General features: G+C 45.4%; 3 protein-coding genes across 3 annotated transcripts; 2 read left to right on the forward strand and 1 right to left on the reverse strand.

Annotated features, from left to right (window-relative positions):
- Positions 1–813: 813 nt before the first annotated feature.
- Positions 814–22,228, forward strand: scinlb (scinderin like b; the record flags this gene model as incomplete). Its single annotated transcript, XM_084312398.1, is given in 17 exon segments — positions 814–963; positions 2,901–2,915; positions 2,917–2,976; positions 2,978–2,992; positions 4,103–4,235; positions 5,659–5,747; positions 7,654–7,869; positions 8,628–8,665; positions 8,667–8,703; positions 8,705–8,760; positions 9,530–9,620; positions 10,541–10,711; positions 11,617–11,791; positions 12,643–12,758; positions 14,671–14,748; positions 17,712–17,772; positions 20,036–22,228. Coding segments are annotated over 17 exon segments (1,662 nt in total). The 3' UTR covers positions 20,197–22,228.
- Positions 22,229–48,000: 25,772 nt separating this feature from the next.
- wls (Wnt ligand secretion mediator) lies at positions 48,001–125,560 on the forward strand. The gene is made up of 12 exons (XM_084313138.1): positions 48,001–48,299; positions 60,166–60,438; positions 78,528–78,652; positions 79,939–80,100; positions 81,480–81,616; positions 94,079–94,247; positions 95,427–95,524; positions 99,391–99,454; positions 104,971–105,114; positions 116,471–116,554; positions 117,026–117,194; positions 124,283–125,560. Exons 1-12 carry the CDS (start codon positions 48,194–48,196, stop codon positions 124,390–124,392), a joined length of 1,641 nt encoding a protein of 546 aa, XP_084169264.1. The 5' UTR covers positions 48,001–48,193; the 3' UTR covers positions 124,393–125,560.
- Positions 125,561–169,372: 43,812 nt separating this feature from the next.
- gadd45aa (growth arrest and DNA-damage-inducible, alpha, a) lies at positions 169,373–186,941 on the reverse strand. The gene is made up of 5 exons (XM_084312778.1): positions 186,882–186,941; positions 178,598–178,705; positions 175,328–175,438; positions 172,625–172,832; positions 169,373–170,334 (listed from the first exon to the last, which is right to left on the reverse strand). The coding sequence occupies exons 1-5, from the start codon at positions 186,923–186,925 to the stop codon at positions 170,221–170,223; spliced, it is 585 nt and encodes a 194-aa protein (XP_084168904.1). The 5' UTR covers positions 186,926–186,941; the 3' UTR covers positions 169,373–170,220.
- Positions 186,942–207,500: the final 20,559 nt, after the last annotated feature.

Consider the following 207,500-nt stretch of genomic DNA (forward strand, 5'->3'; position numbering starts at 1 on the left):
ACAGTGAGGAAAGACTGTCAGGGTTTTAAACTGTGTGGGTATCAAACAGGAGGAAAGACTCAGGTTTTAAATTGTGGGTATAAAACAGGAGGAAAGACCTCAGGTTTTTAAAACTGTGTGGGTATCAAACAGGAGGAAAAGACTGTCAGGTTTTAAACTGGTGTGGCTATCAAACAGGAGGAAAAGACTGTCCAGGTTTTAAACGGTGTGGGTATCAAACAGGAGGAAAACCAGTACGTGGTTTTAAACTGTGGGTATCAAACAGGAAGAAAGACTGTCAGGTTTTTAAAACTGTGTGGGTATCAAACAGGAAGAAATACTGTCAGGTTTTTAAACTGTGTGGGTATCAACAGGAAGAAAGACAGGTTTATAAACTGTGTGGGTATCGAATAGGAGGAAAGACTGTCAGGTTTTAAACTGGTGGGTATCAAACAGGAGGAAAGACTGTCAGGTTTTAAACTGTGTGGGTATCAAACAGGAGGAAAGACTGTCAGGTTTTAAACTGTGTGGGTATCAAACAGGGAGAAAGACGGTCAGGTTTTAAACTGTGTATCAAACAGGAGGAAAAACCGTCAGGTTTTTAAACTGTGGGTATCAAACAGGAGGAAAGACGGTCAGGTTTTAAACTGTGTGGGTGTCAAACAGGAGGAAAGACCGTCAGGTTTTAAAACTGTGTGGGTAATGTATCAAACAGGAGGAAAGACGGTCAGGTTTTTAAACTGTGTGGGTATCAAATAGGAAGAAAGACTGTCAGGTTTTACATTTTAATCTCTCTCTCTCTCTCCCCCCCCCCCCCCCCCCCCTCTCTCCAGGATGTGTACCAATGGTGTGGCAGTGCCCTGTAATCGTTTTGAGCGTCTGAAAGCGGCTCAAGTTGCCATCGACATCAGAGACAACGAGAGGAACGGCAGGGCGAAGCTTCACATAGTGGAGGATGGAGCTGAACCAGAGGCTGTCCTGGAGGTAGGTACACACACACACACACACACACACACACACACACACACACACACACACACACACACACACACACACACACACACACACACACACACACACACACACACACACACACACACACACACACACACACACACACACACACACACACAAATACACACATACAGGATCAAAGAGTGGATGGGTATTTACTCAGGAAACAGCTGCTCTCCAGACGTCTGTGTGCATCATGTAAACATGTTCGTTAGGGTTAGATGTATTTCCTGGCCAGGCTTAGCGTGGGAAGGATCAGCCATAATACTAGCCAACTCTCTGCCAAATCTCTGCCATACCCTCAATGAGAACTACTTCAAACGAGAGAGAGAGAGAGAGAGGAGAGAGAGAGAGAGAGAGAGAGAGAGAGAGAGAGAGAGAGAGAGAGAGAGAGAGAGAGAGAGAGAGAGAGAGAGAGAGAGAGAGAGAGAGAGAGAGAAGAGAGAAAGAGAGAAGAGAGAGGAGAGAGAGAGAGAGAGAGAGAGAGAGAGAGGGGGGGGGGAGGAGGGAGAGAGGGAGGATGAGAGATAAAGAATGAGAGGGGAGATGAGGGAGAGAAGGTTGAGGGTAGAGAGAGAGAGGGGAATAGAGAGAGAGAGCCTTACTATTGAAAGCCTGGCTTCCTGCAGAGAGAGAGAGAGGATGAGAGAGAGAGGAGATTGGGGGTAGAGAGAGGGGAGGATGAGAGAGAGGGAGAGAGAGAGAGAGAGAGAGACAGAGAGAGAGCCTTGCTATTGAAAGCCTGGCTTCCTGCAGAAAGAGAGCCGTTACTGCATCCTCAGAGCCCTGAAACAGAGCTACACTTCCTCACCAAACGTGACAAGTATAAACATCTTAGAGAAACATGTACATCTTTTTTGAATGAATAACAAAAGGTTTTCCTAATCAGATAAGAAAAACTAGCAGTCCTACTTGGAAAGGACTCAACAAGCTGTGAGCTAGCAGCAGTCTATGTTGCTGCCTGCTATAAAGAGCTGTGAGCTAGCAAGCAGTCTATGTTGCTGCCTGCTATAAAGAGCTGTGAGCTATATTGTTGCTGCCTGCTATAAAGAGCTGTGAGCTATATTGTTGCTGCCTGCTATAAAGAGCTGTGAGCTATATTGTTGCTGCCTGCTATAAAGAGCTGTGAGCTATATTGTTGCTGTCTGCTATAAAGAGCTGTGAGCTATATTGTTGCAGCCTGCTATAAAGAGCTGTGAGCTATATTGTTGCTGCCCTGCTATAAAGAGCTGTGAGCTATATTGTTGCCGTCTGCTATAAAGAGCTGTGAGCTATATTGTTGCCGTCTGCTATAAAGAGCTGTGAGCTATATTGTTGCTGCCTGCTATAAAGAGCTGTGAGCTAGCAGCAGTCTGTGTTGCTGCCTGCTATAAAGAGCTGTGAGCTAGCAGCAGTCTGTGTTGCTGCCTGCTATAAAGAGCTGTGAGCTAGCAGCAGTCTGTCCTTGCTGCCTGCTATAAAGAGCTGTGAGCTAGCAGCAGTCTGTGGTTGCTGCCTGCTATAAAGAGCTGTGAGCTAGCAGCAGTCTGTGTTGCAGCAGTCTATAAAGTGAGGGACAGTGAGTGACCTGACCTAGTTGATGCTGTTTTCTAATGAATGTGTAGATTCTCAATGTTGAATCACTTGCTTTGTCAACATGTACACGTTATGTCATGAGTGAGAGAGAGGAGAGGGGGGGGGGGGGGGGGGGAGAGGCACACAATGCATGTTGTATATGCCTCAAACTGAGCTGCTCTACTGACCTGTGTGTACCTCCACGCGCACACGCACACACACACAGCACACCATACACACACGGTTCTAATTCACACACACACACACACACACACACACACACACACACACACAACACACACACACACACACACACACACACACGGTTCTAATTGTCCATAATTGTCCTGCAGGCTCTGGGACCCAGGTCCCAGCATCACTCCAGGAACCTCTGATGACGAGAGGGTTGACACCTCCAACAGGAAGAAGGGGCGCCCTCTACATGGTGAGCAGCGGCACTGCAACGCTCTAGGTCATGTGAATAGAGCAGTCAGTTGATGTGTATATGATGTGAATAGAGCAGTCAGTTGATGTCAGAGTCAGAGATTTTATTTGCCATGTATGGACGAATCCACATTGGAACACAGGTACACTGTGTGTCTACAACTAATCCAATACGGGAGCAGAGTAGAAACAGTACAGAAAATAAAATAAAAACACAGACAGTATAAAAGGACAAATGCTGAGGTTGATATCAACATCCTCTAAAGTGCATATCATAGTAAAGTGCATAATGCATAGAGGCACATTTACAGTAAAAGTGCATATAATCAAAGTGCGTGATGCACAGACACACTGCACAGCACTTCCACAGCCTGACTAATAACACACCAAAATAAAGTAGTAGATAATATACAAATCTAGCCTTTGGAGTTATTCCGGCTGCGCACAGCACTGGGGAAGAAACTCTTAGTAAACCGAGAGGTAGAGCATGTGATAGAGCGGTAGCGTCTGCCCGACGGAGGGGGACAAAGAGGCCTGCGGCTGGGTGACCAGGAGGGGTCATGTGTATATGATGTGAATAGAGCAGTCAGTTGATGTGTATATGATGTGAATAGAGCAGTCAGTTGATGTGTATATGATGTGAATAGAGCAGTCAGTTGATGTGTATATGATGTGAATAGAGCAGTCAGTTGATGTGTATATGATGTGAATAGAGCAGTCAGGTTGATGTGTATATGATGTGAATAGAGCAGTCAGTTGACGAGGAAATCCTCATGTTGTGTAGATCTCTGATGCTTCCAAGTTATCTGAAATAAACGTTAAAAAAAAAAAAAAAAAAAAAATATATATATATATATATATATATATATATATATATATATATATATATATATAACCCTAACTAACCTTACTGTCATGCACTTGTCCTAATAAACTAACCTACACTGTAGCACTCAACACTTTGATGAACATTGTCACTCAGCTGATAGAGTTGTGCCTTCCTGATGACTTGTCGTACAGAACTTGTAAGTCGCTTTGGATAAAAGCGTTTCAGCTAAATGACTAAATGTAAACGTAAATGAGTTGATGAGGAAATCCTCATGTTGTGTAGATCTCCGATGCGTCTGGGTCTATGAGGTCGTCCGAGGTGGCGCCCAGCAGTCCCTTCCGACAGGCCATGTTGTCTCCTGACGAGTGCTACATCCTGGACAACGGAGTGGACAAGAACGTCTTCGTGTGGAAAGGTACAGTCAGCCCCTCTGACCTTACATGACCTACATGACCCTAAAGGTACAGTCAGCCGCCCTGACCCTACATGACCCTAAAGGTACAGTCAGCCCCCCTGACCCTACATGACCCTAAAGGTACAGACAGCCCCCCTGACCCTACATGACCCTACATGACCCTAAAGGTACAGACAAGCCCCCCTGACCCTACATGACCCTACATGACCCTACAGGTACAGACAGCCCCCCTGACCCTACATGACCCTACATGACCCTACATGACCCTAAAGGTACAGTCAGCCCCCCTGACCCTACATGACCTTACATGACCCTAAAGGTACAGACAGCCCCTCTGACCCTACATGACCCTACAGGTACAGTCAGCCGCCCTGACCCTACATGACCCTACATGACCCTACAGTACAGTCAGCCCCTCTGACCCTACATGACCCTAAAGGTACAGTCAGCCCCCCTGACCCTACATGACCCTACATGACCCTACATGACCCTAAAGGTTACAGACAGCCCCCTGACCCTACATGACCCTAAAGGTACAGTCAGCCCCCTGACCCTACATGACCCTACATGACCCTACATGACCCTAAAGGTACAGACAGCCCCCTGACCCTACATGACCCTAAAGGTACAGTCAGCCCCCCTGACCCTACATGACCCTACATGACCCTACATGACCCTAAAGGTACAGTCAGCCCCCCTGACCCTACATGACCCTACATGACCCTAAAGGTACAGTCAGCCCCCCCTGACCCTACATGACCCTAAAGGTACAGTCAGCCCCCCTGACCCTACATGACCCCTACATGACCTTACATGACCTTACATGACCCTAAAGGTACAGACAGCCCCCCTGACCCTACATGACCCTACATGACCCTACATGACCCTAAAGGTACAGTCAGCCCCCCTGACCCTACATGACCCTACATGACCCTAAAGGTACAGTCAGCCCCCCTGACCCTACATGACCCTACATGACCCTAAAGGTACAGACAGCCCCCCTGACCCTACATGACCCTAAAGGTACAGTCAGCCCCCCTGACCCTACTTGACCCTAAAGGTACAGACAGCCGCCCTGACCCTACATGACCCTACATGACCCTAAAGGTACAGTCAGCCCCCCTGACCCTACATGACCCTACATGACCCTAAAGGTACAGTCAGCCCCCCTGACTGACCCTACATGACCCTAAAGGTACAGACAGCCAGTCACTCATTACTTTCACTTACTTTCTTCTCTCCTCTCCTATTCTCTTCTCCTCTCTTCTCTCCTCTTATTCTTCTATTCTCCTCTCTTCTTCTCTTCTCCTCTCTCCTATTCTGTTCTCTCCTCTTCTCCTCTCTCCTATTCTCTTCTCCTCTCTTCTCTCCTCTCCTCTTCTCCTCTCTTCTCTTCTCTCCTCCCCTCTCTTCCTCTCCTCAGGTCCCAAGGCCAACATGTCAGAGCGTAAAGCTGCCATGTCAGCTGCCCAGAAATTCATCAAGGAGAAGGGATACTCCAATAAGACACAGGTACACAATATATACCTATCCTCAATATTATACCTTTTTTTTGTCCACTTTTTCTCCCATTTTCTATATTTTCCTCCCATCCCAATTTCGTATCATCCAATTCAACCCTCCCCTGTCACGAACGCTGTTTCTTGCCTCCCACAAGCCGGCTGCAATGTGGACTAAGTCATACATAGCACAAGTCCCCTCCGGTACTTGAGGTAACAGCAGTCGCATCGTTTCACCTGCGCAGCTCGATCTCTCAGTGGCGAGGAGTAACGCGTGGGAGGCTCACGCTGCCCCCGACACTTCCTGATTCTACTGCGCAGGCGCACCAACCGACCTGTAGGAGTCGCTGTCCACAACGCCCGATCCCCACCCATCAGTTTCCCACCCCCCTAATACGGCCAATGTGTATTAGTGCAGACGACCAGCTAAACTGAAAGCAAATGTGGAGCGCTGGGCTCGAACAGGCAAGCCCAGCGTCTCCAGATTTCGTGGCGAGCGCCTTGCCCACTACGCCACGTAGCCGCCCCTCCTCAATATTATACCTATCAATATATACCCATCCTCAATATATACCTATCAATATATACCTAACCTCAATATATATCAATATATACCTACTGTATAAATATATACCTATCCTTATTACATGGCGTTTTAACATTCGCCAAAATGCTTGATTGTGATTGGTCAATAGCGCTCCGTTGCCCCTAGCAGCGGTCAATTATTTCCTCGATAATTCACCGCTGCTATGGGCAACGCGCAATAATGGCCGCTGTTAGGGTAGCCTCGCAGTCGGACTCTCGCAGCGTTATACCATGCACAGCCTGCGGAGCACGGCTGTGCAGCGCCTGTCCGAGGCAGGTCTCGACAGTACACCATGCATTTGATCTCGTCTTGTCGATGGTGTAAAATTTATTATATTGTTGGTAAGTTAGCCCTGTAATAAGCGGGATAATGTATACGTTGACACTGCGAGATTCAAACCTAAATAGACTCAGATTTACCATATGCACAGCTGCACTGCATCAGGTGTAATCAAGCCCATTGTGATATTTCCTCCAACGCCAGAGGAGCAACAGAACAACCGCGTCTGCATTTGATCTTGTCTTGTCGATGGTGTAAAATGAATTACGTATATTGTTAGTAAGTTAGCCCTGTAATAAGCAGGATAATGTATAGCTATACTCGGTCATTGTCGCAAAATAATTGACCTTCACTGTGTTTAGAACATTCCAGAATGCAGTGTCGGTCAATTATTTTGCGACAATGACCTCGTAGCTATACATTATCCCTTACTTAATATATACATATTCTCAATATATACCTATCAATATATACCTATCCTCAATATATACCTATCTCCAATATATATATATATCAATATATACTAAGGGTGTAACGATGCATCAATTAATCGAAATGCATCAATTCTAATGTGACGATTCAACTGCATCGATTTGAAAATGTTAGAATCGATTATAATCGAAATTAATCTAAATAAATATATATATATTTTTTTGTATGTATTTGTTTTTTGTATTGTTTTTATTGACCTATAGTCCATTCATGCTGAGTGAATCAGTTCCCCCAGCCACATTTGTGTATTCAAATTGTGGTCAAATGAAGAGATTTCATGATGCATTGAATCATTGCCTGAATAATCGTAATAGAAATTAATCGTTGTGAGGTTGCATCGTTACACCCCTAATATATACCTATCCTCAATATATACCTATCAATATATACATATCAATATATACCTACTGTATCAATATATACCTATCCTAAATATATACCTATCCTAAATATATACATATCCTCAATATATACCTATCAATATATACCTATCCTCAATATATACCAATATATACCCATCAATATACCCCTCCTCCCCTCTCTCTCTCTTCCCCACCTGCAGATCCAGGTCTTGCCAGCAGGGGCTGAGACCACCCTCTTCAAGCAGTTCTTCTGCGACTGGAAGGACAAGGACCAGACCACGGGGCCCAGCAAGGCCTACACCATCGGCCGCATCGCCAGGGTGGAGCAGGTCCCCTTCGACGCCTCCACCCTCCACTCCAACCAGACCATGGCTGCTCAGCACGGCATGGTGGACGACGGCAAGGGCACCGTTCAGGTACCCACGCTGTTCTATAGGAGTTTTATTACGGCACGGTGGTGTAGTGTTGCCTCACAGCAAGAAGGTCCAGGGTTCGATTCCCGCTTGGGGACCAGGTTTCCGCGATGCCAGGTACCCAGGTGGGGGATCTCCCAGGCCTTTCTGTGTGGAGTTTGCATGTTCTCCCCGTGCTCGCAACTGATAAACCCAATGGAAAAACATGCACAACAGATCGCTGACGCTGTCGCGAAGACGGGCAGGAGCACTTGGATTGCTCCCCGGGCGCGGTACCTCGCCGACGCCCTGTCTGCTCCCGGCTGCCCTTGGGGGGAAGGACGACGGGATGGGTTAAGAGCAGAGCTCAATCGCATCGGCGACCCTGAGAAAGACAATGCATGTGTGTGTGTGTATTCCTGTGTGTGTGTGTATTGCTGTGTGTGTGTGCCGCTCATTGCATGTCGTTGTATGCCGAATAAAGACGTCTCTAAAGAGGTCCTGCATTATTATTATTATTATTAAGAGCACTGTTCAGGTACCCACGCTGTTCTATAGGAGTTTTATTAATAATAATAATATAATAATAATAATAATAATAATAATAATAATAATAATAATAATAATAATAATAATAATAATAATAATAATAATATATATATATATATGATAATGTATCTGTGTGTGTGTCTGTCTGTCTGTCTGTCTGTCTGTCTGTCTGTCTGTCTGTCTGTCTGTCTGTCTGTGTGTGTGTGTGTGTGTGTGTGTGTGTGTGTGTGTAGATCTGGCGTGTGCAGGACGGTGACAGGGTGCCTGTTGACTCCCTCCTACGGTCAGTTCTATGGAGGAGACTGTTACCATCATCCTCTACACTTACAGACTGGGAGGCAGAGAGCGACACATCATCTACACATGGTAAGAGAGAGAGAGAGAGAGAGAGAGACATAATTTACACATGGTAAGAGAGAGAGAGAGAGAGACATAATTTACACATGGTAAGAGAGAGAGAGAGAGAGAGAGAGAGAGAGACATAATTTACACATGGTAAGAGAGAGAGAGAGAGAGAGAGAGAGAGAGACATAATTTACACATGGTAAGAGAGAGAGAGAGAGAGAGAGACATCATCTACACATGGTAAGAGAGAGAGACATCATCTACACATGGTAAGAGAGAGAGACATCATCTACACATGGTAAGAGAGAGAGGGGGGGTGGGGGGGGGGGGGAGAGACACGCATCATCTACACATGGTGAGAGAGAGAGACACATCATCTACACATGGTGAGAGAGAGAGAGAGAGAGAGAGAAAGATAAACACATCATCTACACATGGTGAGAGAGAGAGAGAGAGAGAGAGAGAGGAGAGAGAGAGAGAGAGAGAGAGAGAGAGAGAGAGAGAGAGAGAGAGAGAGAGGCTTTCTGTGTGGAGTCTCCATGTTCTCCCTGTCAAGGCACCTGTTTTAAGTGTGAAAAATGCTATAGACTACCAAGCAATCACATCACTGTGTGTGTGTGTGTGTGTGTGTGTGTGTGTGTGTGTGTGTGTGTGTGTGTGTGTGTGTGTGTGTGTGTGTGTGTGTGTGTGTGTGTGTGTGTGTGTGTGTGTGTGTGTGTGTGTGTGTGTGTGTGTGTGTGTGTGTGTGTGTGTGTGTGTGTGTGTGTGTGTGTGTGTGTGTGTGTCTCAGGCAGGGGGTGAAGTGTACCCAGGATGAGCTGGCAGCCTCTGCCTTCATGACCGTCCAGCTGGACGACTCCATGGGCGGAGCCCCAGTCCAGGTTGGCCAATTACCATGAACCTCATCTAATCACCATCACAAGCAAAGACACGTGCAATCCCTCACAGTACCAGCAGAGGGGAGCATTACTGTCATTTTAGTTTTCATAGATGCAGGGTTTTAACTACTCATCCATTCATACAACAGTGGAACGGGTTGATTTCATTGCATTTTAATCATTTCAGTGAAGTTATCATGATGTTTTTATACATCAGATGGTTTTATACATCAGAACTCATGTCCTTTCCTCCTCTTCTCTCCTCCTCTCATCTCCTCTTCTTTTCTCTCCTTTCCCCTCCTGTCATCTCATCCTCTTCTTCTCTTCTCTCTTCTGTCTTCTCATCTCTTCTCTCTTCTCATCTCTTCTCTCTTCTCATCTCTTCTCTCTTCTCCTCTCTTCTGTCTTCTCCTCTCTTCTGTCTTCTCCTCTCCTCTCCTCTCTTCTCTTCTCTTCTCTTCTCTTCTCTTCTCTTCTCTTCTCTTCTCTTCTCTTCTCTCTCTTCTCTTCTCTTCTCTTCTCTTCTCTTCTCTTCGCTTCGCTTCTCTTCTCTTCTCTTCTCTTCTCTCTCTTCTCTTCTCTTCTCTTCTCTTCTCTTCTCTTCTCTTCTCTTCTCTTCTCTTCTCTTCTCTTCTCTTCTCTTCTCCTCTCCTCTCCTCTCCTCTCCTCTCCTCTCCTCTCCTCTCCTCTCCTCTCATATCCTCTCTTCTCTTCCCCTCTCATAACCTCTCTTCCCCTCTCATCTCTCCTCTCCTCTCCTCTTCTCTCCTACTCTCCTCTCCCCTATCCTCTCTTCTCCTCTCATCTCCTCTCCTCTTCTCTATTCTCTCCTCTCCTCTCCTCTCCTCTCCTCTCCTCTCCTCTCCTCTCCTCTCCTCTCCTCTCCTCTCCTCTCCTCTCCTCTCCTCTCCTCTCCTCTCCAGGTCAGGGTGACCCAGGGCCAGGAGCCTCCTCACCTGATGAGCTTGTTCCAGGGTGGTCTCATGATGATCCACAGTGGTGGGACGTCCCGTAAGGGAGGCCAGACCAGAGCCAGCAGCACTCGTCTCTTTCACATCCGCCAGAGCTCCTCCCACGGGACCCGCGCTGTAGAGGTGAGTCTGGCAGGACTGGAGACCAGAGGACTCAGACAAGCCTCCTTGTTGTCTGTCCTGACTCTTATCCTCTCTTCTCTCCTCTCTTTTCTCAATCCTCCTCTCCTCTCTTCTATCTTCTCCTCTTCTCTCTTCTCCTCTCTTCTCATTTTCTCCTCTCCTCTTCTCTCCTCTCTTCTCCTCTCATCTTCTCTTATCTCTTCTCATCTTCTCTCTTCTCCTCTCTCTTCTTCTCTTCTCCTCTCCTCTCATCTCTTCTCATCTCTTATCCTCTCTTCTCTTCTCTTCTCCTTTCCTCTCCTCTCTTCTCCTCATCTCTTCTCCTCTCATCTCATCTCCTCTCTTCTCCTCTCTTCTCCTCTCTTCTCCTCTCCTCTCTTCTCCTCTTCTCCTCTCTTCTCTTATCTCTTCTCTTCTATTCTCATCTCCTCTCTTCTCCTCTCTTCTCTTCTCCTCTCATCTCTTCTCTTCTCATCTCCTCTCTTCTCCTCTCCTCTCTTCTCATCTCTTCTCCTCTCTTCTCTTCTCATCTCTTCTCCTCTCTTCTCCTCTCATCTCCTCTCTTCTCCTCTCTTCTCCTCTCCTCTCTTCTTCTCTCTTCTCCTCTCTTCTCCTCTCTTCTCCTCTCATCTCTCTTCTCCTCTCTTCTCCTCTCCTCTCATCTCCTCTCTTCTCCTCTCTTCTTCTCTCTTCTCCTCTCTTCTCCTCTCTTCTCCAGACAAGCCTCCTTGTTGTCTGTCCTGACTCTTCTCTTATCTGATAGGTGGAGCCCTCTGTCCTGACTCTTCTCTGATAGGTGGAGCCCTCTGTCCTGACTCTTCTCTGATAGATGGATGCCTCTTCCTGACTCTTCTCTGATAGGTGGAGCCCTCTGACTGGTCTCTGTCCTGACTCTCCTCTGATAGGTGGAGGCCTCTTCCTGCAACCTGAACACCAACGATGTGTTCGTGCTGAAAACCCCCAATGCCGTGTTTGTGTGGCGCGGCGTCGGAGCGACCGATGAGGAGCTGGAGGCCGCCAGGCGGGTGGTGAGCTTCCTGGGAGGCAGCGCCAGCGACGTGACGGAGGGCAAGGAGCCAGGTGGGTGCTGTCTTTAGTCTCAGTCAGGGGGGTGCTGTCTTTAGTCTCAACCAGTCAGATAGGTGCTGTCTTTAGACTCAACCAGTCAGATAGTTGCGGTCTTTAGTCTCAACCAGTCAGATAGGTGCTGTCTTTAGTCTCAGCCAGTCAGATAGGTGCTGTCTTTAGTCTCAGCCAGTCAGATAGGTGCTGTCTTTAGTCTCAGCCAGTCAGATAGGTGCTGTCTTTAGTCTCACGGCGACCAGCCAAATTTAATATCCTCTGAAACCAATACGAATACATGACTTTAGGGGACAGTCCCCAAGGCCAGATGTTCAAAGGAAATCACAAACAACATTTGTGATTAGTGATATTAGTGATTAGAAATATTAGTGATGAGCTATATTAGTGATAAGTGATATTAGTGATTAGCTAGTTAATAGTGATATTAGTGATATTAGTTATTATTAGTGATATTAGCGATAAGTGATATTAGGGATATTAGTGATTAGTGATATTAGCGATTATTTATATTAGTTATATCAGCAATTAGTGATTAGTGATATTAGTGATTAGTGATATTGGTGATTAGTGATATTAGTTACATCAGCAATTAGTGATAAATTATATTAGTGATTAGTGATATTAGTGATTAGCAACATTAGTTATATTAGTGATTGTGATATTTGTGATTAGTGATATCAGTGATATTAGTGATTAGTGATATTTGTGATTAGTGATATCAGTGATATTAGTGATTAGTGATATTAGTAATATCAACGAGTAATGATATTAGTGATTAGCATGAAGGACTGTGGTAGAATTTCCCTTTATTTCTGCCCCCCCCCCCCCCCCCCCCCCCCCCCCCCCAGCTGGCTTCTGGTCCGCCCTGGGAGGGAAGACAGACTACCAGACGTCCCCGAGTCTCAGGAAGACCCTCAAGCCCCCCCGCCTCTTCGGCTGCTCCAACAAGACGGGCAGACTCATCGTGAGTCTCAAAACACCTTACCTTTTCTCCTTATGACACTTAGCTGAGGGTATCTATCTACTATTTCTTTATTTCTTTATTTCAGATCCCCATTAGTCACTGCCTCAGCAGCGACTATTCTTCCTGGGGTCTGGATCCAAACATATAAAATTAAACAAGAATAATCAATAAACAACATAAAAACAAAACAAATATCAATAAAACACCAATAAAATATACAAACAATTATAGAACATTAAACCAATTAAAATCAGACATACAACCAAATATGTATGCCAAATTTTCTAATATAGAACAAAAACAAATATCAATAAAACAACAAATATCAATAAAACAACAAAGACAACAAAGACAACAATAACAAATATCAATAAAACAACAAATATCTATGCTATAAACTATAAATAAACTATGCTAATGTCTACACTACTACCTACTATGCTAATATGTCTATACTACTACCTATTATGCTAGTAATATGTATACACTACTACCTACTATGCTAATATGTCTATACTACGACCTATTATGCTAATATGTCTACACTACTACCTACTATGCTAATATGTATACACTACTACCTACTATGCTAATATGTCTATACTACTACCTACTATGCTAATATGTATACACTACTACCTACTATGCTAATATGTCTATACTACTACCTACTATGCTAATATGTATACACTACTACCTACTATGCTAATATGTCTATACTACTACCTACTATGCTAATATGTCTACACTACTACCTACTATGCTAATATGTCTACACTACTACCTACTATGCTAATATGTCTACACTACTACCTACTATGCTAATATGTCTACACTACTACCTACTATGCTAATATGTCTACACTACTACCTACTATGCTAATATGTCTATACTACTACTGCCAGTCTCTAGATACTACCCACAACCGTGAAGGAATGTGAATCCCTACCCTCTTTCAAAACCGCTCTCAAAGAGCACCTACGGGTGGCTGCAATTAGAAACTGACTCCTGTAAATGTCCAAACCCCCCCCCACCAATGTACAGTTTCTTCCCCTTCGGATGTATATATTTTTTATGATCTCTTTTTACTACACAGTTCTGTATATCTGTATGTCTTGTATGTCATAAATGTCCTGATGAGCGGCTGGGTGGCGTAGCGGACATTGCGCTCGTCACCAATGCAAGAGACTCCGGTATCGAATCCCAGTCTCAGCATTGCCTTCGACTTGGGCCGGCCGTCGTACTGGCTCATTTGGCAGAGTCAGCGGGTGGAAAGTCGATGGGTGGGGATTGGACGTTGTGGACAGCGACTCGTTACAGGTCGGTTGGGTGACACCGCACAGCAGAGACAGGAAGTATCGGGGGCAGCGTGAGCCTCCCACGCGCTACTCGCCACTGAGAGTCCGCGCTGTCTGGTGAAAAGATGCGACAGGCTGCCTCCTCGTGTACCGGAGGGGACACGTGATGCAAGGCTTCTATCCTCACTACAACCGACCAGTGGGGGGCATAGTCTAGCAATGTTCAAGACAGGGGAGGGGAGAATTGGCAACACGAAATTGGGATGGGAGAAAAATAGAAAAATAAGGAGAAAAAGTGGATCCAAAAAAAGAAAAATGTCCTGATGAATTGAAAATGGGGGACCCCGATGTAAACAAGACGAAAGTCTTTTTCTGGTCTGCATCCTCTTAGCAGTTTGTTTTGTATTGAGCCGTACTGTATTGTACCCATTCTGCAATCTGTTAATAAAGTTTTCAATCAATCAATCAATACTCTCTCAGATACTCTCTAGAGATACTGATGTATACTGGTGGTGCCAGAGTGTGCAGCAGGTGAAAATACCAACCACTAGGGGGCAGCAAACACACACACACACTCACTCACTCAGGCTGTTGTCCTCCTGTCTGTCCTCAGGTGGAGGAGGTTCCTGGGGACTTCAACCAGACTGACCTGGCAACTGATGACGTCATGCTGTTAGACACCTGGGACCAGGTGAGACCAGACCGTCTGCTCAGAGACTCCTAACTAACACTCTCTCGGTCTGCTCAGAGACTCCTAACTAACACTCTCTCTGTCTGCTCAGAGACTCCTAACTTAAACACTCTCTGTCTGCTCAGAGACTCCTAACTAACACTCTCTCTGTCTGCTCAGAGACTCCTAACTAACACTCTCTCTGTCTGCTCAGAGACTCCTAACTAACACTGTCTGCTCAGAGACTCCTAACTAACACTCTCATCACCTCTGTCTGCTCAGAGACTCCTAACTAACACTCTCTCTGTCTGCTCAGAGACTCCTAACTAACACTCTGTCTGCTCAGAGACTCCTAACTAACACTCATCACCTCTGTCTGCTCAGAGACTCCTAACTAACACTCTCTCTGTCTGCTCAGAGACTCCTAACTAACACTGTCTGCTCAGAGACTCCTAACTAACACTCTCATCACCTCTGTCTGCTCAGAGACTCCTAACTAACACTCTCTGTCTGCTCAGAGACTCCTAACTAACACTCTCATCACCTCTGTCTGCTCAGAGACTCCTAACTAACACTCTCTCTGTCTGCTCAGAGACTCCTAACTAACACTGTCTGCTCAGAGACTCCTAACTAACACTCTCATCACCTCTGTCTGCTCAGATACTCCTAACTAACACTCTCTGTCTGCTCAGAGACTCCTAACTTAAACACTCTCTGTCTGCTCAGAGACTCCCAACTAACACTCTGTCTGCTCAGATACTCCTAACTAACACTCTCTCTGTCTGCTCAGAGACTCCTAACTAACTCTCTTTCTGTCTGCTCAGAGACTCCTAACTAACACTCTCATCACCTCTGTCTGCTCAGAGACTCCTAACTAACACTCTCATCACCTCTGTCTGCTCAGAGACTCCTAACTAACACCCTATCTGTCTGCTCAGAGACTCCTCTTGAGCCCTAGCTACCTACCTATTTTCTGAAAATCCGCCTAAAAAGACATACCTAAGTAAATGGAAGATTGCTCCACTTCTACAAGGACCATTTGCATGTTCTAGGTATCTAATAAACACTATACAACAACCATCAAATGCACACAGCACACACATCCACACGCACACACTCACTTTAAACAAACAACACACTGCAGCACCCACTCTCCACACTTTAGATCACCTAAACACACTTTATATTTATTGATAAAGGATTTGCACTACAACTCGTACACCTTACTGTAAATTGTACCTAAATTGTACCTCATCCCATTTCTGCTCTGCACTATAAAGCATTGTATATTAGTACACTGCATAGTATATTGTATATTATATGGTAACTCAGTTACTTCTATTCTGCATCGAACATTGTACATATGTCTATACTGAACACTGTGACCTCTTTTTTTACTTCTAATTTACATGCTATACTATTTTATTTCATACTTATCTTGTCTAGCACAGTCTCTGGAGCGTAACAGTAAGAAGCATTTTGTATAAAAGTATTCTGTACTTCTGTATGACAACTATTAAAGAAACTTGAAACTTGAACTAGGGACATCTATTGATCTCAGGGAATGTATTCTCAGTGTCAGAAATAGTGTCTGTTACTAGGCTTGAGTAAATGGTAATGAACCAAAGGAGAATATCAATTCTATTTTTATTTAAATCTTTTATTTTTTAATCTTTGACAGTGAATAACACCATGCTAAAAATGACCAGACATGAAAAACTGCCACTGAACTCGCTCAGCACCTTCTTGAGATCACGTGTACAAAATAATTTATAAAGGGAAGATGACAGAAGGTTTTGTAGATACAGTACTGAATTCTGCCATCCGGACATATGCAATTTGAAACATTATTATAGAATATCAGGCCTATAAATGACCTTATTATAGCACAAGTCGCACATCTATGGATCGGGCCAAATCTCCTCTTTCCAATGGCCAGAGTTCAATCTGGATTTAGTATCACCAGGCGTGCAGCAAAGACCGTGAATGAAATCTACTGTAGGTACAGTTACTTTTTTATTATGTAGATTCCTCCGCCATTTTTCATCAGATTGCAACGCCGTTTCTTGCTAGACGTTCACAGAAAGGTAGAGAAACTAACTGCGTTCTAATTTATGCCAATAACGTTCAGGTTTGTGGTAGATAATCCCAAAAAATAAGATAAATAAAAAGGTTTATTCACAAGTCATTTGATTGACAGGAGCTGGCTTGAGCTGGGGGAGTGTCGTTTTTCCGAAATTACAATGCCCATTGAAAGCCCTGGGTCTCCTCTCCTCACATGACTACAAACAAAATGGCGGCACGCATTTCCAAGCGTCTATATTCGCCAGTTTCCGAATACATTTCCAAAACTCATATTTCACTAATAACACTTTAACCTATCGGTAAACAAACGTATTGCTGAAAATATACACTATGACTGTTGTTTTGACAGGGTTAGGGTCTTTACTCATGGCTCAGGGGGCAGTGCTGAGCAGTCAACTAAATACTGTAGTGAACTCAGGGAGCAGTGTTGAGCAGTCAACTAAATACTGTAGTGAACTCAGGGGGCAGTGCTGAGCAGTCAACTAAATACTGTAGTGAACTCAGGGGGCAGTGCTGAGCAGTCAACTAAATACTGTAGTGAACTCAGGGAGCAGTGCTGAGCAGTCAACTAAATACTGCAGTGAACTCAGGGAGCAGTGCTGATCAGTCAACTAAATACTGTAGTGAACTCAGGGGGCAGTGCTGAGCAGTCAACTAAATACTGTAGTGAACTCAGGGAGCAGTGCTGATCAGTCAACTAAATACTGTAGTGAACTCAGGGAGCAGTGCTGATCAGTCAACTAAATACTGTAGTGAACTCAGGGAGCAGTGCTGATCAGTCAACTAAAGGGTCCGTTAGTCAACGGCATCCGTGGTGGTTACAGTACTTATGTGTTCTTCTCTCTCTCTCCCTCCCTTCCTCCCTCCCTCTCTCCCTCCCCCCCCCCCCTCTCTCTCAGATCTTCCTGTGGGTGGGCAGTGATGCTAACGCAGAGGAGAAGACTGGAGCTCCAACAATAGGTTTGTCTGCAGTGAACCATCCTGACCAGCTAGGAGCTTCTTACCCAGCATGCATCTCTGTGGTCTGGGAGGAAACCCACTCAGCCACAGTCCACAGTGTCTTCTTACCCAGCATGCATCTCTGTGGTCTGGGAGGAAACCCACTCAGCCACAGTCCACAGTGTCTTCTTACCCAGCATGCATCTCTGTGGTCTGGGAGGAAACCCACTCAGCCACAGTCCACAGTGTCTTCTTACCCAGCATGCATCTCTGTGGTCTGGGAGGAAACCCACTCAGCCACAGTCCAGTCCACAGCAGTGGCGGCCCGTACATTCTTCTCCATGGGGGGCGCTATACCAAACATTTTGCAAACATGTACCACGCATTGGCGAATATTTAATTAGGTACAACTATCACCATTGCCATCAATCAATGTCCAGACTGTGTTGATGTCCATCTATGTCCACACTGCATCCATATATAGCTTCTTGTTGTTAGCCAACAAGTACTGTGTGAGTGACGAGCTGTGTCTTTGCCCATTTCCGCGTCGAACAGCCTGCAAACTACCTGGCGTTCCTATCGCCATGCTCTAAGACAAACTCTAACCTTAACCAACTTTGAAAAGAGTGCCTAAGCTTAACCATCGAAAGAACTTACCGTCACGCTCTAAGACAAATAGCTGCATCACAACAACACAACAGCTAGTATCGAGTAACTATCTACTGTACTAACCAGAAACTAGCGTCGGCCAATCAGAGAGAGCGTCTCCGCGAAATGCGGCTACGTAAAAAACTGACGTCGGCCAATCAGAGAGTGTCTCCGAGAAATGTGGCTACGGAAATTATAGACGCTGCTTGCTTAGATCGCTTCAAATCGCGCCCGGCTTCCATCATAATACATCATATTTCAACGCACAGCGCGTTACGCACTGATTGGCTGCGACGGATACAGCGATGAAACCAGTGCACGGCGTGCACGCCCACTGTAAGCGCTATTGCGTCTAGCCCGAGAGAAATGCGGCTAGGAGAAATGCGGCTACGGTAACGGAACCTATTCTCTATCAGACAGTGAGTCACTTCCTGTTCAGGAAAACGATTATTTATATTTGATATATTAACGTTATATTGTGCATTGGAAACACAAACATACTTAAAATGAGTAAATATTATTCATTTTAAACATATTTATTTTATTTATAGGGCTATAAAAAATAAAAAAATAAAAAATATTTCTTCTTATTCTCTTTTTTAACCAGGGTTAACCAGGGGGGGCGGCGCCCTAGCGCCCCTAGTGGCGAGCCGCCACTGGTCCACAGTGTCTTCTTACCCAGCATGCATCTCTGTGGTCTGGGAGGAAACCCACTCAGCCACAGTCCACAGTGTCTTCTTACCCAGCATGCATCTCTGTGGTCTGACAGGAAACCCACTCAGCCACAGTCCACAGTGTCTTCTTACCCAGCATGCATCTCTGTGGTCTGACAGGAAACACACTCAGCCTGCATGTCTCTGTGAGAACACACAGAGGAAACCCAGTCAGCCACAGGGAGACGCATGCCCCCCACAGAAAGGCCTCCTGCTGGGGTTCAAACCCACAACCTTTTTGCTGTGAGGCAACAGTGCTAACCACTGCCCCACTGTACCTGTCTTCAATTATCAACCAACCAATCAAGCCATCTTAATTTCTACAGTACATTTAATTCAGAGCTGAGTTGATTTACTGACAGGGGATCAGTACACCAGGGATCATTAAAACAACAGAAACAGTCCATTTCATTTAAAGGGGTAGTTATGATTTCTGGACCTTATTTCTTACTTACCAATACTGTTGTTGATCAGTAGTCTGTTCTCAGCACAATCCATGCTGTTACTCATACTCTTTTTGTCTTTCTCTCTCTGTTTCTCTCACTCTGTTTCTCTCTCTCCCCCTCCCCTCTCTCTATGTATCTCTCCATGTCTCTCTCCCCTCTCTCCCCCTCTCTCCATGTCTCTCTCCCCTCTCTCTCACTCTCTTTCTCTCTCTCCCCCTCCCCTCTCTCTATGTATCTCTCTCCCCCCCTCTCTCCATGTCTCTCTCCCCTCTCTCCCTCTCTCTCCATGTCTCTCTCCCCTCTCTCTCCCCCCTCTCTCTCTCTGTTTGTCTCTCTCCCCCCTCTCTCTCCGTTTGTTCCACTCCCCCCCCCTCTCTCTCTCTCTCTCTCTCCCCCCCTCTCTCTCTCTCTCTCTCCCCCCCCTCTCTCTCTCTCTCCCCCCTCTCCCCCCCCTCTCTCTCTCCCTCTCTCTCTCAGCTAAAGAGTATGTAGACTCTGACCCCTCTGGTAGGCGTGGTCTTCCCACCTCCACCATAAAGCAGGGGGCGGAGCCTCCAACGTTCACCGGCTGGTTCCAAGGCTGGGACTCCAAGATGTGGGACACCGACCCCCTGGAGAGGATCCGGGCCAACTTCTAGACCCCCCTCCCCCCACGCTGCAAATATAAGCAGCTTAGCAAGAGATCTCACCTGGTACTCAGACTTCACCGTGGTTATTTCAAGATGTCCTGTAATGCCATCAAACAGTGATCTCTAGGCAAAATAACCATACTTGGTGTTGCACCTTGTTTACATTTCTTTGCTTTGTGTGGATTGTTGGAGTTGAGTGGGGAGAGCGGTTGCTACCGCTGGTCTGGGGAAATTCACAGTATAATAATAATAATAAAAAAAAATAATAATAAATAGAAAATGCAATTCCCATCAAGGCTCTGTTGCCTTGGGGTCAGTGTTTGATAGCATTACAGATTATACCTTTGAATTCATTATGAATTGTGGTTATAATTAGACTCAGAACACCTTGAAATAACCCGACCACAGTCTGAATATCAGTTGAAATGACTTGCTGTGTGCTTTGACCCTTTAATCTATCCTGCACTTTCCTCTGCCCCCCACCCCCCCCATTTCCGCTGAATCCCTAAGTGCCAATAATCACTTCCTGTATTGTTGTGTCATGTGTTCCTGTGTGATGGTGCGTAGCGGTATGGTGTGGTCTGATCTGGGTAAAGAGGGTTCCTGTCTGTGTGACTGATCTCGGTAAAATCATTTCAAACCTTCATTTAAACTCGAAAGGCAACTGAGGTTTCCCTCATTTACAGTCACATCGAGTGTACATACAGAAATAAGCATGAAAAGCATATAACGTCACACAGCATATAAAATGTACCGGAAGGAGCAGCCAGTCACTAGAACGGGTTCCATAGGTTCCACAATTCCATTCCAGTAATGATGTAGTATAAGGAGGTAGCTTACCAGTAATGATGTAGTATAAGGAGGAGGTATCTTACCAATAAGGGCCTTAAAATGAACAAATACCAGCGTTTGTTGCGCCTCTACGTCAGAGAGGACCAACCAACCTCCTCATAAAGGACACAGTGATGAGTGTCATATCATTGGTGATGAATCCGAGGGCAGAGTGACAGACAGAGTCCATCAGTTGAGTCGTCCTTAACCACCTCCTCATGCAGTATCCTTCATCTAGTGCCTTGTCTCCATTAGCTATGTTCAGCCTGGCTTGGGCTAGCCATGGTCTAGCATGGTATGGTACGGTTGGGTTTGCGTCTCCATTGCGTTAGACCAGAACATCAGGTACAGTAGTTCTACTACACAGACCAGAACATTGCGGTCGTCTACTACTCAGACCACGTTTAGACAGAATCTTCCTCTGAAACATTACATGTAATAAATTGTAATTTCTAACTCTGGCCTGTGGATGAATGGATCAATGAAGACCCAAACTATCCTATTTTGGTTCCTCTATGTCAGTTTACTATGTGGTGAAACGGTTAAGGGAAGCTGGTTGGAAAAGCTGTAGTCCACTAGCATAGCTAACATATGATAATGATATCTGCTTCCAATACATAGAAAACAAAACTAAACAAAATCTGGTGGGTAGACTGAACCTTAATAAAATGGGTGGGCTATCCCTTTATCTCCTAAACCCTAGGCTGCATCCCATGTCTACATACTATAATAAAATGGTTGGACTATCCCTGTTTTTTTTTTATATCTCCTAAACCATTCTACATACTATATTGAAGTATACTGTATAATGTATACTGAACAGTAACTTCCAACAGTATGTTGTATGACGTACATAAGTATACATGCTTCCAGTTGGGATGCAGCCTTGGCCTGTAGGGCCTGAGGAAAGGAGGAAAGGAAGTGTAGATGAGACTGGACCCCTATTGACTGCTTACTTCTACAGTAGCTTGTGTCCTAAACATGACATTTTATCATACCATTTTGTATTCTTTTTGCAAAGAAAAGCATCCAGGTATTTTTTACTCCATTAGGACTCTTGTGTCAAAACGTAGGAGCTGTTGTTTAGTGGCTGGTTCTCAGAGGAGGTTCAGCCAGTATGAGTTGCTGCATTTTCTTTTTTTAAATAACGCATCATATGCTGGACTTTTTCCATGATGTTGTAATGAATAAATGGCTTTTTAAAATCAAATCAACGGTGTTTCAAAATATTTTCCCAGATGTTCACCATAGAAATCTGACCATACAGAATAAACCATAGACATCTGACCCATAGAAACCATAGACATCTGACCATAGAATCCATAGAAGTCTGACCATAGAAACCATAGAAGTCTGACCATAGAACTCTGACCATAGAACTCTGAACATAGAAATCTGACTATAGAAACCTGACCATAGAAACCATAGAACTCTGACCATAGAAATCTGACTATAGAAACCTGACCATAGAAACCGGATCATAGAAACCATAGAAGTCTGACCATAGAAACCATAGAACTCTGACCATAGAACTCTGACCATAGAAATCTGACTATAGAAACCTGACCATAGAAACCATAGAAACCGGATCATAGAAACCATAGAAATCTGACTATAGAAACCTGATCATAGAAACCATAGAAACCTGATCATAGAAACCATAGAAACCTGATCATAGAAACCATAGAAATCTGACCATAGAAACCATAGAAATCTGACCATAGAAACATGACCTGCATGCGCAAATGAACAATAAAGAAGATGGACGTAAGAAAGTGTGACAAATGTCAATCTAGACAGAGTGACATGAAAGTCTGGGGTCACATTGCAAAAATATCTGACCTGTATCTGATTCAGGACCACATATGAAAGTGGCACCAAATCAGAATTGAAAAGATCAGATTCCATGTGGTTTGTGCCGTTCACACTGATCTGAGATCTGAGTCACATATGAGCAAAGAAATCACATTTGGAAATCAGATTTTGCCTACAGTGTGAACGTAACCATAGAAACATGACCATATAAATCTGGTCCATATCCATAGACATTCTTGAAGAGTTTGACAACAACCTCAAACTGAACCTAAGCAAAACAGAATTGCCTCACCTGCCGGCCAAATCCTCCCCACTGACCATCACAGTGGAAAATGTTGCCGTGGCCGCGTCCCCGAGCGCCAAGAACCTTGGTGTTGTCCTTGATGATCGGCTGAACATTCTCTGCTCTCACACTTTATATTTATTGGTAAAGAGATTTGCACTACATTGGATTGGATTGGATTGGATGTTTTTAATTTTTGTGTCTTACATACAGGTGTATGCCCAGCCCATATGGGCTTACAAGACACATAACAATAAGTATATAATAATATACTTGACCAATTACTTGACAAATGACATATAGACCAAGATGGCCACAAGAATAAGAAAATACAAGAAAATACAATAAAACGTAATATAACACACTACAACTCATACCTTATTGCACCTTACCCTAAGTTGTACCTCCCATTTCTGCATTGTACTGTATATTGTATTGTAACTCAGTAAAAAAAATTCCTACTCTGCATTGTATATTGTATATATTGAACACTTTTGTTTACTCTTGTTTACATACTTTTTACTTTCAATTCTATACTTATCTATTTTTATCTAGCACACTCTCAGGAGCAAAACAGAAAAAAGCATTTCATATAAAAGTATTCTGTATTTTTGTAAGACAACTAATAAAGAAACTTGAAACTTCTCTGGTCTACCGACCACCGCCACCAAGCCTCTTCAACTCATCCAGAACGTGGCTGCCCATTAAGATCTCCAACCTACCAAAATCAGCCCATGTTACCCCACTTCTCAGGGACCTGCACTGGCTCCCCATCGCTGCACGAATCCGCTTCAAGGTCCTCGACCTGGCATATCGCGCGGCGAAGGGAACGGCTCCCGCCTACCTCCGGGAGGGTCGTCAAAGAGAAGCCGCCTATTCTCGGTCCTCGCTCCACAATGGTGGAATGAACTTCCCACCACAGTCAGGACAGCCGAATCCCGACCAATCTTTTGTTGTCGACTAAAAACACACTTCTTCAATCAATATCTGAAATGAAAAAAACCACACAAATGTCTTATGTCTATGCACTCAATACTGCAGCACCCAAGTTTCAGCACTGTTTGATCATTGTTACTCAGCTGAAAGAGTTGTACCCTTCCTTCTGACTTGTCGTACAGAACGAAGGTTATTCTATAACCCTAGTTATATGAGTAATAGCGAGCATTTTGCTCTATTGGAACTGTCCCTTTAATCATATTCTATAATGAAAACTTTCACCACGTGTACGCACCAGCCCACCTGCCTGACCACTCCGACATCCGCTCCTATATAAGCGGGGTCATGGCCATACTACAGCTCCTTCCCCAGTCTTTCACAGCCAAAACTGAAGACCGTGGGGTCCTCAGTGAGTCAGAGCAAAGCGCTCGCTATTACTCATATAACTACGGTTATAGAATAACCTTAGTTATATTTCGTATATAGCTTATGCTTTGCTCTATTGGAACACAAGAGCTGAGCAGAGCGGAAGCCCGACATGTACCCGCTGAGGTCCCCTACAACCATCAGAATACCGGGGGGATCCGGGCCCCCCCTAGCGAGGTACGGGAGGGAGATCAGACCCTGACTGTGCGAAGAGGGTTTAGCGCCTCAAACGCACAGGGTGAGCAGACCGTGGGACTTACCTTTGTTTAGAAGGGCCCACGACTACTCGGACGCGCATCCCACACGCCACCAGGGAACGGACGTGAAGCAAAACCCCCGTCACAGCCCCCAACATCGCGGGGTCGGGGTAAAAAAAGAAAAACCTGTGGCAAGGCCGTAGCAGCGGGGCGCAGAGGAGGTCCCAGCCCCAGGCCACCCCGGGAGCTAGGACCCCTGAAAAAAGGGGCCTGGTGAGGTCAACGAGGCCGCGGCATCGAGACCCCACCAGACGGTCACTGGTGACACCACCCCCCACATCGCCAGCGTATCGGACAGGGCCTAAACCAGGTGAAGGCCCTTCTCCCCTTGGCACGCCGCTCCGAAGCATTCCCAAGAGGCTTCCCCCCCACAATATCATGGGGCCAGCCGGCTCGCCGGGGAGACAACCCTCCAAGGAGGTTGATCCCGCAATCCAGGCCGACATGTCCCAAGAGCAGAACTCGACCTGCGCCCGGAGCACTGTGGACTAGACAGGCGCCTAAGGGGCTTACTGTAAGAACAGTATCCCGGCGGAAAGGGTGTTTCGGTATGCTGTGCACCATGTCACGATCTCCACGAACCCTGACCCCGCCAATTTATTAATCCCGCAGGGTCGAGGGTCAGAGAAAGAGTTTGACACAATTGGCAGAGACGTCATTTTTTTTTGATCCACTTTTTCTCCCATTTTCTATATTTTCTCCCATCCCAATTTTCGTATCATCCAATTCAACCATCCCCTGTCACGAACGCTGTTTCTTGCCTCCCACAAGCCGGCTGCAATGTGGACTAAGTCATACATAGCACAAGTCCCCTCCGGTACTTGAGGTAACAGCAGTCGCATCTTTTCACCTGCGCAGCTCGATCTCTCAGTGGCGAGGAGTAACGCGTGGGAGGCTCACGCTGCCCCCGACACTTCCTGATTCTACTGCGCAGGCGCACCAACCGACCTGTAGGAGTCGCTGTCCACAACGCCCGATCCCCACCCATCAGTTTCCCATCCCCTAATACGGCCAATGTGTATTAGTACGGACGACCAGCTAAACTGAAAGCAAATGTGGAGCGCTGGGCTCGAACAGGCAAGCCCAGCGTCTCCAGATTTCGTGGCGAGCGCCTTGCCCACTACGCCACGTAGCCGCCCTAATTGGCAGAGACGTCATGAAGATGCGGGGGCATACTCTCGGGCAGCCGGGGTCAGACCCGGGCTCAACCTGAGTCGACTCTGCTACCAACACACCGGGGAGACAACCACCCCCCTATGTTTACCTTAACAGGAGGTGATTGCTCCCTTAACCCACTTAGGCTGCAGTTACACTATGGCCAGTTTTTGTTTAGTTTTCAGGGTCAGTTTCGCTTTTCAGAACGCAACGTAATGGCAGGCAAGTTGGACATCGTTTTTTGCCTCCTGAGCACAGTGATGTATATACATGTAGTACAATGCCAAAGCAGTAGGTGGCAGTAGGTGGCGATGTAGTTCAAACATGAAGGCGATTTTCAACCAATCAGAAAAGTTGAATGTGCCAATACACTTCCTGCTAAAAATCAACAATCCACCATCTTTAAATGCCTCGCGTGAGCCATTTAGCCAACGTAGCATTTATTTTTCAGCAAAGAAAGTGCAATAAAAGTGCAATAAACAAAACGGATACATTCACTGTGTGTTCTGCCTCTCATTTGTTGATGAAACAAAACTAACATCAACACAATTGACCACCAAGAGCGGAGTTTAGTCTCACAAAAAGATCGTCGCCGATTTTGTTAGCTTACGTGCTAACGTGATTGGGATATGCCAGTATAACAGTATAGCATTGTGGCTAGCAGCGAAGTTTGTTAGCTTACGTGCTAATGTGATTGGGATATGCCATTATAACAGTATAGCATTGTGGCTAGCAGCTTGGTAACGTTAATGCTAGCAGAATGAATGGATGTAAACTTTATTTAACAGATTGCAGAATGGGTACAATACAATACGGCTCAATACAAACTATTGTTAAGGGAATGCAGACTGTTGTAGCTTGGACTGGGCTCCTTATAACAATAACTTGACAACACATGGTAGCCGCAGCTACTTGGGACAGCTCTGCTGTAAACACTGGAAATAACCGTGCAGGTCTCTACTGCGCATGGGCGTTGAGCAACAACGGCTCCGTATCCGGCTCACGCAGATTACATGGCACCATTGTCGGCGAGTTTTGGCGAGTATCCAAAACGGAAACACCTTTTCAGCGTTGCCAGTAGGACAACGTGTTTTCCTGCCAAAACGGCGTTTCTTTTTAACTTGGACAGCAAACGTAATCATTCAGCAACAAAAACGTTGCTGTATTCCCCAGTGTAACCATGGCCTAAGAAACCCCAGAAACATAACTGCGCGTATACACAGGCTATACAATGCAGTTCAAGCGTTTCAGGTTTAAAAAGGGTTAACCCAGGCCAACAGGTCATTGAGGGCAAGGCCCAACCTGGGCCTGGCGGACCGGGACCTACACAGGGATGCATAGAGGAGTTGACAGAAGCAGCCTCCCCGACAGCCCCCTCCCATCCCCGGTTTAGCAGGGAGGGGAGGGGTGAAAACAAATGGAGAAGGACCAACCCCCTAACATCGCGCAAAAGGTACGACACAGTATGGACCAATGCACGCCACTGTTAAGGGCAACTCGTGGTGGCATCTAGATGACACACACAGTCATGACATCAACCCCTGTGACGTCCGGCCCGACCTGGCATTTCCCCCCCGGAAAAGCACAGAGTCCTTCGGGGTACCAGAACCTGTCTGCGCCCCGGTGGACAACGGGTTAACTGATCCGGTCCGGCGCGACCAGGACCAGTCCCGTGCCCTAGTCACGCCGCCGCCCCCAGTCCTAAGAGGGGGGTAGGTACGCGTGTCGATCCAAAACATCACAGAGGGTGCCACCAAGACGGTCAGTACGCGAACGCACTACTCCTGGTGGCCCACCCAACGGGCGTGAGACCCCCCTGCCAATGTTTTGATCTACTCCGCCATCTCCCCCCGGAGATGTACGTGAGCCGTCGAGTCTAACCTAGTGCACTGGCGCTCGGGTAGAGACAAAAATCTCCTTCCCAGCCGACCGCATAAAAAACGCTGTTTCTATGATATTGTCCAACTCTTAATTTCCAATACCGATATCAACCGATACCGATATATGCAGGGTTCCCCCCCCCAAAAAAACGGAATAATTTCAGGTAATTAACATTACATATCTCTTGTTGTGGAATTAACACAACATTATGCATACTTTTGACAATAAATAAAATCTGAATTTGTTCTTACTTGCTTGCCTGGGTAAATAAAGGTTATAGAAATGTAAAAAAAATAAACGATACCGATATTTTCCGATATCACATTTTAATGCCGATATCGGCCGATAATATCGGTAGACCGATAATATCGGACATCCCTAATATCCAATCATTGAAAAACACCCTGGGCCAGCGCTGATCGGTCTCATAAGACCATACGCTGATTCATAAAACAGCGTATGCTCGCAAAGAACCCGAGAACAGTGATGGCGAATTTCTAACAAGAAAGAGCCTCACAACGTTTCCCCTTGCTGTCTGGGACGAGCAGCAGGGAGCCGGTCTACAAAAGACACAGACACAGGTCCTCACATGACGAGCCTGGTAATAACAACCGCGTCAATTCTGCTCTTTATGTAAGAGGGGAAGACAGCGGTTTTCCCAGAGAGACCTCAAAGTGAGTAAACAATTGAAAAAGGTTCATGTAACACATTGGACTAAGACTATCTGAGGAGGAGGCTCTGAAACTCTGAGGAGGCTCCCTCACTGAGAGGGAGGTTCTGAAACTCCCTGAGGAGGAGGCTCTGACCCAATATACACTACTGGTAGGGAGCAGAGTATATCACCTATCCTTTACAATGACAGTGGTCTGCAGCACAGGCCCTGTAACTCACGGACATGTCTCTTGGCCAGCAAGAAAAAGCACCTGTGACATTTTCAAATGGCCGCGGGAAACCCGTGTCCCACCTATCCTGATTTGGTGTGGGAGACAGGAATCCCCAGCCCTGTGACGAGAGAGAGAACACCCTTGACAGGGAGACTGATAGGTAGAAAGGCACAACCTCTCTGCCAATCAGTTTCGTAAGGATATAACTATATCCGGGAGGGGGGACGTTTATTTTATCCACCCCCTCACCACCTCACCCCTGATACGATGCCAAAAGAAAGCAGAGTCGTGACGCCAGTTGCATGGCGCACCAGATGAAAGCACATACTTACCTGTAGAGTAAAAGCTTTACATCATGTACGCCAGCCACAGCTGATAACCTCGTTTGTGTAAAAAACTGGCTTTATCCACGGCTCTGGCTTATGTGTGAAAACTTGCCACTTATTTTTTTGTGATTACCCTTAAGCAAAGAAAAAATATCAAGCTAAAGAGAGGGACTCAAGGCCCTTGGTCATATGCCACTATGTACAACTCTGTAAGCTAACACCCAGACCAGTTGTGGACTCAATGCTACGTTTACCTAAACGTTACATGAAACACACACACAACTTCTCATCATACAATAAAAAACCCAGTTCACTTTTACTCGCGTAAGAAGAACGCTGTCTTTAAGTAGAGAGAAGGACATAAGCCTTGGCCAAGTGCTAGAACTACAAGCCTTGCTAAGCTATACACAATAGCGACCAACACAATTTTCAAAGAAAACTGCACAACACTCCCAAGCAAGAAACGCAACCCCAGCATTTGTAGCTGTGAGTTCACATAGCACACGTCGTATCCCCCAAAATGCAGTGAAGTAACACACGTTTTGTTAAACAAAAACATTGTTATTAACCAAAAACATTCGGGGGGGGGGAGAAGAGTGGGGCATAGTGTAATGTCCTACCTGACCCCCGGACGCAGGATGATTGGCTGCAACAAATGGCTGGTCCACCATGTTGACGAGGCCTCTTGCTGGCGGGGCCAGAAGTGGCGACGACTGGAGCCTCGCTCCGGCGTTTCGCCCACATCCTGCGGCCGGTCATGGTGCAGGCCGACGACATCTTCTGCCAGAGATGACGCCGAGTCAGAGTGCTCAGGGCCCGCTACTTCCCCACGGCTAACGCCAACGGTTTAGCACAAGCTAACAGCTAACTCCAGGCTGACGGTTAGCACCAAGCTAACGTTTCTAGCCTTTCATAGGCCCACCGTCGGCTCCGACCAACGGCCAGCTGCCGGCTAATCAGCTAGCTCTTACCGACCTACCGATAGCTACAGGCTAACGCAGCAGAAAGGTAACGGCTTAGCACTCACAGGCCCACTGTTTAGCTAACGGCTACTACTGAAGCTGTGTAATGTGAGGAATAGTGTGCAGGCCTGATCACTTCAGACAGCCTACTGTCTCTTCTTTATCCCAAACTTCTTTCTTCAAAAAAAGGGGGGGACAACACCCGTCTCTCTCACAAGACGGCATTACCAGAGATATACAGCAGCGTCGGCAGCAAGCTCCGTTTCATGCGGGCTGCTGCCGCCTTGAGTTCGGGCTAAAAAACACGCAAACTTGCACCCCTCACGCCGGGAGGATACACTCACTGTCTCCATAGGATAGGTGGGAGCCAGCATCCGGCGCGGCTAGCAGAGGGCATCCCTCCTCAGAGACTTGGGACTCGAACCCAGACTCGACTTGGGGCTCCCAGGAAAAACAAAGCCTCTATTTCCGTGGGGCTTCAAACAGGAACCCCTCGTCCCCTCCATCCCGCGATGGAAAGGCAACGGAGGAATCCCCGCTTGGATCCGGCTGTCCTGCGGGGCCACAAGCCTGCGCAGCCGACACCGCACAACTGACACACCTGAGGCTCGCGTCGCGAGACACCACCCACCAGCCCGTTGGTCCAGCTGCACAGCCGGAGCACAACGCCGGCGGGGGAACTGCTTAGCGACGCGCGCCCCAAATGCGAAGCGCCGGTGGAGGTCAGAATGGATCATCATCCTCTAGACTCTCCGGTGGTGACGACATTGTCCTTTCTTTCTCCCGTAAATTAGTGAGAGAGGGAGAAACAAAAGACAACGCCAACACAGCTCCTATAACTAAATTAACTACTTTAGCACTAAACTTGAAGCGGTGCTATACACGGACTTCATGGCGGTGAAAGTAGGGAAGGAACTGTAGTATGGCCATGACCCCGCTTATATAGGAGCGGATGTGGGAGTGGTCAGGCAGGTGGGCTGGTGCGTACACATGGTGAAAGTTTTCATTATAGAATATGATTAAAGGGACAGTTCCAATAGAGCAAAGCGTAAGCTATATACGAAATATAACTTGTAAGTCACTTTGGAGGAGCTGGAGGAGGAGGAGCTGGTGGAGGAGCTCCAAAAGACAACAAAGTGTTTTATTAATTCTCAGTTTTTACTGCTGTGACTTGGGCTGCAATTCTTGTATGAAAGGTGCTCTACAAATAAAGTATATTATTATTATTATTATTATTATTATTATTATTATTATTATTATTATTATTATTATTATTATTATTATTATTATTATTATTATTATTAAAGGAGCTCCCGTCTTATACGGAGCTACTGAGAAATCTTGATCCCGAAGTTAGACTGGCTGGCTGTCATACCAAACAGTCCTTGTCCCAATGACACAATGCAGGCAGCTTACTGGGAAAATGATATTTATTTGCTTCACCGTGCAAACAGAATATCCTTGTTTTTGTTCCTTAAACTGATTAAATGATAATGAATATGATACCTAATTGGATACAAACATTTCGACCTGAGACCTGCGTCGTACGCGCGGTCAAAAACCATTGCCCTTTTCGGGGTCCAAACTCCTCCTCCTACAGGTTTACCTGACGCTTAAATAAAAGAAGCGCCACCTTCTGGTCACATAAATCCACTGCACATTAATCCATTTTGGCCGTTACAATTATTATTATTATTATTATTATTATTATTATTATTATTATTATTATTATTATTATTATTATTATTATTATTATTATTATTATTATTATTATTATTATTATTATTATTATTATTATTATTATTATTATTATTATTATTATTATTATTATTATTCATATCAGATTCTGAGCACACAGGGATGCCAGAGGAGGTCCATAAGACCACCCTAACAGCCATGCATAAGAGAGAGGCGAAAGGAAAGGAGCACAGGGTACAACATGTACCCAACAAAGGGTCTCCCTAACGCCCAACCCTGTGACACCCGGGCCGACCCGGCATTTTTCCCCCCGAAAAAAGCACAAGTCCCTCAGGGTACCAGAACAGAAGATCTGCGTCCCCGGCGGACAACGGGTTAACTGACCTGGACCAGCGTGACCAGACTCAGTCCCGTATTTCATTTTACAGACATTTCACATTAATTTCTACTCGTCATTTCCTCTTTTTCTGCTCCGTAAGATAAAATAAGATAAGATAACATAACATAACATATTCCTTTATTGATCCCCTTGGGGAAATGTGGGCGTCATAGCAGCATGGGGGAGGGGAAGTACAGGTATGGGCAGGGTAATAGAAGAAAGACATAAATATAGGCAATAAAATGTAATCTGAAAAAGAAACAATATAATTAACTCTGAATATAAAAATATGAGGAAAAATAAACAGTGTAAACAAAGGTGTAGAATAGATGAGGGTCCTATCGGTTAAATGCTTTCACACATACATCTCTGTATATGAAAATAATCTGTGTTCTAGGAGAAAACAGAATCTCCATCAGTCATCATCATAAACATCGCCATAAACACATTTAGTCAAATACCAAGACGTTACAGGAATTTCTCCCAGTGCCAACAGTGCAGAGACATAGCAACTCGAACTAACTGCCAGTTCTTATTTGTACACACTTTGCAAATAAGCATAGTTATTTATTTAGTTGAATTCTCCAGGAGGCAGACCATTAAATTAGCTAAATAAAAGGACTTAGCTTACCTCATATTAGCTTACCTCATATTAGCTTACCCCATATTAGCTTACCTCATATTAGCTTACCTCATATTAGCTTACCTCATATTAGCTTACCTCATATTAGCTTACCCCATATTAGCTTACCTCATATTAGCTTACCTCATATTAGCTTACCTCATATTAGCTTACCCCATATTAGCTTACCCCATATTAGCTTACTGTACCTTGTGGTGACTGACTTATCACGCACAATGATGCAGACATTCACTGGACTTTAGGAGCGGAGTGAGGGCTCCTTTAAGACTCGGGATTCTGGGAAATGGGGGGTGTGTGTTATTGTGTACATATGTCAGCTGTCAGCTGGCTGCTGTCACTACTACTACGACTAACGTCAACGTCTCTGCACTCTATGCATGTATGTAAATGTATGTTGGGAAAGTAAAGGAAAGAACTCGACCACCGTCTGCTGTTTCATCCTTCTTGCACTCCCACATTGGTGACCCTAAGTACGTGAGTTAGATTACATCATGGACGGAGAAGCAAACGTTATCTACACCGCAGCAATTAAGTTGCCCGACTTCTGGCATCACAACCCCCAACCCTGGTTTCAACATATTGAAGCCCAGTTCGAGTGGAGAGGAATATCCCAGGATGTTACGAAATACTATCATCATGTGGTTGGATGCCCCAATGGAGGCCCGTGCTATGGGGCTGCTGGAAGCTCCACCGCACCACCGCTTACAACCCACAGGGCAACGGCTTGTGCGAACGATTTCACCGCTCTATGAAGACTGCTCTGCGGGCCAGCCTTTACGGACGGCAACTGGGTCGACCGGCTTTCCTGGGTCCCGCTTGGCCTTTGCTCTGCCCCCAAAGAAGACCTTCAGTCCTCGGCTGCTGAGCTGGTCGGTTACCTCATCTCGGACTGTGCTCAGGCCAGGGACCCCAGTCCCAACTTCCCACCACTGCCTCCCTCAGTCCTTCATGCCATAGGGATCTGCAGTCAGCCGGGTATGTCTTCATTCGCCATGACAGCCACCGTACCCCTCTGCAGCCCCCTTACGATGGCCCTTTTCGCGTCCTGGAGGCGGGGCCTAAGAACTTCGTGGTGGACATAGGGGGAAGGTCAGAGCGGGTATCGGTCGACCATCTCAAGCCTGCCCATTTGGACCTAGACAGACCAGTTGAACTGGCCCGGCCCCCACGGCGTGGACGACCCCCTGCCCGGCCCCTGCCAACTGATTTCCCCTCTCGTCACCTCATATCCCCTGAGTCCCCCCCCCCCCCCCCCCCCCCCCACACGCCCCAATCCCCACCTCTACCCTTGCACGGGTTATACAGAGTCGTTTCGGGCACCTGATCCGCCCCCCGCCGCGTTGACTGTGGATTCTTTTTTGGGGGGTTATGGTGAATTCCATGCTGCTATGATGCCCAAATTTCCCAAAGGGATAAATCGTATCCTAATATCCAACACAACAGACACACACACACACACACACACACACATCCATTCACAAATGTCTAACAGACAATTAAAAAGTAACCACGGACATGTTGAATGTTATGTGTACCGGAAGCTAGAATAAGTCAATGTTTTTCCATATTTTAAAGGTGCTATAGACAACATTCATCCACTAGATGTCACACTAGAGCAGCAGGATGTCAGACCAAACCTTTCAACAAGCAGCACGTTTATCCAACCAGGTGGCCTGTAACTGTTCCGCAACAGTAAGTGACTTCCGGGGTAGGCCTGATTGGCCCCGACAGGCACGTGACGCGGCAAACTCAGGACGCGCAACGAGGCTGCTGAGAGCTGTCGCGCGGAAATAGGCTGTCTATTGCCATTCTCTAACACAAACTCTAACCTTAACCAGCTCCTTAACAGCGCCTAAACTTAACCGTTCTAACCTTAACCAACTCCGAAACAATGCCTAACCTTAACCTTAACCTTAACCATGCCTAACCTTAACCATAGAAAGAATATTGCCATTCTCTAAGACAAACTCTAACCTTAACCAGCTCCTTAACAGCGCCTAAACTTAACCGTTCTAACCTTAACCAACTCCGAAACAATGCCTAACCTTAACCTTAACCATGCCTAACCTTAACCGGCGAAAGAATACACGTTAAAAAAAAAAGATTTGATGGGATTCAAACTAGTCAACAACGGACCGCAGGATCGCAGGACCGCTGCTCTGCCAGGTGAGCTGAAGCGCCGAATGAAAGTCGTGGCGTATTTGGACGGTTACGTAATTCCGCAAGCTCTGCCGCTCGGCTCCGCGGAGCGTGCCGCGCGGCAGAGAAAGTTGCGCGTCACGTGCCTGTCGGGGCCAATCAGGCCTACCCCGGAAGTAACTTACTGTTGCGGATAAGCTATAAGCAACCAGGTGCGTTCCACGTGGGGAGATCCGTCAACATCTTTTAACACGATAAATTCATTAGACTTTTTTGGGGGGAAAAAGCAAAACAATACTTTTATTCTGCACCTTTCTAAAAAGATTTTTTTAACGATTACAATTATAAGCTGCATCTATAGCAACTTTAAAAGATAAACCAAATATCACCATGCACTTACAGACCTGTTCGCTGTATACAAACATACCGTGTACGAGCCAGTCAGCAATACCAACTGAGTCACGTGACTAAGTTGCCCCCAACCTGCGTGAGCTGCTGTGCCAAAAGAATACGACGGGGCTCTATGTAGGAACCATGGCACTCCCCTGACTAAAAGTTGTTTCAAATGAAAATGGCTGGATGTCATTTTGCCAAATCAGCATGGCTGTGAGTGTGAGTCTTTCACCTTTTACATATCTAGCTTTGGCATGGATTGATTGTTTAGATCGCTAGCATGGCTAACAAATGCAAATATATTGTAGTCTGCATAGGCGGCGGGTGAGCTGGACATTAGGGTAGGCTATAGATGGGATGGGACACATTTTTCCTTTTTCTTTTTTGCTTGCACGCAAACGGTGCACGCAAACGGTGCTGTCCAGGTTCTGATTTCATACAATACACACACCCACTAGGCTACTACAGCGAGCCCCACTCATTTCATATAGTGCAAATTAATTGTTCAAATGAAGACATCCAATATGATTAACGATAGGTTATGAATATAACCATAGTTCTATGAATGCTAGTGACGCTCAGCGTCATATTGCACATATCTCGCTCCAGTGTATATGCACTGAATACATTTCTAAATGTACCTTTACATACCAACATCCGTCTGACCACACCCCCATCTGCTACCTATATAAGCAGGGGTGGGGCCACACACTCATCTCCTTCCCAAAAGATTTCACAACAATGAAAGATCCAAGGGCCGCAGTGGTGTCTAGACCAGTGGCGTCGTTAGCCCTGGGCTTCCGGGGCTCCAGCCCCGGATGTTTTTCTCCTAGCCCCGGATCTAAAAAAAAAAAAAAAAAAAAAAATTGTTTACATTTTTTCTTTTTTTAACTTTTTTTTTTTTTTTTTATGTCAGCATCCCCATTGTCTGTGCTGAATGTTTGTTAGTGTTTGGTATTTTTTGTTGGTTTTTAGTACTTTTAAACATTTTTAGTAAGTAGTTTTCATTTGATCCTATAATTCTTTCATTCACCGATTTGTGGACTTTTTTTTTTGTGTCCTGAAAGGCGCCTTATAAATCAAATGCATTATTATTATTATTATTATTATCATCCAGGAGGGAAAAGACACTTTGGATAGTAGGGACTGCATCTCTGCCTGTCCTGACCAGGAAACACTTTGCAACTGTGATCTCCTCTGGCAATAGTTGGATATTGTAATGTGTGGCGAGGGGTTGCAGCAATTCCACTGAGAGAAACTGGTCTGAGGCTGGATAACATGCCTGTATGCCTCTCATAAATTGTTATCCAACTCATGAGAACCTGCTCTCAAGCTCTTGCAGCATTCTGTCGACGACTGGATAGAACAGTCTCTGTCTCAGCTGATCTCCTGAGCTGAGGTCTGAGCTTGTGCCACAAGATGACTCAACTACATACTCGTCCATCCTTTTCTGCTTCCTCCTTTGGCTGGTAGTATGTTCCTCAATCCAAAGGCCATTACATATGGCCTTTGTCCTGTCATACATGTCCACTGCCATCTCTGATGTGCGATAACCTTTGAGTGTGTCCTGCACTGTGCTTTTAAATAGTACAGATATTGAAGATGTGCACTTTAACGCAGCAGCACCTGGAGCCATCCATACCCATGTCCTATAATAAGCTTTAATCGAACCTCGGATAGTCCGGTTGGTTTGGGGTGGTGTGAAAGCTCATTCACTCTTGCAAGTGAACCCTGCTGCGGTTCATTTGTGATGTGAATGCAAAGCGGACCAAAGGCAGGAAAAGACTCAAAAATCGAATCTTTTTTTAATGAGAAGACTGAAACATATGTATATAATGAAACACACAATAGTTTTTTTTTCGATTGCCTAAGCATGATTTTGAAAACGGCGCCCGGTGTTTCAAAACACACAATTAGCACAACCACACACACAATTATCAGAACACCTCAGATCCTTTGCTAAATTAAACACTTGTCAAAACCATACACTAATTTTGTTACCATATGAAACACACGTTACATAATGACTTAATTCTGTTTGAACCAGTTACACACACTGCTGTGCTTAACCTAAAACACATTTAGCAATTCTACTTCTCAGTGATTAGAGTACTGTAAGTGAAGTACGCAGATAATGTGCAAATATACAATAAATTCACCAAACACTACACAAGACCAATGCTGTAGACTGATGAAAATATAATTTATTTATCTACATATACCCAAATCAATGATGCAGACTGATGAAAAAAATAACATTTTCTCTCCATATAACCAAATCAGTCAACATTTCAACATGGAGAATCACAACAATACATGTCCCAGTTTTCATGCTACTATGTGCATAACACTGTAAGCTCAGCAAATATCAGACAAACATAAAATACTGTATCCAGTACAGGTTAAAATTACAGTAACACAATTTTTTTTTGAAAAAATGTAAACAGAAAATACTAGACATTATCTCTTTGCCTAGCTGGACCTGGCAAGATAATTTTTTGTTGTGATTCTCCATGTTGACTGATTTGGGAAAATGGGAGAAAATTTATATTTTCATCAGTCTGCATCATTGGTTGTCTTGTGTAGTGTTTGGTGAATGTATTGTATATTTTCATGTTCTCTGTGTACAGTACTTCACTCTCCTTCCATTTTGGTTGAAGACAGGTGAACTCACCTGCTGCATTTTTATAGTGCTTAAACCTGATTGTGTATCTACAATTAACTGTGTTTTTATTTTGTTATTGGTGTATATGTGTATGTATGTACAGTATATGTATATATATTATATGTATATATATGTGTATATATGTATATTTGTACTCCTGTTGGGGCTTCTTGGACCAGATCAATGTTTTATCTGGCTAAATAAATAAATAAATAAGAAACTGATGATTTGGTCCTGTTAACTTTGAATTTTCTAGGGACTGCCCATATCCCTCTCATGGACCTGGACCTCACTTTGAGAACCTCTAATGATTCTAGTTATTCAGTATTCATCTCTAATTAATCTAAAATGTTTTCTAACCCTAAAAACGCCCCTGGTCTAGACGCTGAGCGTCACTAGCATTCATAGAACTATGGTTATATTCATAACCTATCGTTCTATATCATGCTAGCTTCCGCTCAGCGTCATATTGCACAACAGGAGCTGAGCGGGAGCTAAAAGCTCGACAAATGTACCCCGCTGAGGCCCCCCACAACCATCAGACCGGGGAGGACCGAGCCCCCCGACCCTCCCTAATGGAGGACACCCTCCCTATTGGAGGACGGGAGGGAGACGGATCCGACCGTGCGAAGAGAAACTCGAGCAACTCAACGCACAGGGTGAGCAGACCGTGGCTTGACCCCACGACTACGCACACGCACAACCCGCATGCCACCAGGGAACGAATGGAAGGAACAAACCTTGTTACCGCCCCCAAAATCACGGGGTCAAGAGCAAACTCAACCCCGTGGCAAGGCCGTAGAAGCGGAGCGCGAAGGAAGACCCAGACCCAGAAGGGACTGGATCCCCCCGGAAAAAGGGGGCCCGGAGAGGTCAACGACGCCACAGCATCAAGACCTCACCAGGCGGTCACTAGTGACACCGCCCCCAACATCGCCAGCGTATTCGGACAGGGCCCATCCAAGAGCGGGCCCCTCCCCCCACTAGCACGCCGCCTGGCACACTGACCCTGGCACACTCAGGCAGTCAGCATGGCTGTAACTCAAAGCACTCAAGAGGCTACACTACAGCGGGAGCAGGCAGCGCACCGGGGGGACGACCTCCAGAAGGGGTCGATCCCTCAATCCAGGCAGCAGGCATTTGACCCGAGCCTGGAGCACTGCGGACAAGACAGGCGCCAAAGGGGTCAACTGAAAACAGCACCCCCGGCGGAAGGGGCGTATGCTGGCATTGTTGCGCACCATGACAAAGTCTCCACCAAAAAACCCCGACCCAGAGGGGCCGAGGCAGAGAAGGCTGACACGATTGGCAGACGTCATGAACGTGCAGGGGCACACTCAACCGGGTAACCCGGGAGTTGACTCTGCTCCAACACACCAGGGAATCAACCACCCTCTTGGTACCACATGCAGTGGTTGTTCCTATAACCCCTCAAGAAAAAACTCCAAAATACACCTGCGGGTATACACTGGCTATACCGCAGTACAAGTGTTTCAGTTTTCAAAAAGGGGTTATTCCAGGCCTATGGGTCGACGAAACACAACTTCAGACCGGGCCCGGCGGCCCGGGAAGCACACAGGGATGCCAGAGGAGGTCCATAAGACCACCCTAACAGCCATGCATAAGAGAGAGGCGAAAGGAAAGGAGCACAGGGTACAACATGTACCCAACAAAGGGTCTCCCTAATGCCCAACCCTGTGACACCCGGGCCGACCCGGCATTTTTCCCCCCGAAAAAAGCACAAGTCCCTCAGGGTACCAGAACAGAAGATCTGCGTCCCCGGCGGACAACGGGTTAACTGACCTGGACCAGCGTGACCAGACTCAGTCCCGTGCCCTAATCACGCCGACATCCCCACTCCAAGAGAGGGGGTAGGTACGCGTGTCGATCTAAAACATGAAAAGAGGGCGCCACCCAGACGGTCCCATTCGTACCACGCTCAGTGGCCCACCCCAAGGGCGTGAGACCCCTCTACCTATGTTTTGATCTATTCCGTTAACATCTCCCAGATATAAACGAGAATTCGTCGAGACATAGTAACAGTCGCTCGGAAGAGAAAACCTCCATCCCAGTTGCCCTATAAAAACGCCGTTTTAATAACGAGCAACCAAGGCGTACCAGCCCCATGCGTGATTCTTATCAGAAACACCCCGAGCCAGCACTATGTACGCGTCGAGACCCAAACACATCAATGGATAGTCTAACAAGACAACAGACATTGTTCCTCCAAGTCGCCTGGGAGAACGACATGGAGCCGTCGTGCTTCATGTTCTTTCCTCTTTTTATTAAAAAAGAAAGAAACACAGACTGACATGAATCCCACGTGACGCGGCTGAGGGTAAATTTTTCATTTTAACATCCCGCCACCCTCGCCACAGGGAGGAGACGGGAATCCCCAGAGAGACTTCCCATGCGAGCTGTATAGATTGAAAAGAAATATTGCAACATTGAGCTATGTAACACTTGAGTTAGGGCTCTCTGAGGAGGAGGCACTGAACCAATACACACTCAATAATCGAATTGAATCGAATACACATACAATAGAGCAGAACTCCTTTTTGAAGTTCTACTCACCTTGACAATCTGAGGAGGAGGCTCTGAAACTCTGAGGAGGCTCCCTCACTGGGAAGGAGGGTCCGAACTCACAGAAGGCACTTCTCCCTGAGGAGGAGCTTTGTGAGGAGGAGCTCTGACAACTCCCTGAAACAGATCCATAACATGGAACCTGAACAACTCACGGAAGTCTTACCAATAGAAACGCGCTCAGTGCCGTACTCTATGGCGGGGGAATTTCCGCGGTGCACATGCCCAAATTTTCAGGCCGTGGGACCAGGAAACTCCCCCCCCCCCCCCCCCCTACCCTGTAACGTGCCGAACAGCACGTGACAGGAACCCTGAAGGACAGGGGGTTTTAACCCCTGACCAATCAGAAAAGGGGAGGAAAGGTTTACCAGTTCACCCCTTTACGACCCCTCACCCCTGATACGATGTAATGACAAAGTAGAGCATGACCCAGTCATAGCATGCTACATGAAGCATCTAACAGCTTCACATAGCTCCTGTGCTAACCTGCTATCTGAGTTTTACTAAGGAAAAAACACAGAACAGAGAGGGCCCCTTTAAGAGCCCCGGTCCAGACTTACACATGTGCTTATGTGGGCCAAACCTAACCCAGTTGTAGATCACAACGACACACACAACCCTTCATCACAACAAAAAATGGCAAAAGTACACTCTTACTACAGAGGAACGCCGTTTTTCATAACGAGAGAGACATAAATCCTTGATTACGTATTGGCCACAGGCCTTGCTAAGCACATATGATAAGTGACCAAACAACCTTTTCTTTAGGAAAAGAATAGTTTCTCAAGCGGAAGCACAACCCCAGCAACTTAAGCTGAGGGTTACATCGTATCCCCACAAACACAGTGACACAATATATTGTAAACAAACATGTCTGAGAGGAGGGGGGGAAGCCCCAGGGAAACCGGGGGGGTCACCCCTCCTACCTTATCCTTGATACGACCAGGTTGAACAGGTACCCCTGTTAATATGTGAACATGCTGTTCATTGTCATCACAGGCTGAGAAAAAGATTCATTTTTCAATCACATGTCACTAAGCATAGCTTCACAGGTTAATTAACCCTCTTAGTTGTGAGTTCACCCACGTTACAAACGTTACATGAACACACATGTTCTCATCACAACTAACCAGTTCATTTTTACTAGAGCTGGGCCGTTAACGGCGTTAACGTGCTGCGTTAACGCTATACTATTATCGCGCGATAATATAATTAACGCATTAATCTAAATTTTTTTTTTTTTTTTTTTTTTTTTTATTTACCCAGGGTAGGTTCGCTGAGCACAGATGCTTTTTTTCAGGAACGCCCTGCTTCACATTCACACAGTTCCATTCACACCTGGGAGCTGCCCAGTACAACCACAGTTGACACCATTGGCCACTGAGCAACTCCACTGGAGCAAGTTTGAAATGATTCTTCCTGTTTTGCTCCTGAGAGTGTGCTAGATACTGTACTGTACTGGTAATATTATTTATTTGTGTTAACTTCTGAATAAAACAACTTATTAAACACAAGTACATCTTATTGAACATTATTTTGATATTTCATTACCAATTATCATAGCAAAACAGCTTTTTCAAACAGTCTGTAATGCATTTTGGAAACGGGAGATGGGCTCATGGTGTAATGGGCCACCTGGCCTGAGAAACATAAGGAGGAAAGAAAAAGTAAGGACTTACTTCTGGTCATTATTTGGGTAGAACACACATATTTTGAATGCCTTCGGCAGGTTTTTCTTTTTTTTTTGAGCCATTTTAATCTAGATTAATCTAGATTAAATCCAGGATTGCAGATAGATTAATCTAGATTAAAAAAATTAATCTATGCCCACCTCTAATTTTTACACATGTAAAATACAACGCCGATTTTCTATGGAGAGAGAAGCTATACCAGTGACAAGACAATTCACACACAACACGCGTCGTATCCTCAATGTATTGCAGCAACACACGTTTTGGAAACACCGTTATTACAAAACATTTAGAAGGGAAGAAAAGAAGAAGTGTTTAAAGTCCGGTCAGGACTCCTACCTTCACCCTGAGCGCAGGCCGAGAGGACTGCAACACTGGTCAACGGGACACCGAGACGAACCCGGCATCTCCTGCGTTGGTGACGAGGGTAATGTCCGCTACGCCACCCAGCTGCCGTTCTCCATGTTGACGAAGTCCTCGCTGGCATGGCAACCGGGTGTAGGGTCGACTAACATCCTCTGTCAAAGATGACGTCGTAGTCAGAGTGTTTAAGGCATGTTATAGTCACAGTAACGTTCAATAGTGTAGCATTAAGCTAACAGCTGCCCGACTGATAGCAACAAGCTAACGTTTCCTAGCCTAGTGAACACAACAAGATAGCGCCGCAGCTAACAGCTGACTGGCTAACAACAGTAGGCCACAAACTAGCATGCCAGCTAAGCAGCTATCACCTCCTGAACTGTACACAACGACATAATAAGCCACACTTCAGACAGGCCGCCGCCTGAGTCCCTCCCCATCCTAAGAGGGAAGAGAAAAAGAATGTCAACACAGTTTTCAACGGTGATTTACCAGACATGCAGCGGAGTCTGCACAATTCCTGTATGGGCTGCAGCCGACTTGAGCATGGAACTTCCGATAATGAAGATCCATGCCCACTTTTCCTCGTGCTTTAGGGTGTACTTCCACATTCATGTGAAAGATGGGGCCTGCACGGGACAGAGAAGCATCCGCTTGTCCAGAGAATCCCGGGTTCAACCAGGTCTCGGTCGCGGCCCACTAGGTTGACCATCATGGGCGTCAGACCAAGATCCTCCGTCCGCCGCTTAAGAAGCCGAGCAGAGGACCCCAATCTGGGGCCGGCCTTCGTAAAATTGTCAGCTAACCCCCATAGCATTAACAGACAACTAGTGCTCGCAAGCAAAACAGTACTCACCCAGCTCGGAAGCAACCGGTTTCTCACAACAGCCGGTGCCTCCCACAGTCCAGCTGTATGACCGGAGGTTCAATACCTATCCAGCCGCAGCAAGGAGGACTGCAGGTGGGGAGTATATCAGCGGCGCGAGCCCCTAATACGAAAAAGCCGGTGGAGGTCAGAATGATCATCATCTTCCAGACACTCCAGTGACGAAGACAATATCGCCGTATTTTCTCGAAAATAGTGAGAGAGAAAATAAAGATATAATGTCAACGTATCTCCTTGTTCTGTTTTCCTCTCTTCCTTTCCTAATTCAAGTGGTGGTATACAGGCACTTGTTTGTGGTGAAGTTTGAGAAGGAGATGAGTGTGTGGCCCCACCCCTGCTTATATAGGTAGCAGATGGGGGTGTGGTCAGACGGATGTTGGTATGTAAAGGTACATTTTGAAATTTATTCAGTGCATATACACTGGAGCGAGATATGTGCAATATGACGCTGAGCGGAAGCTAGCATGATATAGAACCATTGTCTTACCTTAATGCAACAAAAAATAATTGACGTTTTGTGCATCAATGATCAATACACACAATTATTAAGGGGATGCAGACCAGAGAAAGACTTTCGTCTTGTTTACATCAGGGTCCCCCATTTTCAATTCATAATGACATTTATGACATACACAACATACAGATATACAAATCTAATCTAGTCAGCTAATCTAATCTAACCATGACATACATGACATTCAGATATAGAGTACTGTTACATTTGTGACATACAAGATATGCAAATATACAGTACTGTTAACAGAGATCCTAACAGTAAATATATACATACGAGGGGGAGGGAAATGTACATTAGGGGGGTCGGTCGGTGGGAGGGTGTTCTGACATTTACGGGGGCCAGTTTCGAATTGCAGCCTCCTGAAGGTGCTCTTTGAGAGCGGTTTTGAATGTGGGTAGGGATTCACATTTTTTTATGGCTGTGGGTAGGGCATTCCACATTGATGTGGCATAATTGCGAAACGTGTTTAGTCCCTTATTTGAAACAAATCTGGCTTGCACATGATTTGTGGAACTCCCTCTGGTGTTATGGTCGTGGTATTCACTGAGCTTTGGAAAGTACCCCGACATGTACATGGGTATCTTAGTGGTGTAGTGTATCTTGTAGACCAGGCCCATTGCAAGTTGCTGTACTCTGTCATCTACTCTAAGCCATGCTAGGTTGTCAAAATGGGCAGGGGTGAGGTGGGTTCTAGGAGTAAGGTCAAGCAGTAGTCTGACCAGTTTGTTTTGTGATGTTTGTAATCTTGTTTTAGTGCATTTGAGGTACTTTGGTACCATGAGGTGCAAGCATAGTCGTTGTACCCTTGAATGAGTGCTCCTGCCAGAGTCTTCAGGGTATTCTCGTTTACCAGAGAGGAGATCCGGTACAAGAATCTTGTTCGTTGGTTGACTTTTTTGATTACATTGTTTGCCATTTTTTCACAGGAAAGACTTGCCTTTAAGAAGAACCCCAGGTATGTAATTTCATCTTTCCTTGTGACAATAATTGTCACCCACTGTAACAGAGAAGCCGTTTGTCTTGCTGAGTTTGTTATTTAATCCGAAGAGAATGGACTCTGTTTTACCTATGTGTAATGATAGTTTGTTATCTGCAAGCCAGGTGCAGATTCTGCAGAGTTCTGAGCTGAGGGATTTTTCAACTTGCAACTTGTTCTTGTCAGAGACCAGCAGGGCTGAGTCATCCGTGAACAGGAACAAGTTGCAGTCATAAGCTGACGACATGTCATTTGCATAAATTTGGAACAGTAACAGTCCTAGTATGCTTCCTTGTGGAACACCACAGCTTACTGGGAAGGGGGGGGGGTAGTGTACCGTTTACCTCCACCGTCTGTTCTCTCCCCTCCAGGTAGGATTGCATCCAGCTCACTGATAAACTATCAAAACCTATTGCTTTTAGCTTGTCAATCAAAATGGAGCCTTTTGTAGGTCCAGCATGACCATGCCGCAGTATTTGGCCGAGTCCACTTCTTGTTTGATGTGGTCGTTCAAATAGAGAAGGCATGTGTCAGTGGAGTGGGATGTTCTGAAGCCAGATTGGAATTCGTAGTTTTATTTTTTTCCACAAGGTACTTTTCAACCTGTTCGTAGACAATTTTTTCCATAACTTTCTAGATGGAGGTAAGAATAGAAACAGGGCGGTAGTTGCCTGGGTCTAATTTGCTGCCTTTTTTGTGCAGGGGGTCACTCTCGCAATTTTGAAGTCTTTGGGGACGTGTCCCTGTTTTATGGAGAGGTTTATTATGTGTGATGACTGGGGTGATGTCTCTGAGGAATTTCTGAGGAATTTGGAGGGGATATTGTCATGGCCAGTGGCCTTGTTAGGTTGGAGGGCGCTCAGTTTTCTGAGTACCTCAGCTGTTGTTACCATTTCAAGTTTGAAGTCGTCTTTGCGGACCCCTAGGTTTTTGTAGTAGGCTAGGATGTGTTCTACCCCAAAATGCCCTGAGTGGGAGGGTAGTTTATTAACCAGTGTTGTGGCTATGTTTGTGAAGAAAATGTTTAAGTATTTGGCCACATCCAGCTTGTCTGTGATGAGGGTGTTTTCTGTCTTTATGTTTATGTTTGTAAATCTGGTTTTAGTTTTTTGCTGCAGCCTAGTTGGTTGTTGAGTAAGTTGCGCGGCTTGCGCGCACACTGAGTCTGACGTATACAGCGAACAGGTCTATAGAAAGGTTTTGATTGATTGATTGATTGAAAATTGTATTAACAGATTGCAGAATGGGTACAATACAGTACAGCTCAATACACACAATTGTTAAGGGCATGCAGACCAGAGAAAAACGTTCATCTTATTTACATCAGGGTCCCCCATTTTCAATTCATCATAACATAATATATGACATACAGGTAGACAGTACTGTTACATCTAGACATTTATGACATACCAGATCAAAAAGAGTCTTAAAAAAGAGTATATATTTGAGGGGGAAGAAACTGTACATTGGAGGAGGTTGGGTAGGTGGGCTGGGGGTAGGCGGGGGGGGGGGGGGGGACTGTACATTGGAGGTGGTTGGTTGGGTGGGGTGGGGTGGGGGGAATTGTACATTGGAGGGGGTTGGGTTTGGACATTTACAGGGGCCAGTTTCGAATTGCAGTCTCCCATAGGTGCTCTTTGAGAGTGGTTTTGAAAGTATAGGTAGTGATTCGGATCTTATTCGGATCTAGTAAAATGAATTTGAGGGACCAGTATAGACCAAACCTGAGGGATGTGTGACCTTAAAAAAACACTCCTTTAAATAGCATGTTGGTCGGTCACTACAGGGGGGCTATTGTGGGGCACACACACACGCGCACGCACACACGCACACACACACACACACATACATACATACATACATACACACTAACCTGCATTACCAGGCTTTATACAACGGCATGCAAATTTCTCGATTCTGATTGGCCATTCACACGTCTTTATTGGTAACAATCCACGGTCCTGGGCTCAGGACCCGCCCACAACCAAATCACATAACCCTCCCCGGCTCACTCCGGGAGAAAACAGGATCGCGGAGAACAAATGGTTATGTTGAAAGCACCATAACGACTAAATATGAAGCGATTCTGTCAAGGGGAATGTGTTAGTATTTTAAACAATGTTGGATGATGTAATTGATGGGTCTTGACTCAATCTAGAACAAAAGAAAAATCGCGGATTGATTGATAGATTAATTGATTGATTTAAATTTCTTCCTTCCTACTTTCCGACTGCAGCGTTCTCTCTCACACTGTCCGACGCTGGCGTACCCACAAACACACACATACACACACACACACACACACACACACACACACACACACACACACACACACACACACATACACACACACACACACACACGCACACACACACTGTGACACACACACACACACACACACACGCACACACACACACACACACTCCTGTCTGCAACAGCGGGGGAGTCAGACTGAGAGAGAAGCAGCGCTGTTTTAAGTGAGCATGGTCTATTGAATTGATTGATTGGTTGATTGCTAATTTTATTACTGTACCCCTGGTTTCCAACTGGTTAAGTTTAGGCTAAAAGAAATAAATAAAAAAATAGGGCGAAGAAAACGTTTTTTTCCTATAGGGCAAAGAAAACGTTTTAATAAATTTTCAATCAATCATTCCAATAATACACAGTTGGATGTGTTAGTTGGTTGGATGCACTTCAAGCTGCTTCCACATGAGGCAACTTCTCTCAATCATTCCAATAATACACAGTTGGATGTGTTAGTTTGGTTGGATGCACTTCAAGCTGCTTCCACATGGAGTTGTGGGAACTACTTTTTCTGGCGGATGGTTTTTTCAATAAATCTTCGATTAATGTGTGTTTATTGTATAGAAATAAGGTTGGATGAATCTGGCAGTTGTATAAAAGCTTTACACCACGTGCAGTCGTGATTTGTGACCAATAAACCATGCCTAGGGGGGTCTAACGACCCTCGGCTGCGCCTCGGGCCTAACAACCACCCCTAGGCATGGTTTATTGGTCACAAACCACTCCTGCGTGTGATGTAATGCTTAAGTATTGCAATGCGGGCGGCGCTGCTTGCACAGATCCTCCGGCAGGCGGGCGGAGTTCTGTATTCGTAGAGAGGCTGTATTGGGATCAGTAGGGTGATTATTCAGGTCATGTGATTCCCTCTTTTTCCCCTCCTTGGAAGTTGAAAGGCAGAGCAGAGCAGAACAGAGCAGAGTGTGCGCGGCGCTTCAGACAGAAGACCCAGCGAGCAGAGCTGCTGTTACCGTCTCACCTCTCGGTTCCTCCTCGGCTACAACTTTCTCTCCTCCACCATGGCGGGCGCTATTATAGAAAACATGAGCACCAAAAAGTTGGTGATAGTCGGAGTTATTCTGATGCTCTTCCAGGCGTTCTCGTTCATGGTCGGTGGTTTGATTGGTAAGTATTTTTAAATGTTTTTTTATATTTTTATTTTTTATTATTATTTTTACTCCCAACATGTATTGTTTGCCAACATAGTTTCCATTCCTTTTGTTCTCGATGGATTCCCATCCATGATAAATCAAACTCACGACGTTTTCAAGTTCTACCTCTTTTGTTTTCTTGTGTCGGTTAACGAACTAATAATATAGGTGAGAAAATGCGAATTTAGTGACAAGTTACACGGTGTGTCTTACGGCCCACATGCGCCGAACAATGCAGCCCTTTTGCAGCTGAATCGGTATCATGTCTCTCGGTCTAAGTTACTGTGTTTTGTGCCAAAAGCTTCTCAAAGCGCCCGGAGCTAAATCACTGCTTTGTACCAAAGACTTTCTGCCGCGCCGCGCCTGCCGCGTTCTTACCGCTGCTGATGTATACAATGTTTAGATAAACAATTCGATTATAGATTAAAATGTATTGTCATCATCATGCAGCACAAGTACAGTAACAACGAAAAGAGTGTTGGAAATCCAACCAGAGTGACAATGTAACAGTATAAAGTGCAATAGTAATATACAATGTACAGGTGATTAAACTGTGTATCAAATATATAAATTGAGTAATAGTGCTAATCGGATATATGTACAGAGTTGTAATACTGTATATGTACAGTGATGCAGGTATAAAGACACTATGGTAGTAATTCATACTGACCAGCAGCGTAAGTAAGGGATATGTACAGATATAGATATAGTATCTATCTACAGATATGTAAAAGGATGATATGCAAGTATGTACATGTAATAAATATATGTATATACACAGCATTATTGTACATGCCATCATACAGATATGGGTTATATTATGCAGGTGTATGAGTATTGAGTATGTGTACAGAAGGACGTCTGTGTTTTGGGTCAACATCTGATTCTCCTGTCGTTGCAAATATTGTGTTTTATATATTGGACGTACGGACCGATCACCTGCCTGATCCACAGCTCCAGAACTGACTCCAGATCAGTACTATAGCCTGCAGTGTTGTTGAGAGACACTTTAAAAACATTCTATCTCCGTGACCTACATCTGTCCCGGTGTCTGAGGGGTTAATAATAAGGCCACAGATGTTCTTCTATAATTAATCACATTTCTCCTGCAGAATAGTCTGCCTCTTTAGTCTTCTTTCATATACATGGAATGCCCCCCCCCCCCCCCCCCCCACACACATATCCCATACTGCCTGCCTGCACCAGCTCCAGGCTACTCTCTCTCTCCCTCTCTCTCTCTCTCTCCCAACCTCTCCCCAAACCCCAGTCCCCTCCCTGAAGTTCACATTTCCGCCTCCTGTGGCTAGACGACTCATTTGCATCACACGTACACACACACACACACACATACATTATACATATACACACACACACACACACACACGCACGCACACAAACACAGAGCTTAGAGCTGTCAAAGTTATGTTTTGCCTTAAGGATGAGTGTTGGAGTTGCTGTCAGGTTTTTGTATTACACACACGCACACGCACACGCACACACACACACACACACACTGATTCCTATCTTTCCAGCGGACATGAACCTCCCTCGTCCACAAACACCAGTCAGACTCACTCTCTCTCCTCTGTAGCGTCAGTCTCTCTCTTGTCTCTCTCTCTCTCTCTCTCTCTCTGTAGTGTCAGTCTCTCTCTCTCTCTCTTCTCTCTCTCTGTAGTGTCAGTCTCTCTCTTCTCTCTCTCTCTGTAGTGTCAGTCTCTCTCTTCTCTCTCTCTCTGTAGTGTCAGCCTCTCTCTTCTCTCTCTCTGTAGTGTCAGTCTCTCTCTTCTCTTCTCTCTGTAGTGTCAGTCTCTCTCTCTCTCTCCTCTGTAGTGTCAGTCTCTCTCTTCTCTCTGTAGTGTCAGTCTCTCTCTTCTCTGTAGTGTCAGTCTCTCTCTTCTCTCTCTCTCTGTAGTGTCAGTCTCTCTCTTCTCTCTCTCTCTGTAGTGTCAGCCTCTCTCTTCTCTCTCTCTGTAGTGTCAGTCTCTCTCTTCTCTTCTCTCTGTAGTGTCAGTCTCTCTCTCTCTCTCCTCTGTAGTGTCAGTCTCTCTCTTCTCTCTGTAGTGTCAGTCTCTCTCTTCTCTGTAGTGTCAGTCTCTCTCTTCTCTCTCTTCTCTGTAGTGTCAGTCTCTCTCTTCTCTCTCTTCTCTGTAGTGTCAGTCTCTCTCTTCTCTCTCTCTCTGTAGTGTCAGTCTCTCTCTTCTCTCTCTGTAGTGTCAGTCTCTCTCTTCTCTCTCTGTAGTGTCAGTCTCTCTCTTCTCTCTCTCTCTGTAGTGTCAGTCTCTCTCTTCTCTCTCTCTCTGTAGTGTCAGTCTCTCTCTTCTCTCTCTGTAGTGTCAGTCTCTCTCTTCTCTCTCTCTCTGTAGTGTCAGTCTCTCTCTTCTCTCTCTCTCTGTAGTGTCAGTCTCTCTCTCTCTCCTCTGTAGTGTCAGTCTCTCTCTTCTCTCTGTAGTGTCAGTCTCTCTCTCTGTAGTGTCAGTCTCTCTCTTCTCTGTAGTGTCAGTCTCTCTCTTCTCTCTCTCTCTCTGTAGTGTCAGTCTCTCTCTTCTCTCTCTGTAGTGTCAGTCTCTCTCTTCTCTCTCTGTAGTGTCAGTCTCTCTCTTCTCTCTCTGTAGTGTCAGTCTCTCTCTTCTCTCTCTGTAGTCTGTAGTGTCAGTCTCTCTCTTCTCTCTCTGTAGTGTCAGTCTCTCTCTTCTCTCTCTGTAGTGTCAGTCTCTCTCTTCTCTCTCTCTCTCTGTAGTGTCAGTCTCTCTCTTCTCTCTCTGTAGTGTCAGTCTCTCTCTTCTCTCTCTCTGTAGTGTCAGTCTCTCTCTTCTCTCTCTGTAGTGTCAGTCTCTCTCTTCTCTCTCTGTAGTGTCAGTCTCTCTTAGGGGTGCACCGATATATCGGTCGGGTATCGGTATCGGCCGATAAGCTCAAATGTGCCGATAGCAGTCGCCGATAACTAACCATCAATTTGTGTAGCGTCAAAAGGCAAAAAAAAAATTCACTCGCGACCTACCTGCACAACGCCCGCCGTCCCCCACACACACACACACACACAAGCTACTGCATCAAAGTTACTATTTATGATTAACAAGGCATTCGTTTTGTGGCATTAACGTTATATAGTTAGTGTTACACGGACAATAACATCAGCATATTATTATTACCCATAGCAGCAAGGCATTACTCCGAGTCCGTTCATAGCCGGGAGGCAGAAGACTAACGTTACTGGTGAAAATGTGATTTACGTTGGAATACTCCTTTGCCAACTTGCTGTACTTTGCTTGCAGGTCTGCAGCCATTATTGCTGGATTATGAATAGCCCCAACTTTAGCCAACGTAACGTTATGGCTAAACCTTTAACATTAGTTAACGCTAGCTTTCGGTTAGCTGTTCAATGCTAATAACGCAACCAAGCGAACCCATCAGACAGGGGAGGAAACTAACTTTTTGGCTTACCAGCCAACTGGCGAGTATCTGATTTTTTTTACCAGCCAAACTGATTTTTTACCAGACAAAAAAAATCGCTAATTGTGATAATTACTTCTTTGTACGTCTTCGTCTAAATTGATTTTCAATCATAGTAAATTAATCACACTGTCTCTACTCTTCAAAATATTACATCATTAAATCACATATTAACATGAAAGAGGGAACTATTCTGGACTGGGTTGGGCTGAACTGGGCAGTGAAAGATGCTGGGTTGGGCTGGTCTAGGTTATACTGAATGATGAATTGAATATGAATTGAAAATGGGGGACCCTGATGTAAACAAGACGAAAGTCTTTCTCTGGTCTGCATCCCCTTAACAATTGCATGTATTGAGCCGTACTGTACTGTACCCATTCTGCAATCTGTTAAATAAAGTTTTCATTCAATCATTCATCACAGCTCAACTACTAGGAATGTGTGTCTGACTCTTAAGTGCAGGAAATATTCATCAGAAAGGGGGACATGATGGAGGGAATGGAAAGAGCAGGTTTGACAGGAGCAGGGTTGAAGGGCATATTGGAGTGTGGAGGAAGTGGACAAGGCATTAAGCAAACAGGACTGAAATGGGGGACCCTGATGTAAACAAGACGAAAGTCCTTCTCTGGTCTGCATCCCCTTAACAATTGTGTGTATTGAGCTGTACTGTATTGTACCCATTCTGCAATCTGTTAATAAAGTTTTCAATCAATCAATCAATCAATACTGGGTTGGTTTAGGTTGGACTGAGTTGGGCAGTGAAAGAACCAAGCATTTCACTGTAATGTAATAGCTAAATAAAACAACTTGAACTTGACTTGTTACATTTGCACTCTGGTTGTATGCCAAGTGTATTCTGGTTGTACTGTACTTGTGCTGTAAGATGACAATACATTGGAACCGAATCGACAACGCTAGGGGTTCAGCAGGTGTATTCTGAATGCCAAGTATGACAACATCACCGTTGTGAAGGGCATATGGGCGAGTGGTGATATTGGGGGAAACCCGGTGATAATAAAATGTCACTCGGCTGCATTTAAGCAAAGCCGCTCAGTATAGTCCACTATGTTGAACGCGCGTTATGGTAGCTTGTTACATGCTAGGTAGCTAGCCGGCTAATGCTGGTTGACTTGTCATTCTCATCCGACTCGAAGGAGACGCGTCGCGTGCTGTTGTTCGCCCCCATGTCAGACCGCACTGATATCCGAAAGCGACGACTCTACATGCAATTATTTTCATCCACTGATGTGTTTTTGTAAGTTTGTCTACGTTGTCAAGCCGGCTGCCGGTGGCAGGAGTTTGTAGGTCTGCGCGCAGTGGTCTGTCCACTTCCCCTAGATGGGCGGCATCTTCTAGAAAATGAGTGTTCATTGGAGGAGCTTAGAGCGCATCTGTACAACGATGATGTTCATTGGTTATGGTCTGATTATTATGTGGCGCAAATGGGAGGAATCAAGGGGGGAGTCAGAGTTCGGTTTGTGCCAGTGAGCGAATCAGCAGATTGCAGAATGATTTTTTTGTTTTGTTTTGTAATTACTAGTACTCGCCAGACTGGCGAGTGCTCTTCATGAATTACTCGCCAAACGTAAAAAATACTCGCAATTGGCGAGTAAAGTGGCCTAATTTCCTCCCCTGCCATCAGAGCTCCCCATCAACACCGCTCTGTCGGGAGGATGGCATTTAAGAAAGTATCTGCTGTTAAAATGACACAAACATTCGTTTTGTGGCATTAACGTTATATAGTTAGTTACACGTTCAATTATATCAGCATAGTATTTACCCGAAGATAGCAAGCAAGCCGTTCATAGCTCGGTTCCATTCCGTTGCTCATTCCGTACCCAACTACACATTCTGCAATCTGTTAATAAAGTTTTCAACCAGACAAATGTATAGAAATGCTTTGTTTTATTATAACATTTGTTGCAGTAAAATCATTGTGTCTCGTTTGGCCATCCTGTGGAGCGCGCTGGTCGGCGGGCACTGCCGGGCAGCTAACGTATTAGCCAGCGTTTCCGTTAGCCGGTAATTACCGGTATTTGACTGGCAAAATCTGTTGAAGTCCGACAAATTTAATCTCTCCGGTCATAGTGTCCGGTGAAAATAGTTCCCTCTGGGCACAGTTTGATTATTTGAATTGTATTTGGATGGGCTGGAGTTGGGTGGCCTATGCGATGAACGAAACAATCATTGCGTTTGTTGTCGTTGCTTCGCTCAGCGAGAGCTTGCTGCTGGATTTGCGGAAGGCATGCAGCTGCAGACCCACAGAACCCACCAGCTTTGCTGGCACAGTGCGGTCCCCAGACCTGGAAAGCTGCTCTGCGGGTCTGCAGCTGGATGCTTCTTGCAAACTAACTGCGGCGCTCGCGCTGATATTGTTGGACCGGCTGCTTGGTGGAGCAACGATGAAACGAATGTAATGAATCGTTCGTCGCATGGGCTATTTAATTTTGGCCTGTTTTGGTACGGTTCGGGTGGTCAAGTTGTGCTTGGAGGGAGTTGTTTTCACCGGACATTATGACCAGCACCAAGTCGTTGGGACTAGGTGGAGATATACATCACGCAAACCCACGATAATGTTGCCGTCTCTCTGCCAAATTTCTCAGTTCTTCGCTTGATATAATTAATACAAATGTCCAATATAACGGAATTCGTTAGCTCATAAATGTGATTATAACAGACTGCTGTTTATTAATGTCGGGCCGACTGCCCACAGACACAGGTCTATTTGATTTAAAGTCGGCAGCAGCACGGAGTCTCTGGACTTATTTTATTTGGAATATAATGACTGTATACGCAAAAGTAGCCTAGCTTTAAGTTAAAATATTATAAATCTACATGCCTTGAGGATGTCATTCTTTATATAGCCTGTTGTTTTTAAGCTCAATAAACTCTGACCGGAATTTCTCTCATTTGACCGGTAGATAAAAATCTACCGGACCCTGAGACCGGCAACAATTTTTTCTAACGGAAACCCTGGTATTAGCTTGTTGTGGTTCTGAGTTTGACTCGCATTCTCGCAAGCAGATCAATGGCGGCATGCCCCGAAGTAGAAAATGAATAAACGCTTGCCGATTGGTGGTAAGAACAGCAGGAGGTGGGTGCTAGCGGTGTGGCGTAATTGGCCGAATCGACTGTCAATCAAAATGGTTCCATTGCATTGGTTGAAAGCTCTGGTTGAGAGAATAGTATCCCGCTGCAGGCCGCCAGAATGGTTCCATTGCATTGGTTGAAAGCTCTGGTTGAGAAAATAGTATCCCTCTGCAGGCCGCCAGACGATACTGGGAGAGGGATCAGTGATACCATAAACATATTTCTTGATGTTTCCTTTTTTTAAGTAAGTAAAGAGGCCTACAAATACAAACATACACATACAAATATACAGTAGTTTCATTAAAAAAATAAAAAAAATACTTATTTTTTGCCACAAGTATCGGTATCGGCCGATTGTGTTAGTTGAACAATCGGTATCGGTGGCCAATTTTCATATCGGTGCACCCCTAGTCTCTCTCTTCTCTCTCTCTGTAGTGTCAGTCTCTCTCTCTCTCTCTCTCTGTAGTGTCAGTCTCTCTCTTCTCTCTCTCTGTAGTGTCAGTCTCTCTTCTCTCTCTGTAGTGTCAGTCTCTCTCTTCTCTCTCTGTAGTGTCAGTCTCTCTTCTCTCTCTGTAGTGTCAGTCTCTCTCTTCTCTCTCTGTAGTGTCAGTCTCTCTCTTCTCTCTCTGTAGTCTGTAGTGTCAGTCTCTCTCTCTTCTCTCTGTAGTGTCAGTCTCTCTAGCGTCAGTCTCTCTTCTCTCTCTCTGTAGTGTCAGTCTCTCTCTTCTCTCTCTCTCTCTCTAGTGTCAGTCTCTCTCTTCTCTTTCTCTGTAGTGTCAGTCTCTCTCTCTCTCTCTCTCTCTCTGTAGTGTCAGTCTCTCCTCGCTCTCTCTAGTGTCAGTCTCTCTCTTCTCTCTCTGTAGTGTCAGTCTCTCTCTCTGTAGTGTCAGTCTCTCTCTCTCTCTGTAGTGTCAGTCTCTCTTTTCTCTGTAGTGTCAGTCTCTCTCTTTTCTCTCTCTCTGTAGTGTCAGTCTCTCTCTCTCTCTGTAGTGTCAGTCTCTCTTTTCTCTGTAGTGTCAGTCTCTCTCTTTTCTCTCTCTCTGTAGTGTCAGTCTCTCTTCTCTCTCTGTAGTGTCAGTCTCTCTCTCTCTCTCTCTGTAGTGTCAGTCTCTCTCTTCTCTTTCTCTCTGTAGTGTCAGTCTCTCTTCTCTCTCTCTGTAGTGTCAGTCTCTCTTCTCTCTCTCTGTAGTGTCAGTCTCTCTCTCTCTGTAAAGTGTCAGTCTCTCTCTCTCTGTAGTGTCAGTCTCTCTCTCTCTCCTGTAGAGTGTCAGTCTCTCTCTCTCTGTAGTGTCAGTCTCTCTCTCTCTCCTGTAGAGTGTCAGTCTCTCTCTCTCTCCTGTAGAGTGTGTGTCTCTCTCCCCTGTAGAGTGTGTGTCTCTCTCCCCTGTAGAGTGTGTCTCTCTCCCCTGTAGAGTGTGTGTCTCTCTCCCCTGTAGAGTGTGTGTCTCTCTCTCTGTAGTGTCAGTCTCTCTCTCTCCTGTAGAGTGTCAGTCTCTCTCTCCTGTATAGTGTCAGTCTCTCTCTCCTGTAGTGTCAGTCTCTCTCTCCCCTGTAGAGTGTCAGTCTCTCTCTCTCTGTAGAGTGTCAGTCTCTCTCCTGTAGAGTGTCAGTCTCTCTCTCCTGTAGAGTGTCAGTCTCTCTCCTGTAGAGTGTCAGTCTCTCTCTCCTGTAGAGTGTCAGTCTCTCTCTCTCTGTAGTGTCAGTCTCTCTCTCCTGTAGAGTGTCAGTCTCTCTCTCTCTCCTGTAGAGTGTCAGTCTCTCTCTCTCTGTAGAGTGTCAGTCTCTCTCTCTCCTGTAGAGTGTCAGTCTCTCTCTCTCTGTAGTGTCAGTCTCTCTCTCTCTGTAGTGTCAGTCTCTCTCTCTCTCTGTAGAGTGTCAGTCTCTCTCTCTCTGTAGTGTCAGTCTCTCTCTCTCTCCTGTAGAGTGTCAGTCTCTCTCTCTCCCCTGTAGAGTGTCAGTCTCTCTCTCTGTAGTGTCAGTCTATCTCTCTCCTGTAGAGTGTCAGTCTCTCTAACTCTCCTGTAGAGTGTGTGTCTCTCCCCTGTAGAGTGTCAGTCTCTCTCTCTCTCCTGTAGAGTGTGTGTCTCTCTCCCCTGTAGAGTGTCAGTCTCTCTCTCTCTCCTGTAGTGTGTGTCTCTCTCCCCTGTAGAGTGTCAGTCTCTCTCTCTCTGTAGAGTGTCAGTCTCTCTCTCCTGTAGAGTGTCAGTCTCTCTCTCCTGTAGAGTGTCAGTCTCTCTCTCTCTGTAGTGTCAGTCTCTCTCTCCTGTAGAGTGTCAGTCTCTCTCTCTCTCCTGTAGAGTGTCAGTCTCTCTCTCTCTGTAGTGTCAGTCTCTCTCTCCTGTAGAGTGTCAGTCTCTCTCTCTCTCCTGTAGAGTGTCAGTCTCTCTCTCTCTGTAGTGTCAGTCTCTCTCTCCTGTAGAGTGTCAGTCTCTCTCTCTCTGTAGTGTCAGTCTCTCTCTCTCTGTAGTGTCAGTCTCTCTCTCTCCTGTAGAGTGTCAGTCTCTCTCTCTCTGTAGTGTCAGTCTCTCTCTCTCTCTGTAGAGTGTCAGTCTCTCTCTCTCTGTAGTGTCAGTCTCTCTCTCTCTCCTGTAGAGTGTCAGTCTCTCTCTCTCTCTCTGTAGTGTCAGTCTCTCTCTCTCCCCTGTAGAGTGTCAGTCTCTCTCTCTGTAGTGTCAGTCTCTCTCTCTCCTGTAGAGTGTGTCTCTCTCCTGTAGAGTGTGTGTCTCTCTCTCTCTCCTGTAGAGTGTGTGTCTCTCTCCCCTGTAGAGTGTCAGTCTCTCTCTCTCTCCTGTAGAGTGTGTGTCTCTCTCCCCTGTAGAGTGTCAGTCTCTCTAACTCTCCTGTAGAGTGTGTGTCTCTCTCCTGTAGAGTGTCAGTCTCTCTCTCTCTCCTGTAGAGTGTGTGTCTCTCTCCTGTAGAGTGTGTGTCTCTCTCCTGTAGAGTGTCAGTCTCTCTCTCTGTAGTGTCAGTCTCTCTCTCTCCCCTGTAGAGTGTCAGTCTCTCTAACTCTCCTGTAGAGTGTGTGTCTCTCTCCCCTGTAGAGTGTCAGTCTCTCTCTCTGTAGTGTCAGTCTCTCTCTCTCTCCTGTAGAGTGTCAGTCTCTCTCTCTCTCCTGTAGAGTGTGTGTCTCTCTCCTGTAGAGTGTGTGTCTCTCTCCTGTAGAGTGTCAGTCTCTCTCTCTGTAGTGTCAGTCTCTCTCTCTCCCCTGTAGAGTGTCAGTCTCTCTAACTCTCCTGTAGAGTGTGTGTCTCTCTCCCCTGTAGAGTGTCAGTCTCTCTCTCTGTAGTGTCAGTCTCTCTCTCTCTCCTGTAGAGTGTCAGTCTCTCTCTCTCTGTAGAGTGTCAGTCTCTCTCTCTGTAGTGTCAGTCTCTCTCTCTCTCCTGTAGAGTGTGTGTCTCTCCCCTGTAGAGTGTCAGTCTCTCTCTCTCTGTAGTGTCAGTCTCTCTCTCTCTCCTGTAGAGTGTCAGTCTCTCTCTCCTGTAGAGTGTCAGTCTCTCTCTCTCTGTAGAGTGTCAGTCTCTCTCTCCTGTAGAGTGTCAGTCTCTCTCTCTCTCTCTCTCTCTCTCTGCTGCTGGGGGAGATGGTTTTAATGAAGGCAGATCTCTTTGTGTGTGCTCGCTGGTCGAGGCCAGGGGGGTAATTGAGTAGAAGGGGTTCGTCGCCCCGCTTCCCCACAAGCCAGTGGCACAGCATGGGGGGGGGGGGGGGGGGGATGCGGGAGCGCCAGCCATTATTCTAGAAGCACTGTGTTGGAGGAGCCTCATACTCGGGGTCTCCACATAACTGACCTCTCAGTGCCGCTCTGGAGAGCTTTAATTACATTTACAAAAGTCTCTCTGGTGTTTGGGTCACTTACAACAGTGACACCATGGAGGAGATATTCTGACCTGTGTGTTTGTCTGTCTCTACACACACACACACACACACACACACACACACACACACTAGAGTTGGGACTAGAGTACATAGTATATTATTATTACTAGTATATTATATTAGGGATGTTCGATATTGGCCTTTTTACCGATATACCGATATTGTCCAACTCTTAATTACCTATATCAACCGATACCGATATATGCAGGGTTCCCCCCCCCCCCCCCCCCCCCCAAAAAACGGAATAATTTCAGGTAATTAACATTAAATATCTCTGGTCGTGGAATAAACGCAACATTATGCATACTTTTGACAATAAATAAAATCAGAATTTGTTCTTACTTGCTTGCCTGGGTAAATACAGGTTAAATAATTTTTTTTAATAATTCTTAATTTTTTTTTTTGAAAACCGATACCGATAATTTCCGATGTCACATTTTAATGCCAATATCGGCCGATAATATCGGACATCCCTAATATATATTATTATTATAGATCATCTGTTCTGTTGACGGTACTGTTGGTACTAGAGTACATGGTATTTGATGGCATAATGTTTCCTGGTCCAGGTACTGGGGACATTCTCTGAAAACGGACAACCTTTCATATCATAACATCTGTCCTCTCTCTGTCTGTCCTCTCTCTCTCTGTCTCTCTCTCTTTGTCCTCTCCCTGTCTTCTCTGTCCTCTGTCTGTCCCTCTTTGTCCGCTCTCTCTCTCTCTCTCTCTCTGTCTGTCATCTCTCTGTCCTTTCTATCTTCTCTGTCTCTTTGTCCTCTCTCTGTCCATCTTGTTCCTTTCTCTGTTTCTCGGTCTGTCCTCTCTCTGTCCCTTTTGTCCTCTCCCTGTCTTCTCTGTCCTCTGTCTGTCCCCTCTTTGTCCTCTCTCTCTATGTCTGTCCTCTGTCATCTCTCTGTCCTCTATCTTCTCCATCTCTTTGTCCTCTCTCTGTCCCCCTTTGTCCTTTCTCTGTTTCTCTGTCTGTCCTCACTCTGTCCTGTCTCTCTGTCCTCTCTCTCTGTCCTATCTTTCTCCGTCTCTCTCTCTCTGTCCTGTCTGTCTGTCTTTCTCTGCCCTATCTTTCTCTGTCCTGTCTGTCTCTCTCTCTCTCCCTCTGTCCTCTCTCTCTCTCTCTCTCTGTCCTCTCTCACCATTCATTTATTTAATTCATTGTAACTTTTTACCTCGGCCCCGACCTTCATTGTTTGTTTGTTGTATTGGTTGTCCTTTTTTTTTATTATCGCTCTCTATTGTCTGTCAACTGACTGAGCTGTCCTGTCTCTCTCTCTCTCTCTGTCCTGTCTCTCTCTCTGTCCTGTCTCTCTCTCTCTCTCTGTCCTGTCTCTCTCTCTCTCTCTGTCCTCTCTCTCTCTCTCTCCCTCTCTCTCTCTCTCTCCCTCTCCCTCTCTCTCTGTCCCCCGCAGCTCCCAGTCCCACCACAGCCGTCCACTACCTGGCCACCAAGTGCGTGGACACGGTGAAGCACCACCAGAGCACCAAGTGGTTCATGCCTTGGGGCCCCAACCAGTGCGACAAGATCCGCACCTTCGACGAGGCCATGGCCAAGAAGATCGAGGCCAACAACATCGTGTTCGCGGTGCACATCCCGCTGCCGCACAAGGAGATGAGCCCCTGGTTCCAGTTCATGCTGGTCATCCTGCAGTTCGACATCGCGTTCAAGCTGCACAACCAGATAGGTACCCGGCGGCACTTTCCTCCTTGCATTGTTGTTGATGATTGAAATTCTCAAGGCTGAGACCACTTATCGATAAGTGGCATAATTTTTTAGCATGTGTAATTCATTTTTTTTGTTTGTTTTTTTAATTATCTTTTTCCCCCTCCTTTTTCCGATTTTTCTCCCATCCCACTGTTAGTCGTTATGCCAATTCCCAACCCCCTTACTGGTTGTTGCGCACCCCCCCTACTGTTGGTCCGGGAGGCCGGAGACTGTCACATGTTTTCCTCCGACGCATGTGCAGCCAGCCGGCAGCCAGCCTGGCAGCGCAGATTCTCACCGGGAGAGTGTAACGTGTGGAAGGTCACACTACCTCTCTCCAGATCCTACCCTCGCTGTGCAGGCGCCCCGACCGAACTGTAGGGGTCGCTGTCCACAACGCCCAGGACCCACCCACGGCTTCCCTCCCCCTAACTCAGCCAAACGAGTTAGTATAGCGATCAGCCCGAGCCAAGGCAATGCTGACTCTCCGGGAGTCGAGACCGCAGCCTCTTGCATTGGTGACGAGCACAATCTCCGCTACGCCACCTGACCGCCTGTAATTCTTTTTTTAATACTATACTAAAATACTAGGTTTTGTGGCATGTTTGAGTTAAAACATCCCCATTTCATGTCAATTCAGTTGAATTGCAACTCTGCTTGAATTGCAACTCAATGTTTTATTTTTTTTTGTGATCAAATCTTTTTTTATTCAGTTTCTTTTTTTGACATAACATAACACAAATCACATTACATCGACAACAATAATAATAATAATAATGACAAGACATAATATAAAAATAAAATATTCCAACAGACTTAAAATAAGAGACAATTATAAAGGAAAAATAGATACATGGACTATAATGAGCCTCCTGAGTCCCCTCCATCTCCAGACCCGGCAGCCGCGAGCCACAACCCCGGAGGACCCACAGTCCGGCGCCCCCGCGAGCCAAAGCACCACGCCTCTTTAATGCCTCGACCCGCAGAGACCCCGAACCACGGCCACCCCCAGTCCGAGCCCGCGACCACCAGACCCAAATCAGAAGGGGATCAGAAAATATACATAGGACACCAGAGAATGAAAAATAATAAATAAAACAAAAAAACACCAACATACATGAACACTCGCTCGTTCTCCCCCTCTCACCCCAGGACCGCAACGTGAGACATTCGTATAATACCTTATTCAGTACTCAAATTCCAAAGTCATATGCGATATTGGCTTCATTAACACCTATGACACGTGCAGTGGAAATCTCCAGATAGATAACATCAAGATAGGTGAGAATCCATACCTTCGGACATAACTTAATCTGGTTGTATCCAGCGTGAAGCAATCAACTTTTTGGCAGCCGTAAGGCCGGCCGAAATGAGTCTCTTTACATGTACAGAGGTCGGCAATTGAGAAACATCATTTAACAATAATACAGAAGGCAAGGTCGGTATGGTCAAAGAGAAAATCTCTGATAGCTGAGAGGTAACATTCTCCCAGAAGATCTCAACAGGAGGGCACTCCCAGTACATATGCATATATGTTCCAATGGCACCGTTTGGACACAAGGTACATCGAGAGTCGGGTCTGAGACCCATTAGGTTCAATCGCCTGGGGGTCAAATAAGTCCTATGATTTTTTTTTTTATGAATCTGTTGGTGATCTGGGTTGCGTGATGATAGCCTAATATTTTCCCAGACTGCATCCCAATCAAAATCTATATCCAACTCAGGGATATCCTTTCTCCAAATCGTATCCAGGGGTAGGTCCTTATATGAGGACATAAGTAAGTGCCGATAAAAGTCAGAGACGAAGCCTCTCGATGTCTCCCTGTCATAAAATAATTTGTGAAACCGGTGTCGCTCTAGTCTAATGGAACGCCATGAGCCTTCAGAGCTGCTCTCATTTGTAAATAAAAGAAAAAGAAGTTTCCGGGGAGATCATATCTGTTGGATAGATCCTGGAAAGATCGGAGACCAGAGTCATCAAAGATATCCCCCAATTGCAACTCAATGTTGAATGTGCATCAATATGCAGTGCACTCCTCCATCACATCCAGAGACCGCCGACTATAAAATGAGAAGGATCACTGTTTGTTTTTAATGGGGAAATCTGTAACACTAAAGATGGCGGCAACGACAAAGAATTGCTGCAAAATCAAGTTGAACATAGATTTGTTGTTTAAATAATAATTAATAAAACTTTTATTTATTTAATACTAATAAAAATATCGATATTTATCGATAATTTGGTCCCGATTTATCGATTCCTCCAAATGGCATATGGTCTCAGCCTTAGAAATTCTTTATTCCGAATAACCGCTTGAGATGTAGCATCTGGTACCAGGGGCTCCTAACACAATACAATGTATTATAAAAAACAAAACAGAATCTACAACAACAAAATCAACTAAGCAATAACAAATATACAAAACAAGTAAACCAACAGACAAGATCACAAAATACAAAGGACAAGCAAAACAAAACACAAGTCAAGCAAGGATAGGAATGGATTGTTACTTCGGAAAGATCAGCCATGAATGTCATGATAGTATGCAGTATATAAATGATAAACTAAAAACATGTACATGTACTCTGATAGTAAGAAGACAGCAAATTTTTTAATAAATTAAAAGATGAAATGGAACGAGTATTTGCAGGTAGGTTATTCCAATCAGAAGGGGCTTTGAACAAAAAGGCTTTCTTGGCTGTTTTTGAAAGTGTAGGTAGTGGTACGGTCAAATAGAGTTGGCTAGAATGCCTTAAATAATAATTGGAAGAATATGAAGCCAAGTATTGTTTTAGATATTGCGGATAATTAAAATGAATACATTTAAAAATAAATTGTAACCAGTGGTGCTGTCTTCTTGCAGTGGGAGAGGGCAAATTCAGAGTTTCATACATTAGACGGTGATGAGTTGTAAAAGGGCATCCAAGAAGTTTGTTTGTAAACTGTATTGAGAGGAATGAGATTAGTTTTGTTGTTACAGAATGAGGGGTTATCTCAACACTGAGAACATGTTAAATATGTACAATATGTACATTGTTTCTACAGAATGAGGGGTTATCTCAACACTGAGAACATGTTAAATATGTACATTGTTTCTACAGAATGAGGGGTTGTCTCAACACTGAGAACATGTTAAATATGTACATTGTTTCTACAGAATGAGAGGTTGTCTCAACACTGAGAACATGTTAAATACGGTATAGATGCTGCTAGAATGAGGACAGGACTGAAACAGAGAGGTATAGAGGCTGCTAGAATGAGAACATGGCTGAAACAGAGGTATAGAGGCTGCTAGAATGAGAACAGGACTGAAACAGAGAGGTATAGAGTCTGCTAGAATGAGGACAGGACTGAAACAGAGAGGTATAGAGGCTGCTAGAATGAGAACAGGACTGAAACAGAGAGGTATAGAGGCTGCTAGAATGAGAACAGGACTGAAACAGAGAGGTATAGAGGCTGCTAGAATGAGAACAGGACTGAAACAGAGGTATAGAGGCTGCTAGAATGAGAACAGGACTGAAACAGATAGGTATAGAGGCTGCTAGAATGAGAACAGGACTGAAACAGAGAGGTATAGAGGCTGCTAGAATGAGAACAAGACTTAAACAGAGGTATAGGGGCTGATAGAATGAGAACAGGACTGAAACAGAGGTATAGGGGCTGCTAGAATGAGAACAGGACTGAAACGGGGGTATAGGGGCTGCTAGAATGAGAACAGGAACTCTGTGTTCAGGCTCCACTGCCCCTATTAGTGTTTGTTTTTATTTATATATATATATTCTTTATGAAAAAATAGGGAAACACGTTCAGGCACGGACTCCAGTTTTTTCCAAATGTATTGGCAGCCTGAAATCATGACGTTTCGGTGTGAACACACCTTCTTCAGAAATGGCTTGCAATGAAGCATGAAGGGTAAGTGACAAAATTATATTAATCAAACAGGAAGTGACAACACATTCCATCAAGACATCTGCACAAAATACACCTTAAAGCCCATCCTTACAAAGTACTTCGGAAGCATGAAAAGCAGAAAGATATATCTATATAATATGAAAATGTTTAGAGCCTAGAGGCCTCAATGAGGAAAATGTTTTGACCTCTGTTTTATTTGATTGTTTATTTTCACTTCCTATGTTGTCACTTCCTGTTTGATTAGTATCATTGGGTCACTTACCCTTCATGCTTCATTGCAAGCTATTTCTGAAGAAGGTGTGTTCACACCGAAACGTCATGATTTCAGGCTGCCAATACATTTGGAAAGTGCGTGCCTGGACCTGTTTCCCTATGTTTAGTATCAGAGGTTAGGGTCAGAGGTTACAACACCCAGTGTCAAGTGAGGTGAGCGCGTTCTACTACTTTCTTCACTATATATATATTTTTTATAGATAGAAATAAAACCTATTTAGTTAATGTTTGCATATCCGTGCCCACAAATTAATCAAACGAAAACACGAAATACTAAGTGTTGATGAGGGTTGTGGGAAGGGGGTCAAGGGAACATGTGGAGGCTTTGGATTTCGTAACCAACTCGGCAACATGATCAGAATGTACTTTCTTTCACTTCTAGAGTAGATTTAACTTCACGTGAAGCGGAGAAAAAAGGCTTTGGAGATGACAATGATACACAACGATGGCAGAGGAGTTGGCAATCTTTTTTTATTTAAACCCCGCAGCAGCAAACGCTCGACTAGAGAGCAGCTCCGAGGATCTGTCGAGACCAGACCAGCAATATTATGTTTGTGTGATGCGCTAAATAAGGCTGCAGCGACATTGATCCGTCGGATAGACGGAAGGTATTACTGTTTGTTGGTTTATTTTTTACATAACATAACGTCTCGTCTGTCCAACAAATGGATAGTAGTTATTGAAAATGAATTAAAAACAGACGTAGACGGACAGACACAGCGGATCAATGTAGCCGCATTACGTTAAAGATCAAAGTAAGCGCCCTCTACAGATATCGAGTGTCATTATGGAAAATGTCTGGTGTTTTCATGAGGTCATTAGTCGTGGGTAACATCATGGCAGCAAACCTATACGTTCCTAATACACTGCCTCTGCAGGACGTCACGGCAGGTCATTGTGTGCTTTCAGTTCTGTCGCATGAGGAACCCACAGGAATGTGTCTCTTTATCCCTCTCCTCTCAGAGAAGATTGGATTTCTCTGAGAGCGGAGTGAGGCGGACGGCTGACGGTGATGGATGTCCTCCTGGTCTGTGTGTGTGTGTGGAGGCTGGGGGCCACCGGGCCCTCTGGGACGGGGACTTGATGGGCTCCTGTAGGGGCTGAACTGATGCCACTGGACCAGAGGCCTGATGCGGTTCTATCTAATCTATTACACTCGCATAATGCTATAGCCTTAGTTCGTTCGTTAGACGAGTTAGTTTGTGGTCTGGACTCAATAGATCAGAGATGTACGACTATCTCTCCACTAGAAAATCCTTAAACCATTTTCAAAAAAAGAAAGAATATAATTCTGGATGGTAATAGTCTTTTGTGCATTGATTTCTGTTACTTGTAGCTCTTGGTGATTTCTGTTACTTGTAGCTCTTGGTGATTTCGGACATGTTACTTGTAGCTCTTGTAGCCGGGGAGACAGTGGCTCGAGAGGTAGCAGTTGTCTGGTAATCTGGAGGTTCCTGGTTAGATTCCCGGCCAGCATGTCGAAATGTCCTTGAGCAAGACAATTAACCCTTAACTGCTCCCGATGAGCAGGTTGCTACTTGTAGCTCTTGGAGATTTCTGACATGCTACTTGTAGCTCTTGGAGATTTTGTTTGATCCTGGTATGAGTCCAGTATTGACAAATAGGTCTTTACAGGACAATTTGTTTTTACAGGACAGGTATGCGAAGTCTTATCTCTCCTCTCACCGCTCCTCTCACCTCACTTCCTCTCTCTCACCTCACTTCCTCCTCTCACCTCTCCTCTCACCTCACTTCCTCTCTCTCACCTCACTTCCTCCTCTCACCGCTCCTCTCACCTCACTTCCTCTCCTCTCACCTCACTTCCTCCTCTCACCTCTCCTCTCACCTCACTTCCTCTCTCTCACCTCACTTCCTCCTCTCACCGCTCTCGCCTCACTTCCTCTCTCTCACCTCACTTCCTCTCCTCTCTCTTCCTCTACTCTCCCTTCCTCTCCTCTCGCATCGCTTCCTCTCACCTCACTTCCTCTCCTCTCACTTCCTCTCACATCGCTTCCTCTCACCTCACTTCCTCTCCTCTCACTTCCTCTCCTCTCACTTCCTCTCACATCACTTCCTCTCTCCTCTCACCTCACTTCCTCCCCTCTCCTCTCCTCTCACTTCCTCTCCTCTCACCTCCTCTCCTCTCACTTCCTCTCATCTCACTTCCCCTCCTCTCACATCACTTCCTCTCTCCTCTCACCTCACTTCCTCTCCTCTCACTTCCTCATCTCACTTCCAGTCCCCTCTCATCTCCCTTCCTCTCCTCTCACCTCACTTCCTCTCCTCTCACTTCCTCTCATCTCACTTCCTCTCCTCTCACTTCCTCTCCTCTCACTTCCTCTCCTCTCACTTCCTCTCCTCTCACATCACTTCCTCTCACCTCACTTCCTCTCACCTCACTTCCTCTCCTCTCACTTCCTCTCATCTCACTTCCTCTCCTCTCACATCACTTCCTCTCTCCTCTCACCTCACTTCCTCTCCTCTCACTTCCTCTCCTCTCACTTCCTCTCACATCACTTCCTCTCCTCTCACTTCCTCTCACATCACTTCCTCTCTCCTCTCACATCACTTCCTCTCTCCTCTCACCTCACTTCCTCTCCTCTCACTTCCTCTCATCTCACTTCCTCTCCTCTCTCCTCTCGCCTCCTCTCCTCTCACATCACTTCCTCTCCTCTCACTTCCTCTCATCTCACTTCCTGTCCCCTCTCATCTCACCTCCTCTCGCCTCCTCTCCTCTCACTTCCTCTCATCTCACTTCCTCTTCTCTCACTCCTCTCCTCTCACCTCCGTCCATGTGTGAAGTGAACGAGAATCCAGATTAAAGAGATGCCCTCATGAGAGGAGTGTGTTTTACGGTAGACATGGACGCCGGTGTTCAGTACGACAGGAGAACCCACAGGAGTCTGGGGTCGTTACAAGAAGCAGGGAAAGAAGGGATTAGAGGAGAGAAAATAGGTCATGAAGAAAGAGAGAATCTTCTATAGACGGGATGGGAATTTAGGAGAGAGGGGGGGGAGGAGAAGGGGGGTGGGATGAGAGCAGCAGGAGGAGGAGGGGGGGGAGAGAGGAGGTGGAGGGGGGGAGATGGAGGAGGAGTGTTTAATTTAGGAACTACTTTCTACCAAAGTACACCCATATATCACAATGAGAGGTGTAGTTCAGTAGAAAATAGTTCCTACACGAAACTGTTCACGAATGCTTTTATCCAAAGTGCTTTACAACTTATGCCTCACATTCACCCAATCACTCACACATTCATACCGACGGAGGAGGCGCCCACGCAAGGTGCCAACCTGCTCATTGGGAGCAATTAGGGGTTAAGTGTCGAGGACACTTGGACACGCTGCCCGGAAGGAGCGGGAATCGAAACGGGAACCATCCTGAGCCGCTCGTTCACAACAAGCTCTATGGATTATGCCGACTAAACCGGGTCATGATTTCTGGAAAGAGACGTTTCTTTCTGAGTAGGGATGCATAAGATATCAGTGACCATATCGATATTGTCCAGTATCTGTGATTTTATTTTCGTATATCGGTGAGGGTCTGATGGGCAGATGTATATCGGCAATCATACACCGACTAGTGACAGTGTTTTTATTTTATTTTTTATTCTACATCAAAGGGAAGTGAAAATGGGTTATGTTTATTTATACGACCTCAACTCTACACAGATAATGATGACCTGTAGGGCTGAGCCCAAACGTTCAAAAACAGGCTTCGGAGAGGACAGCCTTAATGACCTGGTCATCGGGGTCATTATCTCACATTCCTGGTCTCGGTGGAAGCGGTTTGTGGGGGTTGTTTTCTGGCACCGCTGCCAGACAGGCTGTGATTCACCCTGGGCCTCATATCCCCCCCTCCCCCTGCCAGATGTAGTAGCACCAAATCAGAACCGATAGAAAACACAGAACCAGAATCCATAGATGGAATAGTCACTCTCAATTATATTGTTGGTAGAATTTCACATGGTTAATAAACCCATGATAACAGCAGTATTACCAGTGTGTCTGTCGAGAGTCAATAGTCACTTTATTGTCCCATCGGCTGGGAAATTTGTTTTGGGCTTACACACCCACACGACAGCCACAGACGGATACATACAGACATGATGCAACTGACTCCAAACAGAGGAGATACACAAGGAAAAAATTACAGGAAAGTACCTGCACAGCAGGATGTCTGGCAACACCACATATATATAGAATACTATACCCAAATATCGATAATATAACAACCAAATATCAGTTATTCGATAATTGCCAGTAGGGCTGCAACTAATGACTAATTTGGTAGTCGACTAATCTGCCGATTATTTTTTCGATTAGTCGACTAATCGAAAACCAATGTAAACAACAACAAAAAAAAACAATTTTTTTTTTTTTTTTTTTAATTACCTATCTTTGTGAAAGTGGCTTCTCAGCTCTGGTCCAGCTGAAGACAGAGCAGAGGAACAGATTGGACATGGAGCATGACCTCAGAGTTGCTTGTCTACCATCACCCCAGACTTTGAGACTCTTGTCAGGACCAAACAACAACATCATAACATGATGATCCCATAGCAAATTAAAATAATGACTCATGAAACATTTGAATTTGGATCTTTAAGCCACTTTAAATGAAAATGTATTTGAAGAACAATACAGCAATCACTCATAACAAGATAAATAAATTAAATAATACAAATTAAAGTGGAAGTGTACTTTAAATAACTTTTGTTTGCTGTGTGTGAGAGGAGTCCGTGTGTGTGTATGTGTGTGTGTCTTACTCTGATCGCTGTGTGAGTGAGAGGTGTGTACTGTGTAATTTGTGTATGTGTGTGTGTCTTACTCTGATCGCTGTGTGTGAGTGAGAGGAGTGTGTATGTGTGTGTGTCTTACTCTGATCGCTGTGTGTGAGTGAGAGGAGTGTGTATGTGTGTGTCTTACTCTGATCGCTGTGTGTGAGTGAGAGGAGTGTGTATGTGTGTGTCTTACTCTGATCGCTGTGTGTGAGTGAGAGGAGTGCGTGTGTAATGTATTGTGTGTCTAGTCTGATCATCATCTCCTGCAGGGGAACAATGTTTTCAGTGTCCAAAATTTGCTATGGGATCATCATGTTATGATGTTGTCTGGAACCCTGAGAAGCCACTCTCACAAAGATAGGTAGTGCACAAAAAAAAAAAAAAAAATTAAATAATTTTTTTTTTATGACTAATCGACGCAACAATTTCTCGTCGACGATTTTTTATAATCGACATCGTCGATTATGTCGACTAATCGTTGCAGCCTTGCCAGCCATTTATCTGGCACTATTTAAAAGTTGAACTGAGATCGGAATAAAGGAGTTTTTAAACCTATTTAGTCTAGAGCGTGGGACTCTAAACCTCCTCCCAGAGGCCAGTAGCTCATACTCTCCATGTAAAACATGGGGGGGGGGGGGGGGGGGGGTCCGAGACTATTCTATTGGCTTGCCTCCCTGTCTGCCTACGTCTTTTATAGCTGTCTGTCTGCCTACGTCTTTTACAGCTGTCTGTCTGCCTACGTCTTTTATAGCTGTCTGTCTGCCTACGTCTTTTATAGCTGTCTGTCTGCCTACGTCTTTTACAACTGTGTCTGTCTGCCTACGTCTTTTATAGCTGTCTGTCTGCCTACGTCTTTTATAGCTGTCTGTCTGCCTACGTCTTTTATAGCTGTCTGTCTGCCTACGTCTTTTATAGCTGTCTGTCTGCCTACGTCTTTTATAGCTGTGTCTGTCTGCCTACGTCTTTTATAGCTGTCTGTCTGCCTACGTCTTTTATAGCTGTCTGTCTGCCTACGTCTTTTATAGCTGTCTGTCTGCCTACGTCTTTTACAGCTGTCTGTCTGCCTACGTCTTTTATAGCTGTCTGTCTGCCTACGTCTTTTATAGCTGTCTGTCTGCCTACGTCTTTTATAGCTGTCTGTCTGCCTACGTCTTTTATAGCTGTCTGTCTGCCTACGTCTTTTATAGCTGTCTGTCTGCCTACGTCTTTTATAGCTGTCTGTCTGCCTACGTCTTTTATAGCTGTCTGTCTGCCTACGTCTTTTACAGCTGTTTCTGTCTGCCTACGTCTTTTACAGCTGTGTCTGTCTGCCTACGTCTTTTATAGCTGTCTGTCTGCCTACGTCTTTTATAGCTGTCTGTCTGCCTACGTCTTTTATAGCTGTCTGTCTGCCTACGTCTTTTACAACTGTGTCTGTCTGCCTACGTCTTTTATAGCTGTCTGTCTGCCTACGTCTTTTATAGCTGTCTGTCTGCCTACGTCTTTTATAGCTGTCTGTCTGCCTACGTCTTTTACAGCTGTGTCTGTCTGCGTCTTTTACAACTGTCTGTCTGTCTGCCTACGTCTTTTACAACTGTCTGTCTGTCTGCGTCTTTTACAACTGTCTGTCTGTCTGCGTCTTTTATAGCTGTCTGTCTGCCTACGTCTTTTATAGCTGTCTGTCTGCCTACGTCTTTTACAGCTGTCTGTCTGTCTGCGTCTTTTATAGCTGTCTGTCTGTCTGCGTCTTTTATAGCTGTCTGTCTGCCTACGTCTTTTATAGCTGTCTGTCTGCCTACGTCTTTTATAGCTGTCTGTCTGCCTACGTCTTTTACAGCTGTCTGTCTGCCTACGTCTTTTATAGCTGTCTGTCTGCCTACGTCTTTTATAGCTGTCTGTCTGCCTACGTCTTTTATAGCTGTCTGTCTGCCTACGTCTTTTATAGCTGTCTGTCTGCCTACGTCTTTTATAGCTGTCTGTCTGCCTACGTCTTTTATAGCTGTCTGTCTGCCTACGTCTTTTATAGCTGTCTGTCTGCCTACGTCTTTTACAGCTGTGTCTGTCTGCGTCTTTTACAACTGTCTGTCTGTCTGCGTCTTTTATAGCTGTCTGTCTGCCTACGTCTTTTATAGCTGTCTGTCTGCCTACGTCTTTTACAGCTGTGTCTGTCTGCGTCTTTTACAACTGTCTGTCTGTCTGCCTACGTCTTTTACAGCTGTGTCTGTCTGCGTCTTTTACAACTGTCTGTCTGTCTGCGTCTTTTATAGCTGTCTGTCTGCCTACGTCTTTTATAGCTGTCTGTCTGCCTACGTCTTTTACAGCTGTGTCTGTCTGCCTACGTCTTTTATAGCTGTCTGTCTGTCTGCGTCTTTTATAGCTGTCTGTCTGCCTACGTCTTTTACAACTGTCTGTCTGTCTGCGTCTTTTACAACTGTCTGTCTGCCTACATCTTTTACAACTGTCTGTCTGCCTACGTCTTTTACAACTGTCTGTCTGTCTGCGTCTTTTACAACTGTGTCTGTCTGCCTACGTCTTTTACAACTGTCTGTCTGCCTACGTCTTTTACAACTGTCTGTCTGTCTGCGTCTTTTACAACTGTGTCTGTCTGCCTACATCTTTTACAACTGTCTGTCTGCCTACATCTTTTACAACTGTCTGTCTGCCTACATCTTTTACAACTGTCTGTCTGCCTACGTCTTTTACAACTGTCTGTCTGTCTGCGTCTTTTACAACTGTGTCTGTCTGCCTACATCTTTTACAACTGTCTGTCTGCCTACATCTTTTACAACTGTCTGTCTGCCTACGTCTTTTACAACTGTCTGTCTGTCTGCCTACGTCTTTTACAACTGTCTGTCTGCCTACGTCTTTTACAACTGTCTGTCTGCCTACATCTTTTACAACTGTCTGTCTGCCTACATCTTTTACAACTGTCTGTCTGCCTACATCTTTTACAACTGTCTGTCTGCCTACGTCTTTTACAACTGTCTGTCTGCCTACATCTTTTACAACTGTCTGTCTGCCTACCTACGTCTTTTACAACTGTCTGTCTGCCTACGTCTTTTACAACTGTGTCTGTCTGCCTACGTCTTTTACAACTGTATGTCTGTCTACATCTTTTACAACTGTCTGTCTGCCTACATCTTTTACAACTGTCTGTCTGCCTACGTCTTTTACAACTGTGTCTGTCTGCCTACGTCTTTTACAACTGTGTCTGTCTGCCTACGTCTTTTACAACTGTCTGTCTGTCTGCCTACGTCTTTTACAACTGTCTGTCTGCCTACGTCTTTTACAACTGTATGTCTGTCTACATCTTTTACAACTGTCTGTCTGCCTACATCTTTTACAACTGTCTGTCTGCCTACGTCTTTTACAACTGTGTCTGTCTGCCTACGTCTTTTACAACAGTGTCTGTCTGCCTACGTCTTTTACAACTGTCTGTCTGTCTGCCTACGTCTTTTACAACTGTGTCTGTCTGCCTACGTCTTTTACAACTGTCTGTCTGTCTGCGTCTTTTACAACTGTGTCTGTCTGCGTCTTTTACAACTGTCTGTCTGTCTGCGTCTTTTACAACTGTGTCTGTCTGCCTACGTCTTTTACAACTGTGTCTGTCTGCCTACATCTTTTACAACTGTGTCTGTCTGCCTACGTCTTTTACAACTGTGTCTGTCTGCCTACGTCTTTTACAACTGTCTGTCTGTCTACGTCTTGGAAGAAGAAGTCTTTATTGTCATGCAGATTTAACACACACATGCGATGGGCGACCCACAGAAACACAGAAACATGCACTGAGTCGCTGTCGCTGATGAAATGTTCTCTGCACTCCCCCCCCCCCCCCCCCCCAGCAGATGGGAGCAGACGAGCGCTCCGCCCGGGGACCAATCCCAAGTGCTCCTGTCCGTCTTCGTCAGGGACGGACCATCATGTTTTTCCATTGGGTTTATCTTATCGGGAGGGGAAACCCTTGCGAGCACGGGGGAGAACATGCAAACTCCACACAGAAAGGCCCGGGAGATACCCCACCTGGGTAACTGGCAACACGGCAACCTGGTCCCCAAGCGGGAATTGAACCCAGGACCTTCTAGCTGTGAGGCGACAGTGTTGACCACTACACCACCGTGCTGTGTCTGTCTGCCTACGTCTTTTCCACAATTTTCAATGGCTAGTATGATGGTAGTGTCGCTATTTTGAACCAAGTAGCGATCTCTGTAGTGTAGCTATTTTTAGACCCCAAGTAGTGACGTAGCGTGAGCAAACGCTACACCGCTACTGTCCGGAGAAATGGACTGCTAAATAAAGATTTGTGAAAAAATTTAATCCCCGGAGAAAACCCACTATGATTGGTTGGTTGGTTGGTTGGTTTAGATATGAGTATGACGACTCACGATTGGAATGCCTTCCATCACATTTCTATCCTGTTCATTGACTGATCAATTTGGCTGCAGCCTTATTTAGCGCATCGTGCAAACATGCTGCTGTTGGTCTGGACTGGTCCTCTGAGCTCCTCTCCAGTCAAACATACTGTTGCAAGTCTGGACTGGTCCTCTGAGCTTCTCTCCAGTCAAACATGCTGCTGCTGGTCTGGACTGGTCCTCTTAGCTCCTCTCCAGTCAAACATACTGCTGCTGGTCTGGACTGGTCCTCTGAGCTCCTCTCCAGTCAAACATACTGCTGCTGGTCTGGACTGGTCCTCTTAGCTCCTCTCCAGTCAAACATACTGCTGCTGGTCTGGACTGGTCCTCTGAGCTCCTCTCCAGTCAAACATACTGCTGCTGGTCTGGACTGGTCCTCTGAGCTCCTCTCCAGTCAAACATACTGCTGCTGGTCTGGACTGGTCCTCTGAGCTCCTCTCCAGTCAAACATACTGCTGCTGGTCTGGACTGGTCCTCTGAGCTCCTCTCCAGTCAAACATACTGTTGCTGGTCTGGACTGGTCCTCTGAGCTCCTCTCCAGTCAAACATACTGCTGCTGGTCTGGACTGGTCCTCTGAGCTCCTCTCCAGTCAAACATGCTGTTGCTGGTCTGGACTGGTCCTCTGAGCTCCTCTCCAGTCAAACATACTGCTGCTGGTCTGGACTGGTCCTCTGAGCTCCTCCAGTCAAACATGCTGTTGCTGGTCTGGACTGGTCATCTGAGCTCCTCTCCAGTCAAACATACTGCTGCTGGTCTGGACTGGTCATCTGAGCTCCTCTCCAGTCAAACATACTGCTGCTGGTCTGGACTGGTCCTCTGAGCTCCTCTCCAGTCAAACATGCTGCTGCTGGTCTGGACTGGTCCTCTGAGCTCCTCTCCAGTTGAGCTCCTGGTCTGGACTGGTCCTCTGAGCTCCTCTCCAGTCGAGCTGCTGCTGCTGCAGGGTTTAATCTGTCGTCTCTAGAGCCTCCTTTCTCTCCTGTACTGTACTCTGTGGCGCCTGAACACAGAGCATCACTGGTGTCACAGACTACAAGCTTAGCTGTTGGCACGGGACTTCCTGTTGGTTTGGTGCGTGAGCCTCAGACAGTTCATGTGTTACTATAGCAGCATTCCAGCTTGGAACATTCCAACTGTCTGAGCCTTACTCTAGTCTAGAGCCACACTGGGCCACGGCAGAGCAGGAAGCCTCACTCTAGAGCCACACTGGGCCACAGGAGAGCAGGAAGCCTCACTCTAGAGCCACACTGGGCCACAGGAGAGCAGGAAGCCTCACTCTAGAGCCACACTGGGCCACGGTAGAGCAGGAAGCCTCACTCTAGAGCCACACTGGGCCACGGCAGAGCAGGAAGCCTCACCCTAGAGCCACACTGGGCCACAGGAGAGCAGGAAGCCTCACTCTAGAGCCACACTGGGCCACAGGAGAGCAGGAAGCCTCACTCTAGAGCCACACTGGGCCACAGGAGAGCAGGAAGCCTCACTCTAGAGCCACACTGGGCCACAGGAGAGCAGGAAGCCTCACTCTAGAGCCACACTGGGCCACAGGAGAGCAGGAAGCCTCACTCTAGAGCCACACTGGGCCACAGGAGAGCAGGAAGCCTCACTCTAGAGCCACACTGGGCCACGGCTCTCTCTAGCCCCTCCCTGAGGGTCTCGGAGCTGGGAGAAATAATCGGTTTGAATAATCCTGGTTCTACGTTTATGTGCAAAAGAGAGAAGGAAGGGAAAGGGTGAGCAAGGCTGAGCTGGGTGGTGCTGAACTGACTCAGCAGGGCAGTATGGATGTGTGGACTGAACTGTGATACAGATAAGAGAAGTATTTTCCAGTGTGGTGATGTAAAGCCGTGCACCGTTAGCTTTGGATAAACATCCGTGTTTACATGTTCCAAGGCTGCCGCTACCTTTCCCCTGTTCAGCGTTTCCTGAAATACTTTACAATCCTTTAGAAATCACCAAAATACGGTGCCATCCCATACAGAATTAAATCACCACTGATGACAAAGTAATGTTTATTTCCAGTTTTTGGGTAAATCTTTGCAAGTTGGTGTATTTTGATCAAGGACATTGTTAAAGGCCTGGGAGCAGCACATGGTGGTTGGAAATAGAGCAGCATCCCATGTTCATCACCCCTTTACATGTCCATGGCCACTCCTTGGTTTTAAACCATACCTCAAGTTGTAACTCTGCATCAACAAGTTAAGACGTATTGATTTCATTGAAGCAGTTTGAAAACCATTGGGTTTGATTATCCGTTTAAGGAAGCCTTTGGTTTTGATCACTGCCTCAGTTAATCAAGTCTGCTGGTAGACGGCACACGCTTTCAGACTGGTTAACCCCACCCACCTGCCCTGCTCCACCCCAGGAACCAGCCCCCCCCCCCCCCCCCCCCCCTGGCAGGGCTCCAGCAATAACACAGCTGTTCAGAAGGGCTGGTTTCCGTGGAGATGGCTGCTGGACTGGTTTCCGTGGAGATTGCTGGTGGACTGGGGTGGAATGTTTGTCTTCAGTAAGCTGACATTCAGGGCAGTGCTGTGGAGGAGAGAGGAGGGGGAGAGGAGAGGAGGGAGGGGAGGAGAGGAGAAGGGAGGTGATGGAGGAAGAGGAGGGGATGGGGGGAGGGAGGAGGGGAGGAGAGAGGAGAGGAGTTAGGGGGACAGTCGACTGCCAATACCCACCCTTCTCTTGCTGTGTCTGTCGCTCTCTCTCTCTCTGTCTCTCTCTCTCTCTCTCTCTCTCTCTCTCTCTCTCTCTCTCTCTCTCTCTCTCTCTCTCTCTCTCTCTCTCTCTCTCTCTCTCTCTGTCTGTCTCTCTCCTTGGTTCCAGCTTGTTTCATATCATCACAAAGGCTTCACTGGAGGCAGGAGAACACTTTGTAATGTGATCTGAAGATGTACTTTTAATGGCTCTGTGTGTGTGAGAGAGAGAGAGAGAGAGAGAGAGAGAGAGAGAGAGAGAGAGAGAGAGACTAGGTGGTCTGGTCGGTCATGATTCTCATGAATAAGACGTTCTAGTAAACAACACCTTTTCACTGCCGGTTATGAGTCATCCACATTCAGCTGAAACAGAGTACCTGTTACACATGGTTCTGACTAGGGATGCCGCAGTCGGTATCGGCCAATATTCAGTATAAATATGAGATTGGGGAATTCCGATAATGCTTTCTAGTCGCCGATTGCGAAAATGTCTGCCGCGAAAAACATGAGCCAATTATCAGCGGAGTTGGTGTCATTGTCGCATGTTAACTAACCTAAAACATGTCGGCTGTGTGGAACTATTACAAAGTGTCTGAGACTTGATTGATTGATTGAAAACTTTAACAGATTGCAGAATGGGTACAGTACAGCTCAATACATACAATTGTTAAGGGGATGCAGACCAGAGAAAGACTTTCGTCTTGTTTACATCAGGGTCCCCCATTTTCAATTCATCATATTAAATAAAGACAAATGCAACACATGCCATCTGCAATGTATGCCAGGATAAAATACCTCGTGGGGGAAGCAATGTAAAAAGTTTAGTTTCAACACAACAGATTTAATAAGACACTTGAAGTCCCATCACCCAGAGGAGCATGGAGAGTTCGTTAAGCTTACCGCGGAGAGTAAAAAGAAAAAGGCAGAGAAAGAACCAAAACGTCCGCTAACGCCAACCACTTTAGAGAGAACCCGTGCGTATAACTGATCGTCGGAAGGCTAAAGCGATCACAAGAAAAGTCATGGAATTCATAGGGCTGGACGACCAGCCATTAACACATTGACCGCCAGCAGCAGGGGGCGCTGATCCCCCTTCAGCGCCAGGTCTTTATTCAATGGATATAGTTTTAGAATGCCAGATTTGCGAGTCCTAAAACTATATTTTATATTATAGCTATGGATCTAATAACGCGGCCGACTGTCAGTGAGTTGCTTCTGGTCAACATGCAAAAAACAGATTGTTTTTTCATTGGTACATTTCCGTTTTATACCGTTTTGAATATGAGTGATTCTGAGTAATTCCAGGAAAAGACGAGAAAAATGCATTTTAGTGTAATCCAGTCATCGCGTTGTAATCTTTCGGCTGATTATCTAATCATCCTGAAATCAATTCTAGATTATCATTATTATATCTCCTCGTGCATACATGAAATGGCCCTCGTAGTGGGGCACCCTCCCCACTAACCTACATTACAATATACTAGCCTAAACTACAATATTCTTTCCTCTCCAAGCCCTCCCAGAGAACAGTCGCATATCTTTCCCTCTCCTAGACAATCTTTCCTCCCTCCCTCCCGCCGCAACGACACCCGGTGTTGCTGCAGCCGACTATCGCATAATGGTGTCTCAGGCATTCTGTAGTCGACATGTGTCAACAAATGTACATGTCTGTTTGAATTTATGTTGTGCCGTTGTTACTGTAAACATTTAATGATTGTGATATGATGTTGTTAATGAGACGATGAGCTGTATGTGTGTGTCACTGGAATTTCCCCGTGAGGGAGTAATGAAATATATCCTTATCCTTATATACTAACCTACATTTAATTTTTTCCTTTTGTAAAAAAAAGACGTTAAAAAAACAGATTTTGTTTTATTAAGCACTTTGTAACATTGTGTTTTGAAAAGTGTTTACAATCAAATATTTCTTATTGGTATTTGTATTTGATTTATATTTGTGCATACACTACAGTACAGACTGAGTTCTTCTGCCTGTAGTAAATACTAACGGTCTCTTCCAGAGGACGGAGCCATGGTCACCATAGACGTGGGTCTGGCCTACAGAGACGACAGCCTGAGTGAGTGGACCGAGATGGCCCACTCTATAGAGCAGAGGAAGCTCAGCTGTAACTTCACCACCACCAAGGTATTATTATTATTATATATGTTTTATAGGAATACTATTAACACCACCAAGGTATTATATAGTTATTATATGAAGACTATCGACACCACCAATGTATTATTATTATTATTATTATTATTATTATTATTATTATTATTATTATTATTATTATTATTATTATTATTATTATTATTATTATTATTATTATTATTATTATTATTATTATTATTATTATTATTATTATTATATAGTTATTATAGGAAGACTATTGACACCACCAAGGTATTATTATATATATATATATATATATATATATATATATATATATATAACACCATCAAGGTATTATCATATAGTTAATAGTAACCCAGCTGTGTTCTGATATGAGAACAGTGTTGTATTGACCCAGCTGTGAGAACAGTGATATGAGAGCCAGCTGTGTTCTGTGAGAACAGTGATATGAGAGCCAGCTGTGTTCTGTGAGAACAGTGATATGAGAGCCAGCTGTGTTCTGTGAGAACAGTGATATGAGAGCCAGCTGTGTTCTGTGAGAACAGTGATATGAGAGCCAGCTGTGTTCTCTGAGAACAGTGATATGAGAGCCAGCTGTGAGAACAGTGATATGAGAGCCAGCTGTGTTCTGTGAGAACAGTGATATGAGAGCCAGCTGTGTTCTCTGAGAACAGTGATATGAGAGCCAGCTGTGAGAACAGTGATATGAGAGCCAGCTGTGTTCTGTGAGAACAGTGATATGAGAGCCAGCTGTGTTCTCTGAGAACAGTGATATGAGAGCCAGCTGTGAGAACAGTGATATGAGAGCCAGCTGTGTTCTGTGAGAACAGTGATATGAGAGCCAGCTGTGTTCTGTGAGAACAGTGATATGAGAGCCAGCTGTGTTCTGTGAGAACAGTGATATGAGAGCCAGCTGTGTTCTCTGAGAACAGTGATATGAGAGCCAGCTGTGAGAACAGTGATATGAGAGCCAGCTGTGTTCTTTGAGAACAGTGATATGAGAGCCAGCTGTGTTCTGTGAGAACAGTGATATGAGAGCCAGCTGTGTTCTGTGAGAACAGTGATATGAGAGCCAGCTGTGTTCTGTGAGAACAGTGATATGAGAGCCAGCTGTGTTCTGTGAGAACAGTGATATGAGAGCCAGCTGTGTTCTGTGAGAACAGTGATATGAGAGCCAGCTGTGTTCTGTGAGAACAGTGATATGAGAGCCAGCTGTGTTATCTGAGAACAGTGATATGAGACCCAGCTGTGTTCTCTGAGAACAGTGATATGAGAGCCAGCTGTGTTCTCTGCAGACCTATGAGAACGAGGGCCGTTACTACGAGTGTGACCTGCTGCCCTTCATGGAGGTGGGCAGCGTGGCCCACAAGTACTACCTGCTCAACATCCGCCTGCCAGTCAACGAGCGCAAGAAGGTCAACGTGGGCATCGGGGAGATCAAAGACATCCGGCTGGTGGTGAGTAGGACCGAGCGCCTGGTCCCACTCACTCACTCACTCACTCACTCACTCACTCACTCACGAAGCGCCTGGTGGTGAGTAGGACCGCGGGAAGCGCCTGGTCCCAACCACTCACTCACTCACACCCCCCTCCAGACCACCTCCTAGTTGAGCCACAGCCCCCCTCAGGACCACCTCCTAGTTGAGCCACATCCCCCCTCAGGACCACCTCCTAGTGGAGCCACAGACCCCCTCAGGACCACCTCCTAGTTGAGATACAGCCCCCCCCTCAGGACCACCTCCTAGTTGAGACTCAGCCCCCCTCAGGACCACCTCCTAGTTGAGATACAGCCCCCCTCAGGACCACCTCCTAGTTGAGATACAGCCCCCCTCTGGACCACCTCCTAGTTGAGATACAGCCCCCCCTCAGGACCACCTCCTAGTTGAGACTCAGCCCCCCTCAGGACCACCTCCTAGTTGAGATACAGCCCCCCTCAGGACCACCTCCTAGTTGAGCCACATCCCCCCTCAGGACCACCTCCTAGTTGAGCCACAGCCCCCCTCAGGACCACCTCCTAGTTGAGCCACATCCCCCCTCAGGACCACCTCCTAGTTGAGCCACAGCCCCCCTCAGGACCACCTCCTAGTGGAGCCACAGACCCCCTCAGGACCACCTCCTAGTGGAGCCACAGCCCCCCTCAGGACCTCCTCCTAGTTGAGCCACAGCCCCCCTCTCAGGACCACCTCCTAGTGGAGCCACATCCCCCCTCAGGACCACCTCCTAGTTGAGTTGTTGCAGGAAGACAACACTGGTCAGCTGTGGAGCATGGATAGTACCACGAACGTTGTTGCGTTAAAAGATAGCTTAGCGTTATCTAAAAGGTCAAAACAGCGATTTGTGTTTGCATTTCCAAATTGTGCCAACAACATGTTGCCCACTTTGCCCATGTTGCCCACTTTGCCCAAAATGTTCCTGTAAACATGTTGCATTTACCACGTAAACTATGCCTGGGCACAGTGATTTCATCACCTCAAAAGCCCTGTTGCTTTTTGAAAAATCCTTTAAGATGCCTTCTAAAACATGATCTCCCTAAACCAGAACAAACGACTTCGAACTACTCGAGTAATTCATGTGACTCGATCTGGGAAAACGTTACTTGCCCGTCCCTACTGTTTATTTATAAAACTACGGATGGGCCCAAAAAACAAATGCAGTCCAATACCGTTAAACTGTCAGAAATATGGTAAGACATGATGATATGAGCCGAGCCTCTCTCCTCTGTCTCTCTCTCCCCCTCTCTCTCCTCTCCATCTTCTCTCTCCATCTCTCTCTCTCTCCCCCCTCTCCTCTCTCTCCTCTCTCTATCTCTTCTCTCTCCTCTCTCTCTCCTCTCTAGGGCATCCACCAGAATGGAGGCTTCACCAAGGTCTGGTTCGCCATGAAGACCTTCCTCACCCCCAGCATCCTCATCATCTTGGTGTGGTACTGGAGACGTATCACCCTGATGACCCGCCCGCCCGTCCTGCTGGAGAAGTAAGACTTTAACTTCCTCATGGTGTCATCTTCCTCATGGTGTCATCTTCCTCATGGTGTCATCTTCCTCATGGTGTCGTCTTCCTCATGGTGTCTTCCTCATGGTCTCTTCCTCATGGTCTCTTCCTCATGGTGTCTTCCTCGAGGTGTCTTCCTCGAGGTGTCTTCCTCGAGGTGTCTTCCTCATGGTCTCTTCCTCATGGTGTCTTCCTCATGGTGTCTTCCTCATGGTCTCTTCCTCATGGTCTCTTCCTCATGGTGTCTTCCTCATGGTCTCTTCCTCATGGTCTCTTCCTCATGGTGTCTTCCTCATGGTCTCTTCCTCATGGTCTCTTCCTCATGGTGTCTTCCTCATGGTGTCTTCCTCATGGTCTCTTCCTCATGGTCTCTTCCTCATGGTGTCTTCCTCATGGTCTCTTCCTCATGGTGTCTTCCTCATGGTGTCTTCTTATGGTCTCTTCCTCATGGTGTCTTCCTCATGGTCTCTTCCTCATGGTCTCTTCCTTATGGTCTCTTCCTCATGGTGTCTTCCTCATGGTGTCTTCCTCATGGTCTCTTCCTCAACGTCTCTTCCTCATGGTGTCTTCTTATGGTCTCTTCCTCATGGTCTCTTCCTCAACGTCTCTTCCTCATGGTGTCTTCTTATGGTCTCTTCCTCATGGTGTCTTCCTCATGGTCTCTTCCTCATGGTCTCTTCCTCATGGTCTCTTCCTCATGGTCTCTTCCTCATGGTGTCTTCCTCATGGTGTCTTCCTCATGGTGTCTTCCTCATGGTCTCTTCTCATGGTCTCTTCCTCGAGGTCTCTTCCTCATGGTGTCTTCCTCATGGTGTCTTCCTCATGGTGTCTTCCTCATGGTCTCTTCCTCATGGTGTCTTCCTCATGGTCTCTTCCTCATGGTCTCTTCCTCATGGTCTCTTCCTCATGGTGTCTTCCTCATGGTCTCTTCCTCATGGTGTCTTCCTCATGGTCTCTTCCTCATGGTCTCTTCCTCATGGTCTCTTCCTCATGGTGTCTTCCTCATGGTCTCTTCCTCATGGTCTCTTCCTCATGGTCTCTTCCTCATGGTCTCTTCCTCATGGTGTCTTCCTCATGGTCTCTTCTCATGGTCTCTTCCTCATGGTCTCTTCTCATGGTCTCTTCCTCATGGTCTCTTCCTCATGGTCTCTTCCTCATGGTGTCTTCCTATGGTCTCTTCTTATGGTCTCTTCCTCATGGTCTCTTCCTCATGGTCTCTTCCTCATGGTGACTTCCTCATGGTGTCTTCCTCATGGTCTCTTCCTCATGGTGACTTCCTCATGGTCTCTTCCTCATGGTCTCTTCCTCATGGTGTCTTCCTCATGGTCTCTTCCTCATGGTCTCTTCCTCATGGTGTCTTCCTCATGGTGTCTTCCTCATGGTCTCTTCCTCATGGTGTCTTCCTCATGGTCTCTTCCTCATGGTCTCTTCCTCATGGTGACTTCCTCATGGTGTCTTCCTCATGGTGTCTTCCTCATGGTCTCTTCCTCATGGTGTCTTCCTCATGGTGTCTTCCTCATGGTCTCTTCCTCATGGTCTCTTCCTCATGGTCTCTTCCTCATGGTCTCTTCCTCATGGTCTCTTCCTCATGGTCTCTTCCTCATGGTCTCTTCCTCATGGTGTCTTCCTCATGGTGTCTTCCTCATGGTCTCTTCCTCATGGTCTCTTCCTCATGGTCTCTTCCTCATGGTCTCTTCCTCATGGTGTCTTCCTCATGGTCTCTTCCTCATGGTGTCTTCCTCATGGTCTCTTCCTCATGGTCTCTTCCTCGAGGTCTCTTCCTCATGGTGTCTTCCTCATGGTCTCTTCCTCATGGTGTCTTCCTCATGGTGTCTTCCTCGAGGTCTCTTCCTCATGGTCTCTTCCTCATGGTCTCTTCCTCATGGTCTCTTCCTCATGGTGTCTTCCTATGGTCTCTTCTTATGGTCTCTTCCTCATGGTCTCTTCCTCAACGTCTCTTCCTCATGGTGTCTTCTTATGGTCTCTTCCTCATGGTCTCTTCCTCAACGTCTCTTCCTCATGGTGTCTTCTTATGGTGTCTTCCTCATGGTGTCTTCCTCGAGGTCTCTTCCTCATGGTCTCTTCCTCATGGTGTCTTCCTATGGTCTCTTCTTATGGTCTCTTCCTCATGGTCTCTTCCTCATGGTCTCTTCCTCATGGTGACTTCCTCATGGTGTCTTCCTCATGGTCTCTTCCTCATGGTGACTTCCTCATGGTCTCTTCCTCATGGTCTCTTCCTCATGGTGTCTTCCTCATGGTCTCTTCCTCATGGTCTCTTCCTCATGGTGTCTTCCTCATGGTGTCTTCCTCATGGTCTCTTCCTCATGGTGTCTTCCTCATGGTCTCTTCCTCATGGTCTCTTCCTCATGGTGACTTCCTCATGGTGTCTTCCTCATGGTGTCTTCCTCATGGTCTCTTCCTCATGGTGTCTTCCTCATGGTGTCTTCCTCATGGTCTCTTCCTCATGGTCTCTTCCTCATGGTCTCTTCCTCATGGTCTCTTCCTCATGGTCTCTTCCTCATGGTCTCTTCCTCATGGTCTCTTCCTCATGGTCTCTTCCTCATGGTCTCTTCCTCATGGTGTCTTCCTCATGGTGTCTTCCTCATGGTCTCTTCCTCATGGTCTCTTCCTCATGGTCTCTTCCTCATGGTCTCTTCCTCATGGTGTCTTCCTCATGGTCTCTTCCTCATGGTGTCTTCCTCATGGTCTCTTCCTCATGGTCTCTTCCTCGAGGTCTCTTCCTCATGGTGTCTTCCTCATGGTCTCTTCCTCATGGTGTCTTCCTCATGGTGTCTTCCTCGAGGTCTCTTCCTCATGGTCTCTTCCTCATGGTCTCTTCCTCATGGTGTCTTCCTCATGGTCTCTTCCTCATGGTGTCTTCCTCGAGGTCTCTTCCTCATGGTGTCTTCCTTGAGGTGTCTTCCTCATGGTGGTAGAAAAGACTCACGCACATCCAAAGTGTAGTCACGGGTGCTTGACTCAAATAGATATGTAAAGTTGTGAAAAAAAGTCAGCACACCGTCTGCCGTGTTCCCAAGTTTAATATAATTTAACACAACGTTTCGGCCTGTGGCCTTTTTCAAGTGTCACCAACATGTGAACGGGGTGGGGTATATATACATATTATGGGATGAACCAGGTCAAGGTTTAAATCAATTAGCCTATAGGCTACAAATTTACAAAACATATTACAGCTTAAGTGTTAGAACATACGGTACATGGTTACAATAACAGTAGTAGTTAGATGTAACACACTTTCACATGTAAAATAGAGAACAAATATATAATGAGAACTTAAAAACAGAACCAGACAGAATGTGTGTATTTACAGGAAGGGTTTAATGTCAAACGCTTCATTAAGTCCAAGAGGGGCCATGGTCTGAAGGGTGTGTATATGGTAGGTCTCTCTCTGCAAGAGTAGTTTGCCATGGTCTCCTCCTCTGGCTGGTCTCTCTACCTTTTCAATGCCAGTGTATCTTAATGTGCTGATGTTGTGTCCTGCCTGTCTAAAATGTACTGCAACCGGGTTATGTTCATCACCACATCTGATGTTGCTGCGGTGTTCGCTGATGCGTGTTTTGAGTTGCCGGTTGGTTTTGCCTACATAGCTCAGGCCACATGGACATTTTATTAGGTAGATGACATGAGTGGAGCTACAGGTGATGAAGCCACGGACTCTTGAGGGTTTTACCATTAAGTGGATGTGTGTAGGTCTTGCTCTTGATAGTGTAACCACATTGTGCACAGTTGCTACACTTGTAGTTCCCATCCGGGGTGTTATCTAGGAACTTGGGTCTGTGAGCAGTGGGTGGGCTGTAGGATCTCACTAGTTGGTTTCTCAGGTTGGGGGGGGGGGGGGGGGGGGGGGGGGGCGCGGCGCGGCGTTTGTAGACTACGGTGGGAGGTTCCTTGAAGACAGATTGGAGTTTGGGATCAGAGTTGATGATGTGCCAGTGTTTATGTAGGATCTTTGTGAATTCAAAACCTACAGGAGAATATGTAGTGCAGCACAGCAGGGACTGGTCCTTAGTGGGTCTAATGCTAGGTTGCAGGCATTCGTCTTGTGTGGCCACATCAAAGCGGTTAGCAGCTTTATCTATCCATTCTGTAGGATACCCTCTCTCCTGGAATCTCCTGCTCAGGTCTGTGGACTGTCTCTGATTATAGACTATCAAGGCTGCAGATTCTCCTGGCTCTGTGAAACTGGCTGACTGGGAGGCTCTTAATGAGGTGGGTGGGATGGAAACTGTCACCCTGTAGTAAAGTGTTTCTGTCAGTAGGCTTGCGAAATAAATCAGTATGTATAGTGTTCCCCTCCTTGATGACCAAAACAGCCAAGAAACTGATGCTGCTGGGGCTGGCCTCTAGAGTGAAGCTCAAATTGGAGTTAGCTGCGTTGAGAGATACTTATGAAATGCCTCCAGTGACTCTTCACTCCCTGTCCAAATAATGAAAATATCGTTAATGTAGCGCTGATATATCAATATGTCTGGAATTCTTTTTTTTATCAACGGGGTCCAATATGTATTGATTCTCAAACTGACCCATGTACAGATTAGCATAGTTGGGGGCCATAGTACTCCCCATGGCCGTACCCTTGGTTTGAAGAGCGTGATCTGATTTGAACTTCTTAAAGTAATTGTTGGTCAGTACAGTTTCCATTAGGTCACATATGCAGGTAGTACTGGGTTTATCAGTCTCGGGTCTGAGGCTCAGAGAGGTGCGTGCCGCTTCAATCCCACCATCATGTGGGATCATGTTGGTGTACAGACCAGTCACATCTAAAGTGACAAACGTAGCATTGTCTGGTAGTACAGTGGCCTTTAGTTTGTTAATGAGATCAATGGAATCCCGTGGCAAACTACTTTTGCAGAGAGAGACCTACCACATACACACCCTTCAGACCATGGCCCCTCTTGGACTTAATGAAGAGTTTGACATTAAACCCTTCCTGTAAATACACACATTCTGTCTGGTTCTGTTTTTTTAAGTTTTCTCATTATATATTTTTTCTCTATTTTACATGTGAAAGTGTGTTACATCTAACTACTAACTACTACTGTTATTGTAACTATGTACCGTATGTTCTAACACTTAAGCTGTAATATGTTTTGTAAATTTGTAGCCTATAGGCTAATTGATTTAAACCTTGACCTGGTTCAACCCCTAATATGTATATATACCCCACCCCTTTTCACATGTTGGTGACACTTGAAAAAGGCCACAGGCCGAAACGTTGTGTTAAATTATATTAAACTTGGTAACACTGCAGACGGTGTGCTGACTTTTTTTCACAACTTCCTCATGGTGTCTTCGTCATGGGAACCCAAGTTTCATTTTTATTTGTTTATTTGCTGGTAGTAACGCACAGTAAAGCACAGTAATGCACAGTAATGTACAGTAATACACAGTATACAGTAATACACAGTAATACATTGTTGATGAATATTGTTACTCAGCTAGTCGCTTTGGATAAAAGCGTCAGCTAAATGACAAAATGTAATACACAGTAATGTACAGTAAATCACAGTAATACACAGTAATACTCTCCCGGGCAGCATGTCGATGTGTCCTTGAGCAAGACACTTAACCCCTAGTTGCTCCCGATGAGCAGGTTGGCACCTTGCATGGTCGCCTCCGCCGTCGGTGTGTGAGTGAATGGGTAAATTGTGAGGAACAAATTGTAAAGCGCTTTGTATAAAAGCGCTATATACATGCAGTCCATTTACCATTTAATACACAGTAATGTACAGTAATACACGGTTGATTGATTGATTGAATTGATTGATTGAATTGATTGATTGATTGATTGAAAACTTTATTAACAGATTGCAGAATGGGTACAATACAGTACAGCTCAATACACACAATTGTTAAGGGGATGCAGACCAGAGAAAGACTTTCGTCTTGTTTACACCAGGGTCCCCCATTTTCAATGTAATGTACAGTAAAGCACAGTTCCATAAAATAAAAAAGTGTTTCATAATCAAAGCACCGGTCAATTTGCACATTCCATGAGTGAAAAGAACATCTTATTTAGCCCCTTACTCAAAACAATAAATACACAACAGAAATAGATGGTCTGTATAACATGAGAAATAAAGAAATAGTCTGAAAGCTGTTTTACTTAACTGTCACCCTGAGATTCGTCAGTCAGTTAGTCAGCCAGCCAGGTAGGTAGGTTAGAACGCAGTGGATCAGACTGATCACTATGAGGTACACTCAGTGTTATTCTAAGCCCCTGCTGTGCGGGAAGACTGATCATTATCAGGTACACTCAGTGTTATTCTAAGCCCCTGCTGTGCAGGGAAGACTGATCATTATGAGGTACACTCAGTGTTATTCTAAGCCCCTGCTGTGCAGGGAAGACTGATCATTATGAGGTACGCGGATCCGCACAGGAAAACCAACCAAGCATGAAACACACAACCTGCCAGCTAGCGCGCGCGCACACACACACACACACACACACACACACACACACACACACACACACACACACACACACACACACACACACACACACACACACACACACACACACACACACACACACACACACACACACTCTCTCTCGCCTCTCTGTCTCTCTCCCCCTCTCTCTCTGTATCTCTCCCTCTCTCGCTCTCTCTCTCATGAATCAATCATTTTTGGGGGGAAAGCAATGCTTTTATTCTGCATCTTTCTAAAGTCTCTGTGGATGTAATATTATTATTTTAAAAGCTTACTCTACATCATCATGTTATTTATAGCACACATTCCACCAATAGGTACTTTTCATGTACATGAATGTGCTGTAAGTGTAATCTAAGTACACACACATGTATTACTTTAGTAAACTATTCTGTTGGTGAGCAAAGGTAACCAAACATCACAAGTATAATTTCAAGATATTTAAGCACACAGTACAACTTCACTCAAGATACCTCCATACTGTCTTTTACTATTATGCACTTTGCTTTTAAGTAATCTACCATGCCTATTATTATACCTACTATGATTATATGTATACTACTACCTACTATGATAATAGTATATAATACTATACCTATACTACTACCTACTGTGGGATATTTGTAGATATCCTGATGAAGAATGTCTCAGTCAACCGAGGCTTGGATAATAACAAGGGTTTATTAACCAAACAGATAGAATACATAGAGAGAATGGCTGAGGGTTTCCCCCCAGGTGATCAGCTTAATTACCCAGGTAAGAAGAACCTGGATAGATCTCGGGAGGAGACCTATATAGTTAACAAGGGGGGGGGATGTGGTCCCATTTGATAGATCAGATGGGGGGAGGGGGTACAGGTTTGGGGGACACAGGGGAGGGGGGTGATTCCACAGAGAGGGGGGGGGGCACAGGTAAGGGGAACATATTTACATGAGGACATATTATACCACACTACTATGCTAATATGTATGCTAATATGTATGCTAATATACTACTATGCACTCAAGACTATCACTCAAGTTCAACACTGATGCACAATCTTACAGAGTTGTACCCTTCCTGCTGACTTGTTGTACAATTCTTGTAAGTCGTTTTGGATAAAAGCGTTCAGCTAAATGACTAAATGTAAATGAATCAAAAGTATACCAACACTGAATACACGCGTGCACACAGACACACACACACACAGACACACACACACACAGACACACACACACACACATACACACACACACACACACACACATACACACAGGCGGTGTCTCTAGTGGCAGTATATGAGACATTCCCGGCATACCAGCTCAATGTGTTCTCACTTCATCTGCTGCATGTTGTGTCAGGAGGTCAAACATTCTGCTGTAATGTCATCAAACTGCGTTCGACAGCCCTGTGACGACTCCTCTCGCGGGTCGTGCTGTTTCTATGTGCAGTGAAAACTCAGCGAGCAACGGGTCCAATGCGTCTTAACGTGCTTTGCATCCTCGCCATTCCTGTGTACCCAAGTAGCCGAACGTTACACTATAAAAACTAACTGGATAGTTGATGTTAATAAACATTTAACTTCATTAGCTGAAATATTCTAAAATCATTAAGTCTGCTATAAGCCATTCTCCCTTTGTGTGTGTGTGTGTGTGTGTGTGTGTGCGCGCGTCCCATCTCTGGTCTTTGGAAAGACGAGATGAGGTCAGGAGTTTGATAGTATTTACTGAGGATGGCCCGATAATGTTGATATTTAAACATAAAAAATAATAATACATAGGGGTGTAACGATGCATCGATTAATTGAAATGCATCGATTCTAATGTGTTAGAATCGATGCATCGATTTGAATGTTAGAACCGATTATAATCTAAATTAATCCAAAAAAAAAAAAATGGTGTGTATTGTTTTTATTGACCTATAGTCCATTCATGCTGAGTGATCAGTTCCCCCAGCCACATTTGTGTATTCAAATTTTTTTTGGGGAATTAACTGACTGTTAATTGAAAATTAATCTAATCGAATCGTGGTCAAATGAAGACATTTCATGATGCATTGAATCGTTGCCTGAATAATCGAATAGTTGTGGGGTCGAATCGTTACACCCCTAATAATACATCATAAATGTATACATTATCATGCAACATTAAAAAGTTGTTGTAGGAACAGTTTGGGAGAGGGAGGTAGGGAGGGGTTTTAGTTTGTGTGGTGTGATAACAATGTTGAAATTGAGATGTTTAGACTTTAGTTTAGTTTTACAACTGAAATAAAAACGTTGTTATTACAGAGAGAGTAAAGTACCGAAAACAGGTACCGTCGGGTATCGATTCCCATGTGAACGGTACCCAACCCTAATAGTGTATATAAGTACGTATAGTTTGTATAAGTACGTATAGTGTGTGGTGCATCTTTGACTGTGGGTAATACTTGTATAGAGTATATAAGTACCTATAGTGTATATAAGTATGTATTAAGTGTAGTGGTGCATCTTGGACTGGGTGTACGACTCTACTGTAGTTACTGGGTGTAGGACTGGAGTTACAGGGTGTAGGACTGGAGTTACAGGGTGTAGGACTGGAGTTACTGGGTGTAGGACTGGAGTTACTGGGTGTAGGACTGGAGTTACTGGGTGTAGGACTCTACTGGAGTTACTGGGTGTAGGACTGGAGTTACAGGGTGTAGGACTGGAGTTACTGGGTGTAGGACTGGAGTTACTGGGTGTAGGACTGGAGTTACAGGGTGTAGGACTGGAGTTACTGGGTGTAGGACTGGAGTTACTGGGTGTAGGACTGGAGTTACTGGGTGTAGGACTGGAGTTACAGGGTGTAGGACTGGAGTTACTGGGTGTAGGACTGGAGTTACTGGGTGTAAGACTGGAGTTACTGGGTGTAGGACTGGAGTTACTGGGTGTAGGACTGGAGTTACAGGGTGTAGGACTGGAGTTACTGGGTGTAGGACTGGTGTTGTGAAGGGCCAGATTAAACCGAATATATGTATTTATTATATATATATATTTAATTGTATTTGTATATTCTCTAATATTCCCTGATATCCCTTGTATATTCCTTGTACAATATGCATTGAATATCCATTCTAGCCTACTGAACATCCCATAATAGTCTCCATTCTACGATTGGTCGAGACCTTGGTGCCAGGCTGCCATACCCCCCAGACCCAGTTCAAACGTACCGCTCAACATGTACGAACAAGTCCTAGTTCCGCGTAGGAATCTGGCTACCGCACCACTAACGGTACTATTTGTTCATAGTGCGTATATATACTGCGCTACTAAAGTAGGACTTCCTTTTTCAGTCCAGTTTCTTACCCTCCAATAGAGTGACAGACGTAAAGCCTCCCCGCGACGCCACGTGTGGGAGTAAGGCCAAGTTCGGCCTACCATCGGTATTGAGACATCGTGTATATTAATATTTGAATAGTCATATTTGGCACTATATCGTCGAGTTGGACGTAGTCTATTAAGCTAATAATAGTCTGTTAATATATAGTGCTTCGTACGGTGAGAATACTACCGTAGTCAGTACCCCATCGTTTCGGGCAGAAAACTGGCTGTTTATCCAGGATGGTCGACCCCATGTGAGACTGCATCCGAGGAGCCCCAGAGCCGACGAGCGAGTGGACCTGTATACCGGATTATTCTACCGACGACAGCCCGCCTTCCCAGGCACGGATTATGCTTTGTGTACAGTGATTATTCCATGGATAAAGACCCCCGACACTGCCGTGTGTTGGAACCCCCCCCCCTGGAGAGGACGCAAGGTGAGGAGACGCTCTGCAAGACGAGGTCGCTTCACGTCTCTCCCCCGTGGACCGGAGAGAGCCGGCCCACAGAGAGTCCAGCTGCTTTCATCTGTGGTCCAAGGATCGCTGGCGCATTGAACTGCACTACTGTGGGTTCACCCAGGATACCCTTAGCCGGACGAGGCAGCCAGACTCTACCCCCCCCCCCCCTCCTACTCCTGTTGTCTTACAAGCGACCGGATTAACCCCCCTAGTGTATCCAGTCTTATAATCATTAAAGTATCATTGCTGTTATTCCTTAACTATTCCAGGTCGTATATGTACCACCTGCGCCTTCAGAGATTGGACATTCTCTATTGATATACCGACGAATACTCTTTGCCATAAAAGTGCATACTATTTCAATTCATAAATGTAATTAAGTGATTAAGTGCTTGCTCTACACACCATTGCTGTGTAGTAATAAATACATACTTCGACTTCGTACATTTGTGTTGGATCCGTTTCATCTACGTGAGAGTGTTTATCATAATATATTTATGCCGAGTACTGGGTGGCCGAATATAAAGTACAAAGGTAGTGGTAGTAAGTATCATATCTAGTAATACAGTCAGGGAATTGTACCCCTCAGTTACAACTGGAGTTACTGGGTGTAGGACTGGAGTTACTGGGTGTAGGACTGGAGTTACTGGGTGTAGGACTGGAGTTACTGGGTGTAGGACTGGAGTTACTGGGTGTAGGACTGGAGTTACTGGGTGTAGGACTGGAGTTACTGGGTGTAGGACTGGAGTTACTGGGTGTAGGACTGGAGTTACTGGGTGTAGGACTGGAGTTACTGGCCGCCTCTGACCTGAACGTAGCGACGACCACGAAACACTGAAACACGTTGTTGCTGTAGATGCTTTGAGTCGCCTGCTGCAGGAGTAGCTGTGTCACCCGTTTGATTTATTCATTTATTGATTCACAAAAGCTGCTGATGTAACTTAACTGCCTACAGGGCTGCAGATATCGATATTCAGAACGCGTTGTGATTCAGAACATAAGTCATATACAGGGTTTCAGGGCTGAGTCTCAACTAGGAGGTGGTCCAGAGGGGGGGGCTGAGTCTCAACTAGAAGGTGGTCCAGAGGGGGGGGCTGAGTCTCAACTAGGAGGTGGTCCAGAAGGGGGGGCTGAGTCTCAACTAGGAGGTGGTCCAGAGGGGGGGGGGGGGGGGGGGGGGGCTGAGTCTCAACTAGAAGGTGGTCCAGAGGGGGGGCTGAGTCTCAACTAGGAGGTGGTCCAGAGGGGGGGCTGAGTCTCAACTAGGAGGGGGGGCTGAGTCTCAACTAGGAGGGGGGGCTGAGTCTCAACTAGAAGGTGGTCCAGAGGGGGGGGGGGGGCTGAGTCTCAACTAGAAGGGGGGGCTGAGTCTCAACTAGAAGGTGGTCCAGAGGGGGGGCTGAGTCTCAACTAGAAGGTGGTCCAGAGGGGGGGGGGGGGGGGGGGCTGAGTCTCAACTAGAAGGGGGGGCTGAGTCTCAACTAGAAGGTGGTCCAGAGGGGGGGGGGGGCTGAGTCTCAACTAGAAGGTGGTCCAGAGGGGGGGGGGGGGCTGAGTCTCAACTAGAAGGTGGTCCAGAGGGGGGGGGGGGGGGGGGGCTGAGTCTCAACTAGAAGGTGGTCCAGAGGGGGGGGGGGCTGAGTCTCAACTAGAAGGTGGTCCAGAGGGGGGGGCTGAGTCTCAACTAGGAGGTGGTCCAGAGGGGGGGGCTGAGTCTCAACTAGGAGGTGGATATAAAATCACACAGCATATAAAATCATAACAACGGACAACAAGACGAGGCAGAGAGCGAGGATAACAAATCAATTAAAAACATGTACAACTTGATTGACAAAGGTTGGAGATCAAAAGGAAGATATTGATGGACATTAGCTATAGTATATAGCTCAGCAGCTGTAACAGAATAATTTTATTATTTTAGATTATTTACGTTTCAACAGTGCATTTCTATAGCGCTTTTATCCAAAGTGCTTTCCAATTTTTTGTTCCTCACGCTCACCCATTCACTCACACACCGACGGCAGAGGTACCTTGCAAGGTACCAACCTTCTCATCTGAAGCAGTTAGGGGTTAAGTGTCTTGCGCAAGGACACTTCGATACGCTGCCCGGGAGGAGCGGGAATCGAACCGTGAATCTTCCGATTACCAGATGACTGCTCTACCTCCTGAGCCACTGTCGCCTGATCTGATGATGATGCTCACTCTTCCTCAGGGTGATCTTCGCTCTGGGCATCTCCATGACCTTCATCAACCTCCCGGTGGAGTGGTTCTCGGTCGGCTTCAACTGGACCTGGATGCTGCTGTTTGGAGACATCAGGCAGGGCATCTTCTACGCCATGCTGCTGTCCTTCTGGATCATCTTCTGTGGAGAACATCTCATGGTACTGTATGACTGCTTTCCCCATATCTCATATCACATCTCATGGTACTGTATGACTGCTTTCTCCATATCTCATCTCATGGTACTGTATGACTGCTTTCTCCATATCTCATATCACATCTCATGGTACTGTATGACTGCTTTCTCCATATCTCATCTCATGGTACTGTATGACTGCTTTCTCCATATCTCATCGGTATCATTGGAACCCAGTCAGAAACCCTAAGCATGAAAATATACTAAATAATATAAGAACGGGTTTCATGCCAATCACACAATCTAATGTGTTCTAATCAATCCATGCCAAAGCTAGATATGTAAAAAGGTGAAAGACACTCACAGCCATGCTGATTTGGCTAAATGACATGCAGCCGTTTTCATTTGAAACGACTTTTAAAACAACTTGAGTGTCATGGTTTCTCCATAGAGCCCTGTTGAACTTTATTAGCGCAGCAGCTCATGCAGTATAAGACGGTTGTAGACCGTGAAAGCGGTATGTAGGTATAAAGTGAGTACAACGCCGGGGCGCGCACGCAGGCACTCGCGGGTTTCGTGCGAGAACAACTCGCGTGGCCGTCCACACCGAGTCCGACTTCAGAGCTTCCAAGATTTCCAGTTCCAGTGTTCTATTGTCCATTTTGCATGTATAACCCGTTATTATCTCATTAATTAGAATGTTAGAATAAATTTTAGAATGATCAAATCAGTGTCACTGTACTCCTGAAAAAGTATAGTATGGTTTATTTGTATTGGGAAAGATACAGACACATTAGCTGGTTGAACAACATCTATATGTGTGGTAATAATGCAGATATTGAGTGTATTTCTGTGAAAATTGGCCGTGCGCACGCCTCTGATTCCAAACGAAGCGGAAAAATACGCTTCCAGCCCGCGAGTCGCCCGCCCGCTCGCGGCCGGTGTGAACAGTGACGCCCGTTAACATGGGTGCAAAAGTGAAGCGCTGATTGCCCGCGTCCCGCGTTCGGTGCGTTTGGGCCGTAAGACGGTTGTAGACAGTGAAAGCAGTAGGTAAAGTATAGGCAACAGAGTTCAGAGTTGGCCCTGTGTAGGTGATGTCAGGAACTCTGTGAGATGGCTGACAGAAAGCATGTTGCTGACCTGATGAGATCTGACTTTTCTACCTTTTTGTCTTGGCTGCCTGTATCCTGTCGGACTCCAGGACCAGATGGAGAGGAACCGCTTCTCGGTCTACTGGAAGCAGGTCGGACCCATCGTCTTCGGCTCCTTCTGCCTCTTCATCTTCGACATGTGCGAGAGGTGAGGTCCCGCTACCTTACCTTCACCCTAACCTTAATGTCAGTGGAGACCTTTATAAACCTTACCTTCACCCTAACCTTAATGTCAGTGGAGACCTTTATAAACCTTACCTTCACCCTAACCTTAATGTCAGTGGAGACCTTTATAAACCTTACCTTCACCCTAACCTTAATGTCAGTGGAGACCTTTATAAACCTTACCTTCACCCTAACCTTAATGTCAGTGGAGACCTTTATAAACCTTACCTTCACCCTAACCTTAATGTCAGTGGAGACCTTTTGTTACGTGCCCCCGTGGGGAGACGCAACACTAGGCCACAGACAGGATAGGTGAGGATGCAGTGACACAAAACACCATAGACAGATTGTAAAATAACAATATTTATTTTACACAAATGAGATCAGCAACACAGAGAGCAAAGAGGACCTACCAGTGAGCACCAAATAATATCAAAATGAAACAAAAGCCCCCCCCCCCTTACAGGCGCGGACGCCCCAAAGTACAGGAGGTGGTGCTCACTCTAAGCTGGTGTCTTTAACAGTAGTTCTCCTACGTGATGCAGATGTAGACCCCAGGGTATCTTTCTGCCCTCAATGTCCCTGTGTGCGAAACAAAAGATTAATAACAGGAAACAATCACCATAGGCTGGGTGACAAACAAATATGCAAAGGATTAGTACAGAAATGTACAACAACACAAAAAGATACAATACTATATAGACCAATGGCCCAAATAACTAGAGCTTTGACCAGCTCTCACACACAATGAGCTCACACAGAGCTTTGACTAGCTCTCACACACAATGAGCTCACACAGAGCTTTGATTAGCTCTCACACAAAATTAGCTCCAATTAAGCTTTTACCAGCTCTGACACAAATGTACCCTAAGAGCCTCAGCTCTATTACCAAAAGCCACAAAAGAGAGTGTGTAACAAAGAGTGTGTACAAAGACACCAAGAGCTCTACTTTACCACATCAATGAACCAGAGAGCTCTACCTACAAAAGCACCAACACACTAGAGCCATAGTTACCACCAACACAGACCAAACGAACCAGGGAGCTAACTAACACTGAAACACAAAGGGTATTATGAAGGGAGTGGATGTTGATTGTGGGACGAGTCTCAGCTGCCGCTGCACCGGGGTGAGTGGGTGATTGACCAGCTGCTGCTGCCACTGGGAACCTGGGGATATGTAGACACAAGAGGGAGACAAGACAACAACAAACAAAACATGCCTATATACACAACAGATTACATACATTACTCCCATATATATACACATAAGGACACAGTCCGTAACACCTTTATAAACCTTACCTTCACCCTAACCTTAATGTCAGTGGAGACCTTTATAAACCTTACCTTCACCCTAACATTAATGTCAGTGGAGACCTTTATAAATCTTTCTATTTTCCGGAAATTTTCTAGAAAACGATAGCTTTTCGAAATGCTATAAAAAGGATATGAACCGATTATTAAAAAAAAATCCGTTTTGACAATGTTGACTGCAAACAAGTCATTGATAAGCGACGGGCAGATTAGACACATAGCCATAATATAAAACCTAGATTATGCGTTTTTAACGCCATCATTGAAGTGGATGCTGGCATCCAAGGACATTAATCAACGTTATGGCTGGCACTGAAAGTGTTAATGTCAGTGGAGATAATAACCCTTACCTTAACCCTAACCTTAATGTCAGTGGGGACCTTTATAAACCTTACCTTAACTCATTCAGCGCCAGCTATTAGACGGGGCCCGTCATAGCAAGGCCACACTTTAAAAGATAGGAGTGCGTCACCTTGTTTGTAGAGCTATAACTATATTCTATATTATAGCTATGGATACAATACTATGGCCCATTTGACATCACCTATCTATCGTTCAATATGTGAAAAAGAATAAATTTGTGTTATTCCGTGGTGAATATAAATATGGTTTTAGAGTGGTCTGGGGTAATTCCCGAAATGCTGAGTTATAGCCTTATACGTAAATTCTACTATAAACGTTGCCGTTTCTTGCCTGTACACGCTACTATTCCCAAATCAAATCTATGTCATAGGTATTATGTTTCATCATGAATGCATGAAGGGGGGGGGGGGGGGGTCGTTTCTGATTATTTGATTGCCAGTAACGGCGGCATTCGTATTGAACACTAAAAACGCTTATCAGCCCGATCGGTATAAAAGCATTGCACGATCAAGCAAAAATTGACGTCAGATAGTCTTTACCTGTGATTGGGAGTATTCCAAAAATAATATTCCAATTGTTTGATCGCCATCTGGTACATCCGATGTCCATTTGGTCCATGGCATAACCCACCACAACATATGGATCAGGGATATTTGACGCGCTTCAATGGAACCGGGAGAACCGCTCCAATCGCCCGACAAAGAAAAGTGAGCCCGGAGACATTTGGCCATTACACAGGCCAAGATACAAGGTTACAAAGGGTGCTCGATACCGCTGTCTAGCTGGATGCGGCCGGTATTTCACTTTGGCAATCTCAGACTCATTCCCTATGGTAACACCAAGGTCCCTGGATGAATAATGAATAAAAATATCGAATAAAGGAATAAACTACCAAAACCCGAGAAATCTCGGGTCTGGCGCCCAACCGCTGGTGAGTTAACCTGACTTATCTCGGGTTTGGCCTCCATTGAGTTAATGTCAGTGGAGATAATAACCCTTACCTTAACCTTAATGTCAGTGGAGATAATAACCCTTACCTTAACCATAACCCTTTCTGCGCCAACAACGAGTTAACTCGTGTTAGCCCGCCAATCGTTGAGCGCCAGACTACGAGTATACTCGTTATTGGATCCGTTTTTCTTTTATTCGCTATTGCCATTCATAATCCATCGAGGCAGGCTGTTCTGAATGTGTCTGAGCTCGCAGATGGTCAATACCGCCACCTAACGCCTTGCGGCCGCTATTGCACTCCATTTGAAATTATGTCGTTTGTTTTCTGGGCCGAGCCGTGCGGGCGGGGTGTAAATACTCCGGCAAGACGATCGCTTACAACGATGCATCAACTAGGCTGGCCCCCCCCCCTCGTTCATATGCAATGCCAGATAACGTGGGACGGACTACCGCGACCAGTACTTGGAATGGCGATCAGATCATTGGATTCTTTTTTTGCATTACATCAGAGACAAGGTAAGGAGAGTATATTTCCAATCTTGCGTTGATCTGATATTTTTTTCTCCCGCGATCGAAGCTGTCTGTGTGGAATGTGTGTGTGCTGTTTCCCTTTGGTCACATCACAGCACGGAGGGGCGCCCCGCTCCAAGCCCCCTTTCAGGCGTGGATGAGGAGACATAATAACGATAATCTAGCATTGATTTCAGGAAGATTCGATAACCAGGCGAAAAATGGCAACGTGATAAGTGGATTTAACTAAAGGGCTGTTTTCGCGTCTTTTCCTGGGATTACTCTGAATCACTCAAACTATACTCATATTCACCACGGTATAAAACGGAAATGTACGGATGAAAGAATTATCTTTTTTGCATGTTGACCAGAAGAAACTCACTGACAATCGACAACGTTATTAGATCCATAGCTATAATATTTAATATAGTTTTAGCACTCGCAAACACGGCATTCTCTCCATTGAACAAAGCGCTGGCACAAACGGCCATACGCCCACAGTGACCTCTGGCGGTCAATGTGTTCATGTCAGTGGAGATAATAACCCTTACCTTAACCTTAATGTCAGTGGAGATAATAACCCTTACCGTCAGTGGAGATAATAACTCCTACCTTAACCATAGAGAGACCTCTAACCTAAAATAGCGATTTTGTCATCATGGATTTTTTTTGGTATGACGTCAAAATGTCTTTGTTTGTTTGTCTCACCAGGGGAGTCCAGTTGACTAATCCCTTCTACAGCATCTGGGCCTCAGACGTGGGGACCGAGCTGGCTGTATCCTTTCAAGATTCAAGAGATTTATTTGTCACATACATACACAAGACATGTAGTGAAATGAAGGTGGCCATGCCTTGATTGTGCAAAAATACAAATAATAAAATAGAATAGATTATAAAATAGACATGATAAAAAGTAATAAGAATACAATGCTAAGCTTAAGAATGAAAGGTAATGAGTACTATATACAATAATATACAAATATACAGTTATGTTTTTTTAAAGTGACCTTTTTTGTAGTGTGTTTGTGTGTGAGAGTGCAAGTGTGTGTGTGTGTGTGTGTGTGTGTGTGTGTGTTCATGTGTGCTTGTGTGTGGAGAGATCAGTGTTCAGTCTTCTGATGGCCTGGGGGAAGAAGCTGAGTCTGAGTCTCTCTGTTCTTGCTGTATGTATTTACATTTAGTCATTTAGCTGACGCTTTTATCCAAAGTGACTTACAAGTTCTGTATGACAAGTCATCAGGAAGGGCACAACTCTATCAGCTGAGTAACAATGTTCATCAAAGTGTTGAGTGCTACAGTGTAGGTTAGTTTATTAGGACAAGACGTGCATGACAGTAAGGTTAGTTAGGGTTAGATATATATATATATATATTATTTTTTTCAGATAATGGTTGAAGTGCGTCTTTAGTCGACGGCGAAAGATTGGACGTGTTTCGGCTGTCCTAACTGGGGTGGGTAGTTCATTCCACCATTGTGGGGCAAGGACTGAGAAAAGGCAGGTTCTCCTGAAACTGCTGATGGCCGACATTCAATATTTTTACATTTGAACACTTATTGCCCATATGAACTTTTTTTTTTTTGATCCACTTTTTCTCCCATTTTTCTATATTTTCTCCCATCCCAATTTCGTATCATCCAATTCAACCCTCCCCTGTCACGAACGCTGTTTCTTGCCTCCCACAAGCCGGCTGCAATGTGGACTAAGTCATACATAGCACAAGTCCCCTCCGGTACTTGAGGTAACAGCAGTCGCATCTTTTCACCTGCGCAGCTCGATCTCTCAGTGTCGAGGAGTAACGCGTGGGAGGCTCACGCTGCCCCCGACACTTCCTGATTCTACTGCGCAGGCGCACCAACCGACTTGTAGGAGTCGCTTGTTCACAACGTTCGATCCCCACCCTTCAGTTTTCCCTCCCCGTAATACGGCCAATGTGTATTACTGCGGACGACCAGCTAAACTGAAAACAATGTGGAGAGCTGGATTCGAACACGCGAATCCTAGCGTCTCCACACTGGTGGCGAGTGCCTTGCCCACTACACCACCTAGCCGCCCTGCCCATATGAACCTTGAACATTTATTGTATTTTCCACATTGCTAAACTTTGGAGCAATATTCAGCCACTTCTCCCTGTAAGCTAGCAAGACATGGTGGGGTTTCTATGGATTCATGTGGTTTGTCGTTTCATGTGGTTATACTAGAGCCTGGGAAAAATGCTACCATCGGCGCTTAGTGTTTTTATTATTATTATTATTATTATTTAAACAATAAAAGGCTAATATTGCCACGATGTACGTGGAACACTAGTTGAGACGCAGAAGGCCTCCAACACCAGCCGTCCTTCAGATCTCCTGTGACCGCCAGCTGCCAGGCGTGTTCCTCAGCTCTCAGTATTAATACTTAAGAGATGTGGAATATGACGTAATCTTGACAGCCTCTCTAGTCTGGATATTAAGTGGGTTAGAGGCATCAGATCTTTAGCCGTTTAAAAATTAAAGAGCTGGTCTCTCTTGGTGAATAGAAAATGAGTCGGAGCTCTGGTGTAGCTAGGAGACATGCTGTACCTAGGATATATGGTGTAGCTAGGAGACATGATGTAGCTAGGAGACATGGTTAGGGTTGCCACCTTTCACAAATAGAAATAAGGGACACCTGTCATCGAGCGTGCGCGATGCACGTGCAAGACATTTTTGGGCGTTTTTTGGGTGAAAATGGGCGGATTTTGTAAAAATAAAAAAAATCTTTATTTTGGTGTTAGGGTTAGGGTTATGTTATTTAATTATTTAGGGGAGCCAGCCCCCCAAACTCCTGAAATGCATAGAAAACAAACAGTCAGCACTGTTGTAGCTGAGGTTGTGTTTAACCGTGTGGTATACCTGTGTCACCTCAGCTGCAGTAACCTAGATGGGAGGAGTGGGATGATACAATTGAAATTAAATGAAATTGAACAGTATGACTTTTATATTGTTGTCTGAACACTTTATTTATTTATTTATGTTTAAGTATTTATTTAAGTATTTTTGCATTTATGTATTTATGAATTCTATTATTTATTAACTGTTAATCCATTATGAATAATTCCGTTTTCCAGATGAGCATAACAACATAAGAGTTTAAATGGGCACACTATTTAATTATATTGATTAATATAAATACATGTTTATTTATTAGACTTGCGTCCCGTATCAGTTCAATACGGAACGCGTCTTTTAGTTTCCAATTACGGGACAATTCCGTATTTTACGGGACGGGTGGCAACCCTAGACATGGTGTAGCTAGGAGACATGCTGTAGCTAGGAGACATGCTGTAGCTAGGAGATATGATATAGCTAGCAGACATGCTGTAGCTAGGAGACATGCTGTAGCTAGGAGACATGCTGTAGCTAGGAGACATGCTGTAGCTAGGAGACATGCTGTAGCTAGGAGATATGATATAGCTAGCAGACATGCTGTAGCTAGGAGACATGCTGTAGCTAGGAGTCATGCTGTAGCTAGGAGACATGCTGTAGCTAGGATATATGGTGTAGCTAGGAGACATGCTGTAGCTAGGAGACATGATGTAGCTAGGATATATGGTGTAGCTAGGATATATGGTGTAGCTAGGAGACATGCTGTAGCTAGGAGACATGCTGTAGCTAGGAGACATGCTGTAGCTAGGAGATATGATATAGCTAGCAGACATGCTGTAGCTAGGAGACATGCTGTAGCTAGGAGTCATGCTGTAGCTAGGAGACATGCTGTAGCTAGGATATATGGTGTAGCTAGGAGACATGCTGTAGCTAGGAGACATGATGTAGCTAGGATATATGGTGTAGCTAGGATATATGGTGTAGCTAGGAGACATGATGTAGCTAGGAGATATGGTGTAGCTAGGAGTCATGGTGTAGCTAGGATATATGGTGTAGCTAGGAGTCATGGTGTAGCTAGGAGTCATGCTGTAGCTAGGAGACATGCTGTAGCTAGGATATATGGTGTAGCTAGGATATATGGTGTAGCTAGGAGACATGCTGTAGCTAGGAGTCATGCTGTAGCTAGGAGACATGCTGTAGCTAGGATATATGGTGTAGCTAGGAGACATGCTGTAGCTAGGAGACATGCTGTAGCTAGGAGATATGGTGTAGCTAGGAGTCATGGTGTAGCTAGGATATATGGTGTAGCTAGGAGTCATGGTGTAGCTAGGAGTCATGCTGTAGCTAGGAGTCATGCTGTAGCTAGGAGACATGCTGTAGCTAGGATATATGGTGTAGCTAGGATATATGGTGTAGCTAGGAGACATGCTGTAGCTAGGAGTCATGCTGTAGCTAGGAGACATGCTGTAGCTAGGATATATGGTGTAGCTAGGAGACATGCTGTAGCTAGGAGACATGCTGTAGCTAGGAGATATGGTGTAGCTAGGAGTCATGGTGTAGCTAGGATATATGGTGTAGCTAGGAGTCATGGTGTAGCTAGGAGTCATGCTGTAGCTAGGAGACATGCTGTAGCTAGGATATATGGTGTAGCTAGGATATATGGTGTAGCTAGGAGACATGCTGTAGCTAGGAGTCATGCTGTAGCTAGGAGACATGCTGTAGCTAGGATATATGGTGTAGCTAGGAGACATGCTGTAGCTAGGAGACATGCTGTAGCTAGGAGATATGATATAGCTAGGAGTCATGCTGTAGCTAGGATATATGCTGTAGCTAGGAGTCATGCTGTAGCTAGGAGTCATGCTGTAGCTAGGATATATGATATAGCTAGGAGACATGCTGTAGCTAGGAGATATGATATAGCTAGCAGACATGCTGTAGCTAGGAGACATGGTTTAGCTAGGAGACATGCTGTAGCTAGGAGTCATGCTGTAGCTAGGAGACATGCTGTAGCTAGGAGTCATGCTGTAGCTAGGAGACATGCTGTAGCTAGGAGTCATGCTGTAGCTAGGAGATATGATATAGCTAGCAGACATGCTGTAGCTAGGAGACATGCTGTAGCTAGGAGTCATGCTGTAGCTAGGAGACATGCTGTAGCTAGGAGACATGCTGTAGCTAGGAGACATGCTGTAGCTAGGAGATATGATATAGCTAGGAGTCATGCTGTAGCTAGGAGAGATGCTGTAGCTAGGAGTCATGCTGTAGCTAGGAGAGATGCTGTAGCTAGGAGTCATGGTGTAGCTAGGAGTCATGCTGTAGCTAGGAGATATGCTGTAGCTAGGAGACATGGTGTAGCTAGGAGAGATGCTGTAGCTAGGAGACATGGTGTAGCTAGGAGTCATGGTGTAGCTAGGAGTCATGGTGTAGCTAGGAGACATGCTGTAGCTAGGAGTCATGGTGTAGCTAGGAGACATGCTGTAGCTAGGAGTCATGGTGTAGCTAGCAGACATGGTGTAGCTAGGAGACATGGTTTAGCTAGGAGTCATGGTGTAGCTAGCAGACATGGTGTAGCTAGGAGACATGGTTTAGCTAGCAGACATGCTGTAGCTAGGAGACATGGTGTAGCTAGGAGTCATGGTGTAGCTAGGAGTCATGGTGTAGCTAGGAGACATGGTGTAGCTAGGAGTCATGGTGTAGCTAGGAGTCATGCTGTAGCTACAGTAGGATACATGGTGTAGCTAGGAGACATGCTGTAGCTAGGAGTCATGGTGTAGCTAGGAGACATGCTGTAGCTACAGTAGGAGACATGCTGTAGCTAGGAGTCATGGTGTAGCTACAGTAGGAGTCATGGTGTAGCTAGGAGACATGCTGTAGCTAGGAGTCATGGTGTAGCTAGGAGTCATGCTGTAGCTAGGAGACATGGTGTAGCTAGGAGTCATGCTGTAGCTACAGTAGGAGTCATGGTGTAGCTAGGAGACATGCTGTAGCTAGGAGACAGAGCCTGATGAGTGACTTAAGAGACACTTGATAATGAGATTTGATAAAAGAGAGACCTAATGGAGACTTGATAAAGAGTGACTTGATAAAGAGAGACCTAATAGAGACTTGATAAATAGTGATTTGATAGAGAGAGACCTAATGGAGACTTGATAAAGAGTGACTTGATAAAGAGATACCTAATAGTGACTTGATAAAGAGAGACCTAATAGAGACTTGATAAAGAGTGACTTGATAAAGAGGCGTTATAAAGAGTGACTTGGTAAAGAGAGGCTTTATAAAGACTCTTTCTTTAACCAAAACCCTTGAAGATGTTTCCTTCCTTTGTTATAAATAGCCTAGTGGAGGTGGACTCGCGTGGTTGTTGGGTGGTGATTGTAACGCTGTAGCTCTCATGCCTCATGTCCCTCTCACGCCCCCCGTGGCTTCCTTGACCGCCGTGGCCTGTAGATGGCGTTCATCATCGTGGCGGGGATCTGCGCCTGCCTCTACTTCCTGTTCCTCTGCTTCATGGTGTTCCAGGTATTCAGGAACATCAGTGGCAAGAGGACCTCCCTGCCTGCCATGTCCAAGGCCCGGCGCCTGCACTACGAGGTACCAGGGTCCCGAGGGTTAACCCTAACCCTAACCCTGTCTCCTCTTGTCCCTGTCTCCTCTTGTCCCCGTCTCCTCTTGTCCCTGTCTCCTCTTGTCCCCGTCTCCTCTTGTCCCCGTCTCCTCTTGTCCCCGTCTCCTCTCGTCTCTGTCTCCTCTTGTCCCTGTCTCCTCTTGTCCCCGTCTCCTCTTGTCCCCGTCTCCTCTTGTCTCGTCTCCTCTTGTCCCCGTCTCCTCTTGTCCCCGTCTCCTCTTGTCCCCGTCTCCTCTTGTCCCCGTCTCCTCTTGTCCCCGTCTCTTGTCCCCATCTCCTCTTGTCCCCGTCTCCTCTTGTCCCCGTCTCCTCTTGTCCCCGTCTCCTCTTGTCCTTGTCTCCTCTTGTCCCCGTCTCCTCTTGTCCCCGTCTCCTCTTGTCCCTGTCTCTTGTCCCCGTCTCCTCTTGTCCCCGTCTCCTCTTGTCCCCGTCTCCTCTTGTCCCCGTCTCCTCTTGTCTCCTCTTGTCCCTGTCTCCTCTTGTCCCCGTCTCCTCTTGTCCCCGTCTCCTCTTGTCCCCGTCTCCTCTTGTCCCCGTCTCCTCTTGTCCCCGTCTCCTCTTGTCCCCGTCTCCTCTTGTCCCCGTCTCCTCTTGTCCCCGTCTCCTCTTGTCCCCGTCTCCTCTTGTCCCCGTCTCCTCTTGTCCCTGTCTCCTCTTGTCCCCGTCTCCTCTTGTCCCCGTCTCCTCTTGTCCCCGTCTCCTCTTGTCCCCGTCTCCTCTTGTCCCCGTCTCCTCTTGTCCCTGTCTCCTCTTGTCCCTGTCTCCTCTTGTCCCTGTCTCCTCTTGTCCCTGTCTCCTCTTGTCCCCGTCTCCTCTTGTCCCCGTCTCCTCTTGTCCCCGTCTCCTCTTGTCCCCGTCTCCTCTTGTCCCCGTCTCCTCTTGTCCCCGTCTCCTCTTGTCCCCGTCTCCTCTTGTCCCTGTCTCCTCTAGTCCCTGTCCCCATCTCCTCTTGTCCCTGTCTCCTCTCGTCCCCGTCTCCTCTTGTCCCCGTCTCCTCTTGTCCCCGTCTCCTCTTGTCCCCGTCTCCTCTTGTCCTTGTCTCCTCTCGTCCCTGTCTCCTCTCGTCCCCGTCTCCTCTCGTCCCCGTCTCCTCTCGTCCCCGTCTCCTCTTGTCCCCGTCTCCTCTTGTCCCCGTCTCCTCTTGTCCCCGTCTCCTCTCGTCCCCGTCTCCTCTTGTCCCTGTCTCCTCTTGTCCCAGTTTCTTGTCCCCGTCTCCTCTTGTCCCTGTCTCCTCTTGTCCCCGTCTCCTCTTGTCCCAGTTTCTTGTCCCCGTCTCCTCTTGTCCCCGTCTCCTCTTGTCCCCGTCTCCTCTTGTCTCCGTCTCCTCTTGTCCCTGTCTCCTCTTGTCCCCGTCTCCTCTTGTCCCCGTCTCCTCTTGTCCCTGTCTCCTCTTGTCCCCGTCTCTTCTTGTCCCCGTCTCCTCTCGTCCCCGTCTCCTCTCGTCCCCGTCTCCTCTTGTCCCCGTCTCCTCTTGTCCCAGTTTCTTGTCCCCGTCTCCTCTTGTCCCCGTCTCCTCTTGTCCCAGTTTCTTGTCCCCGTCTCCTCTTGTCCCTGTCTCCTCTTGTCCCCGTCTCCTCTTGTCCCAGTTTCTTGTCCCCGTCTCCTCTTGTCCCCGTCTCCTCTTGTCCCCGTCTCCTCTTCTCCCCGTCTCCTCTTGTCCCTGTCTCCTCTTGTCCCCGTCTCCTCTTGTCCCTGTCTCTTGTCCCCGTCTCCTCTTGTCCCCGTCTCCTCTTGTCTCTGTCTCCTCTTGTCCCCGTCTCCTCTTGTCCCCGTCTCCTCTTGTCCCTGTCTCCTCTTGTCCCAGTTTCTTGTCCCGTCTCCTCTTGTCCCCGTCTCCTCTTGTCCCTGTCTCCTCTTGTCCCCGTCTCCTCTTGTCCCGTCTCCTCTTGTCCCCGTCTCCTCTTGTCCCCGTCTCCTCTTGTCCCAGTTTCTTGTCCCGTCTCCTCTTGTCCCCGTCTCCTCTTGTCCCCGTCTCCTCTTGTCCCCGTCTCCTCTTGTCCCAGTTTCTTGTCCCCGTCTCCTCTTGTCCCCGTCTCCTCTTGTCCCCTGTCTCCTCTTGTCCCGTCTCCTCTTGTCCCTGTCTCCTTGTCCCCGTCTCCTCTTGTCCCCGTCTCCTCTTGTCCCCGTCTCCTCTTGTCCCCTGTCTCCTCTTGTCCCGTCTCCTCTTGTCCCTGTCTCCTTGTCCCCGTCTCCTCTTGTCCCCGTCTCCTCTTGTCCCCGTCTCCTCTTGTCCCCTGTCTCCTCTTGTCCCCGTCTCCTCTTGTCCCCGTCTCCTCTTGTCCCCGTCTCCTCTTCTCCCCGTCTCCTCTTGTCCCTGTCTCCTCTTGTCCCTGTCTCCTCTTGTCCCCGTCTCCTCTTGTCCCTGTCTCTTGTCCCCGTCTCCTCTTGTCCCCGTCTCCTCTTGTCTCTGTCTCCTCTTGTCCCCGTCTCCTCTTGTCCCCGTCTCCTCTTGTCCCTGTCTCCTCTTGTCCCAGTTTCTTGTCCCGTCTCCTCTTGTCCCCGTCTCCTCTTGTCCCCGTCTCCTCTTGTCCCCGTCTCCTCTTGTCCCCGTCTCCTCTTGTCCCCGTCTCCTCTTGTCCCCGTCTCCTCTTGTCCCTGTCTCCTCTTGTCCCCGTCTCCTCTTGTCCCCGTCTCCTCTTGTCCCAGTTTCTTGTCCCGTCTCCTCTTGTCCCCGTCTCCTCTTGTCCCCGTCTCCTCTTGTCCCCGTCTCCTCTTGTCCCCGTCTCCTCTTGTCCCTGTCTCCTCTTGTCCCCGTCTCCTCTTGTCCCAGTTTCTTGTCCCCGTCTCCTCTTGTCCCAGTTTCTTGTCCCGTCTCCTCTTGTCCCCGTCTCCTCTTGTCCCCGTCTCCTCTTGTCCCCGTCTCCTCTTGTCCCCGTCTCCTCTTGTCCCAGTTTCTTGTCCCGTCTCCTCTTGTCCCTGTCTCCTCTTGTCCCTGTCTCCTCTTGTCCCCGTCTCCTCTTGTCCCCGTCTCCTCTTGTCCCAGTTTCTTGTCCCGTCTCCTCTTGTCCCTGTCTCCTCTTGTCCCCGTCTCCTCTTGTCCCGTCTCCTCTTGTCCCCGTCTCCTCTTGTCCCAGTTTCTTGTCCCGTCTCCTCTTGTCCCCGTCTCCTCTTGTCCCCGTCTCCTCTTGTCCCTGTCTCCTCTTGTCCCCGTCTCCTCTTGTCCCAGTTTCTTGTCCCGTCTCCTCTTGTCCCCGTCTCCTCTTGTCCCCGTCTCCTCTTGTCCCCGTCTCCTCTTGTCCCTGTCTCCTCTTGTCCCCGTCTCCTCTTGTCCCCGTCTCCTCTTGTCCCCGTCTCCTCTTGTCCCCGTCTCCTCTTGTCCCCGTCTCCTCTTGTCCCCGTCTCCTCTTGTCCCCGTCTCCTCTTGTCCCCGTCTCCTCTTGTCCTTGTCTCCTCTTGTCCTTGTCTCCTCTTGTCCCCGTCTCCTCTTGTCCCCGTCTCCTCTTGTCCCCGTCTCCTCTTGTCCCCGTCTCCTCTTGTCTCCTCTTGTCCCTGTCTCCTCTTGTCCCCGTCTCCTCTTGTCCCTGTCTCCTCTTGTCCCTGTCTCCTCTAGTCTCTGTCTCCTCTTGTCTCCTCTTGTCCCTGTCTCCTCTTGTCCCCGTCTCCTCTTGTCCCCGTCTCCTCTTGTCCCCGTCTCCTCTTGTCCCCGTCTCCTCTTGTCCCCGTCTCCTCTTGTCCCGGTCTCCTCTTGTCCCTGTCTCCTCTTGTCCCTGTCTCCTCTTGTCCCTGTCTCCTCTTGTCCCCGTCTCCTCTTGTCCCCGTCTCCTCTTGTCCCCGTCTCCTCTTGTCCCCGTCTCCTCTTGTCCCCGTCTCCTCTTGTCCCCGTCTCCTCTTGTCTCCTCTTGTCCCCGTCTCCTCTTGTCCCTGTCTCCTCTAGTCCCTGTCCCCATCTCCTCTTGTCCCTGTCTCCTCTCGTCCCCGTCTCCTCTTGTCCCCGTCTCCTCTTGTCCCCGTCTCCTCTTGTCCCCGTCTCCTCTTGTCCTTGTCTCCTCTCGTCCCTGTCTCCTCTCGTCCCCGTCTCCTCTCGTCCCCGTCTCCTCTCGTCCCCGTCTCCTCTTGTCCCCGTCTCCTCTTGTCCCCGTCTCCTCTTGTCCCCGTCTCCTCTCGTCCCCGTCTCCTCTTGTCCCTGTCTCCTCTTGTCCCCGTCTCCTCTTGTCCCCGTCTCCTCTTGTCCCTGTCTCCTCTTGTCCCCGTCTCTTCTTGTCCCCGTCTCCTCTCGTCCCCGTCTCCTCTCGTCCCCGTCTCCTCTTGTCCCCGTCTCCTCTTGTCCCAGTTTCTTGTCCCCGTCTCCTCTTGTCCCCGTCTCCTCTTGTCCCAGTTTCTTGTCCCCGTCTCCTCTTGTCCCTGTCTCCTCTTGTCCCCGTCTCCTCTTGTCCCAGTTTCTTGTCCCCGTCTCCTCTTGTCCCCGTCTCCTCTTGTCCCCGTCTCCTCTTGTCTCCGTCTCCTCTTGTCCCTGTCTCCTCTTGTCCCCGTCTCCTCTTCTCCCCGTCTCCTCTTGTCCCCGTCTCCTCTTGTCCCCGTCTCCTCTTGTCCCCGTCTCCTCTTGTCCCCGTCTCCTCTTGTCCCTGTCTCTTGTCCCCGTCTCCTCTTGTCCCCGTCTCCTCTTGTCTCTGTCTCCTCTTGTCCCCGTCTCCTCTTGTCCCCGTCTCCTCTTGTCCCTGTCTCCTCTTGTCCCAGTTTCTTGTCCCGTCTCCTCTTGTCCCCGTCTCCTCTTGTCCCTGTCTCCTCTTGTCCCCGTCTCCTCTTGTCCCGTCTCCTCTTGTCCCCGTCTCCTCTTGTCCCCGTCTCCTCTTGTCCCAGTTTCTTGTCCCGTCTCCTCTTGTCCCCGTCTCCTCTTGTCCCCGTCTCCTCTTGTCCCCGTCTCCTCTTGTCCCAGTTTCTTGTCCCCGTCTCCTCTTGTCCCCGTCTCCTCTTGTCCCCTGTCTCCTCTTGTCCCGTCTCCTCTTGTCCCTGTCTCCTTGTCCCCGTCTCCTCTTGTCCCCGTCTCCTCTTGTCCCCGTCTCCTCTTGTCCCCTGTCTCCTCTTGTCACGTCTCCTCTTGTCCCTGTCTCCTTGTCCCCGTCTCCTCTTGTCCCCGTCTCCTCTTGTCCCCGTCTCCTCTTGTCCCAGTTTCTTGTCCCGTCTCCTCTTGTCCCCGTCTCCTCTTGTCCCCGTCTCCTCTTGTCCCCGTCTCCTCTTGTCCCCGTCTCCTCTTGTCCCCGTCTCCTCTTGTCCCCGTCTCCTCTTGTCCCTGTCTCCTCTTGTCCCCGTCTCCTCTTGTCCCCGTCTCCTCTTGTCCCAGTTTCTTGTCCCGTCTCCTCTTGTCCCCGTCTCCTCTTGTCCCCGTCTCCTCTTGTCCCCGTCTCCTCTTGTCCCCGTCTCCTCTTGTCCCTGTCTCCTCTTGTCCCCGTCTCCTCTTGTCCCAGTTTCTTGTCCCCGTCTCCTCTTGTCCCAGTTTCTTGTCCCGTCTCCTCTTGTCCCCGTCTCCTCTTGTCCCCGTCTCCTCTTGTCCCCGTCTCCTCTTGTCCCCGTCTCCTCTTGTCCCAGTTTCTTGTCCCGTCTCCTCTTGTCCCTGTCTCCTCTTGTCCCCGTCTCCTCTTGTCCCCGTCTCCTCTTGTCCCAGTTTCTTGTCCCGTCTCCTCTTGTCCCCGTCTCCTCTTGTCCCCGTCTCCTCTTGTCCCCGTCTCCTCTTGTCCCAGTTTCTTGTCCCGTCTCCTCTTGTCCCCGTCTCCTCTTGTCCCGTCTCCTCTTGTCCCCGTCTCCTCTTGTCCCGTCTCCTCTTGTCCCTGTCTCCTCTTGTCTCTGTCTCCTCTTGTCCCCGTCTCCTCTTGTCCCTGTCTCCTCTTGTCCCCGTCTCCTCTTGTCCCTGTTGTCCCTGTCTCCTCTTGTCCCCGTCTCCTCTTGTCCCCGTCTCCTCTTGTCCCTGTCTCCTCTTGTCTCTGTCTCCTCTTGTCCCCGTCTCCTCTTGTCCCTGTCTCCTCTTGTCCCCGTCTCCTCTTGTCCCTGTTGTCCCTGTCTCCTCTTGTCCCCGTCTCCTCTTGTCCCCGTCTCCTCTTGTCCCCGTCTCCTCTTGTCCCTGTCTCCTCTTGTCCCCGTCTCCTCTTGTCCCCGTCTCCTCTTGTCCTTGTCTCCTCTTGTCCCTGTCTCCTCTCGTCCCTGTCTCCTCTCGTCCCCGTCTCCTCTTGTCCCCGTCTCCTCTCGTCCCCGTCTCCTCTTGTCCCCGTCTCCTCTCGTCCCCGTCTCCTCTTGTCCCCGTCTCCTCTTGTCCCCATCTCCTCTAGTCTGTCTCCTGTTGTCCCCGTCTCCTCTTGTCCCTGTCTCCTCTTGTCCCCGTCTCCTCTAGTCTGTCTCCTGTTGTCCCCGTCTCCTCTTGTCCCTGTCTCCTCTTGTCCCTGTCTCCTCTTGTCCCGTCTCCTCTTGTCCCTGTCTCCTCTTGTCCCCGTCTCCTCTTGTCCCCGTCTCCTCTTGTCCCCGTCTCCTCTTGTCCCCGTCTCCTCTTGTCCCCGTCTCCTCTTGTCCCCGTCTCCTCTTGTCCCTGTCTCCTCTTGTCCCCGTCTCCTCTTGTCCCCGTCTCCTCTTGTCCCCGTCTCCTCTAGTCTGTCTCCTGTTGTCCCCGTCTCCTCTTGTCCCTGTCTCCTCTAGTCTGTCTCCTGTTGTCCCCGTCTCCTCTTGTCCCCGTCTCCTCTTGTCCCTGTCTCCTCTTGTCCCCGTCTCCTCTTGTCCCCGTCTCCTCTTGTCCCCGTCTCCTCTAGTCTGTCTCCTGTTGTCCCCGTCTCCTCTTGTCCCTGTCTCCTCTAGTCTGTCTCCTGTTGTCCCCGTCTCCTCTTGTCCCCGTCTCCTCTAGTCTGTCTCCTGTTGTCCCCGTCTCCTCTTGTCCCCGTCTCCTCTAGTCTGTCTCCTGTTGTCCCCGTCTCCTCTTGTCCCCGTCTCCTCTTGTCCCCGTCTCCTCTTGTCCCTGTCTCCTCTTGTCCCCGTCTCCTCTTGTCCCCGTCTCCTCTTGTCCCCGTCTCCTCTAGTCTGTCTCCTGTTGTCCCCGTCTCCTGTTGTCCCTGTCTCCTCTTGTCCCTGTCTCCTCTTGTCCCCGTCTCCTCTAGTCTGTCTCCTGTTGTCCCCGTCTCCTCTTGTCCCTGTCTCCTCTTGTCCCTGTCTCCTCTTGTCCCGTCTCCTCTTGTCCCTGTCTCCTCTTGTCCCCGTCTCCTCTTGTCCCCGTCTCCTCTTGTCCCCGTCTCCTCTTGTCCCCGTCTCCTCTTGTCCCCGTCTCCTCTTGTCCCCGTCTCCTCTTGTCCCTGTCTCCTCTTGTCCCCGTCTCCTCTTGTCCCCGTCTCCTCTTGTCCCCGTCTCCTCTTGTCCCCGTCTCCTCTTGTCCCCGTCTCCTCTTGTCCCCGTCTCCTCTAGTCTGTCTCCTGTTGTCCCCGTCTCCTCTTGTCCCTGTCTCCTCTTGTCCCTGTCTCCTCTTGTCCCGTCTCCTCTTGTCCCTGTCTCCTCTTGTCCCCGTCTCCTCTTGTCCCCGTCTCCTCTTGTCCCCGTCTCCTCTTGTCCCCGTCTCCTCTTGTCCCCGTCTCCTCTTGTCCCCGTCTCCTCTTGTCCCTGTCTCCTCTTGTCCCCGTCTCCTCTTGTCCCCGTCTCCTCTTGTCCCCGTCTCCTCTTGTCCCCGTCTCCTCTTGTCCCCGTCTCCTCTTGTCCCCGTCTCCTCTTGTCCCTGTCTCCTCTTGTCCCCGTCTCCTCTTGTCCCCGTCTCCTCTTGTCCCCGTCTCCTCTTGTCCCCGTCTCCTCTTGTCCCCGTCTCCTCTAGTCCCCGTCCCCATCTCCTCTTGTCCCCGTCTCCTCTTGTCCCCGTCTCCTCTTGTCCCCGTCTCCTCTTGTCCCCGTCTCCTCTTGTCCCCGTCTCCTCTTGTCCCTGTCTCCTCTTGTCCCCGTCTCCTCTTGTCCCCGTCTCCTCTTGTCCCCGTCTCCTCTTGTCTCCTCTTGTCCCTGTCTCCTCTTGTCCCTGTCTCCTCTTGTCCCCGTCTCCTCTTGTCCCCGTCTCCTCTTGTCCCCGTCCCTGTCTCCTCTTGTCCCCGTCTCCTCTTGTCCCTGTCTCCTCTTGTCCCCGTCTCCTCTTGTCCCCGTCTCCTCTTGTCCCCGTCTCCTCTTGTCCCTGTCTCCTCTTGTCCCCGTCTCCTCTTGTCCCCGTCTCCTCTTGTCCCCGTCTCCTCTTGTCCCCGTCTCCTCTTGTCCCTGTCTCCTCTTGTCCCCGTCTCCTCTTGTCCCCGTCTCCTCTTGTCCCCGTCTCCTCTTGTCTCCTCTTGTCCCTGTCTCCTCTTGTCCCTGTCTCCTCTTGTCCCTGTCTCCTCTTGTCCCTGTCTCCTCTTGTCCCCGTCTCCTCTTGTCCCTGTCTCCTCTTGTCCCTGTCTCCTCTTGTCCCTGTCTCCTCTTGTCCCTGTCTCCTCTTGTCCCCGTCTCCTCTTGTCCCCGTCTCCTCTTGTCCCCGTCTCCTCTTGTCTCCTCTTGTCCCCGTCTCCTCTTGTCCCCGTCTCCTCTTGTCCCAGTTTCTTGTCCCGTCTCCTCTTGTCCCCGTCTCCTCTTGTCCCCGTCTCCTCTTGTCTCCTCTTGTCCCTGTCTCCTCTTGTCCCCGTCTCCTCTCGTCCCCGTCTCCTCTCGTCTCTGTCTCCTCTTGTCCCCGTCTCCTCTTGTCCCTGTCTCCTCTTGTCCCTGTCTCCTCTTGTCCTTGTCTCCTCTTGTCCCCGTCTCCTCTTGTCCCCGTCTCCTCTTGTCCCCGTCTCCTCTTGTCCCCGTCTCCTCTTGTCCCCGTCTCCTCTTGTCTCCTCTTGTCCCCGTCTCCTCTTGTCCCCGTCTCCTCTTGTCCCCGTCTCCTCTTGTCCCTGTCTCCTCTTGTCCCTGTCTCCTCTTGTCCCCGTCTCCTCTTGTCCCCGTCTCCTCTTGTCCCCGTCTCCTCTTGTCTCCTCTTGTCCCTGTCTCCTCTTGTCCCCGTCTCCTCTTGTCTCCTCTTGTCCCTGTCTCCTCTTGTCCCCGTCTCCTCTCGTCCCCGTCTCCTCTCGTCTCTGTCTCCTCTTGTCCCCGTCTCCTCTTGTCCTTGTCTCCTCTTGTCCCCGTCTCCTCTTGTCCCCGTCTCCTCTTGTCCCCGTCTCCTCTTGTCTCCTCTTGTCCCCGTCTCCTCTTGTCCCTGTCTCCTCTTGTCCCTGTCTCCTCTTGTCCCCGTCTCCTCTTGTCCCTGTCTCTTGTCTCTGTCTCCTCTTGTCCCCGTCTCCTCTTGTCCCTGTCTCCTCTTGTCCCTGTCTCCTCTTGTCCCTGTCTCCTCTTGTCCCTGTCTCCTCTTGTCCCTGTCTCCTCTTGTCCCCGTCTCCTCTTGTCCCCGTCTCCTCTTGTCCCTGTCTCCTCTTGTCCCTGTCTCCTCTTGTCCCTGTCTCCTCTTGTCCCCGTCTCCTCTTGTCCCTGTCTCTTGTCTCTGTCTCCTCTTGTCCCCGTCTCCTCTTGTCCCGTCTCCTCTTGTCCCCGTCTCCTCTTGTCCCTGTCTCCTCTTGTCCCCGTCTCCTCTTGTCCCTGTCTCCTCTTGTCCCCGTCTCCTCTTGTCCCTGTCTCTTGTCCCTGTCTCCTCTTGTCCCCGTCTCCTCTTGTCCCTGTCTCCTCTTGTCCCCGTCTCCTCTTGTCCCTGTCTCCTCTTGTCCCTGTCTCCTCTTGTCCCCGTCTCCTCTTGTCCCTGTCTCCTCTTGTCCCTGTCTCCTCTTGTCCCTGTCTCCTCTTGTCCGTCTCCTCTTGTCCCTGTCTCCTCTTGTCCGTCTCCTCTTGTCCCCGTCTCCTCTTGTCCCCGTCTCCTCTTGTCCCTGTCTCTTGTCTCTGTCTCCTCTTGTCCCTGTCTCCTCTTGTCCGTCTCCTCTTGTCCCCGTCTCCTCTTGTCCCCGTCTCCTCTTGTCCCTGTCTCTTGTCTCTGTCTCCTCTTGTCCCTGTCTCCTCTTGTCCGTCTCCTCTTGTCCCCGTCTCCTCTTGTCTCTGTCTCCTCTTGTCCCTGTCTCCTCTTGTCCCTGTCTCCTCTTGTCCCTGTCTCCTCTTGTCCCTGTCTCTTGTCCCTGTCTCCTCTTGTCCCTGTCTCCTCTTGTCTCGTCTCCTCTTGTCCCCGTCTCCTCTTGTCCCTGTCTCCTCTTGTCCCCGTCTCCTCTTGTCCCCGTCTCCTCTTGTCCCTGTTGTCCCCGTCTCCTCTTGTCTCCTCTTGTCCCCGTCTCCTCTTGTCCCTGTCTCCTCTTGTCCCTGTCTCCTCTTGTCCCCGTCTCCTCTTGTCCCCGTCTCCTCTTGTCCCCGTCTCCTCTTGTCCCCGTCTCCTCTTGTCCCCGTCTCCTCTTGTCCCCGTCTCCTCTTGTCCCCGTCTCCTCTTGTCCCTGTCTCCTCTTGTCCCTGTCTCCTCTTGTCCCTGTCTCCTCTTGTCCCCGTCTCCTCTTGTCCCCGTCTCCTCTTGTCCCCGTCTCCTCTTGTCCCCGTCTCCTCTCGTCCCCGTCTCCTCTTGTCCCCGTCTCCTCTTGTCCCCGTCTCCTCTCGTCCCCGTCTCCTCTTGTCCCCGTCTCCTCTTGTCCCCGTCTCCTCTTGTCCCCGTCTCCTCTTGTCCCCGTCTCCTCTTGTCCCCGTCTCCTCTTGTCCCCGTCTCCTCTTGTCCCCGTCTCCTCTTGTCCCCGTCTCCTCTTGTCCCTGTCTCCTCTTGTCCCCGTCTCCTCTTGTCCCTGTCTCCTCTTGTCCCCGTCTCCTCTTGTCTCCTCTTGTCCCTGTCTCCTCTTGTCCCCGTCTCCTCTTGTCCCCGTCTCCTCTTGTCCCTGTCTCCTCTAGTCTCTGTCTCCTCTTGTCCCTGTCTCCTCTTGTCCCCGTCTCCTCTTGTCCCCGTCTCCTCTTGTCCCCGTCTCCTCTTGTCTCTGTCTCCTCTCGTCCCCGTCTCCTCTTGTCCCCGTCTCCTCTTGTCTCTGTCTCCTCTCGTCCCCGTCTCCTCTTGTCCCCGTCTCCTCTTGTCCCCGTCTCCTCTTGTCCCCGTCTCCTCTTGTCCCCGTCTCCTCTTGTCCCCGTCTCCTCTTGTCCCCGTCTCCTCTTGTCCCCGTCTCCTCTAGTCTCTGTCTCCTCTTGTCCCTGTCTCCTCTTGTCCCCGTCTCCTCTTGTCCCCGTCTCCTCTTGTCCCCGTCTCCTCTTGTCCCCGTCTCCTCTTGTCCCCGTCTCCTCTTGTCCCGTCTCCTCTAGTCTCTGTCTCCTCTTGTCCCCGTCTCCTCTTGTCCCCGTCTCCTCTGTCTCCTCTTGTCCCCGTCTCCTCATAATTTCCGATATTACATTTTAATGCCAATATCGGCATTAACCTGCTGGTCTGTTTTCTCTCTCCAGGGTCTGATCTTCCGGTTCAAGTTCCTCATGTTGGTGACTCTGGCCTGTGCTGCGATGACCGTCATCTTCTTCATCATCAGTCAGGTTAGAACCCTCTTCATCATCAGGTTAAAACCCTCTGCATCATCAGTCAGATAAAAACCCTCATCATCATCATCAGGTTACCACAGGTGAACGATGAACGAGGATCAGAGGGGTAACAGGTGTGTGTGTGTGTTCTCCAGGTGAACGAGGGGCAGAGGGGTAACAGGTGTGTCTGTGTGTGTGTTCTCCAGGTGAACGAGGGGCAGAGGGGTAACAGGTGTGTGTGTGTTCTCCAGGTGAACGAGGGGCAGAGGGGTAACAGGTGTGTGTGTGTGTTCTCCAGGTGAACGAGGGGCAGAGGGGTAACAGGTGTGTGTGTGTGTTCTCCAGGTGAACGAGGGGCAGAGGGGTAACAGGTGTGTGTGTGTGTTCTCCAGGTGAACGAGGGGCAGAGGGGTAACAGGTGTGTGTGTGTGTTCTCCAGGTGAACGAGGGGCAGAGGGGTAACAGGTGTGTGTGTGTGTTCTCCAGGTGAACGAGGGGCACTGGCACTGGGGGGACCACACGGTGCAGGTGAACAGTGCGTTCTTCACTGGGATCTACGGCATGTGGAACCTCTACGTCTTCGCCATCATGTTCCTCTACGCTCCGTCGCACAAGCGCTACGGAGACGAGCAGAACAGCGGACAGTGTATCATCGGTAAGAGCTTCCTGTTATCTTCATGTACTTCCTGTTGTCCTCATGTACACCTTCCTGTTACCCTCATGTACTTCCTGTTGTCCTCATGTACACCTTCCTGTTACCCTCATGTACTTCCTGTTGTCCTCATGTACACCTTCCTGTTACCTTCATGTACTCCCTGTTGTCCTCATGTACACCTTCCTGTACTTCCTTCCTGTTACCTTCATGTACACTTTCCTGTTACCTTCATGTACACCTTCCTGTTACCTTCATGTACACCTTCCTGTTACCTTCATGTACTTCCTTAAGTTAAGGTTAGAGTCGGTGTTAACACTTTGACTGCCCAAGTGTAATTTCTTATTAGTCCCTTGAATGTCCACATCCACTCCAATGTTAACGTTAATATCGCCTAATCTATGTTTTAAATTATGGTCTAATCTGCCCGTCGCTTATCAAAGACTCATTTTACAGTCAACATTGTCATGGCAGATTGTTTTTTTATCGCTTCATTTCCGCTTTCTAGCATTTTTTTAATCGCTCTATTTCACGGAAAAAACAACACATTCCATGATAATTGCCTTTTACTGGAATATTCTAGAATTGTCATTGTTCGGCCATGTCATGAATAGTTTTTAAATAAACGCTAGATTATCGATAGTATATGTGTGCGCACGCACGCTCTTGCGGCGAGCCGAGTCTCCTATTTCCTGACGGCGTGCACAGTCAAACAGCGATAACACACAATCACATAAAAGCTTATATCTCTGTGAAAACGAGTCTGATTATCCTAATACTGATAACATAGATTCCTTACCTGAGATCAGATTGGTATCCAAATGGTTTATTCCAATTCCCGATCGCCATTCGAAAAAATCGCTCATTTGATTGATCCATCGTGTATACAGTAAAACACATATTCCCCGCGGCTCCGAGGCTCCAGAGTGAACTCTGGTAGACCCCGGTTACATGAGTGAGAAGTAAAATGTGGAGTGCAGGTTTTTTCCCCCCACTCATTGAGTCCAATCCAAAAGGGTGATTTACCATCTGGGAGACGATAGGGGGTGCTTTTTTCACATCTGAGCGCCTGGGGTGACTGGATCTCCAACGGTAGACTCGCTTGATGCAATATGATTTCAGATCGCTAATATAAAAAAAAAACGAATAAAACAAATATTCTCGTGAGTGGGCATTCAACCCGCGGGGGGTAAACACGAGAAAACTCATGGATGGCATTCAAAGTGTTAAGGCTAGAGTCAGTGTTAAGGTTAGAGTCAGTGTTAAGGTTAGAGTCAGTGTTAAGGTTAGAGTCAGTGTTAAGGCTAGAGTCAGTGTTAAGGTTAGAGTCAGTGTTAAGGTTAGAGTCAGTGTTAAGGTTAGAGTCAGTGTTAAGGTTAGAGTCAGTGTTAAGGTTAGAGTCAGTGTTAAGGTTAGAGTCAGTGTTAATGTTAGTCAGTGTTAAGGTTAGAGTTAAGGTTAGAGTCAGTGTTAAGGTTAGTCAGTGTTAAGGTTAGTCAGTGTTAAGGTTAGAGTCGGTGTTAAGGTTAGAGTCAGTGTTAAGGTTAGAGTTAAGGTTAGAGTCAGTGTTAAGGTTAGAGTCAGTGTTAAGGTTAGTCAGTGTTAAGGTTAGAGTTAAGGTTAGAGTCAGTGTTAAGGTTAGAGTCAGTGTTAAGGTTAGAGTTGGTGTTAAGGCTAGAGTCAGTGTTAAGGTTAGAGTCAGTGTTAAGGTTAGTCGGTGTTAAGGTTAGAGTCGGTGTTAAGGCTAGAGTCAGTGTTAAGGTTAGAGTCAGTGTTAAGGTTAGTCGGTGTTAAGGTTAGAGTCGGTGTTAAGGCTAGAGTCAGTGTTAAGGTTAGAGTCAGTGTTTTTTTTTTTTTATCCACTTTTTCTCCCATTTTCTATATTTTCTCCCATCCCAATTTCGTATCATCCAATTCAACCCTCCTCTGTCACGAACGCTGTTTCTTGCCTCCCACAAGCCGGCTGCAATGTGGACTAAGTCATACATAGCACAAGTCCCCTCCGGTACTTGAGGTAACAGCAGTCGCATCTTTTCACCTGCGCAGCTCGATCTCTCAGTGGCGAGGAGTAACGCGTGGGAGGCTCACGCTGCCCCCGACACTTCCTGATTCTACTGCCCAGGCGCACCAACCGACGTGTAGGAGTCGCTGTCCACAACGCCCGATCCCCACCCATCAGTTTCCCACCCCCTAATACGGCCAATGTGTATTAGTACGGACGACCAGCTAAACTGAAAGCAAATGTGGAGCGCTGGGCTCGAACAGGCAAGCCCAGCGTCTCCAGATTTCGTGGCGAGCGCCTTGCCCACTACGCCACGTAGCCGCCCTAGGTTAGAGTCAGTGTTAAGGTTAGAGTCAGTGTTAAGGTTAGAGTCAGTGTTAAGGTTAGAGTCGGTGTTAAGGTTAGAGTCGGTGTTAAGGTTAGAGTCAGTGTTAATGTTAGAGTCGGTGTTAATGTTAGAGTCGGTGTTAAGGTTAGAGTCAGTGTTAAGGTTAGAGTCAGTGTTAAGGCTAGAGTCAGTGTTAAGGCTAGTCTGTGTTAAGTTAGGGGATAGAGTTGGTGTTAAGTTAAGGTTAGCGGTTAGTGTTAGTTAAGGTTAGAGTTAGACTTAAGTTAAGGTTAGCGGTTGGGTCTAGGGTCTATTCACACAATGTATTGTATATTGAATGAACATTCCTTTACTTACTTTTTACTTACTTTTTTTTTTTACTGTATGTAGCACACTCAGGGGCTCATACAGAAACGAGCATTTCATCATAAAGTATTCTGTATTTTGTTGTGACAAATAATAAACAAACTTGAAACTTGAACTTCAATGGACATACCTGGCAGTGGTTCTCAGAGGGAAGGAGGGGCGTTCCTAATGGACACGGCTTCTCTCCAGAGGCAGGCAGGGGGGGTGTGTTGGGGGGAGGGAGGGGGGCAGTGGGCGTTCTTCCAGACAGGGGGAGGAGGGGGGGGGTAATGAAAACCATCCATCAGTTGACGTCAGTGATGCCAAGAGAAAAAAGAGCTTTTGAAGTTCTGGAAGTTTTCCCTGATATGAGTCATGCAGACCATGGGAGTGGTCTCTCTCTCTTTCTCTCTACCTCTCTCTCTTTCTCTCTACCTCTCTCTCTTTCTCTCTCTCTCTCTCTCTCTCTCTCTCTGTCTTTCTCTCTCTCTCTGTCTCTCTCTCTCTACCCCTACCTTTCTACCTCTCTCTCTCTCTCTCTACCTCTCTCTCTCTCTGTGTCCCTCTCTACCCCTACCTCTCTCCCTCTCTCTCCATCTACCTCTCTCTGTCTCTTTATCCCTCATTCTCTCTATCTTCATCCCTCTTTCTCTCCATCTCTCTCTCTCACTCTTTATCTCTCTCTTTATTTTTCTGTCTTGCTGTCTCTTTATCTCTCTCTTCTCTCTCTCTCTCTCTCTCTCTCTCTCTCTCTCTCTCTCTCTCTCTCTCTCCTCTCTCTCTCTCTCTCTCTCTCTCTCTCTCTCTTTCTCTCTCTCTCTCTCTCTCTCGCTTTATTGGCATGACAGGAAAAATAGACCTATGTTGCCAAAACAATACAATAAACACAGTAAACATTGACAAATAATGATCAGTAAATAAATAATATCCTGTGAAGATCAACAATCAAAGGATACAATAAAATAAATTAATCCATAGAATATAATGAGAGGAAGGAATAGAACACAAAACATTTCAACTGTGTTCCTTCGTGCATCTGTTGACATTTAGTAACAAACTAAACATCTCAACTATGTGTTCCTTCGTGCACCTGTTAACGTTTAGTAACAAACTAAACATCTCAACTATGTGTTCCTTCGTGCACCTGTTAACGTTTAGTAACAAACTAAACATCTCAACTATGTGTTCCTTCGTGCACCTGTTAACGTTTAGTAACAAACTAAACATCTCAACTATGTGTTCCTTCATGCACCTGTTAACGTTTAGTAACAAACTAAACATCTCAACTATGTGTTCCTTCATGCACCTGTTAACGTTTAGTAACAAACTAAACATCTCAACTATGTGTTCCTTCATGCACCTGTTAACGTTTAGTAACAAACTAAACATCTCAACTATGTGTTCCTTCATGCACCTGTTAACGTTTAGTAACAAACTAAACATCTCAACTATGTGTTCCTTCGTGCACCTGTTAACGTTTAGTAACAAACTAAACATCTCAACTATGTGTTCCTTCGTGCACCTGTTAACGTTTAGTAACAAACTAAACATCTCAACTATGTGTTCCTTCGTGCACCTGCTAACATTAGTAACTTAGTACTATCCATTAGTAACATTAGTTACTTAGTGACAAACAAAAGTAATTAAGGCAGAAATAGAAATAGGTTAAAACCAAGAGATTCTCTCTGCGATGTAACTGTCAACGTTCTAACACGAGAGGTAAGGTTTGTTGCTGCTCTCCAAGAACAAATTATAGTTAATCTCTCTCCCTCCCTCTTCCTCTCTCTCTTGCTCCCTCTCGCTCTCTCTCTCTCTCTCTCTCTCTCTCTCTCTCTCTCTCTCTCTCTCTCTCTCTCTCTCTCTCTCTCTCTCTCGATATTTTATTGGCATGACTCAGAATACAATGTAAATCATCAACAGATCCTTTACATTTTTGTCATTTAGCTGAATGCTTTTATCCAAAGCGACTTACAGGTTCTGTACAACAAGTCAGCAGGAAGGGAACAACTCTTACAGCTGAGTAACAATGTTCACCAAACAGTGCTGAAACTTGGGTGCTGCAGTGTTGAGTACATAGTAGTAGAGACATATTAGTATAGTAGGTAGTAATATAGGCAAGGAAGATTATTTAGTGGCATATTCTTTTATTGCCTTCGTTATTTCAGATAATGATTGAAGAAGTGTGTTTTTAGTCAACGGTGGGAAGTTCGGTCCACCATTGTGGAGCGAGGACCGAGAGTTTTTCTTTGATGACCCTCCCAGAGCTGGGATAGGAGCGGGTCTGAGGCGGCCAGAAAATGTAGAGCGGAGGGGTCTTGACTCTTGAGGGTGTGTATTTAGTATGTGTTGACCGGAGGTAGGCGGTAGCCATTCCCTCTGGCGATACGCCAGAACCTTGAAGCGGATTTGTGCGGCGATGGGGAGCCAGTGCATGTCCCTAAGAAGTCTGGTAACATGGGTTGATTTTGGTAGGTTGGAGATCAGGTGGGCCGCTGCGTGCCATATGAGTTGAAGTGGCTTGGTGGTGGTAGTAGGTAGACCAGCAAGCAGTGAATTGCAGTAGTCGAGGCGAGACATTTTGTGAGGAAGGGGCGAATCCTTCTGACGTTGCAAGCAGGTTCTGGTTGTTGTAGCGATGTGAGCAGAGAGGTTCAGCTGGTCGTCAAGGACTACAGCTAGGTTATTGTCATTTGTGGATGAAGCCACGGCTACATTCTCCACTGTGATGGCAAGGTCAGTCAGCGGCGACGATTTGGCCGGTAGGTGAAGCAATTCTGTTTAGCTTAGGTTCAGTTTGAGGTGGTTGGTCATCATCCAGGCGGAAATGTCGGACAGGCAGGCTGAGATCCGCTCAGAGACTTTGATATCTGAGGGAGGAAAGGGAGAGTTGAGTGCCATTGGCATAGCAGTGATACGAGAAGGCATGAGATGTGATAATGTTACCCAGAGATTTGGTGTAGAGAGAGAAGAGGAGGGGTCCAAGGACCGAGCCCTGGGGGACACCCGTCTGACGGTCGTCGATGTAGGATGACAGCCATGCCAGTGCAGAGCCTACAACTCCCATTCCTGCGAGGGATGCTAGGAGGATCTGATGGTTGACTGTGTCGAATGCTGCTGACGGGTCCAGGAGAGGCCTTTCGCTCTTGCTAAGTGAATAGCCTCTGTGACTGCTATGAGGGCCACCTCTGTGGAGTGACCAGTCCTTAAGCCTGACTGATTAGGGTCTAGGAGGTCATTCTGTAAGAGATAATCAGTGAGTTGGTTGGATACAGCGCATTCAAGTGATTTAGAAAGGAAGGAGAGAAGAGAGACAGGATGATAGTTGTCTATGACGGTGGGGTTCATGGTTGTTTTTTTTACGAGCAGTGTGACTGGCTTGTTTTAGGAAGGTGGGAACCACCCCCGAGTTGAGGGAGGAGTTGATGGTTGCCGTTAGGAATGGGAGGATGTCTGGTGCTATGGTCTGGAGGAGTGGGGAGGGTACTTACTGTAAATTGTACCTAAATTGTACCTCATCCCATTTCTGCTTTGCACTATATAGTATTGTACATTAGTACACTGCATAGTATTGTATATTATATGGTAACTCAGTTACGTCTATTCTGCATCGAACATTGTACATATGTCTATACTGAACACTGTGACCTCATTTTCTACTTCTAAATTACATGCTATACTATGTTATTTGATACTATCTTGTCTAGCACAGTCTCTGGAGCGTAACAGTAAGAAGCATTTTGTATGAAAGTATTCTGTACTTCTGTATGACAACTATTAAAGAAACTTGAAACTTGGTAGCGGGTCCAGCTGGCATGTAGTGGGACTAGAGTTGCAAATTGTAAGCACGTTCCTTACTCGATCATTGATAACGTTAATGATCAATTAATCGATTAATTGTAACAAAGAATACCCAATTTACCAAACATTAACAAGTGTATTTGTTTCCACAATCAAAATGTTTATTTCCGCAGCAGCGACATATTGCATTCTTGCATGGCATATGAAACATAGAAATGTAGAGGCCTTAGACATATTAAAACACATTTGTGTCGACTTTAAGCGGGCGAGCTGCATCTGTGGCAAAAAAATCACCACTTCCAAAAAATCTAGAGCATGTATTTAACAAATTCAAAATAAAATTAAACACTGTTTGATATTAACTTAATAAATAAACAAAAATGAAAAATCGACTTATGTCCAACAGCAGCTGCGAATGTTCTCTACCTTTTTCACAAATATTATGGCAAAGTCTTCGGCAGAGAGAGGAGTGAGTAGGGAGGATATACAGTAAATGCCTTGCTCATTGCCCTCACTTGTCCAGATTTCCCTGCCAGTCATGGCATTTAAACCGATGACCTTCCAGTCAACAAGTCCAGAGCTTTTTCTTTACGTGTGTGTTTGTGTGTGTGTGTGTAGGAGACACTGGGGCCAGCAGTGGAGAGGACATCCAGCTTACAACCACCATCACTCATGTAGACGGACCGACTGAGATCTACAAGATGGCCGGCAAGGAGGCCCAGGAGTAAAGTCCTGCTCCATAACCACCCTGGCCCGGTCCTCCTCCTGCTACTCCTGCTCCATAACCACCCTGGCCCGGTCCTCCTCCTGCTACTCCTGCTCCATAACCACCCTGGCCCGGTCCTCCTCCTGCTACTCCTGCTCCATAACCACCCTGTCCCGAACCTCCTCCTGCTACTACCAGACCCAGTTATCTTCCCCAAACCATCACCTCCTGGTACCAGACCCAGTTATCTGTTCCCAACACATCACCTACTGGTACCTTAGCTGTATTCCTCCCCAGAAAAACTCCCATGATCAGTTTTACACAAATGCTGACTAACTACACCAGCACTCGCTCTGTCCTTGTTATTTCATTATCAAAAGATATATTTCTGACATGTGGTATATAATGTGCAATACTGATGTATTGTAAATAGTGTTGCACAGCTTGTACTTTTCTTTACAAAAACAACAACATCATAGCTGCTTTGCAATGCGAAAGGTATCTGTAGTGAAGACTGCCCTCTGGTGGCAGGGGTGAGTACTGCAGTATGTAGAGTGCTCTCACGTTGGGGGATGTACTGGTACCACTTTATCACTCCGCCTTGAAGTATCCGCCTATTATTAAAGGGGCATGTCACCCGTCTTAAGAATTCACACTTGGCGGTCACGAGAAAATATACAAAAAATACATCATCATGTTTATAATATCTGGTACAGATTGGACATTCTAAAACCCTCTCCTCCAATTATTAATCAAGATAATTGGGGGAATAAAAAATCTGTATTTTGTGTCAAATGTTGGGGTGTGTGGGGGGGGGGGGGGGTCCACAAACAGACATCCCTGTTGTTTTAGGGGTTGTGAACCAAACGGCACTGTAGCAGATGACTGGTGTCCTGTAGTTTCATTCTGTCCAGTGGTGGACTTCCTTTCCTCTTATCATTTGGGAAACGGACCACGCAGCCTTTTCTGGAGGGGAACAAGTTAATTATGTTACAACAATGTAGATATATATTTTTTATAAAGTGCTTATTTTCAACTGTATGAAAAATGTGCATTATGCTGTATCACTGTCTGGAAAAAAGAAAAACGTGTTGAGATTTGAAGTTGACTGTAGTTATTATTACACATGGTCCTTAGTTATATTGTGCTTTTTATGCTAATTTAAATAAAAGGAAAACTTTTACTTTATTTATTTTGTGTGTTTTGTGTCTTGTCTGTGTTCAGTGTCTTGTCTGTGTGTTTTGTGTCTTGTCTGTGTTCAGTGTCTTGTCTGTGTGTTTTGTGTCTTGAGTAGTATCATCGGTATAGAGTAGTATCATCAGTATAGACTAGTATCATTATAAAGTAGTATCATTAGTATAGAGTAGTGTCATTAGATTCAAATGTATTGTCATACAGCACAAGTACAGTACAATGAAAAGATTTTTGGCATCCAATCAGTAAACGTAACAGTAATATACAATGTACAGGTTATTGCAGGATATTTTAAACTAGTCTCAGTGGAACAGTGTGTTTGACCTGCTCCACCGCTGCATAGGCAACATTCCACGTGAGGCCTCTATCATTTCTGCCATTTTCATGATATTAAGTTTCTTAAAAGCAGATGCCGATTGTAGTAGAGACTATCATAGATAGTCCTGAGACAGTATTATAACCTACTTACTGTAACGGTAAGTTCATTCTGTCACCTAGTCAAACTGAAAACTGCACACAATAGCTCCTTACTGGTGGTGGTGGTATTATTACTAGAAAGCATTAGATTAAAATGTATTGTCACCATGCAGCACACGTACAGTACAACGGAATGAAGTTTGCCATCCAACCAGAGTGCAAATGTAACAGTAAAGTGCAATAGTAATATACAATGCACAAGCATGAACATTGACCCCTGCATCTGCCACTGGATCCATAGCTTCCTCTCCAACAGACAACAGAAGGTTAAAATAAATAACATCACATCCCACCCTTTATATCTCAGCACAGGAGCCCCCCAAGGCTGCGTCCTTTCACCCTGGCTTTTCTCCCTATACACCAACCTGCTCATATCCCTCCACAACTCCGTAAAAATATATAAATATGCAGACGACACAACCCTTATAGGCCTCATCACAGACAATAACGAAACTGAATACCGCACACAAATCAACCACACAATCACCTGGTGCACAGACAATAACCTCCTCCTCAACTCATCAAAAACCCAAGAACTCATCATCGACTTCAGACGCCAGCCAAACCCCAAAACCCCCATATCCATCTCCGGCAAACCCATAATCACCACAGATTCCTTCAAATTTCTCGGCACTCACATAAGCAATAACCTCAAATGGAAAACCAACACAGACCACATACACAAAAAAGCAAATCAAAGACTCTTCTTCCTCCGCCAGCTCAAGAAATACAGAGTCAAAAAACATCTCCTGCTCCGTTTCTACCAGGCCATTATACAAAGCATCCTCACCTTCTCCATAACTGTTTGGTACAGCAATCTGGACACTCACTCGAAAAACAAACTACAAAGAATCATCAATAAATCCTCAAAAATAATCTGCACCCCCCTCCCTTCTCTCGAATCACTCCACCGCCAAATCACAATCAGGAGAGCCAGAAAAATCATCTCTGACCCCACTCACCCAGCACACCACATCTTCCAGCTGCTGCCCTCCGGGAGGCGCTACAGATCCCTGACCACCAAAACATCCCGGTTCAAAAACAGCTTCTTCCCCACTGCCATACGGACACTGAACTCCCTGTAGTACCCCCCCCCCGCAACCCCCCTTACCTCTGCTGACATGGACAACTCTGAACTGTAATCTATGTAATTGTGTTTTCTTTTAACTGCATGTAGTACGTTGTAAGTGATGTTATATGTTCTATGTTTTATGTTGGAACTGCAATGCACTGAAACCAAATTCCACCAGCCTGGCTGGGTGGTCATTAAAGAAATTGATTGATTGATTGATTGATGCACAGTTGATTAAACTGGGTATAAAATATTTAAATTGGTACTACTGAGTGTAGTGCTAATCAGATGTATGTACAGTGATACAAGTATAAAGACTGTATGGTAATAATAATAATAAACTTTATTTGTATAGCACCTTTCATACAGAAACTGGAGCTCAAAGTGCTTCACAACAGAAAAAAGACAAAGGCATAAGATGAGCACATAAAGAGCAGACATATAAAATCACAGTTTTTCACATTAGGATCAGGCCCAACAGGCCACCTTGTTTATGGTTTGATTCAGTTTTAAATAGACTATAATAAAAAGAGTAATAGACAGAGTAAAATAGTGCAGTGCATTACAATTGTACTTTTGTTTATAATAATAATAGATTGAATTCGTAATGCACTTTTTGTTCGCTGGGATCCCAAAGTGCTGCACTACAGGGTTTAAAACATAGTTACATACAAAAAAAATTATTAGTTAAAAAAAAAAAAAAAAAAAACAGAATAAAAATAAGATAAAAATAGAACATAGTTAATTAAAAACATAGTATAAACAGACAATTTAAAAACAACAGCATAAGAAAATTAAAATAAAAAGCTAACAGTCAAAGGCCTTTTTGAACAGGTATACGTTTTCAGGCCTGCTTTAAAAGAGTCCAGGCTCTGTGGTGCCCTCAGCTGGATGGGGAGGCTGTTCCACAGGCGTGGTGCAGCCGTGCAGAAGGCTCGGTCACCCATGGTGCAGAGCCGGATATTGGGGACCTGAAGGAGCAGGCTACCTGCGGATCTGAGGGTGCGGGTGGAGGATTGTGGAGTGATGAGTTCCTGAAGGTAGAGGGGTGCGTGTCCGTTTATCCAGTTATGGGTGATCATCAGGATTTTGTAATTGATCCGGGATGAGACGGGGAACCAGTGTCACCATGAGAGGAGTGATGGTGATCCTGCGTCAGCGGTCATTAGAAGGTCATTCGTCACCCTGAGCAGAGCTGTTTCCGTGCTGTGGGATGAGCGAAAGCCTGACTGGAACTTCTCGAACAGGGTGTTATTTTTAAGGTGGTCCTGGAGCTGGGAGGCAACTACCTTTTCCAAAACCTTGGATAGGAAGGAAAGGTTCGAAATAGGCCAGTTGGCAAGAACCTCCGGGTCCAGGGTGGGCTTCTTTAGGAGGGGGCTGATGATGGCAACTTTGAGGGCAGATGGGATATGGCCAGTTTGAAGGGAGAGGTTAACAGCCTGGGTGATGATTGGGCTGATGCTGGGGATGTTTGACTTGAGCAGGGCAGTTGGAATGGGATCCAGGGTGCATGTGGATGGTTTCATTCCTCTGATTTTTTTTTAATGTGGCTCTGCTGAACCTCAGTGAAACATGGGAGAGATGGCAAGCTCTCAGGTAGCGGGTTAGAGGCAGGGGGAAACAGAGAGGAAGAGCTGGGCATCAGAGAGCGGATGTTGTTTACTTTAGATCTGAAGAAGTCTATAAAGTTATTACATCGCTCTTCTGTAGCTTCAGTGGATGAGGATGGTTGTGGCTTCAGTAGGTGATTTATGGTGGAAAAAAGCTGCTTAGAGTTGCCAGTGTTTTTATTGATGAGGTTGGAGTAGAAGTTTGACCGAGCATCTTTCAGGGACTTGCAGTACGCCTTTTGATGGTCACGGAAAGCCAGTTTGTAGTACTGGTAGTAGTCATACTGGCCAGCAGTGTAACTATTAAGAGTAGGTAAAGGATATGTGTACATATATATAGTATCTACACATATGCAAAATAAATATGTGCAGGTATGTACAGACAGGTATGGATAGATATATGGTGAGAACACATAAATATATATATGCAGTATACAGCATTATTGTACATGCTATCATACAGAGTTATGGTTTAAATGCAGGTGTATAAGTATATCTAGGATTCCAGGTATATTCAGACAGATTTGGTATTCGTAGAGTTGTATCATCATATAGTAGTATCATCAGTATAGAAGGGTACCAACATTCATAAAGGACACAACCATGTCAGTTAAATCATTATTTTTTAATGTTATTTTTGCTGGACCCAGAGGGTCCCTAAATGTCCCTAACCTACTGACTACAGACAGAATGCCAACACCATGGAGAATGTGATATTTGTGCACTGGTGTTAAAAAAGCTCCTAATTGTTTTTTAAACAATTATTGATTGAATTTAATTGAATTGATTTATTTATTACAAACATGTTGACAGAGAATGTCATTAGTATTGGTGTCGGTGGAGAGTTTTAGTGTCACATCGTGGTCTAAACGGGGGCCAGGGGCCTTGGTCCTTTCTGAAGGAAAGTATCACACAGGCTGCAGTTCCTCTCTCTAGCCATGTGGCGGTGCCCTCTGACTACATTCTCATACTCTGCCAGTGTCGGGCAAAATGGAACCCTGCAAGCTGGACCCCAGCCCTGTCAGTCTGACCCTGTTGACCACTAGGAGTTGCCCAGTACAACCACAGTCTGACACTGTTGACCAGTAGGAGCTGCCCAGTACAACCACAGTCTGACACTGTTGACCAGTAGGAGCTGCCCAGTACAACCACAGTCTGATACGGTTGACCACTAGGAGCTGCCAAATACAACCACAGTCTGACACTGTTGACCACTAGGAGATGCCCAATACAACCACAGTCTGACACTGTTGACCACTAGGAGCTGCCCAATACAACCACAGTCTGACACTGTTGACCACTAGGAGATGCCCAATACAACCACAGTCTGACACTGTTGACCACTAGGAGCTGCCCAGTACAACCACAGTCTGACGCTGTTGACCACTAGGAGCTGCCCAGTACAACCACAGTTTGACGCTGTTGACCACTAGGAGCTGCCCAGTACAACCACAGTCTGACGCTGTTGACCACTAGGAGCTGCCCAGTACAACCAGTCTGACACTGTTGACCACTAGGAGCTGCCCAGTACAACCACAGTCTGACACTGTTGACCACTAGGAGCTGCCCAGTACAACCAGTCTGACACTGTTGACCACTAAGAGCTGCCCAGTACAACCACAGTCTGACACTGTTGACCACTAGGAGCTGCCCAGTACAACCACAGTCTGACACTGTTGACCAGTAGGAGCTGCCCAGTACAACCACAGTTTGACCCATGTTGACCACTAAGAGCTGCCCAGTACAACCACAGTCTGACACTGTTGACCACTAGGAGCTGCCCAGTACAACCACAGTCTGACGCTGTTGACCACTAGGAGCTGCCCAGTACAACCAGTCACACTGTTGACCACTAGGAGCTGCCCAGTACAACCACAGTCTGACACTGTTGACCACTAGGAGCTGCCCAGTACAACCACAGTCTGACACTGTTGACCACTAGGAGCTGCCCAGTACAACCACAGTCTGACACTGTTGACCACTAGGAGCTGCCCAGTACAACCACAGTCTGACGCTGTTGACCACTAGGAGCTGCCCAGTACAACCAGTCACACTGTTGACCACTAGGAGCTGCCCAGTACAACCACAGTCTGACACTGTTGACCACTAGGAGCTGCCCAGTACAACCACAGTCTGACGCTGTTGACCACTAGGAGCTGCCCAGTACAACCACCAGTATAACCACAGTCTGACCAGCTTTAGTAAACTCTTGACATTATTATACCTTCTCATTTACATATACTCACACACACATACTGACAGATTGCTGTGTGTGTGGTGTGTGTGTGTGTGTGTGTGTGTGTGTGTGTGTGTGCGTGCGTGCGTGCGTGAGTGTGTGTGTGTGTGTGTGTGTGTGTGTGTGTGTGTGTGTGCGTGCGTGCGTGTGTGCGTGTGCGTGTGCGTGTGCGTGTGTGTGTGTGTGTGTGTAGCTGCCTGTGATGCCGCTGCCGGCCAAAGAATAAAAGGCAGTTTGATGAATAGTTTCCCGTCTTCAGACCTTCCTGGGTCTTTTGGGGACGTCTGCTGCAGCCAGACAGAGAGCTGAATGGAGCCGAGGCCTCCGCGAGGGGGGGGGGGAGGGGGGGGGGGGGGGGGGGTGTATTGACTGGCACTATCGATGCCTCCCTAAATCCTCAGGGGCCCCAAAGTTGTTTTTGTCTCGTCCCCGCAGACCCAGGTGTCTCCCAGTGTCTCCCAGGAGACCGCGCAGAGCCAGGTGTCGGGGCGACACACACAGCTTGTCCTCTCGCTAGGCTCCTCCTACAGCTCCCCTCAGGCCCCGAATCAGACACTGACTTGTCTCCTCAAAAAACATAGCAGTCAGACTCAGCCGGGCTGAGTGGGGGAGGAAATGTCTTATATTATTTAAATGTTTATTTAAATTTGTTTATGGTGTCTGTGGTAACACAATCTTATTTTTTTTTATCGTTTGTTATTATTGTCTGTTATTTTCGTTGTCGTTACTGTTGTTGTTGTTGTTATTACTATGTCCTGTGAAGTCCTGTTTATTGTTGTTATTACTGTATTGTGTTGTCTTGTTTCATGTAAAAAAAATAAAGAATAGTTTTTATAATGTGACTTGTGTATAGAATAGTGTTTAAAGTGTGACTTGTGTATAGGATAGTGTTTATAATGTGACTTGTGTATAGAATAGTGTTTATAGTGTGACTTGTGTATAGAATAGTGTTTATAGTGTGACTTGTGTATAGAATAGTGTTTATAGTGTGACTTGTGTATAGAATAGTGTTTATAGTGTGACTTGTGTATAGAATAGTGTTTATAATGTGACTTCTGTATAGAATAGTGTTTATAATGTGACTTGTGTATAGAATAGTGTTTATAATGTGACTTGTGTATAGAATAGTGTTTATAGTGTGACTTGTGTATAGAATAGTGTTTATAGTGTGACTTGTGTATAGAATAGTGTTTATAATGTGACTTGTGTATAGAATAGTGTTTATAATGTGACTTGTGTATAGAATAGTGTTTATAGTGTGACTTGTGTATAGAATAGTGTTTATAGTGTGACTTGTGTATAGAATAGTGTTTATAATGTGACTTGTGTATAGAATAGTGTTTATAGTGTGACTTGTGTATAGAATAGTGTTTATAGTGTGACTTGTGTATAGGATAGTGTTTATAATGTGACTTGTATATAGAATAGTGTTTATAGTGTGACTTGTGTATAGAATAGTGTTTACAATGTGACTTGTGTATAGAATAGTGTTTATAGTGTGACTTGTGTATAGAATAGTGTTTACAATGTGACTTGTGTATAGAATAGTGTTTATAGTGTGACTTGTGTATAGAATAGTGTTTACAATGTGACTTGTGTATAGAATAGTGTTTATAATGTGACCTGTGTATAGAATAGTGTTTATAGTGTGACTTGTGTATAGAATAGTGTTTATAATGTGACTTGTGTATAGAATAGTGTTTACAATGTGACTTGTGTATAGAATAGTGTTTATAGTGTGACTTGTGTATAGGATAGTGTTTACAATGTGACTTGTGTATAGAATAGTGTTTACAATGTGACTTGTGTATAGAATAGTGTTTATAGTGTGACTTGTGTATAGAATAGTGTTTACAATGTGACTTGTGTATAGAATAGTGTTTATAATGTGACTTGTGTATAGAATAGTGTTTACAATGTGACGTGTGTATAGAATAGTGTTTACAATGTGACTTTGTTTGGTACTTACTGTATAGAATAGTGTTTACAATGTGACTTGTGTATAGAATAGTGTTTACAATGTGACTTGTGTATAGAATAGTGTTTACAATGTGACTTGTGTATAGAATAGTGTTTACAATGTGACTTGTGTATAGTATAGAGATAATGCACATTGCCACGTGTGTTGTCATGTAGTTGAGGTCACAAGGTCAGGGTGAATGAGAGCCTTGACCTTGTAGCTGCAGAGTTGACCTGCCTGAGTAATGGAGGGGAAGTGAGAGGAGCAGGAGGACGGTTTTGGAGGGAAATCAGGGTGGTCTCTGCAGGAAGTGACCGCAGTTTGAACCTGCGGTGTGGCCTCTCTCTCTCTCTCTCTCGCCCATCAATCTGGCCCCACAACACTAACACTGCCTCTGTTCTCTGTGTGTGTGTGTGTGTGTGTGTGTGTGTGTGTGTGTGTGTGTGTGTGTGTGTGTGTGTGTGTGTGTGTGTGTGTGTGTGTGTGTGTGTGTGTGTGTGTGTGTGTGTGTGTGTGTGTGTGTGTGTGTGTGTGTGTGTGTGTGTGTGTTATAGTTAAACAAATGTCTACATTAGGTATCAGGAAAGCGAATGTGAAAGTGAGACAGTTAGAGCAACATCTGAAGATAGAGTTGTGCCCTTCCTGATGACTCGTCGTACAGAACTTGTAAGTCGCTTTGGATAAAAGTGTCAGCTAAATGACTAAATGTAAATGTAAATGAAGTAACTAATACTTTCCACTTCTGATCTAAAGTTACGTCATGGGTATTTTCCTTCCTGTCAGGGTTTTTATACAAGTTCATGTTCAAGTTTTGTTTTATTTGTCACATATAAGGTACACGTACATTACAGTGAAATGCTTGGTTCTGTATGAGCCCCCTGAGATTGTGCTTCATACAGTAAAAAAAAGTTAAAAGTATAAAGACCAAACACTATACTGTACAAATATATAATATACAAACTCAAGTACAAAAGGCTAAAATGAGGTAGAGATATAAATAGATCAAATATGGTGCAGCCTGGTGGATCAGGAGGAGTACTGCAGCCTGGTAGATCAGGAGGAGTACTGCAGCCTGGTGGATCAAGAGGAGTACTGCAGCCTGGTGGATCAGGAGGAGTACTGCAGCCTGGTGGATCAGGAGGAGTACTGCAGCCTGGTGGATCAGGAGGAGTACTGCAACCTGGTGGATCAAGAGGAGTACTGCAGCCTGGTGGATCAAGAGGAGTACTGCAGCCTGGTGGATCAGGAGGAGTACTGCAGCCTGGTGGATCAAGAGGAGTACTGCAGCCTGGTGGATCAGGAGGAGTACTGCAGCCTGGTGGATCAGGAGGAGTACTGCAGCCTGGTGGATCAGGAGGAGTACTGCAGCCTGGTGGATCAAGAGGAGTACTGCAGCCTGGTGGATCAAGAGGAGTACTGCAGCCTGGTGGATCAGGAGGAGTACTGCAGCCTGGTGGATCAGGAGGAGTACTGCAGCCTGGTGGATCAGGAGGAGTACTGCAGCGTCTCTACATTTCGTAGCTCCATTTCTGCAGACCCCTCTCTGATTGGTTGAACTCCATTTCTGCAGACCCCTCTCCGATTGGTTGAGCGAAGCCCCTCTCTGATTGGTTTAGCTCGTCACGCGGTAAAAGGCGGATGTAATGTTATCATATCAAGAAGATAAAAAGTAATGTACTACCAGATTCGCGTATAACGTTATTTCGCGTGACTTCGCGGTTTATTCATAACGTTATGCACATTTCACAACACAGCCAGCTGTCAGAAACTGTACATTGTAACATTATATAACATAATGTTATGTTATTTCGCGGTTTATTCACATAACGTTATATTGTTTACACTGTCTTTCTTCTATTATAACCCTCCCAAATCATATTCAGAAAGTATCACAGAGACTTCTATTGGCCAAGGAATTAGTTATTATTTCGTGGTTTATTCACATAACGTTATATTGTTTACACTGTCTTTCTTCTATTATAACCAAGTTCAAGTTTCAAGTTTCAAGTTTCTTTAATAGTTGTCATACAGAAGTACAGAATACTTTTATACAAAATGCTTCTACCCTCCCAAATCATATTCAGAAAGTATCACAGAGACTTCTATTGACCAAGGAATTAGTTATTATTAGTAAGGCACAACATTTAATGACAAACCAATTACATAATCCAACATATGTGTAAAGGCACACACAACATATTCCAGTTAACGGTATATTTTTTTAATGATTCGTTATGGCGTAATCAATACTTCCATGCGTATAAATTGCGTTCGCGACCTCCATGTTTTGGGGGTAGTCATCAGAAACCTCGGTTCCGGGATTCGGTTCCCATCCGTCGGGCAAGAACTGTGGGTTTTCAGCCTCTCTCTCTGGAGCTTAACATTGATTGATTGATTGAAAACTTTATTAACAGATTGCAGAATGGGTACAGTACAGTACAGCTCAATACATACAATTGTTAAGGGGATGCAGACCAAGAGAAAGACTTTCGTCTTGTTTACATCAGGGTCCCCCATTTTCAATTCATCATAACATATATGACATACATGACATACAGATAGACAGTACTGCTACATCTATATATTTATGACATACCAGATTTGCAAATACAGTACTGTTTGTGATACGAAAAGAGTCCAGAAAAGAGTGTGTATATACATTTGACGTAGAAACTGTACATTGGAGGAGGTTGGATAGGTGATAGGTGGGGGGGGTGGGAGGGACTGTAGCCTACATTGGAGGTGGTTGGGTGGGTGGGTGGGGGGGGGGGGGGGGTTGGGTAGGAGGGGTGGGTGGGGGACACTGTACAACTGTACAAGCAAAACTGTACATTGGAATATTGACAAGACCATACTTGGTCATTTACTGTACATTGGAGGGGGTTGTGTTAGGACACTTGTAGGGGCCAGTTTCGAATTGCAGTCTTTTTGAGAGTGTTTTTGAAAGTGGGTAGTGATTCACATTCCTTTACAGCTTTGGGTAGGGCGTTCCACATTGATGTGGCATAATTGCGAAACGTGTTTAGTCCCTTGTTTGAGCCGAATCTGGGTTTAACATGATTTGTGGACCAGCATGTCATACACAGACACTCTGCTGTGACCTCACTGACTGACTGAACTGTGAACGCTACACAGACACTCTGACTGCTGCTGTGACTTCACTGTTTACAAACAATATTTGCAACAATGCATAGTGCACTTTATATGATCCTTCCACCACTACACTTAGCCCCTTACGTGACTGCGATCTGCAAGCCAGGGGCTTTTTGTATCCGCAGTCACTCTCAGCTATACCGCTACCAGGCTCGTATTAAGTACCAAGCGCTGCTTCTGAGCTGGGGGTGGGTCAAAAATATATCAGATATGAATTTCAAAGATACCCAGCGTACAATATGGGTTTAACACAGCGAAACGCTGGGGTCTGAAAGCTCGGAGTTGCTAATAAACAGTTTAAATCATTGTTACAAAACGAGTGGTACTTACAGAGCGAGCCGTCCATTTCCGCCGTTGGTGTCACAGCGCATGTGCACTAGGCAGCCAAATAGCGGCAGAAGAAGAAGACGCCATCTTGCAAACGTTCGGTCTGTAAGTACCACTCGTTTTGTAACAATGATTTAAACTGTTTATTAGCAACTCCGAGCTTTCAGACCCCAGCGTTTTGCTGTGTTAAACCCATATTGTACGCTGGGTATCTTTGAAATTAATATCTGATATATTTTTGACCCACCCCCAGCTCAGAAGCAGAGCTTGGTACTTAATACGAGCCTGGTAGCGGCATAGCTGAGAGTGACTGCGGATACAAAAAGCCCCTGGCTTGCAGATCGCATGTGCAACCACCCTGTTACTCGGTCACTCATGCCTTGTTTTTATACTTCATTTATCTTTTTTAATTAAGGTGATTTATTTGAGCATTAAACATTTTTGTTAATATTTCTATTCTAGTTTAAGTTAGCCTCCCTTATTAAGTCTATATTTTGTGATTTTGTGATTCTGTGTGAAGGGTGGACTATAGCAGAGTAAGATTTTCATTGTACCGTCTGTTTAACGGCATATGCCAAATCAATATTTTGAATCTTGAATCAACACATAGCAATTTTCTTCCAACGTGGATGCCTTCTAGAGACTGGATGTGGATGTGGACAGGTTGTGGATGTTTAAAACTTGTATCTGCAGGTTGTGGATGTTTAAAACTTGTATCTGCAGGTTGTGGATGTTTAAAACTTGTATCTGCATGTAGTGGATGTTTAAAACTTGTATCTGCAGGTTGTGGATGTTTAAAACTTGTATCTGCATGTAGTGGATGTTTAAAACTTTTATCTGCATGTAGTGGATGTTTAAAACTTTTATCTGCATGTAGTGGATGTTTAAAACTTGTATCTGCATGTAGTGGATGTTTAAAACTTGTATCTGCATGTAGTGGATGTTTAAAACTTGTATTGGCATGTAGTGGATGTTTAAAACTTGTATCTGCATGTAGTGAAACTTGTATCTGCATGTAGTGGATGTTTAAAACTTGTATCGGCATGTAGTGGATGTTTAAAACTTGTATCTGCATGTAGTGGATGTTTAAAACTTGTATCTGCATGTAGTGGATGTTTAAAACTTGTATCTGCATGTAGTGGATGTTTAAAACTTGTATCAGCATGTAGTGGATGTTTAAAACTTGTATCTGCAGGTTGTGGATGTTTAAAACTTGTATCTGCATGTAGTGGACGTTTAAAACTTGTATCTGCATGTAGTGGATGTTTAAAACTTGTATCGGCATGTAGTGGATGTTTAAAACTTGTATCTGCATGTAGTGGATGTTTAAAACTTTTATCTGCATGTAGTGGATGTTTAAAACTTGTATCGGCATGTAGTGGATGTTTAAAACTTGTATCTGCATGTAGTGGATGTTTAAAACTTGTATCTGCATGTAGTGGATGTTTAAAACTTGTATCTGCAGGTAGTGGATGTTTAAAACTTGTATCTGCATGTAGTGGATGTTTAAAAATTGTATCTGCATGTAGTGGATGTTTAAAACTTGTATCTGCAGGTTGTGGATGTTTAAAACTTGTATCTGCATGTAGTGGATGTTTAAAACTTGTATCTGCATGTAGTGGATGTTTAAAACTTGTATCGGCATGTAGTGGATGTTTAAAACTTGTATCTGCATGTAGTGGATGTTTAAAACTTGTATCTGCATGTATTGGATGTTTAAAACTTGTATCTGCATGTAGTGGATGTTTAAAACTTGTATCGGCATGTAGTGGATGTTTAAAACTTGTATCTGCATGTAGTGGATGTTTAAAACTTGTATCTGCATGTAGTGGAGTTTAAAACTTGTATCGGCATGTAGTGGATGTTTAAAACTTGTATCTGCATGTAGTGGATGTTTAAAACTTGTATCTGCATGTATTGGATGTTTAAAACTTGTATCTGCATGTAGTGGATGTTTAAAGCTTGTATCTGCATGTAGTGGATGTTTAAAACTTGTATCTGCATGTAGTGGATGTTTAAAACTTGTATCGGCATGTAGTGGATGTTTAAAACTTGTATCTGCATGTAGTGGATGTTTAAAACTTGTATCTGCATGTAGTGGATGTTTAAAACTTGTATCTGCATGTAGTGGATGTTTAAAACTTGTATCTGCATGTAGTGGATGTTTAAAACTTGTATCGGCATGTAGTGGATGTTTAAAACTTGTATCTGCATGTAGTGGATGTTTAAAACTTGTATCTGCATGTAGTGGATGTTTAAAACTTGTATCTGCATGTAGTGGATGTTTAAAACTTGTATCTGCATGTAGTGGATGTTTAAAACTTGTATCTGCATGTAGTGGATGTTTAAAACTTGTATCTGCATGTAGTGGATGTTTAAAACTTGTATCTGCAGGTTGTGGATGTTTAAAGCTTGTATCTGCATGTAGTGGATGTTTAAAACTTGTATCTGCATGTAGTGGATGTTTAAAACTTGTATCGGCATGTAGTGGATGTTTAAAACTTGTATCTGCATGTAGTGGATGTTTAAAACTTGTATCTGCATGTAGTGGATGTTTAAAACTTGTATCTGCATGTAGTGGATGTTTAAAACTTGTATCTGCATGTAGTGGATGTTTAAAACTTGTATCGGCATGTAGTGGATGTTTAAAACTTGTATCGGCATGTAGTGGATGTTTAAAACTTGTATCTGCATGTAGTGGATGTTTAAAACTTGTATCTGCATGTAGTGGATGTTTAAAACTTGTATCTGCATGTAGTGGATGTTTAAAACTTTTATCTGCATGTAGTGGATGTTTAAAACTTGTATCTGCATGTAGTGGATGTTTAAAACTTGTATCTGCATGTAGTGGATGTTTAAAACTTGTATCTGCAGGTTGTGGATGTTTAAAACTTGTATCTGCATGTAGTGGATGTTTAAAACTTGTATCTGCATGTAGTGGATGTTTAAAACTTGTATCGGCATGTAGTGGATGTTTAAAACTTTTATCTGCATGTAGTGGATGTTTAAAACTTGTATCTGCATGTAGTGGATGTTTAAAACTTGTATCTGCATAACAAGCGACTCCTACAAGTCGGTTGGTGCGCCTGCGCAGTAGAATCAGGAAGTGTCGGGGGCAGCGTGAGCCTCCCACGCGTTACTCCTCGACACTGAGAGGTCGAGCTGCGCAGGTGAAAAGATGCGACTGCTGTTACCTCAAGTACCGGAGGGGACTTGTGCTATGTATGACTTAGTCCTCACTGCAGCCGGCTTGTGGGAGGCAAGAAACAGCGTTCGTGACAGGGGAGGGTTGAATTGGATGATACGAAATTGGGATGGGAGAAAATATAGAAAATGGGAGAAAAAGTGGATCAAAAAAAAAAAACTTGTATCTGCATGTAGTGGATGTTTAAAACTTGTATCTGCATGTAGTGGATGTTTAAAACTTGTATCTGCATGTAGTGGATGTTTAAAACTTGTATCTGCAGGTTGTGGATGTTTAAAACTTGTATCTGCATGTAGTGGATGTTTAAAACTTGTATCTGCATGTAGTGGATGTTTAAAACTTTTATCTGCATGTAGTGGATGTTTAAAACTTTTATCTGCATGTAGTGGATGTTTAAAACTTGTATCGGCATGTAGTGGATGTTTAAAACTTGTATCTGCATGTAGTGGATGTTTAAAACTTGTATCTGCATGTAGTGGATGTTTAAAACTTGTATCTGCATGTAGTGGATGTTTAAAACTTGTATCTGCATGTAGTGGATGTTTAAAACTTGTATCTGCATGTAGTGGATGTTTAAAACTTGTATCATTCAGCATGTAGTGGATGTTTAAAGCTTGTATCGGCATGTAGTGGATGTTTAAAACTTGTATCGGCATGTAGTGGATGTTTAAAACCTTTATCTGCAGGTTGTGGATGTTTAAAACTTGTATCGGCATGTAGTGGATGTTTAAAACTTGTATCGGCATGTAGTGGATGTTTAAAACTTGTATCTGCATGTAGTGGATGTTTAAAACGTGTATCTGCATGTAGTGGATGTTTAAAACTTGTATCTGCATGTAGTGGATGTTTAAAACTTGTATCTGCATGTAGTGGATGTTTAAAACTTGTATCTGCAGGTTGTGGATGTTTAAAACTTGTATCTGCATGTAGTGGATGTTTAAAACTTGTATCTGCATGTAGTGGATGTTTAAAACTTGTATCGGCATGTAGTGGATGTTTAAAACTTTTATCTGCATGTAGTGGATGTTTAAAACTTGTATCTGCATGTAGTGGATGTTTAAAACTTGTATCTGCATGTAGTGGATGTTTAAAACTTGTATCTGCATGTAGTGGATGTTTAAAACTTGTATCTGCATGTAGTGGATGTTTAAAACTTGTATCTGCAGGTTGTGGATGTTTAAAACTTGTATCTGCATGTAGTGGATGTTTAAAACTTGTATCTGCATGTAGTGGATGTTTAAAACTTTTATCTGCATGTAGTGGATGTTTAAAACTTTTATCTGCATGTAGTGGATGTATAAAACTTGTATCGGCATGTAGTGGATGTTTAAAACTTGTATCTGCATGTAGTGGATGTTTAAAACTTGTATCTGCATGTAGTGGATGTTTAAAACTTGTATCTGCATGTAGTGGATGTTTAAAACTTGTATCTGCATGTAGTGGATGTTTAAAACTTGTATCTGCATGTAGTGGATGTTTAAAACTTGTATCATTCAGCATGTAGTGGATGTTTAAAGCTTGTATCGGCATGTAGTGGATGTTTAAAACTTGTATCGGCATGTAGTGGATGTTTAAAACCTTTATCTGCAGGTTGTGGATGTTTAAAACTTGTATCGGCATGTAGTGGATGTTTAAAACTTGTATCGGCATGTAGTGGATGTTTAAAACTTGTATCGGCATGTAGTGGATGTTTAAAACTTGTATCTGCATGTAGTGGATGTTTAAAACGTGTATCTGCATGTAGTGGATGTTTAAAACTTGTATCTGCATGTAGTGGATGTTTAAAACTTGTATCTGCATGTAGTGAAACTTGTATCTGCATGTAGTGGATGTTTAAAACGTGTATCTGCATGTAGTGGATGTTTAAAACGTGTATCTGCATGTAGTGGATGTTTAAAACGTGTATCTGCATGTAGTGGATGTTTAAAACTTGTATCTGCATGTAGTGGATGTTTAAAACGTGTATCTGCATGTAGTGGATGTTTAAAACGTGTATCTGCATGTAGTGGATGTTTAAAACGTGTATCTGCATGTAGTGGATGTTTAAAACGTGTATCTGCATGTAGTGGATGTTTAAAACGTGTATCTGCATGTAGTGGATGTTTAAAACGTGTATCTGCATGTAGTGGATGTTTAAAACTTGTATCGGCATGTAGTGGATGTTTAAAACTTGTATCTGCATGTAGTGGATGTTTAAAACTTGTATCTGCATGTAGTGGATGTTTAAAACTTGTATCTGCATGTAGTGGATGTTTAAAACTTTTATCTGCATGTAGTGGATGTTTAAAACTTGTATCTGCATGTAGTGGATGTTTAAAACTTGTATCTGCATGTAGTGGATGTTTAAAACTTGTATCTGCAGGTTGTGGATGTTTAAAACTTGTATCTGCATGTAGTGGATGTTTAAAACTTGTATCTGCATGTAGTGGATGTTTAAAACTTGTATCGGCATGTAGTGGATGTTTAAAACTTTTATCTGCATGTAGTGGATGTTTAAAACTTGTATCTGCATGTAGTGGATGTTTAAAACTTGTATCTGCATGTAGTGGATGTTTAAAACTTGTATCTGCATGTAGTGGATGTTTAAAACTTGTATCTGCATGTAGTGGATGTTTAAAACTTGTATCTGCAGGTTGTGGATGTTTAAAACTTGTATCTGCATGTAGTGGATGTTTAAAACTTGTATCTGCATGTAGTGGATGTTTAAAACTTTTATCTGCATGTAGTGGATGTTTAAAACTTTTATCTGCATGTAGTGGATGTTTAAAACTTGTATCGGCATGTAGTGGATGTTTAAAACTTGTATCTGCATGTAGTGGATGTTTAAAACTTGTATCTGCATGTAGTGGATGTTTAAAACTTGTATCTGCATGTAGTGGATGTTTAAAACTTGTATCTGCATGTAGTGGATGTTTAAAACTTGTATCTGCATGTAGTGGATGTTTAAAACTTGTATCATTCAGCATGTAGTGGATGTTTAAAGCTTGTATCGGCATGTAGTGGATGTTTAAAACTTGTATCGGCATGTAGTGGATGTTTAAAACCTTTATCTGCAGGTTGTGGATGTTTAAAACTTGTATCGGCATGTAGTGGATGTTTAAAACTTGTATCGGCATGTAGTGGATGTTTAAAACTTGTATCGGCATGTAGTGGATGTTTAAAACTTGTATCTGCATGTATTGGATGTTTAAAACGTGTATCTGCATGTAGTGGATGTTTAAAACTTGTATCTGCATGTAGTGGATGTTTAAAACTTGTATCTGCATGTAGTGAAACTTGTATCTGCATGTAGTGGATGTTTAAAACGTGTATCTGCATGTAGTGGATGTTTAAAACGTGTACTGTATCTGCATGTAGTGGATGTTTAAAACGTGTATCTGCATGTAGTGGATGTTTAAAACGTGTATCTGCATGTAGTGGATGTTTAAAACGTGTATCTGCATGTAGTGGATGTTTAAAACGTGTATCTGCATGTAGTGGATGTTTAAAACGTGTATCTGCATGTAGTGGATGTTTAAAACGTGTATCTGCATGTAGTGGATGTTTAAAACTTTTGTCTGACTGCAGGTTGTGGATGTTTAAAACTTGTATCTGCAGGTTGTGGATGTTTAAAACTTGTATCTGCATGTAGTGGATGTTTAAAACTTTTATCTGACTGCAGGTTGTGGATGTTTAAAACTTGTATCTGCAGGTTGTGGATGTTTAAAACTTGTATCTGCATGTAGTGGATGTTTAAAACTTTTATCTGACTGCAGGTTGTGGATGTTTAAAACGTGTATCTATCTGCATGTTGTGGTTAAAACTCAAGAGACACAATAGTCACGTCTGTAGTGTCACCAGCTCAGACAGAACCACGTCTGTTCATTGTCCTCTGCAAGACGCAGCAGCAGCTCCACCAGCAGGGAGGAGATCCGTGAGGAGTCCTGATGCAGCTCCGGGTCTCTAGTCTCTACGTCATGAATGGTGGCATTCAGTGGAGGGAGGAGGGGGGGGGGGGAGGAGGAAGAGGAGGAGGAGGAGGAGGAAGAGGAGAGGGATAATCACAATAGTGTTGAGGTTTATACTGCCACTGTTGCGGGCACTGTGCCAACAGTAACACACACGCACAGCTGCACCATGGCTCTCTCTCTCTCTCTCTCTCTCTCTCTCTCTCTCTCTCTCTCTCTCTCTCTCTCTCTCTCTCTCTCTCTCTCTCTCTCTCTCTCTCTCTCTCTCTCTTCTTCTCTCTCTCTCTCTCTCTCTCTCTCTCTCTCTCTCTCTTTCTCTCCATCTTGCACACAACAACTCCTCTTTTCCTGTCTCTCCCTCCCCTCGCCCCCTCCTTGTATTTCATATCTCTAGCAGACCTGCATATATATATATATATCTCCAGCAGACCAGAATATATAATAATAATAATAATAATAATAATAATAATAATAATAATAATAATGGATTCAATTTGTACCGCGCTCTACATTCGTGAGAATCTCAGAGTGCTACAGGAGATATAGATAAAAGTTAAATGAATAAAACAATTTAAAATGAATAAAAACAATTAAAAGACTAACAACCAGTGAAATGGAAGAACCTAAGAGTAAAATAAAATAAAAAGAATAGTAAAATGAATAGAAGTAAAAATTCAGGCAAAAGCCTTGTTAAAAAGAAATGTTTTTAGGCCCCTTTTAAAAACCTCGACGGATTGTGGTGCTCTCAGGTGGATGGGGAGAGCATTCCAAAGTCTGGGTGCGGCAGAGCAGAAGGCGCGATCGCCCATGGAGTGCAGCTTAGTCCTGGGGGCTTTGAGGAGGTAGGCTGTGCCGGAGCGGAGGGAACGTGAGGAGGACTGGGGGGTGAGGAGTTCCTTGAGATAGGCAGGGGCACCACCGTGTACGCACTGGTGAGTGAGGAGGGACACCTTGTACTCAATTCTGTGTATATATATATCTCCAGCAGACCAGTATATATACAGTATATATATATATATATATATATATATATATATATATATATATATATATATATATATATATATATATATATATATATATATATATATATATATATATATATAATACTGTATATATACTGGTCTGCTGGAGATATATATATATATACACAGAATTGAGTACAAGGTGTCCCTCCTGACTCACCAGTATATACAGCAGACCAGTATATACAGTATATATATATATATATATCTCCAGCAGACCAGTATATATCTCCAGCAGACCAGAATATATATATATATTTCCAGCAGACCAGAATATATATATATATATCTCCAGCAGACCAGAATATATATATTATATATCTCCAGCAGACCAGGGCCGGTTGGTCAGGGCTGGTTGGTCAGGGCTGGTTGGTCAGGGCTGGTTGGTCAGGGCTGGTTGGTCAGGGCTGGCTGATCAGGGCCGGTTGGTCAGGGCTGGTTGGTCAGGGCCGGCTGGTCAGGGCTGGTTGGTCAGGGCTGGTTTGACAGGGCCGGTTGGTCAGGGCTGGTTGGTCAGGGCTGGTTGGTCAGGGCTGGTTGGTCAGGGCTGGTTTGACAGGGCCGGTTGGTCAGGGCTGGTTGGTCAGGGCTGGTTGGTCAGGGCCGGCTGGTCAGGGCTGGTTGGTCAGGGCTGGTAGGTCAGGGCTGGTTGGTCAGGGCTGGTTGGTCAGGGCTGGTTTGACAGGGCCGGTTGGTCAGGGCTGGTTGGTCAGGGCTGGTAGGTCAGGGCTGGTTGGTCAGGGCTGGTAGGTTAGGGCTGGTAGGTCAGGGCTGGTTGGTCAGGGCTGGTAGGTTAGGGCTGGTAGGTCAGGGTCGGCTGGTTGGTAGTCGGTGCAGCGTGGCAAGTGGCAACAGTCTGTCTGCCCGGGTGGACGGCTCTGTGCGTCTGCAGTGACGTCCTCAGGACATTATCTAGCTCAGACCGGTGTTTGTTCTGCTCTGCCCCAGGGAAGATAATGACTCTTTACTGTGTTTGTTCTGCCATGCCCCGGGGAAGATAATGACTCTTTACTGCAGAGAAACAGGGTCTCCAGGCCAGTGGGAACCCTGCTATCCGCACCACACCACCCAGATAACATGCAGATACTTCTCAGAAATATATTCATTTGTGGGCAGAACCACCGTGATATTAGGGACTGCTGATAATAACAATAATCTAACTATAATAATAATAATAATAATAATAATAATAATAATAATAATAATAATAATAATAATAATAATAATAATAATAATAATAATAATAATAATAATAATAATAATAATAATAATAATAATAATAATAATAATAATAATAATAATAATAATAATAATAATAATAATAATAATAAAAATAATAATAATACAAATAATAATAACAATCATATTAATAATAATACACTTTATTTGTATAGCACCTTTCATACAAGAATTGCAGCTCAAAGTGCTTCACAGCAGTAATGTAGACATAATGGACATAAAATAGACATAGGCATAAAATGAGCAGAGAATTGACAAGATAAAAGCAATGAATCAAGCAGACATTAAATGAGTATAAAATAGACAATAATCATAAAAAATAGACAACATGCATTCATACGTTATCACAATTGACCTGCACTTCGCATCCTATCAATTGATCAATAATACGCTATGGATTAACATGTTTTTAATCCTGTATCCATTAGCTATATGCTCTATGAATTAACAAATTGTTAATCCTGTATCCATTAGCTATATGCTCTATAAATTAACAAGTTTACATTTGGTCATTTAGCTGACGCTTTTATCCAAAGTGACTTACAAGTTTTGTACGACAAGTCAGCAGGAAGGGCACAACTCTATCAGCTGAGTAGTATGTTCATCAAAGTGTTGAAACTTGACTGCTGCAGTGTCGAGTGTATGTTATTGTAGGAATATATATTATATATGTAGGAAGAGTGCATGACAGTAGAGGACAGTAAGAAGGTTAGTGGGTTTTTGTTGTTGTTGTTGTTGTTGTTGTTGTTGTTGTTGTTGTTGTTGTTGTTGTTGTTGTTGTTGTATCCATTAGCTGCTCTATGAATTAACAAGTTGTTAATACTGTATCCATTAGCTGTATGCTCTATGAATTAACAAGTTGTTAATACTGTATCCATTAGCTGTATGCTCTATGACATTTACATTTACATTTTACATTTAGTCATTTAGCTGACACTTTTATCCCAAGCGACTTACAAGACAGCAGGAAGGGTACAACTCTATCAGCTGAGTAACAATGTTCATCAAAGTGTTGAGTGCTATACAGTGTAGGTTAGTTTATTAGGACAAGTGCATGACAGTAAGGTTAGTTAGGGTTAGAATCATTTATTATTTTTTAAAATTTTCATTTCAGATAATGATTGAAGAAGTGTGTCTTTAGTCGACGGCGAAAGATTGGACGGGTTTCGGCTGTCCTAACTGTGGTGGGAAGTTCGTTCCACCATTGTGGGGCAAGGACCGAGAATAGGTGACTTCTCTTTGATGACCCTCCCGGAGCTCGGATAGGAGTGGGTCTTGAGGGTGTGTAGTTAGAGACCATTGACCGGAGGTAGGCGGGAGCCGTTCCCTTCGCCGCACGATATGCCAGGTCGAGGGCAATACCACTGGCCCTGAGCTGCCAGAGTTGTACCCTCCCTGCTGACTTACACAACGTGTACACAACTTGTAAGTGGCTTTGGATGAAAGCGTTCAGCTAAATTAATGGCCATATGACACATGGTACACAGCCCATAGGGCATAGAGGGTCCCTCCTGGTTATCTGTATCTCTGTCTGTCTGTCTGGGTGCAGCAGCCTCTCATAATCTGAGCTGGAGCCGTCTGTTCCTCTGTCTGTCTGATAAGCCAGTCTGGTTTCCTACTATCTATATGTATTTGTTTTGCTTTTCTTATTATTCATTTTCATGAACAATAATCATATTATTGTAACTGTTAATAGGGAGGTGTAGTGGTTCTGTATCGTTAGTGGCTTAGCTTGGCATCACTACTGCACTATCTCGCGTACGTGCACGCGTACTGAATAAACCACAAATGTACCTCTAATACCAGTATTAGTCTGACCACACCCCTCATCAGCTTACCTTCATAAGCAGGTGTGTGGTCACCTGCTCTCCTCCTTCTCGCTTTCACCACAAGGAAGAGGTGCCTCGGTAGATCCCCACACTTGACACCATGATGGAAGAAATTGGGTTAGGAACAGCTTTGGGAAACAAGGATACGTTGACATCATATCTTTATTTTCTCTCTCACTATTTTCGAGAAAATACGGCGATATTGTCTTCGTACTGGAGTGTCTGGAAGATGATGATCATTCTAAAAACCCTCCACCGGTTTTCGTATTGGGAGCACGCCGCTGCATGCTTCTCAACTGCAGTTCCTTGCTGTGTTTGTTGGGGTGAAACCTGTCAGGCCACAGCTGAACTGTCGGACATGCCGCTGTTGTGAGAAGCGGTGCGTTCCAGGTTGGGTGAGTAGTGTTTGCTGGCGGGCTCCACTTGTCTGTTAGTGCTATGGGGGCTACTTGACAAAGTTTATGGAAACCGGCCCCAGGCTAGGGTCCTTTGTTTAGCCACCTAGGCGACAGAAGACCTTGGTCTGAAGACCATTATAGTTTTAACTATAGTGGGCCGCGACCATTGACACTGGTGATCCCTGTGTGTTCTGGACGAGTGGATTCTCTCTGTCACCGTGTTAAGGCCCCATCTTTCATATCCAAATGAGAGTATTCCTTCACGAGGGGATATGTGCATGTAATGTGCGATAGCGGCAGATTCATGTTCAAAGTCAGCTATACAGGCCAGTTGGTACTGTGCTGATTCCGCCGGACGTGGTAATGTCACCGTTGTGAAGCGGTGTTGACGTCTTGTTTTCTCTTTTCTCTTAAAAAGTGAGGAGAGGTTCAGAACGGCGGCCTGTCTGGGTGAGTGTTATGTCATTGTTTACATGTTCATAGCTTACGGTTAGCCGGTCAGTGGCCTGGCGCGGGGTAGCTTAGCTTCTCGCGCGCCGCCGGGAGCTCGCTTCTGATGGCGTGCGTCGTTAGATCGGCGTCTCGCGAGCGGAAGCAATAGCACCCGAACGGTTGGAGCAGCCGTTAGCTTGATGCTATTCTGTTGAACGTGCTTTGATTTTAACATGTTTTACACTCTTGACCACGACGTCATCCTTGACAGGGGATGTTCGTCGACCCTGCCCTGAGCCTGGACGGCGATTGCGTCAACAAAGAGGACTGTAGCGACTGGTTGGAGCGGCGACGCTGCCCGGATCGAACAACACAGGACGGCTGTGTTCTACGGTGTCTTGTGACTGCACTTCGCTGATCTGCGTTCCGGGTAGGTACGGGGTTGGCCAGACCTCATAACACGTCTTCTGGTTTTACTTTGCTAAATGTATTGTGAATAACGGTGTTTTTTCCCAAAACGTGTGTTGTTGCAATGCATTTGGGATACGTTGCGGGTTATGTGTGAGCTGTTTTTGTCACTGGCAGTTAGCTTCTCCGTGCAGATCGTGATGTATTGATCTGGTTGTTGTGTGAGAAACATCATGGTGTTTATGTGTACCGTGTACTCACTACTAAGGCAACTAACCTATGAAGCTATGCTTGGTGACAAGTGAGTAAAAGAATGTTCTTTCTCAGACTGTAATGACAATGAACAGTGAGTTCACACATTAGCAGGTTTTCCTGTTTTAACTGGCCGTATTGAGGGTAAAATAGGAGGATTGTGTTTTCCCCCCCGGTTCCCTGGGGACTTTATCACCTCCTATCAGACATGTTGTGCATTAATTGTGTCTTTTGTGTGGTAGGGATACGATGTAACTCTTAGCTTGATTGCTGAGGTTGTGCTAAATCTGCTGGAGAAACTTATTTCCTAAAGGGAAATTGGTTTGGTTGCTGTCATGTGTGCTTAGCAAGGCCTGTGGTCGATACTAATCAAGAATGATGTATTCTCTCATTGTGGAAAAAACGGCGTTCCTCTGTTGAGTGTTTTTGCCATTTTTTGTAGGTGATGATGGGTTGTGTGTGTCATGTGACCTACAACTGGGTTGTACTGGCCACAGAAGCACATGTGTGTGTTGGACCGGGGTTCTTAGAGCCCTCTCTATTCTGTGTTTTTCCTTAGTAAAAATCAGATAGCAGGTTAGCTCATGCGCTGTGTGGAGCTGTGAAACGCTTCATAGGGCTGACTATGACTGTGTCATATTCTCTTTTTGTCGTTACGTCGTATCATGGGTGTGGGGTCGTAAAGGGGTGAACTGGTAACCTTTCCTCTCCCCATTGTTCTGTCGGTCAGGGGTCCCACGGCCTGGTATATTGGGCGTGTGCACCGCAGGAATTCCCCCGCCATAGAGTACGTCACCGTGCGCGTCTCTGTTGGTAGGACTTCCGTGTGCTGTTCAGGTCCATGTGATGGATCTGTTTTCAGGGGGGGTGGTCAGGGCTCCTCCTCACCAAGCGCCTGTTCGGGCCTTCTGTGAGTTCGGACTCCTTCTTCCATGTGAGGAAGCCTCCATCAGAGTACAGAGCCTTCCTCCTCAGATTGTCAAAGTGAGTGGACCCTCTAGAAGGGTCCTTTTCTATTGTATGTATATTCGATTCAATTCGTTTATTGAGTGTGTATGGGTTCGGTGCCTCTTCCCCGGAGGCCCTAAAACCAGTTTTTTACATGGCTCAAGGTGCAATATATTCTTTTCAATCTGTACAGCTCGCGTGGGAAGTCTCTCTGGGGATCCCCGTCTCTTTCCTATGGGAGGGTGGTGGGATGTAAAAATGTGAACATTTTTTACCCCGGCTGTGTAGACTGGGATACATACTGTTGATGCTTCCTTCTTTCTATTCCAGAAGTGTTGGAGTTAGGGAGTGTCACACCCCTCTTGTCGTTCCCCTGGGCGCCTTGGGGATTCAATGACAGGTCTAAATAGCCTGTTCATTGATGGGGGTGTGTCCCGACGCACGTATAGTGCTAGCTCGCTGTAAACAGGCGATTGACTGGCACGCCTTGGTTGCTTGTGGTTGAAACAGCGTTTTTATAAAGCAACTGGGATGGGGGTTTTTCCTCTTCCGGCGACCACATCCCATGACCTGGGTGGGTTGTCGACGGATTCTCGTTCATGTCTGGGGGATGATGACGGGATGGATCTGAACATATGTAGTGGGGTCTCACGCCCTTGGGGTGGGCCACCAGGCGCGGTTCGTCCGAACGTCTGGGTGGCGCCTTCTTTTCATGTTAAGATCAACACGCATATCTGCCCTTCTCCTGGAGTAGGCATGTCGGCGTGGTTAGGGCACGGGACTGGTTCTGGTCACGCTGGTCCAGATCAGTTGAACCCGTTGTCCGCCGGGGATGCAGATCTGCTGTTCTGGTACCCTGAGGGACTTGGGCTTTTTTCAGGGGGAAAAATGCCAGGTCGGTCTGGGTGTCACAGGGTTAAGCGCTATGGAGACCCTGGTTGGGTATGTTTTTACTCAGCACTGTCGTCATGGCTTACAGCCATGCCATTCTGTACGCGCTCGATCTCGTCGGATCTCGGCCGCTACACAGGTTGGTCCTGGTTAGTACTTGGTTGGGAGACCGCCGGGGAATACCAGGTACGGTGTGCTTAGGGGCTGGTTCTCCATTATTTTTCGCTCCTCTCTCACGCATGGCGAAGAGGGGCCTGTGGGGGTGGTTTTTTGACCTCCTCTGGTGACCCTGTGCTTCCCGTACCGCCAGGCCCGGTCCGAAGTGATGTTTGCGACCCGTAGGCCTGGGTTAACCCTTTTTGGAAACTGAAACACTTGTACTGCGGTATAGCCGGTGTATACCCGCAGGTGTGTTTTGGAGTTTTTTCTTGAGGGGTTATAGGAACAACCACCGCATTGGGTAACACCGAGGTGGTTGATTCCCTGGTGTGTTGGAGCAGTGTCAACTCCCGGGTTCACCGTTTGAGGGTGCCCCTGCACGTTCATGACGTCTGCCAATCGTGTCAGCCTTCTCTGCCTCGACCCCTCTGGGTGGGGGTTGTTAAATGGAGGCTTGGTCATGCAACACCGCCAGCTTACGCTCCTTCCGCCGGGGCGGCTGTGTTCAGCTGTCCCCTCTGGCGCCTGTCTCGTCCGCAGTCTCCAGGCTAGGGTTAACAGCCTGTTGCCTGGTTTTTCCCCGGTGCGCTGCCTGCTTCCGTTGGTTAACCTTTTTTGTGTGCTTACGGCCATGCTGACTGCCTGTTCTGCAGGGTCAGTGTGCCAGGCGGTGTACTATTGGGGGGACGGGGCCCGCTCGGCTTACGGCCATACCGACCTGAACACGCCCGATCTCGTCCGATCTCGGAAGCTGGGCAGGTTCTGGCCTGGTTGGTTCCGCCTGGGAATACCAGGTGCAGTAACTGAGGGGCCTTTGTCCGAATACGCTGGCGATGTGGGGGGCGGGGCACTACGTGCCCACCTGGTGGGGTCTTGATGCTGGCATCATGGACTTCTCCGGGCCCCCATTCCAGGGAGTCCAGTCCTTTTGGTGGGTCTGGGTCTTCCTTCGCGCTCCGCTGCTACGGCCTTGCCACGGGGTTGGGTTTGCCCTTGGCCCCGTGATTCTGGGGGCAGTAACGAGGTTGTTCCTCCGTTCGTTCCCGGGTGGCATGCGGGTTGTGCGTGTGTGTAGTCGTGGGGTCAAGCCACGGTCTGCTCACCCTGTGCGTTAAGTTGCTTGAGTGCCTCTTCGCACGGTCGGGTCCGTCGCCTTCCCGTGAAGCCTCTAATAGGGGGGATACCCTCCATTAGGGGGGGTCGGGGGGGCTCGGCCCTCCCTGTTCTGATGGTTTTGGGGGGCTGTCAGCGGGGTGTATTTGTCAGCCAAGTGGCTCCGCTTGGCCTCCCTTGTGCAGTAGTGATGCCAAGCTAAGCCACTAACGATACAGAACGATAGGTTATGACTATAACCAAGTTCTGTTAGTTAGGGGCGATGCTTGGCATCAGACGACCGCTGCAGCCCTTGTCCTCACCTTGTGGTGAAAGCTTGGGAAGGAGGAGAGCAGGTGACCACACACCTGCTTATGAAGGTAAGCTGATGAGGGGTGTGGTCAGACTAATACTGGTATTAGAGGTACATTTGTGGTTTATTCAGTACGCGTGCACGTACGCGAGATAGTGCAGTAGTGATGCCAAGCATCGCCCCTAACTAACAGAATCGTTTACGTCATTGGTGTTTCCTGCGCGGTCCACCCTCCTTGAAATTGCCATGTATTTCCAATGGACCCATTTCTAAATCGTCTCATTTAAAACAAATGAAGCATGAACATTGGCATGGTATACCTTCCTGTGTGTATTCATCCACAATCTATAGCTCAACATGAAACATTTCGCAATTAATCGGAAAAGTAGCAAAATAACAATGTTTATGTTTTCGTTCACTGAGGAACTACACTCACTTTGGCGCTGCTGACTGACGTCACCACAGCGTAGACTCCTGGATGTATTAGGCGACAGCCAGGGGTGTAAAGTACTTGAGTAATTGTACTTTGTTACAATACTTAAGTACTGTTTTGGTGGATTTGTACTTTACTCGAGTATTATTAGGTTTGTATACTTGTACATTTACTCAATTACATTTCAGAGAAAAAAAACATACTCCTTACATTTAAAATGCAATCATAATAATAATAATAATAATAATAATAATAATAATAATAATAATAATAATAATAATAATAATAATAATAATAATAATAATAATAATAATAATAATAATAATAGGGGCGGTTAGGTGGCCGAGCGGAGATTGCGTTCGTCACCAACCCCGGAGCTGTGAGCTGGATTCGAACGAATCCAGCTCACAGCTCCGGGGTTGTCACCAGCTTGGCTGGCCGTCTGCACTAATACAATTGGCTGTATTAGAGGGTGGGAGAAGCTGGCGGGGTGGGTCCGGGTCGTTGTAAACAGCGACTCCTACAGTTCGGTCGGGGCGCCTGCTAAGCGCGGATAGGACTTGAGGGGGATAGTGTGGTCCTCCCACACGCTACGCCCTCTCGATGAGAATCCGCGCTGCCAGGTGAAAAGAAGCGGTGATTGGCTGGACGTGTGTCGGAGGAAGCAGGTGGTAGCCTCCACTCTCCCAGATGATCTGACTGTGGGGGGTAAGTGCGCAGCGACCAGGAAGGGACTGGGAATTGGCAGACGACTAACATTGGGATGGGAGAAAATCGGAGGAAAATGGAGGGGGAAAAAGATCAATAAAAAAAAAAAAAATAATAATAATAATAGATAAAATTTATATAGAGCCTTTCATAGAACCCAAGGTCGCTTCACAATCAGGACAAAAAATAGGGCAAGGAAAATATGGAAAAAAGAAAAGAAAAAAGTGGGGGGGGGGGGGATGAGGGAAGGTAAGGGATAATGGACCTAATCTAATCTAAACTAACTGATGGGGAAAAGCCTTGGTGAAGAGGTGTGTTTTTAGAGCGGATTTGAAGGTGTCCAGGGTTGGGGCGTTGCGGATTTCGGGGGGGAGAGAGTTCCAGAGGGTAGGGGACGCGACGCTGAAGGCTCTGTCCCCAAAAGTCCGTAACCTGCATGGTGCGAGGGATGGAGAGGAGACCTAGATCAGAGGATCGTAGGTTCCGGGATGGAGTGTGCTGGTGGAGGAGATTAGACAGGTACCGGGGGGCGAGGGCATGGAGGGATTTGTAGGTGAGGAGCAGGAGTTTGAAGGTGATGCGGAACTTGACTGGAAGCCAGTGGAGGTGGATGAGGGTGGGGGTGATGTGCTGCCAGGGCTTGGTGTGAGTGAGAACCCTGGCAGCTGAGTTCTGAACATACTGGAGCCTGTCCAGGGCTTTGCTGGGTACCCCGAACAGGACTCCATTACAGTAGTCCAACCGGGAGGTGATGAATGAGTGAATCAGGGTGTTACATCCCAATGTATATATTCCCCAGTGTGTGTCTCCATGTGTGTGTTCTCCATTTTGTTTCCTCCCTCCAGCCATTGTTCCCTTCCCCATTGGTCCCTGCCAGGCCAATCCTTCCATTATTGCAACACAGCAGTGATTGGTGGATGGCTTTCCAGACTCCAACACTCAATCCACACCACCCAATCATGGATCACCCCACACCTGTTAAAACATGGCTTCTCACTTCAGTCTCTCTCTCTCTCTGGCATGAGGCTAGGCATGTTGTGTTTTTGGTAAACCTGTAACTTTGACAGTATTGCATTTCGTTTATTGCCTTTGGTGCTTAGTAGTAATTTCCTTGTGTGTGTATGGCCACAGAGAGAGCATTGTTAGCCAGTTTGTTTTTGTATATATTCTGCTTTTGTTTCTGTATAATTAATGTGTTTTTCTCTCTTTCTCAGGAAGCACAGATGGGGTGAGCTGCCATTTCCTTTGGACATTGTTTTCTCCTGTTTTGGTTAGGTAAGAGTAGTTTAGGTAATGTAATCTCTTTTACCATAGATTAGATTGTGTTTATTTGGAGTATAGTGGTGTTTGTTTGTTGTTTTGGCCTGGGCTCACCCCTGAGCTACATGTGCTTCCTTTGCCTCTATTCAATAAATATCATTGTTGTTTACAAACCTGGTCCATCTTTTCTGTCAACCAACTGTTATGTTACAGCCCTTTACCCTTAGACTCACAGGGGTCGTAACATAAATGGGGGCTCTGCCTGGATTTTGTAACCCGTGTTCAATTGTTGGTTGATGGATTTGGTGAACTGTGTTTGTTTACACTTGTATAGTTATTAATTACTTTGTGTAAAAATGGCATTTGTGTAAGAAAAAATAATGGCAGTTAGTACTTTTGATCTGGGGAAATTCTTGAGCAATCCTACTTGGGAAGCGCTAGATAGCTGCCGCAAGGCAGACTTAGTGGAGATTGCCACACATTTTCAACTCTCGGTTCAACAAAAGCATCTTAAGCAGGATATCAGGTGTCTTGTGGTAGATAAGCTGTTGGAGCAGGGGACGCTTGTTTTACCTGCGGTCTCTGATGAACATGCAAGTCCTCCTGGTGAACTTACAGAAGCACCGCCTTCTGAGGAGCAAGCCCATGGTGCTGAAAAGGCAGGTGTGAACGTCACATTGCCACATTTTCACTTGACCTCTCCTGTGTCAACTGGGTCTCGAGAAGGGGCCCAGGTCAAGGTTAGAATAGCCCGTCTCCAGATGGAGGCTCAGGAGAAGGCACAAGCACGTGAGGCGGAGTATCGGCTTCGTAAAATGGAGCTTGAGGCGGAAAATGAAAGGGCTATTAACATCCGTAGGTTGGAGCTTGAGGTGGAAAAAGAGCTCAGACTGCGGGAGTTGGAGCTGGGAGACCAAAGGAGTGGATCCAACTCTGCTACACCGACTCCTCCACAAGGCCCGGGTATGTCCTCCTCCACAGCTTATTCATCACACACTTTTGATATAAGTAAACACATTGCTTTGGTGCCTCCGTTCCGAGAGACCAAAGTTGATACTTATTTTAATGTGTTTGAGCGTATTGCTGCTTCATTGCGCTGGCCAAGAGAGGTCTGGCCTTTGTTGCTTCAATGCAAATTGACTGGTAAAGCCCAAGAGGTTTGTTCAACACTTTCCCTAGAAGATAGTCTATTGTATGATACTGTGAAGGCTGCCATCCTTCGTGCATATGAGCTTGTGCCCGAAGCTTATAGGCAGAGGTTTCGCAGTCACAAGAGAGCTGTCAACCAGACCTTTGTAGAGTTTGCTAGAGAGAAGGGAACTCTCTTTGATAAATGGTGTGCAGCAAGCAAGGCCTCAGATCTTAACTCTCTCAGAGAACTCATTCTATTAGAAGAGTTTAAGAATCGTTTGCCAGAGCGTATTGTAATTTACCTGAGTGAGCAGAAAGTGTCCACTCTGCAGCAAGCAGCTGTATTAGCTGATGAGTTTGCGCTAACCCATAAAACTGTGTTTGTAGATAGGCGTGACTCGTTTCCCCCCCATGATTTCTCTCAGAGACCTTCTGTCCCCAACCATTCAGAATTCACACACCCCCGACCAAAAATGTCACCTCCACGCTCAAAAGATGAGCGGACATGTTACTACTGTCATAAATCTGGTCATGTTATTTCTGACTGTTTAACATTGAAACGTAAGCAGCAACCGTCCTCTCAGAACTTTAGACAACCCAAAGGGGTTGGTCTGATTAAAATGGCACCTGATTCCGATCAACAGATGCACAATGATCAGGATGTTCTCGATCCTTGTTTCAGGCCATTTACTTCCAAGGGTTTAGTTTCCTTGACAGGGGATCCAAAAGATCAGTGTACAGTTCAGATCTTACGAGATACTGGAGCCTCACAATCCTTTATCCTCTCTGATGTACTACCTCTGTCTGAGAAATCTTCCTGTGGTTCTAGTGTCCTGGTTCAAGGTATTGAGATGGGTTTCGTGCCAGCCCCGTTACACTGTATTCATGTACAATCTGATTTGGTCACTGGTTTCTTTAAAATAGGGGTGAGACCTTCCTTGCCAGTTAAAGGCATTTCCTTTATCATGGGAAATGATTTAGCTGGAGGACAGGTGAACGCTGTGCTGGAAGTGTTGGATCACCCAGACACAGATTCTCTGCCTGATGACTTGTCACAGAACTTCCCTGAAGTTTTTTCTGCAAGTGTTGTCACTCGGGCTCAATTGAAAAAGAGAGGTGATGAAATTAATTTGTCTGACTCTGTTTTTGCTTCAGCCTTTGTCAGGGAGGAGTTGCTGGCTCCAACTTCTGATACCGCTGACAAACCACCGACTCATAGTAAGGTACCCCCACAGACAACTGTAACTAGTTCCGACGCATTGAAGTTACCCGTTACTCGTGAAATGCTAATTACTGCCCAGAAGGCTGACCCTTCTCTTGCAAAATGTTTCTCTTCTCTTGAAACAGAACAGAGGAGAGAGTTGCATTCTTATTTTGTGGATGAAGGAGTTTTGATGCGTACATGGAGGTCCCATGGTACTAGACTGGCAGAGCATGCACAATCGGAGATAGGGCTACCAGATCAGGTACCAGACTGGAGCACTGTTTATCAGATTGTTGTCCCTGCAGTTTATCGTCAGCATGTACTGTTCTTGGCCCATGACCACCCTTGGTCTGGACACTTGGGAGTCACTAAAACATACAACAGAATACTTCAACATTTCTTTTGGCCCGGTTTGAAGTCCGATGTAGCACAATACTGTCGTACCTGTAGTACTTGTCAGATCACCGGAAAGCCAAACCAGGTAATTCCACCTGCTCCCCTCTGTCCTATACCAGCGGTCGGTGAACCATTTGAACATGTCATAGTTGACTGTGTTGGTCCGTTGCCAAGGACCAAAGCCGGCAATCAGTTTTTGTTGACAATAATGTGTACCGCCACCCGTTTCCCTGAGGCTATCCCTCTTCGCAGAATTACAGCGCCTGTAATAATTAAGGCTTTGACGAAGTTCTTCTCCACGTTTGGACTGCCTAAGGTAGTACAAACGGACCAAGGCACCAACTTCCTGTCTAGGTTATTTGAGCAAGTGTTACAGTCCCTGGGTATCCGACATATAGTGTCCAGTGCCTACCACCCTGAAACTCAGGGGGCTCTAGAACGTTGGCATCAGACCTTAAAGTCCATGCTGCGTAAATATTGCTTAGACACAGAGAAAGATTGGGATGAGGGTGTCCCCCTTGTTCTATTTGCTGCGCGAGAGACCATACAGGAGTCTCTTGGTTTCAGTCCTGCTGAGCTCGTTTTTGGGCACACTGTTAGAGGGCCTCTGAAAGTTCTTAAAGAACGGTTCATGTCAAAGGGTGCCAGCACACCCACTAATGTTCTAGATTTTGTTAGCCAGTTTCGAGAGCGACTGCATCAGGCGTGCTCTCTCGCAAAAGAAGCGCTCTCTTCTTCCCAGAGAACTATGAAACGGCACTATGACGAGAAAGCTGTTTCTCGATCTTTCCAGCCAGGTGATAAGGTTCTAGTCCTGTTACCTATCCTTGGTTCTGCTCTTTCCGCTCGTTTTTCCGGACCGTATGCAATAGACAAGAAGATAAGTGATACAGACTATGTGGTTCGCACCCCTGATCGTAAACGTCACTCTCATGTTTGCCACATCAATATGCTTAAACCATATTTTTCCAGAGATGGTGTGCAGGTGAAGACCTCAGACCAGACAGCCGGACTGGCCGTCTCTGCTGTTGCCTCAACTCCAATAGTTCCGGACTCTCCTGACGTTAGTGGTGAGGATGTAGATGGCTTGGAGTTGCGCAATGCAGCCCATCAGGGTGCTAGATTGTCCAACACTGAGATGTTATTGAACCTGCCCACTCACTTAGCACACTTACCTGAGGAGCAGCGAGAGGACATCACACATTTGATTCAGGCCTACATGGCTCTGTTTGGTGATGTTCCCTCCTGTACTTCTGTATTGGCCCATGATATTAAAGTTAACAATGCTGTGCCTATCAAGCAACATGCATACCGTGTTAACATCACCAAGAGGGCCATGATGCAACAGGAGGTTGACTATTTGTTAAAACATGGTTTAGCCAAGCCAAGTTGCAGTCCCTGGAGTTCACCTTGCTTGTTGGCTCCCAAATCGGATGGAACTCCTAGATTTTGTACTGATTTCCGAAAGGTAAATGCTGTCACCGTGCCTGATTCCTTCCCACTGCCCCGCATGGAAGATTGTATTGACAACCTTGGATCTGCCACCTATGTTAGCAAACTAGATTTGTTAAAGGGTTACTGGCAGGTCCCTTTGACCCCCCGTGCCTCGGAAATCTCGGCGTTTGTTACTCCTGACAATTTTTTGCAATATACTGTAATGCCTTTTGGAATGCGTAATGCCCCGGCCACTTTCCAGCGACTGGTGACCCTAGTCCTGGCTGGTGTTCCAAATTGTAATGCCTATCTCGATGACCTGGTTGTCTATTCGACCAACTGGCGTGACCACATGACAACCTTGCAAACTGTCTTTGACCGCTTAGCTGGAGCCTCCCTGACCCTTAACCTTGCCAAGTGTGAGTTCGGCAAGGCTACGGTTACCTATCTTGGTAAGCAGGTAGGACAAGGCCAAGTGCGTCCGGTGGATGCAAAAATATCTGCAATCACAACTTTTCCAGTGCCTACTACTAGGCGGGAATTGCGTAGATTCCTTGGGATGGCTGGGTATTACCGTGGTTTTTGCCGGAACTTTTCTTCTGTCGTCACTTCTCTCACTAGCCTGTGTAGCCCGTCCAAACCATTCATTTGGACAGCTGATTGTCAAAATGCATTTGATAGTGTTAAAGCTCTCTTATGCAGTTCCCCTGTTCTCTCTGCTCCAGATTTCTCCCTGCCGTTCCAGCTGGAGGTGGATGCCAGCGGGGTGGGAGCTGGAGGGGTGTTATTACAGGAAGATCACGATGGTGTCAGTCACCCGGTTTGTTATTTCTCCCGGAAATTTAACAAACATCAACTAAACTATTCCACTATTGAAAAGGAGACTTTGGCTATGTTGTATGCGTTGCAACATTTTGAGGTGTATGTCGGTTCGAGCGTATTAACAGTGGTAGTATATACCGACCACAACCCATTGGTTTTTCTGTCGCGGATGTACAACCACAATCAGCGCCTCATGCGTTGGGCGCTCATAGTGCAAAATTATAACCTCAGCATAAAGCATAAGAAGGGGTCTGAGAATGTGTTGGCGGATGCTCTGTCTCGGAGTTAAATCTCTGTTGCTGTCGACTCGTTGTCTGTTGCTGTCGACTCGTTTTACTGTATATTGCTGTCGACTTGTTTTATGTTGCTGTCGACTCAGTCTCTCTTGCCGTCAACTCGTTCTGTCATTGTTGACCCGAGTGGTTGTTGTACCAACTGCTAGTTTTTTCATAGCTCTTTGTTTTGGAGTACATGTTATCTCAGAGATGTTGTCTCGTTGTTAAAAAAAAGACATGTTTAGTTGGTGTTAAGTGTCAAACATGTTTTTTGTCTTATGTATGGGGGTGTTACATCCCAATGTATATATTCCCCAGTGTGTGTCTCCATGTGTGTGTTCTCCATTTTGTTTCCTCCCTCCAGCCATTGTTCCCTTCCCCATTGGTCCCTGCCAGGCCAATCCTTCCATTATTGCAACACAGCAGTGATTGGTGGATGGCTTTCCAGACTCCAACACTCAATCCACACCACCCAATCATGGATCACCCCACACCTGTTAAAACATGGCTTCTCACTTCAGTCTCTCTCTCTCTCTGGCATGAGGCTAGGCATGTTGTGTTTTTGGTAAACCTGTAACTTTGACAGTATTGCATTTCGTTTATTGCCTTTGGTGCTTAGTAGTAATTTCCTTGTGTGTGTATGGCCACAGAGAGAGCATTGTTAGCCAGTTTGTTTTTGTATATATTCTGCTTTTGTTTCTGTATAATTAATGTGTTTTTCTCTCTTTCTCAGGAAGCACAGATGGGGTGAGCTGCCATTTCCTTTGGACATTGTTTTCTCCTGTTTTGGTTAGGTAAGAGTAGTTTAGGTAATGTAATCTCTTTTACCATAGATTAGATTGTGTTTATTTGGAGTATAGTGGTGTTTGTTTGTTGTTTTGGCCTGGGCTCACCCCTGAGCTACATGTGCTTCCTTTGCCTCTATTCAATAAATATCATTGTTGTTTACAAACCTGGTCCATCTTTTCTGTCAACCAACTGTTATGTTACAGCCCTTTACCCTTAGACTCACAGGGGTCGTAACACAGGGTCTCAGCCACAGAGTCTGAGAGTGAGGGTTGGAGACGGGAGATGTTAATGCAGACTAACAAAGTACAAAGTACAAATCTCGCAGGTCCAACCATTTTAATTAGTATATTTGTTTCTCTGGCCGAACTAACGTTAACGTTATTAATCCTGCGGCCGCACTTTATTTAAAAACAGCCAATCAAATCAATGGAAAATTAACCCGCCCATACCCATGCTGATTGGTCCCTGTGCAAGACTAGAAAGCAGGGATCTTTGATTAAACACCTATCAGAATAATAGACAGTCAGAAAAAAAGTTTTTACATTTACTTTTTTGTACTTAAGTACATTTAAAGGTAGAAACTTTTTAACTTTTACTCAAGTGTGTTTTTAGCCAGATACTCTGACTTTTACTTGAGTACGATTTTGAGACGGTACCCATACTTTCACTTAAGTATAATTTCTGGGTACAGTACTTTTTACACCCCTGGCAACAGCACTGAATGACAGGCGTTCGTTCTACTGGTAAGTGTAGTTTTTTTTTCTCTTTTTTTTTTATTATATATTTTTTTGCGTTTATCGCTTTTTGCTACTGGGCAGTCCAGTAGAGAGAGAGAGAGGAGGAGGAACGGGAGACAGAGTGGGGGGAAGACATTCGGCAAATAACGGCGGGTCCGGGAATCGAACCTGGGTCGGCCGTGCCGCGACTCAGCGCGTTATGTGGTTCGCCACTGGGGCGCCCCGTGTAGTTCTTTTTTAACGACAAATTAAAAACCTTATAACTAACATTATTTCAATCAAAAATGCTAATGTTAGTGATATAAGGGAACTCATTTTGTGCAAAAATGGAAAGCTTGCCAATGTTCATGAGGCAGAATTGTTACAATAGCCAAAAATACATTTTCCCAATGATAAATCCCAATACGGGTGGACCGTGCGGGAAACTAAAGTGACGTCAGACTACACCTCCCTATACAAAATTAAGCTTTTCACCCTTATTTACCCGAGGAAGGTTGATTGGTGGCATTTGGGTCAAATGAGGTGACATTCTTGAGTTTATATGGTTTTTAAGACACATTTTAGTCAGATGTGGTAACAGTGTTTAGGTTAAGACACATTTTCAGATACAATGGAAGCTTTCTCTGTCTCTCTCTCTCTCTCTGCCCCCTCCCTGCCCCCCTCTCTCTGTCTCTCTCTGCCCCCTCCCTGTCCCTCTCTCTGTCTCTCTGTCTCTCTCTGTCTCTCTCTGTCTCTCTCTCTCTCTCTCTCTCTCTCTCTCTCTCTCTCTCTCTCTCTCTCTCTCTCTCTCTCTCTCTCTCTCTCTCTCTGCTAACAACAGACTGTCCTCTTAGCAGACTGTCATAACAGCAGACTGTCCTAACAGCAGACTGTTGTTATGGAATTATTAAAGGACAAAAGATGAGCCATTTGTATAATAATTCTGAGTCGTTATTAAAAGTAGAACATAGTTTATTTCACTGTGGCCACAATGAAGTTCAGTTTACAATCAGAGACCACATGTGTTCACACACGAGCGTCTGACCAGAAAATGACCAAGAGGTCTGGTCAGACGTAACATTAATACACAGTTTCAAGACGTAACATTAGCATTCAGATATGACTGAAAGCATAAACAATATGGGTTCAGTTAGGGAATCAATAACAAGACCTTGTTATGGTCTGGCTAAGGAGAGAGAATATAACCTTGGCACTTTGGAGTCTTTTAAAGAGACACACACACATTATACTAGTTGGTCATATTGAACCAGTCAAGCTGTACAAAGATAAAATGATATCTCAACACAGATCTATAATGATATAATATTTCTACGACACTGTCCTCCCAGCAGACTGTCCTCAGCAACATAGTGTTTGTGCAGCAGTGTGAGGATGGTCGAGGTCATGAGGACCAGACAGGTCTACTGAGCCTCCCTGCTGAGAGTACAGTGTCATCGTGTTGGAATGTGCTGAATGTGTGTGTGTGTGTGTGTGTGTGTGTGTGTGTGTGTGTGTGTGTGTGTGTGTGTGTGTGTGTATGTGTGTGTGTATGTGTGTGTGTGTGTGTGTGTGTGGGGGGGGGGGGGTCAGAGATTACTGGAGTGGCAGTGCTGCTGTAGAAATAGAATGAACAGATATGCCTTTTGAAGCTCTAACTTGCTTCAGAACCTGTAAGCAGCTCTCCTCTCCTCTCTTCTCCTTTCCTCTCATCTCTTCTCCTCTCATCTCCTTTCCTTTCATCTCCTCTCATCTAATCTCCTCTCTTCTCCTTTCCTCTCATGTCCTCCCCTCTTCTCTCATCTGATCTCCTCTTTTCCCCTCCTCTCATTATCTTCTCCTCTCTCTTCTCCTCCCCTCTTCTCTCCTCTATTCTCATCTCTTCTGTTCTCTTCTCCTCTCCTCTCTTCTCCTCTCCTATCCTCCCTTCTCCTCTCCTCTCTTCTTCCCTCCTCTCCTCTCTTTCTCCTCTCCCCTCTTCTCCTCTCCTCTCTTCTCCTCTCCTCTCCTCCTATGTCAGTCATGTGACTGGTTACCCAGGTTACGACACAGATGGCTGCCAGCTGAGCCAGCAGTGAACCGTTGTGATGCTGCCAGCTGTGCTGATGGCCGACAGTATCAGCAGGACACCAGAGGACAGCAGTGTGTTGATACAGGAAGCTGCACCTCTCAGATGCAGACAGTTCAGATTGTACCAATCAGACAAATACAACCCAAATACAACCCCCCCCCCCCCCCCCCCACACAGGTCACTTTAAACACATAAGAAAAGGTAACTTTAAAGGAAAAAAACAAAACATAACTGGCTGTTTTTGTATAGTATAGTTAGGATAGCATAGTGACAGAGTATAACTGTATATTGTATAGTAGTGTACATAGGACTCATTACCTTTTGTATTTTATCTTAGTACTTTTATAATGTCTATTTTATTTCTATTCTATTATTATTTGTATTTTTTGCACAATCGAAGCGGGCATGGCCACCTTCATTTCACTATATGTCTTGTGTATGTATCTGACACATGCAGGTGTGATACAGTCACTCTGACACATGCAGGTGTGATAGTCACTCTGACACATGCAGGTGTGATACAGTCACTCTGACACATGCAGGTGTGATACAGTCACTCTTCTGACACATGCAGGTGTGATAGTCACTCTGACACATGCAGGTGTGATACAGTCACTCTTCTGACACATGCAGGTGTGATACAGTCACTCTGACACATGCAGGTGTGATAGTCACTCTGACACATGCAGGTGTGATAGTCACTCTGACACATGCAGGTGTGATAGTCACTCTGACACATGCAGGTGTGATACAGTCACTCTTCTGACACATGCAGGTGTGATACAGTCACTCTGACACATGCAGGTGTGATAGTCACTCTGACACATGCAGGTGTGATACAGTCACTCTTCTGACACATGCAGGTGTGATACAGTCACTCTGACACATGCAGGTGTGATACAGTCACTCTGACACATGCAGGTGTGATACAGTCACTCTTCTGACACATGCAGGTGTGATACAGTCACTCTGACACATGCAGGTGTGATACAGTCACTCTGACACATGCAGGTGTGATACAGTCACTCTTCTGACACATGCAGGTGTGATAGTCACTCTGACACATGCAGGTGTGATAGTCACTCTGACACATGCAGGTGTGATACAGTCACTCTGACACATGCAGGTGTGATACAGTCACTCTTCTGACACATGCAGGTGTGATACAGTCACTCTGACACATGCAGGTGTGATAGTCACTCTGACACATGCAGGTGTGAGTCACTCTGACACATGCAGGTGTGATACAGTCACTCTTATGCCCTTAGGATCTTTCATAGGCTCTCGCGATGAATACTGTCAAATGCCTTCTTAAAATCGATAGTTAATATACAATGTACAATATGTTGTACCACTGTATTATTGCACATCGTTGCGGGCAAGACCACCCGCATTTCATTGTATACTTGTATGCCGTGACAATTAAAACTCTTGACTTGACTTGACTTGAAGGGGGCGTTCCACTCAATACACTGTTCGATGATGTTGCGTAAGGTAAAGATCTGATCGATACAACCTCGACCTTAACACTTTCAGAGCCCAAGCTTAATCTTGATTTACCGGTTGAATGCCCACCATCCACTTGAATGTTAGCGTTAATAACGCCTAATCTATGTTTTAAATTATGGCTATGTGTCTAATCTGCCCGTCGCTTATCAATGACTCGTTTTCCAGTCAGTCAACATTGTCGAAGCGGATTGTTTTTTTATCGGTTCATTTTCGTTTTATAGCATTTCGAAAAGCCCTCGTTTTCAAGGAAAATATAAATGTTCCATTATAAAAGACGTTTAGAATATTTTAGAATACACAAAAACTGTCATTTTTCGGCCTATTTATGAATCGTTTTCAAATAAACGCTAGATTATCGATAGTATATGTGTACGTATGCATGCTGGGGCCGCGAGCTGAAAATCGATTCTCTGATTTCCTCAAAGCGATCGCGCACACACACACACACACATAGGGCAAACGCTGAGATCTCAGCGAATACAACTCTGATTATGCCAAGACTGGTAAAATAGATTCCTTACCTCAGATCAGATGTCCAAAAAGATCATTCCAATTCCTGATCGCCATTCCAAAAATCGATCACTACTGTCTACTATCGATTGGCTACTGTGGATATATATTCCAGGCTGATTCCCGTCCTGCGATCACTTCCATTTTGAGCAGACGGCTTGCCAGCTCAGGGGAGATGCTTCCACCTGCAGAACCACGTCTCCAGCGGTCTGAGGATACGGCGGGCTGAGGATACGGCGGGCTGAGGACACTCGCTTCCATTGGCTGATTTGGGTCACGTGACCGTCCCACCCAATGGCTGAATTGGAGTGTTGCACTGCGGGCATTGGCTGATTTGGGTCACGTGACCGTCCCACCCAATGGCTGAATTGGAGTGTTGCACTGCGGGCATTGGCTGATTTGGGTCACGTGATTTGGAGCGGCGGAAAGGAACCAAAAAATAATAATAATAAACACTGAACAGACGTAGACAAAATGGGGGCATCTTTGGACACCCCTGCGGCTTGTCCTTTGTGTAGTTATGCATATCGGGTCTGCATCCCCTTAACAATTGTGTGTATTGCGCTGTACTGCATTCTGCAATCTGTTAATAAAGTTTTCAATCAATCAATCAATCAATCCGGGCCTGTGACGTCACTGTACCCATTCTGCAATCTGTTAATAAAATTTTCAATCAATCAATTAATCAATCAATCAATCAATCCGGGCCTGTGACGTCACTGTACCCATTCTGCAATCTGTTAATAAAGTTTTCAATCAATCAATCAATCAATCAATCAATCAATCAATCAATCGGTCACTGTACCCATTCTACAATCTGTTAATAAAGTTATCTATCAATCAATCAATCAATCAATCAATCAATCAATCAATCCGGGCCTGTGACGTCACTGTACCCATTCTGCAATCTGTTAATAAAGTGTTCAATCAATCAATCAATCAATCAATCAATCAATCAATCAATCAATCAATCAATCAATCGGTCACTGTACCCATTCTACAATCTGTTAATAAAGTTTTCAATCAATCAATCAGGGCCTGTGGCGGTCACGTGTACCCATTCTGCAATCTGTTAATAAAGTTTTCAATCAATCAATCAATCAATCCCGCAGTGCAACGTGACCCAAATCAGCCAATGCCCGCAGTGCAACACTCCAATTCAGCCATTGGGTGGGACGGTCACGTGACCCAAATCAGCCAATGGAAGCGAGTGTCCTCAGCCCGCCGTATCCTCAGCCCGCTGGAGACGTGGTTCTGCAGGTGGATAGTATTGGCTCAGGGAGCCAGCTGGCCCCGCCTCTACATATCACTGATCCCAGGTCAGTCTAAGCGACTGACATGCAGTTTTCAGGGATAGACGATAGGGGGCGCTTTTTCCATTCTGAGCTGCTGATGGGGCTGGTGTATCAACGGGAGACTCGGTTGATGAAATATGAATTCAGATCGCTAATAAAAAAATAAAACGATAATTTTCGTCGTGGGCATTCAGGGAGGGGGGCTGATAAAACGTCATATCACGTCGTGGGCACTGACAGTGTTAAGAAGGATTCTGCAAAAGACTTTACTAGGGACGGACAGAAGTGTTATGCCTCGCCAGTTGTCACAGTTTTTCAGGTCACCTTTCTTAGGAAGCTTGCATATGAGGCCCTTGCTCCATTCCCTTGGTATGGCATTGTGCTCCCATATCTTGGCGAAGAGGTCGGTCAGCACCCTGGAGGCTGTGGTGATATCTGCCATCAACATTTCTTCATGTAGCATGTCGATTCCAGGGGCTTAATAGCGATGTCATCCAAAGGTTCTGGATCTGCAGGCTCTTCAGGTTCTGGTCCATTGAGCACTTCTTCAAAGTGTTGAGCCCATCTTTCAGCGTGTTCCCTTTCAGTTGTTATCAGTTTACCTTGTTTATCCTACACTAGTTTAGTGTAGATGTTCCTTAGCTGTTTAGTGATCCTATACACCAGGGGTCAGCAACCTTTTTGACATGGAGTGCCTGTTTGAAATATAGTTGTAACTAGTGTGCCTCAACAATATTCCATGCATCGTAAATATTTTTTCTCATAATCAGGTATTTTTAATGATAATTTTTACATTATTACATCATTATCGTTATTATTAACAATATTATTATGATGGTTGTATCAACCCTAAATCTGAGTTGGGGGGGGGGGGGGGGGGGGGGGGGGAATGCAATGCAGACAAACAGCTGCATACAGTGCGACCATTTCACTCACATTTGCCCATTCTTTTTTGGACACATCACACACCATCGGTGTGTGTACTGTACGTGGGCTGTCATAGCTCCACCTACAGGCCTAATGGAGAACACCAGGATGTGAATGGAGGGTGAATGTGAGGTATATAGTGTAAATAAGTTTTGATTGATCGCAAGACTACACTGTAAAAAAATATATAATAAGTTACCAGAACTTAAAAATATTGAGTTCAGTTACTGTGCATTAAGGTTCAGTTTTCAATCCATAATAATCCAGAAAACAACCACATTATTTCAACCTAATAAAACTATGTTTATTGTCATTGTTTTAAGAACACAAGTTGACTTGGTAATACTCACATTTTGAGTAAAGAATATGGCTTTTAACATGTGCAATGTTCAATGAAATAGAAAAATAAATAATAAAATTAGTTGATTAATCCCACTGGTCACAGTGGTGACCGTAATAATGTTTTTGTTATAAGGCTCTGCAAATGTTACTGAATGATGTAGCAATGTATTTCCAGCTAAATTGAAATAATAAACAAATAAAGGGTCTCAATTAAATATGTGGTAGTAAAAAGAACCTGTGGGAGGATTTCAACAAGATAAATGTGACAACAGTGCAAAATATTTCACTATAATATTTCAAAGCAAAAAAAAATATATATATATTTTTTTTTACTGCTGCCCCCTGTGCCTATGCAAATGCCCCCGCGTGCCTATGCAGGCACGCGTGCCTAAGGTTGCCTACCCCTGCTATACACTATACTGAGTTGTCCTTTAGCCGCAGCCGTCTCTGCTTCACTTGCCAGGTTCTCCACAAAGGCTCTCTTATCCCTTCGGGCACTCCTCTTGACCTCTAAGTCTTTCACCTTGTACTCTTTCTTTGCACGTTCAGTTAGCCTGGGTGACTTTGCACTCAGCAGTTTGTCTTTGGCTTTCTTCCTCTTCTGACACATGCAGGTGTGATACAGTCCTGGTGGAGCTGCAGGCTGGACTCTAACACTCAGGACGGATGGATGGAAAAAAGACAATCTGTTTGGATGAATGAGCAGAACAGCGCTGAGGCAAGCAGATCCTACAGCGGGGGGGGGGGGGGGGGGTCAGCGAGGTTAGCGGGGGGTGGGCAGGGTGTCACCGAGGCCAGCGTGGGGGGGTTGGGCAGGGTGTCACCGAGGCCAGCGTGACCCCACTGATCCGCACGTGATTCTTCTTTACAGCTGACTGTCAGGGGGGGTCAAAGTTCACCCGGCCTTTGTCACATTTCCAGAAATACAATATGAAAAGAACACAAGGAAGAGCGTTGAGTTCTGAACTGTGGAAAAAATATACTTTATTGTACCACAATATTACATATGTGACTTGCAGAGGACTTGCATATAATAAACGGTAGAAAGATATTGAAAACATAAATACACTTAAATATAATTAGAAATAACTTCTGAAAAAACTAAAAAACAATTCACTTGCAGTAAAAATAAATAAAAAATAAAACAGTTGTCATGGAAACACTGAATGCATAGAATATATTCACTTCACTGGTCAGTGGGGTTCTAGCCCCTCCCTTTTTAAATAATGAGAACAATAGTAACGTTAACTTCAACAGTGTGTATGAAATAAACAAAACTTCAAAAGAAGATCCAGTGTTTCAACAAGTGCATTAGTTTGATCAGGGACCAGACGGTCTATGGTTCCTCCGTCCTGTCATCATGAGTCAGTGCTTCACCTCCTCCTGTACAGAGTCCTTGATGTTAACCCCGATCGGTACCGGGCCGAGATTTATTTCACGTCATAAATAGATCAATACAGTCCGTATTAATGAATGTTGTGTTTCTTTTTCAAATTTAGCCAAGAGTAAAGACCCTACCCCTATCAAAACAGCAGTGCAATTGTATATTTTCAGCATAGGCCTAGAGGTAGACGAGGCTGGTCAGTAAACAGGCAGGTAGGCCTCCTTGACGTTAAGATTCCTGATGTCTTCCGTGAAAAGCGCCGGGCCGTGTTCAAAAGGTTTTCCTTCTGTTTCATCGTTACGCCTAAGATCCTCATCTTTGGTTGTAGTTGTGTTTGGTCCCAGGTGCATCTGGTGCATCTGGTTCCAGCATGGAGGTCGTGACCAGCCCTCTGGGGTCACAAGGGTTCCTTCCCCTGCAGAGAACGGCCCTCATCCCAGGTCCTGGCAGGCCCTCATCCCAGGTCCTGGCAGGCCCTCAGCGCTCCGGCAGGTGGATGACGGGAACCCACTGGTCCATGAGGCGACGCTCGCTGCAGAAGCGGTTGACCTTGCTGAGGGCCGGGTCCTTCCATGACGACGGGGGCGGGCTCTGAGGACAGAGAGGCAGCGGTAAACAGGCAGGTAGGCCTAGAGGTAGAATAGGCCGGTCAGTAAACAGGCAGGTAGGTCTAGAGGTAGAAGAGGCCGGTCAGTAAACAGGCAGGTAGGCCTAGAGGTAGAAGAGGCCAGTCAGTAAACAGGCAGGTAGGTCTAGAGGTAGAAGAGGCCAGTCAGTAAACAGGCAGGTAGGTCTAGAGGTAGAATAGGTCAGTCAGTAAACAGGCAGGTAGGTCTAGAGGTAGAATAGGCCGGTCAATAAACAGACAGGTAGGTCTAGAGGTAGAATAGGCCGGTCGGTAAACAGACAGGTAGGTCTAGAGGTAGAAGAGGCCGGTCAGTAAACAGACAGGTAGGTCTAGAGGTAGAAGACGCCGGTCAATAAACAGACAGGTAGGTCTAGAGGTAGAAGAGGCCGGTCAGTAAACAGACAGGTAGGTCTAGAGGTAGAATAGGTCAGTCAGTAAACAGGCAGGTAGGTCTAGAGGTAGAAGAGGCTGGTCAGTAAACAGGCAGGTAGGTCTAGAGGTAGAATAGGCCGGTCAATAAACAGGCAGGTAGGTCTAGAGGTAGAAGAGGCCAGTCAGTAAACAGGCAGGTAGGTCTAGAGGTAGAAGAGGCCAGTCAGTAAACAGGCAGGTAGGCCTAGAGGTAGAATAGGTCAGTCAGTAAACAGGCAGGTAGGTCTAGAGGTAGAATAGGTCAGTCAGTAAACAGACAGGTAGGTCTAGAGGTAGAAGAGGCCAGTCAGTAAACAGGCAGGTAGGCCTAGAGGTAGAATAGGCCGGTCAATAAACAGGCAGGTAGGTCTAGAGGTAGAAGAGGCCGGTCAATAAACAGACAGGTAGGTCTAGAGGTAGAAGAGGCTGGTCAGTAAACAGACAGGTAGGTCTAGAGGTAGAAGAGGCTGGTCAGTAAACAGACAGGTAGGTCTAGAGGTAGAAGAGGCTGGTCAGTAAACAGACAGGTAGGTCTAGAGGTAGAAGAGGCTGGTCAGTAAACAGACAGGTAGGTCTAGAGGTAGAATAGGTCAGTCAGTAAACAGGCAGGTAGGTCTAGAGGTAGAATAGGTCAGTCAGTAAACAGGCAGGTAGGTCTAGAGGTAGAATAGGTCAGTCAGTAAACAGGCAGGTAGGTCTAGAGGTAGAATAGGTCAGTCAGTAAACAGGCAGGTAGGTCTAGAGGTAGAATAGGTCAGTCAGTAAACAGACAGGTAGGCCTAGAGGTAGACGAGGCCGGTCGGTCACAGAAGGTCGCCGGCTTGACCCACGGCCCCGACAGAAGGGTGTATTCCAGCTGTGAGCTGGTGACTGAAGGGTGGCTGGTATTACATCTACGGTGCCCACCATCCTGCCTAAGTGCCCTTGAGCAAGGCACTGAACCCCAAAACTGCTTCAGGGGCACTGCACTGCGTATGTGTAACTAGGAGGGATATGAGGACTGTGTGTAACTAGGAGAGATATGAGGACTGTGTGTAACTAGGAGGGATATGAGGACTGTGTGTAACTAGGAGGGATATGAAGACTGTGTGTAACTAGGAGGGATATGAGGACTGTGTGTAACTAGGAGGGATATGAAGACTGTGTGTAACTAGGAGGGATATGAGGACTGTGTGTAACTAGGAGGGATGTGAAGACTGTGTGTAACTAGGAGAGATATGAGGACTGTGTGTAACTAGGAGGGATATGAGGACTGTGTGTAACTAGGAGGGATATGAAGACTGTGTGTATGTGTAACTAGGAGGGATATGAGGACTGTGTGTAACTAGGAGAGATATGAGGACTGTGTGTAACTAGGAGAGATATGAGGACTGTGTGTAACTAGGAGGGATATGAAGACTGTGTGTAACTAGGAGAGATATGAGGACTGTGTGTAACTAGGAGGGATATGAAGGCTGTGTGTAACTAGGAGAGATATGAAGACTGTGTGTATGTGTGACTAGGAGGGATATGAAGACTGTGTGTAACTAGGAGGGATATGAGGACTGTGTGTAACTAGGAGGGATATGAAGACTGTGTGTATGTGTGACTAGGAGGGATATGAAGACTGTGTGTAACTAGGAGAGATATGAGGACTGTGTGTAACTAGGAGGGATATGAAGACTGTGTGTAACTAGGAGGGATATGAGGACTGTGTGTAACTAGGAGAGATATGAGGACTGTGTGTAACTAGGAGGGATATGAGGACTGTGTGTAACTAGGAGGGATATGAGCCAGACTACATCTGCTCTACTCACGGTCTGGGGCTGAATCATGTGAACGGATGAGAACAGATATACGTACAGTGACCAGGACAAAGTGTAGATCCATGGGCTCTCCTCCTGCTCCTTCCAGGAGCTCTGCCAACCGTCTTGTGTTGTTGACTCTCAGGATGTTGATGTGGTTCTCGCAGCAGAAGGCCTGGATGAGAGTGAAGTAGATCTGAAGAGCCACGTCCGTCACCTCCTCTCCCTCCGTGGCCAGGATGCACAGCACCACGTTGTCGGGGTCTCTGGAGATTCACAACCACTGTTTACTTTCCTAAACACGTTTATTTTGGTGTTGTTGTTGTTGTTGTTCTTGCAAGTGTTTAAGAAATGGTGATGCAGCATCAAGGCCGAACACGCTTTGAACAAACGTTTTTAATAGTAGCTGTTGAAGCATAAACCAGCAGTCGTTTGTTGATAAAATGTACTCTAAGTTCACTCTGCAGGCAAAAGGGGCCCAAATCTGATTTCTTTGCTCGTGACTCTGATCTGATTTGCTTCACAACAGTGTTCAAGTTTCAAGTTTCAAGTTTCTTTAATAGTTGTCATACAGAAGTACAGAATACTTTTGTACAAAATGCTTCTTACTGTTGCGCTCCAGAGACTGTGCATGACAAGATAAGTATGAAATAAAAACATAGTAAAAATTAGAAGAAAAAAAAAAAAAAAGAGGTCACAGTGTTCAGTTTAGACATATGTACAATGTTCGTAGACGTAGTTACCATACAATATACAATACTGTGCAGTGTACTAATATACAATACTATATAGTGCAAGGCATAAATGGACGAGGTGCAGTTTAGGTACAATTCACAGTAGGTGTACGAGTTGTAGTGCAAATCCTTTATCAATAAATATAAAGTGTAAGTGTGTTTGTGTGATCTAAAGTGTGGAGAGTGGGTGCTGCAGTGTGTTGTTTGTTTGAGTGAGTGTGTGTGTGCGTGTGGGTGTGTGTGCTGTGTGCATTTGATGGTTGTTGCATAGTGATTATTGTTCGTTTAGCGATTATTGTTCGTTTAGCAGCCTGATGGCCTGGGGATAGAAGCTCCTTCTGAGTCTTTCTGTGCTCGCCATAAGACTCCGGTATCGCTTGCCTGACGGCAGCAGTTCAAAGAGGCAGTTGTTCGGGTGGCTCGAGTCCTTAATAATTCTCTTAGCCTTCCCCTTGCAGGTGAGCAGCACAAATCACATGGAATCTGATCTTTTCAATTCTGATTTGGGCCACTTTCATATCTGATCCTGAATCAGCTACAGGTCTGATTTTTTATTCAGTGGTAGTTCGTCCGACGAGATCATGTATAAGAATGAGGTCTCCCTATATCCACGTCTATGTTCAATACAGTTATAGAATTCTGGACTAAATCACACCTAAAAACAAATATCTTCTCAGATGCGGTCCCTGGCCTATCAAGTGTTAGTTGACATGAAAAGGTTTGAGAACCGATGCGATATAGTACAGATATAGATATAGTATCTACAGATATGTACAGATATAGATATAATATCTAGATATAGATATAATATCTACTTGTACATATATAGTATCTAAAGATATGTACATATACAGTATATATAGTATCTACATATATGTACGATATAGATATAGTATGTTTGTACAGATATATAGTATGTACAGATATAGATATAGTATTTACAGATATAGTATCTACTGATATAGATATAGTATCTACTGATATGTACAGATAGATATAGTATCTACAGATATATATATATATAAACTAAACTAAATAAGACTCGTGCACATCTGGTTGGACCCCGACTCGAGGTGCAGGTCAGCGCAAGAGAGATAAATAAACTAAAAGGAGAAAACCTTCAAGGGAAAGAAGGGGCCGCACACTCCACAGGACTGGTTTTTGCTTATTTATTGTTGCACAACGCGTTTCGCTATCGCTTCCTCAGGTGCTATATATATAGCACCTGAGGAAGCGATAGCGAAACGATAGCACCTGAGGAAGCGATAGCGAAACGCGTTGTGCAACAATAAATAAGCAAAAACCAGTCCTGTGGAGTGTGCGGCCCCTTCTTTCCCTTGAAGGTTTTCTCCTTTTAGTTTATTTATATATATATATATATATATATATATATATATATATATATATATATATATATATAGTATCTACTGATATGTACAGATATATATATAGTATCTACAGATATAGTATATACTGATATGTACAGATATAGATATAGTATCTACTGATATGTACAGATATAGTATCTACAGATATGTACAGATATAGATATAGTATCGACAGATATGTACAGTTATAGATATAGTATCTACAGATATGTACAGATATAGATATAGTATCTACAGATATAGTATCAACAGATATGTACAGATATAGATATAGTATCTAGTCTTCAGATATGTACAGATATATATAGTATCTAGTCTACTGATATGTACAGATATAGATATAGTATCTACAAATATGTACAGATATAGATATATTAGGCTGCTGCCTGGTACACAGATATAGATATGTTAGGCTGCTGCCTGGTACACAGATATAGATATTCGTTGTAAACATTGTAACAATGACAATACAGATCATTCTATTCTATTCTAGATATATTAGGCTGCTGCCTGGTACAGATATAGATATATTAGGCTGCTGCCTGGTACAGATATAGATATATTACTTAGGCTGCTGCCTGGTACAGATAACAGGTAGTAGGGGGACTTGCACCGTCGACTGATCATGACGTCACTTACATGTTTATGAGTGACTTGGCCGCTTCATAGACCCCCACTGTGATGCAGCCTTGTGGCAACGCAGCACTCAGCACCTCCTCCAGCGCCCTCCCCACCGACTCCGAGTCCATTCTGTAGTAAGATGAATGAATGAAAACTTTATTAACAGATTGCAGAATGGGTACAATACAGTACGGCTCAATACACACAATTGTTAAGGGGATGCAGAGCAGAGAAAGACGTTTGTCTTGTTTATAATAAGAGAAACTCGTTCATTGTTTCAATAAACGCATCACAAGTTGCTACGCAGAATAAAAAGTTGGATCCACCAGCTTTACGCTGCAGGTTACTGTGTCAGCCTGGAGGAAAAGCGACCAGAACTCAGACTGGATCCAGCATTTACTCTGCAGGTTACTGTGTCAGCCTGGAGGAAAAGCGACCAGAACTCAGACTGGATCCAGCATTTACTCTGCAGGTTACTGTGTCAGCCTGGAGGAAAAGCGACCAGAACTCAGACTGGATCCACCAGATTTACTTTGCAGGTTAAATTAAATTAGTCTTTTTTCTTTTAACTTTCCAGCCCCCTGTCAACTGTCAAATGATGTCAACTGTCAACCTGAATTAACATTCAGTATTCAATATTGTCTGTTTCAATATTAACATTCAGTATTCAAGTAGAACAGCTAGCTAGCCGTTGTGGACACTCACTCCACAGCAAACCGGTAGGCAAGGCACCTTGGTTGAGAAATGCAGGCTTTATGTTATTTAGTCCATCTGTTCAGTACTGTTTCCAGATGCACAATGAGCTTTCATGAGCGAATTGTTGAATATATATAGAACACAAATGTTCTAGAATGTTCTATTACGACATACGGTGACATCACAATAATGTTCTCGCATGTTCTATTATGACATCATACTGTGACATCACAAATGTTCTAGAATGTTCTATTATGACATCATACTGTGACATCACAATAATGTTCTAGCATGTTCTATTATGACATCATACTGTGCCATCACAAATGTTCTAGAATGTTCTATTATGACATCATACTGTGACATCACAAATGTTCTAGAATGTTCTATTATGACATCATACTGTGACATCATAACGGAACATGTTTGAGGTCCATTTGAATAATATAAATAATGTTTGGTAAGGCTGTCCCCAAAGCCTGTTTTTGGGATTCAGATAGATATAGTATCTACAGATATATATATAGTATCTACTGATATGTACAGATATAGATATAGTATCTACTGATATGTACAGATATATATATAGTATCTACAGATATAGTATCTACTGATATGTACAGATATAGATATAGTATCTACTGATATGTGCAGATATAGATATAGTATCTACAGATATAGATATAGTATCTACTGATATGTACAGATATAGATATAGTATCTACTGATATGTATAGATATAGTATCTACTGATATGTACAGATATAGTATCTACAGATATGTACAGATATAGATATAGTATCGACAGATATGTACAGATATAGTATCTACTAGGGATGCTCGATATTGGCTTTTTTACCGATACCGATATTCCGATATTGTCCAACTCTTAATTTCGATACCGATACCGATATCAACCGATACCGATATATGCAGGGTTTCCCCCCAAAAAAACTGAATAATTTCAGGTAATTAATAATTTCACTGGATGCATTCAAAAGGCTTTCTAAATGTAAGCATTATCTGTGCAAAATATGATAATTAAAAAAGTAAAAATTAACATTACATATCTCTTGTTGTTGAATTAAACCAACATGCATACTTTTGACAATAAATAAAATAAGAATTGGTTCTTACTTGCTTGCCTGGGTAAATAAAGGTTAAAAAAATGTAAAAAAAGAAAAAAAAAAAAAAACTTTTTTACCGATACCGATATTTTCCGATATCACATTTTACTGCCGATATCGGCCGATAATATCGGTCGGCCGATAATATCGGACATCCCTAGTATCTACAGATATGTACAGATATAGATATAGTATCTACAGTTATACAACGGCATGCAAATTTCTCGATTCTGATTGGCTGAAACAGTCCATTTACACGTATTTATTGCGATCAGTCCACGCTTGCTGGCCCAGGACCCGCCCACAACCGAATCACATCACATCAATCCGCCGGATCATAAGAAGGTGGACAATAATCTTTACAAATGGATATGTTGATAGCGACTAAACGACTAAATATCAAGCGATTCTGTCACAGCGAATGTCTTAGTCGTTTAAACAATGTTGGATGATGTAATCGATGGGTCTTGAATAATTGTGTAACAAAAGAAAAATCGCGATTTGATTGATTGATTAATTTACATTTTTCTTTTCAATTTCTTTTTCCTCCTCTCTGACTGTCAGCGCTAGCTCTAGTCTCCACCCACCGCCACACACACACACACACACACACACACACACACACACACACACACACACACACACACACACACACACACACTCCTGTCTGCAACGCGGGTCAGACTGAGAGAGAGCTGGGTGCTGCGCTGTTCTAAGTGAGCATGGCCTATTGAGTTGATTGATTGATTGCTAATTTTATTACTGTACGCTTGGTTTCCAACTGGTTAAGTTTAGGCCCTCTACAGTAGGTTTAAAAAAATAAATAAAAAAATAGGGCGAAGAAAACGTTTTTTTCCTATAGGGCAAAGAAAACGTTTTAATTTGTTTTACCTACTTTCTATAGAAGCATCTAAGAATGAAGTTCTATGGAAAGTAGGTCTGCATTCCCTTAACAATTGTGTGTATTGAGCCGTACTGTATTGTACCCATTCTGCATCTGGTAATAAAATTTTCAATCAATCATTCCAATAATACACAGTTGGATGTGTTAGTTGGTTGGATGCACTTCAAGCTGCTTCCACATGAGGCAACTTCTCTCAATCATTCCAATAATACACAGTTGGATGTGTTAGTTGGTTGGATGCACTTCCGATCTGCTTCCACATGGAGGCAAATTGTCTTTTTTGTAGTTGTGGGAACTACTTTTTCTGGCGGATGGTTTTTTCAATAAATCTTCGATTAATGTGTGTTTATTGTATAGAAATAAGGTTGGATGAATGTGGCAGTTGTATAAAAGCTTTACACCACTTGCAGTCGTGATTTGTGAACAATAAACCACTCCTGCGCGTGATGTAATGCTTAAATATAGTATCAACGGATATGTACAGATATAGATATAGTATCTAGTCTACAGATATGTACAGATATATATAGTATCTAGTCTACTGATCATGACGTCACTTACATGTTGAGTGACTTGGTCGCTTCATAGACCCCCACTGTGATGCAGCCTTGTGGCAACGCAGCACTCAGCACCTCCTCCAGCGCCCTCCCCACCGACTCCGAGTCCATTCTGTAGTAAGATGAATGAATGAAAACTTTATTAACAGATTGCAGAATGGGTACAATACAGTACGGCTCAATACACACAATTGTTAAGGGGATGCAGAGCAGAGAAAGATGTTTGTCTTGTTTACATCAGGGTCCCCCATTTTCAATTCAGTGACATTTATGACATACACAACATACACGACATTTATGGCATAGGGACATACATGACATACAGGTATATAGTACTGTTACATTTGTGACATATACAATATGCAAATATACAGTACTGTTACCCATAGATCCTGACAGAGAATATATACATATGATGGGGAGGAAACTGTACAATAGGAGGGGGTGGGCGGGTGGGAGAAAAAATATACATATGGTGGGGAGAAAATATAATACATACGGTGGGGAGGAGACTGTCTATTAGGAGGGGGTGGGGGTGGGTGGGTTTGGGTTTGGACATTTACGGTGGCCAGTTTCGAATTGCAGCCTCCTGTAGGTGCTCTTTAAGAGCGGTTTTGAATGTGGGTAGGGATTCACATCTTTTTACGGCTGTGGATAATAAGATAGATAAGATAAGATAAGATATTCCTTTATTGATCCCTTGGGGAAATTCCGGTGTCATAGCAGCATGGGGGAGGGGGTACAGGTATGGACATAAATAAGTCAATACAATTTGATCAGATTATAAAAACAGTGTAAACAATATAATTAACTGAATATAAAAATATGAGAAAGATAAACAGTGTAAACAATATGATTAGCTGAATATAAAAATATGAGAAAGATAAACAGTGTAAACAATATAATTAACTGAATATAAAAATATGAGAAAGATAAACAGTGTAAACAATAATATATAATTAACTGAATATAGAAATATGAGAAAGATAAACAGTGTAAACAATATGATTAGCTGAATATAAAAATATGAGAAAGATAAACAGTGTAAACAATATGATTAACTGAATATAGAAATATGAGAAAGATAAACAGTGTAAACAATATGATTAACTGAATATAGAAACATGAGAAAGATAAACAGTGTAAACAATATAATTAACTGAATATAAAAATATGAGAAAGATAAACAGTGTAAACAATCATATATAATTAACTGAATATAGAAATATGAGAAAGATAAACAGTGTAAACAATATGATTAACTGAATATAAAAAGATGAGAAATATAAACAGTGTAAACAATATGATTAACTGAATATAGAAATATGAGAAAGATAAACAGTGTAAACAATATGATTAACTGCATATAAAAATATGAGAAAGATAAACAGTGTAAACAATATAGTTAACTGAATATAAAAATATGAGAAAGATAAACAGTGTAAACAATATGATTAACGTTAGGTTATGACTATAACCAAGTTCTGTTAGTTAGGGCGATGCTTGGCTTCGCCTTCTGCACTATCTCGCGTACGTGCACGCGTACTGAATAAACCACAAATGTACCTCTAATACCAGTATTAGTCTGACCACACCCCTCATCAGCTTACCTACATAAGCAGGTGTGTGGTCACCTGCTCTCCTCCTTCCCAAGCTTTCACCACAAGGTGAGGTCAAGGGCTGCAGCGGCCGTCCGAAGCCAAGCATCGCCCTAACTAACAGAACTTGGTTATAGTCATAACCTAACGTTCTGTATCGTTAGGGCTCAGCTTGGCTTCGCCTTCTGCACAAGGGAGGCCAAGCGGAGCCACTTGGCTGACAAATACACCCCGCTGACAGCCCCCCAAAACCATCAGAACAGGGAGGGCCGAGCCCCCCCGACCCCCCCTAATGGAGGGTATCCCCCCTATTAGAGGCTTCACGGGAAGGCGACGGACCCGACCGTGCGAAGAGCTCTCAAGCAACTTAACGCACAGGGTGAGCAGACCGTGGCTTGACCCACGACTACACACACGCACAACCCGCATGCCACCCGGGAACGAACGGAGGAACAACCTCGTTACTGCCCCCAGAATCACGGGGTCAAGGGCAAACCCAACCCCGTGGCAAGGCCGTAGCAGCGGAGCACGAAGGAAGACCCAGACCCACCAAAAGGACTGGACTCCCTGGAATGGGGGCCCGGAGAAGTCCATGATGCCAGCATCAAGACCCCACCAGGTGGGCACGTAGTGCCCCGCCCCCCACATCGCCAGCGTATTCGGACAAAGGCCCCTCAGTTACTGCACCTGGTATTCCCAGGCGGAACCAACCAGGCCAGTAAGCCGAGCGGGCCCCGTCCCCCCAATAGTACACCGCCTGGCACACTGACCCTGCAGAATAGGCAGTCAGCATGGCCGTAAGCACACAAAAAAGGTTAACCAACGGAAGCAGGCAGCGCACCGGGGAAAAACCAGGCAACAGGCTGTTAACCCTAGCCTGGAGACTGCGGACGAGACAGGCGCCAGAGGGGACAGCTGAACACAGCCGCCCCGGCGGAAGGAGCGTAAGGTGGCGGTGTTGCATGACCAAGCCTCCATTTAACAACCCCCACCCAGAGGGGTCGAGGCAGAGAAGGCTGACACGATTGGCAGACGTCATGAACGTGCAGGGGCACCCTCAACCGGTGAACCCGGGAGTTGACACTGCTCCAACACACCAGGGAATCAACCACCTCGGTGTTACCCAATGCGGTGGTTGTTCCTATAACCCCTCAAGAAAAAACTCCAAAACACACCTGCGGGTATACACCGGCTATACCGCAGTACAAGTGTTTCAGTTTCCAAAAAGGGTTAACCCAGGCCTACGGGTCGCAAACATCACTTCGGACCGGGCCTGGCGGTACGGGAAGCACAGGGTCACCAGAGGAGGTCAAAAAACCACCCCCACAGGCCCCTCTTCGCCATGCGTGAGAGAGGAGCGAAAAACAATGGAGAACCAGCCCCTAAGCACACCGTACCTGGTATTCCCCGGCGGTCTCCCAACCAAGTACTAACCAGGACCAACCTGTGTAGCGGCCGAGATCCGACGAGATCGAGCGCGTACAGAATGGCATGGCTGTAAGCCATGACGACAGTGCTGAGTAAAAACATACCCAACCAGGGTCTCCATAGCGCTTAACCCTGTGACACCCAGACCGACCTGGCATTTTTCCCCCTGAAAAAAGCCCAAGTCCCTCAGGGTACCAGAACAGCAGATCTGCATCCCCGGCGGACAACGGGTTCAACTGATCTGGACCAGCGTGACCAGAACCAGTCCCGTGCCCTAACCACGCCGACATGCCCCAGGAAAAGGGCAGATATGCGTGTTGATCTTAACATGAAAAGAAGGCGCCACCCAGACGTCGGGACGAACCGCGCCTGGTGGCCCACCCCAAGGGCGTGAGACCCCACTACATATGTTCAGATCCATCCCGTCATCATCCCCCAGACATGAACGAGGATCCGTCGACAACCCACCCAGGTCATGGGATGTGGTCGCCGGAAGAGGAAAAACCCCCATCTCAGTTGCTTTATAAAAACGCTGTTTCAACCACAAGCAACTAAGGCGTGCCAGTCAATCGCCTGTTTACAGCGAGCTAGCACTATACGTGCGTCGGGACACACCCCCATCAATGAACAGGCTATTTAGACCTGCCATTGAATCCCCAAGGCGCCCAGGGGAACGACAAGAGGGGTGTGACACTCCCTAACTCCAATACTTCTGGAATAGAAAGAAGGAAGCATCAACAGTATGTATCCCAGTCTACACAGCCGGGGTAAAAAATGTACACATTTTTACATCCCACCACCCTCCCATAGGAAAGAGACGGGGATCCCCAGAGAGACTTCCCACGCGAGCTGTACAGATTGAAAAGAATATATTGCACCTTGAGCCATGTAAAAAACTGGTTTTAGGGCCTCCGGGGAAGAGGCACCGAACCCATACACACTCAATAAACGAATTGAATCGAATATACATACAATAGAAAAGGACCCTTCTAGAGGGTCCACTCACTTTGACAATCTGAGGAGGAAGGCTCTGTACTCTGATGGAGGCTTCCTCACATGGATCACATGGAAGAAGGAGTCCGAACTCACAGAAGGCCTGAGTAGGCGCTTGGTGAGGAGGAGCCCTGACCACCCCCCCTGAAAACAGATCCATCACATGGACCTGAACAGCACACGGAAGTCCTACCAACAGAGACGCGCACGGTGACGTACTCTATGGCGGGGGAATTCCTGCGGTGCACACGCCCAATATACCAGGCCGTGGGACCAGGAACTCCCTCCCCCCCCCCCCCCCCCCCCCCCCCCGTAACGTGCCGAACCGCCACGTGACGGGAACCTTGAAGGACAGGGGGTGTACCCCTGACCGACAGAACAATGGGGAGAGGAAAGGTTACCAGTTCACCCCTTTACGACCCCACACCCATGATACGACGTAACGACAAAAAGAGAATATGACACAGTCATAGTCAGCTCTATGAAGCGTTTCACAGCTCCACACAGCGCACAAGCTAACCTGCTATCTGATTTTTACTAAGGAAAAACACAGAATAGAGAGGGCTCTAAGAACCCCGGTCCAACATACACATGTGCTTCTGTGGCCAGTACAACCCAGTTGTAGGTCACATGACACACACAACCCATCATCATCACAATGAGAGAATACATCATTCTTGATTAGTATCGACCACAGGCCTTGCTAAGCACACGACAGCAACCAAACCAATTTCCCTTTAGGAAATAAGTTTCTCCAGCAGATTTAGCACAACCTCAGCAATCAAGCTGAGAGTTACATCGTATCCCTACCACACAAAGACACAATTAATGCACAACATGTCTGATAGGAGGTGATAAAGTCCCCAGGGAACCGGGGGGGGAAACACAATCCTCCTATTTCACCCTCAATACGGCCAGTTAAAACAGGAAAACCTGTCAATGTGTGAACTCACTGTTCATTGTCATTACAGTCTGAGAAAGAACATTCTTTTACTCACTCGTCACCAAGCATAGCTTCATAGGTTAGTTGCCTTAGTAGTGAGTACACGGTACACATAAACACCATGATGTTTCTCACACAACAACCAGATCAATACATCACGACCTGCACGGAGAAGCTACTGCCAGTGACAAAAACAGCTCACACACAACCCGCAACGTATCTCAAATGCATTGCAACAACACACGTTTTGGGAAAAAACACCGTCATTCACAATACATTTAGCAAGGTAAAACCAGAAGACGTGTTATGAGGGTCTGGCCAACCCCGTACCTGCCCGGAACGCAGATCAGCGAAGTGCAGTCACAAGCGTCCCGTGTTGTTCGATCCGGGCAGCGTCGCCGCTCCACCAGTCGCTACAGTCCTCTTTGTTGACGCAATCCCCGTCTAGGCTCGGGCAGGGTTGACGAACATCCCCTGTCAAGGATGACGTCGTGGTCAAAAGTGTAAAACATGTTAAAAATCAAAGCACGTTCAACAGAATAGCATCAAGCTAACGGCTGCTCCAGCCGTTCGGGTGCTATCGCTTCCGCTCGCGAGACGCCGATCTACGACGCACGCGATCAGGAGCGAGCTCCCGGCGGCGCGCGAGAAGCCAAGCCACCCCGCGCCAGGCCACCGACCGGCTAACCGTAAGCTATGAACATGTAAACAATGACATAACACTCACCCAGACAGGCCGCCGTTCTGAACCCTTCCCACTTTTTAAGAGAAAAGGAAAAACAAGACGTCAACACCGCTTCACAACGGTGATAATAACACGTCCGGCGGAATCAGCACAGTACCAACTGGCCTGTATAGCTGACTTTGAACATGAATCTGCCGCTATCGCACATTACATGCACATATCCCCTCGTGAAGGAATACTCTCATTTGGATATGAAAGATGGGGTCTTAACACGGTGACAGAGAGAATCCACTCGTCCAGAACACACAGGGATCACCAGTGTCAATGGTCGCGGCCCACTAGTTAAAACTATAATGGTCGCCAGACCAAGGCCTTCTGTCGCCTAGACGGCTAAACAAAGGACCCTAGCCTGGGGCCGGTTTCCATAAACTTCGTCTAGTAGCCCCCATAGCACTAACAGACAAGTGGAGCCCGCCAGCAAACACTACTCACCCAACCTGGAACGCACCGCTCCTCACAACAGCGGCATGTCCGACAGTTCAGCTGTGGCTTGACAGGTTTCACCCCAACAAACACAGCAAGGAACTGCAGTTGAGAAGCATGCAGCGGCGTGCTCCCAATACGAAAACCGGTGGAGGGTTTGTAGAATGATCAACATCTTCTAGACACTCCAGTACGAAGACAATATCGCCGTATCTTCTCGAAAATAGTGAAAGAGAAAATAAAGATATGATGTCAACGTATCCTTGTTTCCCAAGCTGTTCCTAATCCAATTTCTTCCATCATGGTGTCAAGTGTGGGGATCTACCGAGGCACTTCTTCCTTGTGGTGAAAGCGAGAAGGAGGAGAGCAGGTGACCACACACCTGCTTATGTAGGTAAGCTGATGAGGGGTGTGGTCAGACTAATACTGGTATTAGAGGTACATTTGTGGTTTATTCAGTACGCGTGCACGTACGCGAGATAGTGCAGAAGGCGAAGCCAAGCTGAGCCCTAACGATACAGAACTGAATATATAAAAATATGAGAAAGATAAACAGTATATACAAGGTGCAGGTGAGGTGAGGGTATACTATGTACCCTAACAGTAACTGGCATGATATGTCATAATAAGAGAAACTCGTTCATTGTTTCAATAAACGCATCACAAGTTGCTACGCAGAATAAAAAGTTGGATCCACCAGCTTTACGCTGCAGGTTACTGTGTCAGCCTGGAGAAAAAGCGACCAGAACTCAGACTGGATCCAGCAGATTTACTCTGCAGGTTACTGTGTCAGCCTGGAGGAAAAGCGACCAGAACTCAGACTGGATCCACCAGCTTTACGCTGCAGGTTACTGTGTCAGCCTGGAGGAAAAGCGACCAGAACTCAGACTGGATCCACCAGATTTACTCTGCAGGTTACTGTGTCAGCCTGGAGGAAAAGCGACCAGAACTCAGACTGGATCCACCAGATTTACTCTGCAGGTTACTGTGTCAGCCTGGAGGAAAAGCGACCAGAACTCAGACTGGATCCACCAGATTTACTCTGCAGGTTACTGTGTCAGTCTGAAGGAAAAGCGACCAGAACTCAGACTGGATCCACCAGATTTACTCTGCAGGTTACTGTGTCAGCCTGGAGGAAAAGCGACCAGAACTCAGACTGGATCCACCAGATTTACTCTGCAGGTTGTGTCAGCCTGGAGGAAAAGCGACCAGAACTCAGACTGGATCCACCAGATTTACTCTGCAGGTTACTGTGTCAGCCTGGAGGAAAAGCGACCAGAACTCAGACTGGATCCACCAGATTTACGCTGCAGGTTACTGTGTCAGCCTGGAGGAAAAGCGACCAGAACTCAGACTGGATCCACCAGATTTACTCTGCAGGTTACTGTGTCAGCCTGGAGGAAAAGCGACCAGAACTCAGACTGGATCCACCAGATTTACTCTGCAGGTTACTGTGTCAGCCTGGAGGAAAAGCGACCAGAACTCAGACTGGGATCCACCAGATTTACTCTGCAGGTTACTGTCAGCCTGGAGGAAAAGCGACCAGAACTCAGACTGGATCCACCAGATTTACTCTGCAGGTTACTGTGTCAGCCTGGAGGAAAAGCGACCAGAACTCAGACTGGGATCCACCAGATTTACTCTGCAGGTTACTGTCAGCCTGGAGGAAAAGCGACCAGAACTCAGACTGGATCCACCAGATTTGGTCTGAGTTGGTCGTCATGTAATGTAACAGTTATATCACCATCCGTTGTAAATGACTTATGACGAGAATAACACGATGTACTAAAAGAAATAGGAATACAAATTGTATAGGTTCGTTTTTTTTAAACGTGGATATTTATAATTTAAAAAAAAAACGGCGCAGCTTCAAAAAAGAAGATTGAAAAGTGTCGACAAAAAGCTAAGCCTTTGACTCTTTGTCATTAATATGAACAAACATAAATTATAATATAACATGTAACATAATACTCACGTCGTTTCTACTCACGTGTGTGTGCACAGTTATCACACAAACACATGAACTATACACAGTAAATTTCGCAGAGTACATTTTACTCAAACTGAGTACATTTTATTCAGTTTGAGTAAAATTTACTCTGCGAAATTTACTGTGTACATTAGATTACTGTTCAAACTTCAAACACGTCCAAAGTACCTTTCTTGAGAAGAATAATCCCCATTTAGTTCCTCAAATGTCATGTTGTGTAGGTGAAGGTCCAGCATGCAGACGGTCAGACAGCTAGATTCTGTGGACTGGTTGTTTTAACTGGTTTGTTCTGCAGCAACACTGAGAGGCAAGTCAACTGGTCCCAGATCAGGAAACTCTGACTAACTGGTTTGTTCTGCAGCAACACTGAGGCGAGTCAACTGGTCCCAGGTCAGAAAACTCACTGGGCGGGGGCGAGGCTTGTTTTACATGCCGCGCGTGCGAAGCGCGTTCTGGACGTGGATTGGCCGCGAGTGGAGCAGCAACAGTAATGAGCTGAGCTGATTGGAGGGACTGTTGCAGGGAAGAGGCGTGGTCTGTCTCCAACTATAATGTTTTACTACAACTTGTATTTTTTTTTAAAAACAAAACGACTTTCTACGGTTTTTTAACCACTTGTAAGCGTGCCAAAGAGGGGTGCAAGAGTCCTATGTCCTAAAAACGAAACATGACAACTACTATATAATAACTACTACATAGTGTGTAGTTCCATAGTATAAACATTTTAGATTAGATTAGACGAAATTAGATTCAAATGTATTGTCATCATACAGCACAAGTACAGTACAAGAGAATAAGTTTGGCATCCAACCAGAGTGAAAATGTACTGTAACAGTAAAGTGCAATAGTAATGTACAGGTAAAGTGATTAATCTGATTAAATTAGTCTTTTTTCTTTTAACTTTCCAGCCCCCTGTCAACTGTCAAATGATGTCAACTGTCAACCTGAATTAACATTCAGTATTCAATATTGTCTGATTCAATATTAACATTCAGTATTCAAGTAGAACAGCTAGCTAGCCGTTGTGGACACTCACCACAGCAAGGCACCTTGGTTGAGAAATTCAGGCTTCAGTCTATGTTGTTTAGTCTAACTGTTCAGTACTGTTCAGTACTGTTTCCAGATGCACAATGAGATTTTCTTCTTCTTCTTCTTCTTCTTTAGAATTTCCGGCAGTGTAGATTCTAGAATGTTCTATTATGACATCATACTGTGACATCACAAATGTTCTAGAATGTTCTATTATGACATCATACTGTGACATCATAACGGAACATGTTTGAGGTCCATTTGAATAATATAAATAATGTTTGGTAAGGCTGTCCCCGAAGTCTGTTTTTGGGATTCTTCGTTTTTAATTAAAAAAGTAAAATTAAAAAAAGAAAATTATAAATTATTTTTTTTATATATTATATCCTCAAACTAAATCCTCAATTTGAATAAAGTGATTCAAACGTTGTCAGGGTTTTTTCGAGGACGTTCGAACCTTCGTTTTTAATAAAAAATATTAAATAAAAAATAATTCTAATATTATTTTAATAATATATATTTTTTATATCCTCAAACTAAATCCTCAATTTGAATAAAGTGATTAATCTGATTAAATTAGTCTTTTTTCTTTTATTATTTTGTTAGTGATGTAATCAAAAATAAAACTTGGAACAAAAAAAACCGATAATATATGATTGGTACCAACAAACTAGATTCTTGTACCGGATCTCCTCTCTGGTAAACAAGAATACCCTGAAGACTCTGGCAGGAGCACTCATTCAAGGGTACTACGACTATGCTTGCACCTCATGGTACCAAAGCACCTCAAAGGCACTAAAAACAAGATTACAAACATCACAAAACAAACTGGTCAGACTACTACTTGACCTTACTCCTAGAACCCACCTCACCCCTGCCCACTTTGACTACCTAGGATGGCTTAGAGTAGACGACAGAGTACAGCAACTTGCAATGGGCCTGGTCTACAAGATACACTATACGACTAAGGTACCTGTACATGTCAAAATACTTCCCAAAGGTCAGTGACTACCACGACCACAACACCAGAGGAAGCTCAACAAATCATGTTAAACCCAGATTCGGCTCAAACAAGGGACTAAACACGTTTCGCAATTATGCCACATCAATGTGGAACGCCCTACCCAAAGCTGTAAAGGAATGTGAATCCCTACCCACATTCAAAACCGCTCTAAAAGAGCACCTACGGGAGGCTGCAATTCGAAACTGGCCACTGTAAATGTCCAGTCTCCTCCCCACCGTATGTATATATTCTCTCCCCACCGTATGTATATTTCTCTCCCACCCACCCACCCCCTCCTAATGTACAGTCTCCTCCCCACCGTATGTATATATTCTCTTTCTCTCCCCACCGTATGTATATTTCTCTCCCACCCACCCACCCCCTCCTAATGTACAGTCTCCTCCCCATCATATGTATACTCTCTGTCAGGATCTATGGGTAACAGTACTGTATATTTGCATATCATATATGTCACAAATGTAACAGTACTATATACCTGTATGTCATGTATGTCCCTATGCCATAAATGTCATGATGTCATGTATGTTGTGTATGTCATAAATGTCACTATGAATTGAAAATGGGGGACCCTGATGTAAACAAGACAAACGTCTTTCTCTGGTCTGCATCCCCGTAACAATTGTATGTATTGAGCCGTACTGTATTGTACCCATTCTTCAATCTGTTAAATAAAGTTTTCATTCATTCATTCATCATATCACGCGATATCCATAATTATCGATATTGTTATATAAGTATTAAAAAAAAATATATATTTTTTTAAACAACAGATGTATGTTTATTTTGCAGCAATTCTTTGTCGTTGCCGCCATCTTTAGTGTTACAGCCCCTCACACTCCAGTTCTCAGGCTGCAGCTGGTTTGAAAGCGAAAGTAAACAGGCTTCTCTGATGGCTGTGTGGCACCAGGGGAGTTGAACAGTTCTGGCTCTGCTAGTTTCTTTTCTATCTTTTGACGCTTTTTTGGTGGACAAAACACCGTGACTCGTGACTGGAGACTAGCTCTGCTAGCACACATAGCCTACTGTGTACTGTACAGACGGTTTCAAACTGTATTTTACATTAGAAAGCAAACAAAATAAATGGAAAAGAGACAAATAAATCTCAATTTGGTCAGTATTGTCATTTGGACAAGCAAAGCCATTACTTTAAGTTGCAGGCAAGAAAGACAAGTCTGTCCACTGTCTCTAATTATCGTTATCGTTATATCGCCCAGCCCTAACCACTTGAATGTGTAAACACCATGTCTCATGCCTCACCATAGTGTGAACAATATATATATATATATACCATCTTATATATCTTTACATATTGTTTTCAAAGGCATTTTTTTTGGTCTCATGAGTGTTTTACAAAGGTGTGAGAGAGAGAGAGAGAGAGAGAGAGAGAGAGAGAGAGAGAGAGAGAGAGAGAGAGAGAGAGACACACACACACAGAATTGCAGTCTCCCGTAGGTGTTTTTTGAGTGTTTTGAAAGTGGGTAGTGATTCACATTCCTTTACAGCTTTGGGTAGGGCGTTCCACATTGATGTGGCATAATTGCGAAACGTGTTTAGTCCCTTGTTTGAGCCGAATCTGGGTTTAACATGATTTGTGGAGCTCCCTCTGGTGTTGTGATCGTGGTATTCACTGACCTTTGGGAAGTATTTACATTTTTTTTTATAAATGTTTTTATTTTCAATTTTCAACATAGAACAAGATATCACAATACAATACCATTAACAATAATAATAATAATGACACTAACAACAGTAATAACAGCACAAGACAGGCAAACAAGAAAGTAAAACAATAAAGATTTAATAAAAAAAAAAAAAAAAAAAAAAAAAAAAAAAAGTGTGGCTCTCATGTGTGTGCATTATCTTGTGTGCTATATATATATGTGTGTTCTACCTACCCATATGTGCGTGCGCCTTACCTACGTATATGTTTTATGTGTGAGTGCATATGTGTGGTGTGAACGTGTGCATGTGACCGTGTATTCCCTTGGCGACAATGCCAGTACAGTCAGACAAAACAAAACAAGGCAGCAGTGGTCCGTTGGGAGGTTACTGGTAATGGGGAAATCCGGCGAGTACAGTGGTGGATAGCGCAGGTCCAATATGTGACAGATAAGGGTCCCAGATTTCATAAAAAGCGTCCAACTTGGAATGCAGCATGCACGTAATATACTCACAGGGAATGCATTCCATTATGATATTGTGCCATGACCTCTTTGACAGGACCTCATCCTTGATCCAAAACAATAGGATGTTCTTTCTAGCAGCAAATGTCAACAAATTGAACAGTCTCTTATGTTTGAAATTGGCAATATGAATATCTGGGAGGCCCAGCAAAAGGCAGAGGGGATCCAGCTCGATGGGGGTGTGAAATATGTCAGATAGTTCCTCTACGATGTCGGACCAATAGCTCTGAAGCTTTACACAGGTCCAAAAGCAGTGGACGTGGTTTCCAATCTCTATCTTGCATTTAAAGCAAAGTGGGGACGTATTGGGATCCATTTTACTCTTAAGGGCGGGGGTAATATGAATGCGGTGCAAGATTCTCATTTGAATAGCCTTGGTGCGGTTGCAAACAGAGATTTTTTTTGCGTAGGTCCAGGCATCCTGCCAGTCTGCATCTGCGATTTCTATGTCCAAGTCTTTTTCCCAGGACTGTTTAGTAACAAAGGAAGATAAAGATGAATTAAGGTTCAGAGTACTATAGAACAGTGTTTCTCAACTGGTGGGTCGCGACCCAAAAGTGGGTCGCGGAGCCATTTTGAGTGGGTCGCGGATGTGTGTGTAAAAAAAAAAAAAAAAAAAAAAATGTCACTACCTATCTTTGTGAAAGTGGCTTCTCAGCTCTGGTCTAGCTGAAGACAAAGCGGAGGAACAGATTGGACATTGAGCATGACCTCAGAGTTGCTTTGTCAGCATCACCCCAGACTTTGAGACTCTTGTCAGGAGCAAACAACATCCCCAGTTATCCCATTAGTTCCCTGCATGTTAAGCTAAGAAGTCTGCTAAGAAGGATATATTATTTATTATTATTATTTAATTTCATTGTGTTTTTAGCCCTTAGTTGCACTTTTGTTGCAACCCCAGTTATCCCATTAGTTCCCCCAAACGTACTGTAGGTCTGTTATGTTAAGCTAAGAAGTCTGCTAAGAAGCATAATTATTTATAATAATAATAATAATAATAATAATAATAATAATAATAATAATAATAATAATAATAATAATAATAATAATAATAATAATAATAATAATAATAATAATAATAATAATAATAATAATAATTATTATTATTATTATTTAATTTCATTGGGTTTTTAGCTCTAGTTGCACTTTTGTTGCAACCCCAGTTATACCATTAGTTCCCCCAAATTTAGGTCTGTTATGTTAAGCTAAGAAATCTGCTAAGAAGCATATATTATTTATTATTATTTTATTTCATTGGGTTTTTAGCAATAGTTGCACTTTTGTTGCACTTTTTTGTGTTTTTTTTTTTACATAAATCATAGTGGTTAAAAATGTTGGGTCGCGACTTAATGACTAAGGAAAATGTTGGGTCCCGAGGCTAGACCAGTTGAGAACCACTGCTATAGAAGATAGATATTTGTTTTTTGGGGATCTGCAAGGAGAGGGCTTTCTCCACCTGCGAGGTGGAGATGTCAGTTAAAAGTGAGGTGTCCTTGGTGATAAACTGCCTAATTTATCTAAAAAAATCCGCTTTCAATAGGCCATACCGCTGCTGCAGCTGTGTAAAGGACATTAGGGTCTGGCCATCAAACAGGTGGCCAAGATCAGTTATGCCCTGCTTATGCCAGGTCTTGAAGCCGCCGCCAATTTGGTCTGGCTTAAAGTCAGGATTGCCTACGATCGGGGTAAGAGAAGAGGTCAGCTTGGCTCGGCCCTCCACCTTACGGACAGTCTTCCAGGCCTTGACGGAACATAGTGTGATGGGGTTGGAGCACATTTTCCTAACAGACTTAAAGTCTTTGATAAATAGTAGGTTCCATAGGGGGGACTTAGATTGCGAGGATTCAATGTCCAGCCAGATTGACAGTGGGTCTGATCTGAACCAGCCAACCAGTACCCTAAGGTGTGCTGCTAGCTGGTAATGTCTAATATTAGGTAGGTCTAGACCCCCATCTTCGCTATCCATCTGTAATTTGGCCATTTTCAGACGCGGTTTCTTCCCATTCCAAATGAATGAGCTTAGCCAGCCTTCTAGCACCTTGATAACCTTGTTTGTCAGCAGATCATTTGGAGAGGGTACAACAGTCTGGGGAGTACGTTCATCTTGACGAGGGCTATCCTACCCAGCCAGGAGATCAGTAAAGGGGCCCATCTAACTAAGTCTGCCCTTATGGTGTCTAAAAGGGGGGGAAAGTTGGCCTTAAACAATGTATCATAGGTGGGTGTCACAAATACTCCTAGGTAAACAAAGCCGGAGGGCGACCAGCGAAATGGGAAGGGCTCAGGCAGTATCGGAATGGATTTGAGTGTCCCAAGTGGCATTGCTTCGGATTTGGAGAAGTTAATTTTGTACCCCGAGAAGGTCCCAAATGTGGAAATCATGTGGGTTAGACATGGAATTGAAGAGTCAGGTTTAGATATAAAGATCAGCACGTCGTCCGCGTAAAGAGTGATTTTGCTCCCTCTCGCCCACTCTAATACCTGAGATCTCGGCTGACTGCCTTACGGCCTGTGCGAGTGGTTCTATGGCCATGTCAAATAGTAAAGGGCTAAGAGGATCCCCCTGGGGGTTCCCCCGTTGTAGGGGAAAGTTGTTAGACCTAAGTCCGTTAGTCAGGACCGCCGACATCCGCGAGTTGTAAAGAACCTTGACCCAGTCAATAAAAGTGTCTCCTAAGCCAAATTCAGCGAGGGTTAGAAATAAATACGGCCATTCTACACTGTCAAATGCCTTCTCCACGTCGAGAGACAGAACCACCGCGGGGTGGTCTGTCTCACGAGTCATTTGGATGATATTGAGGAGCCGTCTCATGTTGTCGGTAGAGTTCCTACCCTTAATAAAACCGGTCTGATCTTCGTTAATAATAAAAGGGAGTACTTTTTCCAGGCGCATGGACAGGGTCTTGGAAAGCAACTTTTGGTCCGAGTAGGGCTATAGGCCTATAGGAGGCGCACTTTTCAGGGCATTTACGCTTCTTAAGGAGAAGGCAAATATTAGCTTCCCGTAGCTACTATCCCCACCTCAGCGGAGTGATTAAGCATTGCCAGCAGGGGATCCAAAAGAATATGACCGAATTCCTTATAAAACTCGCATCCGAAACCGTCCGGGCCCGGAGCCTTACCAGATGGCATAGCCTTAAGGGCGCCCAGAGCTTCTTCCTTTGTAATTGGGGCGTTAAGGAGCAAGTTCTGATCTTTCGATATCTTAGGGAGGTGTAATTCAGCGAAGAAAGCCTGCATGTCAGAGAGAGCACCGTCGGGTCGCTCGGTCCTATAGAGTTGGGCATAGAAAGAGGCAAACTCTTTATTAATAGTTTTGGTGTCAAAGGACCTGACCCTGTTGGAGTCCGAGATTGAGGCTATTACTTGGGTGTCAGCCCTTTTTTTCGCCAAGTTAGCCAGGCACCTACCAGGCTTGTCACCGTGTTCGTACATTCTCTGTCTGGCAAATTTAAGAGAATATTCGGCGTCCTGGATCAGAAGAGTGTTTAACGCCGTTCTGGTGGCCGTAAGCTCTATAAGCACAGCCGGGGCTGGGTTTGAAACATGTTGATTTTCAAGGTCGGCTAGTTTGGATTCAAGAAGTTTGCATTGTTCATTTTTCTTGCGTTTCTTGGATGATACATAAGATATAATCAGTCCGCAAGAAAATACCTTAGATGTTTCCCAGAGTAGAGACGGGTTATCCGTAGAATGAGAGTTAATTGAGTAGAACATTTTTAATTCCGATTCGAAATAGGAGACAAATATATCATCTTTGAGGAGGTATGGGTTGAGGCGCCAACGCTTCGACAGCGCTCTCTCTTCTGACATGGAGTAGACCAGATATATAGGGGCGTGATCCGATAAAACGATACTTCCGATTGTGCAGGACAATACTAGAAAGAGCTTGGAGGAAGGGATGAAGAAATAGTCTATTCTACTGTTGCTCTTGTGTGGGCCGCTAAAAAAGGTGAACTTCAGTTCGGATGGGCAAAGGGTTCTCCAGACATCTGAGTATCCAGTGTCTTCGCATGGAGGTGAGCATCTTTGCTTGCCTAGAGGGGGGAGCCAGACTGGGTGGGAGTTTGTCAAGAGACGGTATGAGGTGACAGTTAAAGTCTCTGCCCACAAAAGCATTCTCAGAGGCCAGGCCATTCAATTCAGTAAATATCTTGGATAGAAAGTCAGGGGAGTAACCTGGGGGACAGTATACTGTACATTCATAAATGTCATTTATTTACCCTTAAGAACCCCTTTGATAATCACATGGCGACCTTGGCTATCCAAAGAGGAAGTTATAAGTCTAAAGGGGAGATTTTTATTGATCAATATGGCCACTCCCCTACTGAATGTAGAATAGTTTGTGGCAAAGACCTGTCCCACCCAGCTCTTTTGGAGTTTAGCAGTGTCGTTGGGCCCCATATGGGTTTCTTGTAAAAAAGCAATAGAGACATTCTCCCTCTTTAAAAAGGTCAGAATCGCCTTCCTCTTAGCCAACTTCTGAAGACCTCAAACATTCCAGGAGCAGAGCTTGAAGCTCTCAGAGTTAGCCGTAGCCATAGAATATTGAGGGGTGTGTGGGCGGGGCAGACCTGGGCAAGCCTGTGGGCATGCAGAATTCACTTATCTTAAACACTATGCACACGTACTTTGAGCCATACATAAAACAAATATTAATGACATAAAAAACATATAAAGGTGTGGGACCGGTGGATCTTTCCCCAACATCACAGGGACTCACCAACATTTCCAGAGACTTCAAACCTACCATTTGTAGAACCATCTCAGTGGCCAACTGCCACATTTCCCTGTATACAAAAGTGCCTCAAAGTGTAAAGTAAACAAGAAAAAATCAAATTGAACCATAAGCCATTAGTAAGGTCAACGGCTGGAACCTAGAACTATTGGTAAAAGGGGAGGGGGGGGGTGGATCTGCCAGGCATGTTGCGACAAAACAGGCGTGCAGTACATCCACCAGGCCGGGAGGGGGCGATACCTTGTCTGTGAGTCTGTTATCTCCCCTGACGCTGGTTTGACCCTACACAGTTAGGCCTCCCCGCCAGAGGAGGGCGCTGTGCAGGGGGCCGTCTGCCGCTCCAGCGAGCACATTGTCAGCAGCAAACATTGATGGGAGTCATGCGGGTCGCATGAACTGGTTGGGAGTCGAATAGCCGCGGCCCGGTTGCCTCTTCTTTAAAGGCAGCCCAAGAGTGCTTCCGCGTTTCTCTGATTGGCCGCGACGCCCCACGTGACGCCGCCTAGCACGCCCCGCGGCAGAGCGGCAGCGGCAGAGCGGCAACGGCGCATAGGTTGCCGCAGCATTATGCATTCGTAATCCCCCCTGTTTTAACATCCACGGTTAGCTCAACTCCTTCCTCAGCTTGCTGTCGACCCTGCGGTCAGTTGGTGACAAGTTCGAATCACTTCAATTTTAATTTTTTCGTTTTTTTACGTTTAATTAATTTATCGCCTCTCTATATAAACGTAACTAGTGTCTGTCTTTCTTTCGCCGGTTAAGTTTAGGCATTCTTTCGGAGTTGGTTAAGGTTAGGGTTAAGTTTAGGCATTCTTTCGGAGTTGGTTAAGGTTAGAGTTTGTCTTAGAGCATGGCAATAGAATGCCTGTCTTTCTTTCGCCGGTTAAGTTTAGGCATTCTTTCGGAGTTGGTTAAGGTTAGGGTTAAGTTTAGGCATTCTTTCGGAGTTGGTTAAGGTTAGGGTTAAGTTTAGGCATTCTTTCGGAGTTGGTTAAGGTTAGAGTTTGTCGCAAAGCATGGCAATAGAATGCCTGTCTTTCTTTCGCCGGAGCAGCAGCCTATTTCCGCTCTGCCGCGGTCACATGGGCGTCGTGGCCAATCAGAGAAACGCGGAAGCACTCTTGGGCTGCCTTTAATATAGACGCGGCCCGGTTGGCGCAGCCACGAGATCCCAGTTCGTTCGACGTGTAATCAACAGTAAACGCATCCCGGTGGCAATGAACAAAAACATGGCCGGGAGCTGGTATAGCGCGTAAGAGTTATAAGCGTGGCAGAAATATCCAAAACAAAATAGAATAGGTCCCACTCCTTCCGAAATGGAACGTTAGCCGTTTGCATCCTAGCCCGCGGCTATAGTCATGCAACAGTACAGTCATATACAACAGAATTGTCCCCCTCCTCCCCTTACGTCAGATAGCGAGAGAAAAGAAAAAGATAACCTTCCAGGTGAAGCCTAACGTCAAGTATTCATCCATAATCACATATGTAATAAAATATTAAATGCAACCCCTCTCTGTGTGATAGCCGTAGCAGGATGCTAACAGCCCATCGCTACTACCACGTCAGGATCTGATGAGGCCGGTGTCGGGTCCGCGTTCAGCTCCGGTGAAGCCGGCATCGGGCCCGCGTCTCGCCCTGGTGAAGCCGGTGTCGGGTCCGCGTCTCGCCCTGGTGAAGCCGGTGTCGGGGTCTCTCTGGGCCGGGTCCTCAGGAAGTCCACGGCGTCCTTGGGCGATGGTAGATGCATCCTGCCATCCTTGGTTCGGATAATCAGCTTCGCAGGGAACTGGAGCGACGGTTTAAATCCACGCTTGTACAGGGGCCCCATGACATCTCGATATTGTGATCGTTGCTCGACCACCTCGGGGGGATAGTCTTCGAAGATCGAGACTGGTTTCCCTCTGTATGTCAGATGTAAGCGGGCGATTACGGCCCTGGGCCTGGAGCCTGGCGTCGGTCAAGCTCCGGTGTGTAGCGAGGATATCTTTCCCCATGATTTCCACCAGGACCTCTGCGAAAAAGACACTAGGACGGTTGCTGTGTAGGGATTCGTCCAGGCCTAGGATGCGTATGTTAGAACGCCGACTGCGTGATTCAACTAGCTTTAGCTTGTTTTTTAGCTTGTCAATGACTACATCCTGAGCTGTGCATCTCGCCTCCAGCTCCACCATCCTATCCGACCACATATCCAGGCCGCCCTCCACGGAGGTCAGGCGTTGGGTATGGTCTGCGATCTCCTGTTGGAAGCCGTCGAGTCTAGACTCGAGCGAGGCAGTAAACGATCTGAACTCCGTGGTGAAGGCCTGTTTGAGTTCCTCCATTAGCTTAGCCATGGTAGCCCCATCCACAGGGGCGGTCTCGCTTCTCAAGACTCGCGCAGCCATCATGTTCGTTATTCTTTTTTCTTTTGGGTCGAATAATACAGGCAGAGATACGGATGATGTATATTAGTGGTTCAATTATCTTGAAATAAAAAAAATTAAAATAAAAGTACGGGAGTGGCAGCGTGGCTCAAAGACGTTCACATCCTTCCGACCCGGAACCGGAACCTTTGGGAAGTATTTTGACATGTACATGGGTACCTTGGTCGTGTAGTGTATCTTGTAGACCAGGCCCATTGCAAGTTGCTGTACTCTGTCGTCTACTCTAAGCCATCCTAGGTTGTCAAAGTGGGCAGGGGTGAGGTGGGTTCTAGGAGTAAGGTCAAGCAGTAGTCTGACCAGTTTGTTTTGAGATGTTTGTAATTTTGTTTTTAGCGCCTTTGAGGTGCTTTGGTACCATGAGGTGCAAGCATAGTCGTAGTACCCTTGAATGAGTGCTCTTGCCAGAGTCTTCAGGGTATTCTTGTTTACCAGTGAGGAGATCCGGTACAAGAATCGAGTTTGTTGGTTGACTTTTTTTATTACATTGGATGCCATTTTGTCACAGGAAAGATTTGCCTCTAGGATGGAACCCAGGTAGGTAATATCTTCTTTCCTTGTGACAATATTGTCACCCACTGTAACTGAGAAGCCGTCGGTCTTGCTGAGTTTGTTATTTGAACCGAAGAGAATGGACTCTGTTTTGCCCATGTGTAATGATAGTTTGTTATCAGCGAGCCATATGCAGATTTTGCCTAGTTTTCAACCTGGGGTGAGTCGTTTTCAAAGCAGGGCTGAGTCGTCCGCAAACAGGAACAAGTTGCAGTCACAAGCTGACGACATGTCATTTGCATAAATTAGGAACAGTAGCGGACCTAGTATGCTTCCTTGTGGAACACCACAGCTCACTGTGAGGGGGGGGGATAGGGTACCGTTTACCTCCACCATCTGCTCTCTCCCCTCCAGGTAGGATTGCATCCAGCTCACTGATAGACTATCAAAACCAATTGCTTTTAGCTTGTCAATCAGAATGGTGTGATTGACAGTGTCGAAGGCCTTTTGTAGGTCCAGCATGACCTCTTGTTTGATGTGGTCGTTTAAATAGAGAAGGCATGTGTCAGTGGAGTGGGATGTTCTGAAGCCAGATTGGAATTCGTAGATTAGATTTTTTTCCGCAAGGTATTTTTCGACCTGTTCGTATACAATTTTTTCCATGACTTTCGAGATGGAGGTAAGGATAGAAACAGGGCGGTAGTTGCCTGGGTCTAATTTACTGCCTTTTTTGTGCAGGGGTGTTACTCTTGCAATTTTGAAGTCCTTGGGGACGTGTCCCTGTTTTATGGAGAGGTTTATTATGTGTGTGATGACTGGGGTGATGGCGGCTGCTGAGTCTCTGAGGAATTTGGAGGGGATGTTGTCATGGCCAGTGGCCTTGTTAGGTTGGAGGGCGCTCAGTTTTTTGAGTACCTCATCTGTTGTTACCATTTCCAGTTTGAAGTCATCTTTGTGGACCCCTAGGTTCTTGTAGTATGCTACTATGTGTTCTACCCCATAATGCCCTGAGTGGGAGGGTAGTTTGTTTACCAGTGTTGTGGCTATGTTTGTGAAGAAACTGTTTAAGTAATTAGCTACATCCAGCTTGTCTGTGATGAGCGTGTTGACTCCTTAGCCACAGCCTTGGGTTGTTTAATACTGGACGAGTGTTTCATAACGGCCGTTGTGTGGGCCGGTTTCGGGGCCGGTGCGTGGGCCGGTGTGTGGGCCGGTGCGTCTGAATGTCCCGGGCTGAATTTGTGTCCCAGTCCGCCCCTGTATCCATCTATGGGAAAAAGACATTTCCAGTGAGTGAAGGTTTGTTCAAATCATGATGGAACAAAATACTATTTTGAGGCCACAAAATATTATTTTGAGGCCTCAAATTGATTAATTTGAGGGAACAAAATACTTGAGGTAACTATTTTGAGGCCACAAAATATTTTTCTATTTTGAAGCCACAAAATATTATTTTGAGGCCCAAAATTTATTAATTTGAGGTAACTAAATACATTTTGAGGTAACAAAATACTATTTTGAGGCCACGACATATTTTTTTGATTTTGCGTGGCAGCAATAAGCCTTTGTAGCAAGCAGATTAGCTGGGCTAGCTAGCTAACATTAGCTGAACTGACATTAGCTTGATAGCTAACTAGCGAATAGCATCAGCTAGCTAACATTAGCTAATGTTCTTTGACACTATTATTACACCCAGGCATGCGTTGCTGATTGGCTGACTGGCTGCACGGTGTTTTAATGACGCCACACGCACCCTCCCGGGCGCGTGCACGCGCTCCCGCGCATGTGCATACATTTTCCCTCGCGTTTGCACAGACTAAAGACAATGCCTAATTGCCTCTACAAATAACACATTTCATTCACAAGTTTTGTGTGAATGTATCTGAGAACGTATTTTAACACACTTGACGACCTGAGCTATTGTTATGCAAGGTAGCCAGGTGGGTACTTAGCGAGTTGGCGCATCAGTCGAGTGCAGCGCATTCCTCAGGTTCGGTGTGAACGATGGTCTGACTCAGGCAGAGCACCGTTCACACCAAACCTGTGAATGTGATTGCCATGAATTGTTATGCTTATGCAAGGTAGCCAGGTACACGCGACGGCGTGCAACCCCGTCCCATGAGCAACGCACCTCTGATTACACCAACACCATGGAACTAATAACCAATTGACAACGTTCTCTGTCAGAATAGTCAGTAATTTTATATAGTGCTAGCTAACGTTTCAACATACCTGTCTTGTTGCCCATCAGCACTGGAAAAGGCACTATTACTAAACTAGTTAGTAGGTAGCTAGCTACATCTGCTTCCATGTCTTGTGTTGAATGTCGGACTGGGACTTGACCAACGTCTTTGATTTAAATTTTCTTTTTTATATAGTTGACCAATGAGGTCAACAGGCTACTACCGGCAATCCATGTCTGTAATAATAATAATAATAATAATAAAACAAGAATAAAACATAAAAAAAATGTAATTACAATTACAAAAAGGCTAATATTACATTTCTTCAGCCCCCCTAAAAATGGTCTAGAAGCGCCACTGGTGTGGCTGTAACCAGACCAGCAAGGTCCTGAGTGTGTGGCTCTAAGCTAGAAGGTCCAGGGTTCGATTCCCGATTCCCTAGGGACCAGGTTTCCGCGTTGCCAGGTACCCAGGTGGGGTATCTCCCGGGGCTTTCTGTGTGGAGTTTGCATGTTCTCCCTGTGCTCGCAAGGGTTTCCCCCCCGATAAGATAAACCCAATGGAAAAACATGCTCAACAGATCGCTAACGCTGTCGCATCCCTGACGAAGACGGGCAGGAGCACTTGGATTGGTCCCCGGGGCGCGGTCACTCGCCGGCGCCCCCTGTCTGCTCCCGGCTGCCCTTGGGGGGAAGGACGACGGGATGGGTCAAGTGCAGAGACTCAATCGCATCGGCGACCCAACAATTGCATGTGTGTGTGTTCCTGTGTGTGTGCCGCCCATCGCATGTGTGTCACTGCATGCCAAATAAAGACTTCTCCAAAGTCCTGCATTATTATTATTATTTATAACCAGACCAGTGGTTCACAGCGGGTCCTGAGTGTGTGGCTCTAACCAAACCAGTGGTTCACAGCGGGTCCTGAGTGTGTGGCTCTAACCAGACCAGTGGTTCACAGCGGGTCCTGAGTGTGTGGCTCTAACCAGACCAGTGGTTCACAGCGGGTCCTGAGCGTGTGGCTCTAACCAGACCAGTGGTTCACAGCGGGTCCTGAGTGTGTGGCTCTAACCAGACCAGTGGTTCACACACAGCGGGTCCTGAGCGTGTGGCTCTAACCAGACCAGTGGTTCACAGCGGGTCCTGAGTGGGTTCCAGGGGGCCCCCAGAAAAATTCAAATTTCACTAATATTCATTTTTCCCCGCTAGAAGTTAGCAGAATTAAATAATGTATAATAATGACTATTTTGACTATTCTCCTCTATTATCTGCAGACAGTTGTGGAATTCTTTTTTTTTATCTACTTTTTCTCCCCATTTTCTATTTTTCTCCCATCCCAATTTCGTATTGTCCAATTCTACCCTCCCCTGTCTCGAACGTTGTTAGACCATGCCTCCCACTGGTCGGCTGCAATGTGGACGAAGCCTTGCATCATGTGTCCCCTCCGGTACACGAGGAGGCAGCTGTCGCATCTTTTCACCTGCACAGCGCGATCTCTCAGTGGCGAGGAGTATCGCGTGGGAGGCTCACGCTGCCCCCGTTGCTTCCTGATTCTGCTGTACAGGCGCACCAACCGACCCGTAGGAGTCGCTGTCCACAACGTCCGATCCCCACCCACCGGCTTTCCCACCCCCTAATACTGCCAATTGTATTAGTATAAACGACCAGCCAAGCCGGAAGCAACGCAGAGAGCGGGGCTCGAACCCAGCATATCCTGCGTTAGTGGCGAGCGCATTGCCCACTGCGCCACTTAGCCGCCCTACAGTTGTGGAATTCTCAACTAAATCCAACAACGTGGCGTCTTCTCAGAAGGGTCCCTGGCCTGTTATTAGTGTGGGGGTCCCTGGCCTGTTATTAGTGTGGGGGGGTCCCTGCTCTGTTATTAGTGTGGGGGTCCCTGGTCTGTTATTAGTATGGGGGTCCCTGGTCTGTTATTCGTGTGGGGGTCCCTGGCCTGTTATTAGTGTGGGGGTCCCTGGCCTGTTATTAGTGTGGGGGTCCCTGGCCTGTTATTAGTGTGGGGGTCCCTGGTCTGTTATTAGTGTGTGGGGGTCCCTTGCCTGTTATTAGTGTGGGGGTCCCTGGCCTGTTATTAGTGTGTGGGGGTCCCTTGCCTGTTATTAGTGTGGGGGTCCCTGGCCTGTTATTAGTGTGGGGGTCCCTGGTCTGTTATTAGTGTGGGGGTCCCTGGCCTGTTATTAGTGTGGGGGTCCCTGGCCTGTTATTAGTGTGGGGGTCCCTGGTCTGTTATTAGTGTGGGGGTCCCTTGCCTGTTATTAGTGTGGGGGTCCCTGGTCTGTTATTAGTGTGTGGGGGTCCCTGCTCTGTTATTAGTGTGGGGGTCCCTGGCCTGTTATTAGTGTGGGGGTCCCTGGCCTGTTATTAGTGTGGGGGTCCCTTGCCTGTTATTAGTGTGGGGGTCCCTGGTCTGTTATTAGTGTGTGGGGGTCCCTGGTCTGTTATTAGTGTGGGGGTCCCTGGCCTGTTATTAGTGTGGGGGTCCCTGGCCTGTTATTAGTGTGGGGGTCCCAGGTATGAAAAGGTTTGAGAACCAAAGTTTGAGGACCTAGCTACTTGTTGCTCTCACACATTTAACTATATGATTGATTGTTTTATTGTTGTGTCACACAGTGTCCAACCCTCATGGGTTCATTATACACCAACATACTGTAGCAGTGTTCCATTATTACATTACACACTACATTTCATAGTAAATACAGATTACAGCTCGGTCTTAAATAAAGTATTCTGCCTTCTCTCCCAATATAAAATAAATATTTAAATGAATGAATTAAATTTGCCTGTCCCTTATTTTTCATCACTAATGATAGATACGGCACTCATCAATGTGTCCTTTATGAGAAGGTTGGTCGGTCCTCCCTGATGGAGAGGCACAACAAACACCTTGGTAAGCTACCTCCTTATACTACATCATTATTGGTAAGCTACCTCCTTATACTACATCATTATTGGTAAACGACCTCTTTATACTACATCATTATTGGTAAACTACCTCCTTATACTACATCATTATTGGTAAGCTACCTCCTTATACTACATCATTATTGGTAAACTACCTCCTTATACTACATCATTATTGGTAAACTACCTCCTTATACTACATCATTATTGGTAAGCTACCTCCTTATACTACATCATTATTGGTAAGCTACCTCCTTATACTACATCATTATTGGTAAACTACCTCCTTATACTACATCATTATTGGTAAGCTACCTCCTTATACTACATCATTATTGGTAAGCTACCTCCTTATACTACATCATTATTGGTAAGCTACCTCTTTATACTACATAATTATTGGTAAGCTACCTCCTTATACTACATCATTATTGGTAAGCTACCTCCTTATACTACATCATTATTGGTAAGCTACCTCCTTATACTACATCATTATTGGTAAGCTACCTCCTTATACTACATCATTATTGGTAAACTACCTCTTTATACTACATAATTATTGGTAAACCACCTCCTTATACTACATCATTATTGGTAAGCTACCTCTTTATACTACATCATTATTGGTAAGCTACCTCCTTATACTACATCATTATTGGTAAGCTACCTCCTTATACTACATCATTATTGGTAAGTTACCTCATTATACTACATCATTATTGGTAAGCTACCTCCTTATACTACATCATTATTGGTAAGCTACCTCCTTATATTACATCATTATTGGTAAGCTACCTCCTTATACTACATCATTATTGGTAAGCTACCTCCTTATACTACATAATTATTGGTAAGCTACCTCCTTATACTACATCATTATTGGTAAGCTACCTCTTTATACTACATCATTATTGGTAAACTACCTCCTTATACTACATCATTATTGGTAAGCTACCTCTTTATACTACATCATTATTGGTAAACTACCTCCTTATACTACATCATTATTGGTAAACTACCTCCTTATACTACATCATTATTGGTAAGCTACCTCCTTATACTACATCATTATTGGTAAGCTACCTCCTTATACTACATCATTATTGGTAAGCTACCTCCTTATACTACATCACTATTAGTAAGCTACCTCCTTATACTACATCATTATTGGTAAGCTACCTCCTTATACTACATCACTATTGGTAAGCTACCTCCTTATACTACATCATTATTGGTAAGCTACCTCTTTATACTACATCATTATTGGTAAACTACCTCCTTATACTACATCATTATTGGTAAACTACCTCCTTATACTACATCATTATTGGTAAGCTACCTCCTTATACTACATCATTATTGGTAAACTACCTCCTTATACTACATCATTATTGGTAAGCTACCTCCTTATACTACATCATTATTGGTAAACTACCTCCTTATACTACATCATTATTGGTAAACTACCTCCTTATACTACATCATTATTGGTAAGCTACCTCCTTATACTACATCATTATTGGTAAACTACCTCCTTATACTACATCATTATTAGTAAACTACCTCCTTATACTACATCATTATTGGTAAGCTACCTCCTTATACTACATCATTATTGGTAAACTACCTCCTTATACTACATCATTATTGGTAAGCTACCTTTTTATACTACATCATTATTGGTAAGCTACCTCCTTATACTACATCATTGTTGGTAAACTACCTCCTTATACTACATCATTATTGGTAAACTACCTCCTTATACTACATCATTAATTATTGGTAAGCTACCTCCTTATACTACATCATTATTGGTAAGCTACCTCCTTATACTACATCATTATTTGTAAGCTACCTCTTTATACTACATCATTATTGGTAAACTACCTCCTTATACTACATCATTATTGGTAAGCTACCTCTTTATACTACATCATTATTGGTAAACTACCTCCTTATACTACATCATTATTGGTAAACGACCTCCTTATACTACATCATTATTGGTAAGCTACCTCCTTATACTACATCATTATTGGTAAACTACCTCCTTATACTACATCATTATTGGTAAACTACCTCCTTATACTACATCATTATTGGTAAACTACCTCCTTATACTACATCATTATTGGTAAGCTACCTCCTTATACTACATCATTATTGGTAAGCTACCTCCTTATACTACATCATTATTGGTAAGCTACCTCCTTATACTACATCATTATTGGTAAGCTACCTCCTTATACTACATCATTATTGGTAAACTACCTCCTTATACTACATCATTATTGGTAAACTACCTCCTTATACTACATCATTATTGGTAAACTACCTCCTTATACTACATCATTATTGGTAAACTACCTCCTTATACTACATCATTATTGGTAAGCTACCACCTTATATTACATCACTATTGGAATGGAATTTGGGAACCTTGTGAATCCTATCTAGTGACTGGCTGGTCAGTTGGCTCTGAACAGGGTAAATCTGCATTTAACTATGATGCCCCTCTAGCTCATGGAATGAACTCCAACAGTCCTTAAAGCTTGAGATTCTTCTCTCTGTTGCAGAGTTTAAACCCTTGATCTCCAACCTTTGTCAATCAAGTTGTACATGTTTTAGTTGATTTGTTATCCTTATTTGTTGTCTTATTGTTATGATTGTATATGCTGTTATGCTTATTTCTGTATGTTCACTCAACGTGACTGTAAATGAGGGAAACCGCAGTTGCCTTTCGAGTCTAAAAAAAAGGTTTTAGGGCATGTAACTCTTCAAATTAAATGAGCATGTAAAGACTAAAACATGGCCGCTTATAATATAACCAATAGGGCATACAGACTCGCATCTGCACCTTTGTTTACACTGTTTATTTTTCTCTTATGTCTATATTCAGAGTTAATTATATTGTGTGCATTGTTTATTTTTCTCATATTTTTATATTCAGAGTTAATTATATTGTTTACACTGTTCTATCATGTGTTTATGTCTTTCTACTATTGCCCTGCCCATACCTGTACCCCCCCCCCCCCTCTATGACGCCCATATTTCCCCAAGAGGATCAATAATGGAATATCTTATCTTATCTTATCTAGTCCAGGTCAGAACTGGAGCCGTTAGAGGCCTGTCCCCTCTGTCAAGTGGATTTCTGATCTTGTTGCCCTGTAATAACTGAAGCTCTGCCTCCCCCTGGTGGACATCTTATAGTACTGACAAACCTGCTCTGCTTCCCCCTGGTGGACGGCTTATAGTACTGAGAAACCTGCTCTGCCTCCCCCTGGTGGACGTATTATAGTACTGAAAAATCTGCTCTGCCTCCCCCTGGTGGACGGCTTATAGTACTGACAAACCTGCTCTGCCTCCCCCTGGTGTACGTATTATAGTACTGAAAAATCTGCTCTGCCTCCCCCTGTTGGACGGCTTATAGTACTGACAAACCTGCTCTGCCTCCCCCTGGTGGACTTATTATAGTACTGACAAACCTGCTCTGCCTCCCCCTGGTGGACGTCTTATAGTACTGACAAACCTGCATTGACCAGTCTGAACCAGAGACCAGTTCCAATTAAATTCTCTCATTGAAGTGGATTTTCTTCAGAATTCAAAATGCTTAGTGTGAGATGGTCCTGTATCTAACTCGAATGACAAATTCATGCTCAATCACTAGCGGATGAACTGAGACTTCTGAATATGTTCTGAATTGAAGCTGAACTGACCCCAACCCAGAATGCTTTGGGGAGATGAGGAGAGATGAAGTATCCTTGCATCTCAATGAGGGTAAAGGTGTAGATATGCTGCTG

The sequence above is a fragment of the Notolepis coatsorum genome (genome assembly GCF_963971535.1).
Source record: "Notolepis coatsorum genome assembly, chromosome: 4".
In the NCBI taxonomy this organism is placed as follows: domain Eukaryota; kingdom Metazoa; phylum Chordata; class Actinopteri; order Aulopiformes; family Paralepididae; genus Notolepis; species Notolepis coatsorum.

Bases quoted from the DNA above. Each gene is read 5' to 3' on its own strand.
- wls (XM_084313138.1), top strand. From the start codon at position 48,194: ATGGCGGGCGCTATTATAGAAAACATGAGCACCAAAAAGTTGGTGATA. The intron at 81,617-94,078 runs GTAAGACTTTAA...ACTCTTCCTCAG, and splicing joins CCGCCCGTCCTGCTGGAGAA to GGTGATCTTCGCTCTGGGCA. The intron at 95,525-99,390 runs GTGAGGTCCCGC...TTGTCTCACCAG, and splicing joins ATCTTCGACATGTGCGAGAG to GGGAGTCCAGTTGACTAATC.
- gadd45aa (XM_084312778.1), bottom strand. From the start codon at position 186,925: ATGACATTTGAGGAACTAAATGGGGATTATTCTTCTCAAGAAAG. The intron at 178,706-186,881 runs GTACTTTGGACG...ATCTTACTACAG, and splicing joins GATTATTCTTCTCAAGAAAG to AATGGACTCGGAGTCGGTGG. The intron at 170,335-172,624 runs GTACGTATATCT...CTCTGTCCTCAG, and splicing joins TACACTTTGTCCTGGTCACT to AGCCCGCCCCCGTCGTCATG.